The sequence below is a fragment of the Enoplosus armatus genome, chromosome 22 (assembly GCF_043641665.1).
Source record: "Enoplosus armatus isolate fEnoArm2 chromosome 22, fEnoArm2.hap1, whole genome shotgun sequence".
NCBI lineage: Eukaryota > Metazoa > Chordata > Actinopteri > Centrarchiformes > Enoplosidae > Enoplosus > Enoplosus armatus.
Genome location: NC_092201.1, coordinates 15,446,201 through 15,728,909, shown reverse-complemented (window position 1 = coordinate 15,728,909; position 282,709 = coordinate 15,446,201). Strand labels below are relative to the sequence as shown.

General features: G+C 45.7%; 16 protein-coding genes and 5 non-coding genes across 25 annotated transcripts in view; 11 read left to right on the top strand and 10 right to left on the bottom strand.

Annotated features, from left to right (window-relative positions):
* The window catches only part of net1 (neuroepithelial cell transforming 1), a 25,125-nt gene extending 24,616 nt beyond the window's left edge, over nucleotides 1-509 (top strand). For both annotated transcript variants that reach the window (XM_070928671.1, XM_070928672.1), the window contains one exon: nucleotides 1-509. This exon is cut by the window's left edge and continues 1,365 nt beyond it. The gene's annotated coding sequence lies outside the window, so the exon portion shown is untranslated.
* A 45,476-nt stretch (nucleotides 510-45,985) lies between these two features.
* On the bottom strand, nucleotides 45,986-48,778 carry asb13a.2 (ankyrin repeat and SOCS box containing 13a, tandem duplicate 2). Its single transcript, XM_070928970.1, has 6 exons — nucleotides 48,635-48,778; nucleotides 47,795-47,982; nucleotides 47,424-47,580; nucleotides 47,166-47,300; nucleotides 46,702-46,893; nucleotides 45,986-46,200 (listed from the first exon to the last, which is right to left on the bottom strand). The coding sequence occupies exons 1-6, from the start codon at nucleotides 48,675-48,677 to the stop codon at nucleotides 46,073-46,075; spliced, it is 843 nt and encodes a 280-aa protein (XP_070785071.1). The 5' UTR covers nucleotides 48,678-48,778; the 3' UTR covers nucleotides 45,986-46,072.
* A 115-nt stretch (nucleotides 48,779-48,893) lies between these two features.
* asb13a.1 (ankyrin repeat and SOCS box containing 13a, tandem duplicate 1) lies at nucleotides 48,894-51,651 on the bottom strand. The gene is made up of 6 exons (XM_070929019.1): nucleotides 51,609-51,651; nucleotides 50,668-50,855; nucleotides 50,203-50,359; nucleotides 49,979-50,113; nucleotides 49,383-49,574; nucleotides 48,894-49,276 (listed from the first exon to the last, which is right to left on the bottom strand). The coding sequence occupies exons 1-6, from the start codon at nucleotides 51,649-51,651 to the stop codon at nucleotides 49,128-49,130; spliced, it is 864 nt and encodes a 287-aa protein (XP_070785120.1). The 3' UTR covers nucleotides 48,894-49,127.
* Nucleotides 51,652-52,189: 538 nt separating this feature from the next.
* gdi2 (GDP dissociation inhibitor 2) lies at nucleotides 52,190-62,146 on the bottom strand. 2 transcript variants are annotated; one of them, XM_070928754.1, is made up of 10 exons: nucleotides 62,013-62,146; nucleotides 57,436-57,543; nucleotides 56,957-57,056; nucleotides 56,466-56,600; nucleotides 56,021-56,219; nucleotides 55,755-55,886; nucleotides 54,785-54,884; nucleotides 54,274-54,445; nucleotides 53,722-53,921; nucleotides 52,190-53,367 (listed from the first exon to the last, which is right to left on the bottom strand). In XM_070928754.1, the coding sequence occupies exons 1-10, from the start codon at nucleotides 62,055-62,057 to the stop codon at nucleotides 53,215-53,217; spliced, it is 1,344 nt and encodes a 447-aa protein (XP_070784855.1). In that variant the 5' UTR covers nucleotides 62,058-62,146; the 3' UTR covers nucleotides 52,190-53,214. The 2 variants fall into 2 exon arrangements, with proteins under 2 accessions (XP_070784855.1, XP_070784856.1); XM_070928755.1 differs by lacking the exon at nucleotides 56,466-56,600.
* Nucleotides 62,147-62,809: 663 nt separating this feature from the next.
* Nucleotides 62,810-66,402, bottom strand: ankrd16 (ankyrin repeat domain 16). The gene is made up of 7 exons (XM_070928756.1): nucleotides 65,983-66,402; nucleotides 65,097-65,317; nucleotides 64,856-64,898; nucleotides 64,382-64,490; nucleotides 64,124-64,285; nucleotides 63,340-63,418; nucleotides 62,810-63,094 (listed from the first exon to the last, which is right to left on the bottom strand). Exons 1-7 carry the CDS (start codon nucleotides 66,318-66,320, stop codon nucleotides 62,931-62,933), a joined length of 1,116 nt encoding a protein of 371 aa, XP_070784857.1. The 5' UTR covers nucleotides 66,321-66,402; the 3' UTR covers nucleotides 62,810-62,930.
* trnay-gua (transfer RNA tyrosine (anticodon GUA)) lies at nucleotides 65,802-65,889 on the bottom strand. Its single transcript is given in 2 exon segments — nucleotides 65,802-65,837; nucleotides 65,853-65,889. It is a non-coding gene; the product is annotated as a tRNA-Tyr (tRNA).
* Nucleotides 66,403-70,257: 3,855 nt separating the features above from the next.
* Nucleotides 70,258-74,598, top strand: glt8d2 (glycosyltransferase 8 domain containing 2). 2 transcript variants are annotated; one of them, XM_070929140.1, is made up of 9 exons: nucleotides 70,258-70,276; nucleotides 71,478-71,570; nucleotides 71,904-72,084; nucleotides 72,206-72,323; nucleotides 72,437-72,521; nucleotides 73,000-73,112; nucleotides 73,345-73,511; nucleotides 73,618-73,730; nucleotides 74,036-74,598. In XM_070929140.1, exons 1-9 carry the CDS (start codon nucleotides 70,258-70,260, stop codon nucleotides 74,212-74,214), a joined length of 1,068 nt encoding a protein of 355 aa, XP_070785241.1. In that variant the 3' UTR covers nucleotides 74,215-74,598. The 2 variants fall into 2 exon arrangements, with proteins under 2 accessions (XP_070785241.1, XP_070785240.1); XM_070929139.1 differs by having other exon boundaries at nucleotides 71,883-72,084.
* A 377-nt stretch (nucleotides 74,599-74,975) lies between these two features.
* Nucleotides 74,976-75,058, top strand: trnal-cag (transfer RNA leucine (anticodon CAG)). Its single transcript has one exon. It is a non-coding gene; the product is annotated as a tRNA-Leu (tRNA).
* Nucleotides 75,059-75,609: 551 nt separating this feature from the next.
* Nucleotides 75,610-75,692, top strand: trnal-cag (transfer RNA leucine (anticodon CAG)). Its single transcript has one exon. It is a non-coding gene; the product is annotated as a tRNA-Leu (tRNA).
* A 7,951-nt stretch (nucleotides 75,693-83,643) lies between these two features.
* trnal-cag (transfer RNA leucine (anticodon CAG)) lies at nucleotides 83,644-83,726 on the top strand. The gene has a single exon. It is a non-coding gene; the product is annotated as a tRNA-Leu (tRNA).
* A 1,868-nt stretch (nucleotides 83,727-85,594) lies between these two features.
* trnal-cag (transfer RNA leucine (anticodon CAG)) lies at nucleotides 85,595-85,677 on the top strand. The gene has a single exon. It is a non-coding gene; the product is annotated as a tRNA-Leu (tRNA).
* A 12,869-nt stretch (nucleotides 85,678-98,546) lies between these two features.
* On the bottom strand, nucleotides 98,547-106,603 carry adm2a (adrenomedullin 2a). The gene is made up of 2 exons (XM_070929298.1): nucleotides 106,486-106,603; nucleotides 98,547-98,964 (listed from the first exon to the last, which is right to left on the bottom strand). The coding sequence occupies exons 1-2, from the start codon at nucleotides 106,575-106,577 to the stop codon at nucleotides 98,547-98,549; spliced, it is 510 nt and encodes a 169-aa protein (XP_070785399.1). The 5' UTR covers nucleotides 106,578-106,603.
* Nucleotides 106,604-116,072: 9,469 nt separating this feature from the next.
* On the top strand, nucleotides 116,073-161,636 carry sbf1 (SET binding factor 1). The gene is made up of 39 exons (XM_070928697.1): nucleotides 116,073-116,241; nucleotides 133,143-133,228; nucleotides 134,295-134,450; nucleotides 134,872-134,991; nucleotides 135,095-135,205; nucleotides 141,695-141,800; nucleotides 142,037-142,169; nucleotides 142,332-142,440; nucleotides 143,543-143,656; nucleotides 148,263-148,340; nucleotides 148,715-148,828; nucleotides 148,934-149,062; nucleotides 149,178-149,276; nucleotides 149,376-149,583; nucleotides 149,948-150,060; nucleotides 150,238-150,387; nucleotides 150,867-150,935; nucleotides 151,083-151,222; nucleotides 151,403-151,684; nucleotides 151,917-152,089; nucleotides 152,200-152,273; nucleotides 153,753-153,945; nucleotides 154,075-154,202; nucleotides 154,314-154,489; nucleotides 155,269-155,405; nucleotides 155,666-155,873; nucleotides 155,995-156,191; nucleotides 156,366-156,503; nucleotides 157,611-157,783; nucleotides 157,941-158,117; nucleotides 158,256-158,357; nucleotides 158,476-158,661; nucleotides 158,854-158,980; nucleotides 159,079-159,209; nucleotides 159,403-159,759; nucleotides 160,583-160,788; nucleotides 161,033-161,120; nucleotides 161,202-161,333; nucleotides 161,450-161,636. The coding sequence occupies exons 1-39, from the start codon at nucleotides 116,187-116,189 to the stop codon at nucleotides 161,546-161,548; spliced, it is 5,574 nt and encodes a 1,857-aa protein (XP_070784798.1). The 5' UTR covers nucleotides 116,073-116,186; the 3' UTR covers nucleotides 161,549-161,636.
* A 6,242-nt stretch (nucleotides 161,637-167,878) lies between these two features.
* Nucleotides 167,879-179,901, bottom strand: ppp6r2a (protein phosphatase 6, regulatory subunit 2a). Of its 2 annotated transcripts, none has more exons than XM_070929329.1 (24): nucleotides 179,622-179,901; nucleotides 176,660-176,829; nucleotides 175,747-176,001; nucleotides 175,129-175,315; nucleotides 174,784-174,921; nucleotides 174,627-174,692; nucleotides 174,370-174,482; nucleotides 173,827-173,940; nucleotides 173,538-173,664; nucleotides 173,150-173,302; nucleotides 172,432-172,656; nucleotides 172,280-172,344; nucleotides 171,971-172,086; nucleotides 171,691-171,776; nucleotides 171,026-171,106; nucleotides 170,812-170,909; nucleotides 170,627-170,684; nucleotides 170,362-170,489; nucleotides 170,148-170,272; nucleotides 169,902-170,046; nucleotides 169,420-169,508; nucleotides 169,086-169,281; nucleotides 168,623-168,730; nucleotides 167,879-168,473 (listed from the first exon to the last, which is right to left on the bottom strand). In XM_070929329.1, exons 3-24 carry the CDS (start codon nucleotides 175,971-175,973, stop codon nucleotides 168,425-168,427), a joined length of 2,694 nt encoding a protein of 897 aa, XP_070785430.1. In that variant the 5' UTR covers nucleotides 175,974-176,001; nucleotides 176,660-176,829; nucleotides 179,622-179,901; the 3' UTR covers nucleotides 167,879-168,424. The 2 variants fall into 2 exon arrangements, with proteins under 2 accessions (XP_070785430.1, XP_070785431.1); XM_070929330.1 differs by having other exon boundaries at nucleotides 169,086-169,278.
* Nucleotides 179,902-180,880: 979 nt separating this feature from the next.
* cbll1 (Cbl proto-oncogene-like 1, E3 ubiquitin protein ligase) lies at nucleotides 180,881-186,240 on the top strand. The gene is made up of 6 exons (XM_070929331.1): nucleotides 180,881-180,893; nucleotides 181,897-182,061; nucleotides 183,401-183,507; nucleotides 184,420-184,503; nucleotides 184,588-184,661; nucleotides 184,905-186,240. The coding sequence occupies exons 1-6, from the start codon at nucleotides 180,881-180,883 to the stop codon at nucleotides 185,920-185,922; spliced, it is 1,461 nt and encodes a 486-aa protein (XP_070785432.1). The 3' UTR covers nucleotides 185,923-186,240.
* A 7,604-nt stretch (nucleotides 186,241-193,844) lies between these two features.
* On the bottom strand, nucleotides 193,845-202,143 carry LOC139305025 (chloride anion exchanger-like). Its single transcript, XM_070928961.1, has 20 exons — nucleotides 202,013-202,143; nucleotides 201,275-201,414; nucleotides 200,528-200,638; nucleotides 200,282-200,442; nucleotides 199,957-200,121; nucleotides 199,705-199,857; nucleotides 199,319-199,401; nucleotides 198,909-199,056; nucleotides 198,689-198,802; nucleotides 198,440-198,517; nucleotides 198,262-198,357; nucleotides 198,006-198,112; nucleotides 197,258-197,327; nucleotides 196,538-196,630; nucleotides 196,152-196,247; nucleotides 194,985-195,212; nucleotides 194,827-194,881; nucleotides 194,318-194,463; nucleotides 194,151-194,210; nucleotides 193,845-193,871 (listed from the first exon to the last, which is right to left on the bottom strand). The coding sequence occupies exons 1-20, from the start codon at nucleotides 202,141-202,143 to the stop codon at nucleotides 193,845-193,847; spliced, it is 2,262 nt and encodes a 753-aa protein (XP_070785062.1).
* A 10,567-nt stretch (nucleotides 202,144-212,710) lies between these two features.
* slc26a5 (solute carrier family 26 member 5) lies at nucleotides 212,711-224,644 on the top strand. Its single transcript, XM_070928931.1, has 18 exons — nucleotides 212,711-212,825; nucleotides 214,200-214,492; nucleotides 215,000-215,139; nucleotides 215,602-215,712; nucleotides 217,567-217,748; nucleotides 218,010-218,174; nucleotides 218,296-218,531; nucleotides 218,782-218,929; nucleotides 219,521-219,634; nucleotides 219,731-219,808; nucleotides 220,027-220,122; nucleotides 220,830-220,936; nucleotides 221,097-221,166; nucleotides 221,265-221,357; nucleotides 222,636-222,734; nucleotides 223,187-223,393; nucleotides 223,522-223,576; nucleotides 223,801-224,644. The coding sequence occupies exons 2-18, from the start codon at nucleotides 214,335-214,337 to the stop codon at nucleotides 223,947-223,949; spliced, it is 2,208 nt and encodes a 735-aa protein (XP_070785032.1). The 5' UTR covers nucleotides 212,711-212,825; nucleotides 214,200-214,334; the 3' UTR covers nucleotides 223,950-224,644.
* psmc2 (proteasome 26S subunit, ATPase 2) lies at nucleotides 224,616-228,338 on the bottom strand. The gene is made up of 12 exons (XM_070928933.1): nucleotides 228,178-228,338; nucleotides 227,829-227,866; nucleotides 227,643-227,724; nucleotides 227,367-227,466; nucleotides 226,834-226,965; nucleotides 226,662-226,734; nucleotides 226,480-226,575; nucleotides 226,063-226,227; nucleotides 225,881-225,968; nucleotides 225,431-225,633; nucleotides 225,208-225,304; nucleotides 224,616-224,910 (listed from the first exon to the last, which is right to left on the bottom strand). The coding sequence occupies exons 1-12, from the start codon at nucleotides 228,245-228,247 to the stop codon at nucleotides 224,753-224,755; spliced, it is 1,302 nt and encodes a 433-aa protein (XP_070785034.1). The 5' UTR covers nucleotides 228,248-228,338; the 3' UTR covers nucleotides 224,616-224,752.
* A 304-nt stretch (nucleotides 228,339-228,642) lies between these two features.
* dnajc2 (DnaJ (Hsp40) homolog, subfamily C, member 2) lies at nucleotides 228,643-235,118 on the top strand. The gene is made up of 16 exons (XM_070928932.1): nucleotides 228,643-228,810; nucleotides 229,772-229,962; nucleotides 230,842-230,917; nucleotides 231,021-231,119; nucleotides 231,205-231,427; nucleotides 231,566-231,631; nucleotides 231,721-231,812; nucleotides 232,001-232,122; nucleotides 232,573-232,722; nucleotides 232,865-232,953; nucleotides 233,092-233,161; nucleotides 233,287-233,468; nucleotides 233,788-233,888; nucleotides 234,245-234,355; nucleotides 234,515-234,675; nucleotides 234,831-235,118. The coding sequence occupies exons 1-16, from the start codon at nucleotides 228,756-228,758 to the stop codon at nucleotides 234,897-234,899; spliced, it is 1,857 nt and encodes a 618-aa protein (XP_070785033.1). The 5' UTR covers nucleotides 228,643-228,755; the 3' UTR covers nucleotides 234,900-235,118.
* On the bottom strand, nucleotides 234,925-239,763 carry pmpcb (peptidase, mitochondrial processing subunit beta). Its single transcript, XM_070928934.1, has 13 exons — nucleotides 239,665-239,763; nucleotides 239,355-239,492; nucleotides 238,853-238,939; nucleotides 238,522-238,651; nucleotides 237,947-238,145; nucleotides 237,716-237,795; nucleotides 237,390-237,502; nucleotides 237,064-237,207; nucleotides 236,613-236,773; nucleotides 236,398-236,483; nucleotides 236,224-236,312; nucleotides 235,696-235,771; nucleotides 234,925-235,124 (listed from the first exon to the last, which is right to left on the bottom strand). The coding sequence occupies exons 1-13, from the start codon at nucleotides 239,746-239,748 to the stop codon at nucleotides 235,060-235,062; spliced, it is 1,452 nt and encodes a 483-aa protein (XP_070785035.1). The 5' UTR covers nucleotides 239,749-239,763; the 3' UTR covers nucleotides 234,925-235,059.
* A 582-nt stretch (nucleotides 239,764-240,345) lies between these two features.
* Nucleotides 240,346-242,265, top strand: phax (phosphorylated adaptor for RNA export). Its single transcript, XM_070929106.1, has 2 exons — nucleotides 240,346-240,464; nucleotides 240,649-242,265. The coding sequence occupies exon 2, from the start codon at nucleotides 240,656-240,658 to the stop codon at nucleotides 241,886-241,888; it is 1,233 nt and encodes a 410-aa protein (XP_070785207.1). The 5' UTR covers nucleotides 240,346-240,464; nucleotides 240,649-240,655; the 3' UTR covers nucleotides 241,889-242,265.
* Nucleotides 242,266-282,709: the final 40,444 nt, after the last annotated feature.

Below are 282,709 nucleotides of genomic sequence, written 5' to 3'. Positions count from 1 at the left end.
GAAAAGCTGACTTTTCAGAATGAAACATCACTTTTCAGTGTAGCGTCTTGCATGGAGCTTTGGTCGTGGACACTGCTTGCCACCAGTAGAGGCTGCAGGATGTATTTACCCGTCCTGACAGACGGGACGGTTGAGGTCGAGCGACCGGTTGAAAGTAAGAGAATGACGCTGAAGGCTTTGAAAGAGGAAATAGAGAAAAGATGAATGAGGCTGTGTTTTGGAAGTGAAAAGAGATTGTCAATGCAGGACTCCATTAACTTTCTGTATAAGTTGATGCGATATCTTGCTCAGAGATGGAGGATATGGTAAAAAAAAAAAATCAAGTGAATGTGAGTCGATGGACAAAAGTACGTAGGGGACGGGAGACAAAAAGGAAGGTTTTTGTATGTGTGCGCAAGATGTTCTTGCTGTTGAGGTGGCAACAAGGAAAGTGAAAAGGGCAACTCGCTTGCCACGAACTGTATGTAATTAAAGGAACAATAAAGATCTGTGTAAGATTTGCAACTGAACTCCTGGTTTCATGTATTTATTTTTTCTTCACTCCGACTTAAAGCATCAGCTCAGCTTTTTGTAGCCACTTAGTTTTGCTTGGCATACGGACTGGGGACGGAGGAAAACGGCCAGCCTGGTTCTGTCCACAAAATCTGTGAAGCTCACCGACTGACATGGTTTTAATCCATTGAAGATACGTAGTCATAAAGCAGCGGTGCCGTAACTATGGAACCCAATGGATGTCGCAGGATCCAATCACCGGATGCGGTGTGATGCGGTTCCCACCCCGCCTGAGAGGCCGGTGTTGCAGCATCCAGCAATCGATTTGGTGGAGGAAGAAAGATTATTGGCCACATGTGATAACGCAGCTACCTTTTAAAGAAGCTCCTGCTGTGAGGGCCATTATTGTGAAAGCATCATACGGAAGATCCTCTGTTTTCAGACGTGCCGTAGCTCCAAAAAACGACTTTCTTAAAAATCAGAGTTTGCTCATTAGATCGTGGTTTTCAAGTTCAAAGAGTAGGAACCATGTAAAAAGCTTTATTTCCGTTTGCCTTTGGCTCTACGCGAAGATAGAAAGTGGTTGTTAGATTCTGTTGATGTAGCGAGCAAATGACGTGGCTGAGGTTGATTTTAAGATGCCACGCGCTATTTAATTTCACCAGCTGCTGTTACATAACAAAGTGGCTGTTTTTGGATGTTTTTTGTTTTTTTTTGCGCTTTATGTAACAAACACATGCAGCTTTTAACCAGCATCGTAAGTTTCTCTTTAAGCTTCAACAGCAAACTAACCCAGCCGGGAACCACACCAGAAACTTCTCTCTCAGCAGCTCATCTGCGCCATTGAAAGAGCCGCGGGCCCGGGATCACCGAGGGACGCAGGACAGCTGAGCCTCCTGCCGGTGATCCGCCGCCGCCGCCGCATCCTTTGACACTCATCTCCCGCCACCAAAAAAAAAAAAAAAAACTCAAATACACCCTGACAGCTAGAAACTGCCATCAGCTTCAGTGTCTGAGCTGCAGCCAGCGGAAGAGACTCACCACGAGGGATCAGAAGAATCGGGGGAAGCAGCGAACTTCCCCGACTGTTCTGACTCAGTCTCCCAGTTTCTCTTTTACCATAACTACAATGCAGAAGTGACACTCAATTCGGGGGGGGGCAGAACCAATACATCCATATTGGTTTTAGGCTTTGTGGTTGGCATTCAGAATAACAGGAACTACGGACACGAGAGCGGAATCGATCGCCTCACTTCCCTAAAATCATGTGAATATCAATCTGGCTTCATCCAGCTAATCTGTGCAAGGAACATGAGGAAATCTTGGGAGAGGTATTTTCGGGTCTACTTTAGCTGGGACGAAGGCCAGTCTAAACTTCCCGAAAATTGCCGGCCTTGCCAGTAAAGGAGATTGTCGACAAAAAAGGTCGACGTGCGAGGACTGTCTTCTGACAAAAATCCGTGCAGTAAAACGGCCGGAGTAAAAAACACCCGCTGCAGCATATTTCATGGAGCACAACAGGAGACTGCGGCTTGTTGAAGGGGTGGGGGGCCACGTGGGCGATGAATTCATTTACTCGTGGCTCATGCATGGTAAAAAGGCCCCACACAGGGAGATAATACAACACGGGGATTGTCTCAAGGAGGAAAATTAACATGCGGCCACGCAAAAGGCTCAGAAGCTGTGTAGCTCCTCTGTGTCGTACAACGCGTCTGTATCGCGTAAAAAAAAGATCTTAAAACGCCACAACATCTCTTTCATCGCTGGTGGGTTTAGATGCTGGAAGCCACTGGAAACTCCCCCGGGCGTGACACTTTAAGATCAGTTTGCCCCAAAATCCACACTCCACAAGCAATAACACAACGAGCTCAAGACCAAAATACATGAACGGCAGAGCAGCACTCGGGGGCGACCTCAGAAGACCGGAGGTCAGCCGGGTTCACGGCGCCCCTCCATCAAAAACCAAGCACTTGACGTGTTTATGTCAAAATACACAGACCGGAGGGGGGGGGGGGTGGATTGTTCGGTCATCACTCACGCGCTGCCGAAAGGAGCTGTCAGCTCAGTGCGCTTCTCCCTCGGGCGAATATCACCTTGTCTCACGGATTTCCTTTCGCCTTAGGAGATGACACGTTCGGGTGGGAACGAACGAACGAACCCTTGAACAACAATTAACGGCTCACTAAGGTATTCATGTGTTCTGAAAGGATGATGGAAATGTTTCCCCAAACAGGTTTGTGACCAAGTCGCGTCTGTTACAACAACTCCCGTAATCCAAAGACTACTTTTAGAAGTAGTTGCTCTCGTAGTTGTCGGTAAATCATCAGTATATATATATTTTTTTTTTTTAAACGGAAGCCAACTACGAGTCCAAAAAGAGCACTGCAGTCGGGCAGTATTTTGTGGGCCAATTAAAAAAAAAAGTTAGCACCATTTGGCATCCCTACGTAACAACTCTCCCAACAGATGTTTTGCTCGTTCTAGTGAAAAACAAAGCATTCCTGGTTGCAAGTGTATGCAAAAAGTCAGCACCAACAGATACACACACACACACACACACACACACATTTACTCCATACAACAGAAAATGGACGAACAACCCTGAAAAAGCTGGATGTCAAACACTTCATTTGCTCAAATAAAACAAACCCCTCTCATCTCATGCTCTGATCTCAAGGTTTAACAGGATGTTGCAGACAACATGTGTTTTTTAGGCAGAATCCACAGAGCTTACTTCATTGCTGAAGTCACGTTTTAGTCTGATGAAGGAGCCCCACAGCTCAAACGCTTCAAATACAGCACCTTCAACGCCGTGCTTTATAACATTGAATTCATTTGCTCAAAGCGAGACAATGCGACACGTCCTTCCTCTTACAAACGGGAAGTTGAACTCGCAAGCAATGAACCAATAGAACACTCACGCTCGGCAGTTTTGCCGCTGCTCCGCCTGGTGCGGCCATTGGCTTGCCGTGGCTAATGTTAGCTTAGCACAATTTAGCTGGAAATGGCTGCGCGACAATGGCTCCTCTCCACTTTTTGCTACTGTGACACATTTTAGCATTCACCGTCAGTCCGTAAATGTAACTTGTAAATGTAAAATGGCTGTTCGGCCCAAAGTTACGCACTTAATTCAGCAACTTGAGTCAATTTCGCTTTTGAAATTGATCGGTTATCAATTATCCAACTGCGGGTGGCGAGTGTGATGTGTCAATATTCCCACCGGAGGCCAATAAACACAGAAAATGTGAAGCAAATGTTCACCAGCGTGTGTGTGTGTGTGTGTGTGTGTGTGTGTGTGTGTGATGTTCAGTGAAATGCCGCTCATCCTCCCAGATATTACTTTCTGCGCGAGAGGGAGATTCAGGCTCGCTTTCATTTCCTCTTGCGGGGGCCCGGGGCTTTGGAAATATGACACAGTGAACCGCTCACTCTGAGCTGGAGCTGGAGTTTTGCTTGGACGTTGGCGATGCCAGACCCCCCCATCCCCCCACGTCGCTCCTCACATGCTGACATCGCGCAGCGGACAGCAGAGGTGCACGCGACCTGCCAAGTATTCCGTATCACTTTGAGTGGGAGCGCACGCAGGTTATATTTGGGGAGGAGTGCCTCGGCTTTGATTTAGCTTTTCCCTCACTGGCGGGGGCTATCGGACAGGAATCTGCCCCACGTATCGCACATTCACCAGCAGATTAGGCCCGAGTCGAAAATAGCGGCTTGGCAGACCTCCTTCGCTTGCCTCACCAGACTGACTCACTCCGTCAGGTATGAATGCTCCCCGGGCGATGGCTTTGTTTGAAAATCTGTCACCGGATTGTTTACTTGTTCTCCTCGCCGTCCAAGCCCCCCCAAAAGAACGTTCAAAAAGAGATTAGCCGGGAGACAGAGCTCTCTGGCGCGGAGGAAACCCGAGCATCTCGGACTATCTCCGATTGTAGTGACAGCTTGATACTCTGTAGCCCCCCCCCCCCGCCCCCCCCGCCCAACCCTGCCTTTTCTCACTGCACCGCAACCCATAAATGGTCCTGCAATTTTCCATGTCTGCATCAGGAGCCGCAGTTCATTTTTCCACGGGAGGTGCTCCAGCAGCTCCCTGGCTCAGGACCCGGTACAGTATGATTCCCATAAATATTCTTTCACGGCTCCAGCGGGAATTAAAGCAGCAGCATTCCCAGGTAATGGTTTTGAAACTCTTACGTAGTTTAGAGCAAATGAGTAGAGCGTTATAGGTTCTGTGATTGCTCGCGTTTTGCCTCGCTTGCTTTTACCGTCTGTCACGGCGGTAACTTCGATTTTTAGACCGCGTTAAAACTTATCCCTTTTAAAAAAGGTTTCCGGCATAAAATAGAAGGATACTGGTTTTAGCTTTAATTGTACCTGTTATACTTCACAACCACTGAGCACATATTCACACGACACCCATTCTTTCCACGTTATGTAACTAATAATCGGATGGCCTGATTAAACCTGGTGTGAAAATGTAATTGCAGGTTGCACGTTGGCAAGAGCTGCCTCTCGATTCCCAGCGTCAAGGTTGTGTGTGTGTGTGTGTGTGTTCACGTTTAAAGCTCCGCGTGTGTCAGATGAGGCATGCGGGGCCTCATAAAAGAGGGATTTGGAAGGCGATTTGTCTTCCCTGTTTCGAGCGACAGTTACATCTCAGCACTAGAACACTGTTTTGGCGATAAACTCCGCGTATCTTCTGTGATTTCGCCGCTCCGTGCCGATGTCTCTCTTCACGTCCTCCCCTTCGTGCAGGGTCCAAACATAACATGCATTTGTAAGGTTTAAGTTTAAATTGTTGCGTCACTGAAATCCATCAAAGAGGGCAAAGGTCAGACTCATGTTTGCCTCGAACAAGGGATAACAGCAAGACTTATAACGCGGATAAATAAAAAGGGTAAAAATAAAAAAAACATCAAGCCTTTCTCGAGACCCCACGGATCCATGAGCGCTTTAACGCCCCCCCCACCCCCACCCCCACCCCAAGAGGCAGAGGCCCGCCAAAGAGACTGAGACCTATAGCCGAAACGCAGGCTGATTGTCATAATTGCGAGCCAAGTCCAGCGCCGATCCCTCCCCTCTGTGTTCGCCAAACTGGTGTTAGAAGCTCAGGGGGGAGAGGACAGAGTGCAGACTGCAGACTTCTTGAGCCACAGAGGTCCACGTCCCTGGAGGTTTCATGTCGTTCTTGTGACTTATCCTCTCCTTCCTCCGGACCGCGGGACGTTCAAGCAGGTCTGGAAGGTCTAAAAATGAATTTGGTCACTTCCAGGTACTGAAACGCCTTGAAGTCGAACTGAAATTAGAATTCCCCCTCAACAATAATCAAGCTGTTGTGCATAACTGACCTTTGATGAAACGGTTTCAATAGATATTTGTGGAAACGGCATATATTGTCGTCTCAGCAAAAATGAATTCAAATTTCAGTTTTCCTGAAAAAGCCGAGCAGAGCGCCGTTATTTGGCGCGGGACTGACTTTGTTTTCGCGGCAAATATATATATATATATATATATATATATATATATATATATATATATATAATATAGCGTAGAGTTCTCATCCATTACCAGCACAGATCGCTGTCAGGATCCACAGCTCCCACACACCCCGTTAGCAAATAAAAGGCCTGGAGGAAAAGAAAAACAAAAAAAACGACAACAACAACAACATGGAAAATGTGTTGGAGGCCCCCCCCCCCGTCCCCACCGCCCCACTCTCCCCTTGCAGCACATGGCAGTGCTCTTGTTAGACAAAGCAGCGGAGCAGCAGCAGTGAACCAGGGGAACATTGTTGCGCTGTAATCCCATGTGGTTCTGCTTACACTGTGCTTTGCCTCCCTGCGCAGACAGAGGCGAAGCGCCTGCGAGTGTAATGTTAAGGCCACGCATTCCAGGAAACTCCCACGGACGCCGCCACGTTTGTGCCGAATGGTCTGAACGTCGCATCAGACAATGAAACGCGTCAAAGCACCCGTCGCCACCGGCCTCGTCCTTCCTCCCATTCTACGCTAAATGAGGTGACTGAGTTAGGTGAACTCTATGATTCCATTTGCGGACGGCTGCTCCACTCTCCAACGTCAAAGCGAGCTATTAAACCTGGGGACAGAATGTCTCCGCGGACCCCACCAGGTACGCCAGGTACGTCTGAGCCGCTTGGGGTCCAGCTCCAAAGCTGTAGACGCGGAGTTTAGTTATCAGGGGCTTTAACTCAACTTTTGGATGTAAGAAGTGTTGGATTTAAATCCACACTGATGGATTTGTGGGTTCATTTTTGGAGTCCCTTCAAGCCATGTATTTCATCTCACACTCCCCCCCCCCCCCCACCGAGGAGCGTGGGAACCCTGTTTGTGAGCCCTGGCTACATGCCCGGGACGCAGACGTAAAACACCAGCTGTCATCCAGTCGCTGGCGATCGCAGTGACACAGGCTGCCGCTCCGCCTCAACACACCTTCCTCCCGCGTCAGAGAGCAGCTCCACCCCTTTAAAGTCGGTCGCCGTTGGCCCGTGGCGGTCGGCCGAGCCACCAGGAAACTTGAATTCCCTTCTCAGGGCGTGGACTGAAGCAAAGGGCAAACTGGTAGTAATTATGTTTCGTAACTGGAATTTGCTTAACACCGAAACGTATTTACAGCCGTGTTTTGACTCCGTTTGTCCTTTTCTTTTTCTTTTTACGAGAACGAGGAGAAGCTGCTTTGATCCACAGCGTGACAGCAGCCTCAACTGAATGGAAACAAAAAAGGAAGCATGAGAACCGGTAGTTAAACCATTCTTCTGAGTAAAACACTTAACGTCCAAAACCAGCACCCCCCCCCCCCCCCCCCCCCCCCCCCCCCGCCCCCGACCGGGAGTCCAGAATCAACCCGTGCTCATGAAATCCACCTGGAGCCAACGCACAGATGCAGACAGATTAGAAAGAATATCGGCCAAACATCAGGCCAAACATCAGGCCACCTCAGGGCGTGGATGTGGCTGCCTGGCTGCAGCAGCTGCACGGGTCACGGGGTCAAGGTCAAAGGTGGCGAGGTGGGGGGGGGGGGGGGGGGGGGTCTAGGTTTTACTGGAAATATGAGAAGGGAAGTTATGCTTAAAGGCGCAGGTGTTTTTCAATGTCGCGGTGAGCAGGAAGTCACCTTGCCTGGGGTATTGATTGAGGTTTTGAGGGGGCAAAAACAGTCACATATTTTAGTCAAAGCAAGCAGCTACTTGTCAAAGGGTATATTTTCCAATTGTATTTTCCTGTTTCGTACCATTTGAAAAGTCCTTTTTTTTTTTTTTGTGTGTGTGTGTGTGTGTGTGTGTGTGTGTGTGTGTGTGTGAGTGTGTGTGTGTGTGAGTGTGTGTGTGTGTGTGTGAGAGAGAGAGAGAGACTGTGGCTTTGGACATCAGTGTCGTGGAAGAAGCGAGGCAGAGACCGTCGGTCATGTGGGTCAGCGTTTCAGTGTGTGGCTGAGAACTTTCTGTCTCCCACTTAAACATGAAAAGCATGTGGAGTGTGTTCATGTTTTATTTGCTCTGGCAGATGCCTCTGCCCCCCCCCCATCTCCTGATTTACATCCAGGGCGGGCAAATCATGTGGTGCGAACATGTCTTAACACGCGAGTACAGTACAGTGTTGGGAAGCAGCCACCCTCGACGTCAGCTGACTCTGACATCCGTCTGACCTCACCTGAGTCGAGCCCCCTCCTTCAGTCTGTTGCGTGTCAGGCTCCTGAGAGCCACCTGGACCTCCTCCACCGCCTCAGGGAAGACGCCATTACTCACCCCCCCCCCGCCCCCGGTGCTGGATTACTCACGCCTTCACTCCCTCGCTCTGCCTCCACGCCAGAAAACGTCTTTGTGTGAGGCGGCCGCCAACGCAGTGGAAGCTGCCAACAAACACACCTCTCCCTCCCTGCGGTGATGCGCGGAGACAAAGCCGGAATTTTTGACCCCCCCAGGGACAGGGACGGCGCTGAAGGAAACGCGTGATGACAGCAATTCAGCGACAAAACAGTTATGTAACTTCTAAAACAATGAGGCAGGCTCATCAGAGAATGGTGCTGCCACATCAAAACACTCAAACACACAAGCAGAGATATCAGATTCCTAAAGGGCTTTCACACAAATATGATAATGATGCAGTAATAACGATAATATCTGTACTTGGGGTTGACTGCATTTAACCTACATTACATAACCTACAGCGCTGTTGTTTGCCTTCGAGAGTGATATTTGATTTCTTCTGTATATTTGATTAAAAAGACTAAGTCTGTGGGCGCCCCGGTAGCACACCTGGTACAGGCTGAGACCTTACCCCCCCCCCCCCCCCCCCTCTCTCTCTGTCTCTCTCTACGGTGACTATCAATAAAAATAAAACAAAGAAAACATAGAGCAAAACCTTTCCATGTAGTCGGAACACACCCGAACACACCTTTAGGGCCAGCTTAGATCACACGCCTGTTTATTGAAGCTGCCTAGCGGAGTTTCAGGAGCGGGGCCACGCCTCAATTGCGTCACTTCCGGCATCGGAGTTCAAATGTGATTGGCCCCTGAAGTTCCCTTCACTGGCTGAATTTCGAAAGACACGCAAAGCTGCTCAAACTGCTGTGACCTTGTGTATGTGTATACGTCTATATTATACTGGACTGTGAGAATAAATGGGAGACGGCGTAAGGATTGGGGGTTTGGTTTGCTGTTAGGTAGGTAAGGCAGGAAATTCATAGATGAATCTGCGAGCTCATGTTTTATCTGCGTCTGCCCCCCCTCTGTTTTCAGACAGATTTACACCCCTTAGAAATCAAAAATAAACTGAGAGCTTCCAGACTAATTTGCATTTGCGAATGAAGTGACCCTTTGTGGCCGTACTGATTTCGAACAATCCTAAATCCGCCCCTGGTGCTGCATGCATCTTCCAGCTTCTGTCCCCCGCCCCCCCCCCCCCAGAAGATGACATCACAGAGAAGTTCAAAGCATGTGAGGTGAACTCACCAACCCTGCGCTGACTGTGCCTCCGCACCTGGCTCATGTTGCGCCCATGCTTCAAATCTCTGGCTCTCTGGATGTCGGCCAGATGTGAGCCTTCTTTTTTTTGTGTGTCGCTGGATGCTTCTGGGACAGGTTTGAACAATGTCTCCTTTGTCTCCCGGCAGGCTCACCTATTCCTCTGCCTCTCTGAAGTGACAGAGTGGGTGACGAGGTAAGCACTGGGGGGGGGGGGAGACAAAAAGCCAGAGATTAGCACGAGAGGAAGTGAGGCTGTCCTGCGGTGCAACTGATGTGTCCGAAATGCGGAGCAGCAGACTTAAAAGACTTTTACCTGTTAGGTAGGTAAGGCAGGAAATTCATAGATGGACTCTGGTTTACTGCACGTCTTATCTGCACGGCCATGAAACACCTCCTCCCTTGGAGATACCACACCGGCATTCTCCGACTAAATATGTCAAGGCTCAGCTCCCAGAAACTGTTCTGCGTTAAGGATGTGCTCTGTGATCAGCTCAACGTCTCAAAACTGAAAGTATTGTTTTATTGGACTATTTTTTATCGATGCAGACTCAAGAGTTTTATTTTCTTTCTTTTTCAGTGCATTAATCAGCAAACAGATGTGTAATAATATCATTTAAAAAAAAAAAAAGAATAATCATTTGTATGTAACTGTGCAGTATATTTGATTTTGTTCAGGGTCAAAGTTACAAAGAAGCCCAGGCAGACTGTGATCCTAGCAACAGCATCCCTCTTGTCTTCACAAGGCACACATTACATCCCCCCCCAAATAAGTGGCTGAATCAGACACACAATCTCCGCATCTCAACGTCCGTCCCCTTTCGGTCCAAAGCGTCACAAGCAATTACCCAGAGCACATAATGCAGGTATTTAGTCCGGGGATCTGATGTAGCTGAGCCAACTTGGCGGAACAACGGAAACGCAGGAGCAGAAGAACACGCGAGCGGGCTTGCGCCAGTTCCTCATCAGCCTAATGACGGTGACCTCTCGTCCAACCAGAGAGAGCAGCAACGAGTGCACTAACGAAAGCGTCCAGCGGGGTAAACTATTTTCACAGGAGCCCGGAGGATTCTCGTAAAAAAAAAGAACGGGGCAAAGGAAAAAAAACGGCAATGAAAGGTTAAGATCGTCATTCCTCCGCTCGCCGATTGCTCAGACACACACTGTGTTTTCTTTTTCGTTAAGTTCGGTCGTTAGATGAAGTCATGGCCGATGGGTGCTATTACATTTAATCATTAAGAGGTAGTTCATTGTTCATTTCCTCTCTCTCTCTCCGTTTCCAGCAGCATGGGAAGAAAATTGGCAGTCTTGCAACCCCCTCCTCCCCTCGTCGAGGACAAATCTATGCTGGAGACTCTCACATACATGAGCAGTGAAATGCATTGGCGCATCACCGCAGTGTACTTTTCCCTTGAAACATTAGCCCAGTGCACTGCCTTCATCTGCAGGTGCTAGTTTGGGTATCAGATTGTTTTATTGTCGTGTCAAGTATTCTCTATCTTCCCCTGAAGTGTAGCTGTTGCTCTACTTCTCCCCCCCCGCCCCCCGCCCTCCATTCATGAGTCGTCCCTCCGCTCCCCTTTGTTCAACTGCAGGCAATCGAGCAATGATTGATCGGCGCAGCTGATCCGCGAGACACTGCAGCCACGTCGCAGCGGTGGGTGTCTCTGTAAACGGATTCTCTGTGGCGTGGATATGAATGCCGTGAGAAAAGCATCGGGGAAATCCCCACAGTTTTATCCGTGGCAGTGGGAACCACAGTGGGAGCAGGTCAGTTGAGCCCTGCGGCGGCTGCAGACGTACCTGTCAGGATAAGGAGGGGGAATGTAAGCCTATTGTTGACTTGATAAGGAGTGTTTGCTGATATGTTGGTGTTAAGGGCGGGGGGGGGGGGGGGGGGGGGGGTTGGGGTAGGATATTGTGTCACTCCTAGACAAGTTGTGACAATATTTGACTAGGTTACATAAGATGAGATACAGTTTTTTGGAACAAACAAACTGTAACGTGTTACTTGTGAGCTTTAGAGGTGCAGGTAAGTGGATTTTGTTACCTGGAGACAGCGCCAGGCTAGCCGTTCCCACTCTCTATGCTAAGCGAAGTTAACTGGCTGTATTGCATATTCATATTCACCGTATAAACCCCACAACGAAAAGACTTCAACAAAAGAAAGAATGGCCGCTGAAAAAAACGAGAAGCACGACGAAATGTGCTCCAGTTTTTCGTCCACGAATAAAAACCAGATGGACAGCGATTGTATGGTCCAGACTGGTAAAACACCTTCATGAGTTCATTCAGCTGCTCAGAGCCTGTTGCACTAATGAGCAGCATCGTAGCTAACGTTACTAAAACTAACAGGAATCAAATACGAAGGCTGAGACTACACCCAGAGAGGGGGCGAGAGAGAAAAGCCGTATGGATTTGCAGCAGCTTCGACTTCCAGACCCTTTGACTGAGCCCGGTGACGAACATGGAGCGACTATTTGAGCGACTATCAGTTACTTCCTGCACTCGGGTTGCACCAGCTCACGTGGCAATCGCCGGGAGGTGAGAGACCCGGGTCACCAGAAAAGTGTGTCCGAAACGCGAATCAAGCTCGGCAAACCCGGATGGAGAGCTACACTGTGCAGCACTGTAATAAGACGGTCGGTGCAGCAGGTCAGCTGACCTTTGTTTTCATGTGGCAATAGTGTGAATGCTGCACTGGGAGCAGGCGACACAGAGGCGACACACCCGCACGGTGAGTGATGTGTCAACAGAGTCATGGCGGTCTAACATTTGAACTGGGCTGATTTCTGGGAAAGTCAGCCGCTGACGCTGTGGGAACCTTTTCTCAGAAAACGCGGGACGCCGTCAGCCGCTCGCGCATAAACATCACAAACCGCTTTGACCCCTCGCCGTCCGGCCGACGGAAAGTTCTCACCTGTGACACAAAGGTGTGCGGCGCATCAACAGCCACGGAGAAGCTGAAAAAAGGGTCGTGTCTTTTGCAGGTATTTGGCCATAAAACCAAAGCAGTGGACCAATTGAAATTTTGCGAGACGACTGATGACTAATCAATGATGAAAAGTGAAGGGGTCGCCAAAGCCATTGCGATTCCTCGTCTGGGGGGACGTGCATGTGTGTGCCACATTTCATGCCGGTCCGTCCAATAGTTATGCGGGATGATATTTCTCTTCAAACCTTCAAATCTGAACCTCATAGTTATTGAGATATTTCGCTCCAGACCGACTGACATTTTGTGTTGGTAATCTATGAGTCTATCAGTATCCTTCGGTTGTCATATAAACAGATAAAAAGTAATCAGCAAGATGTTAAATCCTAATGCACGGATTACGAAATGGAGAATAACTGTGATAAAACTTTCAAAGTAAAAGCCTTGCCGTTACTGGTGATGAGAATGAACTTTGCACTTCATGCAATAATATACTATAATTTATACTGAAAATCTTTTTACGTCGCCTTTAAAAAAACGTAGGGTTAAAATGTCCACCCAGGTGAACATCTGGGGGCGACACGGGTGGAGCCCGGGTGGAGCAGACGGGATAAGAATGCGGCAGCCACCGCAAGCGTGTGTCACAGCCAGCGCCTCTTTGAAGCCGTCGGCGTCTTAGCCTACCGAGACGCTGGGTTGCAGAGAGATGCATCACCTCCACATGCATCACGCGGAGGCCAGCCTAACTGCCTCCGCCCAACCACACCGCAGGCCTTGATATGTAGGAGAATGTGGCAGATTATGATTTCTGAACGTCATAGATTCTAACTTTAACCGAGGTAAATTGGACTGAGCCATTCCTCAGCCCCCCCCCCACCCCACCCCTAACCACAAGCCTCTGGTTACTGCAGGAGGAGGGGGGGGGGGGAGGGGGATCAGACAGTGACAGCAACTGTTCTTGGAGTGATTTTATTTTGATTAGACGCTCAATGGCTACAAATGTCTGTGGTCTGGGATAAAATGAGCTGATTAGACGTCTACGAGTTGGAGAACATCCTCTGGGGTCTCTAACAAATATTAACAACAACCGAGTGCATCTGGACTTTGGTGAATAGTTTGGACATTTAGCTGTTTGAAGATGTAATAATACATTAACCGTCGGGCTCTGCATCGCCGGAAAGATTTGGGCTTTCAAAGAATTGGGGACGTGGCGCTCATTCACTTCCTCAACCGGAGCGGCAGCCTCCCGGTTCTAAGTTCTCAAAGCGGTGTCTACCTCCACTGGCCCCCGTCACACCAGGAAATAGTCACAGAGTGACACGTGTCAGGAAACCAGTTCATGGAGATAAATGTCAGTCAGTCAGTGAGCTCATGTCTCAACACAACAATGCGTCCATTGTCTGGCTTGTCTTGCCACGAGCTCGGATATTTATTACTGATAACGGGCTTGTTGTTGAAACTGCGGTGAGACGTCGGAGGCAAAACTGCAGACCTAAACCAAATGAAAAGCAACGAGGACCCAGCGGGAAGACATGATCAGTCAAAACGTGGAAGCCACCCTTGTGACCAGACGTGACCACGCGCTGTGGCGTGTCTCCGTCAGTTCATCTGATCCAACTTGGGGGGGGGGGGCTTTTTCTGACAAATTGTCCTTTGCAGTCTTTTTAGGGCTCTTAAACCGTTTTCTTACTCAAACACGAAGGGCCACGTCGCGAAGGTGTCAAAAAAACACAGCAACATTTTGGACCGAAATCCCTCCATTTCAGTGGAAACGCCAAACTGATGAATAATTGCAAACGACCTTAAATCGAAACTGAGGAAAGTCGCGAGAGAGAGGAGTCGGCTGTCTCTTGAACAAACCGTGCATCGAGAGATGAAACACCAAGGAGTTCATTTTCTGTCAATAGACTTGTCTTTTGCAGCGTTGGACAAAACTCTCTCTTCGTTAAACCCGCCTCTCGCTGAAGTTGCTGAGGCTCTCCTGTCCAGCCGAGACACGGAGCCTCCCGCAACAGCTGCTGGATGCATTACTCTCCACCTCCCTCCCTCCCTCCCTCCCTTAGACAAAACAAGGCAGCGCAGGAAGCCTTGATTAAAGCGCTTCCTGTCTGACTGGCCCCCCCCGGAGGATCAAAGGGCTCTGACTCCGAGGTCGCGCCTCACCGCTGAAGCTGGACAGGCGGCTTGCAGAGGAGCTCAGCGAGAGTGCAGGAGTGTGTACACGCACACTTTACTGAGCACCGGGACCGGAGCCAAAAAACACGGTTAGCCTAGCTTAGCACAAAGACTGGAAACACAGGGGGAAACGGCTATTCTGGCACTGTCCCGACGTAAAAAGTCAATAGTGTAATGTGCTAGGAATCAAACCTGTGCAGCGACCATTACATCCCCGGCTTATTAACACTTTCCAGCCTGTGTGTGTGTGTGCAGACGTTTTATGGCGTGGTTTAGTGCAGCAGTATAACTAATGCAGACGTGCTTTTTTTTTTTTTAATTGTCCCAAGAGTTTTAATTCAAAACCCATGTGTCTCCGTGCTGCCTGTAAACTGCTCCTTATGTAACTGTTGTGTATAACAGCAGAGTGTATCTCCTCTGACAGGTTTAATTCAACTTTGTGGGGGAGTGCGGTGGGTGGGAAGAGGCCCCCCCCACCGAGGGCAGTACACAGCACGCTATATGTGGCAGCTTTATTACACATGAGCACTAATTTAAACTAAAATAAAATAAAAAAAACTGCGCTGGAACTTGACTTTCACACAATGTTCCCTGTAGATTACATAATAATGACCTGACACACAGTGAACCTCGAGGTCTGGGGGGGGGCCCTGCAGCATTTGCCTGCTTTCCTTGGTTGATTCGCCTCGCATGGCAGCGTGACCGTGAATGGGTGAATAAGAAGCAAAGTGTAAAAAGCACTTTGTGTGGTAAAGGCGTATTTTGCCGTTAACAACAAAAATGTGGTGGAATATAAAAGTATAATACTTGCCTTTGCTAAGTATAAAGTTGCATAAAATGGAAATTCTCAAATCGAAATTGCACTTAAGCACAGTACTTGTGTAAATGTTTTTTTTTTTCCTTAGAAAATGACTAAAACATCTTGAATGTCGTGAACGAATTAACAGAGAAATGTTGATTTCCATTATATAAAGGCTCCTGAAACACTTAACACATAACATCTGTCTGCTTGGTTCACCTTTAATTGCATTCGTGAATGTTTACATCGGGTTTAATCCTTCCTTACCCGCGTTCATGAGTCGCGCCACAGTCGGCTTTTGCAAAAAACAGAGAGGCTTTAACTGCGGCGAGCGAAAGCTTCAACGCGGGCCGAGTCAAATGTTGGTTTCACTCGAGGTCAACGAAGAGCACCAAAAAAAAAAAAGGACCTGTGCCGATGCATGTCCAAATTGTCGCGCTGGTGTTACTTAGTGGTTCCGCTGGCCGAGCGGCGGCTGTGGTTTGGCCACTAACTCTGGCGGAGAGGAGAGTGCATGCCGTTCTTTGCCCACATTGACATCAGCGCGCCGGGTTGCCAGGTGGAGCGGCTGCTTGGCTCCTTCTGTCATCCTGCAAACTGGAAACACACATGCATCTGTCGGCCGTCAGTGACGTTCTAATTTTCACCGAGGCTGCTTTATAAATCATTTTGTCCTCGTTTTAGGTATGTTTTGGGGTTTTTTTTGGGGCCATTTTGTACTAAAATTTGGTTACATAATCTGTCGTCTGCCTTTTGTTTTGGTTGACTTTCCATCATCTGAAAGATATTCTGTTATTCATTTGCACATATTGGTATTCTCCACCATCTTTATGCTTGTTTCTTCTGTTAAAGGCCCCTTCATATTCCAGGGAAATACATTTTTTTTTCTTCACAAGAGGTTTTTATTCTTGCCAGGGACCTTTAGCCCACGCCGGGTCAGAAGGACTCCTCTGACATCCAGACTGATGAAACAGCTTTAGGGTTAGCCTCCCTTTAAAGCGGAGCTGACCCTCCGTTTTGCGGTGAAATTGGACGAATTGCCGGAGAAAATGAAATTTCATCGCAGGGTTTACGGCCTGCCTTGGTAGCGAAGCCTCCCTTATATTCAATATCAGCTCAGAGCGCTGCCCAAAAACCAATATTCCTCCGGCTCCGGCCGCGGCGTCACGTTACCAGATTCCTCATCAAAGCGGGAGTAAAAAGTCAAGGATGAATATGCGCCCCTTCATCCCGCTGATAACATCGGTTCTATTGTGGTCTCTGCTGCGGGGCATTTCGGGCTCACTTCTTGTGTGCACTGCAGAAATCTCCTTCTCATCAAGCCGCCCCTTTCCAGTTAAGTCTTGCAGTTTTCTTTAAAGCTGCAAGTCAAGTCGATTTTATTAAAAAAAAAGACAAAAAAAAGAAAAAGAAAAGAAAGGAACAGCCAAGTAACGTTTTTGTAACTTAGCCACTTAGCGCTGACTTTTTTGTTCTCTCCAAATATTATGACATTTTTCATGGAATATTCGGATGTTTTCGACTTCATTGAGGAAGTCCCCCAACTGTGGTCACAAAATGACTTCAAATCTATTTGCAGCTATTTCCCTTCCTTTTTTCTTTTTTTTTTTTTTTTTACTCTTTCGTTATCAGCACACGAAGAGTATCATTGACACTCATTCCCTCCACACAGTGCTAAACTGATTTTAGCATCGCCCCGTTTAAAAAGCAGGGTTACATCACACTGAAAACTCCTCTTGTTCTTTCAACAGAGCTCCCCGCTTGCATCAGGATGGTGTTTCAGATCAATGCACACACACACACACACACACACACACACACACACACACACACACACACACACAGGCACACACACGGGAACGATCTACATGAGTTCATTGTTTATAAATGGACGAGTTGTCACCGGGCACACTGTGTTTCCCCTCCCTTGTTTCTGTCTCTTATCCAGCGTCCCATCGTTCCGCTGTCTGCCGCTTTACAAATAACCCGCCGCCGTTTTTTTTGTCCCCGCAGACGTCCCCGCTGCTGTTGTCTCTGCAGGTGCCCATCAGGCCCCCACTGACCTCTGGCCGCAGATACAGCACAATAGGTACAGTCTTCGAGGGGATGAGGGTGAAACGAAGTAACTGTCCTTGTCACCCGCGATCATCTGTCGAGACTAAAAAAACAGCCCGCGCGGACAGCCGCTATAACGCGGGCCCACGTGTAAAGCTGGTCTGTTGTTGCCGCCATCGACACCACTGACTCGCTGATAAACTCCTGTATGTTGACCTGAATGAAAGTGGGATAACGCCACGTAATGTCGCTCTCATAACAGTGAATTTTACACATGAAGTTTGGTTTGCTCATCATCAACATAATATATCTATATGGTCGTGTATGTAATATAATAACCTGCAGTGGCTCGGGGGGAGGGGGCTTTGTCAATTCTGAAGAAAAAAGAATAATAATAACCCAGGTGATGTCATAGTGATGTCATCAAGCTTATCTCAGCCTTGGCTTGGAGACTAACAGCATTTTACAACCTGGGGGCTTATTGACTCTGAAAGTCAGTCAACAAAAGGTGCTATCGAGTTGCATCATGGGACATATTACTTTTTTAGTTATGTCTTTTGTTATTCAGTGTCAAAACGGTATTTTTCATTAATTGGACTATTAAAACACTTCAGTAATACAACTGATTCGTTTATTTTTCAGTTTTCAAATTGTTTGTCACATTGAGTGATTTGTGTGGGAAGATACCATCTACGAACCAGGCGCAGGAGCAGTCTGAGCACCTAAGGGAACTGGGGGGGAGGGGGGGGGGGGGGGGGGCGAAGCACTTGAAGCCGGTCTGCGTTAACGGGATGCGGCCTACTCTGCAGACCCAGGCCTCCGTGTTCACTCGTGCCTGGTTTTAAACGGCCATTCGAGCCGCTCAGTTTGTTCACCTGCATGCCGATGTTTTTTCACAGTAACCCGATACAGGCAGCATTCCGATCACCACTGTCGTCAATGTAAAGGAACCGATCTAACCTAAACTAACCTCCGACAAGCTAAACACAACCAGACTGCTGTGACAAAGCTTGAATACTCATCAGTCTTTTCAGCTGCTACGGAGCACGCTGCAAGTGTTCCGGCAGAGCTCGGAAAACTGGACCCCTCGCTTAACTGTGACGGCAGGGTGTATTAGACCAATAAGAAAACCTTGGTCTTGTGTCTCTTGGCGTTTCAAGTTGTTCATTTTTGAAGAGTAAATAGAATCCCCGTGAGGTTGCCAGGTATGCTTCCCAAAACGATTGTGACAATAAGTTACCACTGTGAGTAACTTATTGTCACCTGCAGACCAGAGGGCGTATGCAGATGTGTCTCCTCGTTCACACGTACCATGAACACAACACACACCTGGGAGCCCCTGAACGCATGCTGAATTTGGGGGGGGGAGACAAACATTTGCTCTGATGGAAAATCAGCGACGTGCAAACAGCCCAACCTTGATGACCTCATCCTGACACCGACAAAGTCCGCGTGGGAAGGCTGTTTGTTACGCGATCCGAACAGAGTGAAGTCACGGTGTCACATGTACAGGAGGGACAGAGGCGGGGGTGTGGGGGGGGGGGGGGGGCTTAACTGAGTAAACACTGACACCAGCAAGCCCAGTGCGTATGAGTATAACTGTGCGACATGACATTCTGCATACGCGGCTGTGTTGTGGACAAATGTGTCACCGGGTGTTGACGGGTGTCTTGTGTCCTCTTGCACTGCGACCTTTTTGCTCAATCCTAATCAGCCAACCAATCCACACTGAGCACTCGATGGCGGGGGCGGTCATTGTCAATACACTGATGATCAGTTTAAAATTGTTTAAAACCACCACATCGTGTCACAGCCCGAGAGTGTCAATATCAACCTCATGTCCTGTGTAGGAAGTATGAATATGTGCCCCCCCCCCCCCCCCCCCCCGCCTCGTGCTCCAACACATATTCATATTAAAGATTAGAAGCAGGGGGAGACGGCTTTAAAAATACGACTACCAACATCTCTAAAGTCTCTCTCTTTGGACAGAGGCAGGCTAGCTGTTTCCCCCTGCTTCCAGTCTTTATGCTAAGCTAAAGCTTATCACCTCCCGGGTCCAGCTCCATACTGACCACACACCGACATGAGGGTTGTATCGATCCTCTTATCTAACTCTCTGCAAGGAAAGGAATAAGCGCATTTCCCAAAATGTCAAACTTATTATGTCGTGGGGGGGGGGTTATATATTTTTCTTCTATGTACTCATTTGCTACCAGTAGAAAATGGCGCCTCTGTGTTCGGAGCTAGAGTTACAGCGTGTAACCGAAACCCGCTGCTGCGACATGTATGAAGTCATGTTTGTTTGTGTTGTGTGGACATGTCGTCGCCCCCTTTAGCTTAACCTGAATAGAAATGATTAAAACCGGGGAGCTTATCAGTTATGGCTGTGAGTTGATGTGTGTCCTTGCCATTTTCTCATGGGAAAAATGATAGCGAATGACGCACACACACACACACGCACACACACACACAAAACAACACACGCACACACACACTTCTAATCCCAACTCTCTGCAGTCCCACAGTGGCACAGATGATGTCATTCACCTGTGGTGCCTTAGGGTGACAAAGGCTCTTTTGTGCCTGTGCAAACACACACACTCACTTTTCTTCCTGTGCGAGGCTCACGTGAGCAGGGCAGATTTGAATTGAAAGCACATGTGGCTTCTCTCTGCAGGGGCCACCGGCGCATTCATCACCCGCCTTCCGTCTCATTCGTCAAGCCCCGGAGAACAGCGAGAGCCGCTTGTGTTGCCACAAAGTCACCCCTCGCTTTGCAAGTCGGGTTAACTTGACGAATCAGGCCGGGTCAGGAGGAGGGCCGGCAGGTTTCCTTTCAAGTATCTGAAGAATTTTGCAAGCGAGACATCTGTCTGCCTCGAAGCCTGCCGAGCCCACTGTAAGAGACTGCTGGACAGTTAGGGAGCGTGTAAAAAGTGCAGAGAGCTGAGGAAATTCCTAAATGTACGTGTAATACGCTCCTTCCACCTCTTGAGTTAATGGTTAATGATTAGCGATGACGAGAACGTTAATGATTCCTTAAAGTCCTTACAGCTGCACTTCAATCTTATTATATTAACAATGGACCAAATGGCTACGTGCAATCTAAAAGGTGTCCCTCACCAGTGACTTCTTTCAGCACGTTGTTTGGTTGCGACTTTATTGTTTAGATAAACCAACTGTATGCTAATTGCTCAGCACCAAACAGGCCGAATTAGCAACCAGCCAGTGAACGCAGTGGTGGGGACTGAAACAGAGTCGGCCTTCCATTGATCAAGTGGCCGACAAACACGGCTGCCAGTGTCGCTCCGTGACCGCAGGGCGTGTAGATAAGCAACTCTTTGCTAACGTGGCAATATGCCGACGCCATGTTGTTCAGCTTGTTTTGCTGGCTCCAAGTGGCAAAAGAATTCCTTCTTTCATTAACGCTACTACGCTTGCAAAGCCGGTTCAGTGATTATCAGCCGGTTTGCGTTAATGAGATGAACTGGCGATATACAATAACCACTAAAACACAATATAAACTGATATCATAAGGGCCTTAAGGTGGGTCCTGCTTTACCGCCTGAACTTGAAGAAGGTCCCTGTATCCAAATGTAGTTTTTTACTGTGTCGTGACACGAACTGTCGTGAATGGGACCTTCACACAGATTTATAGACACGTGGTGGAGGCGATTGCATCTGTTGTTGATATTGCGAGCAGGAAAAGAGAGGGAAGTGATCGTCCCGGTAGCTGCTCCTGAACGCCACACAAGGTGTTTTTAAAACAAAGAAGACAGATGTGACTCAGATAAGCCTGCTACTGCGTCCAGTGGGAATGTGTGCCTGCACGTACAGCATGCTAACATGTTTACTGAACCCTGAACGTCCAACGCTGACGTCTCAGCTGTGTGCAGCAGCCAGCTTTTAGTTAGTTTCAGTTTGTGTCTCAGGCTGGGGATGAGTGTATTAATGAGAATGTATTATATATATATATATATATATATATATATATATATATACACCATGTTCATATATTTATGTTATAACCTCTCTTATTCTTGATTTACTTCATTTGCACTTTTGGATTGTCTCGCTCAGTCTTAGTACTTACTGTCCTCACACTGAAGTTATACTTTTCCCGAAAGTGCCCATAAACCTGTCCTCTGTCCTAGCTTGCACCGCACCAGGGGTGACTGTGTCTGTTGTTGATATTGCGGGGGCGGGAAAACAGAGGAAGTGATCGCCCCGGTAGCTGCTCCCGAGCTGAGCCATCGATCTGTGACGTCATTTTATAGCACAACAGGTGCAAAGATATGACTGAGATTGGCCTGTCATTACGTGCACCCACTGGGCGAAATGTGACGCAAACCGGCCCAAAATAGACCTTTGCCCGTGGAACTGACATTGTGAAAGAGAACGTCTGGAAATGAGTGCGACTTCTTTAGTTTTGCATCTGTCAACAATGTGATGTCAGGGCCCTCCTGGTGTCCCACTGCTGGTTTGTGGGTGTTGTGTTGTGTTGGAGCAGCGTCACCCTACCTAGCACCTCCTCGTGCACAAGAAAAGTGAGGAGCGTCTCATTTTCAGCTCAATTTTAAGTAGCCGTCCACATTTGAACATGGTTTGCATTTAACTCACTCTTCCTGGTGGTTAATAAAACACGACAGCGGTTGAGCCCTGCGGCATGTCCGGTTCTAAGCGCTCGGTGTGAAGTAGCTCTGAAACGCAGGAAGTCGCACGTTTCGTATTTTTCGGACGACGCATCCACTGAAAATCCACGCACACGGTTTTGATTGACAGGTGATGGCAGCACCTGGGCTGTTGATGTAACAGTCCCACCACAGATAATGTCAGTGTTTGTGTAACCAGGTCCTAAACCATTGTAACAGCTCGCACCAGACGAGCCTTTTTCCTTGCTAGTTGTTGCACCCCAAATACAACGGAATGACTCATGTTAATATTTTCCAAAACACTGCACTGCGTCACAACAAATATTGCTACGGTTGCTATGCAGCGATAGCCCAGATACCGATCCTCTGGAGACCACGTTTCACCTCATTCTGTCAAACTGACTGCAGGTTCGCCCTGCTGTGTTCTTTGGTCTGAACCGCAGCGTGAGCGCGCTGGCGTCGCTGGGTGTTTGTGTTTGTGTTCACCGAGGTTCACGCTGTCATCTAGACTCACACTGACTCAGAGGCACAGCAGCTTTGGTCACGGCAGTTGTTTTTTGGGTTTGACAGATGGGGAACACCTGCAGTGACATCACTCACTGGGGAGGGGGGGGGGGGGGGGGTGCGGCCATGTAGGGGAGCAGTTTTCTGCACTGAGTCACTGCTGAAGATCTGTTAATACATTAAAAGAGAAGTGAGACGCGTGTGAAGTCGTGTAACACCGATCACCGATGGCCGCCTCGCGTATTCCCCCCCCCCCGTCCGTCCGTTTCGAGCGTCGGTTGTGCACATCCTCAGAAGTGCAACACGCACATTAACGGCGGGGGGGGGGCAGCATGGGCCCTGACGCTGACGTTACTGCTTTAGCAGGGAGGTTGTGCGAACAGTAGCGGGCCACTGCTGTGATGAGAGCCAGTGTGAGTGTTTCAGTTTGTCTTCAGGCACCGGGCTCACAGCAGGCTGCTGTTGGTAGGGGCCAGGCGCTTTTGGAATTGAAAAGTGCATTCTGAAGCCCCCCCTCCTCCAGGATCTCCGCAGACAGGGCAGAAAAAAATAGACAGGTGGGGCTGAATCAAGGGGAAAGAAGCAGGAGTTAACAGTACGATTCATCCTCCGGGGACCGTGAATGTTGCTTAGATATGTCCGTCTTCTGCATGGGTCAAAAAATCCACAGAATCACAATTTTCAAGCGCTTGATCGGCGCACGTGTGAGCCCCGCGTGTCCCTCGTCTAGACCAATAAAACGAAAGCACTCCGCAAATTGCTCGCAGCGCTTTTGTTCAAGGCCAAGAGTTCAGTGAACCATGATTCAGACTTGAGTCGAAAAGAGCCACCCTAATGGCTCTGACACGGGATCCCTGCTTTTATCTGCTCCGGCCTCATTCTTTCCATCTCAAAGTGGGTCAAACGACAACACGCGGGGCCGATGGACGGAGGCAAAGGGGAGAGGAGGGGGGTGGGGGGTTGGCGAGTGCTCGTGGAGGGTCTGGTGGCGGGGCTGACGGAGATCGAGACAAGAGGAGGAAAACCGAGGGGCCGGCTGAGTTTTATAGCGTGGAAACCCGATCTCCCCTCTCTGCAGCTCATCCCGGAGTGGGCCTCTCTCGTCAGCCACGCAGCCGACGCAGCCACCCAAGCAGCAGCCATGCAGCTTTTTTAAAACCCCGCCGTTCAGCTTGATCCAGATGACACTCCTGTAAACAAAGCTGGGGGGTGGGATGAGTTCTTTCAAATCCTTTCAAAGCCTGTAATACGAGGAGCTCACGTGAAAACACTGTCAAACACACGATCAGAATCACGGAACCAGAATGCAGCGGCTCGCCTGCTCCTCAGCCCACTTCTTCCCACGCTGCACTGCGCTGCGCTGCGCTGCACCGCCCTGGCTGACCAGTGGCTGCTGGAAGACACCGGCGGCATGCTGCTGTACTCCATTCCGGACTCAGCGGCTCTCCGGTCCTCCCAAAGCAGTGTCAAGATGGTTTGCTGTTGATGAACAGCGTAAAAACCAACAAGTTCACCGAACTTCACTGAGCTGGACTTCACTTTTTCTGCAAATGAGTCCACTGATGCAACAAAAATGAACTGCGCAGTTCTGAAATGTGGCTGTCGTAAATGCTGCCCTGACCGGGCCCGAATGTAAACCTACATTTCAAAAAATCACCCAAAGGGTATTTGCATCTCTTTTTTAAATTTTTTTATCTTAATTGTTAAGTACTGTGGTTCAAAATGTGTGTGTGTGTGTGTGTCTGTGTCTGTGTATGTGTGTGTGTGTGTGTGTGTGTGTGTGTGCGTGTGTGTCTGTGTATGTGTGTATGTGTGTCTGTGTCTGTGTATGTGTGTGTGTGTGTGTGTGTGTGTGCGGCTGGGGTCCTGCCTGTGCCGGGATCGCTGACACAAGAGAAGAGTGCCAAATGTGAAAGTTTAGCTCAGCGCCGAGCTTTAGGAAACGCTCTCTCAGCGTTTTTTTCTCCGCTAAGCCACTCTAAAAAGCTCCCTGGCTCCTGCACCTACAGAGCTGTTGTATAACCTTTACACTGCACACTCTCTCCCTGTGGGGAGTGGGGGGAGTGGGGGGGGGGGGGGGGTTGAAACAAGGAAAAGCCTATTTTTGAAAGTCATCCACCATGGGACTTCAATTAGCACTTCATCTAAAGGCTGGTCGTGTGCTCCCCCCCCCCCCCCCCCACTCCTTTCCTGTGTTTCCTGAGGAAGAGCTGAAGTGAGTTGACCGTGCACGGCGGTGGTCTGGGCCCCTTCCTCCCGACCCAGTTCGCTCCAGCAGGACGGTTTTCTTCTGCTGCCCACATTTCGCTGACTGACGCGCTGAGCCTTTGTCTGTCTTCACTGCCAAAAAGTCCCACATGTTTAAGCTCCACTGTTGCGTCTCGGATGATGACTGCGCCCACTTCACACGCTGTACGGCCTGGCATTCGGTAGATTTTTGTCTGCAGCGCAGAAATCAAACCCCTAACCTTGAGATCTTTGAGTTTCATGCTTTACAAATACTCCCTTCCCTCCTTTTTTAGCACAACGTCTTACAGTAAAAGGCTAATTTTGGCAGTAGCCAGTGGCTAAGTGGGGTGGGGGTCACAGTGGCCGACAGAAACTTAACGAGGCTGAGCGCTTTCTGTTTTTAATTCGCAACATAAAGGGCAAGGTGTCACCGAACGTCACAAATAGCACAGGCCTTATTAGTCTCCAGCCGAGGACATGTGCATTAGACAGCATGAAAGCCTGTAAAGTTTCCTTGCGGTGCAGCTCTGAAGTAATAATGAAGAAGTACTTAGAGGATGAAGAACTTGCGTGAACACAAGCAAGAGCTCATTTCCCATCTCTTTCTTGAGAACTGAGAGATTCAGATGTGACTAAGTCGCCGTGCGAGCGCCGGGTCCTTGGTGGGCGAGTGTGCGTTGGTATCAGTCTATCCGGAAGCTCGAACCCCTTGCGGAGCGGCGTGTTGCTGTCGCCGCTGAGCTTTTCCAGACCCTGTGTTGTTTCGCCTTCTCCGTCTCTCTCTCTCTCCTGTCATGTGTTTGGCACATGTAATCTGGCCCAGCTCAGCACCATAATGTGTGTTTTTTGGGATTCTCTCTCTCTCACGTGCCCGGTCTATTTTTTTCCCTCTTGGCAGGCAGGAAGTGTGTGTGTGTGTGTGTGTGTGTGTGTGTCCTTGCTGTAAGTAGATCAGTTGCCTCCTCTGCAGGTCATGGTGACCCCTGCCCCCTACACTCTGACCTGCCAACTGCACACATGGACTCTCTCACCCCTCTGTGTCCATACACACACAGCCGTTGCCTTTGTTCACTCATCAGGGATCACAACCTCTCATTTTGTGTGTGTGTGTGTGTGTGTGTGTGTGTGTGTGTGTGTGTGTGTGGGGGTTGCAACTATTCTAGGCACTGCTGCCGCTCCATTTAGCCTGCAGGGGTGCATTACAGGTTGTTGTCCCATTTGTAACACCCTCCCACCCCCACCCCCACCCCCACCCCCCTCTGCCGGCACACTTCACATCACCCCGCCATGGCTCTCGTGATTCAAAGGGGATAATGGAGGGCAATTACCTCTGATTCAGCCTTAACACGAAAGAGTAACACCTGCCAAACAAGACCCAGGGATAATAGCAGCATACAGCAGAAGCGAGGCTCCGTGTGCTTTTATTGTCACTGGTAGTGCTCCCGCGTTAATATCATAACTACCCGTCAGGAGGCTCGATCAGGGAGCGCGGGGTCTGCTGTCGAGGGGAAAAAGCCAAAGCTCGTGACTATTGGTTTCTGGGTCATTCCGTGTTTGTCCAAAGGTTGTTTGGATGTTTCGGGGCCGTCTCTTACAGGTATCAGGAGGACAACTTGAACTCTCAAACACACCCAAACCCTTTGCAAACGTCACGTTATAGCATCCATTAGCTTGGAGAGCTAGTTCCGTCGCGAGCTTCAAGTCTCGAGTTTGAACCGAAATGTGCATTCACTCCGGGCTCGCGGACTTATTCGGGTCGCAATCGTAATTGACAAAAAAAAAGAAGGCATTTACATTTGTTGTCATGACAGCAGCACAGGTAGTTTTTCTGCCCTCCGTCGCACAAATTCGAACGCTTCAAAAGGGGCACGCGGCCCGCGGCTGATAGCTAACACAGTGCGGGTTTGTCGAAAAAAAAAAAAAAGGCGTATGCTCTTGAAAAATGGAAGAATATGCAGCTGCAGGATGATTGGAGTTCATATTCCCTTTCATTTCCGTTCACTTCAAGGTGACAACAATGTGTTGATGCACTTGAAATCGCTGCTTTGCCTCCAGATCCATCTTTCCAGCCGCACACAAACCAAGTGAGTTCATTCAGAGGAGGTTTTTCTTTTTTTTTTGTTGTGCATCTGTTTGTGCCAGTATGTGTAATGACCTGGCAGGCAGAAAGTACAGCTTTATCTGATAAGCTGCGTTACTCCACCCCATCTCCCGATCTCCCCCTCTCTCTTTGCCTCACCCTCCCGATTCCCCATTGGAGGCTTTTAAGCCGAGCGGGGAGCTCGACTCCTCACACAAAATCCTCCCTTTGTGAGCAGCTGAAGCAGGTGAGCCAGAGGCACCGTTTGTCTGTCGTTGCGCAGATTGTGACCTGCCAAAATACCTGGGCAAACAATGGCCTCCTTCACGGGGGGAGCCTGGAGAGGAGGGTTTAGAATCAGAGCAGAGGGGCTGGCTCCAGCACATGAAGCTGATCTTCAGACCAAACTGTAATGTTCTAAACTAGCCGTTTAATAACCTGTTTTATTTGTTAGATTTGGATGCATTCTGTCTACTATTCCAAATATTCATTGGTTCATTTGCTTCAGTACTAATCTCTGAAAACAGCGGGGGTATAACACAACACGTCGTATAAAGAGTCTGCGAAATGCTTTTCGTCCCACACAGAAATGAATGGAAACCAACGGCTGCCTGTAAAATTATTAGCATGAAACTCCGGCCAAAAGCTCCAAAACAAGCGAGTCAGTGGACGTTGAGTGGAGATTGTTTTGTCACGTGCTGTTTCCAAGGATCGAGGAGGGCCTGTCAATACTCCAGTAGACTTTAGAATGAGGCACTGTGGGGCCCATGGGTGGGCCTAGGTAAGAGGTAAGAAGGGTGACTGCGTGCGTTGCATTTCGCCAAAAGCACGAATGAACGTACAAGAAATGAAATGAAGAAGAACTGATGACAGAACACAGAGTCTTCTTTCTCAACCAAGAAAAACTCAAACAAATACACAATTCGTCGGGTCTTTGGGTGTTTGCTGCGTGGGCCCTTGCGTCAGTGGAGATTTTTGAGGCGAGCACATCGGCTCCTCCAAACCGCAGTTACCCAGAAAGCCCCTCGGCACACATAAAGACAGTGCACGTGTGCCATTAAGGAAAAGCGTACTAGCCTTGAGCTGCTTTTTTGGTTTGGACTTTTATCCCCTGCAACACGCCACTGCCCTACCTCTCTCTCTCTCTCTCTCTCTCTCTCTCTCTGTTGTCAACTAAATCAAAAACGGCGTAACGTCAGAAACAATACACGTGAAACTGATGTCAGTTTGATTGAAATAAAAGACGTTGTTTTGCGAAGGGCTGGCACATCTGAAGAACCCCAGTCCGCAGGCAACAGCAGTCAGTAAGGTTGCGTTTAGTCGTCAGGATCTGAAACGCACGTGGCATCCGCAGAGTGAATGTCTAGGAATCCTCCCAAACCCCAAAGTCGGCCGGCTTTAACAATCACTCGACTCTGCGTTGATCCTCGTCCTCCCTCAGGTCCTCAGTTAGCGCAGCCTGGCGCTGTGACAGAGAGACAAGAGCTCACGCAGCACTGAACAATGGCTGGCGTCCGACGCGCAGTCTGGCAGGCTGTGGAGCTGTAATCACAGGATGGAGTGATCCCGACAGGCTTTTTTTTGTGTGTGTGTGTGTGTGTATGTGTGTGTATGGTGGTTTTCAAGCTACTGTATCTGCTTTAACTCCGTCCCAAAAGGTTCCTCTAAGTGCTGTCGGAGGTCGGCGTGGCTCGCCGATCCAACGCCAGCCGCCCTGTCTCTGTCTCCGCAACAGCAGACTGACCGTTCGGTTAGAGTGGCCCCTGGCGGTCGGGGGTGGAGGGCAGACAGCCAGCGCTCAAAAACGCCACCACCGGGACTGCTGGATTTGTTTTTTTTCACCGGCTGCCACTTGTTTCTCATTGCTTATTCACAGCTCGCATATTTACGCCAACTCTCGTTCGTCTTCTCAACAAAAACCTCTCCCGATCCGTAATGCGCGCATCAGGTTTCGGCAGGTTGTCTTGACCTAAGGATTAACAGGTCTGTTACAGAGCGGTCCAATGTGTGTCCAAATGATTGGTTTATTGGGTCTCGCAGAGATCTCGCAGCGCGGCAACATCCCGACAGGTAAGTGTGGCAAGAAACACTCACCGCGCTGCTTGTATGAGGTAACTTTGGCCCAGTTTACCTTTGATTTATCACATGGTCGACCATTTCAGGGCAACCCGGGGCTGCTAAGTCTTTGACTTCACCTAATGAACGAGATCCTTTGAGTTTCTGTTGAACCGTGTCCACGCTGCTGATCTAAGCTGCTCCCCCCCCCCCCCCAAACCCTCCCTGCACAAACACAGTTTGCACTAATAAGCCCGACGCAGCCCAGTTTAATTGGGCCTTCATTTCCTCAGCAGGGGGAACCGTGGACACACACACACACACACACACACACACACTCAACACTGGTTCGGGGGGGGGGGGGGTTATTCATTTGACCTGGTTTCTAATGCATGCAGCAGACAGGTTTAAAGGCCCTGGCGCTTCCACATGGTGAAATGACTTACAGCAGCCATGAAAAGATTCTGTTTCTTGCTCCGCTGAGAGCAGCGAATAGGCCCACAGATCTGGCATATCCAACACACACACACACACACACACACACACACACACACACACACACGCAGTCCTTTCCTCTTGTACAGTGGTTGCGTGCCACACCGCAACCACCACTGGGAACTTTCTCCTCTTTTCACCAACCGTGTCTTTTTCCAGCCCCAGCTTCCAGTTCGATTCAGCGGTACATAGCCCCCCCCCCCCCCCCCCCCCCCATCCCATAATGCCCTCGTCAGCCCCACAGATGTCCCTCAAGTGTCACGTGGCCCCGAGTGCGCACTCCAAAATAAAATCTCAAGGATGGGCTCTTTATTTTCTGCCGGTGGCCCGAAACGAAAACACTGTCAAACAGCTGCAAGACAGAGTGAATATTATGGACGTGTTCGCGGTGTGTTGATAAATCCAGCCAAATTGGATGAGGGATTGTACACAGTGAGTTGTTGCCACTGTAGCCTCTTGTTAAGCTTTGCTGCAGCCTGGAAACACAATGTGGATTGGCAATTTTATATCAACGCTATTTGAATTAAGGACGGATGGATTTGTGCAAATTGGGAGTGTCTCATAGGCGGAAATATCCTCACTACTCTTTTGACTTTTGAAACCTGCATTAATTGCTTTTTTTTGGCCAATGACACATGACATATTCACACATCCGGCAGACACAGAGCAGCGTTCTTTTGGAGTCGTGTTTCTGTCCGTTAACGGTCCACCAAGTTCAAAATCACGAGTTCACAAAGATAAAAACTCCTTTTGGCCTAAACTGTCCTTTAATGAGGCACTTTTTCTACATTCGCCCTGAAAACTTTTACAATCACAACAATTAAACCATCCTGACAGACCACATTCCAAATTCTGCTTTTGTCCTGTCTGGGTGTTCATGGTCATGTTCGTGCCTTTTGTGCAGCAGTGTTGTTCTAACACTGACGTTAACCTCCAGTCAGAGGTAACGCGGAGGTGTGGACGGGGGCCCCGGTGCTGCAGTGAAAAGCCTCCTTTGTCTCGTAGCCTGAGACTTGGTCCAGCGTCGGGTTTCTAATGGCTTCTCCTGGAAGTCGGAGATGTGTGGCTGACGTAACAAGTGAAATTAAATGTCTCGCCGAAGCAGATGTTGGACGGAGGCTGGCTGAGAGGAAAAGTGCGTGTGCCTGGAAGCGAAAGTTCAAAACAGGAAAGGGGAGGGAAAATAGGTGTGAGACGTGTGTTTGTCTGCCTTGCGGTTCGCGTATTTTCTGAGCTCACGGGGAATCATGTGGATGTTCTTCTCCACCAGCTGCAGGGCTGAGGATGCTGATGCCAGGCGGTCAGTCTGCAAAACTGTTGCGATTTTACAGCCGGCAAGACTAAATCTGCGGTCAGATGTTGCATTATGATGATGTCAGATAACGACACTGACGGTTCGTTTCAAAGCAGCCAACCTATGAGGTCAAACGGCGATGCTGGTAAATCATCTGAGAGAGACGGAGGCCAGACCCACCCATGAATCATTGGACATCATTCTCCAGAAAAGTGCTCCCTGTAACTAATGAGATCTGGAAAGCAGGCTTCTGTGTGTGTGTGTGTGTGTGTGTGTGTGTGTGTGTGTGTGTGTGTGTTGTGTCAGGCATTAGGTGCTAAACCCTGGATCAAAGGCTCTGGACAGCAGCGGATCGGCCTGCGTTTCGTCGCCGTTTCCGCCCAGACGCCGAAGTATGTAAAGCTGCAGGTGAGGCCTGTCAGACCCGGGGGAGTCTTCCAAAAACAACGGCATGCTGGGAAATCCACGAGGCGGCGGGGCAGCTGTTTTCCATCCTCAACGTATGGACACAGCGGAGCGGGGAGAGACTGAGACTGTGGAAACGCCAGATCAGAGAGAGGGAGAGGCGTGAGGCCCGGCAGGCATTTGATGGAAAGTGACGGGGCGGGAGGAGTCAATGTCGTATACATACACCGCCACAAGGGGCGATGAGGAAATCGTGTCCTTTATTGAGCTTCATCTCGTTCGCCATGACAGAGATGATTCATAATCACAGCAATGTATGTAAGTATGTAGTCTAAGAGTCCCAGTTGATGACTTGTGTACTGTAGAAGACATGGACACAACAGCACTACAGGGTAGCCCTAGCATTATAGGACAATATGATAAGAGGAATGTAAGGTTAGTTATTTTTGCTCTGACATAATGTGTTCGGATGAGTAGCTTACTATAGGACGGCAGTACCTGGCGAGCAACACAGGTAAGATTTGCGCTTCATTATTTGCATTGTCTAACCGTATGTTTCAGGGTTTGCGGACGAGGGCCCGAGCGAGCGCGTCCGACTAATTCAGAGCGACGTTCGGATGCTGAGTCTGGTCGGGGTCTCAGTCGTGAAGACACCCCGAAACCCACGGCGGATGTGCCGCTCCCGAACGTGACCCCTCACCCCACAAGCTCATGTAGTTAACTAATGATCTGCTCCTTGGCCTTCCAAGTAACACTATGTTAGCGTGGCTGCTATAGGTGAGCTAGACAAGCGCACTATTAACCCTATTGAAGAGGCCAAAAACAAGTCATCACCGTCACTCTTTGTATACCAGGTATTACTCCTACTCCAGCCCTATAGCATAACCGCGACAGCATGTGGGGTAATCCACCGCCCCCCTCCCTGGACAGGGCTAATTATTCCTAGTTGTGGTGAAAGTTATATAATCGTATTGTTTCCTTGCAGGCATTGTTATCCCATGTGGGGTTGGAAAGGACTGCTTGGAGTTTTACTGACCTAACCTCGAGAACTCTACCTTACTGATGTTAAAGAGTTGATTAACATGTCAATTAAGGTGTATACACATCTGAAAACAATCGACTTACTTTGATTACACGTCCTGTTTACATAGGGATTTCTCATTCAGAGTCTTAACTTGGTTAATGTCAAAATAAAGCAGCCCGTGACACGTAAACACAGTCGGTTGACTTACTGCACTGCGAAGCTGGAAATCTGTAAAGAGCGCTACACGCACACACTGTCACAAAGTGACACGCGCGGCACTCCCAGCCAAGCTCGAGTGTCTGCAGAGGGATTATACAACCACAGTAACAAAAGATGGATGTGGCTGGCAGAAGAAAAAACAAAACAAAACAAAACAAAAAAAGTCTGTCATTCCAGGGGCGGTGCAATCCAATCTCTTCTCCTTTAATAACCATTATGGGCACGAAACATAGAACAGGACCTCTCACTGCAAGCATGACACGTCTGATCTGTGCCGGGTTTGTTATATAAGGTCAACCGCATGTAGGCAGCAGGTTTAAACGTGTCACCTCCATGCTTAATGACTTAATTAAAGGGAAACCCCAACCGTGGATCCTCTTAAAATGTTATATAACGTCATTCTGTTGTATTCCGTGTGTTCCAATGGTTTCCCTCGGCCTTATTCAATGAGTGCTCTCCTTCGTATCTCCCTAAATGTCTGTACATCACGTCCCATTGTCTACATTAGAAGACTGCTCAACAACAAAGACGACCCACAAATGCCAAAAGCTGTTGAAGTGTTTCCAGGTAGATCTCCCCTCTTAACATCCACTTGACATCCTCAGTCTATTTAGGTTTGCGGCGGATGTCAGCTGTGCTAAGTTTTGGGCTTTCTGACAAGCTGTCAAACTCCCTCCACTGGCCTGCTTTTTCAAGAATCTGACCTTTGACCTTTTTTGCTGCAGGGCCTAAGAGCCTGGGGACAGCGCACCTGCCTGCCACCCCTGACACACACCTCCGTTTGGAGGACACACAGACTAAAATATCTGTCAACAGTTGCTTAGCGTGCAAATGAATTTCCTTGAAACTCATCTGCTTGAAGGACCTTGAAGAATTTTAATTGCCTTGTAAAATATTCGTAGAGGGTTTTTCCGACAGAAAGCTGACACTTGCTAATAAAATTTGCCACAAAAAAAAACAAAAGCTGCCAGCTGGCAAAGCTCCGCCCATGCTTCTCTTTCTATATTCAGCACTCTTTCTGCTGCATCGTCAACGCAGCAACACACACTGCGACACACTGACCAGTTGCGTTCATGCGGAAACATCACCTTAACTCGTCACCCAGCACCACCAGCAGATCCAGAACGTGTCCAGCATTTGTGACAAAGTGAACGACACTCCCATCAGCCTCAGCGGTATTTTGTCTTCCGTGGTATATCGTTATATTTTGTGTGTTTGCGGACGTGCACGTTCACCACGATTACACCCCGCATGATTATGCGTGACAAATAAACTCCAACTGGTGCGCTAAATGTTAGCATGCTAACGCTGTCGTGTTGTGAGCGTGTTAGCATGACGGCATTAGCATTTCAGCGCACCGCTATGCAGGAGTATGGCCTGCTACAGAGTATAAGCAAAGTTTCCGTCCGATGCAAGTTTTAAATGAATGTCCGGGAAATGATTAGGAGTTTGAGTTGCTCGTCGGCATAAACAGGTGGTGGCGCTGGTTCTCCAGTCGGGTGCCATTAAACATAACGTTATACTATTAATCTGAGGGACGTTACGTGTCCTCACCGAGCTTGACTCATGACGAGGAGCTTCGAAGCTGCTCTGGAGGCAGCATCACGGCGTTTTTTTCTAACGCCACATGGCTTTGTGTTTTGGGCAATGCAAGGAACATGCAAAGAACAATTCTTATAAAAAAAAGTTTGAGAGGGAGACAGAAAAAAAAATACTGAGATATTATTGTTCTTAGCTGTATTGAATCAGGAATAAGCCATGATCTTAATACACATATGCTTACACACTCCAACACACGCACTAACACACACACACACACACACACACTCCGGTCGGCTGGATGTCTCACTCTTTCAAACAGCAACACCCGAGTTGTTCACACTCTCTCGTCATTTGCCAAGTCAGACACACACACACACACACACACACACACACACACTCCAGCTCTTATTACATGTGTCTGCTCTCCCAGCGCTCGGCCCTTCGGTGCAGACATTTAGCAACTCGCCTGCGATGGAAAACTGCAGTCCGTTCCCATCATTATTTCATATTTTGGCTGCGCCCATGCCAATGTCTTTCACCGCCGCGACGATTGCCTTAGCAGACGGCCAGCGCCATGCAGCACGGCCACAATGCAAGGAATTCAGACATTACCCAATATCCTGAGAGGGTCCCGGGGGGGGGGGGGTATATGTTGCTCATTTACAGACATGTAAATACAGGTCTGCGGTTTAATGCAGAGAGTATGCATGCATACCAGTGACACAAAGGATGAAATGTGAAAAAGCGACCTTTACTGTGCAAACTTCATCAACTTAGTTACAAAAACTTCGGAAACTGTTCCAGTGTTTGTATGTCACAACATAGCGTACTAGGCAGTGATATAATAGTAAGTTTCGTATGGGGTTCCCTTTATATATATATATATATATATATATATATCTATGATGAAGACTGACAGTCAGTCAGGTTGAACAGCCAAGTTCTGCTGTATTAGGAAGGAGAAGTCACAGTAAAAAGAAATGTTTGGAAGCCATATTGAATGAGGTTTGGTCCACTTCCATGAAAACGTTCGAAAACGCATGTATCCATACAGGCTTCTGCAGGACCACTGCAACTGAATGTTCTCGAGTTCGTGCTAATGCATGTAAGCAGGCACAAAATGTATGTATGCAGTGTGTGTGTGTGTGTGTGTAGGAATGTAAGACAAAGAGCAGATACCCCCCACCAGCTCTCCTGATGTCTCAACCAGCTGGCTGACCCTCTCACTCCCTCCACCTCACACTGCTAACCTGGTGCCCTTTTACTGGTGCCCCTTCACCCCCCCCCCACACACACACACCCCCCCCCCAGGGGAGCCGTAACTGGACGGTGTGGATGGTTTCCAGAAATCACACTCATCCTCTTCCCTGCCCTCTTATCCTTCACTGATCTTCTATTTTTCACAGCCAGGCTGGCTGGAAAAAGTGTGAGTAAGCACTTCCTGTGGAAAACAGTATTTTCAGCAAAGCAACAGGGCTTCTGCAGCCGTGCTACTGTTAACAGACAGATGAGAAACAGTAGGGCGGCGCAGATAAGTGTGTCAACTGTGAGATGACAGATCTGCATTTAACTTTCCTCAGAGTGTTAATAGAGACGGGGCAGTGGGCAGGTCAGGGTCAAAGGTCAATGCTGTGAGGATGCTGCACAAGGTCTGCACTAAAAAAAAAAAAAAAAAGAGATTTGTGGAGCCATTAGCTCTGAGTGAGGCATTAGTTAAGTTAAAGGTAACATTTTAAATGATGATTATTTGTTATCATTAGAAATAATCACTTTAACTTTTGTACAAATGAATCAAGCAAGACATAGCGTCTTAATTAAGAGAGCTTTCTTTCAATTTAAATAACTTTTCCCCCCAATTTTATTACACAAGGTCAAGGGGATGCATATACACATGCACGCACAAATGGAAGGAACAGAATAACTATGCCACCAGCTGAAAACAGCAACAAACGAGTTGTCTTGAAAGCTATTAGTGATATTAAACACCACTTTATCTGAGGATAGGTACGACCTACATACTGTGCTCCCTTAAAAAAAAAAAAAAAAATACAGCAGCATTCTGGTTCAGCCCCTTACTCATCTTATTAATGTTTCCATCAAAACTGGGCAACTCCCAGATGGATGGGGAAAAATGTCTACTTTAAAAGCCGGGGGTCGCTGAAGAGATTAGCAACTACAGGCCAATCATTCTTTTTCCAGTCTGAAGTGCCGGAGGAAGAACAACCGTCTCAGAACAACTGCTACACGACTTGGAGACAGCGTAGCCATTCCACACAGTCAGCTACGTGTTTGCCGTTAGAAAACATTGAACACACACTTGCAGTTGGCGCAGTGTCCCTGGATTTAATCAGCTTGGCTTCGTGCTTCCTGTTTGACGCTAAATCCTAAGAAATCTGTCTGCTTCTCCATTCAACAATTTTTGGTTTTGTTTTCATTGCAGCCTCCTTTCAAAAGATGAGGTGAATGTTTACTAGAATGGCCAACCATTGGCTATATTCCTAAATAAAGTCAATGAAAGACAAGCGCTTCAGTGATTCCTACAGGCCTGATCATAAACATAACATGCATAACATAAAAGACATTTTTGTTCATCAAATGGCCAGAAAATGCAAACATATCTGTCAAGGTAACACGGACTCGTCCAGTACGCGGACCGATCAGGCCTACTGCCTCCCCGCAGGCCCATTCTGAGCCAGGAAAACCCGTGTGACTGAGGACGAGCCGCGAGAGTTTCTCTCGACCTCAGCGCCTCCAGGAACGTTCATCACCCAGTTTCACCGCGTTCCGCCTTATCACCCGACAGATAAACACAGGGGAGAGTAAAAAATAAGCATTCAGACTCAAGACCTGCCAAACCAAAATAAAGAGGCCGAGGCACGTGAGGGTTGAAAGCGGTGCAGAACTGCCACAGGTGTAAACTGTTCGCCCCAGCACCTCACCGGCGCCAGGCTGATGTGTTCAGGCTAATCTCAACTTCCAATAAACTATTATTACAGTTTAAAGAGCAGGGGTGATTTAATGCTGCAGGGAAAAAATGCTTTGTTGAATTAACCGTGAATCTTTGTTTTAGTGATGCGGCCACGTGATGTACTCAAACACACACACACACACACACACACACACACACAGCCCTACAGTAAATGAAGTTCTGTAAATGCAGACACACTGCGCGCATTCAATCTGTCACTGCAGCACTGTAGCCTTTCTCTCTGACAAGTCTATTATCTACAGCAATGTTCTCAACGCATGTTCATTCACATTCCCGACCTTGACTCACCTTCCACTGCACGCATATTCTGGTTACAATATATACAATACAATATATACTATATATACTGACATTACCACCTCTTTGGCTGGGCTTAATCACTTCCACGCCTAGAGTCTATGGTAAGATTCATCCTCTGGGGATCATGAATGTCTGTACAAAATGCCATGGCTAAAAATTCAACAGCAAGATTTCTTTCTAAATCAGAGTCAAGCACTATTAAGGTACCTAAACCAAAAAAATAAAAAATAAAATTCCAGGTAGTCAAAGCCTTTATGATCACATCTAAATCGTCACTATAAATGCAATTGCAAAAAATAAAATGTACAGAATTCTTTTATACCTACAGCAATCTATATTTATTTTACCTGCTGTTCATATTAAATAGATTGTATGTGTTGTGTTCTACTTTGTATACAGCGCAGAGGGAAACATTCCAATGGAATGTAGGTGAACTTATGTAAGTTAATGAAGATGTTGTGCCTCTGCCAAGGCATTTACAACCTGAACACTCCTCCTCCTCCTCGGCTTTCCCACCACTAACATACATACTACTACACCACCCTGGTATGGAGAGCAGTGTGGCCACATACTAGGTCTCTGTTACAGGCCAAACGTGTCATCAAAGGGGTGATAAAGGTCTAATTAATAGCTGTCAGAGAGAGAAACACAGAACAACCTGCAGCACATTCTGTACTTTACAGTGTTTTTCAGGCTGAGGAATGACCTTCCATCATCCAGCACAGACAGATAGTACAGCACTGCCTTCAAGTACTGTTGGAGGTTAAGAGTTACGTACACATTCACGAGTGTGCCAAACATTCATGTCAGTACTACTTTTATGCAGTGATGTGTGTTACTTTGGGAAAATAAATTGAAATTGCAATTTGATTTGATTCATATACATACATATGCCTGGCCACTATTAAGATAGTTAAGTTAGCAAGCTAGCCGAAAGGTCTAAACAGTCAGCTAGTGGTGGATAAAAAGCTCAAATACTTTATGGATAAGGATAATGGATAAATAATATTTCAATAAATTGAAAAAATTAGCTAAAAGTAATAGATAAATGTTTGAAATAGTTAGCTAATAGATAAATGTTTGAAATAGTTAGCTATAAATGGTTGAAATAGTTAGCTAATAGATAAATGGGTGAAATGGTTAGCTAATAGATAAATGGTTGAAATGGTTAGCTAATAGATAAATGGTTGAAATGGTTAGCTAAAAGTAATAGATAAATGGTGGAAATAGTTAGCTAAATGTAATGGGAAAGGTCTGAAATAGTTAGCTAAAAGCACTGGATGTGAAACAGCTAAACATAATGGTTTCACAGTTGAAATACTTGAAATAGTTAACATTAGCTAAAAGTAAAGGATACACAATGAAAAAGTGAACTTAGCTAAATGGATGAATGGTTGAAATTAACTCAAAGTAAAAGACACAGTCTATGGCTGAAATAGAACTTCATAGATAACTTAATATCCACTATTTTATAATGAATAGTGTTAAATAGCATCCAGTTCAGTTTATCAGAAGGGGTCCTTAAGTTCACCTGACACGGCTATGGAGTAACGTCAGACAACAATGGTTGGGAGCCGCTGCGTTAATGTATGTTGATTTGTGCTTATGGCCTCAAATTACAGAAGTATGAGCTAATCAGGCGCTTCTAAAAAAGGTAGTCATAGTGCGGGCTCTAATCTTAACTTTAGTTCTATCTCTTCTTGAATCCACCCTTAACTGTCAGATTGAAAGGCCATACAAGAAACAGCAACACATCAGCTATGTTGTTTTGACGGTCAGCAATTAGTCTTTTTTCATTCCACAGGTTGTATAACTGTTTCCCAGGTCGGTTATACAACCGGCCTGCCTCGCCCCGAGCTGCCACATGAATATTTGGTTTTGACAAACTACAAAAGGGAGCAGCACAGTAGAACATTAGGTGCTAGCAGGCATGCAGTCTGTTCAGATGCTTGGCCTGATTTCTCAGGGTGACAGGAGCGGACTGAACGCTGAAGGGGCGTATATTTTCACCTTCAGGTCTTCAGTCTTCACCAACTTAAGTCTTAAGTCAGTCTTAAGAATTTAATTTCAATTTCTAAAAAATCTGTCCAGCCCCACGAGCGAGCTTGTGGCCGGAAGGTTGTCGGTTTGATCCCCAGACAAGCAGCGTAAATCTGGGTTGGAAGAGTTTTAAAAAAAAAAAAAAAGTTGTTTTTCTCTGGCTATGGCTCATCTGAAGGGGCTTTTTATGACATACCTGTAACTGAGGCCCAGTCTAGCAGCCACCACCATGGCTGGAAGATGAGCACACTAACAAAGTGTCATCGGATGCTGTACCGAAATAGGATTCCGTTTGTGTGTCCTGGCGGATGTGTTATGGCTCCTTTAAGGACACACTGAAGTTAATCTCTGTGTGCAAATTTAATGCTTTTTAAGACCTTTTTAAGACCTCAACAAAGAAAATGCAAGACCCGTTCCAAAAACCAAAAAATATATTACGTTTAAATTTGTGATTTTGTCCTGCGATTTCTGTAAAAAGAAGCATTGCACAACTGATGCATGTTCAGCGTGAATCTCACACAATCTGTGGACCAGGACCAGGCCATCCACCTGTACGTTCAGTTTAGCGGCTTCTATGGGAGGTTGTCTATCTGAATTGCCACAGTCATTCACTTTCCCCACAAAATATAACAGTAAGAAAAAATGAGAGACGCTCTTCCACAGAACGCCAGAGACGCCCAGTCCTTGTGGCCGTCCGGGCCGGGTCTTGAACTTTCCTGGAAAACAAGAGCGAGCCGTGCAGCGGGCTACTGCCGAGCAGGGCATGCGTCACAGCAGCTGAAACACGGCAAGACGGAGAGGGAAAGCGTCTGGGAAGGAAACTCTGCTGACTTCATACGCACCGGAGCGGCTGTATTTGAGAACTCCAGAATGGGGGACTCCCTTCAGAAAATACAACCAGATGGCTCGGTCATCTAGCTGCTTTTGAAGTGTGCCTGTGTGTGTGTGTGTGTGCGTGTGTGTAACCCCGGGGCGTTGCCATCCACACATGAATATTATTTTCTCAGACCAAAGCAGTCTGCTTTACTGTAAGTGTGGGAGCAGACTTGAGGGTGGAGGGCAGAATCAGACTGGCTGCGATCCTCTGGACTCCTGCTGAAAACAATTAACTGCAGCAAGAAACCACTCAAAGACGCCTTTAATTTACCAGTCTAATCACGAAATGATTATAATTAAAGTCTTAATCATCGGAATCTGTTTACAACAACATCTTTGCAGTGTTTTCTTCCAAGTTATAATTCCTAAAGATGCGTGTTTCCTGTCGTTCCTTTTCCAAAAGCACTTGTTTTGTCGGTGGTGCCGTGATGTTTTTTTCTGTGGAATTTATGGTGGAGATCTCGGCGTCTGCCCACAGACCCAGACTTCGCCGTGTGTTCCTGACAAGGCTGCAAGACATCAGAAAGCGTCTCTTAAGTCTTTACAGACTTACTGAGCTCTTTAAAAATACTTTTGAGTCAATCCTGTACAGTTTACCCCAGAGAATAACCAACAGTTCATGGCATTATAATGCTAAAAAATACACAAATGTTGATGATCTTTGACACCAAGTAAGGATTTTTGTTCACCCTTTCCGTGAATTCTTCATTTAAAAAGGCCAGAGGCTGCAGATAATCTCTTCTCCAGTTCACTGAGCGAGCTGTATCTCTCTCTCTGTCTTTGCTTCCACAAGGTTTCGGGTTCTGGCAGGGCGTTTGACAGAAGTACAGCAGCTGCTGTGTCCGATACTTCCGTTCACGGGGATTAGTCCCTCTTCAAAGTGTTCCTCCACTTTGCGCAGGGCTTTTGCGCAGCAAAGCGGTGGAATAATCGAATCCTGCAGGTCACAGCAGAGGCCGGCGGTTTCAGAGCGGCATGCACAAAATCAAACGCTACCCCGGGGGGGAAAAAAAAGAAAAGGGTTGAAAGTGCAAAATAAGAAACCCACCCAAACTCTTCCCAGACCTGAACCACTTTTAATCGACATGAACTCATCATTTCACAGCAACACATGCTAGAGAATGGGTTCCTACGTAAACCAGTTGTAGGATCAGTGCTGTAGTGCACAGTCTCAAATCTGCAGCTCATTTCAGGGTGGTGATTTTCCGGCTGCAGTGTCTGATGGGGGGGGGGGGGGGGGGGGGGCGGGCAGCAGCGTAGCATTGGACCATCACAACATCCAGCTCTCTGTTTATCTCTGATTCTCAAACAAAAGCCTCCCAGTTCCTGCCTGCCTAGCGCCTCAAATCCACTATCGACCCCCCCACCCAAACTGCTCTCCTCTTTTACTGCCAAGATGTGATCCCCCTCTTCTGTTTACTGTGTAATGACAAAGATCTATTTCCGCATGAGACTGCAGAGAGCCGTGTCTCCTGACAAATGCGAGTGAATCAACGGGGGCCGAATTCATTCGCCCTCAGCCTGGAGCCCACAGTTGCAGGAGCTTGTTTTCTCTTTGCCCCCCCCCCCCGGGCCTGAACACATGCTGACTGGGAAACACATTTCATTGCTGGCAGCTCACTAATACTGCAAGCATTTGGTTGACAAATGATTTCTTTATCCATGGCACGCCCTAGTGGTGAACAAGTGCAACTGAGCTCATCGTTGGACATGCTGTGCTGCAGTTTAACAATTTCAGATGCAAGCAAATAACTAATAAGTTTGAGTTACCAGTACACAACAAATGAGGAGCTCCGGGGGTACATCTGCTGCTTAATGTCTCTCACACACTTTACATATGCTTTAATACTTGTGGCAATATACTTGCTTTGGGTTCCTACTAGTTTACTGTCTGACTTTAAAGCCCCTCAAAACATGGGTTCCAATCTCAATTGCATTAAATATTAATGCCGAAATACTAAGCAAAAATCCAAGTTCAGGTTTTGACAAAACATCTTTAGCCATCAGTCATTTAGAGTTTAACTCTCAACAACTCGGCCTGGTGACATAAACAAACAACAACGTTTGATTCCAGTGGACACCTTTTTCCAACGGAGGTCCACCCTCTTCAAACCAGTGGGGAGAGCTTTTATCCACTCGTGAAAATCCCAAAAAGCGAAACAGGCTGACGAACCACTTATGTTAGAACATTAGCAATTCGCCTGTCCTTTCAATAACTCACAGTTGTTTGAAATAGATATCAGCTGACACGTGGCACGGTCAAACAAGCATTCCTTTGAGATTTACTCCTACTGCACAAGGCTTGGAAAGCACTATTAGATATGGACACAATTTGTATTAGGGCAACAGTGTTAGTGTGACGTGCTACAGGAGACCAAGAGGAGATATTCAACTGACCCACACGCTCGTATTTCGTACGTAAAACATGCATATTTTTATACACATTTCTCCGTAGTTTAGCCTGGCATCTTGCCATCTGTAAGATCAACGGAGTTACGGCTTGGGGAAATGTAGCTCCAAGAAAAGCTGTAATATTATGCAGCACAGCGCCACCGGAGCGGCGTTGTCAGGATGAAGCATCAGTCATGCGTTGGCAGAGCCGACAGAACCGGACGCCACCGCGAGGACACAACAGTCCACCTTACACGTGCTCAGGTGGCAGGTGAAGGGAAATGTGCGAATGTCCTTTGTATGAAAGCCAGATTCATGCAAAAACATGAGGACAACAAACACGTCGAGAGCACAATTTATTCAATAAATCAACATGTTCATAGCAACTCTTCTGTGCAGTTTAATAAGATAAATATTCGTGACACATTTTTGTGGGAGGACTTATCTGGGTTTTTTTTTGTTTTGTTTTTTTACACCTCAAACAGATAAATCAGTGTTTTTCTGAACATCGGAGCAGATTAAACCTGACTTCATTCACCTTAATAAGACAACACTTGAACCGAGAGAACTGCCAGTGCCGTTTGGAAACACGCCAGCCTTCCGTTTGCTCAACCTGAAGTTCAACATTCCTATTTCGGAGCAAGGACCATTTCTCATCTTAGATAACTGGACATTCCCCGCATTCCCTGCCCTCCTCTCCTCTGCTTTTTCCAGTGCCCTCGGCGGACTCTGAGTGCTTTTGAGACCAAGCATGTTTTGTAGTGGTTATTTTAAGCCATAAATAGAAACCCCATCTGTATCAGGGTCATATTTGAACAAGTCTTAAAAGGGAGCGCTCCACGGGAAGGGCAGTGCAGCAGAAGTAAAATATTTAAATGAATACATTAACATGGGCTTAGTAGTACTTCACAGTACAAAGCTTACTGTTCAACAGCAGCACATATCACATGTAGGAGGTTCCTACCAGTGCATGAACGTACCAACCTGGACGACTCAACTCAACTGTATACCATGCAATGATAATTAGATCCTGACCGGGCTGATATGTAGACTTTATGGCCAATATTATCACTACGTACAGTATGTACAGTACTGTCTCTCTCTCCAGCTTTCACTATCATAATAAAGCAGAAACGTCAAAAAACATAACCTTAAGAAAATAAAAAGAAATATCAAAATCAATACCAGCTTTGGTTGGGGTCTAACGATTATGTAACTTTCACAAAACCTAAAATACTGAACTAGAATTATCCTCAAACGAGCTTTAAGACTCTGTAAGTTGATCCACACTGCGTGCTGCAATAAACGTGAGAAGAACTAGGAAAAACGAATGGTTGTAAATCCAGAAACATATGGTATGCTTTGAAAAATGTAATTCACTTTTTTTAATGACGTAAAAAGCAGAAGTCATGTAGTCATCAGACTCGGATAAGGGCCGCATCACACAAAGCTAGACAGACAGTGGTGTGCTTTGGTTTCTCATGCAACATTCCGGCCTAATGCAGCTTTAATACGAGCAAAGGCTCAGTACCCTGAACTGACTTAAACAAAGTCCACTGTTAAAGACAGAACGCGTGTTCCTGCACAAGGATGTCCTGTCTCCACGGAGACGGCAACAGCAGCAGCTATTAAGTTCAGACGGCCTAAGAATTTCAACCAAACTATTTGTTTTATGTCTCGGCCTGAGGGGGAACGGAGAGTTCACACGGGGACCAAAACATCAGCGTTCTGGTGTCAAGGAGCAAATGATGTTCAGTATCATAAAGCGGGTGTTTGGCCTGATTCAACCTGCATGGAGAAATAAAAGTTATGAAACCTCCAAAAGGAGGTCACGTCAACTTCGAAGAGAGAGCCAATAAAGCAGACTGAAACACCTCATGAAATTTCACTGACAGCTTCCTGCAGCCTCCTTCTAAAAATACTGAGACCTCTCGGAGCTCTAGAGCTCCTCTCTGTAAGCACATTTAGTGGAGCAGCACACACACACGCAGGGCTATAAATAGGCAGCCAGGGTCACCGCTTCCTTGGAACTTCAGTGTCTGCATCAAACAAAGGCGGTCGCCAGGCGCGCGGCGCGAATCACGGGGATCTGGGATGAGGTGAAGCGGCATCTGGGGAGTGTCACTCCTGAGTGCTGCTGTGACAGCAGCGCTGCTTGGTATTCCTCTGGATGTTACTTTTTAAAAAAATAAATAAATAAACCTTTAGTTGTGTTGATTGAGCATGCACGCAATTTCACATTTGAACTGTTACTCAGAATTTACAGTACACCTGCCAGCTTAGCGATTTCCCGGCAAATCCAGGATGCAATCCAGCAGGAAAAAAAAACAAAAAAACAATCTCCCTACACTACTGATGTTGCCAAAATCTATGCCATTTGTCTTCTTCCCCTACCTGAGCTCTGACACTTGTTAATAAACACCCAGCTAAAATGGTCTCCAACATTAGAAGCCCACTCTTCTCTTGCAGAGAAAGTTACGTTTCTATTTATTTAAATGGAAAAACATTAAATGCTATTTAAGACTTTATAGGTTAAGATTACAGCAATTAACCCTGACAAAATAATGATCTTCACACAGCATGCTCATATTTCCTTTCAGCATTTTAAGAGTCCAAATCCAACCAGTGTGTTTACATTGATACTATAAAACGATACATGTCAATAAAAAGATTAAGGATGGCTCATAAGGTTAGGTATCCTGACTTTGCTGATGGCCAATAATCACAGCATGGACAGGCCCGGTGTGCTGTTGTTTGTGTATAAAACACCACTTTGCCTTTGGCTCAGTTAGTGATCTTTCTTGTGCATGCACATAAATCAAAAACCCAAAATGCCGAGACCAGCCTACACCGATATTTCTGATGGTCACTGTGTCGGATCAGGCGTTCAAAAACCATAAATTTTTGCCGTGGCTTGGCCAAGAAACACGGCAGACTGCAGTCCGACCCCACCGTCTTACGCGACTTGATCAAGGACCGACTTCACCAACAACATCATCCGTCCTTCGCGTTTCCACGAGTGCTCTGCGCTCCTATGGGCTGATTGTCAGAACATTGTGAGGCACCCTCATGATGCCGTGTCAGTCGTCCTCCACGATGACACACTACAAGGAATGAAACGAGCGACGTTCCCCGACGCCCCAAGTCTGTCTGGTCAGGCCATTCCAGTTCTGGTGATGAAAATTGCTTACTCTCCTAAGTGCATTACAGTGCTTCTGTAACCTAGTTAAAATCCAATTGTTAGCGTGAGTGGAAACACAATGAATGACTTTCATTTCGGGCAAATGCAGCACCTGAACAACTCCCAGCGGTGGAGCTGGGATACTCCTCTCTGCCTCAACCCCACTTTGTAACTTTTTACTTGCAAGTCTTGAGGTGGAAAGTGCACTTCTGGAAAGAAGCATGTGAGAACATTGTGCTTGTCACTAAACTGTGTGTCTTCTATTATCATATCTAATGAAGCGGCACCTTCTCTGTGTTTTCTCAAGACTTGTGCAGCGGCTCCGTGAGTCTCCAGTGTTCCAACTCCAACTCCAGGCGACACTCACTGATAGCAGAGGTAGCTGATGATGAGTTTCGGTATGTTCAGTTGACCTATGACCTTCAGAGCTCTGGTGCCCAGCTTCTTCCTCACTGCCAACCTGCTGAGCTGTTGCAGACTCATAGGAGTGGCTACAGACAGGAAAGGAAAAAGTCAGATAGAAGTGTCCACAATAGATTGTGCAACAATCAGTCATGGGTCTGGGAAATGGATTGCAATATCAAGTAGCTAAAATTTGAGATGGTTTGAGTATTATTAAACAGTTTTCTACCCTTATTTCTTTGCGTTTAAAAAGTCTAACAACTGCCGTGCATTCCTCGTTTCACACTGTGCTCCACTTTCTATATAAAGCTCTGTTACTAGAATTAAGAGCTGTGAATCATCACCTTCTCATATGCATCCGGTTACAGCGGCTAACCTATATGTGACCAACTGTATATATGAGCATGGTAAACAACAGGTGTCATCTGTGTGCGACTTCCTGGAAGTGAAACGCGATCCTTGCTCGCCATCTGCTGGCACTATGTTGATACTACGCTGTTGCACAGGAGTAAAAGGCAACTACGCAAATTGGGAGATCCAAATAGGGGTGTTTGTTTCCCATGCAGCCCTGACTTTTGGGAATAACTTACTCTCATAAAACTGTAGGCAGGCTGCAGAGGGAGAGCCTGGCGTGGTGTAGTCGACGGGTTTCCTGTCGTGCTGATCCCTGGCGTAGATGTTGGCCCCGAACTCCACCAGCATCTCTATCATCTCGACTCGCATGTTTTGAGCAGCGTGGTGCAGCGGAGTCTCGTGTAGCCTTGCAGCATTCACTTTAGCACCTAAAAAGGTAAAAGGACATTAATCTGTTTTTTCTCATTGTAAACAAATCAGACATGTAAACAAATAGGAGGATATAGTTACAGGCCAGCTGACCTGTCCAGTTACACCAGCATTGGAATCAAAACTGCCAAACTCACCATTCATCTTACTAGTTTTAAAATACGCCCTCCAAAATCGGAGAGCAGTAAACATACAAACAAGAGCCAAATTTAAAGCTATGCGACATCCGCTTTGGTACATTTCCCCCATCCTGCTTTGCACTGACGCTCACCTGCATTGAGCAGCACTTTAACACAGTCTGTGTGTTTGTTAGCACAAGCCACATGCAGCGGGGTCCCGTAGTAAAGGTCGTACGCCTCCAAAGAAGCACCCATGGTAATCAGGAGCTTCACGCAGTCTGAATTTCCTGAAAAATTACAATAGAATATTGTGTCATACACGTTTATTCATAAAGATTACAATCAGGTTTAAACAGGTGGGTAACTCGATGTCACGGAGACTAAAAAGGCATGTAGAGGCGAGCACTCACCTCCCATGCAGGCCTCGTGGAGGGGCGAGGCCGTGCGGGAGGTGAGGGTAGGGTTGGCCTTGGCTCCGTGGTCCAGCAATAGCCTCACACACTCCAAACTGCCGGCCGAGCAGGCATCACACAGCGGGGTGCTCCCGTCTACGTTCCTCGCATCCACCTGAGACGCATCGCGGGACATAGGGTTATACATACAGAAGTACTTCAACTTCTTCCGCCATAATCCTTCTGTGCTCACTGCAATATAATCAGAGCATCATGTTTCTGACCTTAATGGCTGAACATTTCTAATAACATATGGAAAAGCCAGCTGTTTGGGTACAAAAGTCACCCATGATATGACAGGCGGGCACCCATCCGCCTCCCTGGCTCACCTGGGCTCCAGCGTCCAGCAGCAGCCGGACACACTGGGCCTGTCCGCGGAGGCAGGCCTCGTGCAGCGGCGTGATGGAGTCCACCGCCACGACATTGACCGAGGCTCCGCTTTGGATGAGGTGCTGCAGCTGGGAGGCCTGGCCGAGGGACGCAGCCTTGTGCACCTGCGTTCTCTCTGACCAGCAGCCTGCAGTGGGAAAAGGTCGCAACAGAACACATTGCAGGTGTATGTAGATGGGCGACAATTCAGTATCATCACCTACTGTCGTTCTCGGTGAATAAACAAACGTCTTAATGGTGTTGTCTGTTTTCTTCTTACTGTAAATGTGCTGTAACGGTCTTGTTGAATGTTAACTACGTTGTGAGACAAATTGCTATACAAATGATACGTATATAGTACTAAGCACAGTATATTATTGTCTATCACATATTAGCAAAGTAATACTTAGCTGACAGCAAGAAGCACAAACTAATAACATTTTCAAGTAAATTTCTAATAACAACGACACAAACATACTACATGTCGAGTGTCATTCTTATGCTGTCAGCACCGCTCACATTACTCGAGTTTTTTTCTGTATGTCGAAAGATATTTAGACACAGTAACACGAACGTAAAAGGCGAAAGAGAAGCTAATAGCAGTACTGGAACGTTACAATACATATAATACAGCTGTTGGTAACAGCTAGCTACAGTAAGACACGCCGGGGGGGAGGCTGCCGTTTGCTACTAGCATGTTAGCTAGCCCGCAGAAAAGGTCCTACCGTAGCCGTCAAACTGGGTCAAGATCCGAAAAGCGACAGCCTCACCGGCCGTGTTGTCTTTTATTTCATACTCACCGATGTCTCCAAAGAAATACGGCCGAGCGCTTTCAATGTCCATCCTTTGCCTTTTGTCTCCGCGCAGAACCGACAACGTCGACGCGGGGAGAGAGAGAGACACACGAGATGTTTGTAAACAGTCCTTGTTTACGTGCGGCAGGAGTCACGTGACGTACCTGGAAGTCGAAGGCACGCTGGGGCTTGTAGTGTTTACACCAAACAGGCTATTTCCTGATCTGTGAGGAACCAACCAACTGTTTATTTTACGGCAGGATAAATAGTGCTACATAATATACAACATTACATTAAAATACAACGACATGGACATCATTTAAGCAGCAATGACGGCGTCAATCCTGAGTCACATGGCATATCTTAAAGAAATATGGTGGATAACCTAACATATTTCAAATTATAAGCAGATATGATGTCCATGATGCTTCTTTGAGATGAGACTACATTTAAAATCAAACACCAGTCCCTCATACGGGTTTAGAAATCCACTCATGTGTCACTTTAGTGGTGTGGGGTGATCACAGTGCTGGAGGTAGCGGTGGATGCGGTGGGATATGTCCAGCTGACCTATGACCTCTGAGGCTCTGGTGCCAAGCGTCCTCCTCACAGTGATTCTACAAAGCTGCTGCAGGCTCGGAGGATGACCTGTCGAGAAGAGGAGGTTTCCATGTGCCAGGCTGTCATGATTCAAAAGAGCAAAAGTGAGGAAAGACGGAAAGACTGCCATATCCGAAGCAGCGTGGGAACTTACTTTCATAGAACATGAGGCAGGTGTGAGCGGGGGACGCAGGTGTTGTGTAGTCTACAGGCTTTCTACCCAGGTTGTCGCTGGCGTACACGTTAGCTCCGAACTGCACCAGCAGCTCGATCATGTCCACCATGTCGACTCGCGCTGCATGGTGCATGGCTGTCTCGTGGAACTTAATCGAATTCACATTGGCACCTGCAGGAAGTTGAGATGAGCTTAGGCCTCTTTGTTTGGGTTCATTACGGCTCGAACGATCTGAATTGTTTTGGTTTGTCTTGTAAGTATGATTCAGATTTTTTTTTTGTTGCCCTGGCTAAATGTTAAATCACTGATTTCAGGGTGAAGAAGGTCTCATTGAGTGCATCCTTGAGCTCTGGCAAATGTGTCTAGTACATTAAATTATTATATTACATTAAAATATAACACTTTCAAACCCAATTTGTAAAGTATTTTAAATCCAGTATTAGTAGGTAGTGTAGTATTAGTAGGTGAACTTAGTAATATCGTAATACAGAGATCTTTCAATGTTTTTTTTCTTTCAGTTTTAAGGATGGATTTATTCTTTAACACACTTTCTGACCTGCAGTCTTCTTGCTGACCTGCATTAAGCAGCTCCTTGACACAGTCCACGTGTCCTTTAGCACATGCGATGTGAAGGGGTGGACCAAAGTGGACATCATACGCCTCCAGCTGGGCACCGCTGGCTATCATCAGCCTCACAACTTCAACATTACCTGAGAGGAAAGTGAAGTTTTACTTACAGGGAGGAGTCTGACGGGGTACGACTGGTTTGACCCTGTCTTAGGGTTTATCGAAGGTTTACCTTGTATGCAGGCCTCATGAAGTGGCGAGGCGGTGAGAGCTGTGAGGGATGGGTTAACTTTGGCTCTGTACTCCAAAAGCAGCTTGGCACACTCCAAGCTGCCAGAAGCACAGGCGTTACACAGAGGAGTGCTGCCATGGATGGTCCGTACGTCCACCTGGAAGAACCAGAGAAACAATTCCAATTTTATGTTTTTTTCATACAACTTCACATTATTGTCAACATTTCAAAATAATGGTTATTTTCCTTTATTTAGACTGCAGGTGTTAGGGTTCCAATCCATGGTAACTTTTGAGGCTGTAGGCTGCTTCACAGACCAGTGAAGTACAGTATTCTGTATTAGATTGCATCATTTTATTCTTTATGTTAAGTTTTATTTCTTCATATCTTCAGGAGTCAGGTTTGGTCCTCCACAGACTGAGGAGGGATGTGTGTGTGTGTGTGTGTGTGTGTGTGTAATCCCACCTGGGCTCCAGCCTCCAGCAGCAGCCGGGCACAGTTTGGATGCGCCTGTATGCAGGCTTCGTGGAGCGGAGTGATGTTGTCCACCGTCACCGTGTTGACCGACGCTCCACTCTCTATCAGCTGCCTCAGCTGCAGGGCCCTGCCATGGGACGCTGCCTCGTGCAGGGCGGTCCGGTCTGCCCAGGAACCTCATACACACAGTAACACATAAACAAACCTTTACAAATATTTGGGTACACAGAAAGCTTTGTTAAGGTTTTTTGTTGTTGGTATGAATACTTGCAAGTCTCACAACCTAACTCTGTTAACACAGCTGCTATTGTATTTACCTCTTTATATTGGTATAAAGAGGTAAATACAAGTATTGGTACTACATATATCGACATGTAGTTATAAACAAGACTTACTGTCTCTACACTGTAGACAAGACCTGCATGTTCATAGGAAATCTTACCTTTCCTCTTTTAAACTTACCATTTTGTCTTAGCTTTGACTTGTTATAACTAACTATAGTTTGTGAAAAAATAGGCAATAAATAATAATAATAACAATAGGAACGGTTTTTATTAGTCATAGTAGCTGTGCTAGCTACTATTAGCTAACGCTTCTCAGCGACAGGAACTACTTAATGTTGTCTAAAGTGGTGTGTTGTGTCTTGGCCGAGTTTCTTCACCTCAACAATATTAACTTTTAATAATGCGACAACTGTTTTGAAATAATTAGTGTCGTGTAGCCCGCGTTAACTAGCTCATTAGCATGTATGACACAGTCGTGGTAGGTTGACGTCGTTATGGTAGGTCCGTTTTATACGTGACACAGTATATGACGGTGTCACGCGCAGGGCACGAGTACACACGATTGGACGTCAACAACCCTCGACTGTCACTCTTGACATACTTATGGCAGCTAAAATGGACGTGGACATTGTTGACGGTGCTCACCGATGTCGCAGAGAAACGAGCGGCGAGCGGCCGTCACCTCCATGTTTCCCCTCGGTCAGACACTCGGTGGCGAGCTAACGACTCTAAACATAAACGCTCAAAGTGTCGAGTGGAGAGGCGGCGGAGGATCGCGGGAGTTGTGGTTTTACAGGTGAAAGGTCTCCTCCGCTGTATTTCTGAGGCCTCCAGTTTAGGTAATGACGGGAAATACGCGACACATTAAGGCATCTGTATTTCACAATGCAACTGAGGTAGTTAGCCAGACCCTTCAATATTGTATCCATTTCCTGTTTCCAACAAGACAGTCAATCACTTTGCAACATATTCTTTTACTTTGAAGGAGCTTGCCTTCATTGCATTAAGGCAGGAATCTGAAGTCACACGATTGTCAATAAGTGACCAGTTCTTTTGATGGAGTCACTCTAAAGTTCAGGGAGGATTCATCTTTGTCCTCGCCACCGGTAAAAAGCTGCTGAGGGAAGCAGAAATCTAGAGTGTATTGCCCTTGCGTCATCGCTCACCACACACACACACACACACACAAACGCAGTCTGGAATGGAAAGAAAAGAACAAACACAGCTTGGTTTTTGACAGTTGGTTTTACTTTGCAGTACAGAAATCATTTGAGTCCAAGATGGTTTTTTTTTTTGTTGTTTTCTTTTTTTTAAAAGTTGTTCAAAACAGAAGATATCACAGGGCTCTCATCAATTCAATACTGCCGCAGTACACATTTGGTCCTTCTTAAGCAATTACAGTCAACCACGCTTCCCATCAATCTGCTGTGAATGCTCGGGTCGTCCCATCACTTTGCATAATACAGGAACTAATATATCTCCTCTGATGCGTTATAGTAAGTCAAGCTGTTGAAAACAGGTTCAGGTAGTTTATGCTGGACTACGGTCGCCCCCCCCCCCTCCCCCCTGTGGCTTGGCTTACAGTATGTGTCTGGCAGTACTGGAGATTGGATAAGAAAGGGATTTTAAAAAAAAAAGAAAGACACAAATATATCAGGCCCACACACCATTTAACCACTTTAATTTCACAAAATCGGACGATGTAAGCTGACGGCTGAGGTGCCACCTCACGTGGCTGTCTGCTGTTGCTGGGCCCGAAGGTGCTTTAGTCGCCACACCCTGCAAGGAACACTCAGCTACTCGCATGATTTAAGTCAGCCCTACAAAGCCAAGCCACTTATCTCTCACCCAGACATGGTACACAGAAAAATTTGACCCCCGCCGCCCTCCCAACCCCTCTGTAAGATACTATTGATTATGAATTATCATTTGATTTGGCATCTTCGGACTATGCGTCACCTTAACACGACGAAGCTGAAGAACGTTGGGTATTACTGTATATTAGACATAACCAGTGTTTAGTGCAACATCAGAAAAGTAAAGCATAGCTCCCTCCCTGAACCCTATCCAACAATACTATATCAAATCTCTCTATATATCATGAACTTCCTCAATAGGCAAACCATATACTCGGATAAATCAGCCAGCCCATTGGTGTGTACATTTTTGTGTAGGTTTTCTATTTTTCGTAAGATTTCAGTTGTCGGCAGCGTCGTCTTTGATAATCAGGAGTGTTGCGGACACTTTGCCTCTACTCTGCGGCGTCACCGAAGATGTCCTGCTTCTTGCGCTCCATCTCGGCAAAGTCAAAGTCCGAGCCCGTCATCCTCCGGTAGATGTCTTTGATGTCGTCACAGGTGGTCTCGAAGTGAGTCGTGGCGTCATATGTACGGGAGATGAAAATCTAGAGCGGAGAGGGGGGGGGGGGAGGGAAACAAGGTCAAGCGGCGATCCGAGAGGCCGCCTTTCAGCGCACACAGAGACGGATAAACAGTCCAGGTCAGATATCGTCGTTTCGATTCTTAAATGATGCCTGAAGTCAACAGAAGATGCAAAGATAAACTAAAACATAAAGGTTTTACATTTCAAAAAGACGGAAGGAAACCATGAGTATATTTTATGCATGATGAGGATGGCGAATGGGATGAAGAAACGTCCAAAACCTGAATATAATTATTTCTATCATTGTTTCTCCGACCGATTCGGTGGGATAAAACGTGCAGGCCCTTTATATTTCGTCTTCTCCCACTGATCATACCTGGCTCTCGGTGCCCATGTCAGTGGGTGCATACTGGTCACTAATGCTGACAAACTTCTGCTCGATGGGCTCCAGTAGGTCCAGGGCCGGCTTGATCTCTTTCTCAGGGTCGTTTGTCTCCACTGTGGTGCTGACGATGGCGATATATTTACCCTGTGCTGCCACGTTGTGAGCAGAGGAGATCATACAAACGTAGATGTCTGGGGACAGAAAAACAAGAAGTTAATGCCTGGTGGTTTTGCCTGTTAAAAGTATTATTTAATGTCATCTGTCTGGTCAGTTGTTGTTAGACATTAGGAATGGTACATGTCATTTGGTTGAGCTTGCTGACAGAATAACACCATAAATGAATAATACACAAAGAACACTTTTTCATTATTACTTATAATTAGCCATCAGTCCCTTTTTTATTTTGAGAAATACAAAAAGGTGCTTTCCCAAGAACTGCTTTCCCTTTGACACAGCAATCAGCCATCTTTTTTTTCTTCAAGAAAAGGAGAAATGAAATACTATAAAGTCTAAGTGATCCGCTCATTTCCTGTGTGTGCTCACCATGCTTCCTGTTGACCTGATTCTGGGGGATGATGATCTGGCAAGAGTTGATGTTGTTGGTGTTGCCGACGGGGTGACTCAAGACGCAGATGACTCTGATCACCTGGCCCACTTTGGAGGCGCGGTCCATAATGTAGCTGGGGTCGCAGATCAGCTGCTTGCACCTGGCGATCTGTGGTGGGCAAACACAGCCCCAAAAAGGTCAGCGGTCAAGGGATAGGTGTAATTCCTGGAGAAGTGAAGGACAATACTGGGCCGACTGTGCGGACAATTTTTTGAGGGGTTACGAAATGTAACGAGTCAATGCAAAAACGGCCTTGTTTTGACCGACACTGAGTGACATCAAGATCACGCTGCTGTGTCACATTTGTTCTGATGTTTGACATGACGGATCACTCTCTTTGAGTTCCAATTCTGCCAATTAGTGAAACTGTTTGTTGTAATTGTTGCACGGTAAATACGGAGCACTTGCAGTAGCAATCCGGTAGGAATGAGAAGTGTTGTTGCTCACCTCTCCCTCAGACTTGACTCCCACCACCTTCCCATTCTCCACCACGATCTCGTCTATGGGCTTGTTCAACATGTACGTCCCTCCATAGATGGCACTCAGCCTGGAATGTAAAAGCCATGCGAGAGGTTACTTTCTATTATCAAAAGATATGAGCTGGCTGAAATGAAACTATGCAATATTAATAGTTTGACTAGCATGGACAGCACAGGTGTAACTAATAACAATAATGCTGTTCCATTTAAAATCCCCAGTACGCCATATCAGTGAGCCAGTGTGCACCTGAAATAGGACATTTTGACATGTGACAGCAGGCAGTTATGTCTGAATTCCATTTAGCTGTCTCAGTTTCAGGGCTCTGGAATTGTGCATGCTGGCTCACTGCCACTGGCACACTTAAATGGAACAGAGCCACCGTTAATTGTTAGTAGTAACACGTGCTTTTCTACTATGACAAGTCTAAAACTCTGCTGACAAAAGAGCCTATTGGGACACCTAAATGTCTATCCAATCCCCCCCCACAAGCTGATGTTGCAAATTACCATTAATTTGCGGTAAAAACATTAAACACTATGTATTTAGTGCTGCAATTTAAACGTCCACAGGTCCCCCAATACAAAAATCATGTTGATGGGACATTCTGAGCCTCAGTAATAAAAACTATTTTAATAGCGTGAAAGTTAAAATAATATGCCGAAGTAGCCATTAGCAGTTCCCGTTTGCAATGTACCCATGGGTGTACAGACAACTATCACTGGAGTACTCCAATACCAAAGAAAACTTAAAAACGTGATAATTCTCAGGCAAGTTCTGGAGGTATAAGGAACATCTTTCTTTCCATCATTTCTTTAGTTCCTCTGCACCCAGAGTTTTTGGAACGTTTTGGTACTACCGTAATTTTACTACTCCAAGCAGTTAAAGGTTCGTGTGCAAGCAAATATTACACATATGTGTATTACAGGAAGTCCCCTACCTGGCAAACCCTTGTGGCAGTTCTCCCAGGCCGTACAGTGGGTAGAGGTATGGGCTCTTGCCGTATCTGGCCAGAGACTCGCTGTAAAGCTTTATCCTGTTTATGGTTTCAATGCAAGATTGATCCAGGTAACTGAGTGGAGAGAGATGGAGACCATTTAAAACTCAACAAACTGTACAGTTTAACAAGGCTGGGAGACATGGTATCGCGTGCAAATTAAAAGGTATCATAAAAACACTCATCAAACAACTGGAAAGACCACTGACTCGTCTGTGCGGTAGAGGGCGAGGGAGTGGCCGGTGAAGTCCATGACGTCTCGGCCCAGTTTATAATGATCGAAAATGGTCTTCATGGTCGCCGTTTTGGGGTCGATGCCCTGAAAGGTTTTGGGGTCGTTCTCGTCAAAGTTGGCGATGAAGCTCAGGAAGTTTTTGAAGCGCCGTTTCTCAAACAAACCCATCAGACCTTTAGGAGACCGAGAGTTTAGACTTTTGAGTGTCGACCCATGTCGAAAGCAACAGAGTGAGAGTGACAAGCGAGCTTTACAACACCAATGTTTGCAGACAACCAGCAGCTGAGTGTGTTAAGGGTTAGAGCTAAACAATACAACTAATTAAAAGACAAGGACTTTGGACTTCCCCCCCCCCCCCCCCCCCGAGTGGATCTATATAAAAAGACACAAATGCATTCGAATTCACTCCAATAACTTACTAGATGCCAGGGCCTCATTCTCAGTAGAGGGGACTTTATGGATTTTGCCGGCCTTGTACACAAAGCTGCCCTCAATCACTTTGAAATCCAGGTAGCGAGTCACCTGTGTGATCAGCAGCATGCGGACCAGCTGACCTGAGAGACGGAGATGCAAACATTACTTTCACAAAAACACAAAATGAGGTTATTACTTCATTCGTGAAAACATTTATTAAATATCAACATCCCTGTCATTTTATCCCCCGCCTTTTAAACCCATTTTTAGCTGCAGTTAAGCGTTACTTGTGGTTCCTGCTGCTACTTGGAAGATATTTCAAATATTAAACTTTGTTTGAAGCATGACACTCCTTTTCTGGGGAGGGAAAATGTTCTACATACAGCACTACTACACTACTGACAAGCTACAGCTCACAGCTCTGCTAGGAAACAAAGATAATAAATAAAAAAAGTCACAGACTAAAGCAGCAGGTGTTATACAAGGTGAGTGATACCGTTGGCCATGAGGAATTTAGGGATGAGGTCCACGTTCCAATCCCGGCCTTTTCCCATCGACTCAGGGGGTTTGCCAGGGAGGTTGAAGCGCTTGTAGAGCTGTAGGGAGACACAGAACCTGACGTGACTCACAAGCTACAGCCAGCAATTTACACTTACACCAGAAGAGCGTTTCAGAAAACAAGGTAACCATTAAAAAGGGGAATTCCACTTCCTCTACTCCACGAATTGAACGCCTGTATTTTTTTCTTCATCCATTGTAGCACGCTAGCTAGCCCGTGACACGGTGGGTCTATGAACCAAAACTTCAACTTATATGATTTGTGAAGTGGACATCACTTAATTTCCTTATTAAACCTTAAACCTGTTCCCACATATCATTTGTCTGCAGTTGTTGCTTCCTTATGTCGAAATTTCAAACCAATTTGGCCTCCCAAGTGTCACGAAGTCGAGCCGGCGGGGTCAGAGATCAACTCACATCTTCGAGAGGCGTGATGGAGGCACTCTCCGCTCCGTAGTAGGAGTTGCGGTCCATGTGCAGAACCTTCTTCCCCTTCACGGACATGATGCCTGATAAAATGCATTCCTGTTGGGAGAGAACGAGACAGAAGAGAAGTGCGATCAACGGGATGCGGGGAACATTCACAGATATGGCCTTCTTTCCATCATGATTTCCAATAAACAGATGGCGTCGACGTGCAATCATTTTTGATTGTATTATAAATGAGGCAGAAGCTCTCAACAGTCCGTTGTTTTTGTTCCCCTGCTTCAATACATTAAATCCATCTGTCACACCGCCCACTTTAATCTCGCAGGAGGAATCACTCTGTGTTGCCGCCGTTTTCATATAAACGGATGAATGTGGTCCCTCGCTGGCCTTTCTGTGGCTTTTCAGCCTCTAAAACAGTAGGATTGTTAAGTATTGTTAAGATTTGATCTGTACTACTACTCTTATCGATACGGTACTTTAACGGCACTCTTATCGGTTCTTTTTGTTATGAACACACTCATATTTATAGCTAAACGGGTGAGGGTTAGGATTAGTCCTTTCAGTCTCTTTCAGGCTTGGTAATGATGAGGGGGAAATGCGCAGGTTTGCCAAAGTCTGGAATTCCTACAGACCAAAAGGCCTTAATACGATTAAAGCAGTGGGTCTGTAGATACAAGAATACACGGTGTGCATCATGTGACTGTGTGGCCTTCACTCTAAAACAAGTTTTAACAACTGAATGACTGCCTGCACTCAGGCGGTATGTGGTACAACTTGTTTCTCACATGACAAAATCAACAACGCATCGTAAATTTCACTGGGTTATGTCACATACACAACCCTTTGTGTACAGACTGTGGCCTGTAATGACCCGAGGAGTGACAGGGATCATACAATTTGGTTCTTTCAATCGGGATAAATTAGTACGACTCTCCAGAGGCCAAGAGACGGTCCACGCCTATTACATTACGGTAAATGAAGGTTCTCTCTTTACACAAGCTCACAGCTGTTCCATCAATGGTGGGCGGCTACAGTAAACAGTCTCAATCCACGTCATTTCCACATACTGAGTAACTGTGGAGAAAGATCATTTGGATGCAGCGCAAAATTGATCTGTCATGCGCTTGTATTTCCTGCTTTTTCTTATCCATACATACTTTTTCATTTGTATAAATACTCAATATTATTACTGATGTTTTTTCTTCAGACATACCAACTTTACATCCTGCAACATCCAAGCTAGCTTCTGCATAGGTGCACTCCTAAAATAACACACGCCGCGGTGAAATCCGATCACGACCATCTGTAAATGCCTGGGTTTCATCTACTGTATGATCTTGCAATGCCCTTTACTTGAGGGACATGCAGTCAGGGCTGCAGATAAATCTCTGGGGAAGACAGAGCAGGTCTGATGTGACACCGTCACTCCTTTCGGGTGACATGTGACTGAGGCCGACCTGCTGCCGCTTATATAAATACAGGCTTTGACACAGAGCCGGGGGCAGCCTAGTCATCACTCCCTCTGCCAGATAGTAGTGGCCATGCTGACAGAGAGGAAAACACACTGATCCGGTTCAAGTTCAATTTTTAACGCGCAAGACCCATAAAAATCAGACAGAGGGTGAGACGCAGCAAAGTCCGACGAGCTGGATGGATACTATCACATGATAGGACGTCACAATCACAGCATTGACGCTACTAGCTTTGATTTTACTACAGTGACATTTCCAATACACTTTCCAGTGTTTCAGGTCAAGCGTCATCTGTTTGTTGGTTAAAACAAGACATTTAGAGACTTGGGCTCTGGAAAACTGTGACTCTGACCTTTTATAAATGAACCAATTAGTTGATTAATCAAAGAAATGTATTGTTATATATACCGTACTATACAGTATAAAACTAAACTGTTTACTGTACTGCACTTATCTCTTACACAGCTGATTAAAGCTACGTGCAAAACATGTGATGAGCCTGTACAATTAGATAGGAATGTGTTGACTGAAACTTCTACATGTGCGTCTTTATTCATTATACTGCGAGTGAGGGTAATTTTGTATTGTGTCCATTTCCTTTCCTTTCACACCATTTCCTCCTTTTGAGGGGCACAAAGATGGCAGCAAATGTACAATTCTCCCTGAAGAATGTGCAAGTCATGTGATACTGTGAAAAGAATTAATAGTTTTAGGCAGCAACAGACAATTAATTTGATAATTGGATAATCTGCCAATTATTTTCTAATTTATTGGCTGACTGATTGTTGTAGTGCTGCTACATTTTTACCGAAGTAATTCAAATTCAAATTTGAAGTAAAATTTGGAATGCAGAAGTTTACTTTTGATGGAATATCATTCCACAGCACCATTGTTGGTTCTCTCTTGGGTAAGTTAAAGATTTGTCCATCACCAATATTTTCTCCACTGCAACTTGTCGTTTTGCATCGGTCATTGCTGATGGAGTGACGGGTGTAAAACCATCGCTGCAGTCAACCCACGACGTCCTCAGCCACTGAAATGCCGCCCTATCCGCTTCTCTCGTCTTCAGGCAACAACCTGCTTACTTGGGATCACCAAGTGTATCATATTGTGAACCAGACTGCATTTAGGCACAGTTTGATATCTTGGGCCAAGCCACTCCCCTCATGTGTCATTAGTAGTGGACAGATGGGGAACCCCCCCCCCCCTCCCCCGCCACGTAACCCATCAAAAATAGAATACTAACAAAGGCCTGACTAATAATCTTCATTCTAGATGTACAGGATGAATGATTGGGACATTTTAAAAATGAGATGCCGTTGGTGGCAGATAATATTCCATTCAAGAATACAGAACTAGTGCACTGTATTTATAGTATAAGTTACTTTAGGTTAAAAGATAAGGAACAAAATCAGTGGGCATTCTCTGGAGGCATGATGTAAGGTGAGTGAAAGAACACACATGGTAAGTTGAAACAGCAGTATATTGACTACAGGCCTGGTTAGAAACCTGTGACACCTGCAGAGTTACTGGCCACAGCAGGGCTAATGTTAGTGGGTAAGACAGAAGGGGAAGCTGTCAGATATACAAACTTATACGTCACTGGTTTGCATAACAGAACTAAAAACCATGTGAAACTATGCCGTGCCTCGCTCTGCAGGGCCTGAGCTTTCAGAGTACTTGTGGTGTACTTTCGGTTCCTCGGTCTTGGTGGAACCACACCCAAATGTGAGCTAAAAAGCAACAGCCTGCCCACCAAAATGTAACCAACCCCCTTTTCTGCTTTGCTCTGCACACTTTGCAACTCAGCGTTCGCTGCAGTAAATAAATGTGGGGAAAAGAAATGCTTCAACAATCGGCATTAAAACGGTGTGCTGGGGGTTCTCCAGATCGGGAACAGTCCATGAAATCGAGCGCCTGAATGAAATTTAGCGCCTTGGAGATGACAGGGAGCTGCCCATTAGCCTGCAACACGGGACGGCACAGTGTCTCCCATGTAATACCTCAGCCATGTCAAATCGACAGCGAGTCAGGAGGCCCGTCAGGAAGTATCATTTTGTCTACACATGCACGGCTGTGACACGGTTAACGCTGACGGAGTTAATTTCACGGTAAACAAATCCCAAAACATACGCGAATGGCTCATAAGCTGCCACATCAGCCGTGTGGGCTTTAAAGTGTGCAAGGTAAAACGACGCAAGAAGTTCATCTTCAAGTTACAGCCTAACAGCCTATTGCTTCCGACTGATCGCTACATAGTCCAAAGTAATCCAGCGATTTTAGATAAGCAGTCAGTCCGCTCTCCCCCTCCCCCCAAAAAAAACATCTTCTCCTTTTAATCATTAAAAGTGCAAAAGACTTCGTTAAGCGACAACTGGCTTTATTAGGCTTGTAGACGTTACAGTCTCACTCCCCATCCTGTTGAATCCGCCGCACGGACAGGCGCAGAACGGAAACTTACGGTAGCTTGAGTTAGTTAGCTACTAACCGTTATTGCTGCTTTCATCAACCGAGCGGCTACTTTTGCTAATATTACGAACAAGACTGAGACGGAGTTAACAACCGAGTTAACGGTGCGCCGAGCGCGAAAGATTAATCGGTGGAGCTGACACGTCGTTAGCAGGCTAATTAGTTCACTTCATTTAGGTCGGCTAATGTTAGCCGACTTATCATCCGCGTATAATCTTATCTTGACTGAGAAAAGCTGCCCGAACTGGCGCCCAACTTCCAAACAACCGGCTAAGAAACTGTACTTACTACATTAAGAGTCGACAGAATACTCACAAACCACAGCAGACTGAGAGTTTGAACGTATCTTGTTACAGCTACCTATATATTTCGTTAATCTTTCCAGGCACTGGTGGTAGTTTCAGATAGCATACTGCTAACACTTAGCGTTAGCTACTCTGCTTACAGTTTCCATTAACTAACAGATAGTCGGTCACTCTCGGTTAGCGGCTAAGCTAGCTACTTAGCGCTAGCCCTGCTGATTAGGCCTAGTTAGCTCAAAGCCAAACTGCTAAGTGCTAACGTCGGTAACAGGTTGCAAATCACTTCCACGCTGCCGGACCGCATAGTTTGACTCTTTCTCACCGTAAGCCCGGTGCCCAGGACGATAACGTCGTATTCTTCATTCATTTTTTCCAAATCTTGACTCTTCTGCTCCGGAATATCGGGAAAGAAGAAAATGGAGATCTGCGGGGCTGGAAATGAGAAGGGGCTGCGGTTCAGCGTCAGGCGCCTCGGGGGGCGTGGCTTCTCCGCTGTCAATCACTTGGAAGAAGAGGGACAAAGTGTCGCGTTTGAACAACGTCTTTTATGAAGCAGAGATGCAAGAGGGAGAGACATATCATAATAACTATGAAATATATATATATATGTATATATATATGTATATATAAGTGTGTGTGTGTGTATATATATGTATGTATGTATATATGTGTACATATGTGTGTGTATATATATGTATGTATATACATACATGTTTAATTTTCTGTGCCTTTCTAAAGATTCAGGTTATGTATTCAGTAAATAACATAAACACTTTTTATTACTCCCACTCTGCATGTTGAATAAATGGCCTCTCATTCAATGAAGTTTTACATATTTTTTTCTCACTTCGCAGTGTTGCCAGAGTGGGCTGGATTCTTGGTCGACACACCTGTTTAGTAAACCCAGTGACACTCATGAAGTAAGCCTCTGCATTACTCACTCAGGTCCCAAGTCAGTCGGTGTCAGCCAACAAACTAATAAGAACTGCGGCGCAGGCATTTGAAAAGGTGGACGACTGATTTTCAGGAGCCTGAAACGCGTTCGAGGCACAGACAAAACCTAAAATGCCCATTTCATACATTTACATGCATACACTCACAAGAATACACTCCACGACACCACACGTTAAGATTTATTGTAATCTACACAATGTAAATTGATCACGCGAGAATGTTTCAGGTTTCTTTTCGTAACTTACACGGGTTTACACAGAACCGATTGCAAAGCTGTGGTGTTCCTCTATGGCGTGTGCGGCGAGGCACGTTCGAGCGCTCGCACCACGTCCGGTTTCTTGGCGAGCTGCCGTGCTGTTGTGCGAGACGCGTCCTCCGAGTCTGTGAGCCCGAGCTGCAGGAGTGTCTGGGCCACATCTGCATGCTGCCCAATGCAGGCCATATGAAGAGCTGGGAAGAGCAGACGCAATAACAGGGCGGTAAGGGACCATACGGGTGTTTTAGACCATTGACAAAGCAGACCTTAAGCTCTCAGACCTTCTAGGCAGCCACTGGTTTCATTTCCTAACTTAAGAAACAGTACCTGCGCACATTTTTTCTTAGCTTTAATATACATGAATACTCATATAATAGAGACACACTTAAGATTTGACTTTAAGTTTGTCAAAAACAAAAGTATTTTATACGCTGCTTACCTGTTCTTCCCATTTTGTCCCGAACGTGAAGATCTGCCCCCAGTTCCAGCAGTGTTTTTATGGTGGATGTGTGTCCCTCCTGGAAAACACGCATTGGAATGAGGAAGGAGAGTTTAATAGCACACTGTGATTTAACAGGTGTGTTGGTAGGTTTGCGAATATTTCCATATTGCCATTTTTACTGCCGGCGCTCCTGCCTACTCTGTATAAACAACACCTATGCAATGTCTGTCCATCTTGGAAGAGGACTCGCTCCTTTGTCGCTCTTCCTTTCTTGTTTTTTAGTGGAGATTTTCCCCCTCTCTGAGTTAAGGGTATATGGATAGAGAGTGTTTCATGTTGTACTGTGGCTTGACGAGCATTGTTTGCCTAATGATCCTTCCATGACAGAGATAGTCAAGCGTAAAAGTACTTTGTGAATGACTGATGCACTACTCAAATGTAGCTTCAGTTTTAGAATTAGATAGATAGATTGTGCTTCCAAATCACGGGAGAGAAATTTGTAAATCGATGACTGCCTAATTAAAGTTCACTGCTGGTGATCACACGCGCACAGCGGGATGTAAATCAACTTACAGACATGCTGTGAGGCTGGTTGGCCTTCATCTGTGGGATCACATTACTCAGCCATAGTCATGAGCCTGGCTCCAGACCTGTGAATCGGAATCTGGATTTGCCCGCGTCTCTCACACAACTTCTAACCATTCAACTACTTCATTGAATCTAAGAGAATAACTAACCCACGAGGACTTGTGGTTGAACTGAAAAGGTGGAATGCTCTCACCTTTGCAGCATAATGCAGGGCGGTGAGCTGGACGTCAGTCGCCCTCTGGTTCACGTCCACGTTGAGGTCCCGCACCAGGAACCACAGCGCTTCGTCCTGGCCGGTGATAGCAACCTGGTGCACCGACTGAGCCCCGAGTGTGTCCGCTGCTGTTGGAGACGCCTACAGTATGCACGAGTTTAGCACGCGGCAGCACACAATAAACATCTCATTGCCTGCAAAAGCCGAGGCATCACCGCCTTGAAACGCCCTGTGTACCTGGTGCTTCTCTAACAGCAGCCTGGCCACAGAGATGTGTCCATTCCTGACGGCATCCATGAAAGGGGTGACTCCACAGCTGTCGGTGCAGTCTGAGGTGTAGCCACATCTGGAGGAAGGCCGGTGAATGTTAGACAAGTTATCTGTGAGCTGAAAAGTATGGAGCTGTATTTCCAATGGGAATCGACAAACAGGATTGTAATATGATTTTTAAAAATCTTGTCAAGCATAAGGTATACTTGATGTATATTGTCTCTTTTTTTTTTTTTTTTAAAGTCACATGTCACGACAATTATGTTCATACTTGTGGGTCTTCCCAGGCACATTTATCCTTTTAGGGCATTTTTGAGCCTGCATTTCTGAGGGAAAGGTCACAAATGACTTCCAGAGCTGCCTGAAACATTTCACAGAGTTGACTTTCCATATGATTTGTTTTGAGGGAAGCATTCCCCCCCGAACAGAATGTCAACCTACCTCTCCAGCAAGATCCTAACGCTCTCCTCACAGCCGTGCATCGCTGAATGGCGGAACAGAGGGAGAATTAGTTAGAATCTGACAATGAGCGCAAGAGGTCCCTCACACTAAACAGGAAATGACAGATATTCCTTTTGTCTTTCAGTGATCAGATAACTGTTTTAAACCGGCCCAAAGTCAGGTGCAGACATCCTGTCACATACGGTATTTCTGATTCTGACTGATCTGAGGACTGCTTTACCTGCGGTGTGCAGTGGTGTCCTGCGCGTCTTGCTCTCCGTCCTCCAGACGTCCGGCGAGACGAGCAGCAGGTGCCGTACGACCAGAGGGTCGCCCTCCCTGCACGCGATGTGGAAGGAGTTCCAGCCGTCCTTGTTTCTCAGAGCGGGGTCGGCGCCGTGGCCCAACAGCTCCTGGATCACGCCGAGGTTTCTCCGTGTGCAGGCCATCATCAGGGGAGTCCTGAGGGAGAGGAGGCAACACTGACCCCTACTCTGACCAAGTGAAATCTATGTAAATCGGCAGTCACATCACCAGCTTGCAAGCTAATACACAGAGGTATTTTCCCCCCGTATAACAAATACATAAAATAGATCAGAAAATAGAATTATTAAACATTTCATCTGGGAAAAAAATCTGTACAAACAGAAGACATTACAATCAAATGTGTAAATAGTTCATAGTAAATGATCAAATCTTAAATTAAACTTTAAACTAACTAATAAAAGAACCGAATCAAACTAGACATCATACAATAAACTGTATATTGTAAATGTGACATTCACATGGTGTATTGCATTATGAAATCTTTGCCTTTACACAAATGATGAAAGAATGAAATAGTAATAATAATAATAATAACAATAATAATAATAATATTATGTGATTCAGCCGTGTTTGTGTCCATCACGCATAATGATTAACTCTCGGTAATTCAAAATGTCTCTCCTTCGAGCCGGATTCGAACCAGCGACCTAAGGATTTCAGCGTTCAGCCACTACAGTCCTCCGCTCTACCAACTGAGCTATCGAAGGGAGCTGCTCCACCACTGATGTCAGTTTCATTTTAATACCAACAGATGGCGTAGCATGTAGACTCTTCCAATTACTTAAAGCGGTCATGCTCACCAGTCAGCCCTCTTCAGACTGTCCACCTTGGCGCCTTCCCGGAGCAGGTAGCCAACACACGCCTGGTGGCCCATGGACGCAGCTTCGTGCAGCGGCCTCTTGTAGTCGTTATTGTAGATATCGACGTCCATGCCTACCCGCTTTATTAGGTACTCCACAACGTCCAGGTGTCCCTGTCTGGCAGCGTAGTGCAGCAGGGTGTCTCCTGACCGACCGAAGTGCTTGCTGCTGACACTCTGGACCGCAGCCGAGCCGCCTGATGTTATCCGTTTCTCCAGAGAGCTTAGCTGGCCCTCCTGGGCGAGCTTCACCAGCACTTTGGAGGTGTCTTCGTCCATGCTGTGTGGAAAGGCAGCCGCATGTACACGAAGCGACTTACCGGTCAAAATAAGAAGAAAGAGTGGAGCTCAGCTGCTTGGAGACATGCTGGAGGGAAGTGTTTACCAGGGTTTTCGCAGAGGAGCAAAAATTAAGTGGCCAACCATAACCTTACACTGTTACCATCTTTCCATACGTGAAGGCATATTGTCATTATAAAATAATAGAAATAGAAATAAATAGGACATTATTGGGATACTCAGGTGCGAATTTTACATATAGCAATCTCAAAACACACACATCTTTGGTATTTTCATGTCTTTCCATCGTGAAGGAAATCGCCCAATAAGCTTAATAAATGTTAATAGATCATTGTTTGTTCCATTTTTAGATCACAATATGTCTGAATTACAAATTATTTTTTTATTTTATTTTTATTTTTTTTACCACTTGAGGACACCTAAACGTGATTAGATTGCTGTAACCTCTGTTAAAACAAAGTGCTTCACATTTCATGGGGGTACCAAGATAAAAAAAATAAATTTAAATCGTAACAATGTACTGATTTGGTGATTGTTTGGAATATTTCAAACTTGATTAACGAGCAGCTCGTCATGTGTAAGGTCACTAATGCCTCATATCCACCAGCCCAACTCGTGTGAGGGCGTCCCGACAAATGTGACGACCCAGGGATCAACTTTGGTCGTCCATTCCAGCAGAGCGACGGCCCCGGGCATTATGGGAAACGTAGTTTTTTTTTAAGACGATTGTTTTATCTCACTTATTATGACGCATAACATGTAGTAATCCTTCCTGTATTAGCATAATAAATACCACGGGTTAAATCGAGTGGTGTCAGTGTAATTTTATAGGACTTTATTTTCTAGTTTTTGTTTTCTTTAATTATTGCCTTTATAGCAGAATTTTTCTTTTTCTTTTTTTTTCAGCACCCTGCTATGATTCCCTGAAATGGGGTGAGCTAATCTGGTTTCTGGCTTAAGGACAGCGAGGAATCAGAGCGCTGGTGAACAAGATGAGTCACATCTGGAGGGGAGAGGGAGAAGAAGAAGAAGAGGAAGAAGAAGAAGGAGAAGAAGGAGAAGGGGGAAAAAAAAGAAAAAAAAAAAAAAGGTGGGAGAGGAGAAAAGTGGGATTGTTGGTGAGGGTGAGCCTCAGTCCTCAGAGGTTTTACACAACATGGACCACGATCACCAGGAATGAGACTGGCCGTAGTCACACCACGCTCCTTCTCTGGTGAGTACATTTCTGACTCTTTAAAATGTGCTTTAAAATGTGCTGCACATTCAGTGACAACTGACTTGACTGATCATTTACACATCAAACCAACAGGGATAACCCCCCCCCCCCCCACCCTCCCTCACTTTACCTCTGTCTTCCAAAGTGCACATTTACTGACAGTTTTGCTGGTATATGGTATATTGTGAAAAATGTATCTTGTATTTTGTGCTACATATGCAACACTGTTGTGTTATTAAACAGGGGAACTTTCTGTCCTGCTCCACTGAAAAAAATGTCTATGTGTAAGAAAAAAAAAAAGAAAGAAAGAAAATGTTTTTTTAACTTTTAACCTGTAAAACTGGTGGAAAATCTGCAAACGCATGATGCATGACACAGTTATATATTGTTTGAATACTTTTATGGAATTAAGGTTCATTAAGGTTTTTTGTTTTGTTTTGTTTTGTTTTTGGGGGGGGTTTGATACTGTAGCCCACGAGGGAAGTGATTTGCCTCCTTTTAGCTTGTTTAAAACATTTCTTACCTAGAACCCCCACCCCCACCCCCCAAAAAAAACAAAAACAAAAAAAACAACTGAACTCCATTTCAAATCAGGGACATTTTTCAGACCTTTTCCCTCTGAGCGAATTTCAGTCCAGAAAAAAAAGTTATCCAGGTTCGAATTTTTTTGCAGTGGGATGACATATGTGGTTTGGTTTGGACCCCCAACCCCCACCCACCACCACACTTACACACACACACACACACACACACACACACACACACACACACACACACACACACACTCAGTTACGCGCAAACTTTTAGGAACTTCTATTGATGAGGAAAAAAAACTAGTTTTCTAGCTGGTAATTAGCTGCTATATAATGAATAATTATCCATGCAGCCCCATTACTCAGTGATGTCTTGAAGGAGCCTTTCAAGAAAAAGAATGGAAGACAGAGAGAGAACCTTCTATACTGATATTTAGTCATAATAATAATAATTATAATGATAATAATTGTAATTATAATAACACATTCATTTATAAAGCACTTATACATTAACATGACACAAATGTTACAAAATACTTATATATATATATATTTTAAACATTAGTGTCATTTATATGACAAATCCTCAAAAAGAAATAAAACAAGTTGCATATATATATATATATGTATATATATATATACATATATATATGTATATGGTGGTTCCATTCTGCAAAAACATAGACAATGTGACTATGAATGCATTGGGATTGGAGAACATATCACATGTAAACTCAATACACTGTAATTCCGACAGTCTTGAGCGGATTACCGATTGCTCGAGTGCAGGCCGGAGGCAGTGTGTTTGGCAGTCCTGCCTTCTGGAAGGAGTGTATCTGAAGCTAATGGGCTCCAGATGTTCAGGGCTGCACCGGACAGCGACAAACAAACCAGTAACAAACGACACAAACGGCGCGTTGCGTTTCATTTCAGCGGCCTGCCCACGTTCAGTTGGGAGTCTTGGCAGTTTCTGAGGACAGACAGGCTGCTGCTGGTGTGGTGCTTCAGCTGACGAGCAACTCAAAGGGTGCCGTTTCCTGCTGAGGTTTCATCACTTCACACTGAACGCACGAATGAGGTCAATGAAGCCCACTGATACTTGCTTAACTCTAAGAGGAGGCAATGGAGATGGGGTGGGGGCACCAGAGAAGGACTTTGAAGCCGTGAGACATTCGAGATATGCGTTTTGCCATTGTGTAAGCCATTCCGTTGCAGTTATATAAAAGTTTAAAGGGCCGGGAGGCAAATAGAGCCCTTGTTAAAGCCCTGGCACCAGGAAGGAAGGAAGCGGTGGAAGGTTTTGGACAAAATTCAGCCGCACATGTGTCGTCCAGCGTCTCCGAGCTTCGGGCCTGAAGTGAGTTCTCTGCTGAGCAGGTCACGCTGGCAGTTTGTCACAGTCACGTCAGTATAATGCAAAATCTACGTATTCCCGTGTGTCCGTTTTTGCGTGCAAACCCGTACTGATTTCAAGTTTCGAACGTGGCCGTGGCTCTTGGAGCAGTCCAACCAATGAGTCTCAACCCAATCCATTCCACCACAATGTAAAAGACGTTCATTAAACAGAGAGCACATTTTGGCTCTGGAGGAACTTCCTTTGCCAATGAAAGTAAAGTACGGCGAAAGAAAGCAAGTGAAGTGTACACATGGAAGGGTTCAAATGTAAATATAGTGTATATGTACAAGTGTGAGAGCTGAAATAGATGTGTGGAGGCGAACATAATAAGTGTGTGAGGGTGACAATAGATGTAAATGTGAATCTGAGATTACATGGCCCCATACCAGACAAATCAATCAGCTGAATGAAACAGCCCTGCTTAGACTCTCTGTGTGGAGGCCGCTCAGCTTTGAGTCTTTTCCTCCGGGGCCGCTCACACAGCGACGAGATGCGAGGCTTGCCGGGGCCGGGAAAAAACCTGGCCGACCCGGTTGGACAAACCTGGCCCTTTAGCCACGTTCACCCGCAGTTTGTTTCGCCTTTCCTCTACGTTTGGCCCGAATCAACATCAAAGACTCTCAGCTGCGTTGACGGGCTTCTGTGTTAGCGCTTCACCGAAGGAACGGCCAAACCCTCAGCTTCTCTTGAGTGACTTAATAAGCCCTCTGTTTTTCTCTCTCTGGTGGTGTGTGTGTTGTTTGCAGATGTCGCTGGAAGCAAACATGAAATATGGCTCTCCTGAGGAAAAGTAAGTGAAAATAAACTGTAATACAAATGTAACATGCCTGATTTACGGTCGGAGGAAGTGCGTGTTCTGTTCGTGCTGATGGGCAGTGACACTAGCACGGCTGTGTCGGTGTGTGTAGTTAGTACTGGCTTCCATGCACGTGCACAAAATGTGTGTGTGCTGGGGGAGGGTGTGATGAGGTAACCAGACGACCGGGCTGAAAGGGGTTAAATTTCACGATTCCATCCAGTGTTTTTTTTAGCAGCGGTTGCAGTGCTGAATGCGAAACACTTAAAAAGGAGTTTTGCACTACACGAAAGCTGTAACCGCTGCTTTAATTTGACCTTCGAGGTTTTTTGCTCCTTGAGAAAATTGTACACGGGCTGATGAAACTGGACCCAAATGCGAACTAAAAACTTAAACTGGATCCTCGGCAGGCTCAGAATGAGTATATATATATACACCGTGGCGAATCAGTCATGGCACCTGAATGAGCAGCCCAAAAACCCCCCCCCAAAAAATGTTAAAAGTGGCCTGTGAGTGGTTGCAGGTGGGTATTTGATCCTCCGCTTCTCTTTGGTCTGCCTCACAGGCAGACTTCTGCCTGCTATGAGAACTAAACTAAACTACTCCTTCAAATGGCGATTGCGGTATTTTTGAAACCTGGGCCCTATAAATGACTAATATGCACGGGAAGTTAAGGAACTGGTCCTGTAGATCGCCTCAGCCGGCTGCAGCACAGTCCTTTGGGGCAACTGCGCCCCGTCAAAGTATGTCCACTGAAAGTTCTAACAGGCTCACATTGTTCAGTCATTTAGACCCCAATAGGGCCCAGGTTTAAAAAAATGAAAAGTTATTTGTTCAGGAAAACAGTCACTGCTTCTAAAACCTGAGCATTTGCCGCTTTTCTCAGTTTGATATGATTGGAAATTGAAGGTCTTTGGGTTTGTAGGACTGCTGGTCGGCTTTGTGGCCATTTTTCGTTTATAGTTGACGTTTTCTACATGAAACAATTGGGAGAGAAAAAATGAGGAGAGATTAAAAGTAATTATTTCATATGGAGCTGTTGATGTTTTGTGGGGTTTACTCTTTGGAAACCTGGAAAACAAACAGCAAGGCTACGTGCATAAACCTCCACGCTGCACACTGATGGGACTATGCGCTTTCACGTGCACGTGCACACACACTGGCAGCCTGACTCCTGCCTCTCCCTGTGCTCCAGTTAACCAGGTCCTCCTGGCGCTGCTGGTGCTGATGGTGTGTCTCCTCCTGCACAGTACACTGCTCAGAGCCTCCACTCGGCCCAAAGTCTCAGGTACATCCACACCAATTAATATTCCAGCAACTATCGAGCTAACACATTGAGTCTTGGACGAGTCTGGCAATGTTTTAGATTTGGCTTATAGTTTATTTGCTGCCCCAGATACTCGGTAGACCACCAAATGAGGATTAATCGCAGCTGAAAATGCACTGCAAATGTGCTATTCTTTGAGTAACGTCAGCATTTTTTTTTTTTTAAAGATGAAGCTATATATTTGTGTTTTTTTAAAGATTTACATCTTCAGTAAGGACCACAGATGCACTAACCCCCCCCCCCCCCCCCCCCCTCCTTCTCGATTCCTCTCAGATCACCGGAAGAGCCTCGGAGGCGCAGCAAGAGTCCCCGCAGCGAGAGCGTCGGGGGCGGATGATGTCATCCCCGTCATCATCTGCGCGTCGGAGGAGCACGTGGGCGCGACCATGGCAGCCATCAACAGCGTCCACAGCAACACGCGCGCCAGTGTGTTCTTCTACATCGTCACTCTCCGCGACGCCGTGAAACTGACGAGGTTGGTTGGTTTCAAAGCTCGCAGGCGTCATACTGGGGCCACCTGACGTTTCAGCATTATCGCCTCTCATGATGACTTCCATGTTTATTTGCCTAATCGGACTTGCTTTGCCCCTTCCCAGGCAGTACATCGAGAAGACCAAGCTGAAAGGCATCCGGTATAAGATACTGGAGTTTAACCCCATGGTTCTACGAGGAAAGGTGAAGCCAGATTCCTCTCGGCCTGACCTCTTGCATCCGGTGAGTCCTGGGTCTGCGGCGGCACGGACCTCGCGCACATCCTCGGACGCGGCGCTGCCCCGCTGCCTCAGTGTAGAGTCACCGTTTCACGTAACTGTGCTTTTCTTTCGCAGCTCAACTTTGTGCGCTTTTACTTACCTCTGCTTGACATCGACCACAAGAGGGTGATCTACTTAGACGATGATGTCATTGTGCAGGGTACGTACGTGATGTACTATGTATCCTAGAGATTAAGTGGTGTTAAGGTTTATGTAGGTAAAGACATGAATAATAAGCACAATATACATAATATAGTGAAGTATATAATGTTGAATATATGTGCAGTATATGTAATATTCACACACTAAAGTAGTGTGAAGTATAAATGACATAAATCAAAGAGAATACTATGGTATTGCATATAAAATAATAACAGTACATAACAATACTGCAATATATAATGGTACTATACTGGTATATAAGGCATTTCTGAATGTTTTAGTATTTTCGAATGAACGGCAAATAGACGGCACTTACTTTTCAAGTACGGGTGGGCAAGAGAAGCTGGGGATCAAACTATTAACCCTAAAGATAATAGACGACCCCCTCCACCCCCCCCCCGTACACAACAGCCAACCAAAAATGTCAAACAACAGATGCAGATGTGTCAAGTTATGTGCCTTTCATGGGTTCGCAGGTGACATCACGGATCTGTTTAATATCAAACTGAAGCCAGGTCACGCCGCTGCTTTCGCCACCGACTGTGACTTGCCCTCCACGCACGAGATGGTGCGCAGCATCGGCATGCAGGTGCATTTTTAGGCCTTTTTGTGCCATTCTTTATAGCGTCTTTCAACCTGGCGTGCATTCATGTAAGATTTGTAATGAATGCCGTGTGTTGTAAACTCATAATTACAGGATGCTCACTTTCAGGGGAGCTGATACTGGATGTAATATTCCTGGAGAGCCATTTCCTCACTTCCTAAAGACTCCGGTTTGGTAATTGAAATACGGTGTCCTCTCCTCTGAGCTCTCCCCCTAGACAACCTACATGGGCTTCCTGGACTTTAGGAAACAAGAAGTGAAAGACCTGGGCATCCACCCGAGAGACTGCTCTTTCAACCCTGGGGTGTTTGTGGCAGATGTCAGCGAGTGGAAGAAACAGAAGATCACCAAACAGCTGGAGAAATGGATGGAGGAGAATTTCAGGTAAAGCTCTGGTGAAATGTGAGCACTGACTGGCTGCAATTCTCAGTACCTCGTTTCGGGTTTCACCTGCCTGACCAGAAGCCCTCTTCCTCCTCCTCTCCACCAGGCAGAACATATACAGCAGTGCCATTGCAGGAGGCGTGGCGACTCCACCCATGCTGATAGTGTTTCATGACAAATACACAACACTGGACCCACTGTGGCACGTCAGGCACCTGGGTAAGACCACCACCCCCTGTTCACATACAGAGTCAGTTCAGTGTCAGTTCCTAAATGGCACAGCGGTATCTGAGAATTTGGTGCTAATAATACATTATAAACAAGATTAATGAAAATAAAATGGTAATTGACATATTAACAATGGAGAAATTACTTAAGATTACTTTTACAGTGCTAATTGCAAGTAATGGCTAATAATGGCCAAGTGATGTTGAAGCGGAATCATTAACTCCGTGACATGTAGACATAAAGAAATCAAACGTATTGGACCCTCAGTTTCAAAAAGCTGTCCCGTGTGTGCCCAGGCTGGAGCCCGGATGCCCGCTATTCAGAGAGCTTCCTACAGGAGGCGCGCCTGCTGCACTGGAACGGCCCATTCAAGCCGTGGAGTTACCCCGCCGTTCATTCGGATGTGTGGGAGAGGTGGTTTATCCCAGACCCCTCCGGAAGGTTCTCCTTGGTGCGACCTGAGAGCGACAGCTGAGGGTCTGGGCGGACTTGAGCGCCGGTGGAAGGTGTCGCGGGAAACGTACGATGAATTACATACTGAGGAACGTTCTTGGAAGCGAAAACGTTGTTGGTCGAACGTTGTATGCAAAACATTGCCGGCAGAGTGGCTGCTCTATATATGCTAAATACACAAAGATGTGACCAATCTGTTGTCTACGACAGACATTAGAACGTTACTTGTAGGAACGTGTTCAACGTGAATGCAAGAAACTCATGACGGAGACAAGATTTTTGTGCCTTTGTAAATTGTGTTAAGCATGATGCTAACCTGAAATGACTTCTCGGAAGTCCAATTTTCATGTTTTCGCATCTTTACTGCTACTTTCTGGCTGTATGGCAAATATGGCTTAAGTGAACAGAATACCTAACCAAGAATATATTAGTAATTGGTTACTATAATGATCGTTAAAACTGAATGATAACTGTAAAAAAAAAAAACTAATAAAATGTATAAGTAATAAGTCATATTCCTGTAGTCCTTCCTCTAGTGCCACCATGATGTTTGTAGTTTTGAATGTGGGAGACGTGGGTTCGAATCCGACCTCTTGCTATGACGCTGGATGAATTGATTGAAAGTCTTTTTCACATGTTATTTGCTGTGTATCACCCTGGTATTAATGTATGCCTTCTATGTCATATTCCGTGTATCATGATCATCTTGAGACAGTCATGATATCTGTCATGTACTATATGATGTTACACAAAAACATCTCCACTACAGATGGGGTTACTACAGTCAGGATGGCCGAGCGGTCTAAGGCGCTGCGTTCAGGTCGCAGTCTCCTCTGGAGGCGTGGGTTCGAATCCCACTTCTGACAGTTTTTAACTGTAAACCACAGCTGTTTCCTGTATTATGATAATGGTGAAGTGTAGTCAGCTGTTAAGGGACGAGCGCATGAGGAAATACAGCATTCCTAGTACAACGTCAGCCTAACGCTGTCTCCCCTTTTCATTCCGTACTTGTGAACGGCCATAAATCACAACAGTCTTTAGCCTTCATAAAGCAAGCATGCCAGAATGTGTTAGTACACAGTAGGCCTATTTGATGCTGGGTGAATTGATTGTAGGAAGCTCTTTCACATGTTATCTTCAGTGTCACTGGTATTGTTTGTTTATTGTATGCCTTCTATATCATATTCTCTGCAGTAACATACATACATGGTGATACTGTTGCGCAACAGCCTTGGAGGGGCTTTGTAGGGGCTCCGTGGTGTAACATGATATAGTACATGAGAGTACACTCTGAATCCAGCGATCTGAGTTCAAATCTTGGTCAAAAGTTGAGCCACGCTATCTCACTGCACAGTGTACTTTCATGTACTCTATCATGTTACACAGAAAAAACTCCACTGCATACAGTGGTACTTCAGTCAGGATGGCCGAGCGGTCTAAGGCGCTGCGTTCAGGTCGCAGTCTCCTCTGGAGGCGTGGGTTCGAATCCCACTTCTGACAGTTTTTCGCTGGAAACCACAGCTGTTTCTTGTATTATGATACTGGAGAAGTGTAGTCAGCTTCTTCTTGCTGAGTTCAGGGACGAGCGTATGAGGAAATACAGCATTAGCAGCCTAATGCTGTCTCCCCTTTTCATTCCGTACTTGTGAACGACCATAAATCACAACAGTCTTAGCCTTCATAAAGCAAGCATGCCAGAATGTGTTAGAATCAGAATCACGGGGGGGGGGATTATACAGTACCGGTGCTCCCATTCAAGAATAGAAAGTAGCGTGAATTTAGAAATAAATGAAATAGAACAGACATTTACAATATTTAAATGAAAACTAAAAGTAAAAAATATATACAAAAAACATATATATGTATGTATTGCTCTGTTGCGTATGTGCACTCGTGACATTCAGAGGGAGGAGTTGAACGGTCTGATGGCCACAGGCAGGAATGACTTCCTGTGTCGCTCTGTTGTGCATTTGGGTGGAATGAGTCTCCCACTGAAGCTGCTCTTGTGTCTGGGCAGTACACTATGGAGAGGATGTGCGACATTGTCCAAGATGCCCTGCAGCTTGGACAGCATCCTCCTCTCTTGACACCACCGTCAGAGAGTCCAGCTCCACCCCGACAACGTCACTGGCCTTGCGGATCAGTTTGTTGAGTCTGCTGGAGTCCGTCACCCTCAGCCTGCTGCCCCCAGCATGCAACAGCATAGGGGATAGCGCTGGCCACTCATGACTCATAGAACATCCTCAGCATGGTGAGCAGATGTAGAAGGACCTCAGCCGCCTCAGAAAACAGAGATGGCTCTGGCCCCTCCTGTAGAGGGCGTTAGTGTTCTTCGCCCAGTCCAGTTTATTGTCAATGTGGACTCCCAGGTACTTCTAAAGTACACAGTAGGCCTATTTGTGTCTGGATGAATTGATTGTAGGAACTCTTTTTCACATGTTATCTTCTGTGTCACTGGTATTGTTTGTTTATTTATCTATCTCATTGCACAGTGTACTAAATCATGACATTTTTCATGTACTATATCATGTTACACAGAAAAAACTCCACTACATACCTTGGTACTTCAGTCAGGATGGCCGAGCGGTAATTGTTCAGCCCTACCAGGAACCATGGTGGATGTGCCAGCAGACAGGGTGGATCTGCTAGGGGCTGTGGTGGATGTGGTGATAGCCAGGGTGGAGACGCTGGAGGACATACTGGATGTGCTGTGGGGCAGGGAACCGAGACCAGATGTAATGGCAGAGGGACCAGGAGTCGGAGAGGCTGGAGCCTGAGGAACATCCAGGTCCAACACTGTGGGGTCGTCTGTGATGTCAGAGAAGCCCTCATCTTCCTCCACGCCATCCTCCACGTCATGCTCTTCAATTAACTGAGCCGTCTCCTCCGAATCAGGGTGCATATCCTGCAGTGCCTGACCAGTCTGCCGGAACAGATACTGTACCCCAATGAGCTCTCCTGAAACAATAGAGGTTAAATGGATCATTTACAAAAGTTAACAAAGTGAATAAAAGATTTTAAAACCGAGTTGAATTACCAATGTGTTCACAAATGCTTACCAGTGTGACACGAGGGTGGACAGAACTCAGGTGCCACCTTCCTGCCGAACAGCTTCTCATAATTTTTGTTGACACTGTGAAGCAGGTCACCTGAGTAGCTGCGTAAAGCAGATGGGCCAGTAGACAGGGCAGCATTACCACGGTCCTGGTTCCACCTATGTAGTCCTTCCAGCAGGTATACCTGAAAATTCAGGCTGTTGGCGCTGGTCCCTAGAAATACATATTTAAATATTCAATTATGAAATCTTCGTGGACTATACAACACATGAACCAACATGTCTGACAGACACAAACCTGGTATGAAGCGGTTTAAGTGTAAGTGGAAAGACTCCAGTGATGTAGAGCCTCTGGCACATCGGTACGTGGATAACCGCACACCTCCCTTTGTGAGCTCCCCCGTTTTGGTGTAGAGAGCAACACCTGATGGATCCTGGATGCACTTGACGTGCTTTCTCTGGACATGCCAGATGTGCTCCATCCTCTCCCTGTCAAACAGGGGAACACCAAGGGAGTCGTTGCCACTGGTCCCCTTGAGCCCCCGCAGCAGCTCCTCCAGCAGCTGAGTGGTGGTCTCCTCTCCACGGGTCCTCCTGCGGCAATGGAGAGCCAGCTCCTCCCTGGATAGATGTTTACTGATGTCACCATCAGTAGGGGAAGACAGGCCCTGGGACTGAAGCTGCTGTCTTTTTGCTTCACGCAACAGAGCTAAATCAGCTGCATCCCACTCAAATATGCACGCTGACAGGCGTGACATAAAGATTGGGTACAGCTGATGAGCATCTGTTGTGCATCCCACGGCAAGTCGGCGCATGAAGTGCCAGATATCCAGCCTTATAGTAAGGTCTGGCCACCCGCTGAATCTGGCCTTGAGCTTGGTCTCCCCTGTGTCAGTGCAGCAGCCACAGTCCACGTATAAGGCAACAGGGGGATCCACACCAGCCTGCTGGTACCTCTTCACCAAGTCTGTTGCCATCATGTCCAGGCCAGCTCCCTCCTGAGCAGTCAGCACACTGATGAGTATCTGACCATACTCATTTCCCACAGAGGTGAGCCAGAGTGCTGTCCCCTTGGCTGTTCCGGCAAGCTTCTTGGTGATCTGAAGCACACAAAATGTATAGGCCTCTGTGAACATGACTCAGAATTACTGAAATACAGGCAGGAGTTAATAATATCAGTAACCTATTTCAAAGAAAAAAGATTGTCTAACCTTTTTGGTGGAATCCATTTTAAGAATGGTGCCGTAAGTCGATGTTATCCTCGCTTTGATGTCCTCCAGCCTTGTTAAAATATCCTGGCTGTAAACGGAGAGGAGCCACTTACAGCTCGGCACCACAGCAGGGTCTGGAGGCTCAGGGAATGCCATGGGCAACAGTCCTGGACGCTGGAGGAAGTCCATGCACTCTGTGGTGTACCTTGCCACGCGATGCAGCCACTCCTCTGTCTGGTTCTCCCTCAGTTGCTTTAAAACCCGCGTTGGGCTGTTACCCAGGCCTCTCTCCCGCAGAAGCCGGATCACCCGGATGTCACACGCGTACCTTGGACATAAACAGATTTATCAATAAGAATGTTTTGCATAATATCTATTTGACAAGGCAACAGAGAAAAGAGACGTTACTCACTTTTGTGTGAGGATGACCCGAAATTCTGATCTGTGAGCCAAGTCCAGTTGTGTGAGGACAGTCTGGCTCCAAGAGACGTGAGTAGACCTACATTTGGTGCAGGTTAGTGTCTCTGCCACCATATTATAGATCCTGTCCACGTCCAGGACCCGCCGTGCCCTCTTATGCAGCCCTGCTCCTGTGAGCTGGTGCTGCCCACAGGCAGAGTTGGGACAGACCACCTTCACCTTCCACAGTCTGTAGGGCATCCAGACAAGAAGTGGGTGGGCAAAAAAACGGTCTGGAGCCGGAGCCTGGTGGTACACATGGCTCGGCTGTGGTGGAAAGTACCAGAGCTTCAGGTTGTGTTGAAGCTCTAGCCTTCCTTTAGGTCCCAACTTCAGCACAGTCTTGATAATCCACTTGTGGTCCTCAGGTGGCAAGCCCTCAGACCACAAACGGGGCAGCTGAGATGGTGAGGCTTCAGCTGTCTCTGTCCTGGAGTCAGCCATCTGCGCAATAACAAAACAATGCATAAACATACTTATTACTGCTGAAAGACACTGCTGATGCTCTACACAGTATGAAATTAAAAGTTAAATGACTTACTGACACAGTGGCACACACTGGGACAGGCACTGAAGCTTGAGCAACAGTCTGAGGGTCTGGAGCCTGTTAAAGCATGGCAAAGAATATACTAAAATTCATAGCATTCACAACACAATCAAAGTGTAAGTTATTATTTCATACAGCTGCTCTACATGAAACACTGTTATTTAGCTTTCAAGTTTCATTTCTCATTTGAAAGCTTTTTAATACTAATAAAAAATGTGTGTAGAAATACAAATACTGTATTCAAAAAGTGAGTTACATCATTACTCACTGGGACAGCAATGCTGGCTGGAGAACTGGTGGGGTCAGTGACTTGGGTCTGTAAAGAATTCAGTCTAAGTAACTTGTAATAATAACACAATTTAAACAGCTGCTATTTGATCTCTATTTACCTGGGTTACTCTTCTAGCTTTGCTGAGATTTGGCTTCGCAGCAGCACCATGAGACCCCCCAAATCTTGACTTGGTAAACTGAAAGGCAACAAAGCAAAGGGCCGTGTCAAGAAAGGACTATATTGTCAAACTATCATTCAGTGAATAAAGTGTCAAATATTCAGTAACAAATCCAAATACCATTGATAAATTCAATGTTGGTTGCTGTTTATGACCCTGCACTCCCAGCACTTGTCCCACTGCTGCAGTCTGTTGCCCCACGGTGGCTTGGGCCGAACCCGGACGCACTGCTGCACTCTGTTGCCCGACAGTGGCTTGGGCCGGACCCGGACGCACTGCTGCACTCTGTTGCCCGACAGTGGCTTGGGCCGGACCCGGACGCACTGCTGCACTCTGTTGCCCGACAGTGGCTTGGGCCGGACCCGGACCCACTGCTGCAGTCTGTTGCCCCACGGTGGCAATCCTTGCTCCAGTTGGCTGTGGCATGGCAGAGTAGATACATCACTAATTAATTAACACACACACACACACACACACACACACACACACACACACACACTACTTGAGTCTTTAATTGAACAGGGTTACCTTCTGAGTATGGAATCCACACGTGCACGTCCTTGCTTGCCCAAACAAGGACGTCTGTCCATGGCACTGCATGGGACATTTGTCGATCTAAAGGTAATAGTTGTACATTTGATTGAATTGAACACATATTAAATCATTGACTTGCATTTGTGTAGTTACAGAGATCTGATGACAATGATTTGCTTATTACACGTTAACTCATAGGATCCTTTTATTGTATTTGATACAACCCTAACCCTATAGTGAGTAAAATGCATTGTGAGCGTAAATAACAATGAATACAATGTACTGTGCCATGAATATACTCATACCCTTTGACACAGCTCATACCACTTCTTTTGCCTGGGAGCCGGTCTGTTTCCCTCGCCGGCAGGCCAGGCCCCAGAGTTGGCAAACTTTCTCAAGCGTGCCATCCACTCTGAGTCTGCCATCGCTTTGTGTGATTTAGATTTCGAAGACATTGCCTTTGGTGACATAAATGCATAAACATTTTTTGAATGCCTGAAAACAACATAAGTGTTGGAACATGAAAGCAAGACCACCGCCTTGTAATATTGTTTGAAACACAGCTCATGTATTAACCTGATTTCCTTTAATAAACATGTATTCTTACAGTGTGTCGTGGGAAATATCATGAATTAGAAAGTTAGCTGTATACCTTCTCCTGCAATTACTTTGGTAATGTTTGGTAATATTAACTATGGTAAATAGCTCAGCAGTTTGACTAATCTGGCGCTTCATATAACGGATATGATATTGACGTTTTTATTATATTAGGCCTACAATCCTGTCACCTGTTCTCAGAAGGGTTAGAAGAGCCTGACTGCACATACACTAGTGATTGTGTGAGGAATATGTTTAACACTAAATGATAACCATGAAAGTATTATATGCATGAAAATTGTGTCATTTAACCGAAGTTAAAGTTAGGTACGTTAGCTGTTACAGTGTAGCTAACTACCTTGAACTTGTGTAAAACGTTGACATTATCACCATGAACGTGGCCTGGTCTATACAAATGAAAACTGTCATTGTGTGAAAACGATTGTTTATTGCACGAGCAACTCTGGCCTTAAAAAGGCTCGGAAGTCAAAAAGAACGTTAGCAAGCTAACGTACATTTACGCCTTTTTCACCGCTTTCTGCAGAATCCCGCCAATACATTCGTCTATACATCTGAATTTAAAGGATTTGGTAAAAAATATTGTTGTTGTTGAACGTGTTGCTCCCCAAATGCTGTACTAATAGCCTAACGTTACCGAAAAGCCACCGTAATAGATGACATTAGCTAAAGGCCGGCCGGCAACAACTAACGTTAGCGAAATTCCCGACAGATAACGGAGGTTTTGTAATGTTGATGACAACACGATATAACTGGTGAAATGACTTCTATACTTTAAGTCATATACAACACTGTAATAGATGTGTAAATACTCACCATGCCGCTTGAATTGGCTTTGATTTGCGTGACCGATCTCGCCCGGCTTGCGCTCTGTATTCAACTTTATTGAACGCCCCTTTCATGACACTGCGTCAACATTTCTGCGCCGTGATTAGTCAAATGTTGAAAGCCCGGGAGACACTTCTTCAACATTTCTGCGCCCTGATTAGTCAAATGTTGAAAGCCAGGGAGAATGCGCTAACAAGATTGGTCGCCGAATGTTGAAGCCACGAATCTTATAGGCCGTAATTTGTGAATGTGCGTTCAGGTCGCTGTCTCTTCTGGAGGCGTGGGTTCGAATCCCACTTCTGACAGTTTGTTGCTGGAAACCACAGCTGTTTCCTGTATTATGATACTGGAGAAGTGTAGTCATTGAAGTGAAGTAGTGATTGAAGGAGGTAGCAAAACATCAGCTGTCTACCTGCAGTTACAGCTGGAGAAAGACCGGTTGGAGTAGCACAACAAATAAGAGTTAATGGGGAAAACCTGTTTTGGTGTATGAAGATAAAATCGCTTAACATTAGATATCAAGACTGAGGAGTATTTTTATTAAAAAATGATCCAGTATATTCAATAATAAAACACTCTGGAAGGGGCCATTCTGCATGAGTACGTTGACATTTGACACTTGAAGTACATTGATACTTTCAATTGGGTATCTTAAATGCAGGACCATTACCTGCAACGCAGTATTGTGACATTGAGGTATGGTGCTTTTACTTAAGCAAAGGCTCCAAAAGGTTTCTGCCGGTCCGACATTTATGGACAGTGTCTCTCAAGCTGTCCGTTGCGGCTTGACGGCTGATCTTTGGTCCCTTTTCAAGACAATGCAATAATACTGGCCCAGTCCAACTTCATGCCTACTTGCTTCAACATGACTTTTGCTGATATTGTAATATTGCCTCTTTTTTTTTTTTTTTATTGCACACTTTCGCTTCTGCTCTTTGGCACGGCAGCAGCCAGCAGCACTCTTCTCGGAAGATCACTCTCAGCGCTCCACCTGTCTGGATGGGTTCGCTAGGGCTGGGCGATGTGTGTTAAAAGTTTCCAACCAGCCACTGCCAATATATTTGTGCAGGTGTGTGTGTGTGTGTGTGTGTGTGTGTGCGCTGCTGGGTGCCTTTAGGTTCAGCTGGCTCTCTTAGCTTTTTTTTTTTTTTTTTTTTTTTTAATAGTCTAATAAATGAATAAAATAAACTCACAAAATGTCAAGAAAGTAAGAAATACACACACATTACACCTATTTGATCCGCAGCTTGGACAGCATCCTCCTCTCTGACACCACCGTCAGAGAGTCCAGCTCCACCCCAACAACGTCACTGGCCTTGCGGATCAGTTTGTTGAGTCTGCTGGAGTCCGCCACCCTCAGCCTGCTGCCCCCAGCATGCAACAGCATAGAGGATAGCGCTGGCCACTCATGACTCATAGAACATCCTCAGCATGGTCCGGCAGATGTAGAAGGACCTCAGCCGCCTCAGAAAACAGAGACGGCTCTGGCCCTTCCTGTAGAGGGCGTTAGTGTTCTTCGCCCAGTCCAGTTTATTATCAATGTGGACTCCCAGGTACTTGTAAAGTACACAGTACGCCTATTTCTGTCTGGATGAATTGATTGTAGGAACTCTTTTTCACATGTTATCTTCTGTGTCACTGGTATTGTTTGTTTATTTATCTATCTCATTGCACAGTTTACTAAATCATGACATTTTTCATGTACTATATCATGTTACACAGAAAAAACTCCACTACATATCTTGGTACTTCAGTCAGGATGGCCGAGCGGTCTAAGGCGCTGCGTTCAGGTCGCAGTCTCCTCTGGAGGCGTGGGTTCGAATCCCACTTCTGACAGTTTGTTGCTGGAAACCACAGCTGTTTCCTGTATTATGATACTGGAGAAGTGTAGTCATTGAAGTGAAGTAGTGATTGAAGGAGGTAGCAAAACATCAGCTGTCTACCTGCAGCTACAGGTGGAGAAAGACCGGTTGGAGTAGCACAACAAATAAGAGTTAATGGGAAAACCTATTTTGGTGTATGAAGATAAAATCGCTTAACATTAGATATCAAGAGTATTTTTATTAAAAAATGATCCAGTATATTCAATAATAAAACACTCTGGAAGGGGCCATTCTGCATGAGTACGTTGACATTTGACACTTGAAGTACATTGATACTTTCAATTGGGTATCTTAAATGCAGGACCATTACCTGCAACGCAGTATTGTGACATTGAGGTATGGTGCTTTTACTTATGCAAGGGCTCCAACACGGCCACCAGAGGGCATGACAGTCCTGGAAGACTACCTCTGATGAGGACGTGATGAGCCTCTTGCCACAGAAGTGCATCAGCTGCAGCTTCTGTTCTGTTATAGATGTATTTCCAGGCAGCAGTTGGTTTCCATTCAGGTTTTATCATCTAATAACTGTCACTGCATCTCGTGTCTCACTGTGTGTGTGTGTGTGTGTGTGTGTGTGTGTGTGTGTGTGTGTTTGCTTGAGAGTTTCCTCTCTCAGAACCGCCACTCTGGATGCGACTGGACACGACCGTTGAATCAAATACTGAAATAAAACCCCTTTGCAGTAAGCGAAACTGAAAGTAAGTCTCTTTCTCCCTCGCCAAACAGCTTGCGGCCTTCGGGCCTCTGAGTGCAAGCGAGTGAGAGATAATAGTCACCTTATTTCAACAACAATACACAATGAAAAGGGGAGAGGGAAGACTCACACAGGGAGGACAACGTCCCAAAAGGTTTCTGCCGGTCCGACATTTATGGACAGTGTCTCTCAAGCTGTCCGTTGCGGCTTGACGGCTGATCTTTGGTCCCTTTTCAAGACAATGCAATAATACTGGCCCAGTCCAACTTCATGCCTACTTGCTTCGACATGACTTTTGCTGATATTGTAATATTGCCTCTTTTTTTTTTTTTTTTATTGCACACTTTCGCTTCTGCTCTTTGGCACGGCAGCAGCCAGCAGCACTCTTCTCGGAAGATCACTCTCAGCGCTCCACCTGTCTGGATGGGTTCGCTAGGGCTGGGCGACGTGTGTTGAAACTTTCCCACCGTGTGCTGCTGGGTGCCTTTAGGTTCAGCTGGCTCTCTTTGCTTTTTTTCATTTTTTTATTTTTTTTAATAGTCTAATAAATGAATAAAATAAACTCACAAAATGTCAAGAAAGTAAGAAATACACACACATTACACCTATTTGATCCGCAGCTTGGACAGCATCCTCCTCTCTGACACCACCGTCAGAGAGTCCAGCTCCACCCCAACAACGTCACTGGCCTTGCGGATCAGTTTGTTGAGTCTGCTGGAGTCCGCCACCCTCAGCCTGCTGCCCCCAGCATGCAACAGCATAGAGGATAGCGCTGGCCACTCATGACTCATAGAACATCCTCAGCATAGTGCGGCAGATGTAGAAGGACCTCAGCCGCCTCAGAAAACAGAGATGGCTCTGGCCCTTCCTGTAGAGGGCGTTAGTGTTCTTCGCCCAGTCCAGTTTATTGTCAATGTGGACTCCCAGGTACTTGTAAAGTACACAGTACGCCTATTTGAGTCTGGATGAATGGATTGTAGGAACTCTTTTTCACATGTTATCTTCTGTGTCACTGGTATTGTTTGTTTATTTATCTATCTCATTGCACAGTGTACTAAATCATGACATTTTTCATGTACTCTATCATGTTACAAAGAAAAAACTCCACTACATATCTTGGTACTTCAGTCAGGATGGCCGAGCGGTCTAAGGCGCTGCGTTCAGGTCGCAGTCTCCTCTGGAGGCGTGGGTTCGAATCCCACTTCTGACAGTTTGTTGCTGGAAACCACAGCTGTTTCCTGTATTATGATACTGGAGAAGTGTAGTCATTGAAGTGAAGTAGTGATTGAAGGAGGTAGCAAAACATCAGCTGTCTACCTGCAGTTACAGCTGGAGAAAGACCGGTTGGAGTAGCACAACAAATAAGAGTTAATGGGGAAAACCTGTTTTGGTGTATGAAGATAAAATCGCTTAACATTAGATATCAAGACTGAAAAGTATTTTTATTAAAAAATGATCCAGTACATTCAATAATAAAACACTCTGGAAGGGGCCATTCTGCATGAGTACGTTGACATTTGACACTTGAAGTACATTGATACTTTCACTTGGGTATCTTAAATGCAGGACCATTACCTGCAACGCAGTATTGTGACATTGAGGTATGGTGCTTTTACTTATGCAAGGGCTCCAACACGGCCACCAGAGGGCATGACAGTCCTGGAAGACTACCTCTGATGAGGACGTGATGAGCCTCTTGCCACAGAAGTGCATCAGCTGCAGCTTCTGTTCTGTTATAGATGTATTTCCAGGCAGCAGTTGGTTTCCATTCAGGTTTTATCATCTAATAACTGTCACTGCATCTCGTGTCTCACTGTGTGTGTGTGTGTGTGTGTGTGTGTGTGTGTGTGTGTGTGTTTGCTTGAGAGTTTCCTCTCTCAGAACCGCCACTCTGGATGCGACTGGACACGACCGTTGAATCAAATACTGAAATAAAACCCCTTTGCAGTAAGCGAAACTGAAAGTAAGTCTCTTTCTCCCTCGCCAAACAGCTTGCGGCCTTCGGGCCTCTGAGTGCAAGCGAGTGAGAGATAATAGTCACCTTATTTCAACAACAATACACAATGAAAAGGGGAGAGGGAAGACTCACACAGGGACGACAACGTCCCAAAAGGTTTCTGCCGGTCCGACATTTATGGACAGTGTCTCTCAAGCTGTCCGTTGCGGCTTGACGGCTGATCTTTGGTCCCTTTTCAAGACAATGCAATAATACTGGCCCAGTCCAACTTCATGCCTACTTGCTTCAACATGACTTTTGCTGATATTGTAATATTGCCTCTTTTTTTAAAATTTTTTTTTATTGCACACTTTCGCTTCTGCTCTTTGGCACGGCAGCAGCCAGCAGCACTCTTCTCGGAAGATCACTCTCAGCGCTCCACCTGTCTGGATGGGTTCGCTAGGGCTGGGCGACGTGTGTTGAAACTTTCCCACCGTGTGCTGCTGGGTGCCTTTAGGTTCAGCTGGCTCTCTTTGCTTTTTTTCATTTTTTTATTTTTTTTAATAGTCTAATAAATGAATAAAATAAACTCACAAAATGTCAAGAAAGTAAGAAATACACAAAAGAAGCATGATAGACCCCTGGAGATGATATTATGTGGTTGGGTACCGCTAGTTTGAATATCAGTTGAGGGGGAAACCATGTCCGCCCTGCTACTTTCTGTCAGTGTTCTTTCTTTTACGCTGTTATTGCTTATTAGTTGCCTGGCGTGGGTGTTCTCTCTTCTTATTACTGTTTCAGGAATGATGTTGTGATGTTCAAAATTCTGCGTCACAGTCCAACTGGTTCAAACATCCGTCTAGCAATCTAGGTTGAAGGTCACAGGTACTTAGCACTGTGTGTGTGTGTGTGTGTGTGTGTGTGTGCAGAGAGAGAGAGATAGGGAGTTTAAAGGATCACTCCCCTTGACCCCCTCTTGGAATCCGATGAAGGGGTTCTCTTTTTTGAACGTTGAACGTCATCGGGACGTCAGGGCTCGAGTTGAAGTTGCGTGTTGGGTGCTTACACACCACTTTGGCAGAATGCCAGGAGTTGAATGTTTCGCAGCGTCCCGAAGGACACTGGTCAAAAGATCACATGTTAAAAAGGTAATGCGCTCTGCATGGTTAGTGCCGTTCCCGAAGACGTTTGGGCAAGGCGCTTTCGTTGGAAATGCATACACGAATGTTTTGAAATAACTATATCGTGGCACTACACATACACAGGTACTGTACATACAGGTAACATACAGGTATGACTATGGGGGGGGGTGTTGTAAGTGCAACACAAATGTCTCAAAACCAAGATGGCCAACGGAAGGCCAGAAACGCTGAGCAGCTCCAGGAACACCTTGCCAATCCTTCTATAGTAGGAGACCCTTGCAGGTAAATAAAATTTGGTAACATCAAGTAACAACTAAGGAGTAATATACAACTGTTAAAATTTCCATTTTATTCATTGGTGGTCTTAAGTACATATTTCTTCAGTTGAAAACTCAAAACGCATGCTGTCCACCCGAGTGGACAATATCAATTTGCGTATATGAGTTTTAATTTGTATCATTTTTGTCCAAAAACATATAAAACACAAACATTTGTAACCCATTAAACTTTGAGTTTCAATGCCATCCTTTCTCACATATGGGGGGCCTACAGACATCAAATGAGGCCCAGTGAAGAGTCTTTATGTATGGCAAGAAATGTTTTCCCCCCACATCGTAATACAGCCTGTAATACAGAAAATGATGGATCCGGGGGGCGCCCCGGTGGCTCACCAGGTGGAGCACGTACCACATAGGCTGAGGCCTCCTCCCCACCCCCCTCTCTGCCGCTTGCACAATGGGGTTTCCTGTTCTTGTTCGGGACAACGCTGCAACTGTGACCTCATTCCAGTTTTTGGTTTTCGGAGCCCGTCGTTCCGCTGCAGTTTAAAAGTAAGCCTCGCTGTCGAACCGAGTTCTCTTGAAAGCGAACTGTCAGGCTGTAAGCTTCTCGCACATTCACTCTGGTGGTCTTGCGACACCTTCACTGACACATTCAATACGCTGGTGCTGTCGGGAAATTCCAATCGCTGCAGTGTAGCGAGTGTAAATAAAAATGGGCCGAGCACAGAGCCGTGTGGTACCCCCTTAGTTATACCTGTGTGTTATCTGTATGTACAGTACCTGTGTATATGTAGTGCCACTATATAGTTATTTCAAACATTCATGTATGCATTTCCAGCGAAGCACCTTGCCCAAACGTCTACCAGACTTGCACTAACCATGTAGAGCGCATTACCAGATTATGATCCTAGTTTTTAGCTGGAGTTCAGATTGTAGTTATTTATGACTTTACTTCTTATTTAGCTCTTTAAGTGTCCTTACTGTGTGTTGTTGTTTGTTTTTGGGATCCTATCTATGGCATTAGCTATAACAGTGGTGGCTGATCTGAGACCAGATGTTTGGGTGAGCTGGCTATACCAGCACATTGACTCCATCATGTGACCACACCCCCTGCTGCACCTTTACCGCCACTAACGCCTAACAGTGACACGATGTTGCATTGAATACACCCTGGGTGGAGAGTTTGCTGTATGCAAAAGAGCAAAACAAAAAAACAATAAAAATAAATAAATAAAGAGAGTAAATTTCACTGAATTGATGTATTTCACACGTCGCCATAGAGACACAGCAGAGGACCCAGTCATCCAGGTCTGATGCTAAAAATGTGTGTGTGAGAGAGAGAGAGAGAGAGAGAGAGGCTGTGGTCTGAGAGGAGACTATGTGTGAGACTGCACGTATGCTGTTCACAGCTGGCAGGAGGGGGCAGAGGCTCCGTCTGTGTGTGTGTGTGTGTGTGTGTGTGTGTGTGGAGTCTGGTTTATCTTTGTGTTACGCAGACTGCAGAATGTGTGACATCACTGCCCGCCCCGCCCCGACAGGTTTTCCACAGAGCTCGTTGTGTGGTAGTGGTAGTTTTGCCAAAATGTCCTTTTTTTTTTTTTTGAAAGGTTAAGACTGATGAGGCAGCAGCGGCAGCAGCAGCAGCAGCAAGTTGAGATTTTAAAAGTAAATGTGGTGGAGTATACAGTCGGAAGTGACTTCCTACAGTTGTTGCTAATAACACTAACCATAAAACGGAGGGGCCTCTAAATGGAATTCAGCCATCATTCGTTTTGTTATCTGTGCTCGTTGCAAAACACATCAAATCATATCTTTTGGCTGTCTGAGCGAAACACTGTGACGTTCTCTGACAGCAAACGTCGAGAGAATATATATCAAAATCAGAACACTTACGTTTAAACACTTATTATTACTTTACTTTTATTTTTTTCATGTTTTAGGGTGTGGGAGGCCTCTCTCGCCGGGCCTCCACCGCCTAACCTTTCACCTTTCCACTGAGCCCCCGGACCTCTCGCTGAAGCGCGCCGTTTTCCCGCCACAAGGCGCGCCTCTCCGCCGTCAGCGACTGATGCGCGGCGCCCAGGGCCCTTCCGTCTCGGAGCCTGTCGCAGAGCCGCCGGACCGCGTGCTGCAAGTTGCGGTTCTCCCGCCCCAAGGCTTTGTTTTCCCTTTTCACGACGTCGTTCCGGTCTTCCAGAGTCTTTTCCGCGACGAGCTTTTTCTCCACCACCAGGATTTCCTTCTTCAGGCCGCTGTTTCGGAGAGTCAGGGCCTTATTCTCGGCTTTCATTGACTTGTAAATTGCCTTAAAGGCCGTCCCCTTCCTCAAGTCCTCGCTGAGCTCCTGGATTTCTTGATTGAGCTCATCATTGCGTCGTTTCATGGCTACTATCCCCTCTCCCAGCGTGCAGCACTTGTCTTCAAAGTCCTCTTTATTTAGAAGCTTTGAGTAGAGCCCACTGCGTTTTTTCACGAGCTCTTTATTTTTTGCCAAGGCCAGTTTTTCTTCTGATTTCAGGGCTTTATATTTGTCGCTCATTGCTTTTCTGCTCAGGAGCTGGCCGGTAATGGCCTCGACTTGTTTCTGGATATTGCAATTGAGCCTGCTCATCTGCTCCACGCTGTTCATCCTCTCCCTGCACTCGACGTCCCAAATCTTTTGCTTGTCGTAGTCCTTGCAGAGCCTCTGGAGTTGTTGCCTTTGCCGGCCCGTGGCCTCTTCTGACGCTTTCATTCCCTCATTCATATCCTGCAGGGCCTTTTCATGCCGGAGCTCTTCGCGGGTCTCCTGAACATGTCGCCTCAGGTCGCCATTTTGCTGGCCGGCCGCGTCTTTCTCCGCTCTCAGCGCGTCGTAGGCGTCGTCCAGAGCTTTTACGTCGCGGCGCTTTTCCCTGAGCCGCCGGATTTCCTCTCGCATGCTGTCATTTTGGAGCCTCGCGGCCTCCGTCGCCTCCTTCATGGCCTGACAGACGTCCATCAGGGCGGGTTCGCGGTGCGGCCTTTTGCGGAGCTCCTCAAGTTCCTGCCGCAGCGCCTCATTGTTTTGGGTGACGGCTGCATGCTCCGCTTTGATATCGTTATAGCGGTTATTCAAGGCGACGTGAGATGCGCGTAATGTGTCCTTTAGCTCCTGGATTTCTTGTTCCATATTGTCATTGGCTTGCTCAATGGCCTCTTTTGCCACTTTCATAGCATCGCAGGTTGCATCCAATCGAATGCGATTTTGGGCCTCTTCGTAGAGCACCGTTAGGTCTTTCCTCTGCCGCTCTTTCTGGAGTTGCAGGGCGTCGAGCTGTCGGTCCACGTCCGCGCGCTCATTCTCCAAGGACCCCGCAGAGGGGATTGTCTGCTCGTTGCAGCTCATTTCTCCGCTTTCTTTGCTTTCGCTTTCTTGATGTCTCACCGCGAGCGTATTGCGGACGCACAAAGCTCTGTTGGAAGTGTTGCAGGGAAAAAATAACCACCACAGCGCAGTAACGCCAACACTGAGAGTACGCAGTATATTTGAGATCGAGTTTAAGTGAAAGTGCGTCCGGAACTCTGTGTGGTTGGTCAGGATCAGTGACTGCCAGTTGCCGATGTCACAAAGGGCAGGGAGTGGCATCGCGCGGAATGGTGCTCACGGAATGTTCCACAGCCAAATATGCACTTTTCAATGCGTTTTTTTAATTGAATGAAATGGTGAAACACTGAAGGGGAGAAAACAGAGAGACTCTCCAGGAGCTGGCCTCCCCCATGACATGTTATGCAATGAAGCTGTTTTGGCATCCTAGAACACTGGGATCCCCCTGAGTCCTGAAAACCCGTGAACCTGCCCAGTGTCTAAACTTACACCGCACTATTACAGTCGGTTATGCCCCCCCCCCCTGTATACATTCAAAGCAAATGAAAAATGACAACCAGAATCCTTCACGCAGCCACTTTTCTTCCCTGTAGGTGTGTGGAGGCTTTGCATGGATCAGCGTAATTGCGCTGTGGCTTGCTAAGGAACGCTAACCTCTTTCTCTTCTCAAATCCCAGCCCTGGCTAACACCTTCTTGCTCAAGCCAGTGACTCACTGCTTTATTCCTGTTCCAGCACAAAAAAAACCCCCACCTGACACCAGATAACTACAGAGTGTGATTCCCGAAAGCAGAATCAGAATTTATCTTGGCCAAAGGTCAAAAAAAGCCTCCTGTATTTCAGCAGAGAAACGGTGTCGCGTAGACAAAGTGCTGTCACACACTTTCAGTCAGAGCTTCGGTTCGACTCTGCTCGGACGTTCGCAGAAACAGTTTTTTACAACTGCTCTTTTCACCTTCTGGCAGGTTTTTGAATTTGGGCCGCCTTGAATTCTGGGAAACGTAGGAAAGCAATAGCCGAAGCGGAAGTACGCAAGGCGGGCTGAGAGAGAAGTAGCTGGGCGGAGGTAGATCCTGCTGTAGATGTGCCCGGTGGGTTCGAGGTAGTCTCCACACATTCGGAGAAACCAATCACAATCGTCCTTGCAGCGACTGTGCCCTTGCAAAATAGTGTACAATAGGATACCACCATTGAGGGAGAGGCCGCACTGCCCGCTCACAGTAGGTTTTGGACCATGTGGATCACAGACTAGAAGCCGAGAAGGAGCGGAGCGAGCCAAGGGCCTTGGAACCAATCTCTAGCTCTTCATTATCTGCTGCTTCGTTATCTCAGCGTCACAGCCGTAACTGTCGTCGTTCTGTGTATCTCCACCGGGCAAGTGTGCTGATGTTCTTTCATACAGACAAGTGCATCAAACCGTCGCCCCCCACCCCCCCCCCCCACCCCCGCATGGGATCATTCGGTCATAATCAAAGCAGCTCGCTCCTAGCTGCAGCCTACATTCAGCCTCTTATCCGGGCTGGCCCGCTGATAAAGTCACACGGTGTGCTGCGAGCACCGCTGAATTCACCGCGCCAATGTCACGGGACTTCACTTTTTTCGTTTGGGGCCGGGGGGGGGGGGGGGGGGTCACAGCAAAATCATTTCGCTAAGAATGTGCTACACTTAGCCAGGCTGGGTGTAGGCGGAAGAGCTACTATATACGGTACAATATATATAGAATAATACAGTAAAATGTTGCTTACACGTCAACGCGTGTGTATGATAATCCGTGTTTCTGCTTTGAGTGCTTGTACTTTTAATACGTTTTAGTAGTGCGTTTTTTTCCTGATTATCCTTTTACTTGAATACTTTTAAGCACTTTTACTTGTATTGGATGTATTTTCATTTTATGCTACTTCACGCTTCAACTGCACTCCGCTTCAGAGGATAAATATCACTTTTACTTGAGATACTTCCAGTGTTTGGAACACGAGATGATGGTGCTATGTGGCGTGTTCCCCTACTTTCTGATAAAAAAACAAATAAAAAAACATAATCATCTGCTGTTTCCCCTCTCAAAATGAATATCAGCTGCATTCCGGCACTGTCAAGTGTACATCCATGTGCGTTTGACAACACACTGTGCCCGGACGCGGTGTATCAGCGTGCTAGTTACGTAAAGGCCGGGCCTGAGCCGCGTCGTGCGTTGGAATGCAAATGTTATGACAGCGGGAAGGGGGGGGGTCAGCGTGGATCCAGAGGCCTCTGCGGACAGGTGCGTGAGGTGAGGACGGTGCGTCTGCCTTCTGTCTGTTTACCACGCAAAAGCACGATTCAAGAGGGGATAAATAGGTGTGCCATGACCCAGTGAAAAGAACATCATCGTCTGGCACCGTGACGACGCCACAGAGACCGATCACCCGCCGTCTTTAGAAGCTTTTCATGTGTTTCTTTTCGCTTGTTATTTTTGACTGTGCGGCCCACAGATCCCCCTCTCGTCGATCCTCATTTCAAAGTTAGCGGCTGTCTGCGGAACATGGGCATCTTGCTGCCGAAGATCCACATAGACTGAAAATTGGACTTTCAATATCCTAAAACTGGAAAAAAAATAAAGTCATCCAAGTGTACCCTCCTTTTAGCTCTGTTTTGGTCTCCGACACCCCCTGAGAGAAGGGTCTGGCCCTTTGGCTCGGCGGAACGCTCCGCAAGCTTCACCAGCTGGTTGCCATTAATTGTTTCATTGATTAACCATCATTGCTTTGAGCAAAAGTGCCAAACATTTGACGGTTCTAGGTTCTCAAACATGAAAATCCGCTGCTTTTCTTTGTCTTTACATTGTATGAATTGAAGGATAAAGACCTCCGGACTTGCAGGATTGCATTCGAACTGAACGTTGTGGAACATTTCACTGCTCTCAGGTTTTGTGCAGATCTTGCCGTGTATAAAATGTATACATAATGGATATGTAGTTTTTTTTTTTTCCATGAGGCAACTTGAACCAGATCTGGGCTCCTGCGAGTTTCCACCTGCAATAAGTCATCTAACGCTTTCATTGGTATGTGACATGGTTCCTGACATACATCAGACGCAGGCGGGACGACATGACATAATTCGCGCTGGTGGACTTTTTGCTGCATGTTATTTACACGGCGATAAAGCGTTAAGAGCAGAGTGATAACAGAAGTGTAAACACAGAGAAGGAATGTGCATTTCTAATTTGTATGCGGGTATGTTTCAAAAACCCTGAGGGGGGGCCTTGTAAATCACCATCTTGAGGGTGCAAGAGGCAGCACTGCCCTTCAGATAAATCTCCCATGACCCCCTGGGGTGCGCTTCGATGACGTTGGGGGACTCACAAGACACAGATTTAGGGGGGGGGGGGGGGGGGGGGGGTCAAAATTGCTGCAATAGCACCTGAGATAGCCAGAGTTTTGGTTTATAATATGGGTCAAGCTCCAAAAATACAGGATCCTACAATTCCCATCATGCAACTCAGTGGCTACTACAAGGTTCATCACTACCTTTGCCTTCGTTGACGTCAGATCGGCGCTATGCTAGCAGGTACCCACACACACACACACACACACACACACACTCCACCAAAATAGTGCAGGACTTGATTTGGAATCCCAGGCAAGATCCCCAAGTTTCCAAGACGCTGCATGTCGGGCTGAATTTCAAGGAAACTGATAACGCAGGATATATACTGTACATGGGCGGTATACCAAAGGCAAAACCTGAATAAATAAGTGGATATCATTTAGGAATAGTGAATGCAAACATTTCCATACAGGGCACAAGGCCCCCCTGAATGGTCGGAGTATAACAGTGATGTTTAGTCCCGAGGAGACTGGGAGCGCTGAGGTCCCAACGTGTGATCTCTGGCATCTCTGCCTTCCGATGAAATGCGTTTGAAACTCAGTTTGCTATTGGTTTAGGCTGTAAACCCACCCACCACCACCACCACCACCACCCTGTCCTCCGTCGCTCATTAACTCCAGTCATGTGAACTTGAACCGCTAACGTGGCTGCTGTCATATCATGCCCTGATTGTGTTTCGCAACGTTTCATTCACATTGTCCCATGCCAGCCCCCACCCACACCCCCACCCCATTACATTTGTTAGTCCTGTCATGCAATGACTTGTAATGATTGACTTCTTTGGGGATTATTGGGTCAGAACAGGTTGGCCAAGGGCACAGTAAGATCAGAAATGACATTAGAACATATTTAGCATTTTTAGGAATGCACACACACACACACACACACACACACACACTCTTAAATCATACTCCACACTCCATCACACTACAGTACAGGTCTTTATTTTACAGAGTGAAGGACATTGTCAAACAGTAACATTTTAACTACAGTTAAAGACTTTCCTTTCCTACCATCAGGTCACGTTAAAGGAGCAGTGAAAAAAGGGGGAGATAAATAGTCTTTGGTGACATACAGATATCAACATACAAAGATTTAACTTAAACACATAACTTTCTTTAAATACTTCGGCTAAATATATCTCAAATGCAGCATTTACAAGCAGAGCCCCCCCCCCACCGTCTTTCTCCCCACAAGAGACTGTCGACAAGCGCGTTTGCATTAAAGTGCTTTTCCTTTAAAGCCGTGAAAGCTCTAGAACGTTTCTACGGGGGAGGTATTAGCGGTCGTGCACAGTTTGCTCACACAGCGCGACGTGACGCAACGAACTGATGTCTCACACACACACACACACACACACACACACACACACACACACACACAGAAAGAAAAAACAGACTGGGAGCAAACACAATGCTCCAGATAAATGTCCTGATAGGCTACGTACAGCAGCTCAAGCACATACGCGCACACGTGCACCATGCGTGTGTGTCTGTGTGTGTGTGTGTGTGTGTGTGTGCGAGAAATAGTACTTTTTAAGAAGCAGAGAGATCCACCATTGTTTTAGAGCGTTTGAAAAGCCTTTTAATGATCGGTCACGAGACATTGATTAGCTCCATTACAGCAGAGAGAATGGCATGTTTTCACCTTCAGCAAGCCTTTGAACAGATTAGATTTAAGACTAAGGTACCACGGCTTATTACCCTGTGACCTCCAGCAACCCCCCCCCCCCGCTTACAGACAGAAGAGAGAAAGAGAGCCGGGACGTGGGTGAGAGTCTAAATATGAAAGGAAAGTGTTAGGCTAAAGACACGAAACTGAATCAGGAGACACAGATTAAAGCTATAAAAGAACACATTACGATATGATGTAGATCACATGCTGTAAAGTCACTTGGTTTGTCAAGTATTGCCAGGTAATTTGGTGAGTTGGAACTGACGATGACGCTCGGAGGGATGCCAAGCTTTACGCAGAGCAACAAAGGCCTACTCTCGGTCCCGACATCCGCCCACCGTTTCAGAGACCAGGAGAGAGAGAGAGAGAGAGAGAGAGAGAAAAGGAAACGTCGTGGGCATTTTATTTTGGAATGGCGCGACGCGACGTGTTTGGAATCGGGGCACTCCCACGCCTGACATTTTGGTTGCTGTGGTCTCTCATTAGAAACCCGCAATGTAACAGCAGAGCTTTTGGACGTCGTCGTCGTCGTCGTCGTCGTCTTCGTCTCAGGGCTGATTTTAAACCCAGTCAAAATACTACTGTGTGAACATGGAGCCGCTCGTGGCTGCCAGCAGAATCCTGTGTACGCTGCAGGCGACCTTTACCCATTCATTCTTTTTCAACGTTGCTGTTACTTCGTCACACCCTCGCGGCGAATGTGTTTTATTGAAAGATTGGACTCATTATGACCTCCAATTGGGCAAAACATGGTGTTTCTAAATCACAGACAATCGCCCCCCCCCAAAAAACACCTCTTTTGCTTAGAGTCCGCTGTCTGTTCCAGGTTTCTGCCCTCAAGTGCTCGTGGCGTAACGTCTGATGATTGTGATTTGGCGCTACAAAAATACAATTGGATTGGCTGTGAGAGGAAAAACACTGATTGGGTTTTCCAAAACGCCCTCAAAGTACACTTTGCTCGATTGGTCCCTTGCCCAGTGTAAACAGATTGGCACAGAATTTAAAGGTTAAAGGTTTGGTTTAACCAAAAAAAGCGAAGAAAAAAACCCCCCATATTTTCTCATTTTGTCACTTTTGGTTTTGGTTTTGAGATACAGCCACGTTTCTTTCCGGAATAAGAATCTATGTTACTCCGGAAAATCTCCCAAATATGCTGCAAGAAGAAGGGAAAAATTGTTGGGGCATGTTGTGCACATGTGCGGAAGCCACATGCCTTCATATTTAGTGTTGAGTGTGCCCCCCCCCCTCCCCTGCTGTGGCGGTACATATGACTGAAGTGATTAGGTCAGGTTTATTATACTGCTGTCAACCCAAAGTCCTGACTCGCGAGGGGAACTTATGAATCACGTGAAAGGGCTAATATTTCAGACTTGGCCTCCGCTGGGGAAAATGTGGCCCTTGGCTCCGTCACACCACTGCGCCAAGGTTCACTTCGCCACCTACTGTGTACAAGCCACTGTAATGCAACATTGATACTGATCCTTCGGGGAGCCGGTTTCTGTGCGGATTCCTTCCAGGGCGCTGACCCTCTTCTTTTCCATTTTTCAGCGTGGAGTTTATGTGGTTAAGTCCGGACTCGAAGTGCTCTTAAACTCGGGTGTAACCTAAGTGCTGTGGCTGGTTTCAAATGTAAACTGTGGTCCTGAAACACAGAGTCCTGCTGAGTGACGAATTCCCAGTTTCACTGAAAGTTCATGGAATACTCCGGGGGATGTTCGTATTGAAATTGTAGGCCTATATGAAGTTGTGAAACGACCTGGGAGTTCCAGAGCCGACAAAAAGGGGGGGGGGGGGGGGGGGGGGGGGCACAAAAAAGAGAGGTAAAAGGGTTCATTGGGCCATTTACGAGGTCTTTGGGAAGACATTGGTTTTGACAGGGCTCCGGCTCTGAGTGCAGGTTGAAATCCACATTAGGGGCTTAAGTGTTTGATCAATGAGCCGCGGGATAACCACCGCTGGGGAGGTCAGTTGGCAGACAGGTCCAGGCCACCGGATGGTGTCGAGGACAAGCCGTCATTCTTACATTAACAGGATTAAGACGTCAAACTGAGGCGCTCTTGGCTTCTTCTGAGCATTCGGGGGGTGGGGGTGGAAGGGGGCGCAAAAAAAGACTTGGACGTCCTTCAAAAGGCAAAAACGATGGTGGGAGAAGTCAAACTGGGGGTTTCAAAGACGATTCAGTCAACATTTATGAGTAGTATGATTGTCTTTTTGAGATAGATAGAAAAGTTATGGACTACATCAAACTCTAATGCAAAGACTACCAGTAACACATTAAGAGATAAATAAATGGCGATATAGATAGACTTGCTGTGGGTGTTTGGGGGTGTCAACTAACTCATCCATAACTATGGGGGCTCCTGGGGTTGATGGGGGACGAGTCTTCTCTGCCGCTCTGACCAATGAGCTGATAGAGCCGGTGGCTGAGATTCTGGACTTGGCAGGTTCCCAGGACGCAGCCCACTCTCATCAGCTGGGCATGCTGCGGGTAGTGGTGGCCACCTCGCGATCCCGAGTGGGCATGGCGTCGAGCTCTCAGCACCCTCCGCTCGATCTGTGAAGCCTCAGTGGGTCGTGCCCACCCCATGGCCGGCGAGGCCCCTCGCACTCCTGAAGCTGGTCGGCGTCTCAGGACACCGGGCAGCCATTTTGGGGATTGGCTGGGGGCTGAAGAGGGGGCGGCGATGTCAGTCTGGCTTCCTGATGCTGAGGCCGTATCCTCTCTCCGGTGGATGAGCTTGTTGAGAAGGTCCGACCTGAGGAGGAAAGAGGAATCAGGTGAAAATGGTGTCCCGGGGGTGTGTGAGTATGAACCGTCAAAAATGCACATTTCAATGTAAATGACATGTAACATGTTGCGGGGGAAAAAAATGGAGGAGAATTCCTAAACTCATGTCAAGCTCATGTTTGATGTGGTAAGAGTCTGCAGCCATGCTCGGCAGCTACTTTTGCAGGAATTTGGTCATAAATCGAAGTCTTTCGACAAATTAAAAAAAGTTTGACTTTGTGATGGCGCGAGAAGAAAAGTTCAGGGATCACCAAAGTTATTCCAATTCATCCTTAGAGGGACACATACGTGTATAGAACAGTTGTTGAGACAAAAAAACAAAAAAATGTCAACCTCATGGTGGCGCTAGAGGAAAAGTCAGGGCGTCACCAAAGTCGCAGTCAAGTAGCAGTTGTTGAGATAGTTAAGTCTGGACCAGAGTGGTGGACCGACCGACCAACACTGCCGCCCCCAACTAACCTGAATGTGCATCATTAAAGTCTCACTCGAGAAATGGAACCAACCCGTGCTCAGAGCTAGATGAGTTGGACTCAAATCAGTTTGTTTCTGGGTTTTACAAAGCTCTGTTCTGCCTCCTTTCAGTACTTAAAGTGCATCTGTCGACAAAGGGCCGGTTCATCCAAATCACAAAATGACATATTGTAGTATCTAGCAGTGCGCATAGTTCTGGTTTTACGAGCCCAGATATCAGCTTTTGAAACGTCTAGCACCATCCGAATACAATGGAGCTGAATGGAATTTGAATTGCGCTGCTCAAAGCATTGCAGAGCAACTAGGACATTGTTTCCCGAAAGATAAGATGCTTATGAACTGTTGAAATGTCACTTTTCAGTGCTTGGGCACCACAGACAAAATTCCATTTACCTCTACTGTGTTGGGGTCGAGACAGAAGGACGTCTCAAAGGATCTTAAAGCCTAAACCAAATAAAACCACCCCTTAACTTAATTAACTGAAATCTGTTTTTTTGCAGTTTGGGTGAACGGACCCTTTACACGTGGCTTTCCGAGACTGCGCATCAGACTTAATGAGCTGTTAAGATGGACGGGCTCTGTCTGCAGTGCGGTGGGCCGGCGTGGTACAGGCCGTTCAGCAAACACAGCGCCGACTCGCCCGCCATCTGTTCACTGTTTGACGACGGCGGTCGCTTTCGCACAACTTGACCCTGCAGCTCCGAGCTGAGCTGTCGCCCCGTCACCGCCGCGGAGGGTCGAGGAGAAGCAAACAGGACAGTGCTGTCGCACCTGGCAGCCCGTGAATAACGAGGACGGAAATGTTAAATGTTGCCAGGAGCTTCTTCTTTTGCGATGAGGTCTAAATACAGCGTCATGACAAACAGATCTACCGTTTGCTTTTGCTGAGTCAAAGGGGGGGGGGAAGAAAAAAAAATCTTCCACTGCATCTGGTTTGGTACTATTTTCCCATGTTCTGAGACGCCATGTTTGATCTAATTATAAAAAGGGTGTTCCGCTTGTGAAATGCTGACTGGAGTTATTTCCCTATGAACGCTCGGTCCTTACTCATGGTGAGAGGTGGAGATGTGAGACATCACAGCAGACAGGCTTCTCCCACAGCCTGCGCCGTGGTGGGGTTTGGGATTCCTCCGTGTTGAGGAGAAGCTTTCGGTTCACTCTGCCAGTTCAGCTGCTGGCTCACTGCTGGCCCGGCCTGGTAGCCTGCAGACGGCCGGCTGTCCAACAGTGGCAGCGGCTGTGTAAATAGTTGTGCGAAACGCCAGGCCACAGACGGAGGGAGGCGAGCACTATTTCCAGGACGGGCTCGGTGTGCCGTGGTGCCACATCACCAAGTTACACCCACCTGGTCTGCAGAGTGAAAGCTGCATTTGACTGCACGGGAAAAGCTGTTCACATGGGTCACAAGGCAGCAGCGGTGGCCCAGCACCAAATTGCTCTATGTCTGTTACATTTGTATGTAACACTCTCATAAGAAAAACAACAAACTGGCTATATATACTGTATTTCTGTATTAGTTTGTATATCTATTGTACCTGCATAGTGTTTTCACTGTTTTAAGGGTAGATTTAAAAATCGGTGACACGTTGTGATTCCTATTCTGACTTTATTCTTCTATCATTTGGGCCCCAGAGGGTCTGGAGCCCTGAGGGTCTGGAGCCCAGAGGCGCCACCCCGCTTTTTCCCAGGTTGGTAATCTAGCTTTGTTTGTACCGTGTTGGAGATTAGCTGCAAACCCTGCAGAGAACGGACTGTTACATAAGAAAAGCTGTCCGTTTGCTGGCCGTGACGCCTTTGACCTCTCACTCACCCCCGCCAGAGTACCTGAGTAAACGTGGTGCACTTAGGTAATTGTCTCATTTGAGCGTGAGACTAATAAAAGTGCGGACAGGAACGCGGCCTGCGTTTCGCTCGGCTCACCATCGCTCCCAGTGAAACCAATTGGACCAGCAACGGCATCTGAAGTGGCTAGCACGGCCCCCCCCAAGGACCCCATGACTGTGCTACAACAACTACTTAGAATACTTCCTGGTTAAGAGTAAGGATTATAATGTTTGCTCTCTATATATATACATAAGGTTAAATGTGTCAGGTGTTTGGACTCCAGAGGTCAAGATTTCCGATGCATCGGTTTTCTCGCTCGTCTCGCTCCATATCTTTCAGTTGAATTCAAAGACTCATCGCATAGGTGCTAGCAGTTCCCTCGGGCAAATATAAATGACATATCTCACATTGATGGCCGTGGGAAGCATGTTTAATGGAGGGCAAAGCCAAGAGCCAAGTCCAGAGTCGGCCTGCCCGGAAGCAGATCTCACATCTGATCTCACAAGACTAATTTGGCCATTAGGAGCCTAAACCCGCAACTCGAGGGTAACGGAGATCTCCATGATTGGCAGACGATCAAAGACGCCCAAGCTGCTTTGTCTTTCATTTTTCTGCCCGCTGTGCCGAGCTTAAGGGCTTTAAACTAAAATTCCTTTTGACTGGAGATGATCTCGGAGGATTTTACAGTTCGATAAAAAGGCCAAGCCCCAGTCCTTTGTGCTTGCCTTGTTTGGTTTTTCTTCTGTCAACTTCACCTCACACCATTGCTGCCTTTAAGGCGAGGAATGGAAGCCGGAGTCCACCCCACGCTGATGGCAAGCTTTCAGCTGCCGTGCCCTTCCTGCAGGAGGGAAAGCCCTCCCTAAAACCGACCGCAATCCCTGACCCTGCAGAGGTTACGTCCTCCCTCACCCTAAGGGCCGGGTTATGCTATCATTTACTCGTCGTAAACGTCAAAGAAAAGCAGCAAATACACTTCACATTTAAGAAGCCGGAACCAGAAAAACGTTTTACATTTTTGCTCCAAAAAGTGACGTAAAATAATTTAGCGGTTATCGCGACAGTTTCGCGTTGCAGCTCTATTGAAAAGCCGAGCGCCATGTTTTCAGACGGGGAGTTCTTCGACCATCTGCCGAGAACTTCTGATGGAGTACGCTGATGCCTTACCCACAACTCCAGCCTTTACCCAGAGAGGCCGGAGTTTACCGAGGGCAGCCTTAATCAGCAGTAAATATGGCACATTCGTTTGTAATCTCCCACTCGGTAACAGTGCGGGGGAGGGGGGGGGGGGGGACACTGGGCCTGCTTGTTCGGGAGCAGTTCTGCTTTCATAACCGACCTCCTCGGTCGGGAGGCGATTTTCCTTTATGCAAGCGAAACTGGACCTTGAGCTCACTTAGTGCACAGCCGGTAAATTACACACACGCACAAGTTAAAAGCCAACCGTCTGCTCTGAGGCCACATCATTGCAACGCGAGCAGACAAAACATTCACGATCACAACATCCCAGCAGGTCTTCTCCCCCCTCCCTTCCCTTTAATATATATATATATATATATATATATATATATATATACACACAGTATACATGCGTGTTCATGCCTCCGTGGCTTTCTGTGCGGAGTAGAAACCTGCTCTTTAAGGATGTGAGAGGGTGGAATTTAGGTCTTAACCATTAATCCACAGTGGAATTCTCTGCCTGCCTGTTCGCAGCTCCTCCTCAACTTCAGCCCGCCGTTGGTCAGATTGACCCCCATGGAGCCGTGCGACTGTTTAGACCGTACATACATATATATATATATATATATATAGATATATATCTCTGTGCGGTCCAAGCCAACATTCCTGTTTGCAACATGCAACGAATTAAAGGAGACACACACACACACACACACACACACACACACACACAAGAGGAGGCTTCTCTTGGGGAGATTTACAGCAGGGGCCTGGCTTCAAACATTCTGCGAGCGCACACGCGATAAGGGCGAGAGTGATGTTCTTGTTGTTCCTTGACAGGGTGTAAACATGCCGGGATTTAGATATCAAATCAAGAGGAAGGACCCAAAGTCAACTGCATGTGCCGAGCGGTTCAACAAACATGAACAAGTCAGCCCCCCCCCCCCGTGTGAGATGAATTCAGTCTGTTTCTCGGGTAAATATTATTCTAAGAGTGCCTACGTTGGAACGTCTGAACCCCACGCTGTTCAAACCTATGCTTACAAGAGTGGGTTAATGATTTAACAACAAAAACACGGCCTTTATTTGGCCTTGGAAAAGTTCGCAGCGTCCACAACATATACACGCGCAGGCTGGCGTGGTCATGTCACCGTACCCTGGTCCCGGAGGAGCAGCAGAGGCAGGACGGACGGTTTTGATGTAATAAAAGGCTTGACCGCGAATCAGCTTTACATGTCCTCCGTCTGGAAGTGCTTCCCACTTCTGGAATCTGTATTGCTAAGCCGCTTCGCTGCTAAAGCCATATTTAACTTGTTGTTTGGCTGCGGAGCCCCGGCTATTTTCCCTTACAACAACAAAAAAAAAGAAAAGAAAAAAAACCCCCCACAAGATGTTATGTAAAACGACAATGAAGGGCATGCATTGCGTGTGATCCCAGGGACGTGCAATTTCTCCTTGTTTGGAATGCGCCCGTCAGGCACTGTTACACAGCGCCTTAGTGGGATTTTTGCCGTGTCCTTATCAGGACAGAGAGGGACATCGTGGACACTAAGGACAGAACAGGGAAGGAACGACGGGCATCTGAGCTCGGACACGCTCAGCGTTCAGATAAAAACAAAATGCACAGTAGCCGTGTCCGTCGTTATCATGCCGTCAGCATGTGGTGGTAACAGGACAGCGTGTGCTCGATGGGGGAGAAGAGGGAGAATTTACTGTCCTAATAAAAGCCCGACAGGACATTTATGAGAGATGTGGAGGCACGTGGGGCAGGGGATCGACAGCGTTGTCAGAGTGAAATATATTTGTATAGACTGTGATCTACAGCAAAGGGCTTCATAAAAGTGACACTACCCAACCGCAGGCCCCCCCCCCCCCCCCCCCCCCGGTGAGTGTATTTACAATGCTGTAAATCACTGAATCAGCTTCAGGCACGTGATTTGAAGTAGTGGGATTTATTAAGATAGAGGTTCAACCCCCAGCAGATGTCCAGATGTGTTGCTGGACTGCGCCTGCTGGCTGGTCAGGGTTCAGTTTAAGTTATGCCCGCCTGGTGAGGCCGGGTACATGCTGTACAGTGACAAGGGGTAGCAGCAAACAGGGACACGCCATGCCAAGCGTGAAAGATGTACAACCGCTGACGATGACCCGTGCCGGTAATGGCCCCCCCGACAGGGAACGATGGGGGTTTTACAGTGCCGGGCAGGTGCAGTGAAGGAGGCCGGGGGCAAACACAGAGCGGATGCGGGGGTTTTCAGCAGCAGGTGTCCACCGTTCACACACACACACACACACGCACACGCAAGAGATGGCCACCTGCAGGAAAGTTCCACTCTTCTTACACCACGTTATGTTATCAGTATTAGATGCTAAGTGCTTTTCTTCCAACCCCCTTCACTCTTCACCTGCCTTACTGCAGGATCCGACACAACACCGAATGTGGATCATTTGGATTGTAAAGAACGGTCAGAGGGGCCTTCGGGGGGGGGGGGGGGGGGGGGGGGGCCCATGCCTGCCTTTGTCCAGGGCCTCCACATCCCATCACTGAGTCTCCCTCCCTCCCTCCCTCCCTCCTGTCATTAACCCAGCAGCTGTGGATCCAAAATCCACCAGAAGGGGGCATCCACACACCAACTCATCCACATTCCTCACTGCTCCCACAACAATGCAACTCCACACACGTATTGCATCGCTGGCAGGCCTCCCTCGCGCACGCATCAAAGCATGCACGCTCGGACTGCTGCAAGTCATCAAACTGGTTGTCGTGCCGTTGCCTAGTGTTTCACGCAGGGCATTGCAATTAAAAGGTCTGCCACTTAAGGGGTGGAAAAGTACAGGTGCCACGAGATCCTTTACAATAGCCCGTGCTGGTATTTCCGGGGCCGGGCTACTCATAAAGGCAAACTGGTTTTTCCCTACGGGATCACAGGGAGATTCGATCAAACAAAACCTCTATGAAACAGTTACTCATGTGACGGCTGTTGGGATCGAGATGAACCCTTGAATTGTGCTGTGAACAGCAACGAACTGCAGCGGTGACCTCCGGCGATGCAGTCAAATGTGGGTCGCCTGCAGCAAAATGCAGAACGCAGGACAGGTTTCACACGCTTGACACACACACTTTACACTTCAGCCTCCCATCTCACCCCACGGCCTCGTGATCGGCCACTTCAAACCCCCGCAGCCTTTTACTTCACAATTTACTTATGGGGAAAACTACAAAGCGCAACGGGGTCACTAGGTAAACGTGCCACAATGTTATATTAGAGAAATGCAATGGATTTCAGTTTAAATAGCTGTACTGGTTTGTTTGAATGTGAGAGGGCAATGCCTAACACTGCCAGGCAGGGCTTATCTCAAGGAGAGAGGCAAGTGTTTCACTGTATCACGGGGGAGCCTTTGGCCTTGCAGTCTCCATTATCTGCCCGACACAACACAGCACTTTCACTTTTGCACACAGTAAGTTAACCCACCCCCCCCTCCTAACACAGGCTCAGCGGCTCAGCCTTCCGGCGGCTGGGGAGCACACCTCAAGCCCCTCAAGCTGAGGCCGCTTCAGGTGTGCCGCGTTCGCGTCCAGTCGTGGCGTCTGACTGCGCGTTGTTGAACAAGTCCGCTGGGAAAATGCGACAGTTCGCCTGAAATGACTCCGCCAGAGGCCGTGGAGAGGGATGTGTTAGCTTAAAACAAGAAACGCCGACGTATTCACACGTTAAAAGAAGAAGAAAAGAAAAGAAAAACCCGCGTTCGACACGTTATTTAATATCTTATAACGCCTACGTGTGTTCATGAATATGACATTAGGCTTTAGCTCCCAGCCAAGCAGGTCAAAAGTTGCCATTAAGCGCCTGTAAGTAGGTCTTGCGGAATCATATTTAAATGAACTGTAATGCGGCTCCAGGTGCGTCTATCTTGTAAGGCTGTGTTTTTAAAAGTGCGATTCGGCCAATCAGAAGCGAGGAGCGGGTCTCCGTGCCTAATAAAGCGGGGGCCTGGTGGCCCAAGTAAGCGGTCCTACCTGTTGGGACGCTCCTCAGCCGGCAGAGCCAGCAGCTGCTGGAGGGAAACCAGGCTGATGCAATACACAGTAAGCGGGAGAAGGGACCGCATCTCCGGGCCAACTTTAACTCTGCGCCCTCTCTGGGAAGGAGGGGGCGACCACACTGGACCGGGCGAAGTTTTAAATCCCAAGGGTGGATTGGGGGGGGGGGGGGCGGGGGGGAATAAATAAACACTCAAACACTCACAAAAAAATAATAATAATAAGGAAAAAAAGAGAGAGAAAAAAAAAAAAAGGGCTCCCAGGAGCTTGATGTTTGGGTTCAGATATCCAAGCTCGGCAGAGTGGGGTGGGGGGGTTGTGGATGAATCCTTTGGAGAAAGCAGAGGCAAAACATGATCAGTGAACCTGCTGCTCACGGTCAAACGTAAAAAGCTGTGAGAGTGATTTAACTCCCATTTCATTCATTTAGAGCCTTCACTTGATGACAAGCTTTTCACAGCAAAACACGTTAAAAAAAAAAAAAAAAAAAAAAAAACCCCTCTGCTTCTAAACCTCCACTACAATAACAACCCATCACACTTCTGCACCCAAATGAAGATCTGACATTCTCCTAAAAAAAAAAAAAAAAAAAATATCCAAATATGCACAGACTCCTGTTAACTGCTACACTGGATGACTAAACCTGCTCATAACACAAGGGAAGTTAAAAGTCTTACCTTCTTGGTGTTTACAGCTCAGAATCTGGGTTTTGTTTGTTTTGTTTTGGGGGTTTTGTTTTTTTTGTTTTTATCCTCCCATGAATCCCAAACAGTGTTGGTCAAGATCAAGTTCTCCACAGTGTGAAGCTGAGCGCCTGGTGACATTGTGGGTTTAAATAGGGAGTGGGCGGAGTTCACTGACTCAAGTGCCGGTGGGCAATTTCGGAGGCAAAGGTGCTGTAATATCATGATCTCTCCCGTGCTCGGGAATGTCCCGCACTGATGTGGCTGAGAATAAAAACTACAGAAAAAAAAAAGAAAAAAAAAAAAAGCTGCTTATATAGACCATAAAGCGTGCCAGGTTTACTATAAAAAAAAAGCACAGACTTTAAACTTTAAAAGTCTGTAAGTGTGATCAAAATACTGCAGTGGCATCATAGGTGCAAATAAGAGAATCCCTGTGAGATCACTATTCAGCAGCACGGTCCCATTGGGAATATCACGCATTGTGGTGACACAGTGTGTTTTGTAAAATGCATGGAAGGTGGCTGTGAACTCACTATTGAGCACCACAGAAACACTTATCAGTCCCCACAAGGATATTGCTGATCATAGCTCAGGATGCTAAGGATTACTACTTGTCAGTATAAATGTGTATACTCAGAGGTGGGTGGAGGGGGGGGGGGTGGAAATAGCCCACATTTTCATGAATTTCTTGAGCAGTCTGTCTTCCTGACCAAACCCCCCTCCCTCTTATCTCTTATCGTCGCCGTCAGCCAAGTGCGCAAGGGCAGATAGAAAGAAGCACAGGAATCCTCACAGAATCCCCAGAAGAACCTTTTTTTTTTATACGCCCCCCCCCGTCACACCTACAGCCCCACCACCGAGCGTCGCTGGCACCCTGAGCCGGACGTTTCCTTTCACACGCAGCTTACTGGTGTCCTCTCCAGTTACTTAAGAGGCCCCTGGTGGGAAGCGGACTGCCGTGTGTGTATACATGGCTCAATTGTGTAAATTGTGCAGCAGTTGTCTTAAAAGTTGTGACTCCATCACCTTTCAGTTGTGTTTTGAAACCTGTTACAACAGATGCAGGGGCAGATATGTCACATGTCTAAACACGCGTCTTACAACTCTGTTTAATGACTCAGCTGAATCCCAATGCCGCCTGTTTCACCTCACTAGTGAGCATGTGCGTCCGAGGCCCCTCCTTCCTTTCTAACGCAATTGGCTGACGCAGCGACACACTACGAACGCATACACCTGAACCTGCCTCAAAAGCGGTTACGCAACATTCATTTTCCAAGAAAGCACGTCGAGCGGGGTTGTCAGCAGTTGAGTGGACGCCTTTCCTGGTACTGGAAAGACTCTGCGCATCCATGTGCTGGGGGAAACAACAACAGAGGCTCCATGAGGAATGTACGGATGCAATGTTTGTTGCTCGCCTTCTGACTTCAGACGCAAAAGTCATCTCAGACTCCAGTTTTTCATCCAAATAAACACCAGGCCTTGACACAGAAAGCTGGATTTCTTTCTTTTTTTTTTTTGTAAAATACAAGCAATTCCTTTTGGTTCTCTTTTGTGCGAGCTGAGCAGGGACACGTGTCACTTCCCGGTGCCCGTCTTTGTTGTTTGGATTTGGAAACACAGTGACCTCAGGGTGTCCGTTTGTACAATGTGAACCACGATCCATTTTTTTTTTTTTCTCTCTTTTTGTTTTCAGCCGTGATTAGGAAATCATCATTATCATCATATCATCAGGATGGTGAGAGGAGTCTTTGAGGATTCTGGAAATATCTTCAGAACAACGGTTTATATTTTGTGTATTTAATTTTTTCCGCTAAAATTGGATGCTTAGCTCTCTGACTCAAATGTAAGAATAATAATACATTAGAGGAACAGCCGGGGGGGGGGCTAAATATGACAAAGAATCTGACACACGTGGCCTGACATTCTTTAGAACTGCGCAGAAGAAAACACTTTAGCACTGCAAATCTTAATTGCATCGCGTACATTTTGACACATTTCCAGCAGCTGGAGAAGGAGTTTGAAATCAGTAAACGGGCCGTGACCTAAACTGTCAGCCTAAATACCAGCATTTGCGTCGGTCCTGCTAACATTCGGCAAGAAGAAATCAGCCAAAGCAAAGGCGCAAAGCCCGGTTTCGTTACGTTTTGAGCCAATACGGTCGAGCAAAGGAAGTGATATAACTACACGAAAGCATTAAACATCACAAATCCATGAGATTTAACAGTGAGACAATGCCAGGAGTGCCATGAACTCCTCACAGCTCTGTGTATTGTACTGCACACTTCTTGCCAACCGAGGGTTTTAGCCTAAATGTGCTATGTGGCCTTGCGTGTAATGTGAAGCCCCCCCCCACCCCCGTGAGTGATATTCGCTCAGGCAGGTTTGTCGGTGATGGGTGCCAACTTCTCGCGCCTCTCGCTATCATCTCACAGCTCGGCTCAGGCCTTTCTGTGATGGCCTTGCGTGGTTTCCCTCGTGGTTACAACACACCATCAGAGTTAGTGCGATTCGTCAGTGAAACAAACATCGTGGGGCTCACAGCAGTGTCGTCAGGGGTGAGTTCTGACCTTTTGACTTTCTCCCGAGACTTAGGGTTGATTCATTCACGCTGAATATCGCGTATTGACCTTCAGCCACAGCCCACAGTGGTACCTATTGGATTTTGGCTGCGATGACACAATCATTCAGGAGACATTTCCCAACACAGGCGGCCGACGGTCACTCATTCACCGCTCAGGCTCGGGCTGCGGAAACAGCTCACTCACTTCTCCACTGGTCCTGACCCGTTTATGTAAGAGTTCCCTGGCATGTGACAGCAGCCAGTGAATCGCCCCTCCGCCGGGCTTTGATCTCCCAGTGGACGAGCTGGTTTTTTACTTGGCGGCAATTAGCGAACATGAACGGGCGCTGTGTAGGGCCCAGGCCGGGCCGGGCCGACGCAGCGCAGGAGCACTGTGGCTTTGAAACTCGACTGATCAAAGAGCAGGAGGGAACCCCTGCTTGATTGCGCAGCCCTCCCTGTCTTTGAATGGGTGAGACTGGGACACCAGCCTGCTCCAAAAGGTTGCGTAAACGGTGCAAATAAGCAGCGTCGTCTCGTCAGGCGCGACAAAGGCAAACACTGACCACGGCGAAGCCAGCTGCCACGTGTACGCGTCAGCCAGAGAGCGTCTAGTCTTTAGTCGTTAGTCTTTTCAGTGACGAGCTGTATGCACAACACAACCCGGCAATCCTTGGAGCCAACGAAGCCGCTGAAAAAAATCAAATCGCGAGGATTCATCTGCAGCAAACGCTGAAGCCCTTGGTAGCCTCAATCCGCTACCTGCTAGCCACACTCCCACGCCACAAAAGGCCCATAAACAGCAGCTTGATGAGTTGAGGTGGCGTCTGATACAAAACAAATGAATCCTCAGCGGCTGAGCTGAAGGGGCTCATATAGAAACACACAACACCTGCGGGTTTGAGGAGGACTTTAAGCTCCTTCGGGACAACATCTGGTTGTCTCCCGTTTTTTTTGGGGGGGGGGACTACCAGCTCATGTATCTAAACAACAGCTTATCTGCTTAAGTGCATGTTCTTCCTGCCTCGCAGCACCTGATCTGAATGTTTTCCCAGGTGTCATGGCCGGTGATGCTAGAGTGTTCCATCCCCTGCCTCTTAACAGACCCCTTTTTTTGTCTGCCCTGTACTGTAAAACACATTTTGCATCAATATTTCTAACATTTTAGCAAGATTTGTTTTGTCTGTTTCATCATGAGCAAAATAGACCACACCTCAGGATCACACACCTCTACCCCCCCCCCCCCCCCCCCCCCCCCCCCCCCCCCGACTCCTTGCACAAATAAGTGCCGCAGTCTTTGTTGGGATTTGTCTTATGGCTATTTTAGAGTGAAATAATCCAACCTTCTCCCACTGACTCAGGTTTATTCCATCCAAGAGCCACAGTGTGGTAGTCTAATGATTGCTGCCCCCTAGTGAACCTCTCGTTACATCAGCAGAATGCAGCGTGCAGCAGCCCCTGCTGAGAGTGACTCTGTTGTGTGCGCTTCCCATGAGGAGCAGCCTGAGTTAACCTCCCAAATACAAAACCAAATGTCATTCACCAGCAGAACAAAAAAGCAAACACGCCAGGGCGTTGTCTTTGATTTTAAAATGACTGGTGCACAAGTCCATTTGGAGACATTTTCCCACTGCCGCGCTGTTAGCATCCTCTTGGGGGCTTCAGCAAACTTTATTTGCATTGCTTGTTTGAGACGGTGTACAAGCGAGTTTGTTTGAACGGCTTGTTGTCTCTGTCCGAGCCCTCTCAGTCAAGTTTGTTTGGCATGGCTGCTCACCAGTGCAGTGGTGTGTATGTGTATGTGTGTGTGTGTGTGTTTGTGTGTGTGTGTGTGTGTGTGTGTGGGAGGAGGAGGCCTCGGAGGAGGGAGCTAACGGGGCAGTGCTGGACACTGCCAGTTTTGTGGACAAACGAGGGGTTGGATTTCAGTGTGGGAAAGATGGTGGCGAAGGACACAAGTGGCTGATAACAGCAGGAGCTCCCAGAAATCACAGCGCCTGATGAAGAAAACCGAGCTTCCACGTTTGTGGCAATAGTTACTTTCCTTTTCACCATGACAATGCCCCCATGCACAAAAGCCAGGGCCATAAAGAAATGGTTTTTGGCCCGGTTGTGGTGCAGAGGCCCGACCTCAACCCCATCCAACACCTTTGAGGTGAACTAGATGAACTGCCCGTGAGTCAGGCCTTATCACTATCACTTCTCGCTAATGCTCCTGTGGCTGAATGGGAGCTAATCCCCTGCAGTCTGGTTCCAAAATCTGGTGTTACAGCGGCACCTTAATGCCCGTGGTTTGGGAATAAAAATGGAAAAACATAGTGGGATTGACTACAGCGCCACAGATCCATCATACAGAGATGAATGGCTTCCTTGATATTGCGGTTAGAACATCCCACTGATGTCTCCAGGCTAAAAGGTCCCAAACCTGCCTGCTTTGTTCGCTCTGTTGTACATCTGAACACATTCATGCAAATCTGGGTTGAGAGCGTTTTTCTTTTAGCGTTGAATCACGCCGCACTTTGATTGTTAGTCCACTTTCATTCCAAATGTGACAACCACGCTGAGGCAGATTGGCAGTCAAAGTGAGACCACGTGACGCACGAGAGACAATCTTCGTCGGACAAATGAGAAGCTGAATTCACTGGCAATAGCGTGCACCTTTTCAGTGCGCTCAGAGGTCTGGCTGTCACGGCCTTACTTGGCGTGGTGTGACCATTATCTTATGTAGGCTAATGTTACCAAACTTAAGCCAGAAGAATTAGAATTATGGATGTTTTGCTTTCATTTTGAACTGAAACTGACTGTTGCTTCCTCGGTTACGAACATTTGAAAAGGATTTGAAGCCAGGTCTTTAAAGTCAATTCTAAATGGAATCCGTTTGATACTGCTCACGAGGAGGTTATTTAACAGAAAGCCACTTGGGAGATGCATTATGGGAAGTTTAGGATCCAGAGCGTCACCCATACAAGGGATGAGCATGTGCCTCTGCTGGGGGACCGCTTTAAATGTTGTTTACTTGGATAAATTATATATATATATATATATAATGCTTTTTTTTTTTCCTATAAAACTTGCAATACAATACAATACTTTGTACTTTTATGGCATAGGAGACTGACACTGTCATAGTTTTCTATCTGTGGTCATCTTCCTTGGGTGTTATGGGTAAAAACACATTAGTTACAAATCAGGATTTACAGCGGTTTACTGTATACACAGTCTTTTGCCACATTGCCTTTGCGTGGGCAGAAATAGAGGAGCTCCGGTTACAGCAGGGAGATACATGAGACAGGGCAGTCTGTGTGTTTGCACGCAGTTTGTCATCCACCACAAAATATAGTGCGTATACCTGCATGAGTGGAACTCAGCGGAGTGACAGCATCAAATGAAAGCGCCGCTGTGACTCTTTGGGGAGTGAAACTAATGGGTGCAATGCCTGCTCAATGAGGCGTCTTCATGCGCCACGCTTCACTGAAGGGAAGTCCACTGAATAGCCCCATGAAGAGCAGCGATGTGCTCGAGGCCTTCAAAACCACTTCCTGTCTGTTGGTTAGTCGACAGGAAGTCACATGGTCGCTGCATCCTGCCGAGAGTGGCTTTGTGCTCTGATTGGGCTGCTTGTGTTAACTAGACAGAATCAGTGACGGGACAGCTTTCTTCTTCTTCTTCTTCTTCTTCTTCTTCTTCTTCTTCTTCTTCTTCTTCTTCTTTCTTCTTCTTTAATAAAAGGTGACAAACAAGAAAAAAAAAAAAACATGAGATGAAAAATCTACCAAGTGAGCGTAGCTCTGCACTTGCATGGTTGTCTCACACGTCTTCCTGCCTATGCTGCTTTCGGTGCATGTTGGAAAATCTGCATTACAACACGAGTGCATGTGAATGATCCCACAAAATCACAAGTGTGGGTAAAAAGTCTGGATTAGTGAGAGCTCAGAGTTTCTAGATGGCGTATTTTGTGCGCTGTGACACTAGAAAAAAAAAAAACCCCACCGACACAAAACAAGTGATTAGTTTTAGGTCGACATCAAGATTTCCACGTCCAACATGTTGATACACACCGTTTCCCCCTGTTTCCAGTCGCGATGCTAAGCTAAGCTAACCAGCTGCTAGCTGTAATTTGTGAATCACTATTTCAATAAAACAACTTCATTACTGTGTGTATCCTTGTCCCGAGGGGAGTCTGGGAGAGACTGAGCTGCTCTTGTCTTTGTCTTTATCTCTCTTTCTCACCCGCTGTCTGCCTCTCTGGCGACGTGTCAAGTGTGGTTCAAGGTTAAGATACAGTCAAACGTCAACTGCGAGAATCTAAACCACAGTGGCGACCTCAGCGCGAATCCCCGAAAAACAGCATTCACAGACGGGCTTTGAGGTGCATGTTATCGCCCGCTAACAACGGCTTCGGCTTGTCAGAAGCCGTGTTTATCAAAGAGCGGGGGGTGTCCTCCGCTCGCTCAGGCCCGAGTCTCAGATAACGTGCGTGAGAGAGGAGGGAGACAAGTTGTTACTGAAAGCGTTGGGAAAAACAGAGCTCTTAAGAGAAAAATGTGACGTCTCATGCGCAGGATTGTTTTCAACCAGAGACTGATAAGCACTTTGGGTCAAAGGGCAGAGTGCAGGAAGTGTTGGAATTCTCTCGATGCCGTTACAGTGCTGACAGCCAAGGACAGGCCACGCGGATGCGGGCCACCAGGCCTTCCTCACATCCCACTGACACGTTATCTGCTTATCCAAAGTGACACTGCAGCATCATGCCATGCTTTTCTCTAGCCCTTTTTCCTGATAATCTACTATATTTTCCTCACTGAGGTTGCTCTGCTTGCTCACTAAAGGCTGCAACCAGAATGAGGATTGTCAGCGGGGAAAATATCTGTGATAAAAGAGATGAATGTTCGGGAGTTTGGGAAATCGTTTGGCTACAGAAACTTGGATTAATGCTGCCCAAGCTGTTTGGTGAAATCTATCTCATTGACATTTTATGTTTCTTGAAGCTGTAAAAGGATGGTCCATTAACTAAAGTGGTCTGGCTCTGCGGCTGTGTGTTTGGACGTCTATAAAACTTCCACTTAATGGCTGAATTTTAATTCCGAACTATGCTTTTTAAATGGCTACATGTTTCCGACACATCACCCCTCCCAGTCTACTAATTCCCCTCAGCAAAACTTAAGCGGAGCTACACGGCCCACATTAGAGCTGGATCTTTCACGCCACAAACAGAATATATTACAGTTGAACTTTCACAGACTTAAACCCAACCACATGCGCTCAAACAAATCAATTAGACAGAGGACTGCGGAATTTGTCCCCTATCACTCACATTGAAATTGCTGCAGGAGGGGATTTCTTCACAGCACAGTACAGAGAGCTGGAATGATTCGCAGTGGCCGCTAACTCTCTCAACCTACATATGTGTACGTGAGTGCTGTTTTAAGATAGACTTGAAAACAAAATTTGAACTCACCCTTTAGCCTTAGCTAGTATACTTTCATTATGTAGAAACACAAACAACACATTGAACAAAATGATCAATGCAGTCTGCACGCAAAAAAAAAAACCACCCACCCTGCAAAATCAGGACCATGCTCGAGGACAAACAAACATACACCACTTGACCTACCTACTAAACAACCACCACAAACTGTGGGTTCAGGACCCCCCCCCCCTCTCTCTCTCTCTAAAACACAGCGGGCAAAGAGATCATTCATCCCATCCAGCTGAAGGTCAGACTCGCAATAGCCCCTGTGGTGGACATTCCTGCCATGCTGCTCCTCCCTGTATGTACCACAGAAAGAAAGGGTTCAAACTGCATGAGGTGCAGGTTTCCTTGGTTGAGCAAGGGCTAATTGTCTAACCCACATTCCCAATTAAAAGGGCCCTCTTTTGGATTAACAGAATTCTGGCATTAATTATCCATCTTTACTTTATCAAATAAGTGGTAAAAAAATAATAATTTAAAAATCACCAGATTTAACCCAAGGAACAATCAAATGCCTGACGTTTGAAAAGCAATTTTCTTCATGGGATAATAAATTATTTGTTGTTATCAATTCACTAATTCTGCGCAGCCCTGAAGTAATATTTCCAGTGGATTGTTTTGTGGGTCCTCCTCAGTTCAGGGCTCCTAGAATCGTCACCACCTTTTACCCCTCTTGCGACTGTACTGCGGGGTTTAGACTTTTGGCCCCTGAGCTGGTTTGGCTCCTCACATGGGACATTCCTGCCGAGCAGCCCCTCCCTGGAAGTCCCTCAGTGCGCAGACTCGCGACTCTCCGCTGTCAGGGCAAGGCAGACTGACAGTATGGCGGCGGGGTGCAGCTGGAAGGATGCTACTGTCGCCAGTGATGTGTCTGTCGCCGGTAGGACGTAAATGGACTATTGACGGCGAAAAGAGAAGAGGATTTAGCGAGAAAGGCTTGTCGCCGTGAGCTCCAAAGATGGCCAGGCTCGCCGACTACTTTTTAGTGGTCGGTTACGACCTCGACAAGCGAGGTGGGTGCTTGAGTTAGCCTGCTAGCTTTAACGGCGTATTATTAGCTGTGGGTAAACTGGAGGCGGGGAGGGAGGCGGGGACGGGCCGGGCCGCCACTCACAACTGGCCGTGGCGAGGCACTGTCAGCTGGCAGTTAGCCGTCAACTCTGGGCCGGGGACGCGCAGGCCTCACGGGATTAGTGTACTTAAATGCTAGCATGTCAGCTGGTGTCCCGCATTTCTGACGGGGGCGCTAGCTGAATGCACAACTCCATTGCAATACCTAACTTCCAGACGTGTTTTTAGCTTTAGCAAAACAAATGGTCGTACTCTGTTGACAGCAAACTTGGGCTAACTTTATTTGCTAAGAGCTAACGTTAGCCGGGCTAGCTCTGAGGGGGGCTGGCTGCTTGGTCGGCTGTGACCTAAGACGGATTTATTCACTCGTTTCACAGTTTCAGCTGCATCCTCCCAAGTTGCCTCTCATTAACATATGCTACAAGTGCAACGGTCGCCATTTAAAAAGCGGCATTTGTGAAGCAGGACTGTCTGCTGGACAGCGGGTTGTCAGTGATGTGGCTGCAGGGTCCTGAGCAGCAACTTGGGACAGCCAGACCACGAAAGTCCTGCTGATTTCCGCTTGGACTTGATGCTGAGCGTGATTTTTTAAACTGGAAATCGATGCTTCTCCTCGGCGGAGTTGCTGATTGTTTTCTTTGTCTGTGTTTTGTGTGGATTAACCCAGATGGCTTTGCCCCTCCCTGAGCCCCCTCGGACCGGAGCTCTGTTCCCTTGTGTTGTTGGGACGGGGTTTGGACCGTTATCTGAGCCCCCCCCCCCCCCCCCCTCCCTTCAGCCTGAGCCTTGGCCTAGATATGTGCAGTATAATGGCCCGTTTAATCATGAAATATTCAACCCGCCCATCCGATGGAAGCATGCAGCTTGTAACGTGGTAGAGTCTTTTATTTAGAGTGGATTTTTGCCTATGATTTATTCAGAAGAGGCAAATTGTGACATGACAAGCCCTCTGCAGCTAGAAGCAGGCAGAGAACTGGCTTTCATCCTGGTGACGCTGGAGCAACCTACATCACTTATTTGATTGCACTCATTGCATCTTGTATTTTTTTTTTCCAGGGAGTGTGGGGGGGGAGTGGGTGAATACAGGATGTTATAACGTGGACACTGCAAACGCTGCAGAAACTCTCCTTCCTGCCTGAGTGCGATGCAGAGCCGAGCAAGCCTGTAAAAAAAAAAAAAAAAGCATCTGGGAACCAGACAATAAAGCCACAATGGCTTTTAATGGATCAAGGCTCCCATGCCTTGTAAAACCAAACACTTAAGGGTGATGATGATTGTTGGCGTTGCCCCACTACTGCTGCCTTACTGTTTACAGTAACTTTACTCCATGCTAAAGTTTCTAGGTGGAGCCATGTTGTTGTGTTAGACATCTCCAGTAGCTGCAATGAGATTACTCCCATCATTATCATCATCATCGTCAGCATCATCAGCATCATTCGACGGCATCCATCATTAACCTCCTAAGTACACCCTCTGCAGTCAGATCAATGCTTCTGCGCAGTCTTTGCTTTTGATGCTCGTCTAGTTTGTCTGGTGACAGCAAGTTACCATTTTTAGCGCTTTTAATATTGTACATGTGGACATGTTACTCTTGAAAGCCCACCATTCAATAATCAATGTCTGCAACAGTGTCAGTAGTAGATTTCAGAGAGGGGGGTCGACGTTATGGAGTCTGACGATCCAAATTCTTGCGCATGTGTACATAATTTTAGGTTGTATTTTAATTTTTCCTGCCGTGGTGCTGCTGGCACTAAGTGACTGTAAAGGGAAACACTTGGCTACAAATCAAGAATGAATGGTCCTCGATCATAAGAATACCAGGAATTCTGAAGCGCAGGAGAGTTTCCTCTTGTGTCTAAATATTTCATGCATCCGGTCTACGTGTGTGTGTGTGTTTGCTGGTTGTCACTCAGTCAGTGGAATGTTTTGTAAGCGTGGGCACTGACAGGTTTTCAGGGCTGACATCATCGCAGCTCATCTGCTGCTCAGAGCGCTGTCACCAACAGAAACCCTGTGGGTGTTTACAAACCGAACATCCTGCAGGCGGAACTGTTTCTTACAGACTTTTCAACGATTTTAGATGGAGTTCTTGTTCCTGGTTCACTTTTAAATACACAGAGACAGTTTGGCAGTCTTAACAGATGCTAACCCCAGGGCAGAGCCTCAAAGCTTCCATTCACCCTCTCAGTTTGTCTGTGAGGTGTCAGGTTGCTTACATTGTGTTCAGCCTAGATGCTTAGATACTATCAGTGGATCTTACTTAGAGCCAAGATGGCTGCTTGTCGGTGGGGAAGAATCCATAGTTGACGGGGTGTGGTCCTCCTTGCAAGGGTCTCTTGAGAAACTCCACAGCATGTCACTGTGTTTTGACAGCGGTTCCTCCACTGCGCTGGGGACCCAGCAGCTAAATGGATACGCAGTCTGAGGCCCAAACAGGAAACTGGGGAGAGGGCCCGAGGGAGACTGGTGTTTAGAGCGAGAATCCAGATTTTCTCCCCGTGCGTGTCTGAAAACCAAGAAAGGGGCGTGTGTTTGTGTGCGTTCAACTGTGTGAGGCGGTCTCATTCAAGACAGTAAAGAGACACACATGCACTCACACACAAACACAAACACAAACGCTAACATACAGGCTCTATTGTTGTTCCATCTGTGTGGCTCTGGCGGTGCAGTTTGAGGGTGTTGGTCATTTCTACGGCGGCAGGATGGTTGTTTTCAGGCTGGAGTGACAGCCAGAGCCCAGCTTCTTCTACACACACACCCCTACGGCTTGCAGTCAAGCCAGGACCATTCATAACATTAGAGGGCCGGCGAGGGCACAAAGAGGTGCACACAGGGCGGACTGAGCAGGCTGTTGTGTTTGCAAATCTCAGGTTGTCTCTGTCGCTGTCATACAGTGTTGTAAGAATTAAGGGTGCTATGACACCGTACTAAACCAAACCAAAGCCGTCAAGCAGTGTGCCGCAACTCTTGCCTGGATTGTGGTGTCAGCTGTGTAAGCCAAATAGTTTCACATTTCACTTCTGACACCAGTTTTATGGCCAGCTTTGTCACTTTGACTCAGATTTGAGTTAACGTAGTGACGCCAGACTGATTGGCGGTGATGCGTGTATTCAGCTGTAGTGGCTTGGAATCAGAAATCAAAAACTGGCTTTTATTTTATGTTCAGATTCGTACTCATTTTTACATATTCTTTCATTAGGTAGGTCCCAATTGAAATCATGTTTTTGTTCCAATTCTAGCTAGGCATGGCTGCTTGTGTTTAGACAACATTTAACTTGAAAACCTGTAGAAAAACATGTTATGCAAAGTCACGTATAGGAAATGTCAAATGACAACCAGCCCTACCTATGACAGAGCCAGAGTTCAGGCTGTATCTGTTCCTGTTCAGCAACTAGATATGTTAATAAATCACTTTCAATGCAGGATGTGTTGGGGTTGGGCAATAGGACCATATGCACCATGAAGATTTTGCTATACCATTTATATTGCGGTAGCTCCTCCTCCTCTGGTATGAAGCCATTGTTGGCAATGTTGGAAATAAGTGAGCAGGACTGCTCTATGGCAATATTAAATGTTGGATCAGTGTGATCAAGTAACTTTTTTTGTATTTTGATTTGTAAGGTGTTTGTAAGGATGTTTGATGTCACAAACAGTAGAGAGATGACAGGAAATGAGGGAAACAGTTATATGCCCAACAACAAATCACGTTGCAGTTTGTGGTTGGCGCCTCAAACCCCTGGACCACCAAGATGTCTTACGGCAGGATACATTTGGCACTATTGAACATTCATGAAATACTTGATTCACACTGTCGCTGTAGTATTGAAGTAGGGATTTCCGTTAGCGTGACAAAGCTGTGATTTCATGGGGTGCTCACAGGTGCATTCAGTGTGACTGCAAGCGAAGGTCTACATGAGGCTACATGAAGCTCGGAGGGGAAATAGAAACCTCGCAGACTGCAAGCAAGATGAAGCGAGTGAGTTAAGAGAGGAGTGTGTGTGACGCTGCCAGCAGTGCCTGCCTGTGGGCAGCCACTTCCTCCATCGCTCCGGAGCAGGGCTGCAGCCTTTCAGGCCCTCCAGAAATAGCCCTCACAATCTGCCTTTCATAGGGGGACAGAGTGACGCTGGGTCGTGGCCCTGGCTGCGGTGCACTGATGCTTGTGTGTCTGTGTGTTGGCGTGAGCTGCCCTCCCCTCAGCCATTCAGATGGCTGCCTGGATGTTTGTGGCTGTCTCTGTGTGTTTGCTGCGTTACCACAGCAACGTTTACCCCCCCCCCCCCCCCCCTCTCTGTGGGCTGCGGGTTATGGTGAGCGCTTTTCGCATATTGACCAGTTCGTGACTAGCCACGATGCTAATATTTTTGGGGTGAAGGCAGCAGTGGCAATATTTTTTGCTGATATGCAGTAGCTTTAAATGTGAGCAGCAAGTGTTCTCCATAATTTAGTTGTTATTTCAGCTTTTTAAGCCAGCGTTTAGGCCACCGCAGGACAACAAAACTCTCCACTGGCACCAAGTTGAGAAAGTAATTTAAGTGTTAGCAGCTCATAAATGCAGGTAGACACCAGGTCTATTATGGCAGTAGAACTAAAAGATAAGTCCATAAATCATGATTGTGCAATTAAAAGAACAGGAAACATATTTGCAGCCTTTAGACAGCTGTCATGGTGCTGTGGCTGCGGAGAAACCTCCATCATATTACTGTTGTGATGTTGCCCTAGTCCTACTGTGTGTGTGTGTGTGTGTGTGTGTGTGTGTGTATTACAGCAGTCTGTCTGCTGTGCTGAATACTTGTTATTCATGAGGAAGACGGAGGCCCCAGGGCCCCAACGCTGCACCCATACCCCATACTCTCATTCCTAGTACACGGTTACAGAAGAGAGTGTGTGTGTGTGTGTGTGTGTGTGTGTTTGTGTGTGTGTGCTGGGGATAGGGATGCAGATACATACACATGCTTCTTTACACACACACAGGGCCTGTAGACCACTTCTGTTGGCAGACACTTATTCTTCCGTCATATACTGTACACTAAAATTGTAATCCAAGGCTTTGTGGGGTGTCTTTTCGTGTGTGCCTGTTGCTAAGAAAATGTGATCTGCACCCCGGGGGGGTGCAACAAAGGGCTTGGTCTTTTGCCCTAGATTTAGATTGAGAGGTAAACAGTTCAAGTATTCAGTGTGAGCATTTAAAGATTCAGGTATTAGGCATTTTTAGGCCTGAAAATACTTTTTATGTTGAAGTTTGGTAAAGGACACGACACTGCAAATATTCAAATGAGTACGAGGATTTGTTGTTTTAAGTGTGTGTGTGACAGGGGGTGTTAGGGATGCCCTCCTCCTTGGTGCTTTGATGGTTTCCCTGGAATTCAGAGAATTTCTCTGTCCCCTCTCGGGGACAAAGGCTGAGTCAGTGTTGCTCACAGTCAGCCTGTCGGTGCTCAAGGGAGCAATCGCTCAAAACCCCGAGGGGTGATTCCAGCGTGTCCGGAGCAGTTTTGATTTGAAGATAGGGGGTTGTTCGTATTAGAAGAGTTAGTTGTGTGAAGCTGGTTGGCTGCTGCGGTAACCACATCACTGCAACACCGGGGTTGTTTGATGCTATAGGCTGTGTACGCACGGGATATATGACGTTTAAATGCTAAAAACACAAATAATGAATAAACATATTAGGTCGTTTTTTTGTTTTTTTTTTAACTCTGTCTTTATCCAAACATATGAAGCGAGCCAAGTGACATGCTGTTACGTCTGGATCAGAACCCGGAAGTGCACTTCGGGTCTCAATCTCTCTTAGCTTTGGCAGTCATTTTCAGGTCATTCTCTCAACAGTAGATAGATAAATGCATCAGGAGCTCTGGGTGAATGACTGGTGTTGGAAGATTAAGTCTCATCTTTGTTAAGACGGCCTCCAGGTCCAATCTGCCTTTTAGAAAATAAGGCAAAAGGAAAATCTCCCTCCCAGTCACCTTCTGTGCTTGCTGTAATCTTATGTGAAGCCTGCGATTGGTTTGAATATGCTGATTAAAAGACAGCTATTGGTCCAGACCCGGTTTGATGTCTTCATCACTGTAAAGTATCAATGGCGCGTCTTCGCTGCTCTCCCCCTCAGAAAGAGGTCTGTGTCGTGTAAAGAATATTCAGATTATTGTGTAGATTTGTTGCCCACTCCTGGTTGTCAACTGCTAACTTTTCTGCACAGCTTTCAACACGTCTGAACTGAATGAAGCTGTAATTAATGTGACGGCTGCAGCAGCAAAAGGTTAAATATGCAGAGAGAGAGAGAGATTAAATGCACGTCTCATGCACACGATGGTCATTAATGAAGGCTTCAATGGTAAAATAAGTTTTAAAATCCGTCGCTGAGGCTGTAACAGAAATTTGCATACTGGACGCCTATGTTTTCATGACAAAAATGCGTCAGTTAAAGAGATAGAGTCTGTAAAAGGGGACGAGTGTCATTACTACGAAACTGCAGTATATCACTGGATTAGTCTTAAAGGGAACATAAGACCCAAGTGTTGTCTCTTGAGGTTAAGTGACACATATTGTGCTTTTAAGGGTTAAAAACATTCGACTCCTTCAGTGTTGAGGAGAAATGAGGGGAAATATTAGAGCGTTTATTTTGGGGGACTCAAATAGGTCAGAGAAAGTCAGTCAGCTCCAGGTTCACACCCAAAACCTAGCTGTTTGTCACCATTGTTTTACAGTCACCTGGTCTGGTTCCTGTTTGGTTTGCGTCCCAAGTAACGAGATGTCATTTCCGGGCCATGTGCGCGGGCGATTGATGCTGCAGTAGGAGAAAGAGTTTTGGGGTTAATTTGCAACTGAATGCAATCTGGCGGTAGAATATAGTGGAAGCGATAACGGGAGGAAAGAAGAGTGTGTGTGTGTGTGTGTGTTTGAAATGATTAGAGGGACGTAATGTATTGCTGTGTAAAGACAAAGGTCTGGGTCCCAGAAGATAAGTTGTGATTGAGTGCATTAGCCCACAGCAATCATGTTTCCTGTTGCAGTATTCTGGGGTAGCACATGTCGGTCTTGTTTGCGTATTGTTTTTGAAGAGCTGCTTGCACAAGACCATATTTCCTGTCACTGTCTGTGGTGCATTACCAGGTTTCACTAAGAAAGCCATATCGTCTGGTTAACTGTTACTGTCCCCCTTTGCTCTTGCCTTTTAGGTAGCACTCACAAATGCTGGGCGTGTGTGTTACAACAACTACTCAGTGTCCAGGACATCTTTAAGTCGTGCACAGTGAATTATTTCATTTCCCACCATATTTTTCTCGGGGTCCCTCACCATGCCGGCATCCTCCTTATCCTCTTATAGCTCCTTTAGAGCCACAAGACTGAGCTTTATCTGTGTCATTGTGTCAGAATGCAGGCCATGTGCCTTCCTCATCATGTGTTGAGTCCTAGATACTGCCCCTGACTCTCTCGTTCTGTTACTCTTAAGATGTGTCTCTAGGCAACACTAAAAAAAGCTTGATTTGAATAACTCTGAGAGATATGACACCTTCATTGCTGTCCACCCAAAATGCACCTGGCGGAAGTGGTTGCTTCTTGGCAAATTAAACGTATGCTCATTGTACTAGTGGACCCCAGTGATTCATAAAATATCTCATCGCTATATTCTATAATGTAAATGTAAATATACAGAGATGAGTTTACCTCCCGGTTAAATCCTGCTCAGGATGTTAAAGCTCATAATGCAAACGGTGCAAGACTGCAAGGATGAACTTTGAGATGATATTATTTTAATATTTTGCCGGGTTTGCTCTCGCTACGCTCTCTGATAGCTGATCAAATCAATGCAAAACAATGGCGCTCGGTGTTACCAGCATTAGCAAGTGGCACGGTATAACTAATCTGCACGTCTTTCGCAAAATAGCCAGTTCTAGGGGCTTGGTGACATAGGGAGTACTCGTGAGGCTAGTTGGTGAACGACTGTAGCTGGCAAGCTCAGTGCTAACACGCTAGGCATCTTTGCGGCTATACATGGCCCTAAGAGCGAATGCACGTATTGGGGTGATTCCATTTAAATGAATTGATTTTGCCACAAAATGTGCTCAAGCTCTCTGTTAGCAAGTGTTGTTGCAGACACTGGCTCAGGGATTGTGTGGTTCCTATTTGTTATTTAATATTAATATTATTGCCTGAGCTTATATTGTGCTGATGTGCTTTTTAGCATTAAACAAGCTGAGGTCTGTTTGTGTTCAGTAGAAGTTGAAACCTGGATGGAGTTAGTCAGAAACACTGCCCAGGACCGGAAAGTAGATGGCCTGCATCCCGCGAGCATTGGCAGGTTTCCCCCCACTCTGCTGAGTCTGAAGCAGAGCACACTTGCAGACAAGCCACCTGCAGCTGCGTAGGGGAAATGAGAAGGCATAAAGCGCATCTTATGACTGTGACATCTGAGCTAGATCTGAAACAGCCTACTACCTGAAACGGAAATAAGTTTAGTCACTCTAGCTGCTGAATCCCTTTCTGAGGCAGTTTCCTCTCCTCTCCTTTCATTTTTTTTTTGGGGGGGGGGGTTTGGGTGGTGGAGATGGGGGGCATTAGTTTTGCAGGAAGGATGTGAGCTTTTGCACAAAGAAAATGTCCCACATTGTCTCCACGGCGACGGCGGTGGCCAGATGGAGCAGGTTTTTTTTTCACCCTCTGTTTGGTTCCTAAATGGCAGCTTCACTGAGACAGTCGTCTTCTTTTTTTTTTAACACGGACCGGCTCATTTATTTCTGCAGGATTGTCGTGTTTGCCGTCAAATTCAGACAGCTCTGAATGTCAAGTGTTACTTATTGATGTGCTGATCCGCTCTGTGGAGTTTAGGGACATAAAACCATATTGTGTTGCCTCTGACCCAATGAGGGGCCTCAGTCTGTGGCTGCAGTGCTGCTTTTAATCAGAGGCTGACTCACACTCCCTCATATTACTCAACAAGACTGTCTTTCATGTGTGTGTGTGTCAGAAAGTGCACGTACGTACACGTCAGACAGTGCCCGTGCATTTGCTTATGTAGGAATGTGTGTGAAACAGCCAACTGGGTGGACAGCAGAGAGAGGGTGCACTGTCAGAGGGTGTGGTGAGGAGCCATAGAGAATAAAATGATGTCATAGTTTTCACCCAAAGATTTAACCTCTGTGAATGTTTCTGGAGACGTTATCTTAACACAGTGCAGGTACCGGTTTCCTCGTGAAAAGGCATGCATGCAGCGATGGCCGCCCTCATCTCATGTACACCCGCTTGACCTGCAATGTAGTTTTGTTGCTGCAAGCTGATGGACATGGACAAGAGTTGTGTTATTATATGTGAGCGTAATAATTGCAGTATAGTGCAGCACATTTTTGTTGCAGCATTGTGAGAAAAGTGAAATGCCAGCAACACAATGGAGTGAACTCGCTTTAGACCCAGTTGTGCACCTCATTTTGTACACAGTTGCAAACCTGCACGCACATAAACGCGTGGAAACGCACGCAAGGCTCAGAGCTCTTGTGTCCCGGCTGCTGCAGTCGCCGTGGAAACCACCCAATGTCGTGTCACTGTGGTTTGGAAGCCTGCAAACGAGAAGCTGTGGTCTGGTGCGGCCCCAAAGAGCATGAGACACACTGAGCTACACACTCATTTCAACTCTTGACTGCCATCATCCAGTGATCACATGACACACGTCGGTCTCCTTCCACCCTGTGTCACACAGCATCACAGCCAGTCGTCATCTGTGTGAGGAGTCATCGCCGGCTCCGACACACACACACACACACACACACACACACACAAGCACTATGTGTGACCCTCCCCTGCTTCCGTCTTTAATCCTCTCCAGGCCTGCCTCTCTCTCTCTCTCTCTTTCCCATTTTTTTTCGTCACCTTTGTTTGACCAGGTTATCTCAGCACGTGTGTTGTTTCTAAGAAGCAGCCTGCTTCCACTTCAGACGGTGGCCCTCTCAATTGCAAGAAATCTGCGAGAGCTGGATTACAAAACCTGAACCAGAACACAAGAGGGGAATGTATGGTTAACAACGGGGTGGTGACAGAATGGCCGTTTAGTCAAAATATCAGGCTGTGTTTAGCATGAATTACAAAGTGAGCAGAAAACTCCCTTTTCTTTGACCCTAACAAATGGACTTTTGATGCTTTTCACTTTTTGAAATAGCGAGGCTGAACTATTGTGTGTGACACAAAATGACTTTGGTTGGCAGACCAGGAAGCATGGAAGCCCGGTTTGGCTGTCACTGGCTGCTTATAGAGAGTTCAGCAGTGGCCCGCAAAAAAGCCTGTTTACAGTCTGCACATTCACGGAGTCCCTTTTTTTGTTGCTCAGCACTGAAGGAACTGAATGCACCGATTGTGATTTGCTGATTGTGTTGCTTGCACTGCGAACACACAGCTGCTGTTAGACTCCTTCCAATTCACGAGGCGGGCAAAGTAGCATAAACACAGGGCAATACAGTGCGGTAGCCTTACAGCAATTACCACTGTGCTATTTGAGTGTTTCATTCTTGTCAAGTCTGTCAGAGGCGTTAAATCAGGTCGGTGGTGATATTTGAGGCTGCAGTTTGTTGTGTTTGTAGTGCTTTCAGTCAGTCTTAGCTGTTTTTAGATATTTGTCATGCTTTTTCTTGTTATAGATTTGGAGATATGTACCCTTGTTGGAAATGAGAGGATGAGATTATGAGTGTGGTATACATGGTGTTTGTTAGAGGTGTAACGATACACAGTACACGAGTACACGTGCCGCTACACCCCTAGTATTTGCATGAGCTTATATAATGAGGGAACGGACCGATGCATGTCAATCTGCACAGTTATTTGTTTGGCTGTCCAGGAGAAACCAAATGCAGATGCACTGATGGAAACCGACACGTAGCGCTCATGGTCAAATCCTGCGTCTGAGATTGGAGGATATATGCTGAAGGAGGAAAGCCTCTAAATCAAGACGATCTGGTGCAAAAACATGGAGTGTGGTGTATCAGATGCAGCGGCATAGTTGTAGCGGTAGTGTTCGAGCCTGCTGTGATTACACAACAGGTCTAAGCCGATAGCTGGATCCCAGCAAGGCCACTCCACTTGTTTCACATTCCTCTCTCACCGCAGACTGATAGTGAGCTTTTGGAAACCGTTGTCTTCCCTCAGCAGCAGCTCTGATACGCAGTAAAGCCTGCAGGCTGCTCACTACTACATGAACTACACTTTAAACTCACCTGCTGCTTGAACACCAGTGTGGACGAGTGCCAAATCCGTGCATTTACCCTGGGCTGTGTTATTGTGGTGAAAAGGAAATTGATTACCTTTAATTGTGATTAGTCTTGACGGTAAGAGGGACACGCACACATTCTTCAAGATAATCGGGGCTACGTTCAACAGCAGCAGGTGTTAAATGACTGTCATAGTACAGTGAGAGAAGTAAGTGCTTAATTAGAGGTGAGACGCCAGGTCTGTGGGATACAACGTGAGAAAAAATGTCAAATGCCAACCTGCAGGAGACATTGAAAGTAGAAAGTAAAATCCCAATCATACAGTATGTTATACGTTACTGTGCATCGCTGCTGTGTGTGTGGCGGCTCCTCTGCGCGCAGCCCGCTGGAGCCTTGCCAAGTCTCGAGCCATTCAACTGGACCTGACCGGAAAGCAGTGGGCGTGACGTGGAGGAGACCCATATCGTAGGGAGATTTTAGTCTCGATGTCGGCCGCTGTCACTGTGGCCCGGGGCGTGGCAACGTTCAGGCCTGGCTCATTGTCAAATTTGATGTGCCTTTGCTTTAGAACACCTGGCCTCTTTGAAGCGATTACTGACTGATTGATTGCAGGAAGATAAAAACATGCCAGGCCATCATTCATGAGGGGGAGGACAGTGAAGAAGTGCAGAGCCACGTAATCATCAAGTACCCCCCCACTTCCCCTTATTGTTTACTGGTTGGCCCAGCACATATCTGGCAGGCAGTCCGCATCAAACCTATCAGACTGTCAGACACAGACCACTATGTGATACAGTATCATTTTCTGCTACAGATATCGCAGCCATTTCCCATCACCATCATCGACTTCAAACAGCTGACCTGTGCCCTTGATTTCAGAGCACACAGTGTTGAGAAATGTGCAATTCCTCAGGTGCAGGTGTGCATATTGCACAGCACCTCAGTGGTGTTGCAGAATCGTCCACAAACAATTAGTAGTATTTGTTTTAAGTAAACCTTTTCATCACAGTGTTCCCATTTTCCATTTCATTGTCATCACTCATCCATTAGTTGTGGATCAACTGGGTGTGTTTCATATATTCGCACACTGTACCAGGTACAGAACTGTCACTTTATTTGCAAAATCGAAATTTAATTCCACATTCCAGATAGTCCGCTAGGTTTTATCATGAATAATTCGATTTCATAGGACATCGGATTGCTGCCGTGTTTTTGCACCGCCTGCGCGCAGAAAGAAGTGACTGACCTGTTGGAAGTCGAGCTGAACTTTTACTTTGCATGAACAGACACAGAGAAACTGTCAAAGTGTAGGGTGCGTATGAAATGACACGCAGCATGCTCTCTACCCAGCTGCAGCACTTTGATCACCCTCCCCGTTCTAAAACATGCGACAGAGCGTTCGGTTATTATTGCAGAAGTGTTTATGCAGCGGACATCAGGGTTTGGTGTAGACCCTGCTGCGTGTGGTAGCACACCGCTCTGCCAGCAAACAGCGGATCAATCCAGCGACACGCAGTAGTGTTCCTGCAGGAGCTGGAAGAAATTAGATTTAATAACTGGTAGCTTGAGCCAAGAAATCGGAAACGGCCAAAGTCACATTCCAGCTACAGTAATGAATCCCATAAAGCATGACAGGCCTGAACGGTTGAGCTCTTGTGCTCGTGTTTTTTTTTTTTTTTTTTCCCCCAGTTTGTATTTGTTTGCGTATGTACTAGAAATCAAAATCAATTACATGATTTTTATTTATTTTTTATAGGAACATAGTTAAACCAGAAACAGACAAAGTTGTATGAGAAAAGCAGCTTCTAAGCCTTACCTGTACACATGCGATTGAAATACAAGGCGCACCAAGCTGCTGTCGCGTTCAGCCACTGAACAGATCTGTGTGGGTGAGAGAGCATTGACCCGCATGCGCGAGGGAGCGGCGCCAGTTAAGCGTTGTCAATTTTGTCTCGCCGGTAGGCCAGTTGTTAAGTGACTAAACTACTGAAGTGCAGGAGCTATTCCTCTGGCGTTCGTGGCAGTTACCAGGCAGCTTCAGGTGCATTACCACCTCCTAAGTGTACACTTGAAGTTTGAACGGGGCCCTCGTTAACAGATGGGGGGGTGGGGGGTATGTTACACAAATCCCTGTTTATCTGTGGAAGCAATGTGTGACAAATGACCAAGTCCAAACATTAGTTTGCAAACTAGAAAACACTGTATGTTCGTACGGTGATTTGTGCGTGGTGATTAGAGAAGACTTGAATTAGAAGCTCTGAGATGACCTCTGTGCTTGCAGTAACCTGCTTAGTTTCACTTCACCTTCATCAGTTCAATCTGTTAGATTGGCACTGTGAACTTTTGCCTTAGCTTTTGTCACAAGTAACAGCACAGGAATAACTTCTTTATTTTTAGATATTCAATTCGATTTTGCTACTTGTGAAACCCTGACTCGTGTGGCGGCGGCGGCGCGTAATCTGCCGCCGAACCCACTCATCTTAAACTTGTGGCCCGACAGGTACGAGACGTCGCGCAAGCCAGTATGTCTACTGAAATCAGCTATTGCAAGATGAGCTTCTGCAGCTAACACCTAAAGCAGAAATACTTCTCACTTCCATCACTGTTTTGAAGTTTGCGTCACACCGGATCTGGCATTAGTTTGACGCCAGAAGTCGTTCCAGTCCTGTTGCAAGCGGATGATAAGGAGGTATTACTGCAGCTTCCTGCCAGGTCTGTTCCAACTGCGGCGGTAGCTTTCACTTTTTGTTGCCTGTTGGATTAGCACCCCCCCGTAAATGAGAGGTTAAGCGCTTGTAATTTTTTATTTCAGTTTTTAAGAGTTAGTTCAAAGCTGGCAGTGCACTCTGACATTGCATTGGGAATATTCTCAGACTGTTAGTTTGATTTTAGATGCTGCCGCTTCTGTCAGCAAACGCACTAGATCCAGACGCTGACTGAGCGGTGATAGGAGCAGCAAATTTACACATCATTTTGGGTTGAAAATGGAATGCATTTTGAAGTGTTTGTTTTTGAACAGCCACATGCCTCTGTCGTGCTTATTGTGTTCAAACCAACAGGCCGAGAGCCGCCTATGACCTGCATTATTATTGGAAAACAGCCTGTAAAATCATGACATCGGTGACTGTCTCCATTCAAGTTTATTATCACTTCATGAATGTTATGTATGTGTGTGTATTGTGGGTATTGAGTCAGTATCTTGAATACCTATAAGTGCGTTTTAAAAAGGAGCCAGCTTGAACCATTCTTAGGTGTAGTCATTGTATTGATAATTTCCAACCCAAGAGAAGTTGTTGCTTCTTTACAAAAGAAAAAAAAAAAAAAAGTTTTACTTTTGCTGTTTGTTGGTAGTACTGACCCTGGCTATAACCACTGTTTGTAGCTCTAACTTGGAGAACCTGAAAACCATTTTGTCACTTTGTCTTTTTCTGTAATTTATGTTTGTGTAACTAAAAATATTTTGAAAGTTGTGTGGCAGTCGAAAGGTACAGTGGTTGCAATCAGTCACTATCTCGCTCTGCGCTCTCTCATTTCTCGGTGTAATTGCTGGTTTTGGGAAGTCAATTGGAAGCCTTTAAATCTTGTTTACATTCCGCAGATTCCTTTTGTATACAGGCCCATATTCTTGACATCATTGGATTAGGGTGAAAATGTGCCTCTTGTGATAAACCAGCACGGTGAAGAAGAGTGCCGGGTCCAGTTTGTGCGTCGAGGAGTGTTTTCAGGAGAAAGAAGTGCAGTGTGTGTCCAGTGTTTGTGGTCGTGAGGCCTGCGTGTCACTCCCAGCACACTCATTTTCTGGCTCATTCGTACACTCCTCCCTCAGTCACAAGATGCCCTGCTTTAACTGGCTGAATAATCCCCTCCTGCCTGACTATTGGCTGGCCGATGGTGTATCCGCACCAGCCTCGATTTGCACCGTCTCACTGTGTGTGTGTGTGTGTGTGTGTGTGTGTGGGTGTGTGTTTTCTCATTGTCTGTGTGTTCCTGACACACCTACAGCTCGTCGTCCACTGACAGCATATTGTTAGGGAACATAAGGACGTACTAGGTGACACATGCTTTCAAAAAATCAGCACCGTGAAAGAGGGTGTTGGAAGGTGACATCACGTCCCAGCATGCATCACCAGATGATTCATCACAGTGTACTAAGGGGGCTGGTCAAGTCACATGTTCTTTAGTGTCATATACAAAATCTAGCACTCCTTTTTTTTTACCAGCAGACTGATTTATTTTGACCTCTATGAAGCACTTTGCAGCTCTGTCGTGTGGTCTAAATATAGTTTCTTCTTTTTACTTGAGTAAAATTAGACACGTCGTCTCACAGACACAGAGTTTCAACCATCATGAACCCATACGAGGAGATTGTGCAAGTTTACGTGCCGCTTACCATTTTTGACCTGTGATGCCCAATTAACTGACACCTACCCGTGTGGAATGACAAACTTTTGACCACTGATGTTTCAACTCTGCTTGTCTTCATATTGCTTCAGGGCAGTTTGTGGCGTGTTATTTTGTTCGTGCCAGAACACTTTAGAGCAGGTCGAGGCTTGGGAATGAAGGCCCGTCACCTTGAAACAAAAAAGAAATTAACCCCTAGTCTTGATCCCAGAGCACCACTCTCACATACTTCCACACATCCCTAGTTTTGGGAGCTGGCCTACTTTGCCTACTTTCTGTTTGTGTATTGTCTCTGTGTGTCTGTGCTTCTGTTTTAGTTCCCTTGCTAAAAGCCCACAGGGTCTCTTGTTTCCTCTGAGGCAGCATTCAGCACCAAACTATCCAGGCTTGGTCTAAATGCTGGTGGAAACCTCTCCTTTATTTACCATGGGATGATATTTGTTTCTTTTGCACTTTTATGCTAGATTTACATCCTTTGTATTGGGTGGATAAGTGTATTCTCTGTGCGGATGAATGCTGCCATTAAGCAGCCTGCAGGGCTTCAGATGGAACTAAGCTGAAAGACTGGGGCTGTGGTGGTTACATAAGTCGGCCTTTTGTCGTGTCATTGTGCCACTGTGATGAGCCAAGCCCCAGCCAACAGTGGAAATGGCCTCATTAACCAGCAGCGAATACACATTTAACACATCTCACTGCTGTTTAACAGGCAGATATGGACAATATACACACAAGAAAACTGCTCTAACTAATAGACGCTTCTCATACTTCTTTGTTTGCTTCCAACATTGTGTACAACTGCTTTAATGTCCACATCAGCAGTACAGACACCGTCCTATAAATGAAGCCGAGGCACCACATTGGTATTCATACAAATTCATAGTTGTAACTGTACTCAAAGCAAGTAGCTTAGCATAGCATGAAGACCAGAAGCAGGGGCCTAAAGTAAAAATCTAGCCCCATTTGGCGCTCGGTGGGTGTTCATATCAGACCCTGGCTGTGTGTGTGGCAATGGGCGATGGCATCGTCCGCGGGCCCAGTCCTAATGGTGGCATGGTGTGACATTTTCTTTTAATACATAGTTTATTTATACGCCATCATACAAATGATAAAACACAGAAAAGACGGGTTTAAACGTGTGCTGATGTGTTGAAATAAACTAAAAGGGGCTTATTTAAAGAAACAAACAGATGACAAACAATGTAAATAACACGGACTGACCTCTGTATGTTGTCCCTCTTCATGTCCCCCTGCAGTGGAGGGTGAAGGTCAAGGTCGCATTCTCCAGCGGTTTCCTGAGAAAGACTGGGAGGACAGCCCGTTCCCACAAGGCATAGAGCTGGTAAGTGAACACTCACAGACACGTTCCAGCGTAGCTCAGAGGCTAGAACAAGGCAATTAACCCCGTCAGGGTTTGGGGTTCAATTCCCCGGGCAGCTCTATGGCTAGAGCAAGACAGTAACTGCCAGAATTACAGGCTTTACAGTGGAGATTCGTCACATTCTGAACTGGATGAGAGGTATTTTTGTGGCGAGTGCCGACTGTTAGAGTGTCAGTTATGGACAAGTGAGTCTGTCGGAAGGTTTTAGCAATAGGAGGAGTCGGCATACATATTTCTTTTAAGGCTCTAGGAGTAGCAAAACAACCATATGTTGCTTATTCTTTCCAACAGTATTGTTGGGTGCACTTACTTACTTATTAACAAGCTTTTAACAACTGGAGTAAAAAACAAACACTAGTGGAGGAGCTACGTTGTTTAGCTGGTCAGTGGAAAATAAGAGCCCCGGAAAAAAAGGGTATCTGCTCGGTTAATCAGACGTGAAATGGACGACTAAAAATTGCCTTACAAATGGCTTTGGTTTGGATTGACTTAAGATAAAAGAATTCAGCAAATTGGTATGTGTAACATGTTTACACTTTCCAGTTGTAGGCCAACTCCAGATCAAGTCACCAAGTCAGTGAGGCAGCTTAATGAGTAATGGCCATAACATAACAAATGTCCTATCTTAATGGCTGCTAATATTGACTTTCTATTGTTTGCTCACCCCAGCACTGGATTGCTCCATTAACATTTCATGTTGTGCAAGTCAATATTTGAAAACGACATACCGTAACTTCTTTAAGATGAAACGATACGCTTTCGTGTCCATCCACATTCAAAGCTCGGTGGCGTGGTTATATTAAAGCAGACGTTAGTGGTAGCCCAGCCCAGGATGAATCACCCTGAGGTGCTATAAGAACATGTGACCTGTTGCTGTCTGATATGTCACCCAGGTTTGGTATGTACACTAATCTTTTTTTTTGTTTGTTTTTTTCCTCATCTGATTTCAACCCGTGTCCTGGTTTCCCCTCTGGCCCCAACTCCGCCATCACCTTTTCACCTCTCTCCTCTTCCTCCTCCTTTCCAGTTTTGTCAGCCCAGTGGCTGGCAGCTGGTTCCTGAGCGGCAGCCCGGCTCCTTCTTTGTAGCGGTTTTGACTGACATCAACTCAGAGCGTCACTACTGTGCCTGCTTCACCTTCTGGGAGGGCTTGGACAACACACAGGTGAGACAGACGTCAGCTGTTGCAATGCTTTGGGTGTCTGTGTCCTGTCCCGTTGTTGGTAGCAGCAACAAGGACATGCTCCCTCACTGGTTTCCCCATCCAGGCCGCAAGACCAGTGCTGGGCTGTGCTGGCTAATTTGGCACAGTGAACGTCACACATATTCGTTGAAGGAGACTCTTGTGCACTACATCCATGTAATAATACGTTCAGTTGGCATTGTTTGGAACACATGGCCAGGAAGCACTTCCACTCGTGACTGAACCCGGGTCTCCATTGTGCAGAGTGTGTTTGCTGCTGCGTCACTGGCGCCGTCCCCATGTTGTGTGTTTTCCACATTAAATCCTGTGTGTAAAGCTAGGTTTAGTCTAGTATAGCACAGGTTTACAGTCACATGTTTATGTCGTCTGTTCCTCTCTGTGTGTCTCTCAGCTGCAGAAGGCTGAGGCCAGCGAGGCGGATGAGGTGGATGAGGAGCCGGCCGTCGTCCAATCTGCTCAGGTCTTTGCCCCCAAGAGCCTGGTATTGGTGTCCCGACTGGACTACACCGAGGTGTTCAGGGTACGGTTCATCTCAACTTTAATAGACTGTAAACCGTAAATATTGTGTTATTACAGTGAACGGCGACCCTTGACCTCTGTGTCCTTCCCTCTTGATTGTACAGAACTGTCTGGGTCTGATCTACACCGTCCATGTAGATGGCCTGTCTGTCCCCTTGGAAACGGTGATCGGAAATCTCCTCACTTGTGTCATCCCCATCGCCGGAGGCTCCCAGGTAACTGCTGACCATTCATCTCTTCCTCACACAGACGCATGCACAAGCTGCGCTGCCGCACGAAGGCAGAAGTCATGATTTGATGTCATATATAGGCCAAAGCTGTTGTGAACAGCTGACCAAGGGTGAAGATGAACTGTGACACCAGTCTTCAGTCTCATTTCGTATGCTGTTACAACTCTTTGGCTTTGCCGGGTGGTAGACAGTCCCGGTGTAACCCCATGCTTTGCTCAGCAGTGCAGCTTATTCAGGCAGCAAGCAGCGGAGAGAAGTAGAGCTTGGCGCAGCCTGCTAATATAGCACCCTGTTCAGCGTGGACACCGACTGCTAACATCGCAAAAAAAGATCTAAACTAAAATATTAGCTGATGTCTGAGAGGTTTGGACCCTGTATCCCCACATTTCTTTGTGCATACACAATTGAATGATTTATGGATTACTATCTGCAGAGAGTCATGAGGCTTAAAACGACAGCGATCTTTCATCATAGAGCTGGTTTTACAGCAGATCTCTGTCCCTGAGAGGCAGTGTCATTTCAGTTCATTTTCATTGTCAAGGGCTCACTCTGGCCGACCAGCGCCACTCAACATATATAGACCGAATCATCAGATTTTGCAGGCGATGTTGGCCATGGACAAAAACAACAATCCCTCCATTTATAACCTGATAAACAAAACAAACATGTTTGGCTCCCCCCCCCCCCACATGTCATGTCTGACAAACCAACTCAATACTTGCAGCCCAGCTTCTGTTTTTGTCTTGATATCGTTAGTGTACTTGCTGGATATGCGAAATAAGTCAGCCAATGAGCAGCACTGTTTTTCCTTCATGCTGGCGTTACAGCACAGTATACATAACTAACATGAACATATACAATATTGTCACTTGAGAGCACATTTGAATTAGAATTTTTCTTGTTGTTTGTCTTTTTTTTTATTTTTTTTTTACCATTTGTCTCTCCCCTTTACTCATTTGTTTGTCATATTTTGTAAGAACCATGTTTTTTTTTAATCTCACCTCCTTATTACTCTTATTCATGCCCATGGTGCACATACAGTAGGAAGTTGAACCCTCCCACTGTGGTTTCCAGATGCTGTAACCCATGTGTGTCATTTGTGTGCACTCTACTGTACACTGGTTCCTCTGTGTTGCAGATAAATGAGTCCCCAGTTTGTAGTTTAGACAAGGTTCCTCAGGCCCTGGCCTGTGACTGGCTGCTGGCCTGTCTCCAGGTAACTTTCCCGTTCTGCAACCTTCACCAATCAGTAACCAGCTCAATGTTATTGATTCTGTTAGTCAAACAGACCGGAGTTGATGTTGTTTTTTTTTGTTTTTTTTCCTCTTTTCTTTAAGGAATGTGTTCTTTCTTGCAGCCATTTCAAATCATGCGTGATGGCGCTGCAGCTGTTTTTGACCTGCTTTTTCTTTTTGTGCCTTTTGTGATCAAACACCTGGATCATGTTAATCATTTCATTAATTTCTGTTTGGATCTGTCATGTTTGTCATTGACTTGATTTGTTGCAGCTGGTAATGAGCATTTTAGAACACCGATTATTTTCAAGTTGTTTCCTCACTCTGTAAAACACACACACACACACACACACACACACACACATTCAAACCCGTTGCTGTGCAGGTCGTCGTTCAGTTGCTGGGTGACCATATGGGACAGCAGATGGCTTCCTACCAGCCAGCGCGGCCTCTGAATGAGAGAATCAGATCTAATCAGTATTAACACACATACAGTCCCAAACAACAGAGGCTAATGTGCCGCTCTCCTCACACACTAGCGGACATCTGAAAACACAAACAACTCATCGGTGCACATGCCAAACATGAAACTTTAACTTTCCTTTATCATTCTCCGTCAGAAATGATGGATTCTGACTTCTATATTATCAGCGGTTTCATAATAGAGCTGTATAATACCTAAATGTCCCAGGTTGTCTCACTCAAACACACACACACCCATGTATATATATACACCTTGAGGGACTTATTAGTTTGTACTTTCTTCCAGCCAAGCACAAACAGTTCTTTACCTCCGACTCAAGGGGGGAGGACGGGTCACGGGTCACGAGAGAGAAACACACAAACGCACACATTCCTATAACTGTTAAATCGCACAGGACTTTTTTTTTCTTTTTAATCGACCTCACTAAATGTCTGTCATTACCACAAGTCTGTCTGTTCACGTCAAACTCTGCCCAAACACACACACACACACACACACACACACACACACACACACACACACACACACACACACACACACTATATAGATAGAATAGAATCCTGAAATGAAAATGACCCAACAAGCATTTGTTAAGAGATTTAAATTCAGCGTCTCATTACAAGATGTAGCGTTCCAGTAAAAATCTATGTTCAGACAGATTCGGAAACAGTTTTTAAATTTCCATCACGCGACATTCTGATCCCCCCCCCCACCCGAACAGCCATTGAATCATATCTTAGCAGCTGTAACTAGGGAAGGCAGGTCTGTCAAGCTGTGTACTTAGGGCTATAGTAAGAGCAACACTCCGTATATAGAGCCCTTCAAAACATAAGACTAAAAGTGCAAGGAATGGATTTAACAGTGTGTGTGTGTGTGTGTGTGTCTGTGTGTGTGTGTGTCTGTGTGTGTGTCTGTGTGTGTGTGTGTGTGTGTGTGTGTGTGTGTGTGTGTGTGTGTGTGTGTGTGTGTGTGTGTGTGTGTGTGTGTGTGCGTGTGGCTATCTAGCTTACTACCTACAGTAGTAACTCAGCAGCTCCCGAGGCCCAGTAGCTTTTTATTCTACTTTTATTGTCGGGTCCCAATGTTAACCTTTCAGCCACACACACTGGTTAGTCCTCATCCGCCATACAGCCTCTCTTGAAACTTTAAAAGTTATCATGGTAAATCGCATTTACACTGGTTTGAGAACGGAAAGCTTGGCAGGCGTGGCAGCAGCAGCGGAGGGCTTAATGTTGGACGACTGCAGACGTCCGAACTTTTGAGCTACTTTTACACGCAGGCTGAGGGTCTGGAAAAGGGGTCTGAGGCCCTGCAGTGTAACCCTGGGCTGCGTCGTTTGAGTTTGAGTGCAACGTCCACTTTTATCTAAAAAAGAAAGTACAGTTCCAGTGCACTGCAACGCTGCCGAGCAGCTTGTGAAATAGATCACTACATGGTTTTTTTTTTACCAGGACAGGTTGACCAGCAGGATGTTACAACACTCCAGCAGTTATATATCAGAGTAGTTTACACAACCCCCATGTGAACTGAACTTCAGGCTGTTGGTCTCATGTGAGAAATGGTGAATTACAAAAGCAGAGCAGCAGGACGGCCTTGTGGTTAGGAGCGTTTTTTTTGTTTTGTTTTTGTGCATCCTTTCTCGTCAAGTCCCCTCGAACAGTGAATCCCCACGGTTGGAGATTATATTTAGTATGTGGGCGGGAAAAAAAAAAGAAGTCAAGAGCTCATTAATGATTGAACTCTTACAGGAATCTGTCTAAAATGAATTCCAGTCCCTGTCTGCCACGCCGCCAAGTGCTGCGACTGACTTGATTTTAGGCGTCCGTTCTCATGCGGCCCGTGAACCCCCCCCGTCATGGCAGCGCGTCAGGGTAGCGGTGATTCCGGTCATGCGGAGCTGGAAAAGCCGAACCGCGCTCAGATTGCTTTCACTTCAATAAACACACCTCAGCTTTAGAAATTCCCTTGTCACACGGGTTTCGGTGTCATTTCCATGTCCCTCCAAAACCATGTAAGGATGTCGGAGCTGATGTGGCTAATTGAATAGCTCCTGATAGATCCCCATTTTAACTTCTCGTCTCTCGCAAGACAAAAGCAAGCGTGCTCAGTCAGGCTCCACCTCTGTGCCTTCATATAGAGTGTGTGTGTGTGTGTGTGAGAGAGACCTACAATGACCTAGTAAAAGCAACGTAATCCGCATACTTCTCTCCCCCTCTATTACTATTCTTACCTTTATGTAGGACAAATCAACCTGCCAGTATTTGCACCGTTGTCGCTCTGTCTTTGTTCGCTTCGAGATAGAAGTAAAATGACACGACGTTGCTGTTACTGTGCTGCAGAATGCTAAGTGACGGCTTTACTTTTGTTTTGCACTTGTGCCTCTCATGTCCAATGTTGCACTCACCCTGTATTTTTACACACTCGTCATCCCGCACTTCATGTTTTACGATGTTATTGTTTGTGCAGCTTCCTTGTTTTGCCGTGCTGGTTACATTACACGGCCCATATTGTTGTCGAGTTTTTGGGCATCCTGCGCCCTCACTCCTGTTGTTTCTAACCTGTGTCTTATCCTGCGGGGTGTGTGTGTGTGTGTGTGTGTGTGTGTGTGTGTGTGTGTGTCTCTCTCTCTGCTGGGTGCTTGCGAAGCCGGGCCAGGAGGAGAGAGAGGAGAGTTTGGTACGCCAGCCTGACTTCATTCTTCCCTCGCCACCAATCAGCTCTGAGCTTCCTCAGCTTCCTTTTCTCCGCCCCATTCCCCCTCCGCCAATCCACTCACACCTCCTGTGGCAGGAGAACGCAATCGAACGGCTTTGACACAGACTCAATATGTGACCAACAACTGATCATTCATTCCATATGAAGTACACGTCTGACACAAGTCTCTCAGCTTCTCTCACGTACCAAAGATTTTGACTTTAGGAGCGATGGTTGGTTAGTTTCCGTCACGTTTCCTGTCCTGCACTGTGGTCCTGTTGAGGATCTGAAATGGAAACTGCTAAGAAGTAGTAGGAGGTTTCAGATTTCTGTGCTAATGTAATGAAGAGTAGCAAGAAAAAGTCATTTAGAGTTGTTTCTCTGTTAGAAAAAGTACAAAGTTTCAAGCCCAAACTGGCTCTACTTTATGTCCCCTTTTTAAGCATTTGTAAGCAGCAGATAAACATTTAATAAATGGTTTTTTAGCATGCTATAATGTAATGGTATTCAGCTATTTTGGCATTTTAAGTGTTTATTAATGCACAGTATTCGTCAGCAATTACAAGTTTTCCTATATTCTATGTGATTACAGCTGTGTTTTAAAGCATTAACAAACACTTAACAACTACATTATAGTGTGATAAACCTTTGGTCACATGGTTCGTATACTGCTTATGACTGTTAAAGAAGGGGACTCGATGTGAGGATGGGGGGCCGAGTACGTTCATGCGTGCCTCGTCGCATCAAATCTGGAGGCCCAGAGCGTTGAACACACCCGATGGTCAGATGTTGGATCACAGTATTGAATGGCTAACAGCTCGTCTATGGTTTGCTGACGCTATTTCCGCTGCTGTAGAGAGCATGAACTAACGCTGCACTCCCCCCCCCCCCCCCATCCAGCCCAGTAGACGCGCCAGCCACACTGACTGGGCGCATTTTGAACCACTGTCAGATGAAGCTCTTTTATTTATTTTCCAGACTCGCAGATCCAATCAAACTGGTTTGCGTGACCCCCGAAAGCCCTCTGGAGAGATTAAAATACACCTTGTGGATGCCTATTGTTGCTCAAACTAGTGCTTTCATGTGATTTTGGCTTCTCCGTGCACACGGTTTAAGCCGTGATCGCGTAGCCCACATCCACACTGGCAGAGGAAAATGTTACGGGTGGCTTAACTGGTAAAGCATGACCAGAAATGTCCTTTTAGCTCAAAATAACGAATCCCAAATGTTTCACGTGTGTCAGCAATCCTGTCCCCAAGGTATACCGTGTTCAACAGCACTCATCGTGCGCTGCAGCACTCAGTTGTACTGTATTACAGTGCCTCTCATTGTATTGATTTATATTTTTGCAGTCTAAATCGTCCCCTATTTCCGACCCCTGATGCGCTTGTTATCCAAACCACACACAGATCAATATTTATGGGCTTTGCCTTCTGTGTGGAGCCCAGTCGATTTCCAGATTTTACAAAGTCAATTTGGTTATCTGCAAAGGAGGACGTAGTTTATTAGACACGGAGCAAAATCAGAGATCCTGAATCTCATCCCTTTTTAATAAGCGGCGTCTGTGCTGCTGTAACCTCTTTAAGACAGACATGCTTCACGGGTCTAAATGAATCATCCATACAGATTCGCCCTGGCCAATTTCCTCTCCCTTTTGTGCTCACATTAGACCGCAGTGGAAAAATCGCCTGTGCATGACACCTGCCATGTCGCTGGGGTTTCTCCCCCCCCCCCCCCCCATATAGGCCCATTGACGTGGTGGTGCCGGTGTTGCTTTTGCTGTAAGGTCGTTGGCATGGAGCCGTTCATGTCCTGATCAGTTGGAATGGCTTGTGTTTTTTATTTGTGATGTACCTGCTAAGCTTCTGGGATTCTCCATCTCTCTGCTCCGCTGACCCACGCTGCTCTCTGGACACGCACAACCGTGATTAAACCGCGCCGTCAAACCCTTTTTTTTTTTTTTTTGTCTGAGAGACGGCATTTGATCTTTGGTTTTCTCACCTCCCTTTTCAATCCCTCTTTTCTCCCCTTCTCTCTCTCTCTCTCTCTCTTAATCTATAGAGAACTATAACGTTAGGTGCCGGCGACCGGCAAGTGATCCAGACTCCCATCGATGACTCGCTTCCTGTCAGTGGCAGCAGCGTGGCCCAGCTCTTCAGACAGCTCGGTACGGGCAATTATAATAATGGGAGTAATTCTACACCCGTCCCATTTCCCAGTTAAAGCTCTATAACTGTGTAAAATGTGTTATATTGCCCAGTCCTGTAGTTCGGTTCTTGTCCCAACCCTGGAAATTATTTATTTTATTAGTTTAAGTGGATAAGTAACTTGCACTTCAACATATGATTATGAATGTGGCCTCCGTCCTGGACTCCCTGTGACTCCTTGTCTCTTCTCCCCCAGGTATCATCAACGTGTTGTATCTGTTCTGTGCCGCCCTGACGGAACATAAGATCCTGTTCCTGTCCAGCAGCTACCAGAGACTAACAGACGCCTGCCGGGGACTGCTGGCCATCATGTTCCCCCTCAAATACAGGTGTGACTCCACTCCTCGGGTCTCTAGATTTTTCTCTGGGTGTTCTGTAATGTTTCGGGACACATTTGATCTAATATCTGACATGTGGAGCGGAGTGAAGCAGGATCGGCGTAGTCGACGGCGGATTTGCTAAACCTCTTCCTGTGTGTGTGTCCCTTTCAGCTTCACCTACGTTCCCATCCTGCCGGGGAAACTGCTGGAGGTCCTGAGCACTCCCACCCCCTTCATCATCGGCGTCAATTCGTTCTTTCGCTCTGAGACACAAGAATTGGTGGGTCCTCCTCACTACAATACAACTCCATGCAATGTTTTTCCTTATTCAAGTCCAGGTAGCTCATTGAAGTTAAATCGCAGAGATTCGGGATGGGACTTTTTGTACAGGACCAAGGACTGCATTGTGTCACTTACATTAAAATCAAGTTGGGAGGGGATTTTTTTTTTTCACAGCCAGTATGGACAAGAAGAACAATTACAGCAACCATTAACTCTTGAAACACACATGTGGGCATGTAAATCTTTTTTGCTTGTTAGCAGACTTCCCCTGCTTTGACACTACTTTTTAAGCCAGCCTGGATCTTAGACGTTTCCTGGTGAAGGCCCCGCCTTGTCCCTCTTTTGCCACCATCATTGTTTTTATGGGAGCTTGTTGGCAGTGCATTCTGAAAGAGAAAATAAAGCAAACACGAAACAGGAACACAACCAGGGATGCAGTCTGAAGCGGCCCCACACAGCCAGCTGGAGGACCCTCAGCTCACCTGACACGGATCTGAGTTGTGATTACAGTGGAGTACATGTAAACTCTCACTGACCCATTAAGCAATGGTTCATGTGTCTTTTAATAACCTCTGCCATCTGGCTATTCGCTACCTGCCTACCTCTGTAGATTCTAATACAATATGCTTTACAGACCTTGCCAAGATCAGTTATACCAACACACATGACAATAATTACTGTCTAGATCTCATGATCAAAGCAGATCGTTCGCTGCTGTCTTATTAAAGCCCGATGAGAGTGTAACGACCGCTCCTGTTGGAGATGTCTGACCGTATGCTGCTGCATGCCCCTCGCTGTGCCGCCCTGATGGAGCCATTGTCTCACATCACAATGAGACACTGTGTTGGGTTTTTTTGTACATTAGTCACCAGGGTCGGGGGTCAGAGGTCATCATTTGGGCAGCCTGTGCTGCTGTCTGCAGTGAAATGTGAATGTGCGTTTTGTTGTTTGATAGCCAGCGTCCTGTAATGAGCAGCTGCTGACAAAGACAACGCCGTCTGTCCTTCGGCCGCCGTAATCAGCTTGTGTGTCCCGCTGCTGTCCTTTTTAAGCGGTCACTCCCAGGAGCAGAGATGAAAAGTGTGTGTGTGTGTTTTCAGTTGGATGTGATCATCGCCGACCTGGACGGTGGCACGGTGACCATCCCCGAGTGTGTCCACATCTCCCTGCTGCCTGAACCCATCCTCCAGCAGACCCAGACGGTGCTCTCCATGGTAAGACCTGCAGCCTAAACTCTGAACACACCACTACTGGGTACCGCAGGAAATCTCATTAACTTCCAGTGGGTGGTTTCTAACCCCCCCCCCCCCCTCCAGTGGCGCTTTATGGGTTGACAGGAAGCTCTTCAAAGATCTTTTTCCTCCTATTTCTTTGCACCACTTTCCAGGTTGAATTTTGGTCTTGGTATGGTTCACTTTTACAGTTTTTGGCTTGTTTTTTCCAAGTTTTAAGTGTTGGATTTGATTTTTGTTTTGGTTTTAGCTCTGACTGGTAAAAACATGTACGAAGATGTTTGCAGCAAACACAACAGAAAACGAGCCAAATATCCTCCGTCCCTCCAAATGAAATTGGGTAGCTGTAGCTCATTCATCTTTCACATGCAGCATGTATATTGCATGATGCCCTCCATTGTGTTCATTCATTAAGAATGGCATGTTTTTGCCTTCCCTTTAGTTTATTTCTAGAAATGTTTCAGTACATTTTTAAATCAGGAGATGCAGATATTCACATTCACTGCTTTTTACTGTACTTTCAAGCTTTTTCACGCATTTTCCGTTTCAGTGAAGTCATTTGTGTTTTATCTTGGTGGTTTAGTATCATTTTAGTTGAAGCTTGGTGCTGTGATGCTGCCAACTCGGCTGTAGTTAGAACCAGTATCACCCTCACACACAGGGCAAAGAATTTCCTGTCAAGTGCTAGCCCTGCACTGCGCTATTGTGTTCATATCAAGCACTTCAAATAACGCAAGCTCATATCATGCACTTTACTGCATCCTGCAGCTTCAGCCCCTTCCAGTATTCCAGTGCCAGCCCATTCGGAGAAATGCTTTTTATCTGTTCAAGTGTGCAAACAAATGATTTCTCCAGCTTCCTCATTCTGCAGAATGCACGCATTTCTTTCCTGCTTCCCTTTGTCGCCGCCGTTTACTGTGTGTACGTCTCATGACAACATGTGTCATGATCGTGCAGAACAGTGGGATTTGTTGTGTTACTCGTTTTATTGAACGTGACAGGTATGCGGCTCACAGTGGAACTGTTGCAGGAAATTGCCCTCAGTTCATGGTCAATTTACTGGATGAACTGTTTTATGTCTCAGACTGCAGTCACGTGTAAAACATGATAAGGAATGATGGTTAACACACCTATGTTGTTCCGGCATTGACTGGAATATGGTCACGTTTGATATAATGTCTCAGATATGTCCCTGACAGATGCTTTTACAGTATTATACAGCGCTCATAAAGACGTAGCAGCTCTGGGCAGCTGTACTTCAGCTAAATGCTCACGTCTGCATGCTAACGTCCAATAGCTGTTGAGACCAAAGTGACGGACTGACCAACTGACATTGCCACGGCTGCGAAACTACTCCCAAGTGAAAACAAATCTACACAAATGAATGTAGAATACACAGAGAATACTGACTGCAAGATGAACATTGACTTTCCAGCAAGACGACAGCCCCAAACATAAAGCCAGAGCAGAAGCAACGTCCTGGAAATGTGCTGTTCGCTTGCTGTCTCCACGCAACGTGACGGCACTTTGGAGCCGTTTTGCAAAGGAATATCGCAGTGCAGGGTCTAAGCGCATCAAGGCTGTACTGCTGCCTCTTATAAATGTTGACTTTAGGGGGGTAAATACTTTTTCAGTCAGTTATTTGAGCTTTTATATTTAGAGAATTATTTAGAAGTGTTTATATTCTTACATAGAAACTAATTTTTGTAAAAGAGTAATGCAGGACTTGTAATAGAGTCTTTTTTAAATTGTTGCATTGTTACTTTTACTACGAGGTCCCACATTGTAGAAAGTGAGATGTCCATGTCTTGTTTGATTATAAAGCAGCTCTAGGCGCTGTATAAATACTGTGAAGGTATCAAGTCTGTCTCAAACGGCTTGTTTCGGACAGCGGGTGAACTGAGGGGCTGTATAAAGGGCCAGCAGAAGATCCATCAGGACTTGTGAATCATGCAAAGCTACTCTAGTGGAGTCCCAGAATAAAAATACAGAGCTGCAAACGAGCATAACATGGGTCCTTTTTAAAGTGAAAGGTCTGAATACTCCATACTTCCATCACTGTTGCTCCCCATCAGGCTCGTGAAAAGATGCTCAAAATAAGATCAGAATAAGGAAATTTCTTCTGGTTATCTCGATTGCGCTGGGTCCGTTGTGGGAAAATCCTCCTGACGCGTGTCGGCCCCTCCAGGGTAGTCTGGCTTGTTTGCTGTTGTTGTGATTGCAGTCACGTGTAAAACAGGATGATTCACTTTTATTTGGTTATTGTCTCTACAAAATGACTGACGCATTTTTTTTGTTTGTTTTTTTCCTTCTGCCGAGAGACCAGGGGTCAGTTTTCCCTCTGCTGGTTGCACAGGGTTGGTGATGTCACTGAGGCAGAGGGTAGGTTGTGTTTATTTTAGAGAGGCGGGAGCTGGCATGCTCTTCATTTTGGGAGTCAAACGCGCTCTTCCCACGGGCTCCCGTTGTATTTGAGATAGTTGCAATTCAAGAAATGCATCGTCCTGTTTTTGTTACTTAAACGGAACGGAAGCTGAAGACACAGTCTCTCTCGCTGCAGACGTCTAGCACAAAAGCTATAATAAGCTCTACAGTTGCAGTTGGATGATATGCTGCATGGAAGAACTGCACATTTTATTTGACGTCACCGTTAACTGTCTCAAAATGTACAGTTAAAAATACCAACTGCTGCTCAGAACGTGGAAAAATGGTACACTGTCATAATGCCTGGACAAATAATTAGAGGTTTTTATTTTGACTTATCTGACAAGACATTACACATTCTCATATTTATGCTAACGCAAAAATAATAGTGACATTAAATCGCCACTTGAAAAGGCTGCAGTCGTCCTCAGCATGTTCTCAGCTTTGTCTCCGCTATCCACACTGAGCCGATGGAACTGCCAGCAGCAGTATGGACGCGACCTCGTCCACCGTCTCACCTTCAGTTGTGCTGGATCAATAGATCTGAGAATCCTCCACTCAGCCCAGAGACCCCTGTTTGATTGAATTCTGTCCCATGGAGAGGAAACCTGTGTCCAATAACATTCCTAAATTTTTGCTTCTAACCATAATAGGATACCCTGAAGGAGCGCTAAACCCAGTTTATGACTACTGTCCCATTCAGAGATAAATGTGTACAATCCCGACAGCAGCTTTGTTCCCAGCAACAGCTGTGTGTCAAAGTGTCCTCAAGCAAGACGCTGAACCTCGACACACTGACTGGGGCATCTGCTAAATGCCTGAGATGACAAGGCCCAAAATACATAAAATGATAAGTGGTTTTGTTGTGAAATCTAGGGCTCGTCCCCGCATGTTTTTGTGTTTGGGGCTGTTTCTGTGGCTTATAACCTAGAGACACTTGTGTGTCGTGGTCCTTGCTCTGCGTCGATGGAATGAGAGCCGGAAACAAAAGAGTCTACGAGAAGTGTCACTGGGTTGTGGGCCTGCGTCCTCAGCACAGATTTATAAACTGGAGGATTGTAGCTCGGACTGAGCAGGTTTTGACCTGCTTAGTTTTCGGGTTGGATTTGCCCGGGGCGCAGGACCTCATGACCCAAAGAGACCCAAAGGTATCAGCAAGTCCGATCAGCTCACACAGGCGGGACCTGACCTCCATCAGTGAGACGAGACACGAGGAGAGAACGGATCGTATGACTTTTGTTTAGCGGGTCTTTAGGTCGTTGAATTGTCTGGAAACGTTCCGCGGGGAAAGGTAGAAGCTGCTGCGGGTGAAGGTTGTGGGAACGATGATGCTGTAGATTGTTGGCCAGCAACCGTGAACCAGGGCTCAGCTGCTGCGCTCCGCTTACTGTTAGCTGAACGACTTTTCATGTAGTAGCCCGAGGCCGAAGGCCGTTTCCGATGTCGTATTTGTTGCCGCTGCTGCTGCTGTGTCTCCACACTATAAGACATGGGGTCGAAATGATTTCGTTTTCCTTAAAGCTAGACAAAAAGAAATCTGTTGATGAGAATAACCTTTTCACTTTTCTACAAGCTCTTTGGACCTAAACATGACAGTATCTTAAAAAAGCAGACACATTTCATCAAGTTATCATTGTTAGTACTGTAGCCACTATGGCGATTATCGATTCGTCATTTTATCTATGAAATGCTGGTTATAGTGTCTTGTTTTGTCCAAAAAAAAAAAACCAATTCAGGACCTGAACATATTCCGTTTGCAATCAGGTGCGACAAAGAAAAGCATCAAATCCTCACATTAGAGGAGCTAGAACCAGCAAATGTTTGCTTAAAAACAGATGACAAAAGCGATTATTAAGATGGTAGGAAGAAATAGTTGCCAATACATTTTCAGTCAGTCCACTGATTGAGTCATCTTTGCCACCTCTGGCCTAAAGAGATAAATAAAAGACCGACCAAGACATTACAGTCAGTGCAGTGCATAAACAATACAGCAGCGCCAAGTCTGCTCCAAAACCCTCGGCCGTGCCCGACACGTTTCTGCCGGCTCGCTAGTCGCTAGAAATCACTAGAATTTCTCTCAGGTCTTGGACTCGGCGGACCCAGAACTCCACTAAGGCAGCAGTCGGAGTGTGATTGATGGTGGCTTCATGCGTGTGTGTCGTAGGTTTTGGATCCGGAGCTTGAAGTCGCTGACCATGCCTTCCCCCCGCTCTCCACGCAACCCTCCGCGCCAAAGATCCAGGTGAGAAAGACACTCCTCCAATGAAAAAGGTCTTTCATTAGCTTTAGCCCTCTTTGTACAGCTCTTTCCCTGAATGTAGCCAGTAAAGTCAGCACAGTGTCACATTCTGGGCAACACTTTCCAGCGGACAGCAGAATGAATCACTGCAATCCAAGATGTCACCAGAATAACACCCAAATTGCTCATACCCTCAACCAAAAATGTTGTCTCAAGTGGGTACATGAAGTCTAAAGCCTGTACACTCTCGCTGATCTGATAGTTCTGTCTAACAAGCAAAGTAGCTTTTATATTTTATTCTTGTAGGCAGTTTTGGTGTGTGTGTGTGTGTGTGTGTGTGTGTTTTGGCTTTAACTGGACAGTTGTGTGCGTTTCAGGATAAAGAGATCCGTGGCGTCTTCCTGTGGCTGTTCGCTCGGCTCTTCCAGGGCTATCGCTGGTGCCTGCACATCATCCGCATTCATCCGGAGCCAGTGATCCGCTTCCATAAGGTATGTAAACGGTGCCTGCGTGCGACATAACAACTCGCACCGGTCATCTGCGCGTTCTACAGTTTCCCGAACGGCATCAGATCAGTGTAACGTGTGTTTCCACAGGCGGCCTTCCTGGGTCAGAGGGCGCTGACGGAGGACGACTTCCTCATGAAGGTGCTGGACGGCATGGCGTTCGCAGGCTTCGTGTCGGAGAGAGGGCCTCCTTACAGAGCCACTGACCTGTTTGATGACGTGAGTCTGTCAGCACATGGTAGAAAGACAGGAGAACAGTCCATAATATCTTAATAATGAAAGTTATGTGGCCCAGATATGAAAGGAAGCTCACGTCTTTGCCCTGTTTCCACAGCTGGTAGCCAATCAGGTGGAGCGGATACGACAAGAGGAGACCTGTCCACACAAAGTCATGAACCACGTCAAGGAGCTGGCTGAGCAGCTCTTCAAAAATGTATGTTCTCTAATGAAACTGCCCCAAGGAGTACCTTGTACCTCTGGTTTATTCTGCTGTTGCTTATTAGTTTCTTCTCTTACCACCCCCCCCCCCCAGGAGAATCCGTACCCCGCTGTGGCGATGCACAAAGTCCAGCGGCCGTCAGAAAACAGCCAAAGCGGCGCGCAGAATCAGACGCCCTTCCCTTTGCTGGACGACGTCGCGGTGCAGCTCTTCATCGACCACGCCGCCGCCAAGCTCAAGACTGCGCCTCCTGTGGTCAAGGCGGAGCTCAAGGGCATGGTGCCGTCGGGGCCCCCGCTGGGTGAGCTGGGGGAGAGGACCGAAACCGGGTTGATGTGTAAATTGGTCACTGGGTCAATTCCAGATCCAAAAGTGTTTGGATTCATTTAAAATAAGAAGACTGAGAAAAGTAGAAAAAGTGTAGCGGTGATGTTTTGAAAGACCCAAAAGTGGCAAAACAAACCAACACTGATAGAAATGTGTTTTAAGGCAGCAGTGCTGGGTTTGATAGTTAGCAGTAACATTAAGTTCAACACCTCCACTTGACCTTCCCGTGTGAACTTTCCACTCAGACAGTCTGTCTCACAGCGTGTGTCTAATGGGGCTGAGCTCCGTCCTGCAGTGATGAATGAGTGTCTGATCACTTCCCCCCCGTGTCCCCACAGGAGACATTGTGGACAGGAACGGCAACGTGATGGCCAACAGCGCCCGCAGGCTGGAGGTGGTCAGGAACTGCATCACGTACATCTTTGAGAATAAGATGCTGGAGGCCAAGAAGGTAAGAGCGACGCATCTGTGCATGACCATGACTGACACACTGCATGCGTACTTAGCAGAAACAAAACACTCACGTTTGCTTGTGAACTTTAAAGTGCCTTGTAAGAACTTTGCTTGTTAGACTTTTGGGAAGCGATCGCGTTTGTGATTCGGCTGTTTTTCAATCTCCTCTGTCCAGCTAATGCCAGCTGTGCTGCGGGCTCTGAAGGGTCGGGCGGCCCGGGTTTGTTTGACCCAGGAGCTCAATCAGCACGTCCTACAGAACCGAGCTGTGCTGGACGACCAACAGTTTGACTACGTCGTCCGAATGATGAACTGCACCTTACAGGTGAGCCTGCAAAGATGAGAACATCACTGGAACCAGTGGTATAGCAAAAAACCTGAATGAGATGCCATGGAAAAGTTGAGGCATGGCAGTAAAACTGTTTTCAGGTTGAGGATATGACTGTATAACAAAGGACAACATTTTCATAAAGCAGCAATGCTCTCTGTTTTATCACAAAGACAATACTAACTTGCTGTTATGTTTAGCAGGTATAATGTTAACCATGTTCCCCCATCTTAGCTTAGCGCCTTAGCATCGCTAACATTTGCTAATTAGCACTAAACATCCCTGACTGTAAAAAATTTCAGTTTAATGATGCCAAAGGAGAAGTAGTTTAGAAGATATAACACATAAAGATATACAGTATAACGAGGTGCACAGATACAGTGAACAGTCCAATAATTCACACTCGGATAATAACAGTTCTGTTTTTATGGTTGGCGAGATGTCGCATCATTCATTGCTGATCTGTTTCTGTTCAGGACTGCTCGCATATAGATGAACACGGTATTGCAGCTGCCCTCCTTCCGCTGGTCACAGCCTTCTGCAGAGTAAGTTCATCACCAAAGTCACTCCACATCGCCCGAATTCAGCCAGTGTTCCCTCGTGGGTTTTTTTACGATTCTCAGAGTGAGGGGGGGGGTTTTGAGGTGAGGCGGGATGTCTCATAAAAGTCTCTCCCTGTGTTTGTCTGACAGAAACTGGGCGCAGGCATCACTCAGTTCGCCTACAGCTGCGTGCAGGAGCACATGGTGTGGACCACCATGCAGTTCTGGGAGGCCATGTTCTACAGCGACGTCCAGAACCACATCAGAGCTCTGTACCTGGAGACAGAGGAGGGCGAGCAGCAGAACAACTCTGTGAGCACCTCCGTTGCACTTTATATGTTCAGCAGTTAAAAAGTTTTTGGTGAATTCTTTGGAAGGAAATCCAGCCAGTAGACTAATGAGTCAGTCTCCCAACCTGCTGAGCAGAGTGTCATTCTTGCCTTGAGATGATTAATCGTGAATGGACCTCCTCTGGTTTGCTCTCAGGAGCAGCAGGACGCGTCGGGCGGTGGGAGGGAAGTCGGCGCCCTGGAGCTGGCGTCGGAGCAGAACCGGCTGTGGCCGACGCTCAGCAAGGAGATGCAGGCGGAGCGCGTGCAGAAAGAGGAGAGCACGGTGTTCAGCCAGGCCATCCATTACGCCAACAGGATGAGCTACCTGCTGCTGCCGCTGGACACCAGCAAGAACCGCCTGCTGAGGAGCACCGGGCTGGGAGACGTGGAGAGCGTCAGCAACAGCTACGTCACAAACAGGTACGAACGGTATTCAGGTAGTCTCCGAGTTCAGGGCAGGGCCATATAGTCAAAATCACTAATGAGAATCAATCACAATGTGGCAAATGTGGGCAACCAAGGACATGGGATCATATCTCCTGCCGTCATTTACAATCTGCTGTCAGTAATCCGTTCATAGGTGAATATAGTTTCATCCCATGTTCGTTTTTCATTGGAGATGTGTTCAACGCGTGTTTTTCGTGTCTTGCAGTATTGCAGGCAGCATGGCGGAGAGCTACGACACCGAGAGCGGCTTCGAAGACGCCGAGAGCTCGGACGTGGCCAACTCCGTGGTGCGCTTCATTAACCGCTTCGTTGACAAAGTGTGTAACGAGAGCGGCGTGACCAACGAGCACCTGAAGGCGCTCCACACCATGATACCGGGTACGGAGGCGGATCTCTCTTCGCACCGCCGAGGGCACCGCACCAAACTTCATGGCAAAATCTGTCCCTTCTTGTCCTCCGTCTTTACCCTTCTTTGCGTGTCTTTGCAGATATTGTTCAGATGCACATTGAGACGCTTGACGCAGTCCACAGGGAGAGTAAGAGGCTGCCTCCGATCCAAAAGGTAACCAATTCCTATTTTTACGTCCCACTGGACAAAGGCCATGCAGAACCCCCGCCAGCCCCGCCCACTCCCCTCTCCACCAATCCCTACAGCTCAGGCTCACAGTGTCACAGCAGGTACGTCTGTCCGCCAGAGACGGAACTGTGTGACTCACAGCACGCCTGAGCAGTGCATGCTGGGTGATTGCTCTCCCTCGTCGTGCCGTCTGGCCCCCGAGGCCCGGCGGAGCTGCGGCAGCCAGGCTGAGCTCCGCCGAGGCCGAGTGCCTTCAGTCTGAAGGGTGCCGTGAGTCCTGCGTGCAGTGTGTCGGGAGAGGCGCGGTGGCTGCGCCGAGCTTGACGTGACATGTTTTGTCGTTTCACTTCGTGGGTGGGGGACATGTAACTGCTCAGCTGCTCCCCGGTAGTGTTTTCCCACATGAGCAGGTTTCTCTCCCCATCGTCTCCCTGCCTTCATCATGTCCTGAGCAGGCAGGCCCAGTTCAGCTAGGGGATATGAGATAGTGGGCCGGACAAAAACACAAAAACATTTGTGTGCTATTTACAGCTATTCTCAGCAGTTAAAATGCCTACAGAGGAAAACTGCCCTTTTTTTCTCCCCGCTGGAACTCCACCTGGATTTGGACATTTGTGGCGTTAGTGTTTTGTGCTACAGATTACAAAACATGAAAGGTTACTAAAGTTTAAGTTCATTTCCTATCAGAGGTGGAGTTCCTTAGGAAGCTCTCCAGGCCTCACTGGTGAGACAGGAAGTGATGCAAGGGGCCGGAGGACAAAGCCAGCCTCATATTTCATACTGTTGGCAGCCCACAGAGGCCTCTTAGTCGAAAAAAATGGGAGTCCTGTAATCAAGTTTTGGATCCTCGGGGACTCAAGACAGCCCTTGTATTTTTTATTTTTTTATTTTTGTATTTTAAGAAATATGAAATGAACATCCCATTACATAAACACATCCAAATGAATATTATTATATATTTCTTTGTGTGTATTTGTCTTTTCTGTTTGGAACTACGTCTCTGCCAAGATCCCACCGATCCACATCAAGCGACGTGTGTGTGTGTGTGTGTGTTATGCAACCAATCATTTCATGTCTAAACAGTGCAGGCCATCCAGCCAGTAACCTCCGCATGGTTGTGAAAGCATGAGTGGAGTGGTCGCTTTCATACATGAATAATGGTGGCCAGTACTGTCCGCAACACTGGCAGCATTGCTTTAGTGTATACCAGTTGGCTGCTTCACAGAAATACATCTGATGCTCATTCTCTTTGTTTTTAGACTTTGCTCATGTCTCGTACATGTAGGAATAACCTGACTCTGTAGAGTGAAGGCAGTTCGTGTCAGCACCACCATCCAACTGTTTTTTGTTGGTTTTTTTTGCATGAAATTGGAAGAACGAAAAGAAAGAAAACTGAATGGAAATCTAGAAATTGTGCCATGTCATTAATCCTCCTCTCTTCCTCCCCTCTCTGTTTCTGTGCAGCCCAAGCTGCTGAGGCCGACGCTGTTGCCCGGCGAGGAGCTGGTGATGGACGGCATGCGGGTCCACCTCATCCCTGACGGCCGCGAGGAGGCCACGGGGCTGATGGGAGGTCCGCCTCTGCTCCCTGCCGAGGGCGCCATCTTCCTCACCACCTACCGGCTCATCTTCAAGGGCACGCCCACCGACCCGCTGGGTGAGAGACGATGCACACTTACTTTGAAAGGCCTAAGCTTCTCTACCAGACAGTTCTGTTGACTGGGTTTGGGTCCGGCCTGTGGGCCCTCTAATCCCTGCTCTTTGTCTGTGCGTCTTCCTCCTGCAGTGGGGGAGCAGGTGGTGACTCGCTCGTTCCCCGTCGCCTCTCTGACCAAGGAGAAGAGGATCTCAGTCACTTTACCCATGGACCAGTTTGTCCAGGAGGGGCTACAGCTACGGTCCTGCACCTTCCAGGTGCTCTTACATTCTCAACCCCTATCAATAATATCCGGCCCCTCTTCCTCTTTTCCTTCGCTTGCTGTTCTTTTTCTCTGATTTCCCTGTTTCTCCGCCTTGTTTTTGCAGCTGATGAAGATTGCGTTCGACGAGGAGGTGGCATCGGACCTGGCCGAGGTTTTCAGGAAGCACATGCACAAGCTGCGCTATCCTCAGCACGTCCAGGGCACCTTCGCCTTCACCGTGGGCCAGTGTGGCAAGATGGTGGTGGAGCACAAGACCAAGGACAAGAACCAGTCGCTCAAGTGAGGACACCATTCATGCAGAATGAGTGAATGAGTCGGCGCGCATCAGGAGTTGCATGTTATGTGATTCTCCTCCTGAAGACCTGCTCTCAGGTCTGCAGAGAGCGAGTGGCTGCATCTTGTCCCAGTTCCCTCTGAGCTTTGGCTCGGTATCATCCGCACACAGCAAGTTTTCAGTATGATAATCTATTTCCAGTGTGAATTAGGAATCCAGTAATCTTTTCGTTTTTTGATACATTTATTGGTAAATGCCCTGCTCACACCTTTAAGCTTCCCGTCTGTGTCCTTTTTTAATTTGTCTCCTCTGTATTCAAAGTCTCAGCAACCAACTCTCAGTCCCTTTCCGACCCCCCCCCCCTCCTGACCACACACACAGTTCTCCCCTCTCTTTCTTTTCTGGAGAGTGAAAGGAGCATGAGAGAAGCCTTTGAATAATTCATCAGTGGAAAATGTGGCAGCCGTTTTTTTTTTTTTTTTTTTTAATCGGCCCTGTTGTTTCCAGAAGCCTCCGTTCAGACGCATTCATTCGGACTCTGGCCGTGTGGCATGCTAAATCACCAACACACACCAGTGAATTCATGACAAACGATTTTGCACTGGGACGAACACTCAAGTCAAATCAGCCCATTGTCAGCTGCAGTTGGACATTTGCGTGCTAAGAGGCCCGACAGGAAGTGGATGCCGAGTGACTTTGACCGGAATATGCTGTGGAATCAGCGACGGGTGCGTTTTTTTGAAAATGTTCAACTTGCCCTTTTTTTTTCTTTCGCCTTCATCAGGACGCTTTCCAAAAACCTGGTGAAGAGTGCCAAGAGGACCATCGGCCGGCAGTACGTGACCAGGAAGAAATACTCTCCCCCCACCTGGGAGAACAGGAGCAGCTTCCAGTCAGAGCTGGATGAGGATGAAATCTCAGGTGGTCGCAGTTTTATGCTCTTTTCAACAGTGCTTACTCTTCAACTGCTTACAGTACACACACTTGAACTATCATCAGGGCCTCCAGCTAAATGAAATCTTAACTAGTTTTACATTAAACACCAGAAATTGCTCAGTTGTCTGTGTCTCCGTTAAGGTTCCCAGCTCGCCTGCAAAAAACCCTTAGAAAGACACCTAAAACCACAGCCATACTGGTTCTGGAAATAAAACTCCTTGTTTTTGAAATGTGTGCCTCCACAGTTTCAGAGGAAGTGGACCAGAGCTCCCTCACCCTGTCCTCCACCATCCGCTCATCTGACCGACAGACCATGAGCAACGTTGTGGAGCGCGCCTGTTGCCGCGACTACCAGCGCCTGGGCCTGGGCACGCTCAGTAACAGCCTGACACGTTCGAAGAACGAGCCTTTCCGGATTTCCACCGTCAACCGCATGTACACCGTCTGCAGGAGGTGAGACCACTGGAAGACAACACATAGAGACATGTGGGAGACGTATATGGGCCGTATCTCTTCAGTGCTTAATACAATGTGTGTGTGTGTGTGTGTGTGTGTGTGTGTGTGTGTGCCACAGCTACCCCGGCCTGCTGATTGTGCCTCAGAGCATCCCGGACACGACCATCCAGAGAATCTGCCGCTGCTACCGGCAGAATCGCTTCCCCGTGGTTTGCTGGAGGAACTCGCGAACGAAGGCCGTCCTGCTGCGCTCTGCAGGCCTCCACGCGAAGGGGGTGGTGGGCTTCTTCAAGTCCCCCAACGCCCCTGCTGCAGGTAATAAACACAAATCTATTTTTAGGCCTCTAGTTGATAATTGTAAATGTTGCTGATTATTTTGCTGGAATGTCCTGATCATTTCCTCACCAGTCTTTAAATGTTAGCTACTCAAAACACTCATTAGTTACCTGAAACATAAAGATGTGTTCACGCGGGTTCTCCTCTGTGCAGTGCCCTCCCAGGCGGACTCCACCAGTCTGGAGCAGGAGAAATACCTGCAGGCCATCATCAGCTCCATGCCTTCTTACAGCGAGAGCAGCGGCAGGAACACGCTCAGCGGCTTCACCTCCACGCATATGAGCACCTCCGGTGGGTGGACTAACACGCTGCCATAACATGGGCTGTGTGTGTGGGGGGGGGTCACAGAGCTGATGCTTTCGTCTTTCCGCAGACTCCTCGGATAAGCTGAGGCAGCCCAAGATCGGGGCGCTGATGAAGCAGGTGATGGGCACCAAGGAGGACGTCCCTGGAACCTTCAGCAGAGGAGGTGAGGCGGTGTCTGCGTGTCCCCACGCTGCTCCTGTAGCTCCCTTTCTTCAGTTGAGTCGGTGGCAGTCCTGGTTTCAAAACAAAATGTGTGAATTGTGTTTCAAGTCTGACATCTGTTGACTGAAACTGGGACTGGACCAGGATGATGATGAATGAGTTAATGCATCCCTTGTAGCTCATGTTTAGGTGATGTTTAGGTGTGTGTGTGAGTGTGTGTGTGTGTGTGTGTGTGTGTGTGTGTGTGTGTGAGTGTGAGAGCGAAATCATCCTCCACTGTGTGGTGGTGTTGTTTAATGCGCCATCTCTGTCGTTTGACCTCAGCTCTGGGTCAAAGGGCGAAAGTCATCTCCCTCTCTCAACCCAAAGTGTCTGGCAAGGCCAGGAACCCTACTAGAGGTACAGTAGGCCACCCCCCACCCCCACCCCCCCTTCCACTCCTGTCTAACCAATCAGATCTCTTTAACAGTAGTGTCCGTGTGTTTGCCGTGGTTCCTGATAGTGTGCTGTCTCTGCGGACTAATGGTCTGTTGTTATTGCTTGTGTTTCTCGGAGAGCTGCTGTGTGTGTGCATGCTGCAGCTGCAGCTCGGCTGTCTGACGTCCTGTTTGTCGTTTCCTGTTTGATTCTTCTCTCCGTTGAATGTCGGCAGCAGTCAGTCAACTCTGCTCCACCGTGACGTAGCTGTCATTGAGCTAGACGTAGCAATCCTTTCTGCCTTATTTACCAGCATGACTATCAGAAGCTGTGGACATCACACACATCAGTGTGTTTTTTAAAGGAGCATTCCAGTTTATTGCAACTTAGTTTGTAACCGACCGGAATGGTCCTTTAATGGCTTGGAGAGGGCGTCCATGTGAGGTTTGATGGTTCAGTTTTCATGTCACGATTCCTTAAAAGACTTCTACTTTGTCTGTGTGTGTGTCGCAGGTAAATGGGGCAGCATTCGGGGCAGCGGCCGTCTAAGTGCCTACAACCCAGACGTGGGGACGCGTCTGGCAGGGAAAGAGTCTCCACAGCCCAACGGGGGGCCGAGCGAGGCGCTGTTCCTCCGCCAGCAGAAGGCCTATCTCTACATCATCGGAGACAAGGCCCAGCTCAAGGTGACCAGTGACACACTAATTAACGCGACGTTTAGGGCGTTGCGCGCGACAAAGGGCTGGGAAAAGGGGGAAAAAGAAGGAAGGAAAAGTAGAGCGTGCTTTGATAGAACGTGGTTCTGCTTGGGAGTATAAACCTGGACGGTGTTGTTGTGTTCAGGGAGGGAAGCAAGACTCCTTCCAGCAGTGGGAGGTGGTTCCCATCGAGGTGTGCGACGTGCGGCAGGTGAAGAACAGCTTCAAGAAGCTGATGAAGGCGTGCATGCCGAGCTCCTCGACCTCCGACCCCAGCATGAGCTTCCTGCGCTGCCTCGAGGAGTCCGAGTGGATGGCTCTGGTTAGTAGTCTCCGCCGATGAGAGCATGTCCTGTCCCAGCTCATTTTTATGACCTTTGGTGTTGTTTGTACTGACCCGGTGTGTGTGTGTGTGTGTGTGTGTGTGTGTGTGTGTGTGTGTGTGTGTGTGTCCGTCCAGCTACACAGGGTGCTGCAGGTGTCTGTCCTGGTGGTGGAGCTTCTGGATACGGGCTCGTCGGTCATGGTCAGCCTGGAGGACGGCTGGGACGTCACCACCCAGGTTTGACTGACACCCAGAAACTTTCAACGCGGTTGCTGACAAATGTTCTCCGAGCTCCGAGTGTGACGCGCCACATGTCTGTGTGTGTGTGTGTGTGTGTGTGTGTGTGGGCGCGCAGGTGGTGTCCCTGGTGCAGCTGCTGTCTGATCCGTACTACCGGACCTTTGACGGCTTCCGGCTGCTAGTGGAGAAGGAATGGCTGTCGTTTGGCCACAGGTTCAGCCACCGCGGAGCACAGACGCTGGGCAGCCAGAGCAGCGGCTTCACCCCCGTCTTCCTGCAGTTCCTGGACTGCGTACACCAGGTGGGTCTGCAGTGTGGCGTGGGGAGGTTTGCTCTCGTTTTAATGTGGGATGTAGCGATGCCGGGAGGTCAGAGGTCAGCTGGAGGACGGTGTTGAAAGGCTACTACCCGGCTCAAGAAGTTGAACCGAAGCACTCCAGCTGCCTCCTCCAGGCGAATCCTGACCTGTGTTTCTCTGTCCCTCCACACTCAGATCCACCTCCAGTTCCCCATGGAGTTTGAGTTCAGTCAGTACTACCTGAAGTTCTTGGCCTACCACTACGTGTCCAACCGCTTCCGCACCTTCCTGCTCGACTCCGACTACGAACGCATAGAGCTGGGTGAGAACATTTCACCCTCAGATGCTGTCGTTTTTAGTGTGAGCTGCTCCATCAGATACAGCGTCTCGTGTTCCTGACAAGCCCTCTTGTGTGTGCAGGAGTGCTGTATGAGGAGAAAGGTGAGAGGAAAAGTCCGCAGGTGTGCAAATCCGTTTGGGACTACATCGACAGACTCAACAAGAAAACCCCCATCTTCTACAACTACATGTTCTCTCCTGAAGACGAGGAGGTGAGTCCACTGTTTGTCCTTCAGGACAGCAACCTAAGACGCACGTTAGTCTGCTGGTGAGCAGCTACAGTAAATGAAAGGATAGACAAACTTAACCTAAATATTTAATGCATGTGAGTTTATTCAATGGATACATTGAAACAAAGGAGGCTCATCGGTGGGTAAATGTCAAGCGAGTAATTGTGCTTTCCAGGTGCTGCGACCGTACGCCTTCATCTCCAACCTGAAGGTGTGGGACTTCTACACGGAGGAGACTCTGTCAGAGGGGCCCTCCTACGACTGGGAGCTGAGGGGCCGGCAGGAGCGCGTGGCAGAGGAGACGGCGGAGAAACCCGACAGCGGCGGCCCCAAGTCGCAGCGATGCGTCGTGTGGCCGTGCTACGACAGCCTGAGCAAGGCGGTGCCCGACGCCATCACCAAGCTGCTGCAGGACCTGCAGAGTCTGGAGGCCGAGCTCGGCCAGACGTCGGAGAAGTGGAAGGACACGTGGGACAAAATCAAGGCCGCGCAGAGAACGGAGGCCAAGCTGGAAAGCAAGGTGAGACCAGCAGTTTCATTTACCCCACTAAACGGCACAGAAATGCAGTTAACATGCTGCTGGGGTGTGGGGTGATTTCTCAGCTTTGACTACATTGTCAGCCTGTAGGAAACACTGTTCTCTGTGGAAGCAGTTTCACACGACTGGGGGCTTTGGGCAGTAGTCAACTAGTCACGATCAAATTATAATGAATTCATTTGTAAAATGTATATACTTCCACATACTATATGTCTCTTAAGCTTTGTATTTACAAAGTTCTTACAGGTACTGAAAACTGACTCTTAAGCAGTCTTAATTGTATCGAAAACACACATCTACACACTGCCAGACCAAAACAGCGACGCATTAATGGAATCAAATCATGTCACGTATGTTGGAAATACTAAGGAAATAAAGACAAGCGCATCCCATCTTTTAAAATGCAACACAGAAGTTTGTATTCCAGAGACAAATCTTTTCCATTTGAACGGTAGAAGCCACTGAAGATAGACATGTGTTGAAGGAAGGACAAATGGTGGGAGATGTTTTACCGCTGACATCTTGTGGTGAAAACGCAGAATGCAGCTAAGGATGTTCAGGGCCGCACTGTGGCGTTCGCACGTTTCAGATACACACCAAGCACATTCACGACACCACTGAGCTTTTTTTTTTTTTTTTTAAAAGCATACTTAAGTTTTTAGGGTCAAGTCCCGGCCAAGCTATTGTTTTGTTGTCAATATGGACTGTGAAGCAGCTTGCAGACACTTTGAGATGAGTAACATGAGTCACAGTGCTGGCATTGCTGCATGTGGAGGTGATTACATTAAGGGAGAGGTCGTCTCTCTTTCCTCCTCAGCCGTCGTTCTCCAGCTCCTTGCTGATGTCGTCCAACCTGAGCCACCAGCGGCGCTCTCAGGGCGTCTACCTGCAGGAGAGCGGCGTGGGGTCCTCCATCAACCTGGCCCTGGACTGCGAGGCCAGCGCCACCTCCACGCCCGTCGCCGGGCGGCCCAGCACCAGCACGCTCTACAGCCAGTTCCAGAGCACCGAGAGCGAGAACAGGTCTGTGCCCACGCTGCTGACTTTTTTTAAATTATTTTTTTATTTACCGAGGCACTGAGGGGAGAGCTGGTCTGTGTGAGGATTTGTAATGTTTTGAAACAACCCGCCCCGCTCAAGTGTCCCTGAGAAAGACACCGCATGGCTCCATGTTCTGCTGATCTATGTAGGGTAGGACCACCTGTGTCAGGTAAATCCTTAAAATGTTCAACGTCTCTTCATTTTTGTTTTGACCCTCTTCCATCAGGAGTTTTGAAGGCATCCTGTTTAAGAAAGGGGCGTTGTTGAAACCATGGAAGCCACGGTGGTTTGTGCTGGACAAGACCAAACACCAGGTGAGGCGGGGATGAAAATGAAGCCTTTAGTTTGGTTTAGTTTTTAATCGCCTGTCTCTAACAACGCTTTCCTGCCCCCAGCTGAGATACTACGAGAGCAGGCAGGACAAGGAGTGCAAAGGGGTGATCGAGCTGGCCGACGTGGAGTCCGTCACCCCGGGGACGCCTGCCATGGGAGCCCCGAAAAACATCGAGGAGAAGGCCTTCTTTGATGTAAGCTTCACCTTCGCTTCACGTTGTTTAAGTCACTCTCCGGGGGGGCGTCACGTAGGCAGAATGGGAGGAGGCTCACGTCATTCACATTCATTCATTTCCCTTTCGCCTTGCAGCTCAAGACGACCAAACGAGTGTACAACTTCTGCGCCCAGGACAGCCTGAACGCGCAGCTGTGGATGGACAGTGTTCAGAGCTGCCTGTCGGACGCCTAGGGAGGAGGCGGGACTCTTTTAGGGAGCGAACGCAACCCGGGAACGAATGAGCAGTGCCGCAGCACCTGACGGACATCTCTGCTGACCAATCCCAAGCGGAACAGGGATGGCGGGGTGGGGTGGGGGTGGGAGGGGGCTTTCACCACTTAAGCTCTGTTCTGTTCGCTAGTGTTGAACTAATAACCTTTTGCGTCACGACGTTTCAGTGTTTTTGTTATAAAAAAAATAAGAAAAATGACAAAAAACAAACAAACAAATGTCCCTGAAGAACCACTTGCTGTCATCTCACCAAGTAGCTGCAGCCTCTCAACCCCCCCCCCCCCACACACACACCCCCCACCCCACACACACACAGTCTGACCACTATGTGCGCTGGATGTCTGTATGCACATTAAAGCACGTCGCCGTTGCATTCCTGTGAGGCGTCCTGCAGCTTGGACCAGCATGAAGATCTTTCCAGACCCTTCACCTGTAAACCTCCCACCACTAAACCCCACCCCCACTCCCACTCGCCCTTTTTAAGACGCTCCGGGGAGGAATGACGGAGGACGGAGGAGCTGCAGTCGCCCTGTAGGCCCAGCTACGTGCAGGACTCCTTGTTCAGACTGCTCCCGGAGAAGGATCTTAAAGGACGCGTGGACGAGGAACACACACACACACACACACACGCACACACGCTGACAGCACACACTCCTCCTTCCCGCCTTCAGAGGCCTCTGCTCCCTTAGCCTCTCACTGCCTGATGTAGCCCATTCGCAGTATATATAGAGGAAGCTGAGCGTCCTCAACGGTTCATGAAGGATTTCCATATCTTTTTTTTTAATTTTTTTTAAAAAATCTTTTCCAAAAATCTGCACCAGAAAGAGTTCAACGCTCCTCGCCTGACCTCAGCGGGCGATGGCGAGATATATATATATATATATATATCTATACATACATACATATATATACTGTGAAAGCCATGAATCAGTCGCGGAGATCAAACCAGGAGAGCCAGCCGGAGATCGGGAGTGTGTCGGTGAACGTCCACCGAGAGTGTTTACAAAGTAGACGAAACGTTTGCTCACTAAGCTAAACTCTGCTCTTTCACTCGTGTGTGTTTTTTTTTTAAGAAATCCGTACAACCACTGTCAACATTCAGATTAGTTTGGGTTATTTTTTTTTTTGGTTTTTTTTAAGGGACGCTGAAGGAAAAAGGAGGGATTAATTTTGTAGTGACGTCTTAAAACAATCGATAGAAGGAGACCTGGATAAGGTAGGAGGCTAAAGAGGAGGGATGCTAACGAGAAACAGAGTGACATTATGGGGTTGCTTCGGGGAGACTACGGTTTACTCAGAGATGGACGACGGCTCGCCACAGTGCCAAGTGTCGGGAACCGGGTGTTTGTTAAAAAAGGAAAATTCGGGTGTATTTCTACCTAGGTTCTTAGTGTCCGAATAACCACGGGCCATGCTGAACGTGCACCGCGAGCTAGTTTGGTAAACCAGGGCAACGAGAGCTGGCTTGCCAAGCTAGCTGTGCTAGCGCGCTACCTAATAATAAAATGCAGAAATACCAAACAGTGATTATCGTTTTATACAGCAAGATTCTATTTAAAAAAAAAGAAAACCCAGAGGTAAATAGATACTACGGTAAACACTGTGATTGACTTGTCCTATAACAGGCTATAACAGAAACGTCTCTAGCATGTACACACGCTACACCGACAGCGAACCGCAGACAAGCGTGTGAAATGCGCGAGTGCAACTTTAGCATGACCCGTTAGCCACACTTTTGACAAAGCTCCCTGAATTTTTCGTTAATAATGCCGGGACACGTTATGTGAGTATAAACACACACACACGTACTCGGCGCCTCGGGTGTGAGTGTGACGCAGTTCAGGCTTGTACCCGGCCCCTGTTTCCGGTCCCTGAAGCTTGTCACGCAGACGAGTCCGCTGTCCATCTGTTCCGAGACTTCTAGAGAAACAGTAGGTTTAGCTGGAAGGTTTCAAACATCATTGTTTTTAATGTCGATGGTTTGTCAGACTGCCCCCCCCCCCCCCCCCTCCACACACACACACACACACACACACACAAACCACTCTGACCCACACTCGTTAACACAAACCCTGCTATGTAAAATACGGTTCTACTGCTGTCTTTGTTGAACATAAAATTTGAAATTGTAGATTTTTTTGTTTTTGTTTTTGTTTGTGTTTCTAATAACTCCTTTGTATATACTACTCCAGATTTGTATGTAACGTTTATGGTAGTAATTTATTTAACTGGTCTCCTCAGTAAGAAAGTTCCTCAAGCACCACTTTATTTTTAAATTAGGAATTCTATGTGCCATTTTGTTTATTTCTGTATTAATGTGACTAATGCGTTGTTGTTTTTTGAAAAATGTAAACCCTCAATGTCTTTTTTTTTTTTGGTAAAAAAACAACTCAATACCAACCGTTAATGCAAGAGTGGATATGGTGTGTTAGTGGAAGCCTCTGGGCTGATTTGTTTTTTTTAAAGGCTGGTTGGATTTGACCGTGTTGCTCGCCCACAGTGGTGGGATGTTGTTTGGACGTAGGTTACAGTCACAGTACATTTCACACACATGAAGTCTTCCTGGTGCTGGGTTGTGATGACTGGCCTGCTGCTAGATCAATGGACTCCCCCCCCCCCCCCCCCCTTTTTTTTTGTTGTTGTTGTTGTTGTGTTCATTAAATAGTTGGTGACGAGATGGGACTTTAGTGTCCATAACTAACTGAAGGATATTGGCAAGTTTACTTAAAATGCACGGTGTTGTCAAAAAATAGCTCAAGATATTAATCTAAGATGCCAAACGTACTAATATTATTTAATATGGTAATATTAATACATGTTTAATACGGTTTTTTTTTTTTGGGGGGGGGGGGGGGGGTATGGTGTGTTCACGAACCTTAAAAAGTAACCTAAAACCGGGCTGATCTCTGTTGTCGCGGTGTCCTGGCTCACCCCGGAGTTCACGTCGCGTCGCGACGGCAGCAAGGTGAGAAGCACGGCCGCGATTAACGAGCATCTTCTCAATTTGATTTGTTCGGTCTTATAAATGTCAGAAAATGGACGTCCGGACGTCCTTTTTTTAAATGCGTTGTTTTATCGGACCAACAGTCCGAAAGTCCAAGGTGTTGAATTTACTATCATTTAAGACCAGGGAAAGCAGCAGATGTTCCCATTTGAGAGGCTGGAACTGGAGAATCGATTAACAATAGGTCAGCAGGGGGGGGTCAGTTGGTGTTGAGCTGCCTGATGTGTCGCGTTAGTAAGCGTGATAGTAACGGTGAAAACGACGTCCACAGCGGCACCATCCGTGAGGCTTCCTGTGCCTGTTTCAACTGCCATCATGCCAACAGGCCACCGCTGTGTCTGCTGGAGGCCTGCTGGCCACGAAAAGCACACGGCCAACATCACCCTCACACACGGCCGTGAAGTCTCAGGCGACCTTGCGCGTCTCAAAATAACCCTCCCGCCCCCCCGAGGAACCGGTGGACCAAAGCGACAGCAGGAACCCGCCTGCGGGAAGACTCTTGTGTTCCGACTGCCGTCTAAACACTCAGTCGGACCCAGCTCATCGTTTCCGTGGCAACGCCCCGCAACAGCCAACAGCGACATTAACCACAACAACATGACATAATCCATTTATTTATTTTTGTTCTTTTCTTTTTCTTTCTTTTTTAAAAAAACAAACAACAAAAAAAAAATTAGAAACGACTTTCTGAGCCGGGTTATGTTATTGTCAATCATGTCAATATAGTTTTTAGAATCCAAATAAAAACTGTGGGTTTGAATGTTCATCTGCGTGTGTATATATATATGTATGTATATATATATATATATTGACGAGTTTCGCCGGGTTTCACCTCAGATACATGTTTATTTTCCTCCACATGTCCATGAAAGATTAGATGTAGACTAGACTAGATGTATCGGCTGGTTTAGAGTGGGAAACGGAGCATTTAGAAATGTTCTTCACGCCGTTGTAGAGAGGATAGTGTCACTTTGTAGGTTAATTTAAAGCTACAGTAGGCGATATTATTGAATTATAGTTTTGGTTGAAATAACTCATTTGTTATGTTGTTAAAAAAGGTCTGCTTCAAACAACGAGCTTCAAAAACAGATCCAGTCCAACACTGCGAACACTTGAACGTCCCAGTGTTGCTGTGAGGAGCTGCATTTATCTCCCCGGTGGTGCGTTCAAGGGCGCTCCAGAGAAAGTGAGCTCCAAGTCTCTGCAAGTCGATGTTCATATTGCTCTGAAATATAGTGACACCAGTGGCTGACGGTTTGGTGAATAATAATAATAATAAAAAAGTTAAAATAAATTAATACATTTTTAGAAAACGGTTAACAGTAATATACAGGGTTCGTACAGCTTTTTAAGAGTTAAATTCAAGCACTTTCAAGGTACCGACGCCAAAGGAAGAAAATACATGAATTCCAGACTCTTGAGGCCTTTATCATCACGTCTAAATTGTACTTGTATCAATGCAACTGCAAACAATAAAGTTTACAGAACTCCTTTATACCCACAGCAATCAAGGTGCACCGCCACTTTGTTTATTTTACCCGCTGTTCATATTATGATTGTGGATTTGTATTTAATGCTTGCTGATCGGATCGTTTCATTTCAAATATTGAAATATTTTGGAGTGATCTTGTGTTGATGAAACACCAAATCATGTTGAGAAAAAAATAATTGAATTAAAATCAAGCATTCTTCAAGGTGTATATATTCAAATTCAGGCATATTCCTAACCTTGAAAACAAACGGTTCAAATGAAACAGTTTCTGAACTTTGTACAAACCCTGAATGTAAAAACACAATTTGCAGTTTAAGAACTTGACATGAGAAACCTGACTGAGAAAAACCCCCCGAATATGTTATCCATAAACAGCACCTCGGTGACTTTGATTACACTGGCGTCAGTTCCAGGTAGTGGCTGCCTACCAGCTCCTGGGCTGCTGACCCTGACCCTGACCTCCCTGTAGACTTCCTCTCAGGATTATGTGGGCTCCTGCGGACTGCGTTTGCCTGACAGCTCCCTCCTGACGGATTCGCTGCACCTGTCGGGCGGGATGAATAACACCTTTACCGTCCTTAAATGGAGTCCAGTGACCTCACGTGGCTTCAACTTGAGCAGAGGGAGGGGGGGGGGGGGCGGCGTCTTCTTATTAACATGAGCAGGCAGCCGGATCTTTGCAGAGGTGGAAACAACCAGACGGGCAAAGCAAAGCTTTTGGTATTAATGTGGTCAACCAGACACTTTTAATTTCAAATGTTTGTTTGTATTTCTTTTTTTAACAATGATCGTAGAACCTGATCGCTGTCAAATGATTTAAGTAAGTACACCAAAAGAGGCCTGGAGCTCTGCAGAACCCAGGCCTGCCCTCTTTCCAATCCTGCTGCTCAGAGAGAAATCAAATTAAACTTAAAAAAAAAAAAAACCAAAAAAAAAAAAAAAACTAAAAACAAAACATACAGCGTTACTCTTACCAGATGACACTCTCGCCCCTCCCTGTGAGTAAGTGCTTGGTGGAGAGAGAGAGAGAGAGAGAGAGAAAAAAAAAAAAAGGAAGAGACAACAATAGTAATCTCAAGATTGCTTGTAAAATTACTTTTTAAAATGTAGATAATATTTGTATATAGGTAGATAATGTTTGGTTGATTTAAGGGGAATAGCAATAAGAACTTAAAGGTCAATACAATCAGAAGGTCTTAGCTCACTAGCTAGGTCAACAGAGAACCGGTTATACATGCACTAAAAAGAAAAAAGGAAAAAACATTTAAAAATCCGACAGATCAACTTGAGATTATATCCAAATTTGTTTGCCCAAAACTACACCAAATGAGTCGCTAGATTGATTCTTTTTTAAAAAAAAAAAAGAAAAAAAAAAAAAGGAAAAGAAACGTTGAATTTAATTTTTTAAATAAAAATGGCTAATTGACATTATTGCACATGAGCAAAAGACAGTAATACTATTAGAGCTCTGTTCATCAACCTCCTCCTCCTCGACGGACCCTCCAGAAGCACTCCAGAACATTCAGAAACCTGGCGATGTTCCGACAACAAGAGGTGCTTCATCAACAGCAACCAAAGAGAAAAAAAAAAAAGGGAGGGGGGGGGGGGACCAAAAAAAACAAACAAACAAAAAAACGGAAACAATGGGTTAAAAACCTTGAAGTGGGTGAGAGGACAGGTAAGACGGCCAGCAGAGATGAAGGTAGAACACTTACATTGTGCTATAATGTACAGTAAATGGCTGCATAAGTGCTTTTTCTTAAGCTTGAAGAGAAAAAAAAAGAAAAAGAAAGAAAAAAAAAAAAAAGGTATTTATTGTTGAGGCATCATTAAAAGGTAGCCTGTGCTAATCCATTTAGGGGTGACAATGTAAAAAATAATCCCTAACAATGGGATTCCAACAGCTTTGAACAAGTAGGAGAGAAACCTTTCAGGACATAAAAAAATAATGATGATGATGTTACCCCTCTGATTCGGTCGCTGCTACATTAAAACCGCACGTTAATTGTGTGCAACATCGGAAAAGAAAAAGGCTTTGAAGATGATTCCTCTACACTCCGTTCTGTCTGTTGGATTCGTTGTTTTTGTGTTATTTTTCCTCTCTTTTTGTTTTTTTTGTTGTTGTTTTTTTTTGTTTGTTTTTTTTACATGTTCCGCCGCCTCATTATTGGTGTTGATTGGCAGTGTCCAGGTCCAATAACATGGCAGAGTGATTCAGTAAAAACACTGGAGTTGCAGTGAGGTTATTTGGGGGTGGGGGGTGGGTGGGGGGTGGTCACTCTGGAGGAGGCTGACGGTCCACGGCACCGGGCGCTGATGGACTTTCGCGGTCCGCTCTCGCTCAGACCGGCCCGTTGACCGACACTTCCTGGGGCGGTGGCGTTTCCTCTCTGTTAAGATGACAGGTCACACACACACACACACACACACACACACACACAGAGAAAGAGAGGATGAGCATTCTTTATTTGATTTGAAAGAGACACGTGTTTTAGCTCCGACTAGTTTTTCGGAGAGTGGCGTCCTGACTGGCGCTTACTTCCTGTCGGTCTGTGCGGTTACAGGCGAATCCTCAGCGGGCTGCTGCTCCAACGCTTTAGGAGCATCTGACAGAGAGAGTTTCTCCAGAGACACCGGACTCTCCTCGCTGCAGGACACACACACACACACACAAACAAACAAACAGGGGAGCACGTGGTTACTGATTAGTACACTTGTTTTCCTTGTATTGCAGCTGACCTTTGACCCCACTGCGAAGGCAAAAGAAATCAACATTTTGCATTTGGGGCTCAATGAACAGAAGTGGATGTTCCTGCAGAGTACCAGAGAGGCTCCCAGGATATACTTCACTTAGAGAGGCAAGACTGAATGAATCCCATCATTTCCAATCCCAGTCTATAATTACCTCAATGTGGTAATTATATTTCAAATATAGATGTTTATACACACACACACCAGCTCAGCATCCGACAGCGAGGAGGGCTCAGCTAAAAGATGCAAACCTTTTGAGGTCAGCGGTCTTGTTGCCGGGGGCGGCAACTGTTCCCGAGGCGGCGGCGGCGGCAGCGGCAGCGGAGGCGGCGTTTTTGTCATCCTCCTCGCTGTCGGATCCCCCGGAGGAGCTGCTGTCTGAGGCCACGAGAGGAGCCTTCCTCCCCTCTCCCACCGGCCAAGCGCCAGAGGAGGCGCTAACGTCTGCTGACAGGCGAGAAGGGCAGAAAAAGAGTGTGTAAAGAGTCATGTCAGTGTCTCCAAGCTGGAAATGGTGCTCAGGAGGGGGTTATCAGGTGGTATTCGGGGGAAGTCGGCCGAGCAGGCCGCACGGGGAGCACTCACCACTCTTCTCGTGGTTTTGTTTGGCTTGTTTATCTGCGTCACTGCTGCCTGAGTCCACAGGAGAGCTGCACCTGGGATCAGTCTCTGTACTGCAGGAGGAAGAGGACAAAACTGGGTTAACCCGTCGTAAAGAAATGACATTTGCTGCTACAGCATGAACTGAGGCAAGTTTGTAATGTCGGCCGTTTGGCGACTGTATCTCTGAAGCGGTACATAAAGTGTGACCAATCACAGACGGTCAGCGCAGAAAACGTTGCCTCTACAGTTCCTGAACCTTTGGAAAGTACTACACCCAGGAGTGGGGACGTTCGCTTTTGCCACCTGGAACTAAAGGTAGTCCCCGTTTCCTCAAGTGGACGTTCCTGCAGAGGAAAGGCCCTAACAGCGATGCACCTGTCGCATCAATTCAACCTGTCAGACCTCGAAAATGCGAAATTCAAGACCATCCTCGGAGGGCTTGCTCGTTTGGGTTTGCTGCTCACCCGGAGAAAGGCTGGAACTCAGTGAAGTTGGCCCAGCCAGTTCCCTGCGCCTCTGGTCCACCCCCAGCTGAGCTGTCCCACCCTGCTGGGGTTTGGGATGCTGCAGTCCCTCTAGAGTCCCTGAAATTAGCTGACCATGCTGGAGCTGGAGAAAGAAAAAAAAAAAAAAGACCCTTTCAAACTGAGACAGGAGTCCATTTTGATGGGCTGTTGGTGGGTTTGCGGGACTTTCCGATGTGAACCTACCTGTATCTGACGTGTTTTGCTCAGAGTCCTCGTCCTCATCAGATTCAGATCCGCGGTCCCGCTCCCTGCCTCCGTTCTCCATGCTGCCCCGGGAGCTTCCCTCTGAGGTTTGGGAGACCCCAAACCTGGAAGGGAGAGGGATGAACGGGTTAACACACAGAAGACAGAAACGTCCGGCGTACTTAAAAACCGCAGCCAGCGTCATCAGGTTTACCTTGTTCTGGATTTAGCTTGTGTTGCATAGTTCATCTCCTTCTCCTCCCAAATGTCTTCCTCTTCTTCAGCATCATCAAACTGGCGTATCCTCTCTTTACAGCAGGCTTCAAAAGCAGCCACATTGGCCTGTGTGCAGACACATGAATGACGTCATACTTCTTACATATGCAGCAAGTTTAAGTCCCTTTATTTCCTTATGTTAATAAAATCGCTGTAAGATTAACGTCACACACACACACACACACACACACACAAACACTTACACTATTATCATCAGCATCTAGATTGAAGTTTATTTCGGCAATTCTGTCAAATGTGGCACTGAGGAAAGAGGACGAGAACAATGTTAAAGTATTAGCCAAGACATGTATAAATAGTGTAACCAAGAAATGCCGAAAAATGTCTCTGAGCTCCGGTGTAGAGGACGCGCGCGACTTTTCCCGCTCACTTGATGTTTTCATCGTGCTCGCTGAACTCCTCGTCGTTGAACCCAAACTGATCCACAAAGTTGGCGGTCATCTGTTGGATCTGATAGTCGGAGAAGGCCTGGGAGGGTCAGAGGGCACTTTTCAAAACGGCGACCATCATTACGGACAGAGGGGGGAGGTGGGAGGGGGTTACACAAGAGACGGATGGCTATGCCTTTATCATTACAGGCCTACCTGCTGGAGAGACAGGTCGTTGGGGAAGGGGCTCTCCATGTCGTCGTCCTCGCTGGACGAGTGCATGTTGTGGGTGCTCACCTGCAGGACACAGTGCTGAGGTTTCAACTGGTGTCCGACAGTACATCACGGGTGCCCAGTGGCCTTACAAGACACGTCTGCGCACCACGTGGCCATTTGAGCGGCAGATAAATAAGCTCAGAAAACGGTTAATTTTTAGCAATTGTGCCGTAACATAAAAGTCACATAGAAATAACAATAAACACTGATTCTCTTTTAAACGTACGACACCCAGAGCAGATTTCCTACACTGAGCCTCTGTCATACTACATAGGCTTTACCTTAACAGGCATACAGGCTTAGTCTCTTTGAATACCATATGACTTCCTCCTCCTGTGAAAACACAGATAACGGTGCTCTCTCTGACCGCACTGAGGGCATGCAGCCGTGCTTTGAGTCTAAGCATGATCAGGGCCGCTCATCGCTCATTAAATACGGCCACTTTTGTTGCTTATACTTCTTGATTTATTAAATGACGAAAGTGAGCAGACAAGTCAGTCGTTTTCAAAGAAGCTGGTCACGGCTGTTCTGTCCTGTCCTGGTCTACCGGCTGCTCTGAACACAGAAGGCTACTCATGCAGAAGTGCTGCCGAACGACGTCTCACCAGCTCTACCGTGTTCCTCCTGTTAGTCTCTCTCAGGGTCTCGTCCACGAAGCTCTCCCAGCGACCTCTGCAGTCTTCTGGAAGCTCTGCCAAAAAAAAAAAAAAAAAAAAAAAAAAGCAGGGATATGAATTATCTTTAATAAACAAGGTGGGCGGATGATGCCGAAGCTCCGAAGCTTCAAACGGAGAGAGAGCCCCAAAGCATCATCCGCCCATCCCTACTTTTCAGTTAAAATGGTGACGCGTCTGACGTCAGGCCTACTTTGCAATGCGTGATTACCTTTGATGAGGTCAGCGATCTGGGCCTGCACTGGTCCTTTCTCCAGGTTCTGCACCACCATGTTGGCAATCCTGGTCAGGTGACCCATGTTGCCTCTCCTGGTGCCGCCCTCGGCCCTGAGATTCACAGGGATGCACTCACGGTGACTTCACTTTATCAGACCCAATCTATCCACACTACTTGCCGAGGTCTAGGCAGGGACCCCAGTGCTCCAATAAATATCTAGCAGGACACGCAGCAGCAGAGGTAAGATGTGGTGGAAGAAAACTTTCAATTTTGATACAAATGTGCATGTAAAGAGGTTCTTACTGTATCTTATCGTTCTCCTCCCATGCGTCCAGGATCCTCTGTACCAGGTGACACTTCTGGAAGAGCTGAGGGTTCAGCAGAAAGACAGAATTGACGATGAGTTGAAATAACTGAGACCAAGTGCCTTGCACACAAAGATTTGGGCCACCTACATGTGCCACGAGGGCATTGTGGATAGAGGTCTGTGGGTCACTGGTTCTGCCTGTCTCCACTGCCTCCCCCTGCGCCTCAGGGTTGGATGCTGCAGGCTTCCCGTCGTGGTTCTGGAGGCCCGGGCTTGGCCGCTCCTCTGAGGAAGGATGGTTCAGGATAGCCGCCACGCACAGCTCCACTTGGAAGTGCAAAAAGTTATTCCAGGAGTATTTGAAGAACAGGTCCTATTCAGAGAGAGAGAGAGAGAAATGTGAAGCAAAGTTAGTGACATGCATGACAGAACACCTGTAAGCAGCAGCGACTTGCGTGGACACCTCCCTTAACAGCATGCAGTTGTCCGTTTTAAGCATTTCAGCAATGGTTATTTAAAAAAGTCAGAAATTACTATTTATTACTCCAATGTTGTTTTACCAGGTCAACAGTGGAGGGTTTGTAACCCCTGACTGCTGAACTACACACAAAACTTAGTGGTCTTATATGAACCTGCTCCAAATAGGCCACACCTACTGCCCTTCGGTCAGGTGGTGTGATAAGGAAACAGAACTTCCACCCCATGACCAACCATCTGCGAATCTGACGCAACTTTTTCCACAAACAGAATCGGGCAAAAGCTTCATTTCAGTGTACGCATGTATGAAAGCTCAAACCCATCGCACAGCGCACCGCCGTGTGTATTTACAAAAAAGGAGCTATAGTGTTTTCAGTGTCTTTGCCTACCAGTAGTAGGTCCATGGTGGCAAGATTGCAGAGCTCCTGGCAGACACTGGGGGCACTGGTCTGCAGCAGGGCGGCCACCAGCCGGGCCACGTGAAGGCGGGCGTTCCCCAGTGGCTGCTCTAGAACGCCAACGGTCGTCAATATTGCACTTTTCTGTAGAGGGAGGGAACGAGAAACGTACGTAAACTAGATTTTTTTTTTTTTTAGATAAGGCTAAAATGTGCTGGCTAAAGGCGCTACCTGTCACCTTGCAAAAGAATCGTATAAACGATAATTATAATCAAACTCATTTTCACAAAATCAATCAAATACTAAATCATATAATATACAATTTCTAAGCTCCGGTTTTTAGAATGTATTTTGCTTCATGACTGCGCCGCCGCTTTACCTTGGGGGGATCCAGAAGAAGCTGCTGGAAGTCCTTTAAATGGGGCTCAATGGCATTTAAAATACTGCTGTTGACAGTGTAAGACCTTTCATAACCCTGAGAATACAGATCCATCAGCCCTTCCAACCTGGGACATACAAGCAGACAAAACATTAGGTCCTTGCACTTGGAAGCGCTAACTCAGTTACTGCGTCATTATTGCTCAAAAGACCCAGAGGGAACCAAAACGAACTAAGCTACCCACATTTACAATTACAAAAAAACTTGACGGGGAACGCGTTTGACTCACCCAGACCTCCTGGTCTCCAGTAAGGTAAGTAGCACTTGAGTTCCGTTAACGATGGAGGCCTCACTCCTCTCCCCCTCAAACATGTTCTTGAGGAGCCCCGCTACACTCTCCTGCCTGAAAGACAAAGGTTTTTTTTTTTTGCAAAGCAGTTGTCCAATTTGTTTGCTATTATTGATACGGAGGTGCGGGAATTCATGGGTGAGATGTTGTACACCGAGGAAGCAACATGAAGGGCACAAACGTGGAGCGCTGGTGTCAAACCGGCTCTGCCAGCAAATGTTTGTATACACAACAACCTGTTTCCAACCATTTTTTTTTTTTTTTTTTTAAAAAGGAGATTGGGTAATTTGCAAATCTGGTTCCAACAAGTATTATATGACATCATTTAAATAACAGCAGATGGGACTAACGTTTGACTGGCTTGGCCACCAAACAGAGCCAATCCAGCCAATCCAGCCCCCCCCCCCCAATACACACTCACTCGAAACACCAGAGATGTACTTTTCCTCCTAGAACTTTAATCAAAAGGCAGTGCAAACTTACGACTCTAGTACAGCCAATAGTGGGTCGGCCTCCATATTCTCCTGCATCTGATTGGCCTGGTCTCGACTAAGGCGGATGATGTCACAAAGCGTTTGGGATGCATTTGATTGTCTCTGAAACGTAAATCGTTCAAACAATTAGAAGATCTAAACTAACAGGCGACACCTTCAGGTTATCTGGATGCATGTAGAGAAAATTACAGCTTCTTCATGGCAAAATGAAGTTGCAGGTCAACTCCCGGCAGGCCCGACACTCACCTCCTCGTCTTTGCCAGTATGGATGAGCTCTGTGAGTCTTTGTACCAACTTCTCCTCGTTCAGCCACTTGCAGGGGGGAACAAAAACGGTGTTAAAATACTTCAAAGGCTTGTGTTTGCTCATGGGAAGCACAAAAAGACATATTTAGAGAGCTTACGTGAAGGACCTCCTGCCTCAAGGGGGCAGGCTCCACGCAACTGATGAGGCGAAGCAGCAGGTCCATCATGGCAGAGGCGTCAATATGTTTCAGCACCAGACCAATGAAGCCTTCCTTTTTCTTTAGGAAGGTAATTACCTGGAAAACAGAACAAAGCGCTCAATACTTTTGGCTCCACATAGCAGACCAAAGTTGTTTTCCCGAAACACCACACTTCTGTTTTGTACTGTAGTTGTTTTTTTGTTTTGTTTTTTGCTATCCGGTGCAGCAGTGCTTTTGATTGCTTATTTACATGCTCTAAACGAGAAACCGTTGCTCAAGCCACGATGCCCCCCCCCCGTATACCTGTTCGGTTTTCCTGGCAATGAGATTGCCGATGGTTTTGCTGAAGAAGCTGGCCAGTAGCGGGTTGAGGGGTGGGTCCTGCTCCAGGAAGTGATAGAGCATCTCAAGGAGAGACTCGTCCCCGCCCAGCTTGTCGTTTATAATGGACACATCCGAGGTCAGGAGCTCACAAGCAATGTTGGGAAACCTTATTAAAAGAAATAACGTGAGAACGAGAAGGTGCAATGAATGATTTTAATGAGGAATTTCAACAATGTTTTTTCTGATTATCTGAGCCTTGATAAGAGAATATACGAATACAAAGCACACTATGACAATTACTTATTTTAATGCATGTTAATTCAAATTAATTATACTAGGTGTGACAATATTGCAGAGACAAACAACAGTATGTTTGGTGTGAAATTATTATTATGTTAATTATACGACAGTGAAATGATTAATTAACGATGAAAGTTCAGTTCTTGGGACAGATAACCAAAACAAATATTGTGGTTGTATTCATTTGTTCAATGTATAAAGAAGAATTAAGAACTAAGACCAAGAGCTGAGTTAAGCAAATACTGCCCCGATGCCCTGTCATCATCTGTTGTGTCAGCCACCGACGTGAGGACTCACTTAAAGCGGCTCCTCTCCTCCAGGTCGGCGGGCGGCTCTGTGGTGATGAGGCTGACCAGCTCCTGCATGCAGTGGTCCTGGGAGAGGAAGAGGAGCAGCCGACGGTTCTGGGCCTTGCACTCCTGAAGGACGTCGTCCTCCTCCATCAGCTCTCTCAGCGTCACGTCCTCCCTGTCCAGCAGCTGGTCGATGTGGGAGGTGGTGTGCAGGTCGAACTTCCAAAACATGGTGGCCGCTGGGACGGGGGACACAGCCCTGGGCCGCACGACAGCAGCGTGACGAGGGGACGCAGGGAGGCCCAGCAGTGGCCAGAAGAATAAAGGAAAGGGGTAAGTGGACGCGTAGGTGGGGAAGGAAGCAGGGGAGAGAAACTGATGTAAACAAAAGATGTAACAAGACATCGCTATCACTTGCAGTGTGTCATACAGGGACTGCAACATACTTGCATTAACTTCATAAGAAATTGTCTTGTAAACAGCCCTTTCAAATTACACTAATTATGATCTAATTATGTTATTACGGAGTATTCCCATTCATGCTGCAGTATTGAGGTTTTCATAGGATTTTGCAATAGAAACATCTACAGCTAATTTGCATGTTGATGCCCGCAAAGGTTAACAGCATGATCGAAATGACAGAAAGATTGAGTCTTGAGGTTAAATGGGGGGTTATGTTGTGATGTAATGTGGACGCGACGTCTTCAGCCGCTTATCAAGCTGTGCTCTATAGAATTTAAATGCAAATTTGGAATTGAATAGATCTCTAGGCAACTCATGTACCCGGGTTCAATCAAAACACTAGATTATTTACAAAAAGGACAACAGCTGGATTACTGTGGTCCAGGTAAATGTAGGTACAGACTGCACGATCACAAAAAGACAGAAATGACACACAGTAAAGTGCTTACACATACCAGTGGATGAAATGTGGATATCTTTAATCAGACCTCCCCCACGGGCAGGCAGGCATTTGTGTTTGTGCAGACGACAGAGAGTGTGGCGAGGCCTGGCATTTATCAGCATGGGTCTCCTCTTAAAACGCGGGCCACTTTAGGGGGTGAGACACCGAGAGGCTCACCATAACCTGCACAACACAAAAAAACAGCAAAGATTCTCAATCAGCTGTGCATCTTGAAAAAAGGACGACTCTGTTAACATTCAGACATAACTTCAGATATGCACAAATACTGGATGTGAATGTACACATGAAGGGTTAGAAGGCATGTTTTGCTTTGGCATTCTGCGCCATTGTGAAGCTGTGTTGTCCTCATCACGTGTCAGCTCAAAGTTGGTATTGTTGGCGTGGGTTTCTTTACTAATGTCAATTATTGAAGAAAAATAAACAAAATATATCATTTGAAACGCATCGCACCGGACCCACTGGAGGGTCAGGGGAAACTTCACATGCAAATTGGTGGGTCTATCATTACAAAATGATGTTGTGAATGTGAACACATTAGGCATTAGGCTACGGTCTGTAGGCACATATCACATATGACTGTCACGCCGGATGTTGCCATAAAGTTGACCTCGAATACATATTAGGCTCTGGTATATCCATGTTTAGGCCTGGAAATGCCATCACGCAGGTTACTTGTTGTTTAAAACTGCACTGAAAGCATACACAGCCACTGTGTGCATGCCCCATCACTCGATACTTAATTGCTGAACGAGATTTGGTCAACATCTGCTTCTCGTGTCACATCAGCGCCACAACAGAGGCTTTTAAATGCCAACTATCAGACAGTGGTAAATGGAGAATGCATCTTAAATGATGGTGAACAAGTATTTGATGCTTTGGTGACTACGCAAGTATGTTTAGTTTGTTTTTCCTCGTGGTTACTGTGGCAGCTAGTCTAGCCAACCTACCACACCAGCAGTGACAAAAAAAAACCAATTACATCTGCTGGCTTTGTCAAAGCTAATGTGTCTCTGTGAGCAGCATGCTATCAACTGTTGATCATGGAAGTAAAACTGAAGGAGGAAATCAAAGTGCTTCCTCCTTTTTCCTTTCCTTTTTTTCCTGAGGAGGACCCTTCCCTGCACATGCAGCAGCAGCAGCAGCAGCAGCGTCCATCTGGCATACATTTACAGAGTACACAAGTGCAATAATAACCCGCTGAACGCTCCCTGTGGACACTGAGCAGGAAAGCAAATGCTTGACTTTACATCCAAAATAGAACCCACCAGAGGCGACCTCAACAAAAACAGTCCACTGGCACATATAACAACGATGAAAAGAGGAACAATGGCACACATAAAGGGCATACATGTGGATGTTGTGAGCCAACAATAGTCTGTAATTAGGCAAGTGGACAAAAAAACAGTGAAATCAAGCAAATGCAACAGGACATTCTACCTGCACTTTTACATGAACTCTCCTTTACTTGCTGAATGTACATAAATACGCAACTAGTGGCGCCTGGGTTTTTAATCATGTTGTACCCCATACCTAATGCATCATGCACGACCAAATGATCATCCAATCTGCAGTAGTGCACTTCAGAGGACAAACAAAAAAAAACACCACCGTTTTACTCAGCCTGTTGCTGCTTACTTGCACTTAGATGCACTGGAGTTGTAAAAGTATGTATCTAATGTGTGACACACAGATGACAGTCCCAAAATATTGACTTCTTTATGAGAATAAAAGACCAGGGATTGTGGGTTTTTTTCTTGCTCTTTAACTTAATACTCCTTCCTTCACAAATATAAAGAGGTTCCTGGTGCTTCTTCAGTTCACACCACTGCTTACCTTTGGGTTTGTTGGCTGTGGAACTAAAAGAACTGCTTCAGACTTTGATTCACTTGAGATGTGAGAGCATATGATAGCATATGATAGCTAATGACACACGTCGATGTATTTGTACCTCAACCAGTGACAAAAACAAGTATGTATCTGCATCCCTCGTTTATAATATTTTGTTACGTCAGGGTTCCCCATTTTTTAAGACTGTCTGACAATGAGAGACACACTGGCGTGTAGCTAAAGAAATGTAAACCGAGCTGCCATAGCCTTGGCATGAAGTACACATCAACTGACTTGCGGTAGGAGCTCAGATTTCTGTTTACTTCAACTCCAGTGGATGCACCACCAAATAATACAAGATAAAGAAAACAACGTAAATTTACTCAACCGTAATTACAGTCCTCGGTTAATTACATTCCGCCGTTTAAACACGAGTTGCCTTTCTTGTTTATCAATCGGTAACTAACGTACAAATGAACGTAGACGGTGTGTAACGTTACTTGATTTCAGTACGTTAGCTCTGCCAGGCTTCGCTGGTGGTGGCCTCAGCAAACTCCGAATGGCTGCACTGAAGCTGGGTTACGTGGTTAACTGACGATAAGTTAGCTCGTTAGTTACTAGACAATAACGAAGATGTAAAAAAAAAAAAAAGAAAAAGAAAAAGAAAAAAAAGTGCAGTATTATCAGGGGCATATTAGTGCGGAAATAAATGACGTTAATCTCGATGTCTCCCAGCCAACTGTTATCGCTAAACGTAAGTTAGCGACTATGTTATGTTAACTCCTGTTAAGTAATCTAACAGCTAGCTAACTAACGCTAAACCGATCCCGTTGGCAAAGTTAGCCGATTAGCCAACATTGGTTTCTTAATCAACGTTAATTGGCGATTTGTTATTCATTAAGTTATCAAGTTAGCAAACAGTTTAGCTAACGTTAACGCTAGTTCCTCCTTTCCCTTGATTAGCGCGTAAGCAAATTAGCTACTAACGGTTAACGTGTACTGAGCTGAGTTAGCCAACTTAAATAGCTCTCCAACTTAGGTTCAACTTTGTCGATGCAGCAGCAGAGTTAACGTTAACTGTTAGCTAGTTGCCCAAACTCATGACGATCGTTCCGTCCGAAACTTACCTTTGATTGAAATTCCGCTGCTATTCCTTCTGTCTGTATCAGATTGTTGGTGTTGGTGGAGTTTTTCGTCAAGCAACCAGTCACTAGCTATCCAGCTAACTACCAGCTAGCTGTGTTAGCTACAATACATTAGCCCGTGAGCGAATAGTGATTTGTTTTGAAGGGTCAGTCTGCGACAGCACAGGCTACTGTTAGCTAGCTCAACTTAGCTAACGTTAGTCAAATGTGGCTTTGAAGTCTATCAAATGATCACTTCCCCAACATTAAAGGCTACTTGACATTAATAGCAATACCTGTTATTTAAGATATAGTGTATGATTCGTACTCACGTATAAAGTAATTCAAACGCGGGGCTAAGTTTAGCATGCAAAGCAGGAAAAACTCAGTCATATTTTTCGAATCAAAATGGCGTCATGGTTACGAGAACGCGCAGTAGACCTACATGGGGACGTGCATTGACTTCAGACGGAGCACTGAGCTTAGCAAAGCATTTTGGAGTACTGAATGATGCGACAGTGTTATTTTTATATATCCAATTAAACTTATAGTCTAACAACTATAAGAATCTTAGCATACAATACACATTTCTTACCTATAATGGACCTATCTATGCGCGATACTAAGGAGTGACCTTCATACTTTATTGTATTTTTTACCATACAACACTAATAAATTTGCTGATATGTTTTTAACATCATTCTAAGATGTGTTTTGAGGACATAAAACAATCAGTTTTAACCCATTATTGTGATTTCAGCCAATCCTCAACTCCAACAAGGCCAAAGTGCATTTCTAAATGCATTTAGTCATAGTGCTCTCCCTCCTAAATTGTTTCCCATACCGAGTCTGACCAAAATGTAATATTGCTTCTCTGTTTTCTAATGTACAGAAATTCGTGCCACATCTATTTATTCAAAAGAAACAAAATCTTATACGAAACAAATGATTATTTTTTATTTTCATTAATTACCAGCAGAAATTAACGTTAACATATTACGCCTAGCTGATTAAGCGCCAGTATATTTGACATTTATATCAGCAGACAGACACTGAGTTTGTAGTTTCAGATGTTGCCTCTCATTCGTTATGTCCTGACATTTTCGCTTTTTTCCATTTTCTCCACTTATCTTCATCTTGCAACTTTTTCGCCTTTCTCCCGACTTATTTTCCTTCTCTTCTCTCTTCTTCCCTTTCCTCTCCCTTCGCACCTTCTCCTCGCCCGCTCTGTCCCACAATGCACTGCGTTCACTCGTTGGATCATGGACCAAAGCGGTAAGCAAAATGCCCAGCAGGGCCGACGTTAGCAAACTTCTTTTATGTGATATATTTTTCACCCCACAGTCATAGTTGTTGTTGTACCAGCTCCTCAGATAACGACATACCATCCTCCCAGTTCACGGGTTTGCTGCGGCATTCCGTTATCTTCCAGTGCAGCGTTAACTAGCCTGGTCCAGGCTAACGTTAAGCTAGCTAAAAACAGGCTAGCGATGGAGTAACGCTAGAACACTTGTGTTCACCAAAAGTTAACGTTGAGTTGTAATGTAATCCTTACGACCACAGTGCAATGTTGCAACAGAGTTTACACACTCACAATATGAAAGGGAACGTATTACATTTTCCATATGTCAACAGGCGTAACCGCTAGCTGCGATTGAGTTGGGGCGCGAATGCTTCCTGACCAACGTTAGCTTGATGCTAACTAAGATGTTGGAAGAGCTGACATAACTAATCGCATTTCTTCAGGCGTATATTTGCTGGGTCCCTTTTTAAGCTATTTATCTTAAAGTCCTAAAGCCAGACCGCTAAGGCCATGATAGATGATTATTTTATATCATAAATCACGCTGGTTACCCAAAGTTACTAGGCGTCATCACACATTAACTTTGAATGTATCATCGTTGTTGTACCTCAACCGCGGGGGCTGTGGCGGTGAGGATTTTCTCCAAAACATGTCCCTTTAGAAACATTCCCAATAAACAAGGGATTGTTAATCTGCAATGTAATTTTAAGCCTTGTGGACAGGCAGGGGCCACTATCACACGCCCCTTCACAATGCATTTGCACATCCTGACATCCAGCATTTTTCCAGAAACCAATTCTAAAAGTCTTTCACCCTTCCCTCTACTCATTTCAGTTATGTACTATCATTTATCATATTATATATCATGTCATTTATCATTTTGTGGGGTATTAATTGGAAATCATTTAGAGGTTCCTGCACTATAAGACTCTCAAAAGTAAGTAAGGTTTTCTGCACTACCATTTTCCCCATCAGACAATGATCTTCAAGGAAGCGATGGTTCTGGGAGCTTGGGTGGCCCAGATGTTCGCAGACGAATCCCCATCAAACTCATATCCAAGCAGCCCATAAGGAGCAAACCTCAGCCCCGCACCCAGAGACCCAGCAGCAGGCCACCCAAAAGTGAGGCTGGAGAAGACGGTAGGCACATGTTGCGGTAGACCATGCCTCTTAGCACTTTTAAGGATATTACCTTAAAAACAGCATTCTTGGTGGCACTGAGACAGTGTGCATATTCAAGGTTTATGATTTAAGTTAAGAATTGAGATTGATATCAGGTGAATTGGGCTCACGAAACAACAGAAACTGTTTGTTGAAGCTGATAATGTCTGATTTTGCTGAGACTGTCAGAGGCACTGATTAATCCTGGATGTTACATCAGAGGCAGTAGCTTAGGTCGTGCTGTTAGTGTCAGTATTGTCAAAAGTATCACCTTCTTTCCTCTTTGCCAAAGCAGTTTTTCTGTTCTGCCATATGCCATGACGTTTAAGACTTAACTTTTGCAAAATGACAGAATTTTGTTTCCGTCTGATGTCCGAGCAGTTTATGCAATAAGGAAAGTTTTTGTAGTCCTTGTTGTACGTAGGATCCTCTTAACTGGGGGTCTCAAGGACCAGGATTGGGATAATGTGTAAATTGTAAAACTAATTATAAATTGTGAGTAAAGCTTCAGTAATAACTGATAGTAGCTTTTTTTTTAGAATTGAAAAGTATGTGGCAACATCATGCAGTTTACCTTTGCACCATCAGATGGTGCCAATTAATTACCCATGGTGACCATAATCGACCATAGACTGCAACCCTCATGATCTGCAGGGGATCTACCAGGGTTGGATATCCAAGAACACATGCATTTCAATTCTGCTTATCAGTTCCTAACTTTTGCATATTTCAGTGGCCTATTACTGCATGTCATCCCCTCTCTACCTCCCACCTTTCCTGTCTTTCACCTGTACCTATCCATTAAAAAGATCATCTTAAAAAAAAATATATATATATATATATAAAAAATAAAGTTGCAGTTATCTGCCAGGACCTGCTACGCGGACCAAATGTCACGTCATTTGTTACGCTGTACGTCAACAAAGCACATGAGACGAGACGCTACTGTTTACATCCTGGCTCTAGCCTATTTTTGATATTTTCCTCTGTCACAGTGACCGCTTACCGATTATAGCCTAAATGTGCCAAGAATAAAGGTAGGCTCATTTTTGTTCTCTCCAAAAAGCATTGGAATCGAAACCTAGATTCGATAAGAACTGTATTCGACAAGCAGAATTGAAATAGATAGAATTGAAAGGATACCCAATCCTAGATCTTACACAATTCAATACTCTCTTCAGTTGTTGTGCAGTAAAAACGGGCACTGTGTGTTCTACTTCAGGGACAATTGACTGCTATATCACCACATATCTGGGTTTTAGGCCTGTCTCTGTTGTTCCGCATTGCATTGTATTAATTATTCTCTTTTGTGTTACAGATAATTTTGGCTTCAAGCAAGAAGAGAGGCGTGATTGTGGAGCTAAAGCTGGTGATGTGTTTGCAAATCAGAGGAGATTCCCCCAGCCACTGTTTTGGGACTATAAGGTACATCACCTGTGGGGAGTGAAATGACTCAACAGCCCATACAGTGGTTTCAGACAGATATTAATGACAGTTTCTTACTAATGTCTGGCACACAGTGCATGATGTCTCCCCTCCAGACAATTGGAAAAGTTGATTTCAGACTGGTTTAAACACTTCTCTTCCCATTTTGTTCCGTGTGGCAATTCTCAGATTCAATGTCAAACAATGAGCAAACAAAAAAAGTAGACATATTCTCAGTGCTAATGATATCCTATTGACTGTATTTGTTTTTAATGGTATTTACCTGTGATTTTAATTTTTTAAGTTAAGTATTCATTGTAATGGCTAGAATAAAACATATTACACAAATTAGAAAAAGGACCAGTAGAGGGTGGGTGGGTGGGTGCGTGTGTGTATATGCACAAAGAGATGAGATGATTTGGCAGACACAGGGCCTGTTTACACCTGGCATTAGAATGCGTGTCCACATGCGTCTGAAGTGATCAGCTTGTGATCGGATCTCACTTCCCTGCTCTATATGCACATAAACACATACATCATTTCTGTTAAGCAAAGACCAAATGCCTTGTTGTTTTTAACTGGCGGGGGGCGGCACTGCACTTCCTGTGCCAAGTCTGACGGAACGGAAATGTGTAAAGAACTTTTGGTGGCTCAAACACCTCTTCCCAAAATGTTCTCAATTGAGGGCATGTCCAAAATATGTGGGCATGGTTATAACTGTGTACCACAGTTTCTCCAACATTTGCAGTGTCTGAAAAAAATCCCGTAATTACCATTCCCTTTGAATTCCCTCTGTGTGTTTGATTTGGTTACAAAGTGTGCTTCAGTGCATATTTCTTCTCTTATGTCCTGTGGTATTTCTGTAATCATTTCAGTTTAGTTACCTGTGATCTTTTTTTTCCCCCCCAACAGTTACATTTGATTGGAGAAAGGGATGAAGTACCAATTCACTTTTGTGACAAATGTGGTCTTCCTATCCAGCTATATGGACGGATGGTATGTATTTAGTTGAGCTGGCCTTTCTTTGCAGGCAGTCGCAGAGAAATGTTCACATGGAACTCTTGCCCTCTAACTCCTTAGATCCCCTGCAAACATGTTTTCTGCTACGACTGTGCTTTGCTTCACGAGAAGAAAGGAGAAAAGATGTGCCCTGGGTGAGTTCTTCTGGAGACCTTTTTAAATGTGTAGTCTTTTTTTTTTTTGTTGTGGCAAATATTTTTAACATCCTTGTTTATAAGAGCCAGATACTGAATGGGGAATCACAGGTGGTTTTTAAATACTTTCTGAACCTGGCGTGGCAGTATTTTGCTTAAAGGGATATTTAGCATCTAGTAATGCAGCTCTGATGTGTTTTATTACTGCTTTGTGTCGCTGAACTTTTGTCCCTGTACGTTCAGCCTCACCTTGTACAACTGCACAGACCCAGTGCAGCGCATCGAGCAGTGCCAGCGGGGCTCCCTCTACATGTGCAGTGTTGTGCCGGGATGCAAGCGCACCTACCTCTCCCAGCGTGACCTGCAGGCCCATGTCAACCACCGCCACATGAGGGCGGCCAAGTCTTCCGCTGGCCGACAGGAGCCCGTGCACCTGCCCCCTGCATCCGAGGTCCCTGACCGGTTCCGCGTGCCTCCTCCTCACTTACCCAAGAACCACGTTCACCTCCCCAACCCGCTCCAGCACAGCAGTCATGACCCCTACAGTCAGCCACCCCCACCTTCAGCTCACGAAGCCCCGCCCCCGACCTCGGCTCTCGGCCCTGAGACATTCCGCATTGCCACGGTAACAACCCGTAAACACAGCAATCTCATCACCGTGCCCATCCAAGATGACTCCTCTTCCTCTCGGGAGCCCCACTCTGGTGGGCCAGGCCCCTCACAGCCGCCCCACCACCACCCCGGGGACTATCCTGGCCAGCCATCTGTAGTTTCCCACTCTCACCACATGATGGCACCACCGCAGCAGCACTTCGGCCCCCCACCTCCCCCGCCTCCTCCTATCAGCCACCCCATGCAGCACCCTCCCCAGGCCTCAGGGACACCACACATGGTGTACAACCAGGCCCCTCCTCCCCCCATGTCCACAGCCCCGCCACCAATCACTCCACCACCGGGGCACATCATGGGCCAGATGCCCCCCTATATGAACCACCCGCCCCCAGGACCTCCACCACAACACAGCGGCCCCCCTGTCAATGCCCCCCCACCTCATCATTACAACCCAAACTCCATGCAGCAGTTCCCTGAAGACCAGGGCACCCTCAGTCCCCCGTTCAGCCAGCCAGGAGGGCTCAGTCCTGGGATGTGGCCTGCTCCGAGAGGGCCCCCACCCCCACGAATGCAGGGTCCTCCTCCCCAGGGCCAGATGCCTGGACCGCACCACCCAGACCAGGGCCGTTACCGGCCTTATTATCAGTAAACTGCCAACCAAACGAATGGGCAACAGTCAGTGTCATTCTGTTTCATACCACTTGTCTGAATAATGTGATAGTAAACCTCAGGGTTACAGGATGTAGGACTTTCATTTTGATAAACCTGCCCCCAAGCAAATCTGTATGTGCTGCACATTTGAGTTACGTGTACTGAACATACAGTAGACTTGGAGAAGAGCAGGAATGTCCCCCTTTTTTTTTTTTTTTATAGCATATGGTAAATATTTCTGTATACATGTCGGCTGATTACACGCATATGTTCTGTACATTCAAAGACACTATGTCTCAATAAATTTTTAACAGCAGATTTGCATCTCATCCTTGATACGACGACTGATCATCAGCTGTTTCGTTTGCTTTGGAGGTTATTTAAGAACAACAATTGGCATTTTTAACATCTTAAGTTTTCTAAGAAGACATTTGGCAATGACCAAATGTGTGTTACCTTTTGGCTGTGTCTTCTATCAAAGCTTATGTCCCCTGGTTGAAGTACTAGTTCTTCTCATGTGTCTTCGTGTCCCAATGAATGTTAGAACTTCACACACACAACATGGTTCATACAAAACAAACAAAAAAAATTCAATTTTCATTCTGTCCGGTGTAGTAAACACTACAGGCCATTATGTTTACTTTTTATCAGGGATTAGCTGATACTTTGGCAGCTGTTTGTCTTCCTCAGGTCCCTTTTTAATCACAAAACGTTAATTATTCTCTGTCAAACCTCACTCTGTATCTCGCTGTTGGAAGTACAGAGACACGTCACTTTAGACCCATCTTGGTCTATAAATGTAGCTTGTGTTCAGGTACCGTTTAAATAAAAAAAAATTAAAAAAAGCCGTGCAGATAGTCGAGTGAGGGCTGGTTTTCACCTTCTATATGCCACCCATTTGTGAGGGTATTGGAGATGCGCTTGATTGACATATTAGATAAACACCCTCTGTTATACCAGAATGCTTTAAGTATGATCATTTATCTTGGAAATATATTGCATTTGTCAAAAGAAACAGGACACTACAGTAGAGTGTTAAGACCTGTGACAACAAAGACAGGGTCATTAATGACAATTGCACGATGACCTTCAATAGACAGTTACCAAAACTGTTAAAAAAATAAAACTTAGAGAAGTCTGTCTTCTCCCTTACAAAATATACAACATATGGTCTTATGATAGTATGTTGATTACAGTAGATTGTATGATGCAGTACATTTAACAGCAGTTCTGTGAGGTTCTGTGGTTGAATGGTCTTCAGCTCATAATCTACATACCCCAAGGTTTTATTTCAGACATGGCAGCAGTTTGTATCTGACCTCTGGTGACCTCTGCATTGCATTTCTCCAGTTTTTACCCCGTCATTCCGCATTATAATCGTGTGTATCTTTGCCGAAAGGTTGTTCTAATAAAGATGCTTATTTTTCCGCCAGCTGCCTCAGCCATGGCCCCGTAACAAAATTCCTGACCCTCCCAAGTGTTTACTTCAATTATTAATGACAAACCCATTTTCTAATATTAAAGTAAGGTTAGGGTTATTTTAAGATATGAAATTCTATTGTCAAAGTTCAACGACATTAGCCATATAAACTACATTAGATAACTAGCTAATGTTAGCGTTTCTGTTGGCTAAAAGTACACAACAATCTCAGATCTTTTACTTGAGTAAAAGTAGTAATACCACAGTGTCAAAACACTCTTACAAGCATTCAAAATCTTACTGAAGTATAAGTATTAGCATCAAAATATACTTCAAGTGCCAAAAGTTTCTGCAAAAGTGCAGAAGGGCCCATTTCTGAATAATATAGGCTACGTTATATTGGATTATTGATCCATTAATGTATTCATCACTTTAATGTTGCAGCAGGTAGGGGTGGAGCTCATATTAATTACTTTCTATACTACTGGTTAGCTTAATCTATAATTATAATTATATTGTACCCAATTATACAGATCAGAATCAGAATCAGAATCAGAAACTGTTTATTGCCAAGTAACATACATTACAAGGAATTTGCTGTGGTCTGAAGGTGCTATTGATTCGATAACAAATAAGTAAAATATAAAAAGTAAAATAGAATAAAAATAAAAAATAAAAACAAGATAAATAACAAACAGTGCAGATAACAAGCAAAGATTTATATTTATATTTTGTACTAATAATCTGAATCTGCGAAGCAACTAGTCATTAAAGCTATCTAACAGACGTGGTGGAGTAAAAGTACAACATTTGCCTCCAAAATGTAGTGGAGTATAAAGTAGCATCAAATATTCAAGTGTAGTAGGCCTACAAGATTGTACTCAAGTACAGTACTTGAGTAAATGTACTTATTATTTTCCACCACTGACTACCTGGTCATGGTCCTCCTGGTTGCTGTGGGCGACAGGAGCAGCGCTTCGTGATGACAACAGGAAGTCCTCTGTAGACCAGACCGTCTGGACTTTTTCTTAGACAGTCCAACACACACACACACACACACACACACACACTCACTTGTTTATTTTTGAATTTTGTTTACATTTGATTGTGGGCGGAGCCTAAAGCAGAACGCTTTGATGCCATGTGCTTTAACGGATCAAAGGAATGGAATGTGATGATGTCACTTACGTTTACTATAAGGGGGAGTTTTCAGATTTATAAACCATTCAAAAAATCCAGGTAGGTCTTTACAGGTGAATTGCCCGCGGTGGATTCAGGTAAGTTACTCTTTTATATATATATACATATATAAATATTTAGATTAGGTACATTTGGATTAGTTAATTTGTATTAGTAGTTTTGAATTAGTAAATTTGTATTAGTACATTTGGATTAGGTTGAAATGGAGTCAAGACATAATACCAAAACGAAGAGTCAAATCCAGGCAGAGTTGGACGCCACCAAAGAGGAACTAAGGAAAGTAAAAAAAAGATTACTGGTTTCAAAACATGAATGCAAAGATCTGACAGAGAAGGTGTCAGCATTAGAGAACACTGTCACTGAACAAAATGTAGTGACAGACATTTTAAAGAAGGGAACTGGGGAAATCTTCATGCTCGATGAATTCCTTAAATTGAGGGAACAGTGCGATATTTTAGAGAAATTGCAGAGGAGGACACAGTACAACCTCAATGAAACAAAAGAGGCACTAGAGGAGTCCTTCAAAGACAAAACAAGACTGAACGAGACTGTGAGAAATCTAAATGACGAACTGAAGCACAATAGGAACACGCTGAGGGCCTCCGCCCTCCAACTGAAGAACCGTTACCGGCGCTCACAGAAGGATCTGTTGGCGAGGGCGTCCGCATTAAATAAAACGGTCAAAGAGAAAAACGAAGAAATAGTCAAGAGGAAGCATGAGATCCTGTCTTTAAGGAGCAAAAATAGAGACACCTTCCAGTTAAATAGTGAATTAAATCATCTGATGGAACACTACAAATCTTTAGAGGACGACAAAAGAACGACAGAGGGCCATCTCGTGAAAGCACAAGAAGCGCGAGACAGGGCCGAAAGAAAAAACAGCGACCTGAATGACGTTGTCGCAAAAGTAAATGACAAGCTGAAGGTCAGTGAGAGAGCTCTCAAGAGGCTGAGGGCTGACAACGACAAACTGATGATCTCTCAGCTGTGTTTCAAGGAGGATCTAAAAACATGCATCCCAATTCTAAATGACCACCAGAAATTGAAGAGTAAAATCATCAGTCTCAGAAAATACTACATACAGGATGATCTGGCTGATAAACTGGCTTGCGTGCCTGGCCGCACCAAGATACTGGAACCGTCTGTCTGGGAGCAGCACCTGGAAAAGCTTGAGCAAGAGCGTCAGGAAGCGCGCAAAGGTAAGCCCAAGCATGAAGTGAAAGAGAGCAAGTTTAAACTTGAGTTTGAGCTTGAGCTTGAGCGTAAGCGCGAGTGTGACCGCAGCAGTCAGCTTGAGCGCCAACGTCAGCAGAAGTTTGACCGTGACTTTCAGAGCAAACTTGAGCGGGAGCGCCGGCGAGAGTGGCAACTGGACCGACTGATCAGGAAATACAGCAAGGGAGCAGAAGACGCAGAGGAAGAAACGTCGCCATGCCCAGATGTGTCGGAGCAACCAGACCTCCCAGATGAAAACGTGTCACCCGTGGATCCCCGTGTGGAGGAGAAGATATCGACGTCCCAGCAGCCTCAGACCTCAGCCATCAGGGTTGACACTGACCTTAAACAAGGCCTTCAGACAACATGTCCACGTTTGCAACAGACTTTCATGAAAAATAAACGTGCGCTCAAGATTTTGAAGAGAGACACATTGGAAGGCAACGTCCTTGTGCCCCATCCACCAGAGAGGTCTGAGGAAATATCACAGCGCCTACACTTTCCAAAAATCCCTAGTAAGTCAAGCTCAAGGTGGTCTGCAGTCACTTCGAAGCCTTTTCGTTTGCCATCAATCTTGGATACAGGGGAGCGCGCACCTAGGCAAATTAGAGTCAACCCACCGCCACAGCAATTATACTTGCCACCCATCGTCAGACCCAGTTCAGGCCACAAGAATGCTAAGACGAGCTGAACTATAAACCACCATTTCCCATCACTGGCACAGACAGCACCTTCTCCATGTATGTAATAAACCAGGCTCAAATATGGAAGGGTGTCTAGTGGGCAACAAAAAATAGAAGAAATGACATTTAAAAAAACAAAACAAAAAATAATTACAAAAAAATAAATGAATCAATCAATCAATGAAATAAAAAAAGAAATAACAACATGTGCTTTGAGTATTTGATTAATTTAACAGTGTCAATAACAGGAATGTGTTTTCAGGAATTATTCACTTTTGGCTAACGTTTTTGCATCTAAGAAATAAGAAAGAGTACTAGAATATTATACTCAAGTGAAGACAAAGGTACTTTTGTGAGGGGGCAATGTTTTTCATAAAATAAAATGCATTGATTTGAAGGTACCATATCGACACCCTCTTAAAATAATGACCCATGTCATTTTTTCAGGTTTTTCCAGAAAACACAAAAAACTGAACCAAATATTTTTTGGTTATGACAATAGATGACTATTGGCACACTAATAACAATCTCTGTCAGTTATGTAACATAAGAGGAATAAATGACTTAGGCAACATGCCTTTGTGACTTAAGCAATTTTAAACCTTCAACTCTGATTACTAATATTATGTTCAAGTGAGATTTTCATTAAATAAAACCACAAAAGTATTTTTTTTTAGTCATACACATCATTTCTAGCTGTTAGATTACAATACGGTATTCAAATCTTTCTTAATTAGATCATGTAATGTGGAAAAAAAACTGTAGATGAAATAATGTTTGAAAAGACAGAAAAGAGTTTTAACACTTTGTAACAGCCACAAATTCTGGAGCCTTTCCACTCTTTGCTAAATGCTAGCTTAGCTTAGCTATTTTGCTGACTAAAAAGACTAAATAACTATGCAATATTTACAGCCTAGCCTATATTATAGTAAACCTCGTCACTTACCAATAGGGGACGAGCCCTGAATCATGGAAATCACTTCAGCGGCTAGGTAGATTTTTGTTCTTCTTGAAGCAGCCGCCATCTTGAGTCACACTCTTGACATAGGCCATTATACTACAGGGGTAGACTCGCATGATCTGTTCAACTGAGGATGTAGGTGATTTAGGCAAAAAAAAAAAATATATATATATTTTTTGTCAAAAAAATGACTCAGGCCTTTATTTTAGGAAGGTGACGATATATAACAATATGCAACAATTCACGTGTATTAGTCGCTTTCTATTGCCAATGTGCGAACGGAGTGTAACGTCACATAACAAAACGAGACCCTCCCAGACTTTCACGGTTGCCTCCAGCAGCCCGTGGACTGATTTCTCTGTAAAGGATTCGGGGCGGTTTTCCAAAGTAGGTGTCGTTATGCGTGCCCCCCCGAGCGCTTAGCCTCCCTTCAGCTCCAGGTTCAGCTCAGTCCGCTACCGTCAACAAACAAGAGCCCGAGTCTGCTTACCTTGCTTGCTAACGCGGACGAATTGCTAGCTAGCTAACGTAGCGAAACACTGTCTTGAGTGAATGATGTCAGGCAACTCATCCAGACTCCCAGGGCTAATCTGTAGTGGTAGTGGTGTTGGTTGCTTCGTAACGTTAGCAAACGGTTAAAGCTAGCTTGTGTCACGGAGCCATTGGTCCAAAGAAATATAGGAACATTACAGATAGTAACGTTATTCTAAATATGATTTTAAATCACAGTAAGTCCAGTCTGGTGCAAGTTTACAATAATGCAGTGCAATTCGGCACACTTCTTAAGACACGAAAACTACAATCGCGCCACTCTATATCTGTCACTGGTGAAAGTGATGATTAGCAAGTGTCTCAGTTCTCAATTTACTGCTCACTATAGAGTAAACTACTGAGAGTCTATCACGAGGGCATGGGTTTGATTTCAGAAGTGAGAAAAATACAATTATATATATATAATTGTCATATTAGGATGAAATTGGTTATTCTTCTTTCCATAAGGGTAGCAACAAAAAAAAGAAATGCTGCCGACCTGTGTATTAGAAAATGTATTCATCATCAAGGAGGGAAACCCGTAGAAATAAGAAATGTATTATTAAAGCACTGACCCTAATTAAAATCACGTTTTTCTTTGATAGATATCTGATACTAATGTGCAAAGAACATGGTACTGTACTGCCTTAGCTTTGACTGATGTTCAATAAAAGTTGTTTTTTTTTTTTTAACTAATTCATCAACTAACTGCATGAAATGTATTAAAAATACTGACAAAATATTTATTTTGAATCCGAAAAACATGGCATCCTCAGGCTAAAATGATTTTAGTCCACGGAGTCACAGCGGGGAGATCGTCTCGGCCTCAAGATGCTTTTAGGAAACGGGGCTTGCTTGCCTGACACCGTAGTTTCACCCGAGAAAAATTCCAATCACAGCCATCTTGGGCGGCGCTAATCGATCCACAAGCAAATCTTTCTTCACAGTGGGGTACGGCGACCTTCACGTTAGATCAACTGGAGCAAAGTAGGAGGCAGGCAGTCGCAGACAATAGCAGCAGACCATCATCATATGTCTGTTGAGATTGTGGTTTAGGGCTGCATGTTCCCGCGTTCACAAACAAAGCAAACCAACAAAGCAGGCAGAGCTGCAACGATTACTCGATTATTTGGTCAAAAGAAAATGACTCGCCAACTATTTGGATGATCGATAAGTTGCTTCGCTCATTTTTCAAGCAAAAATGTAAAACGTTTGGGGAGGATTTTGCTGCCTTTGTCGTTTATTTTGGTAGATGACTTTGGGCTGTCGGTTGGACAGAATTTGAATTTGAATGCGTCACTTTGGGCTGTGGGAAATTGCGATGGGCATTTTTCACAATTGTTGTGACATTTTATAGGCTTCGCGATTAATCGCGACAATGTCCAGCGAGTGTGACAGCTTTTTTAACAGCATGGGGTAGCGCCCAAACCAAAGCTGAAGGACACTTGGCTTGTGGATACTTCGCTTAAGCACTACATGAAAGAAAAACCCATCTAAACGTTGAACGTCGTTATTTATTGTAGAGTGATAAAATATGTATTTCAATATTTCAGCCACTGCACATTCAGTCCCTTTCACATTGCTTTGGTCCCAAGCATTACTTTGAGAACAGTGTGCCAAGAAGTTCTTTTAGCATGAAAATATAACTATACAACATGTCAAATATATTGCGCCTAGGATTTCTACAAATTCACTATATACAGTATAAAAAAACAACAACGTCATGAAATTTGTTTTCTTACATTACAGTAAATACTGTATATGTAAACTTATATTGTCAGATGTATAAAGTAAAAAAAAAAAAAAAATATCAGTGTACAACATGATCTGTGAAACATTTACTCTTTTTGTGTTTGGTCTTTTTTGGGGCGTTTGTTTCCCCAAGAAATCATCATCTTCTCATCCAGAAGTTAGAACCTGGTCTCTGGATCTGGAGCCTGTGGGGGAGGAAGGAGTTGTGTCTCAAGTTTCTACAAAGTTAATGATGGAACTTTTTTTCTGGGATGGTGCAGCTGCTTCCATCTTCAGCTTAAAGGCATCACATTTAAAGAATGACTATTTCAGGTCATAAAAGGCCATCGTTGTCCAGTGGGGTTTGTTGGTTAATCAAAGGGCTTTGACCCAGAAGAAACACACCAACAAATGGCATGAAACCAGAAGTGTAGGACATGGCTAAAGCAAAGGGGATGAAAACCAAAGCAGGTGCGGATACGTACGTTTCTGTCTCTGCTCCTCACGCTGCCTCCAGGGTGGTGAACTGTGACTGTTGTTATAATCTGCGGAACAACACCAAGAGTTCGGTATTCTGTGCATATTCACAGCGCCAATGTACCGCATGCTATGTTTCTGCTGTAACAAAAATGGCACGCCGTGTCGTCTTTACCCTCTCGTAGTCAGATTTCGTTTCCATGGACTCCGGGTGTTTCTCCAGGATGTGCAGCATGGCGTCGTGCAGTGTCAGGAAGAACACCGACGGACGAACCTCGTCGTCAAAGAAGCAGCAGCCGTGCAGTTTCTCCAGGATGTAGGCTGCGGGCGAGGAGAGGAAGTGTCGGAGACAAGTCGTTTATGACATGAGGGGTTGTGTGTCAGCATGTGGCTTTTCAGTTAGTTAATACTGTTGGCTGAACAGCATTTTGACACCAGAAATGGACACAAAATGGAACAAAGACACACAGGGTGGGCATATAAAACATGTATTTGTGGGCAGTGTAAATAATAAATCAGCAAATGTCCACTGTGAACACTCCAATTATTATTATTCATATTACTGTCATTGTTAAGGCTGTTATTGCTGTTGTTAGTCATATTTCCATTATTATTTTAGTTGCTATGGCTGTTACTGGTGCTGCTATACATGTCTGTCTATCTGTCTGTCTGGTTTATACTTACGATCACAATCCACAATGTAGACCTCGACTTCAACGCGGATCAGCTCTTTCAGTGCCTGCAACAACAAAGAAGAAATAAATGAAATTGAGAAGACGATTAAAGAAAAACAGCCTGAGTAAAACAACTGCTCCTGTTGCTGCTGGGAATGAACAACTCACCGTTTTGAGTCCCTTCAGAGCAGAGATGTCCAGGAAAGAGACAGCAGCGAAGTCCAGGATCAGGCTGTGGACGTCCACTCTGGGAACAGCGATGTTGGCGGGAAGCTCGGCGTTCCAGTCGATCCGGGCCGGAAGGTCCTTGAAGTCCGTCGGCAGGTCCAGCTCCTCCATGTTGCGCTCATCCCCTGACTCCTTGATGGGTCCGCATGAGGTATTCAGGAAGCCTTTCTGTAAAGGTAAAAATACAGACACACAGAAATAAACATGACAGTGAAGTGAATGGAAACACACATCTGTAATCTGCATTTTCCGTCACAAAGTTTGGGGAAATTCGGTTAAAGTTTGCGTTACATGTGGTTGGAAACCTGACTTATGACTGATGGGACTCTGGTGTGCGATCATGTCCTCGTAGCAACACTACAGCACTGCTGGTGGGTGTGTCTACGTCTGTCTTCGTCTGTCTGCAACCTCCCCCTTAGCCAAGTCTGGGAGCAACAAGGTTTGCAGTGCAGGCGGCATTGCAGCACTCAATATTTTCCTCATAATTAATTGTATAAAGGTACTTATAAGTCATCTTTGGTACATAATCATACTTTGAAAGTAAAAATATCAAGGGTGCAACAACTGACCTACATTTTACCGCCTCAACGTTTACACTCCAAAGGACGCGGTTATAGTCTGCCCGTCGTAAATGTTGTGGACATGTTGTAAACCAAAGCACAACAAAACCCTCGTCTGCTCAACACATCGCAGACCTGGTCCCATTGTGTTCACTCAATCAGTTGAGATCATTTGAGATAAGTGGAGGGGAACCTTTGCACCGTCTGCTGAGCAAATGATATCACAAGCCAGATTTCTTTTTTTTCTTTTTTTTTTAAACTAAAGCTTCAGCATCAACGTATCAATTTTCAGAATAGATTTGTTTTCACTAAAATGGTATCCAAGTCATCGCGATGTTTTTATTGTTTCATTGTGTAGACATGTGCGGTACCTCCACACTGCTGATAACTGCTGAGTTATCGAACCAAAACAGGGACGGACAACAACGACGGCGTGAAAATAAGAGTGAGAGAGACTTTTATGGCATTTGCGAAAGTGCTACCAGAGTGAGAGTGCGTTGCTGTGAGAGCGTGCTATCACCTGAACGAGGTCAGAGGCGTTACTTACTGATGTCCACTGCAGGTCTCCCTTCTCCAGAAGTTTCCGGATGGTCCTCAGGGCCTTATTTCTCTTTCTCAACACCCTCAACGGGTTAAATCCAATCTGAGGAGACATTAGCGTGAAGTCTGTCACAAGTTTTGGAGACGGAAGAATCAGGTGAAAGTTATATTCTCCAATCTGTCTGTTTACAACATTACCAAAGTCGATTTGGTTGGTTTTGTTTTTTTGTTTTTTTTTATGGCATTTTCCACTGAATGAGGTGCTGTGTTGCAAACTAAATGAGCTGAGTTGAGGATTTTGGATACAGATCACAATTATTCTATCAGGATGTGACCTCGGCAACAAAAAAAAATTCAAAATGCAACGCGGTCTGTTGCCGCTGTTGTACTTACAGCTTCCAGCAGCTTGCTCCTGAAGAACTCAATGTTGGCAAAGAAGATTGGTGACGGTATCCTGAAGATCTTCACGCCCTCCGGCTCGTATATCTGGAGAGAGTCATTACCTTTATACCCAAAATTATAGCCAAAGTCATGGCAAAGGCGCCGCTAGTCTCTTGAAAGTAAGATGCCAACATAAAAAACGGGAGCAAGGAAGCAAGGGTGATTCTTATCACCTCTCTGGTTCCCATGACGTCTAGGATTGGGATTGGTTGGAACCACTGGTCAATACCACAATAAATGCTTTAAAGGAGCATCTAGATGAACAGACTGAAACCACTCTCATCTGTCCATTAAATGTATAGCTGGAGCCAGCAGCTGGTTAGCTTAGCTTTGCACAAAGACTGGAAACAGGGGATATAAGTGATCTGACTGTAAAAAAAAAAAAAAAAAAAAAAGCTCACTAATTAACATGTCTCATTTTTTTTTTATCTGTACAAAAAAGTGTAAAAATGACAATTTGCAGTTTTTTAGGTGGTTATGTGCCAGACAATTACGCATTAAACAAACAATAATGTGCTAATTATTAAGCCTTAGAGGTGCTGGCAAGTGGATTTTGTTACCTTGAGTGGGGCTGGCTGTTTCTTTATGCTAAGCTAAGCTAACTGGCCGTGGCCTTAACAGACAGGTATGAGAGTGGCGTGGAAGACACCTGATAGAATACAACCAACTTACATTAATGTAATCCTTTCTGTCTTTGTAGATATTCGTTCCTTTGATGTTGGCCAGCAAACTGCAGCGAGGGCTGGAAAAAAACGAGAAAGTAAAGAAACAAAAACTTTCAAAAAACGTTCCAACTCTGGTTTTGAGTAGTAATAAGAGTGTTCACCATCGTAGTTTAGCAGGTTAGCATGCTAACATTTGCTGATTAGCACTTGACGCAAAGTATTGTGGAGGCTTATGGGAGTGTCATTCGTTTTGTATTGGACAAATGACAATTTTGACCTGATGATGACGCCAGGTGAAAAGTTAAGGGATGAAGACAGTTGTTACAATTCATCCTGACGGGGACATGAATGTGCGTACCACATTTAATTGCAATCCATCCAGTAGTAACCAAGACATTTCAAAACCCCATATGTGAACCTCATGGTGGCGCTAGAGTAAAAGTCAAGGAAATCGCCAAAAATATATATATATATATCATATATCTACGAACCATGAATGTCTGTACGAAGTTTAATTGCAATCCAATAGCTGATGAGCTTTTTCGAGCTGGACCAAAGTGGTGGACCAACATTTCAATCCCCAGGGCTTCACCACTAGCATGGCTAAATATTAGGGCACTCAGGACGGTTCAGTTCAGTGAAAGAAAAACTGCATGCTGCCCAGACTTTCAGAAAGTTATAAGCTAAGAAAAAAGAAAATCGTTTTTGTGTTTATGTGTAAAGAAAAAGTAAAGAGTCGGTGGCCAGATACTTACAACTGAGCCCTGAGGACGACGCTGATCAGCTCCACACCGAGGCCTACAGCCAATCCGAGATCCAGGCCCAGTAAGATGGCTGCAGTACAGGTACCGATCCACACGACCTGGATATAGATGACGGTAAGAAGCAGAAAAGTCAATATGACATCTTAGCACAAAATGACCATATCAAATCTTAAAATGAAGGTAGTTTTGGCTTTCTTTAGGACTCTCTATAGCTTTCTATATCCTCAGAGTGTGTGAGAGAACCTACACAGTCTGGTTTGTCCCTCTTCCACAGGTACGGGACGTCTCTAAACTGCATCAGCATGCCCTTCAGGTTGACGATGACCACAGCGCCAAGCACAGACTGTTAAAATAATGGGTCAAAGGTCAGATTTCAGCCAGCCCAGACTCCAAAGACTTCACTTGTATGTTGGTCCGAGGTTTACCTTCGGGAGCGGATCCAGTAGGAATCCAATGGCCAACGTGACAATCATCACTATGACAGCTGACAGTAAACCAGCTATCTGAAAAGGACAGAGGAGGTATGTTAATCCACGTTGGTCCCAGTTTATTGTGCTTCAAAATACTCAGATTTGACTCAAACCTGTCTAGGGTTCGGGGGTTTAGGATTAGGGTTAGGATTCCTCCTTTTCCTTCCTTAGACTTAAGGTTAGGATTAAGGCAAATAAGTTCACCTGAGTCTTGCCGCCTGTGCTCTCCTGCACTGCACTCCTGGAAAGCGCCGTGCTTGCAGCGAAAGACTTGAAGGAAGCTCCAAAGATGTTGCTGACTCCAAAGGCTATCAGCTCCTGCAGCCAGGTCAGAGAGAAAGCGTGTCTTGTTATCTAAATCCTGCATTAAACCTCTTGCTTTTTTACTTGAACGTTTCAATCAAATCGTGGCTTTGTGACATACCTGGTTTCCATCTATGGTGTAATCGTGTTTTACAGAATAGACTTTTGCCACGGAGAAAGCAACAGCGAAACCCACAATGGCCATGGGAAATGCTTCCACTGCCGTCTCCTGGAAGATGTGCAGGTTGGGGGCCATTGGAGGCTCGTACCTGAGAGCAGATATCAGTCTGTTATGTTGAGAAATGTCCGTTTCGTTTCACATTGTACTGCTTCAGATAGCATTGTTCATTATTATTTAAGCACTGACAGGGAGTTAAACTGGGGGGGGGGGGGGGGGGGGGGGGTGTCACCTGGGATAGGTTTGAGACTAGTCCTATTGTCTAGTGGGTGCTTGGCCTTGAAGTTTAACTGCATCGCTATCACATAACTTACACAATTCCTCGGTTTTAGCTATTGTGCAAAGTGTCTTACCCCTTTGGAATATGGCCAACAATATCAATGCCATATCTTGTCTTGAAGTCAAATGCGTATGAAACTCCACATGCAATGACAGTCTGGAGAAGAAATGACACAAATCGCTAAATGACATGAGTTGTTAGGCCTGACTCGCAGGATTAGTTTCAAAATGAGAGACGTTTATTAGCTCCTGGTTTACAGACCGTGAGCTGTGAGCCTTGGATTGACATGAATGCTTTCTTTTAAGTCCCGTAAATGATTTCACGAATCGGATTAATGATTGTTGTGGGCAGCATTATCCAGCACGGTCATAAAAAGTCACAACCAAAATAATCACTATTGTTGTTTATAGAACCGACACGCCTTCACGTCTCAGGCTATGGAAAGATCGCGTCGCTCACCATGATAACCTCTATGGGGATGGGCACCGGCAGCTTGGATTTAAATCTGTCGTTCAGCTCCTTCACGATGAACACCACCACCATGATCACCAAGGAGATCACCACGTCGCACACATTGGTGGAGGTTATCTTGTTGAAGATGATCTCCAGGGTCTGAAAAAGACAAGGAAAGTGATAGGCGTAATAGACGAATGACCCGCGCTCCTCGGCTGTGATAAACAGTGAGAAAGCTTTCCGCTGTTCCGCGCTTACGTATATGATAGAGAGCGGTCCGCTGATGCCTGGGACTTGCAGCCCCAGCACAAACTTGAGCTGGGACACCAGGATGTGGATGGCAGCTGCAGTGGTGAAGCCTGACACCAGAGTGTCGGACAGGTACATGACAACGAAGCCCACCTGCAGGACACCCATTGCCAGCTGGGCGAGACAGAGATGTCAGGATGATGATGATGATGATGCGGTAGTACATAAAACCCACTATAACTCTGCGACAACACTATTATTGTGTTGACAAGATAAGAGGTATTTGCCCCCGCCAGCGTTGATGTAGCTGTTGAAGGGAGCGAGTGTGTTTCACCTGCATGATACCGGCGAGGAAGGTCACAGAAGAGGCCACCAACACTCTCTGTTCGTCTCTGGTCAGGCCTTCGAACCCTGTGATGTTGGCGGGCGGACCCTCGTCTGGGACCAACCTGGTGACCACCGAGCCGATCATCAGGCACAAGACTGGGAACGGACCTGCAAAGGGAGGCAGCAGATTAGCTGTTAGGGAGCAGTTAGGGGAAAGGGATAGAAACTCTGCACACACATATACTGGCCTTACCCACTGAGATGTGTCTGGAGGTGCCCAGGAAAAAGTAAATGATGACAGGGAAGAAGGCGGAGAAGAGTCCGTACCAGGGTGGCAGTGAGGCCAGCAGACAGTAGGCCAGACCTGCAACACAAAGACATGCACATATTACACTGATTTATAGTATGATGCTCTCGTTCATATATATATATATATATATATATATACATTCTTAATTTTGTGGAGAAGTAAAAACACCCCTTTTTCTGTAAGATGTTTAGATGAACTGAGATTTAAATTGTTATCATTGTTTTAATGTTTTGGACATGTATTGTCTGATGCAGTGTTGTTGTTGTAACATTACTTTTTAAGTGTAAGTGTATACATTGTTGACTGTATGTATTTTATTTGAATATGGACCGCAGGAAGAGTAGTAGGGCAACGTTGGGAACCCTTCAGGGAAATACAGGATTTTTTTTTTTCTCCTGCCGATGTCAGCATCGCTGCGATTGAAGATGCATTCTTCTCCGCCCTTTGGTTAGGTCATGCAGTGGGAATGAGGCTGCTGATTGCTACAAAAGTTCCGCCTTCATTTCACAGCGTGTCATGCATACCTTGACCTCGGTGTCATCGACAGCAGATCATTGTTCCAGCGTTCACCAGTTATCGTTTATCACCCGGCCGAAAGCCACAACTCACGTTGCGCCAGTTTGCCTCAAAGGCGACATTACCTCTTCACCTTACCTCCAGGTACCGTGACGCGAGGCGCTTGCAATTTACCTTGCAGGACGGCTACCAGTCCGGTGCTGACACCGGACACGATGTCACTGAGCAGCCACTCTTTGATTCTGTAGATTTTCATCCAGCCGATGACCGGCAGGAGAGAGAGAGCGGCGTTCTTGGCTCGCTTGGCATCACATCTGCAGAAACAAAACACGAGGTCCATGTTAAATGGATAAGGATAAAGTGAGGGATGGAACGCTCACTGCCTCTGAAGCTCTAGGTGTGTTCACCAGATAAAACGACCCAAGATCTTGCACTGTATTTAGGCTCAGTCCTTGCATCAGTCCGGCTGTTTGTCAGTCAAAGACACCATCAGAAAACAAAGGCTGAATGCTGGTGAGTGTGAAGGCAGGAAAGCACCACATAGTGATAGGGAGGCACCTTTTAAACCTTCTGCTACTACAACAAATGCATTCACTTTGAATTAGACATTGTCAGGCGTACTTAAACATGCTGGATATTAATGGACAACTTCTCTCAAGAATCTCATAAGTTATTCTTGCCCAACAGAAAGTCTCATGGACAGGTGCGTTGGATCAAAAACTCAAAAAGTCCCACGCAATCGCTTGATTTACCGGATGAATGTCTGAGGACCAAAGTGAGTGCTGGACTTTTTTTTGGTTCTTTGACTTTCTGCAAACAGAAATGACCCGCCGGGGTTTAACTTTCCTCTACCGAACCTGACCAAAACCACACAGGCAACAAAAAAAAACAAAAGCATTGCGAGTTCCTTACGTGAAGTACTGTTTGACGTGGTCCAGCATGGTCTTGCGGTGCCTGTAGACCTTCTCGTGCTCCTCTGCGAAGGACTCCTCCGAGTACAGCGGCCTGGCCACCACGTACTGCTTCGCTCCCGGACGCATCATCTCGCCTCTGCTGCCTGGGGGACCGCTGCTTCCTCTCTATGTGGCTCTGAGATCCATTAATCACATTAGGGTTAGGAAGAGGATCCTGCCTTGCCTTTGAACATCACTTATCAAAGCACATTAACAGCAAACAACAAAGGTCCAGACCCCCCCCACCCCCACCCCCCCCCAAATACAGGCAGAGCACACGAGCCAGGTCAGGACACTGTCCTGGGTGGGGAGGCAGATTGGTCAGGCTCTATTTTAGCTCCAGAAACAGATTAACACCGGAGAGGATTGTTTTAAATTTTAGCACCCAAGTGTCTTTCTTTTTCAGCACCTTTTAGAATTCCGGCTGCTTGTGAGGATCCACACTCAAAAACCTTAAAAAAAAAAAGTAACATTTTCTGTTTCCAGTAACTTTCATATCCTCATGTAATGCACCGCAGCCCGTCCCACATACCTGACAGTGTCCTAATCTGTCTCAAATCCAAACTCTCCGCTCTCTCGTCCTCTTCCTCCAGCTCCCGGAGATCAACTGCGACCTCAGAGGGCTTAGCCATCAATAAATGCCACCTCCGCCGCTTATCATGACTTTAATTATTAACAGCAATTATGATGAAGTCCCAGCTTCGCACAACTGCTGGACGCCTGCCTTATCCTTGACCATTGTTCTTTCTGATATCTGTAACCCGCAACTTTCAGTAGAGGCTTTCCGCCCCCGAAGAGCATTTGGAAGATTTTGTATCGATGGGCAGGATAGGGAGGATGTGGACAGGACGGACAGGACAGGACAGGACAGGTCATTGTTAACAAGTGGAAATCAAGTAGCTTTTCAGGACGGGAAACGCTGCTAAAGGTCGGCTGCGACGCTCTCCGCCGGGCACTTCAAGGGTAAAAATAGTCCGCTTGCTGCAAGAACCAAGATTGTTTGAGGAAAAAACTGTTGAATGCAAGGGTGGTATTCCCGAATTCACTTATCAAACGTGTGATAAGACACGCTGATAGTCCTGATTCCTGGCATGAAAGTTAAACACATCGCCGGCTCAAATGTATCGGCCATCATCCCAAAACGTAACTGACCTTTTATATTCTTCCTCCACAAAGTGGACAGAGCCGAACAGAACGGGAAGGGAAGGGAAGTCTTCCTTCAAATTTAAAGCAACACCAGCCAAACTGATAAGAAAGAACAGAAACTGTAGGAGAGTGAGGAGTGTGTGTGTGTGTGTGTGTGTGTGTGTGTGGGGGGGGGGGGGTCTGTTACTCACTGGTTTCAGTGCACTCTTATCGAAGTGTCTACTCAGAATTAAGTGGAGATAATTCCTGCCTCCGCTGTTTGTCCAGGATCAAGCACAGTTCAGGCCAGTTTCATGGGAAATGTGTGTGTGTGTGTGTGTGTGTGTGTGTGTGTGTGAACCCAGACGCATACATACATCTCTTTGTGAAAATCCAATCTCCAGTTTGGGGGATTTTAACGGACACGTTCCAGATGTTTTCCCCTGGCAGTGATTTTCCACCAGCACTGTGGATGTATGCTTTTGTTTTGTGTGTGTGTGTGTGTGTGTGTGTGTGTGTGTGTGTGTGGGTGGGGGGGGGGGGGGGGGGGGGGGTTTCTCATTGGAACAGTAACTCCTGTGTACAGCTCATACAAATCACTATGATAAACCAGTGTGATCTGACTGCGGTCAGGCGGTCAGGTGGTTTCGGGCCAGCCTTTGTTCTGTCACACCGCGCTCGGTGATAAACGAGCGCAATGATTGATAACTGATGAATGCTGGAACAATGATCTGCTGCCGATTACACCAAGGTCAAGCACTTTTCCGCTTGGTATGCATTTATTTCCTTTAATAAAAAAATAAAAAAAAAGACATGAGGGAAAGAACAGTGGGTTCATGGGCTGTTTGGGCACGTGCATACGTCGCAGTCACTCTGGACAAAAAAACGTCCACAAGCAAGCAATATACGCATACATACATATGACATACTGACAGAATACACTTATTCTCCACCCTGTCTTTATATACAAGTTGCAATTAGCCATTTACTACACCGCTGTAGGTGTAGGTGTCGTGAGCAGCTACTGTCGGTCTCTCTGCGCCTCTGCTGGAGACTATTCTTGTCCCACTCGGCCTGATACAACAGTCAAATTTATGCATTTGTGGATCATCAGACATGACCGCCCCCCCCCCCCCCCCCCCCCCCCCCCCCCCCCATGTGCATTTGTGCCCTACCCATTGCTTATCAGGCCCGGAGAGAATGTACTCTTACCACAAGTGACTGCCAAAAAGCAAAAAAAAAAAAAAAAAGACAAAGCCGATTCCAAGGGAACAAGAACAAATTGGAACTTCAGCGCACAGAGTGTCCTGGACTGTCCTGCTGGTGTGAACGGGATGAGGTGAGACAGATGAGACGTCAGGGGAAAGTGGGTAGTCTGCTTGACTTTGCAACACTGCAAGGTCTAATCTGATAGTCACAGAAAAACATACACTATCTGTTTGTCTATTGCTACCGTGTCATCCATTCCATTTTCCTGCCACCGGACATTAGCCAGGAGTAGGTTGGGTAGTGGGTGAGTGGTCAAGATACTGTGGGCAGTGATCGTCCCAAGGTCCGCCGCAGTCAATCCCGTCCCTGCGCTTCCTTTTCCGATGCCAATGAGTTTTACTTCTGTCATGGGTAATATGTGCTTCTGCAACGGAGGTGAAAAAATATATCAAATTTAAAAAAAAATATATATGGGACGCTAATCCCCCATATTACAAACGGGGTCGTGGGGTTTGAAAGACATGGGCTTTTACCAGGCAGTGGGCTGGAAATGTAATATATTTGAGTTGCATTGTGGGAAATGTAGGATCCAGGGTTTCTGGAGCTTGACCCATACCGTGGACTAAAAGTCGTGATGTCTTAGCATCTCCAGCAACAATTTCAACCATTCTTTTTTTTTTTTTTTTTTTTTTTGACGTGTCTCTTGCAAGTCCCCCAACCGCATGACAACAATACCAGGGCTCGGAAACTGAAGCAGCTAAATGGGATTCAGCCATCGTTCATTTGATTATTTACGCCTGTGCTTTCCCTGCTGTGACATGTCAGCATGTCTGCTGTGGAAAGGGCCTATGTAGCCACTTTGTGTCTTTTCTGATAGTGCTCTACAGCGGATGGCATTTAAGATAAAGACCCTGTGGAAACACCTCCGAGGATACTGTAAAACATTATCACATGACATACGAGGATTAACACTTATCGCTCCATTGTATGCCGTTATCTCTCCTGACAGGAGGGTGGGAAGTTCACTCGCACATACAGGATAGTTTTGATTAGACAGATGGTCCAGAAAGATACTATATATATATATATATATATATATATGTATATATATATATACCCTGCAGAAACGCAGAAGTTCATAATCCACGATATGAAAGACAGATTTGACTAAGAAATAAATTCGGGAAATCCATCAAAATAAATGTGCCTTCAGGTAACTGTTTGTGTGCACTAAACACTCTCAGCAACTGATGCTCGACACATGTAAGGTGTTTCTTTATGGCACAGACTTTAAACCCATCATGGGCAATAAATAGCGTCAACCAGCAGACAACAGAACAATTTCTTTTTTCTTTTTTCTTTTTTTTTTTTATCTCAGATCTGAAATCTGCTGTGTACAAAGATAGCAGATACAATCAAAGATGAATGTCAACGAACTGACAATGAAGATCATCAGCGAATGCAAAATCGAGCTCATGACTCATAGCTGTTTTCAACCAAAGCGCTGCGACTGAGCCAATTTACAGTGACGGCGCAGAGAAAGTGTAAATATCGAACAGCTGAAATGTCACTTACTAATGCAGGCAAGTCATTCAAACTCATGATCAGGCCTCCAAGCGTCTCGAAAAGTTGTTCCTATTTCTCCTCTTCTGGTCTTTATATCTTTGGCCACTCACGAAATGAGCTTTGAGACATTTAAAGTGGCTTTTCTTGGGGTTGACGTGTGGGAGAGAAACCTGAGTGTGCAAGCATGTTTGCTTTTGTGACTAATGTTGCCGACCGTGCAGCGTTCTCATACAGTGGCCGTAGCGATCACGTTTGAGGACAGAGTAAACATTGTCCTACCATTAGTGAAACAATGTTGATGCCCGGACCCTCAGAGCTTTCCGCTCAGCAATGAAGGCCAACGGGCGGTGCAAAGTTTACGTGGGCCGAGAAAAATCGATAATAACAGAACAAACATGACAGTCGAGTGTGGTCTCAAGCACGAGTTTAAAGTTATGTTAGTTTCCATCCTAAAATTGGTGGATCGTATGGAAGCCCGGAGAGGCAAGTGGAAAAAAAAAAAATAATAATGTGGTGATCCATTTTCTAAATCTGATCGAAATAGTTTTCTCTCCTGTGTTTATGGCTTAAGAACAGGTGAAGAAAAAAGGTTTTCCAGGACAATTTTTCTTAAGTTAGTTATAAATTTCATTTAAAAAGTTCTTTTCACCCTCGAGAGAGATGATCCTGGAAAAACTTTTTTTGTCACCTGTTTCACCGATGAATTTCAGAAACCTCACAACTTTCACACACACACACAAAAAAAGATTCACCTGCTCTTAAGTCGTAAACACAGGAAAGAAAACAATTTAGATCGCGCTTCGATAAAAAATAGATCACCAGAATATTTTTTTTTCTCATCTGCCTCACAGGGCTTCCGTATATGACAGGGAAATGTATATATATAAACGATCCAGAAGGCGTGGAGAATCTTTGTACAGTTATAAAACAGTTAATGAGCAAGGGTGCGTTTTGGTTGCTTATGAATCCAGCTTTTTTTATTTGTGTGAGGAATAATGTCTAGTTTCTTCATAAAACTCCAAAGGCTTTCGTATCGGATGAACAGTCCACAACAGCGGCGTGTCTCTGTCTCTCTCCTCTCAGGGTCAGTGGTGTTTTCCCGACGTCCGGTGGCCCAGCGGAGGGAGGAAACAAAGTGTTTATGCCCCCGGATCGGCCACGGTGAGCAACGGTGTTCCGTGTTTAGGCTTTTGTTCGCCTCTGAGCCCTCGACTCGCACTCGGGCGAGTGTTGGTGGACATTTGCTGTAGGAAATAAACACTGTGCTTGTGCCAGGAGATGTGAGTTGACTTAACAGAGATGGATTTGGTCTTAAAAATAACTGCGATTGTTGTTTTATTGCTGCAGAGGAGGCCAACCGGACTGATGAAAGCCGCTGCTGGTTTTATGGAACAAAACCCCCCCAAAAAAAGGCAGAAATATGGTCTGAAATAGAACTCGGGACAACAGAGTCATCCTCCACATGTGTACTGTCTTCAGTGTGTTTCTTTATTTTTACTACAACGCTTGTAACCTGCTGATTATTAGCACCGCGGGGCTCCAGGGAAGTCGGTGTTCGTCCACGTCTCACTCACCTGGCCCGACGTGGCACATTAAAGTGACGCAAGCTGTTAATGTTCTAATATTCCGAGATGGAAAATAACCTCAAGGTTGACCATGTGTGTGTGTGTGTGTGTGTGTGTGTGCTATTTTCAGACGTGAAAAAAAAACCCAATGCTCTCATCCACTTTATTTTACAATGAGCTCTGAAACATGTGATTCATGCCGAGACAGTCACATTTTATAGACTTGGGGGCTGGTATCCTCTGGCAGTAGTCAACGGTACGGAGCCATAAAATCAGTATCAACTCAGCCGCTGGTTACAGATAATGAAACGACACCATGGGAGTGACGTCAAAGACATCTTGGCTGGTCCTCACTTTGAGCCGGACCCTTCAAAGGGCTGTTGGAGGGTCAATACTTGGTTTTAAGGTTCAGAGTAGAGTAAGGCCTGGAGTTAGGCAATTTAGTTGTGATGGTTAAGGGTTAGGGGAGCTTAGGCGAAAAAGCAGGCAGTTACACAGATAACTGTGGGCTTTTAAAGGCGTTACGACAAATACTCGGACATGGACTCCCCAGACACTCCCAGCATTACTGTGGTGGAGAGACTTCAGGAAGGTGGGGCCATGCTGCTAGTCTGCGCCCTCCGTGGATCCCTCAGGTCACAAGGCTCCTACAGAGGAAGCAGCCCTGATTGGACGGAAGCTCCATAAACACGCACAAACGCAACACGCCCACGCACACGCACACTGTTGTCACACATTCAAATGATTTGAAACGTTTTAGTGTTTTTATGTCAGAGCTGTATACTCAGTAGATTCCCTCACCTGTAACAGCAGCCTAAACCCCCGACACAGTAAGAATTCTACATGATCTGAAGTCTTTTACTGAATGAGATGAAGTTATCAAACCTTCCATCACCTCTACTTTACACACTGTAGTATAAAATATTGACCGTCCAACATAGAAAATAGTTCATATTCATGGATTTGGTCACTGCTGTTATTATTCTCGGTCAATCATCAGGCTCTGAGTTGTGGAACTACAGCTCCTATACTTCCTATGACGTAAACAGGAAATATTATGTTGCCATGGAGTCAGTTAGTTAGCTGTGTGTGTGTGTGTGTGTGTGTGTTTTTTTTGTTTTTTTGCCTATATTTGTTTACAATTTGTCCAATTGGCGCCATTAAAAGTATGCTGAATTGGCTATTAGCCGTTCCTGTTTGCAACGCAGCCATGTATGTACAGGCAACTGTCACCGGCTGACTTCAATGCTGAAGAAAACTTAAAACGTGATGATTCCCGGGCAAGTTCTGGAGTCATAAAGAGCGTAGTTTTAAGTCTCATGTCTGCGTGTAGTAGCGACTCAGAGAAGGGGGGGGGGGGCGATGAACTGTGGCAGTTAGAGTGCAACGTTGAGTGTACGTCATGTATACATCGTGCTGATAATATGCACTTTATTTAATCAAAAATAACATTATTTTTTATAGTATTTTACTTCAGCAAAGAATATGAAGGCCTCTTCCCACACTGGTTAGAATTCACAGAAGTGATAGTGTACCTGCAGTCTTTAATGTTGTTTCAGGAAAAAGACATTTTATGGATTATCGAAAATACAATGGCTGTTTAGCAGGCGAACAAGCGTTTCGTGGCTTTAGCGCCGACGCCGTATACGTCTGCACGGAGGCTGTTTGATCCAATGCACTGGACTCGCTGACCACTGCTATTTCTGGAGGCGCATGTCTGCTGTATTACTTAGCAGCGATGACAATGCAATTAGGCCAATAAAAAAAAAAAAAAAAGAAAATAATAAAAAGAAAATCAGAGTGAGGACAAGGAACAGGAAATGCTCTCACCCGGACAATGCTGGCGCCGTCCTGAGGCTTTACGTCGACGGCGTAAGACAACAACAGCTGCAGAAACACGGTGCCTGGACACGGTGGAACAGAATTACTTCTATTTATCGCTTTATAGTTTTAAGTAGCACCTCTGTGACTGTAATTGTTTGACCTGCTATAGTCTCCAAGTCCATCACCAACTATTCATTTGAAGACACAGGGAAAACCCATCGTGATAACAACGCTCACCCATCCCAGGAGCAATAAACAACGTTTTTACTGCTACCACAGAGCAAAACAACACCGTAAAACATCGGAGTTGATCAACACCAGTGGCTCAGTGTTTACTTCACCACATGCACACAACTCGTTTACCTGTATGTTGTTTTCGTACGTTTCCTCGCCACTGTCACCAAGGTCTTGCTCATGGTGGGAACTTTTGGGTCTCTAGACATGAGATGTCATGAGGTGTCATGAGATGACTTTTGTTGTGATTTGGCGCTTATAGAACGAAACCTGAATTGAATTGAATTGAATAATCCTCTAAACTGCCCAGCGTCTACAGAAACATTAGTCATAGAAAGTTCTATCGATGTTGTTGCAGCTCCTACTGGTCACCAACAGGAGGTGCTACACACCACCGAATGAACACCTTGAAGCACATTTTCAGCGTGAATGTACTTTTTGAATAAAGTAGTTATAGCTTGCGTACTGGTATAAAGTGAGGCAGCGGTTGTTATAATGCATGTAGAATACACAGCAGCTTGGATGCAAGGCTGCTGCAGAACCCTCTTTGTGATCCGGAAGTAATATTTTTTAAACAAGTGAAAAATCATGCCAAAAACTTCCCCCCACCAATATATATTTTATTTTGGAGAGGACACCAAGCATCAACGGTATAAAAAGTGATTCCGTGGAACTCGGAAAAATATGTTTTTACAACATTCACACAAATTCTACGCGTACAAATTCTATCATAATATTAAACAAAACATACAAAAGAAGATGTAGTTTCAGTCGCAGAAATACATGTGTAAGAGAAACAGCATTAAAATCTGGATAAAATGATTTCCATCGTCTTATTTAGTTGAAAAATATTCTTTTTCTGAGAATAAAAGGATTTAACAGTTATTCCTGAGGTACTCCCTCCGCCATTTTGAATTTATCACGCATGTTTCAGATGTCAGCAGTTCCACAAATAATCATTTTATGGTTTCATTTAAATAATTGTTCCAGGCCCAAAGAGGTCAAATCATCCAATATTCCATGAATTTCCCTTCTTTCCTCTCCCATTAACCATATGAGGACCTCTCAGATTTATCTTGTGCCCCTTTGGGGGGGCCCAACCCCTAAGTTGAGTAAACTAGCTAACTGTATATAAAGTTGTTAAAACTAGCGTCACCTCGAGCAGCTACAACAGTAAAATGCTGCTCACACATGAATGCGTCAGTATATGTGATAACGCCATAAAACAATCAATAACCAATGGGAGCGTTCTTTTGCAGAATGATCATTTATTGAATTTGGGGCTATTTATTACTGCACTGATACTGCAAAGATACATTTGATTTTAATTCCTTATCCTTCTCAATCGTCTCTCTACTGCATATTCTTGCATGAAACACTTTGGATTTGCCTTATCAGAGCACCGCGAGACACAGAATCCATACAGTGACAACTATTATGGCCATGTTGGGTCTGCTGGGACGATAACCATGAAATATGTTGAAAATGTTCACGTTTTTTTGAAACGTTGTCTTCACTATGGTTTGGAAATAAAAGTGCTTTGTTTGAATGAGAATTTTATTGAGAGAACTTTTGAAATTGGAGGCCGTTTCACACCAAATCTGGTGTTGTTTTATGATAAACCCCCCCCCCCCCCCACACACACATATTGTTAAGTTAGTTCTTCATAGTTCTTTGCACTCTGACACTGAAATAAGTAAAGATCAGCCACAGTGTTCGATTTTGTGACGCATCACTTTCCCATATATATTTCTCACATATGGTTTGTATTACTACAACTAAAAACATGAGAAAAACATCTTCTTGTTGTTTTATGATTGAACTCGAAGCCTCTCCTGTGGCAAAGTTTGGCAACTCTTTGGCTGTCATTGCCCCCTAGTGGAAACAAACTGTTAATACAGAAAGACAGACGGCTTCGATGCTTCTCATACCTGTCTTGCCTGTATTTTAAGGTTTATTACCTCAAAGTAAATACAACACAAAATACCATGCAACATCAGAACAGCATGCTCCATAAATGTGTGTTTGGCGTGGTGACATTTAGGAATAATGAATTACAGATGGCCTTACTGAAGATTTTCAAACCTTCCAAGCAGATATGAAATATAAAACCATACACCAGTAAATACTAATAAAAGTAAATAATGAAGTAAAGCAGTGCGACATTTTCTGTCATCATCATCATCATCATCATCATCATCGTTATGATCATCATGCTGGGAATCGGTGATGCAGGTCCTTGTCTGTGAGGGTTAATTGTGCGTCGATCTGTTGATAATGCCTCGGCGCTCCTCCGGCAGGAGCGGTGTGCCGGTCCCTGCATCCCTCTCCCCTGTCGCAGGGCACAACTACTTTGAATAAACATTTATTAGTTTCTATCCATTCAAGTTTTTTTCCAAAACAACACTGTGAAGAAATTCTGTTCAATTTCTTTGTTCATCTTGGACCATTTGAGGAAACAAAACCGGAACAAGGGAGGAGGGGGGCCCCCGTGACCAGTACACGTCAGGGCGCGACATCGACGGTTCTGCTTTCATCACCCAGCTCCCTGCCCCCAAAGAAATCAGAGATCTATAAGAGAGAAAGAGCTCTCACTCCAGCATTAGTTTTGAGTACAAAAACTTGGGCTACAGCTTGTTAATAGTAAGATGACCTAAACTACCTGAACCAAGAATTTTCATTCTGTGAGCTGTGAGATGGTCGCCATCATGAAGTGAACTGAAATTGTGCCTTGAGTTTTTGAACAATAAATAAATAAAAACGTATGATATTGGGATACTTGCACAATGTGCCCGTCGCCACCACTCAGCACACCTTTTAACCTAATTTTAATATACACCTATACTACACTGCTTATATATGACTATTGACAGAAAGCTAACATCTGGCAAATTCATAGTTAAATAATAAATAGATTCAAAAAAAAAAAAAAAGATGTTGAATTAGAAATGTGGGAAAAGGGCATTGGAAAACTCACGGCGTTTAGGAGTACAAACTGGACTGAGTGCAAGAGGAGAGCGCATGCGTGAAGATCAACGCCCATCTTTGCAAACCGGAAGGTGAAAAGGATTTTTTTTTACAGAGTAAGTCATCCTTCTCACACAGACCATCTCTGGTGAATCATACGCGGTTGCTGCTGTCTGTCCTCCTCGAAGGGCGTTCGCCCTTGTTAAACTTCAACTGAAGAGGCCAGTTTATAAATTCATATTCTCCATCAGTATCCCCCACAGGAGCTGGAGGAGTACGGAGGTAAGAGCCTTGTCTTTACTACTATCTTTATGTTAGCTTAAATGCTTAACCGTGGGACGCCAGGAAAAAACCCTCAAAGCGAGGATAGTATAATTGGGCACTGTGTAATTAACCCGAACATTGCTGTTAAATCATTTTTTACCCCTCACATTTCAAATGTGTGAAGTAAGTGACTTAGTAATTGCAATTAATGAAGTAATTGACCATATCAATATCATGTTAGCTAGCTAATTGTTACCGTGAGGGAGATGGAACGGGAAGAAGCTCAAGGCTCTCAACTCTTTTTGCGTCGGAGAGTTGATTGAATAGGGAAAAATAAAGATGAGTCTTACCGAGTCGCAGTGTGAAACAACAACAAAAAAAATGAGCTCCTTCTTTTTATAATGAAGAATAAAACACCGCCATAACATGCTTGGTTAAGTGCGTCTGTGTCAGTTTGCGAATAGTGTTTGCTAACAGGTGACATCTGGAAATGCGTGCTCAGGCATGATTATCAGTCAGTTCAATTTTACGTCAGTTACTTTAGGACACACCGACAGTCCACTTTACAAAGATACAATTTTAACATGGAAGAGACGTACATATCACACACACACAACACATAGGATTGATTAGCTCCATATAAGCTTACTTAAAAAAACAAACATGGCGGTTAAAAAGTTTCTAGCATCACCCATTTATCCTGTGGGTAATTCAAGTGGATCCAGAAATGCGTATGCTGAATAAAAGCCTTTTCATTCATAAGGGGGACTGTAAATTCACTCAGAAGTCATACATATATAGTTATACTCCTATAGCACCACAGTGACTAATATCATTTCTTCTTTTTTCAAGTTATATCGCTACCACCTCCTTTGTTGGTATGGTGGTTGTCTGACTTTGAAGGCGACATCTTGCTCTGGAGTCCAACTGACAAACTGTACTCTTTTACATACAGCATGCAGTACAAAACGAATCAGACAGGTTGATATTTCTTCTTCTACCTTCTTGAAAAAATTGATTTGCATACGTGTCCTTGGTGCCATAGGTGTCGAAAACATTAAGGCATGTGGTTGTGGGACTTGTCAGGAACCCGCCGCGCCCTGACATACCTTTTTATGCCATATGATTTTGTATGACAAGCTTTGTCCCAACAATAGATCACGTATAATACAACCCATGTACTTGCATAAACTGGCCAAAGACCAAATATTTGCTCAAAACCTGATAAAACATTTACTCAGAGGTCTTGCAAATCCAACTGTAGCCTCTTATCAGCACAAAAATGCACAAACACACACACACCTGGTTGGTTATCATCACCCCCACTCTTGTTCGGCAAACCAGTTAGAGTTGGAGTGATATCCACCTTGTCTTCTCTTGCCCTCTGAGCAGAAAGAAGAAGTTGGAGCGGTTACAGGAATGAAGATATACCGGCCAGAAATGATGGAGAAGAAAGAGTGGGAGAGATAAACAACGCCAGACAGACATACACTCCGACTCGATACGACCAGCCCTCCTGCCTCCGTTATGGAGCAAGAAGAAGCTGCAGCGCGGGAGGACGTGGACTCACAGCTGATGTACAGGATTGAGCGTCCGGTCTACGATGAAGCCTTCATCCGGTCGCAGGTTCTCAACCGCAAAGACAACTCCACCACCCTCCGAAAGAGGCTGGCAAAGCAGTTCCGGTAAGTTTAGACTGAGGAATTTGCTATTATTATTAATAATAATAATAATAATAATAATAATAATAGTTCTATAATCACAGGTGGGCCAAATGATGTGGGTCAATCCAAGTCAAACACTTAGAATATAGAAAACTCTATAAGTGTATGCTGTTTTTAGCATGTAGGTGCCACTCTCTACCAGAGTGACGGACAATGAATGAGCGGCATATTACTGGTTTAGATTTGTCTTTAGTCATTAAATCGGTAAAAGGCAGCAAAAACAACATGAATATTGTCCTGTGCTGACACCATTAATCCATTTTATAGTTCACTCCTTAAGTTGAATTCTTTGGTAAGCGTAACCCCTCCCATCTCACTCATGGTGATTGTCTGTTTTTGGCAAATAGGAAAATACGTTCTGTAATTAAAAAGATGCCTTTTCTGTGATGGGGCATGAGGAGTCTGAGTTGGTTATTATTGTATTTTTAATTACAATTGAGAAGTTAATCCACTTCTCTCCTTTCATAGGTGTTCATCAAAGAAGGCCAAGGCGGCAGCTTTGAGCTTCCTGCCTATTCTAACATGGCTGCCATCCTATCCGGTCAAGCAGTACCTGTTTTCGGATGTGGTCTCAGGTCTCAGCACAGGAGTTGTGCAGCTCCCTCAAGGTCAGTGCCCTGCAGCCCCACCGACACTACTGTCTAAAGCCCCTTTCAGACAATTTCTTAATTCAAGACTTCACATGAGGGGATATCTTTTGGAAGAGTGGTGTTTATCTCTCCAGGAGCAGTAAAGCTGTTCTGGAGTATTGTGGTGAAAAAAACAACTCCTTACTAAGACACTTGTCAAACATTTGGACAGTTGAAAGCATCAAAAACATTACCTTCACAGCTTGATGAAGCCAGCAGTGTTATGTATTCCAAGGCTTTGTACAGTAGCTGCAAGCTTAAAATGGCCAGGCTAGTCATCTGGAATGACACAAGGGTTAAATAAGAGCCAGCTGCCAACTCCTGAGGGGCTGCTTTCAGCTTCACACTGTCTCTGTTTTTGTATCTCTGCAGCTCTGAGGTTGTGATGCAATGCCTTGGCTTCTGGGACAGTTTGTTTACATTTCTCCCTCTCCTCTACAGGTCTAGCCTATGCTATGCTGGCTGCTGTGCCTCCAGTTTATGGTCTGTACTCCTCATTCTACCCCGTCCTGCTCTACACCTTCTTCGGCACATCTAGACACATATCCATAGGTGAGAAATTGACTCATAACTTGTTGTAGAGGCTTTGCTTTTGGGTCCTAAATCTCCTCCTACAAGCTGTGGCCGATGCCACCTGCTGTGGTTGGGGCAAATTATGAGATTCAGTAGAAAAAAGGCTCCGTCCGTCAGATGTTTAATGGGATACAATGAGGATGATATTTTTAACCCAAAAGGTCAAAGGTTAACTTCACTGTGACTTCATAATGTCCTAGGAAAACACTTTTTCGGCCATTATTCATCACCATAACTCAGGAACTCAGGAAATATTGTCCAGAGGCCCCACAATACAAGGATATTGAGATTTTAAACATTTTGCCATATGCAGAGTATTGCGGTAACATACTGTATATTGTGATTTGTTACCTTTTTTCAACTGCAAATTATGTCCCCAAAGGAAAATTTGGTCTAATAGTCTCTTTTATTTAATAAGATACATTTTTCAGTGTGTTCATCTCACTTATCATTTTTCTCAAAAGGTGCACGCTGGCTAAATGCTAAAATGTGCAGTCTCTCCTTTGCTTTAATATGTGTGTTTGTGGCTGCAGCCGCTGTAGAGTTTATATTGTTTATACAACTCTGTGTTGTCTGCCGTGGTGATGTTTTATTCTACTGTTGATTCTATAAGAAGGCTTATTCATTTCTGTGGTTTGTCCGTAGGCTGAAGTTGTCTTTGAGATGGCATAACAGTGTCCTCAGCTGACGTAAGGAGCAACGTTGTGAGAGTTCAGTGACACCCACTGGCTACTTTCTTTCTTAGAAAGGGCTCAAATGTCAGCTTGTAAGACATGAGTCCGTCTGACAAATGGGCCCAATAACTCAAACCTTTAGAAACGAAAGAGCTGATCTGAAGAGAACAACAGGAAGCTGTTGCCTTCACTGTAAAATGGCCTCTGCCAAAGGTTTTGCTTCTTAGCAAGTTGCTGTGGAAATGATGATCCCTTAACGTCTGGGAAAGAGCGAGAGGGGAGTAACTGGGCTGCTGTTCAGGGGCTGGGCAAGATGGTGTTTTCACTCAAAGGCACACACACACACAAACAAACACACACACTTAATGCATGACCCCACACTTACACTGGACAGCACAATACTGTACAGCACCAAGCCTGGATGTAAGCAGGGCTGAGGTAAAATTCGTCCTGACAGACTGCGTGTCTGGGCATCTGATTAAGGTTAGACATTTGGCATAATGATCCAATGCTTGATCTACATTCATATAGATTGCTGTAAATGTCTGCATGTTTTTGTCAGTTTTTAACAGTAAATCAGTCATTGATTTATGAAAGCGATAAACATTACCAGGCTTGTCTTGTTCCTTTTTTGTGGCATAATATTTCTAGGAAAGGGATTGCGGTCGTGTCCTAATCCTGTGCTTGTTGGAATTTAGCATGTTCTAAATTAATGGTAGCTACGCTCTCAGTCACTGGCCTTTACACACAGCCAGGTTGCTTTCCACAGTCAATGCCAAGAACAGTGAGATGAGCTCAAACTGCCAACAGTCCCTGTCCCACACAAAGGGGGGGCCGCTCAATTAACTATCTAAAGATTCACATGTTGCGCACTGATCCAGAGCAGGAGATGTTTTGATGTGCTCTCTGGGGCTGAAGTTGACTTGAGCAGCAGGGTTGTGAAATTTGTGTGACCCCACTCTCCTCATCTCACCCATCTGACTACTTAAGCTCCAAGAAAGGGCACCAAGTCATCTCAAATGTCAGCTGTAACCTTTAAGTCCATCTGACACATGGGTACGATAAACCAAACCTACTTAACCTTTTGAAAAAGAAGACCTGATCAGAGGTGAACAACTGTTAAAGAAGCTGTGTGTGTGTCTGTGTGTGTGATCTGCAGGCACTTTTGCGGTAATAAGTCTGATGATAGGAGGTGTTGCAGTGAGGGAGGCCCCGGACTCCATGTTTTACGTCCTGCCTTCCAACGGATCCAACATGTCTGCCGTCCTGGACGTGGAGGCTCGTGATGCCAGGAGGGTGCAGGTGGCCGTTGTGCTCACCACCCTAGTGGGAATCATCCAGGTCAGCCACCACGCTCAGCCAGCAACCCAAGACCTCCTCCAGTGTCTGTTATTTGGTTAAAATGTCACAGTGATACAGCTTGCTTAGATCTTCTCACGCTCAAAAATCTCTGTTTACCCAAAGCGGCAGGATGTCTGAATCACTGTTGTATCCGCCCCTTGATTTAATGTTTTGATTTGAAACAAAACCATGTAGCTTGCTCTTATCCCCTTACCTCTTTCTTATGTCTTGCCCCCTTAATTCCTCTTTCCTTTCTTTCAGATTGTCCTAGGTCTTATGAGGTTTGGCTTTGTGGCGATCTACCTCACAGAGCCCCTGGTGCGAGGTTTCACTACGGCAGCAGCCGTGCACGTCGTTGTCTCTCAGCTGAAGTACCTGCTGGGGGTGAAAACACTGCGCTTCAGCGGGCCCCTCTCTGCTGTTTATGTGAGTTTGAATAGCTTCTGGAGGGTTTTTAGGTTTCTAGGTCTGGTTTTGTTTGTTTGGTAAATGCGACAAAATGCATCATTTGAAATGCATCATAACTGTCCTATTTCTCTGGCCCCAGAGCATCAAAGCGGTACTCGGCGACATCACCAGCACCAACGTGTCCACTCTCATCCTGGGCCTCGTGTGCCTCGTCTTCCTGTACGTGGTCAAAGACCTCAACGAGCGCTTTAAGAAGAAACTGCCCATTCCCATTCCCGGAGAGATTATCGTGGTCATTGTGTCCACCGGCGTCTCGTATGGCCTGTCCTTATCAGACGAGTACAAGGTGGACGTGGTTGGGAAGATACCAACAGGGTAGGTTGGTCAATTTCCGGAATGTCGTGGAATTTTAGAGAGGTGTGTTTCAGTCATGGACAACTGGGAGTTTACAACGAGGAGATCTGAATGAGCTGTAGAGCATGTGTTTCATATCTCAACTGTATTCATTTTGTGGTTTTAGGCTCTTCTCAAAACAAGCCGTAAAAGGAACCATCATAACGTCACAGCTGGAAAGTTGTGCACAGCTGGATGAATGTACTTCAAGTGTTATCTTATGTGTTCTCAGGCTTCTCCCTCCCGCCGCTCCAGAGTTCTCTCTGTTACCCAGTTTGGTCACCGACTCCTTTGCTGTAGCAATTGTAGGCTTCTCCATGGGCATCTCGCTCGCCAAGACCTTTGCCCTGAAGCACGGCTACAGCGTGGACGGCAACCAGGTGAGTCTGGACATCTGTGGAGCTGCTGGAGGGCTCCAGGTCCTGGCACAATGCGTTCCGTCATGGGCCAGGCATGCTAACCTGACAGTCAGTGCATTCACATGTACTTATGTAACCGGGTTACAGTCCATTAGAGAAACCTGGTTTCTTTATATGTGAGCATGTGCAGGCTTCAGACGGGGAAAATATTGCTCACACAAGAGAGTGGTGGGGTGAGAGGAGAGATCAGTACACGTAGCGATACATCCTATGTGTTTAGAAGCAACGAAAACGCTTTGTAAAATTGAGACACACCTGTGCTGTGAGGGAAAAGCTGTGCCCTGTCTACCCCCCACTGCGCCGTCACTGTGCTACAACACGCACGCCAACAGAGGAGTGAGAATGTAGAAGGGGAAATCTGATCACCGATCAGCTGCATGTGTACATGGATTTACAGTAACCAGGTTTCTTGAATGCACGTAAACATGCTGAGTTGTTTGGTCTGAGCCACAGTGGAAACAAAGGACCTTGTTGTTTATTCTCTTTTTACCCACAAACTCCAGGTTTTGGGGGTCATTTCCTTTTTTTCTGCCTTTGTTGTTCTGCTTTCAGGAGCTGATTGCCATCGGCCTGTGTAACTTCATAAGCTCTTTCTTCCAAACCTTCGCCATCACTTGCTCCATGTCGAGGAGCCTGGTGCAGGAGAGCACTGGCGGAAAGACACAGGTGATTATACTGTCTCACTTGACTAAATTGATGTCGTGAAACCACAATTAGAATGAGAGACGATGTTGACACAGTTCTCGCTGTTTGTGTGTTCAGATCGCAGGGCTGCTGGCGTCTCTCGTGGTGCTGCTGGTGGTTGTGGCCATTGGTTTCGTCTTCCAGCCGCTCCCTCAGGTGGGTGAAGCTCTGGAGCTGATGACGCAGGAGCTCCCAGCTTCCTGTCTGGCAGACACTTTTATTTCCTTCTCTGTCCGTTGAACAAACAGACAGGCCGATGGCTCCACTGATAAAGAAGCCTCAAAAACCAGTTCATGCCTCCTGTTTCACCTAATCGAGTCTTCTCTGTGTAGTTTGGTTCTCACGTGGTGTTATTCTTCTGTTCCATTTCCTAGACTGCCCTGGCTGCCATCATCATGGTGAACCTGTTGGGGATGTTCAAACAGTTCAGAGACATTCCTACTCTGTGGAGGACCAGCAAGCTCGAACTGGTCAGTCTGTCCGATCAAACTCAACCTACATAATGTCACTGTGCAGTAGAGGTCCTCAGGCAGCAACAAAGTACTGACTTGAATGTGTCTTCATAATGTTGGACTGTGCCTGTTAATTTGAGTAGAGGGCATTTTTTTAAGTGTTTTCCCTCCAGGAGTTAGCCAGTCCCTGTGAATTTTACAAGGTGCTTTTATACAGTTAAACAGTATTAACGTTTTCTTTTTTGGCTGATCTGGGCCTAGTTTCCTTACGGTCTGTGTGGGCTGCTGTTGGCAGAGCTGTTTGTGCTTGCATCTGTGTTTGTGTGTTTTTTAATGGACTGTTCCGCCTCGGGATTGGGGATAAACTTGTGAAGACCTCATACTGTACAGCACGAACCGGATAAACTGCTTTCATTTTCTGTTTCACAGAGTCCACCATAATGACTTAACCAATCTGCTGTCGCTGTGTTCTACTTGAATATTTTTTTTTAGTGTATGTGGAAACAGAGTTGGCTTGTGACACAAGACAAATGTTATTAGGAATTAGACAATACAGGACAATCGAATCTAAGTGTTCAGTTCAGCTTCATGGTTCTGCCTCGGAAAGGGAAACATGTAGAGTTAACCGTTTCGATTGTAGATTTCTAATCTTTCTTTACCATATTTAGATGATATAAGCTTTTCAAAAACGTAAAACGTTCTGCTTCGTCCCTTTTCTCCCTCAGGCCATCTGGCTGGTAGCCTTTGTAGCGTCCGTGCTGTTGGGCCTGGATTACGGCCTCCTGGTGGCCATCGCATTTGCCATACTGACAGTCATCTACCGAACACAGAGGTACTGACAACAGTCTAAACTTGTCTGTGGTCTGAATGTGTGTTTTACTTTTGTTACCATCACACCATTATAGTCACTATATTCAGACTTAAAGCTACATCATCATAGCACGATGGTGTGTTAAAACTTGGTGTTTCTGACCTCTCTCCTTGTCTTCCAGCCCTAAAAGTGCCATCCTGGGCCATGTTCCCGGCACGGGGCTCTACTGTGACGTGGATGAGTATGAAGAGGTGAGTCACGCTGAAGTCTGAACCCAGCCAAGAAGTTTCACACACAGAGTCGGATGGTCTGAACCCTGAACGCCTGTGATTTGTGTTTTTGTTCCCAGGCGGCTGAATATGAGGGGATTAAGATTTTCCACTCCAACTCTTCAATCTACTTTGCAAACAGTGACCTTTATGTGAACGCCCTCAAGGAGAAGGTAATCCTAGCCACTGCGCGCGCGTGTGTGTGTGTGTGTTTATAAATTACTGTACTGAAGGTAAAAGAAATCTAACCCATTTACAGCTACGGAGGAGAGGAATTTTAGAAACACTTTATCCATGGAACTGAACTGGTTTTAATCACTGACATGTAATTATATGAATGTGAGAACAATTTGGCTGTGAGCACACGGTTGTAATGTAATGACAGAAAGAGGAAGAAGTCAACATGCTTAACAAGTCCTTAACCCCAAACCTGCAAAAAGCTCTGTCTCATTCACAGTTAGCATTTTAGAGAGAACCCCCGTATGAATCCATTTTTTAGAGGTATAATGATTTTAGATTATTGAGAAACCTGTACGATCTGTTGGTGTAACTATTGCAATTTCCTTACAATACGGAGGTAAATATCTACATATGATTAAAATACACAATAAGATACCCTTAAAAATGTTTGACTGTCACACAGAAATGTATGATTTATACTTGCATCATAAGCACATCGGCTATTTATGCAGATTGAAACAATCAGTTCATTTTCATTTACAATAAGTTTAGAAACTAAAAGTGAAATAATAAATAATAATAAAATTGCCTGCCAATACCTTCTGCAATATTCGGCCACGTGATTAAATCTGCTTAATTGTACACACTTCTGACTTCTGAAAAGAATGCCACTTCCACTGTAGCGTACTTCAGCAACCTGTGCCGCTAAATCCAGCTTGTATTGCATTAGTAATAAGCAGTATGACAATGTGATGAACAAAATATGATATAATAGAGCCACTGGTGTCTGACAGGTTTTTACACCACCCATTTAACCAAACAGTTTGGATATTTAAAGACGGCATGATGGTCTTTGTTTTTAGGGACTGTGGTGGTGGATTTTCTTCTTTTTTTTTTTTTGCTTCTGGGTTTTCAAGGAGTCACTGAGGTCCAACGGCTGTTGGCCTGGACAGGAAGAAGTAGAAGTTGTTCATTGTCATGCAGCACATCAGAGTACATGAGTTAGATCAAAGCATGATTGCCTTACTCCTGTTCAGTTAGGGTGGATATCATTAGATTTACTTTGCGGCCATCAGTCAGTGAGGTTTTCAGCTAACCATTACGAGTAAATAAAGTTTAAAACGTTTTCTAAAGGTGCAACAAACAAACCAAAGACACACATCTACATTATGGACTACAGAAAGTGCAATGTCCTTTTTGGCAGCTCTATTCTAGTAGGGAAACTACTACTTCACTTGACATGTTTACTACTATCGATGATGTCTTTACAGACGGGCGTAAACCCTGAGCACTTGCAAGCTGCCCAGAAGGCCCAAAAGAAACGGAAAGCAAATGGCAGCCACAACTCCCCGCTAAAGATTTGTGCCAAGGTGAGTCCTCCACTTTCCTCTCTCCCTGGTTGCCTGTTGTGTACACAGTCAGCTTTGTTGACGGTGTAAACATGCAGCATCCTGCATATTAGCATTTGTGTGTCTGTCAGGAAGGGGCTCGTGTAAATGCTGGAGGGTTTGAAAGACTTGTTACCCAGGCTGATGTGCGGTAGCAGGGAGGGACTGACGCTTCAGGAGCGTTTAACAGACGATGCTTCTCAGGCCAAAATAATTCAGTTTCTCCCTCTTGTCTCTAAAAAATCGAGGAGGAACAACCTCCTCTGCCTCTAAGGACCAGCCCCCGCTGATATATGTGTATACTTAAAGACTCTGTGTGACTCTGGCTCCCTGCAGTGGTTGTATCAAAAACATACACAAAAATGACAACCTGAAGTACCTTGTAGCTTGTTGAATTCCCGTCATAACAAATCGGTTTCTTTGACTGGTTCCAGTATAAGGAGCAGGGGGTAACCCACGAGGTTTTGTCCTACAACCACGTGGCGGAGGAGCAGAGGAACGGCCAGTTGGGGGACAGACGCAGCGAGGCGGACTTAGAGGAGGCCGTCTTCCTGGAACCTCTGAGTGCTGTTCACTCCATCATCCTGGACTGGACGTCCGCCAGCTTCATTGATTCTGTGGGAGCCAAAGCCATCAAACAGGTTCTCCCTTTGTTTCCAATAGCAGGTTCACTACACTGAGTGTACGTGTTAGTGCTCTTAGTGTTGCAGAAGGAAGCCTGATGTTCAGGGTATTACCTCAGTGAGTAAGTCAGTATCTGTCTCTGCAGGTTATTAAGGAATACGCAGCTGTGGATGTTCAAGTGGTCATAGCTGGCTGCAACAGTAAGTAATCAGGAAGACTTTTCTCTAGTTGTTTAAAGCATAACTGATGTATGGAATGTGGAAATATAAAAACTGGCTATATTTACATATTTTTAAAATACAGACTAAGCTGGATCATTTTGTATGACAAAGAGGTGGAAAGGGCTCCACCTAAATACTTCAGTATGAGAGCACAGTTTGCATCTCGGTCTGACTGGTCTTCTATCTCCGTTTTGATCTACCAGGAAGCCTGTTGTCCGAGCTGGAGACCTTACAGTTTTTCACTGGGGTCATGACTCCTGAGATGGTGTTCCCGACCGTCCACGACGCTGTACTGCGCTGTCAACACTCAAACCCCCGCCGATCAGCTGTTCCAACCAGTGAGACGACCTGACGGCAGGTGACACCTGTAACGGAGGGCAAATCGCACTCGAACAGCGAGGTCCCGCGCCCGGCTGTGGGAGCGATGCACTTGTCTCCACTGATGTTCCAGCATCACAGTAGAGATGAACTGAACAGTCATTCACATTGAATAGGGGAGTGCTTGTTGCCCAGGTGGACGTTTCTCCCTCTCACTTAGCACTATCATGTGCCCGGAGCGGCGAGATACAAGAGGCTTTTATCCAATCAGAAATTCAGGATCGGGTTTTCAGCGGACATTCCTACAGCCTTATTCCTCTGCATCCTCTGTCGCGGGCACTTTTAAAGTATTTTTGTAGTTCTGTTGTAGTCGTCACTGATCTGCTGGGAGAGTATGCTGCTGTGTCTCCGGTCCAGCTGACCTTGTTACAATGATTTCTGGAAGAGTCCAGTTTGTGGTGGAAACTGATGCGAAACTGACGAGAAGCTGCTTCTCATTATCATGCTGGTGTCATGTTTGTGGTTACTGAGAAGTTGTGTCCTGATAAGATTATATTTTCAGCTGTGTTTCTGTGTAATTGAGTATTTAAACCAGCAAAAGAACAGAACTGTAGTTGTGCTGTTATTTATTAACACAGGGTGCCTATAAAACAAGTTACCATGTGGTTATTTTAGAAAAAACAAAGCATTGAGACTCAAATCTGGAATAAAGTTTATTTTTAAAGCGAACATGAATGACAACAAAAGGGACAATATTTTTTGACTCCGTTCTCTGTTTCTTTAGACAGTAAAAAGTCAAAGGTGGAACCTCTCACACACGCATACACACACACACACTTAGTTGTAGGTCATGTATCTGGGGGTGGCGCTGAACTTGGCGTAGGACTTGATGACCTTGTTAACGGCCTCCAGGAAGTCCTTCTCTGTGGCGATCTTCCTGCGAGCTCTGATGGCGAACATGCCCGCCTCTGTGCACACGCTGCGGATCTCAGCGCCTGGCGGGAAAACGGACAACGTCAAAATTCTGCTTTCAGGACGAACGGTTAACACTGTAGAAGTTAAGTCACTCGTGTGGCAATATCCTCTTTATATATAGCTGAGATAGACAACCCTCAGACTTCATGACCCTGACAACACAAAAAGCGACAGAGGAATCCAACTCCTCAATTGCTCGATCAGCATTACAATGGAATAATCCTTTCAGAACAGGAGGGGTAAACTCGTAAACTCGTGTCGCGTCTTGAGAAGACAAATGAAAGAACGAGGACTGAACGCTGCTGAGTCAGTCTTACCGGTGCTGTTGGGACAGAGGCGAGCCAGCAGCTCAAAGCGAATGTCTCTCTCCACACTCATGGAACGAGCATGGATCTTGAAGATGTGTGTGCGACCCTGAAACACAAAACAACCCGGGTTGAGGCTAGTTGGAAATGGCTACACAAAAAAAAAAAATATATATATATATATATATATAATTATGACTCATGTTGTATAGTCGACTCTAAACACTCAACTCACCTCCAGGTCAGGCAGGCTGAACTCGATCTTCCTGTCCAGACGTCCGGGTCTCATCAGGGCCGGGTCCAGGGTGTCCGGCCTGTTGGTGGCCATCAGCACTTTGATGTTGCCCCGAGGATCGAAGCCGTCCAGCTGGTTGATGAGCTCCAGCATAGTCCTCTGGACCTCATTGTCTCCACCGGCACCGTCATCAAAACGAGCGCCTGGCAGGTTCAAAAACAAAAAGGACTATTCAGTTTAGCTTCTTCACACTGCTTTTTAAAAAAAAAAAAAAAAAAAAAAAAAAAAAAAAAACAGTTGAAGGAGAAGGGATGTTTTAGATTATATTATTCATGCACTGTTCTACAAATATCTCTCTTGATATTGCCCTGATGTGAACATAATTTAAGACATTTTAAACACAGACATATTAAGAGAAAATATACTGCAAACTAAATTGTAACACCTTACCTCCAATTGCATCAATTTCATCAAAGAAGATCAGACAAGCCTTCTTAGTCCTGGCCATCTCAAACAGTTCCCGCACCATTCTGGCTCCCTACAAACAAAGACGGGGATCAGCGGATGAATGTTTACATTCATCGGGATTGGTTATCGAAACCGCTTCTCCAACTCTGCGCACACACACTCACCTCTCCCACATACTTCTGCACCAGCTCGGAGCCGATGACTCTGATGAAGCAGGCGTCCGTCCTGTTGGCCACAGCACGGGCGCACAGGGTCTTTCCTGTGCCGGGCGGCCCGAACAGCAGCACGCCTTTTGGGGGCTCAATACCCAGATTGACGAACCTCTCGGGCTGGTGAGCAAAAAAAAAGACAAGGTTATAAGTCAGGGTGGGGGCATGTGTAGTCTCTTTCGCATGGCGGAGAATAGCTGTTTTATTCATCCCGGTTAACTGTACTAAACTGGAAACTGAGGTAATAATTATTTACAGAACATGAATGTGATGGCCGGAGTGAATGGACAGTTCATCTGTGTCTGCGCAAATGTGACTACAAAAAAAAAAAAGCTCTTGGCTGTGCAACTTTCTTCATTTGTGAACACTCACATGGAGCAGGGGGGTCTCCACCACTTCCCTCAGCTTCTCAATCTGCTCCTTACATCCACCAACGTCACTGTAGGTCACATCAGGCTTCTCCTCCACCTACAACGTGACAACAACAACAAAAAATGTTGAAACCCTTCACAGATTTCTTTACAACAGTGCTCTCATAATCAGTGGATTCATACCTGCATCATGGTGACAGTCGGATCAATCTTAGGAGGCAGAGGAATGTGGATCTGATACTTGTTTCTGTCAACGCTGGAAGAGCAGAAAGGACACTACATTTAGGAAATTGTTTCACTAGTCATTTGACTTTCAAATTATATGTGAGGCATTTAAGTAACACTTCTGCCTCACCCGACTCTCATGCCCTCCTCGATGTCAGTTGGGGCCACCTGGTCGCTCAGGTCCACCACAAACTTGGCAAACTGTTTGACGTTGATAATGTATTTGGGGTCCTCGGAGTCTGCGTTGATGATCTTTGTGCATCTGTTCGAGTAACACACAGAAACAAACATTTGGGACTACAATACAGATATACTGTACAAACTCAACTATGGAAAGTGTCTTTTGCACTGGAAGGGAACAGAAAACAACACATTGTTTACAAGCTATCATTGCATTGAGTACTGAAGTTTTGTGAGGCGGAATACATTGTATACTATTATTTTGACAGTGAAGGTTTGCAGATGAACGCAGTAGGAAAGATGAGACAATTAACTCTGACACTAACTTATGCAACTATTTAGCAGCTTAAAACAAAAGAATATACATTTTATTTTACTTTTAGGAAGGTTGAGCACTGCTAAAATCAAAAACAGTCATAACGAAAAATTATTGGCACAATATTAATATTGACTCAAAATAACAAATCAGCCAGTTTGCTTTACCTGGCCACCTGCAGCGGCTGTTCACTCTGCAGAGTCTGTTTGTCAGCCGCCAGATCCCAGAGTGCTGGTGGAGCCAGGCCTGTATCCGACTCCTTAATGCCTGTCAAAGCCCAACACACACACACACACACACACACACACACACACACACACACACACACAAACAGGAGCTTCAAACACAACCCACCTCATAACATCTGAAGCCAGTGGTTCACTGACTGTCATCAAGGCCCTGTTGTAATTTCAGCATTGTACTTATGGTTTTATATCACCCACCTGTCAGCTCGTTGATCTTTTTGAGCAGCTGCTGGATGTCATCTTCCACTTGTTTGATCTGCCTGGAATAGGTACTTTGACCCTGACGATAAAGAGCAAACACCACATTCGAACACCTTAAACTCAATGCAAATATTATCAATTTCCCCCCTTTCACAGGTAGATCTCAGATGGGGCCACACTTACATATGTTTTCAGCAGGGCGATGTCCCCCTCATCCAAAGCTGTGAAGATGAAAACAACATGAATGAATTTGCACTCTTGGCAGTGTCAGTGGGCCGCTAGCATTGTTGTCGGAACAGAGCGACGCAGTTTATTTCATCACGGTTACACACTTCGTAGTAAATGCTTTCAATGCAAACATCTCAAATGTTACATTTACCAAAACTTGACAGTTATCAAAACCAGTCGTAAATAGTAGCCGTTTGTTTAACGAGCAGAGCTAACGTTAGCTGGGCAACTTAGCTAATCGACGTTCCCTTTCAGCAAAGAACATTAGCTGTTTTTAAGAATTTCATTGCATTTTTAGATATACCTCTGATAGGCGAGTCATCCTTTTCTTCTTCCTTAGTCTTCCTTTGGTCGTCTCCCAAATAGTCCGGCATATTTAATCAGGGAATAAAGTGTTTCTCACAAGAAAACCACCGAGCTGCTTCAGCAACTAGCTAAACTGTACCATTACACAGCAGCTTTAGGTTTCCGCCACTGTGAGCCAATCACCGGAAATACAGGTCGGAGTTTTATTAAGGATGTACCACCAATAAAAAAAATATGTTTTTATTTTTTTTGGCACATAAACTATGCCCTTAGAATTATAACTTTCCACCATAAATATTAGTTACACGCTGCATATTTTCAATTAACGCGAATTTTTCCAGCGAAGAGGCACTGCTTAATAAAATGCCTATTGCGGAACTGCGGAACCACTGTGAGGAAGCATAGCCATTACACGGAGTGGTCAGCGGCGTGACAGCAGAGCTCGTTTTCGGATTGGCACTTGGAAAGGGAGGCCCATGTGGTGTGTTAATGAGCGGGCCACAAACTTCAGCACTTTAGGAAGCTTTTACTTGATAATTTCGGCACCTGAATGTTCGTGTAGCCCATCTTTCTAAGATGTTGTTAGAAGCGCTGGACGGCGATGAAACGGCTTTCTTTACAGCCGCTGCCGGTAAGCACTGAAAGGGGCCAGGTGAGGGTAGCTAGCTAAGCTACCAACGTTATATGTGAAGGCTGACGCTTTAGCATGCAGCTAAAAAGCAGACAGCAAGGACTAAGCTAATATTGTCAGCTAATTTATGGCTTGGCCCTTATTCCTAATAATTTGTTTTATTCTCTCTGTTTATTCCAACCGGTTTTTTTTTTTTTTTTTACTGTGTTGCATAACGTAACCGAGCTGCTGCCCACTCATGGCTGCACTTGCGGCAGTGAGTTATCACAGCTCGCGACATTAAGTTAGCCGGACACTTGCTAGCTGAGAGCTCTTGATGTCTAACCCACTTTCACTTGTTTGACGTTTCACAGACTTTCATTTGTCCGTCAGACGTTTATTACCGGGCTGTTACATAATGTCTGGACACCTGTTGTGCCTTCAGATAGTCTGACCTGTCCCCATTTTTGATGGGGACAAAAACAGCTGTTGTTCTTCCTAATTAAAGCAAAGGGTTAATTGTTCACACCTCACCGTAGTAAGACTCCCATGTTACCCGAATGGGTGGCCTTTCATCCAGGTAGTGTTGGGGAAATTTGCCACCCCAAATACACATTACTGTGGCTCAGTGGCATGTTTCTTTTTAGATATAAGAGCAAGCCTCACTGAAATCTGGTGTGTGTAAGAGCAAAAAGAGTTTGCTTCAGTACGCTCTTTTAAATATATATATATATATATATTTTTTTTTTTCAGTTTATGTTCAGCAAGGTGCTTTTTAGGAACAGAGAATTGACAGTAGAGTAGTACAAACAGTTCTTTTCAAAAAACAAAAAACAAATTTAAGGGATCCTTATGTGCTTTATATAAAAGAATGTAAAACTGTCAAATATTGATATTATATTATCCAATTGGGCTCCATATTGTTGTCCAAACGTGACGAGAAACTGAAGGTTTTTCTCACCTCTCGTGTCCCCCCCCTCAGCCTCTGTGCAGGTCCAGGTGGAACCTGTGGGTCGATGGTTCGAGGCCTATGTGAAGAGGAGGAACAGGAGCGCATCCACTTCCTTCCAGGAGCTGGAGGAGGAAGAGGAGTCGGAGGAGGAGTCGGAGGATGAGGAGTTTCAGCTGGAGGAGTACCCGATGCTCCGGACACTTGACCCCAAAGACTGGAAGGTAGAAAACTGATGAGACGTCTCCGCTTCCTTTTTCTGCTTTTTAATGTTGAGGAAATGCCTTTATTGTGACGAGTTATTGTCTGTTGACAGCAGATTCAGCTTTTCCTCTGCTAAATCTTTCTCCTGTCAAGAGAAATGTCTGCTGTAAATGAAGATGCTCCAGACTGGCATCTTCACACTGCTTATTTTGTCTGACCAATAGTCCAAAACTCAAACATATTCACCATCTATTAAACAAATATCAAAATTGTTGATTAGATTTCTGTTGGACTGGTACTCATAATGTTTGTGTTGAATCAGATATAGAGTCACGACCCATTTAGAGTTATTATAACTGTAATGATTACAAACTGAGTGAAATTCTGACTTTCCCTTGGGATTTAGGAGTGTTTAAAAGGCTGTTTGTGTGGACGCCCTGATGTAGAGCGGAAATGATTGATTGATAAGTTGATCGATTCATTTTCTGTCAGTCATTAAAAAAAAAAAGTAAAAATGTTGTTTCCAGCTCCTCAAATGTGAGGATTTTCTGGTTTTCTCAGCCTTCATCCATCATAGTCTTTGGGTTTTGTGGGAAACTGTCATGGACATTTCTTCCTATTTTATATAAACCAAACGATTCGTAAAAGTAATTTGATAATAAAGATAATGTCTAGTTGCAGTCCTGCACACGTGTAGCACTGAGAGGCTGCTGCTGGCAATGTGTGATACACGCAGCTTCTACTTTCATCGTACTTTTTGTGACATTAGATCAGTATTTTAAATGTCTGAGCTGGACACTCACAGCAGGTGCAGTAACACCTCATATGAGGTAGACTTAATTTCTACTCAAAGTAAATGCGACATATCTGCTCGTCACATAACTGTTTGATCGTTGCAGAATCAAGATCACTATGCTGTCCTGGGGCTCGCACACCTGAGGTACAAAGCCACACAGAAACAGATCAAAGCTGCCCGTGAGTATGCTGCTTCTGCTGCTTCTTCCTCCTCTCATGGATCATTTCTCTAGTTGGTAGGAAGTAACTCATGTCAGTCACATTCTCTGCTGTTTCTCACCAGACAAAGCGATTGTGTTGAAGCACCACCCCGACAAAAGGAAAGCTGCAGGAGAGCAGATTGTAGAAGGAGACAACGACTACTTTACCTGCATAACTAAAGGCATGCAACACTGCTTGTGACTGTTATCAGCACTGGTATTATTTACCGGAGAACTCACTGTTTTCTGTCATGGTTTGCACCTCAGCTATAGAAATCCTGTCGGACCCCGTGAAGAGGAGAGCCTTCGACAGCGTAGATCCCACCTTTGACAACGCCGTGCCTTCAAAGAGCGAAGGCAAAGAGAACTTCTTTGAGGGGTTTGCTCCCGTTTTTGAGAGAAATGCCAGATGGTCTTCCAAAAAGCATGTGCCCAAACTTGGAACCATGGAGTCCTCTTTCGAAGAAGTGGATAATTTTTACTCTTTCTGGTAAGTGGAAGAGGTTTTTTTTCGTTTTTTTGTTACATCCTATTGGTTGGTGTCGGAACAGAAAGCATTTAGCTGTGTCAAAACCACCAATTTAGAGAAGAGAATTTTTTTTAACGTGCATGTCACTTTCCAATAAAGGTACAACTTTGATTCATGGAGGGAATTCTCGTACTTGGATGAAGAGGAAAAGGAAAAGGCTGAATGGTAAGCAGGCCGTTGTACTGAAATACAATTCAGGTCCTGTGTTACGACCTTAAGTATCCGTCTGACGTGTTTTTAACTTTTTCTTGCAGTCGAGATGAGAGGAGATGGATTGAAAAGCAGAATCGAGCTTCCAGAGCTCAGAGGAAGAAGGAGGAGATGAACAGAATACGAACACTAGTTGGTACAGTCTCAGAGCCAGCACACACACTGCAAGATGAATGAAACAGACTTTATACCCTAAAGCTACATTAGGCTCGTAAATATGTTGTAAGAAGCTCCTCTGTATGTGGAGGCAGTCCATAATATGGTCCGGGAATCCCAGGAATGCTGAAATGAGTGAGACTGAGGAGTTGTTTTGTCTCACTGCAGATACTGCCTACAGCTGCGACCCTAGAATAAAGAAATTCAAAGAGGAGGAAAAAGCCAGGAAGGAGTCTGAGAAGAAGGCTAAAGCTGACGCCAAGAAGAGGGAGCAGGAGGAGAAGGAGCGAGTGAGTCTCATTCACGCTAAACATAACACGTCCATTCACTCTGTCCTCGGTGGGTCAATCCGTAAGCATCATCATAATTCAAAGGCTCTTGCTGCGTTCATGTTATATGGAAGTTACTGCAACTGGCACCCATCAACAAGATGTACTGTCGTTTTCTTAATGTTAACAAATCCCATGAAAAGGGCAAAAAAAACAACAATGTGTTGGTCCGTCTCTTAATACTTGGAATTCCCTCCTGAGCCCCAAAGCTCATTGGATCCTACTGAAGATGTAAATCTTTAGAAGCTGCTCATAAATATATACTTATCATTAATAAAAGGCTCAGTAATTTCCTAAAACAGCTGGTTGTTACGTCGCTCACACTCGTGCCTTTGTTGGGGGCTATTTTCAGCGGCGGATTAATCCACACTTGGTGCCAGTTAACCAGTCAGTTTTCTGTGCGTTCGACAGGCCCGGCAGGCGGAGTTGGAGGCGGCCCGCTTGGTGAAGGAGAAGGAGGAAGAAGAAGCCAAGCAGGCAGCCCAGCAGGCCAAGAAAGAGAAGGAGATCCAGAAGAAGGCCATCAAGAAGGAGAGGCAGAAACTCAGGACCACCTGCAAGGTTCCCTCTCATAGAAGCGCCCTTTGATAGCCTCAAACCTCAAGTGTTACCCAAGAGTTGTAGAGACACTTGAGACTTGCATTAGTCACAGTGCTTTAGTTAATGATGCCTTTCTGTCTCCACACCTGTAATCACTCCGCAGAACTGGAATTACTTTGGTGACACTGAAGCAGACAGCGTGAAAATGATGGAGGAAGTGGAGAAGCTCTGTGATCGGCTGGAGCTGACAAGGTGCAGTCAAACGCATCTTAACTCTAAGATGGTCCTAGTCCTGTTGGTATTATATAAGCTAAGATCGTCCTAGCCTCGCGATGCCTTCGGGAAACCGAGCCCTAAGGAGATATGTAACTGTGTTTTTTTCGTTTCCAGTCTGCAGTCCCTGAATGAAATCCTGGCCTCGGGCTCAAAAGAGGACAGTAAGACAGCTGTGGAGAAGCAGGTAAAAGGGCCCATGTTTTTTGTGGCATTTCACATTTATTTGATAGCTGAAAGGACCACCAGAAGACATACCATCCTTAGTATGTAAGGTCCTCACAAGTGCACTGTTGGTATTCGTCCCCTCAGGTGCAGGAGGTGAACGCCCAGCTGCAGAGGGAGAGGGAGGCCGAGGTCCAGGCGAGGCAGGCGGCTCGCAGCGCTGACCAGGCCAGCGGAGGAGGAGGGGCCGGGGGGAAGGGCTGGAACGAGGACGACCTCCAGCTGCTCATCAAAGCGGTCAACCTGTTCCCCGCTGGAACCAACGCCAGGTAGACACTCGCACAGCAGCTTCAGTGCTCCGCCTGCGTCCACCCAGGATGTGTTCAGGCACAGTGTTGAGTGTAGGCAGCAGCCGCTGTAGTTATGCACGTTAAATGGAAGAAAATATGCTTCGTGTAGCCCGGTCTTGTGATTGTTGTCAATGTTAATTCAAGAAAAATCAGAAGTGCTCGGTCAGGTGCAATAGATCTCCCAGCTAATTCAAATACAGCTGCACATGCTGACATGTAAACAAAAGAATTGTAATGTGTTCGGAAGTTAGTAAGTAAAACTTAAGTTGTTTTTTTCTTTTCCCCCTTTATTCTCCAGATGGGAGGTTATTGCCAACTATATGAACCTACACTCCACCAGTGGCATGAAGAGGACGGCCAAAGACGTCATCAACAAAGCCAAGAATCTACAACGGCTAGGTAAAGTCAGATGGGAAGAAACTGAGATTTACACAACCTACTGCAAGCCATCTTCAGGGGCCTCGCACTTTAGCATGACTGCTTCTGTTCAGCTTAGTTGTGTTTAATGACAGCCAAATGAACATAGATGAAGTGGAGTTATTCTGAATACACTACTGCTTATTAATGCTAATAAAGAACTGTAGACGGGCTATTGAATGTCCATCTTGCGTGTATGGAATGCAGAACAAAGAGCAAGTTCTCCTCGACTGAGCTTGAAATATTAGTTCATTCTGAATATTGTTTGTATTGAATTAATTGAAGAGTTTTAAATTAGAATGATATGAATGTAGTTGAACTTTCTATCATCTCCACAGATCCACTACAGAAAGATGAGATCAACAGGAAAGCCTTTGAGAAGTTCAAGAAGGAACACACATTTGTAGCGCCCTCCATAGACAACGCCGTGCCCTCAGAGAGATTTGACGGTGAGTGTGTCCGTACAGCAGCGTAGTGTCTGTGTAACTGCATGAAAATGTTCCTATTGGCAGAAAAACAAAAAAAAACAAAAAAAAAAAAGCCCTGGGAGCTCCCCAGAACAGCTTGGTCTGAAAACGCCTGCTGACTCTCCGCGTCTTGTCCCTCAGCCTCTGGTAGTGATGGTAACGCTGCCGCCTGGACCACAGAGGAACAGAAACTTCTGGAACAAGCCCTGAAGACCTACCCAGTCAGCACACCCGAGCGGTGGGAGAAAATCGCAGCTGCTGTCCCAGGACGAAGCAAGAAAGACTGTATGAAGAGATACAAGGTAAGATTGGTGTGCTGGTCCGAGCTGAAACTTATCGCAGTCTAACAAAGGAGGCCGCAGGTCGCCGTGATGTTGCACTGAGGTGTTTCTCCTCCAAAATACTGCTGGTATTCTGACAGCTTTTTTTTTTCCCCCCCTCCCTGTTTCTCTGACAGGAACTGGTGGAGATGGTTAAAGCCAAGAAAGCTGCACAGGAACAAGTGGCAGCCAAGAGTAAAAAATGACAAGAATCACAAAGAATAGTATCTGTTATTTTAACATTATTGTGTTGGTCTTTATTTTATAATAAAAATTAAAGGAGGAAAAAGATACTACAGACGAGGCTGTGTTTTGTTTTTATGCTGTACAGTTGATGCATAATCTGTCCTTTAAGAGCGGGTCTGCTCAGGCTCTCATCCAGAACATTCCACTGCGGATCTGGTTGTAGTCTGGCAGCTGTTCAATCGGACCTGAGACAAAAAACAAAACAAGTTGGATTTAATGTCATTAAAAACTGTATCGCACTGCTTCTAAAAGGAAAACTACAGTTTATTTTGTAGCTCTTACCACTGTCGGTTATGATGAGCACTGTACTCATTTAAAGTAAGTGCTGGGAACACGGTGAAACTGCCCACCTACTGTAATTGCTGTAGCTTGTTTGATCCTGTTTCTTGCCACATTCCCAGATGTCAGCCATTACTTTGGGGTGAGTATAAAGTTATAACCAACAGCACTGTTGGCCAGAGCTACAAAAATCCATTTAGAGCAACTGCAAAAAGTAGGTACCATGCATATTTGAACCCTGTAATTTGACATGGAACTTGAACAAATCAATGGCTGCTTCTTGGCCTAAAAACTGGACTGAAGCAGAGCATCTTGTCCCTGAGACACCAGGTGAAATTGAAAAACAGAGAGCCACCGAAACTTTCAGAACTCCCATGAGCTCAGGGATAGTCGGCATGCCTGCTACACAGTGTACAAGTTATATTCATACATGTTACTCTAAATCCATTGTGAAAAAATGACCGAGAAACAACATACCAACTGCTGCGATGGCGGGAGCCTTGTTGTAGATATATTTGGTACACACGTCCTTAATGGTCTTCGCATCGATAGCCTGCAGAGAGGGGCACAGCAAACATTACAGAAGTTAAAAACGCCGCAATGGTTTCCCACCACAGTTCCCTCACTGCATTTATCACATACCTTTGTTCCGTTAGCCTTGAAAATCTATTCAAGTTCATCAACTGGAGCAAAAAAACGCACATTTATTGCATATTTCCTACTTCGGTGAAATATTTCTCATTGAAACAGGATGTGGGCATGAGGCATAAATCATTCTAAACTGTTGACCAATGAGATATCCGCTAAGGAGAGGAGGAGAAGTCGGATTACTTAAAAATCATCTGTCTGAGGAACGATGCTTGGACCAGATCAGGAGTTAGAAAATGAGGCTTTCACGATGCATCACTTGGAAAATGGGACGGAACGTGCCACAGTTGACTCCTTCAGTTCCGCCAAACTGTCCACTGAAAGACTTTCAAATGAGATCTGACTGCATCCACTCACATCAATTCTGGCCTCCAGCTCGTGCAGAGGGATCCTGCGGCTGTAGCACAGCATCTGTCTGCCGATGTCCTCGCAGATGGGGGTGGATCCTGGCGAGAGCCAAAAAAAAAAAAGGTCAGTAAAATGATGCCTCCCTGACCATCGCCCCACGCCTTTGACGCCACGCAGCCTTACCGTCCAGATGCAGGAGCATGTTGGTCTTGAGCAGGTTTTTGGCCCGTGCCACCTCGCTCTCCGTCACACTCGTGCAAAGAGACATCCTAACAGGAAGCGACAGGATTCATCAGACCTGGGAGTTATGATCTTTGGTGTTATATTTAGACGTGTAGGCGTGGAATAAACACCATTTCTACTGTGCATCTGTCCTGTGTGTGTGTGTGTGGACTCACCATTCCATCTGAGTGAAGTGCATCATGTCGTTGATGGTGCTGGGCTCACACACCATGTAGAGCCCCCACAGGCCGGTGTCTGTGTAGCAGGTGTTGAAGGACTGGAAGCTGTGGCACAGGTTCCCCTGACAGGCCATCTGAGCCAGCTTACTGGACAGATTCTAGGTTCACAAGGAGGACACAGTCCAACAGGGACGGTTACAAGACGGAAGCACGACCTTTGCACTTCATTACTACTACTACTACTACATTTCCAATACAAAAATTCTAATCCTCTGCACGGGTCAATAAATCAAACAAAGTAGCGCAGACCAGCTGGGTTGATTAACATGAGTGTGACATCATGGTTTAAGTCGTCTAGTGCAGCTTGCTGTTAGAAAACCAAAACCGAAGTCATTTGGGAGTCGGGTGACGTTTTTAAACTTGGCTTCGAGGTATCATCAGTACTCACCACACCTCCGCCAAACGAGCGGTCCCAGTTTCCAATGAGCGTGTTCGCCACCATGAGGGGGATGGTGTCGGGGTGTGACCACCCGACCGCCTCCACCGCGATGGCGATGTGAGCCAGCGGCATCTTGTCGTCGCGCACGCGGATCTGGAGCCACAGCAGGACACGTTCACTGGTATTTTTCCATCAGTCAGTAACTCAAGACTCTCCTATTCCAAGATTTTTTTTTTTTTTTTAAATAAACAGTTTTTTTTTTCTTTTTCGAAATAATAGTAATTATTTACATGACAAAATTAAAGCACAATAACAATGTGTGGTATTGCCCTTACCTCGCTTCCTGTGAAGTGGCATGGGGGAAGTGCTGGGGCTTCACCTTGATATCTGCCAGGAAGTTTCCCGAAATGATACTTGGCCAAATCAATGAGCTCATTGTGTGAAACTCCTGATCAACAAAGAAAAAAAAACAAAAAAACACACAGCACAGAATGTCAGAACAACCTCAAAGCCATATTGTACTTTGGTGTCAGAATCAACAGTTATGTCAGCTTACTTTAAGGTCTGTCTTCTTGTTGTGAGGGGTGGTTTATAAGCTAATATCAAACTAACATAGCAAACCTCTGTGAACCAAACAAGTGAAGAGGTAAACAGCTCTGACCTCCAGCAGCAGCCAGCACGATTCTGGGGCCTTTGTAGTGAGTGGTGATGTACTCCACCAGGTCTCCTCTGTTGATCGTCCTGCAAAACGAATAAACCAAACACAACTGACTTGCAGAAGGGACAGGCGTACAAGGCGACATTTCTAAAGCAAGGTTGATGCAGCAGAACCATGCGAGACCGGCGTTTGCGAGCCATACAAAAAGCATTTAACGTGCGTGTCTGGTCTCACTTGATGTTCTCGGTGGGGCCCAGGATGGTCCTGCCCAGAGCGGTGGACTGGTACGCGGTGGCGTGCAGGTAATCAAAGACCACTTCCTGCAGATTGGTCTCTACTTCCTGCATCTCCCTGAGGATCACCCCTCGCTCCCTCTCGATCTCGGCCTCGCCCAGCGTGCTGTTCTGGATGATGTCAGCCAGGATCTCCACAGCTTGACGAGAAAGACTTTTTATTCAAACAAATCAGTCTGTGATGTGCAGTGTGTTATTTTGTGTTGCGCTATTATTGACTTTTATTTGCCAACTTCATGAACCTCAGTCGTAAGTTTTCCTTAAAATGTAATCAATTTACGTTGACTTTAGATGACATATGTGAAGACACAAAGCCTGAAATGTCTTGTGGCTGCATTGCAATCTGGTTGATGGATTCTCCTTGTCAGGTGACCCCAGAATGACGCCCTGGCTCTATCATGTAATCTAAACATGCAATTCTCTGAAAAGCAATAACACGCATTCCTCTTTTGTTCATCACCAACTCAGTCATCCTTGTGGTCGTGACTGCATATGTCAGTGTGGCCCGTACTGTACCTCGTGGCAGATCTTTGGAGAACGCCTTGGCGTAATACACGGTTTGCTCTCGGGAGGTGTAGGCGTTCAGGTGAGCCCCCATGTTCTCGATCTCCAACTCCAGATCCAGCTGGGAGCGCTTCCTCGTGCCCTGTCACACACACACACACACACACACACACACACACATGATATTACACTATTTTGCCAACAAGCCTTTTTTGTTTTGTTTTTTTTAAACTACAACTGTCTTTACAATTGTTGCATATGCACAAATAAAAAAACATTCAAATATAAACCACTTAGTCCAGTTAGCAGGAGTAAAAACATCGCCGCACTGGTAACATCTTACCTTAAATGCCATATGTTCCAGGAAGTGTGCCGTGCCATTATTTCTCTCGTTCTCGTAGCGACTGCCGGCGTCTATCCAGAGGCCCACCTGGAGGAAGCAAGCAATGAAATATCCACAGATTAATAACACACACACACACACACACACACACACACACACACACTCTCTCTCTGCCGCTACTGTACCAGAACATCAGGCAAATACCTGAGGCGAGGATTGAACATCTTTATTAGACATTGGGATAAACGCCTTGAAGAAACCACCACCTGGAAATCAAATTATTTCCTACAACTTCTAAAAAAAAAAAAGGTGCTATGAATATTGTCCTGTATGTTGTGTGTGTATAAATAATTTGACGATAACCACAAAATGGCATTTTACTTTATTCTTGTACTTTTCTGAATTATGATTGTAAATACAAAAAGGCAGCTGGGCCAAATAAACAACAAGTCTGTGTGTGTGTGTGTGTGTGTTTTTTAGGGGGGCTTAACTTTGAACTTACAGTGCAGGTGGTGAGCCCAGCGTCCTCAGAGGCCACCCGGAGTCCGTTTTCTAAACTGGTCACCTTGGTTTCAGGGACGTTTAGAGCCACCTGGTGAGCAGCTTGAGTAGCCAAGAGTCTGCGCGGTCCAGCTGTGAGCTGCGGGCGGAGGACAGACAGGAATTAACCGCCAGTCACGATGATACTACAGATTCAACTGTGAGCAAACATTGAGCCTGACAGGCTGCGCCGAGAGGTTTTCCTCCGTTATACACGGACAACAAGGAAGAGTTATATCAATAAAAGATGACTGTAGAGAAATTCCTCTTACCCTGCTCAAAGAATTTGTCTTCAGTAAACGTCTTTGCAGGAGATATCTCCCCGCAGACGTGAGGTGCCGTACGGACGCCGCCATATTGTTTATCTGTCACACTGCTGCGCGTTTGCCTTTTTCGTTGACGCAATCAGTACGCAACATCCGCCGGATGTGGAGAGATAATGTCATTAAAAGAACAACAACCAGAAGACTTTTTGAAACGATTAAAAAAAAAAAGTAATGTACATAAAAGTATACCTACAAAAGGCACAACATAAACCCAAGTTATAATGGCAAAATCCTAAAATAATGGCGAATGAAAAAGATCTAAGAGGGTATATTCAGCGCACTTTGCTCAATCTTCTTTTATTACATTCTCACAACTGTGCATGTTCCTAAAAACGATGTTATACAAAATGTTGCCGTTAATTTTTCATGATGTCGAAATTATTAAATCAGAAAATCAAATGCGCAGTAAAATGTTCAGTATTTTTTTTTATATAATATGATTAAATTAACTTTTATTATATTAAATGCACTCTACTTTATTTTTTATTTTATTTTTTTTACTTTGTTTATGTTTGCTTAGTATTATATGAAGAAAATGCTTATTTCAACGCTTTTTCCTTCCATGGTCACGTTTATTTTGAAAGGGTGTGACAGGTGGAAGGCGGAAGTGTGGCTTTAGCCTAGCGCGAATTTTCTTCTCAAGTTTTGCTCTCAAGATAGTCAACCTCATCACAGCCCTCCACAGAGAGTGGCAGAGCCAAGCAAGGCTAAAATACAGTTTCATGCAGAGCCAGCAGCAGCGTCAGGTATTTGAAGGCATTTCTCTTTTAACACAGAGGTGTTTGGTTCTCTGCCGGGTTTAATATTAGCTTTAAGTTCTGTGGTATTGTTAGCTGCTAACGTTAGCTATTGTCGCTAAACAGTAGCCTTAACTTTAGCTAATGCATTAAAACAGCAGCCAACAGCCGTTATCTTTGGTGTGGCTTCCAGGCAAGAAATGGCGGATAGCGGAGATCTAATGGACGGCGATCTTGAAGATGGAGAGATCTCCGGGTCCGGGTCGGATACTGAGATGGGAACCGCAGCAGCAGCACAAGCTCGACCCCAGGTACCTCCAGCTTTCGGCGGGCAGTCCTTCCACAACAGAGCCGCCTCCCAGCCCTCCGCCGCCGCCTACCGCAGCGCTGGTAGGACGGCGGAGTCCAGCGACAGCGACCCGGACTCGTCGGACGAGGAGGCGGCTGTTTGGCGCCGGAAGCGTCAGAAAGTGGCCAGCGCTCCCCTGCCGCCTGCCTGCACCACCCGGGCTGGGCCGACCCGCATGCCCGCCCCCTCCGGCGGGCTGGGGGGCCGCAAGGTGAACAACATTTGGGGCACTGTGGTCCAGGAGCAGTGCCAGGATGCGGTAGCTGCAGAGCTGGGGATATTTGGCATGGAAGGTGAAGTTAGCATGTCCAGCAGAAATGTGGAGACTTATAACTTTGTCCTGGCCCGTAAGATCATGGAGAAGGAGAGGGAGATGGAGAAGCTGTCGAGGGATGGAGGAGAGGTGAGCATGCTGGACGCCCAGCTGGAGGAGTACATGAAGGACGGGGACTCAGAGGAGAGGGCAGGAGGTGATGCAAAGAGGAAGAGGCCAGCTAAAGACAGACTGGGCCCCAGGGCTGAGATGGACATCAAGGGCCGGTATGAGATCACAGAGGACGACCCAGAGGATAAGGTGGTGGATGAGATCGCGCACAGGCTGCAAGAGCCTAAAAAAGACCTGATAGAGCGCGTTGTCAAAGCCATTGGGAAGAAGAAAGCCATAGAACTGCTCGGAGAGACTGCCACACTGGAGGAGACCGGCGGCGTGTACACCATGGACGGCAGCAGGCGGCGGACGCCCGGCGGGGTCTATCTCAACCTGCTGAAGAACACGCCCAGCATCACCAAGGCCCAGATCAGGCAGATATTCTTTGAGGAACACCAGAAAGAGTGCAAGAGCAAGAAGGCCGCCCAGAAGAGGAGGCGGCACGTGGTGGCCAAGAAGATGAAGCAGGCCATCGGCACGCTGAACCTGCAGGAGCACGACGACGTCTCCAGGGAGACCTTCGCCAGTGACACCAATGAGGCCTTGGAGTCATTGGAGGAGGCTGCGGAAGAGGAAGAGGAGGCTCGGGAGGAAGCAGCCGTGGGCATTGAGGAGACAGCGGTGGTCTACAACTCTGCCGACCTGGAGGTCTTCTAAGGGCTGCCTGCCTGTCAGAACTCATTTTAGATTCAAATTAAAATGACAAACACTTAAAGCACTGTATAAATACTGTCTCTACTGAGTGCTGAATCACACCTGTGTGTCCTTTTTTTTTTTTTTTTTTTTACCTTAGCAATAAAAGGAGAGCTTATGTTAACAAAGATATTGGTTTTGTTTGGTACAGCATGGATCTGTAGATTTCAGCACAGTAAGACTTACCGCAAGTTAGTTTGATTTGTGATAAATGCTTGCCTTTAATATAAGTAACTCTCTTTGCTATACTTTTTGTTAGGAGATAATGAGGTCTTGATTTATTAAATCTGTGTGATGGAATCTGGAATATAAATAAAGGTGACTCGGGTAAAATTACTTAAAAAAACAGTGAATGGTTTGCGTGCTGGGCTTTTTCATTATTAAGAGGCTAATAGGCTAATTTTTAGCATTGCGATACAGATTCAGTCCCTGATATGTGTGTTTTCAGTGGGTCAGGATGGTTCGGCTGAGTGTCACAGAGAATCAGGCTTTTTTTTTTTTGTAAATAAAAGAGCCAGAAAAGCAGAAAACTTCTCAGTTACAGCAGTTAGCAATTGTAGTACAGGCGTTTGTCCACTAGATGTCAGGCACACACTATTTCCCTCAAGGACCAAATTGCCTTATGTTTATATAAAGTCAGATAAAGTGTTGCTGCTATACAAGGAAATAAAAGGATACAATACAAAAGGTAGTTGAATGATACATGTTTGAAAAAAAATTGTATACCAGAACATGGATGTAATGGAAGGTGCTATATATACGATATACAAACAACTTATACAAAAGTGTTTAATATTAATATTAAAAAAAAAACCCTGACCCAGGAATTGAACCAAGTAAGATAAATAATACACTTAAATAAGAAATACAGAAATGGGATGGGGTAATGGAATGACGTATCTATGGAAAGCACACGCACTTGTATTGCATATGAAATGAGAACACTATCCACTTTGACTGATCTTAAAATAGACAGCAGCACAATGCAGCACCAGTGGCAGCAGACACTGTACTGGTAAGGCAGGAGATACCAGACACGGTGTCTTTGGGACGCTGCGTAATCCACACTCCAAAGAAATAGTCCCTGTGTGTTTCGAGGATTATCGAGAGTAACTGGCACATGGATTTTGGAAGAGAGAGAGAAAAGTTGCATTTGAATTTATTTGATTTCAGTTTTCACTGCTGTGAGCCTGAAACAAAATGCCAATGAAACCAAAACTTAGGGCTAGTGAGACACTACCTGCGGTAAGTGAGGATATATATATATTTGTGTGTGTGTGTGTGTGTGTGTGTGATTTGGGTGAATCAACCCTTGGAACAGAAACTTCTTATTTCGAAGGCAAACTGGTGGCGATGAAGTTGGCCATGTATTCATGCACTTGACAGGAAGAGACTGTGTTCTCATCCCCACCCTCAGCTCAGACACGTCTGCATTGATTACATGTATCAATCCCAGTCCCACACTAATCAGCATACGCTAGTCCGACTTTTTGAAATGTATTCATTCTTGCATTTGCCAGGCACAACAAGCGGGTGGCAGCAAAGGTCTGATTACGGTGGTGGCAACAGTATGAACTTCACAGGACATAACCGGCGTTCTTAAATAAAGCAGGGACTCTAACATGGGGTGAACGTTTAGTCCTTGAAAAATGAATTCATGTTAATTCCGCCACAAAACGGAATTTTCACAATAGAAAACACACAAAAAAAAACCCACAAAAGCGTCTTCATTATTCAACACTTTATTTCCTAATAATATCCGGCAAGTTTCCTGGCACGAACAATGTACTTCAGTTCTAATTATGGGGGAAATTCCACTGTAAGATCTCCATTTAAGCCAAGGTAAATATTAATTCATCATTGATTTGTCAGTTTTGGCTTTATTCTTCATGTACGTGTTGAATTGCGTGCTTGCCTGCAGACAAATTGCCCATTTTTGCTCTGCACTGACCAAAAGACTGCAGCAGACTACGGCAGCTTAGCATTTAATTGGAATTCAATAATCGGAAGGTACCAACTAACCACTGTCTCCATCTCACGTATAATTAGTGGGAAACTATGTGGTTGTAATTATTAGGAATTTACAGACCAGTAAAATAAAGTGTTTATGAATAATAAAATTAAAGAAAAGATGTTATTTAAAGCGGCATCAATGGAGTTTTTGACCACAACATAAAGAGTGTGGTCAAGACCAACTCCTGTGGAACATTTTCTGGGACTGCTAAGTCTTCTCTTTTGGCTTTCTTCTGTCCGAGCTCGTTTTTTTTTGTTGGGTTGACCAAAGCGGAGTAAGCAGGCCCGTGAAAACCCAAAAGAATGAGCTGAAGCAGGCTAAAGAAAAGTCCGTAGAGCAGAGTCAGGCGATAACCCTCTGGCGCTTCGTCACTACGAGGCACGCCTTCCACGTCGGCGCGTGCTCCTGTGATCCTTGGACAACGCAGAAAATATCGAGGAGCGGCGGCTTTAAAGTCCCGTGTACATCAGCAACAGCAACAACGGGCGTACAGCTTACCATCCGTCCGTCCATTTTTACTTGAGCAGAGTAAACAAAGTAAAGCAGAGGCATCTAAATCAAAGCAGACGCGCACTGTCGCCCCACGCGGCTCCGGGGGAGCGTGAAAGCCTTTAATGGCGGGCGGCGGATTTGTCAGCTGAAGCGCCTTGGAAGTGATCATTATCTCTGCTCGTGGCTGCCACATGAAAGGCCCGGCGTTGTGGCAGAAACACGTTTGATAATCCCACCACTTATGGGCTGTTTTTCACATTTGCTGGCGGATGCGTCTTCTCTGATAAGCCGTCGGCGTGTACATCACGATTCCACGCGGCAATTAGACAAGCTTATTAAGGTCTGCGCAAGGTGCAGAGATCAGTTTCCTGCAATTTGAGTTTTACTGTCGCGTCATCTGCTCATTTTTTTATTGCATTTGTTGCTGTTTACACACGGGGGGGGGGAAGGGAGTCCACTGCTCACGCGGTGGTGAACAGACGTGCTCTGTTTGCTTTAAATGGTAAAGGCGATCAAAGCTAGGATTATCAAAGAAATGTGTGAGCTGCAGGAGGCGACTGATGTTCTGCCTTGTCTTATTCATGTGGAATTGTTGCACGCAGTCTCTGGTCTCAGGACCTCTGTATCTGTCACCTGGCAACGAACTTGTTGCCTGGATACAACACGCTGTTTCTTATTTCCATTGGATCAAACAGGACAAGGGTTGAAAGACTTGTATCTTTGGACAGGGGAGTGTGTGTGTGCGTGTGTGTGTGTGTGATAGGGGGGGGTGCTGCTGCTGCTGCATGATGTCAGCATTCATAAGGGTTGTCAACAAATATTGCGCACACACAAAATTATATTTTGTGTGTGTGTGTGTGTGTGTGTGTGCAGAAGATTAGCATTATTTTGACAGACGCCGCATCTCTTTGAGCATCTACTCTACTTTGAGATGCGTCCACGATCATTGAGCGGCTCACCGCCTGGTGTGTCACAAAATCAGGCAATCTGAGGAAGCTGTTCAAAGGCTTTCCCCTCCCTCTAATGATCACACGGGCGGAAGTAAAACGCAATCTAAGTTTATCGGTGCACCCCTGCTGACCCATCAGCTCTGATCTCGGAGACGCTGACAAAGAGGCAAAGAACGCCACCACCACCACCACCACCACCGCAATTAGGCGGCGGATGCGCGCTCGGGCGGCGAGAGGTCGCAGTTTTCAGTGTGTGTCCGTCTCTCGCAGCGAATGTTGTTCCCTGAGCTACTGCAAGTGGCCAGAAGAACGGGGCAGTAAAGGCGGGTTAGATAACATCATCGGAGGACTGCCGAGAACAGGCGGTGACTCATCACTTTCACCGGAACAAAGGTGACCCAGTTGGGAGGAGAGAAGAGGACAATGGATCACGTTCAGGTGAGGTGTGTTCAGCTCTGGGGATGATGTCACTTTAGTCCAAAGACTCTCCCATGTTCCCTGTCCCATTTCGCCCACAGCTCATCCACAACTCAACTCCTTACCAAAGCTTTCTCAAGTGCTTGTTGTTGGTGCTTCTTATCGTCAGTGGTTACGGAACCAAAGACCAAGAGGAGGAAGAATGCAATTTGTCCGATGTCTCTGCAGTGATCTGAATTATAATTCTGCCAAATCCTGCGCCCCGACTTGAAGACCTGACCCAAATGCCATTGGAGTGGGTTCCAATAGCCGGTTCCGTTGCGGATTTCCACTCGTAGGTTGGAGTTTGTGAACCTCATTTTGAGTTGGACGTTTTTTTCCCCCCATTACGATCCAACTTTGCGTTGATCATCGTCCATTAAAAGGAGTCTGCAATGTCTGCCACACCAGAAGACGAAGTTGGACGTGCGATAGACGGACAGATGAATGCTTTATCCCCGTTACGGAGGCCATTTTAGATGATCTCAGGCTCAACATGTCAGGCTCGGCTCCATGTTGTCCAACCCCTCACGTTTCATCAGTCTAAGCCTTACTTCGCATCGAGCTCGTGGTCATAATGTTTGAACCTTGAAGCTTTTCTTTGTCCTACAAATAAGCATTTTTCACTATTTTCTGACACTTAAGAGACAAAACGATGAATGAAAAAAAAAAAAAAAAAAAAGATCAGATCAATTCATAATGAATCGAATGAATTTGAACCTGAGATTTCAGTTGGTCCGTGTAGGTGCGAGACAAATGAAATGCTCCTTTTTTTCTCTTTTTCTGTTTAAAATATTCCTATTGCGAGTTGCAGTAATGCAGCGGCCCCAGTGATGTGACAATCTCGTCAAACGAAGCGTGAAATTGATCAGAGGCTGACAAGAAATCCACACGTTCAGTTCAAATGAAGTGCCATCCTTTCAAACCAAGCATGAAATAGATCACAGTGGCCAGAAATAAGAGGAGGAAGGATATGATAATGTCAAAAAACCGCTTCCGGCTTCCTTTCTGACAATAACAGCACTTATTACGTGGACTGAAATAATGACAGATCCTTCAAAAAAAAAAAAGAAAAGAAAAAAGTCATGTGTGTAGTCCATCTCTTTTCTTTGCTCGGACATTAGAGCGCAACTGATTGCGAGATAACTCAGTTGGTCCGTCTGACTTAATATCTGCATGTCAAGCATGTTTGGGGATGCCAATCTTAAAGCTGCAGTAATCAACGTTTGTACATCAACAAGCGTGTTGTTAAACGAACTGACCCCGCGGAGGATCATCGCCTGAGTCAGCGGTTCCCCTCAGTTCTACACAGCGATTTAGCATCTTTCAGCTCCCTGTTTTGGTGTTGCGACCCACAACTTTACTGTTTGGAGCCAAAAAGAGAGACGAATTCCAAATATAAAGCTGGCAAATGTGAGTTGTGCCGATCCTTGTGGTAAAGATCCCTCATATTTGGATAGAGCTTTGCGGAGCCCCCCCCGCCCCCCCCCATATATATGTTTGATATATATTTGGCATGTACGTTGCATCTGTAGTTGACCATGGAGTCGGGGGATGGGCTTTGGTCGACGTTGATTAAGCAGGAAAGATATACTACTAATTTGAATTATAATTACGCTTCCATACCCAGGTGAAGTGATGGGAATCAAGTTAAACTGTGAAAAGCATCTTTGTCTGAATGCAGCTCCAATGCCACTGGTTTCCTTTCATACAGACTGCACACTTGATGAACTATAACTGGCGTCTTTTGAAGCTTTCCCTTTGACATGTCTTGACGTGGGAGGCCTTTTTTTTTTTTTTTTTGGTCACGGTTACGCAGCCAACTATGCCAGCACTATTTTGGACTATTTGCTTGCAAAGCTTCAAGCGTGTATGACGTGACTCCGAACAAAAGCCCGCTCTCATTCATTCCGACACGCGGCGGGTTAACGCTTCTGCTGTGACGGGGGGCGACTTTGATTTGAGTTTCTTTTAAAAAGGAAATCTCTTAGAATATGACAAACCAAATGTGAGTGGGTGGTTTTTGGTGGGCGTCGCTCAGTGGGTAGAGCAAGGAATTAACACTGTCAAGGTTAGAGGTGCGATCTGAAGGTTAGAAAACAAGGGTCTCATCTGGATTTGATTATTATAATTATTATTTACCACAGGGAAAATGGAGGTTTAGATGAAGATCTGAACTGTTTTCATTAACCTTTACTTATTTCTCAAGCACATAATGCAGATAAAAGATACTGACTTCCTCTTCTTGTTAGCTTTATCATTATTATTGGATTCTTTTAAAAAGGTATACATTTTCAAAATTTTCATGAATTTTTCATGAAACCCCATGTGATGCTATCTATGGTCTGCATGTTTTCAGTAATTATCTATCTAAATATCATTTTCCCTTGTTAGTGGCGGGGTCCACCATATCTGCACAGGTTTCCGATTGCCCACCAAAGCGCGAGGGACTCAGCCTGGAAAACTTTTCGAATCAAATCACCCCTTAAACTGAATTACCACAGCTGATCATCGTGATAGATGTCTTGTCTGAATCGTGATCAAAATCAAAATCAATCTGAATCACTTGATGTTTTGACAGTTTAAAAAAAAGATATATATACATATATAAAAACAGTTCATCTAGAAAATATGTGCCCTTTTTTGTCTCTATCTTTTAATTTGACATGAAATTAAAGTACTGCCATGTTCTAACAGTATCCACATGTTGTGTTTAAGTGTGTTGAAATCACATCAACATATTGTTCTGAGCCCCCCCCCCCCCCCCTCCAGTCAACTGACATCTATCTTCACAGGTTGCTCTCTCTGCCAAATGTTTTGGCTTGGGCCAAGCGGCGGTGTCCTCGGACTGGATGGCAATCTCATTAATCTGCCAGCTGACTTCGCCACCCCTGTCGACGTTCCTCGCTGGCCCTCAGATAACGGGCTTCTATTATGTCGACCAGTGTGTAATCGCCCGCACTCACAGAACACTAGGATTGCTTTGGTCCCATCACGGCCCTGTAGTGCTCCGAGCACCGCACACGTCTCACATTTGTCTCCCATATGAGTGGAAATATAGGCCGCTGGTAATGCACACCCTCCCATGTAAGCCAGTTGCTTGCTGATAAGCCAGACCAGCCTCCAAGGCAGCTGGAAGGGGCGTCACAACCATCCCTGCGGGTTTCACATTTTAGGGACAGTCCGGTGGTCTCCATCACCGCTCCCTATTCACTCCAGTGGGGGAGAGCGTGCGAGTACGTCCCCATGTTCGACGCGATTAAGGGATCATTTTTCATATCAATTGCTCCTTAATCTGCGGGACTCCTCTGTTTAACATTAATTGGCTCATTAAATCACCGCCAGCGGGCTGACACCAGTGCGAGATTAATAAGCTCGGCGTCTGTGCCGTTGGAGAAAATCCCCCACAGCTTCCGGGTCGCCAGATGGATGAGGAACGCAAAAGGTAAGGACGCCTCCGAATGGACAAACAAACTTTTCAGCGTTCAGCTCATCCTCAATGAACCTGAAGGAGAAGCACTGAATCGCTGGTCTTGTGTCTAAAAATAGCCGGCAGAGCACGAAGCAAGGAAGCCAGATTAGCTGCTATATTAGTCGCTAGGCCTCCACTACAGTCGCACACAAGTGCCGCTGATTGCTTTTGTTTCCTCCCCCCCTGGAAAATTACCGAAAAAGCCCACAACGGCGAGTGGGAACGCTGTATTACTTTACGGGGGCCGCACAGCACGAGCTGGAGGTTGAGAGAGAGATCACTGCTCGACTCGTGTCCAAACGCCTGTCACGTTTCTAAACGACATTATTAAAGGACTGTTTTCATTTTGACGGTTGAAACCCCCGGTGACACTTCCCCCCCCGACAATTGCCACTCCACCGATTTTACAGATGAAGTTACGGCTGTCACGAGTGATCAATTACCTGTCGCGAGGAGTACTGCCCGGCCTGCGAGAACAGCTGTAGAGCTAAATGGTCATTCCCTGTTAAGGCTGGGGCTCTGTGTAGTAGCTGCTTTTGTACCACCAGGGACAAACAGCCCCGTAGCCTGACAGCCAACACCGCTTGGATGCATTGTGTTTGGTCAGACATTAAGTGTTGACCGTGCAGCTGGAGTAAAACCACGTCACATCATTACGCGGTTAAAGGAGGCGGCAGTCGGTCCTCATGGAGAGAACGTGACGGAGATGTGGCATTTACTGATGGGTCAGCAGGGGCATTTACAAACTTTTTAGCAATATTTCAAGGTTTTGTTTTTTAATCACACACCGGCCTCCTCGGGTAGGCGACGGACTCTCTTCCACAGTGATTTGGAACCAGCTAGCTGCGGGCTGCCGTGTTCTCAGAAGCAAACAGACGAAAGGTATACAAGGCACACCTGTCATCGCAAAACATCTGGAGACCCATCTGGAGATTCGTGTCGATGCTGCAGGCCTAAGCCAATGGCGTGGAGCTGCTGGCACGCGCCCCCCCCCCCCTTTAAACCTGCTTCAGTTATGTAGCTCCCTCAGTCTCGAGGAGCAGAGTGGAAAATCCAAAGTGACTGGAATTATGTAAAGTAACACACTACCGGCTTTTTATAGAAAGGGACCGCCTCCTGTCGGCATGGTAACTGGCCCGCCATAATTGCAACCCCCCCCACCCCCACCCCCCATTCCTGGTGGTGCGAACCGAGGCTTTCCTCCCTTCCCTGTGTGCGGTTCTGGATAATCGAGGTGGTGACAGAGAGGTGAGCGGATTGGACTCGCGCTACACAACAGGCTAATCAACACACACACACACACACACACACACACACACACACACACACTACACTTTCACCTCCTCATTGTTAATAGCAGCCTCACCTTTATCCTCACTCTGCTGTTTCCGTGTAGCCTCAGCACTTGGCACTTTAGCACTTGTTTTTGTCCCAAATGACTTTATTTTTGTTTTGTTTTTCACATGTGACACAGATATGTGATATTTTCCAACCAGCACGGAGGAAAAAAAGCAGCCAGAGTCCCTTTACCGCGTGCTGCTCCGTGTGGGGAAACCCTCGCGCTGAAGCATGTGACCCACGCGCGACTTTGAATTCATTTCTTTATTTCAACCCGAAGGTCGCAATACGTCGCTGTTGCCGGAACGACAGGTGAGTCTGTATGCACCTGAGACAGCCGTTGCTTTTGGCGAAGTGAGACACATGAACGGGAAGACAAAGACAAACAGTGATAAAAAAAAGTTGGTGTTTGGGGAGACGTATCGGCAGCGCAAACTGGAACGTGATGGAGGCGGGCTACTGTCGCTCGCCTTCAGAACACTCCTGACGGGCGAATTGTTTCCACATATGCTCTGCAGCAGGGAATAGTTCTGGATAAGGTGTGAACGCAGCCTTATTCTCCTTTACGTTGCAGGTGTCTGAGTGTAACTTGTATTTAAACAAAGGGTTGACGCACAGGCCTTCTTACACACAGGCCTATGATGAAACAGTGCGGCACTTTGAGAATCACTGTCAGTGCTCCATCGCTGACAGGTGTAGGCCCATGCCTGCAATGTCGACGCGCATACGAGGCGAAGCGCTGGCCACCAGAGTTTGATTTAGATGATCTGTCCTTTTTCATTTGTGCGTCCGTGACAGCAGATGTCACTTTCTTGGCGGTAACAAACAAATCTCTTTTTGGTGACAAGTTCCCCTCGCCTCTTCATCATTACCTTCCCTGAACATCCTCAGTCAAAGAGCTGACGCTTGTTGAGCGGCGCTCTGTGAGAGCTGGAGTCATCGGGAGGTTAGCAGAGACGGTGTCGTCACAGCCGATCATCCGGGAGACATCAAAGGCAGAAATGAGCCGTGTTGACAAGCTGCTCGCTCTCTTTCAGACTCCGATGCTGATTTGGGGGAGAGTGAAGAGCATTACGGCTTTGATTCTTATCAGCACCGCTGCCTATCTGGAGACTTCACTGATAGGAAGAAAAAACACACCCAAAACAAAGGTCAAAGGTCTTTTTTTTTTTTTTAAGTTTTTTTTATTGGTTTGGTAATCAGATAACGTGCTGAACAAAAAAAAACAAAACAACAACCTTACATTGCTTATGAGCAGGTAACAGCGCTTACAGGGATTTTCTCTGCTTTGTCGCACGGGGCCGTCTTGTTGCTAGGAAACATCCAAGTAGATTTTTGACCCTGCTCATCACTTTGTAGCTGTGAGCGTTTCGAATCTGTGTCTGTCCAAAATGTGTCTGCCTGCTTTTGTTAAGGCTGTCTCGAAGCACTTCCTGCTTCAGATGTGGTCCCGTTGAGGCCGGGTTACCAACCGCCCCGGGTCCGCCGAGGGTCTGTCGGTTTTTGATCAATGGCACAAAAAAAATTAAAATAAAATAAGCACCATTAAAGCAGAACGCCAAAAGGCCAACGTGTATTTCCGTGTGTCCCACACATTCCCTGGGATTTATGCAGAGCAGAGTAGAATATAAAATGTGCACACGTCACTCCACCCAGAACAAGCGATGTATCGTCATAGAAGGAAACAGTCTGACTAGATACTTCTGCTATCTTTACACGAATCCACCACAGCAACAATAACGCAACACTTCCACCTACAAACATCAGTGTGCATAAGGACGGCGACCTCGCTTCCCCTTCCCTCCTCCTCCTCCTCAGTCCTCTCTCCTCTCCAGATTGTTTACCTCCTATCAGCGCCTTGCAAAAAAAAAAAAAAAAAAAAAAAAAAAACTCTAGTGGTAATCTCAGTTTTTTTTCTTTCTGTTTTTTTTTTTTGTTTTCTTCCATTTCCTCTTTCGCCCGAAGGCTGCTGTCGCATGACTGATGAACGCCGACCTGGAGCAGGGCAATAAAGACGCATGAAGCGAGCGGCACAGCCCCTCCGCGATGTCGTGATGTCTTAATGCTGTTCCCTCGTGGCCTTCTCCATTCTGTTACTGTAATTCTGCATGATTATGGTAAACATCACATCGCAGCATGACACTGAGGCGTGATGTATGACTTCCCAGCCGGCAGCTCCAGCCAGCGCTCACATACAGACCTGATACTGGACCTGTAGTTGAATAACGAAGCAGCAAACAAGTGATATTTTGGAGCCATACTTAAATATCTGAAATCCAAATTAAAACTGAAAACAAACCAAGGCAAGGTGAGGCATTAAATGGAATGAAAGCTTCTTGTAACATAGGGACGAGGAAAACAGGGAACGCCTGCTGCTGAATGGGGGGGTGAAAGACAAATCAATCAATGTTTGCAAATGCCTGGATTAAATTGTATGAAGACTGCGTTACTTTTTCTTCTCTTTGTCGTCATCTTCCAAATACAGACTACAACTCACACTGCTGGAGTGTGCCTTCAATTGTTTTGTCTATACAATGTGAGAAAATCTTAATTCACCCAAATTTACTCAATGTACTAATCCTATTTGACAAGTCTTCACAATTGAGAAGAGAAAAAGAATGACGGAGGATGACATTTTCTTTATCGCAGCTTGTGTTAGGAGGCTGCTTCCTTTTCTTTCCGTCTCAATTCTGTGCCTCTCCTTGAGTGTCTCTTGTTTTTTCTTTAAATAAACCTTTATTAAAACTATCATTCATTTTAGTGACGATCTGTGTATCTATAAAGACTTCTTCTTCAGGAAAAATAAAATATACCAGAGCCGTACAGAGTCACTGTGTGAGGAATGAGTAACAGCAGTCCACGTGTTGATATCAACCCTGCAGATGTCCTGCTGCACCCCCTAAGCACGACGGTCGGCCCGGGCCTACGTCGCCACGCTCCAGCTGTAACGAGGCGGCGGCGAGCGGAGTAATGGCAGAGGCAGCCACCGGAAAAACAGAGCGGCTGCTAAATGTTGTGAAGCGAACTGTTACTGGGATAATAATGATCCATCGGGCTCGGCCGTCACATGGAAGCTCCAGGTAATGAAGTGGAGAGATTTAAAGAAGACCTTCAGATGACTTCCACAGCAGGAGACGCGCTGTAATGGAGCTAGATTGAGTAATAAAACAGAAGCTTGCGCGGCGGCGGGGATGGTGGCATTTGCGGTGTGTATTGCGTGCGCGTGTTTGATGAGTGTTCCTCAGAGAAATAGCAGCTACTACCCTGAAGTGCACTATCAACACTGCCATTACCTGGGGGTTCATAGTGTTTTTAACTGTCTTTAACCCCGCGCAGGGAACCGTGGGCGTCTTTCCACTGCATGTACGCATATACACAGGCAATAAAGACAAGTAGTGATGATGAAAACAATCATAAATATGACTTCAAAAATGGGGGGAGGACTATAAAGATGAAATGGGGCCAATGGATGTGTGCGTACGTCAGAGCACTTGGCTGGTGAGATGGTAGTTAGTTACTACAGGGTCAGGATTATATACTATATACAGTTAATATATTCATAGATAATGATAAATACAGTATTTCCAGCATTACTTCTACTTACTATGATTAAGTGTTTTAAAATCAAAATCACAAGAGTCAGGACTTCAGTTATACCAAAGTCAGCTCATTCTTGGACCCCCCCAAAGTGGCTCCCAAATGGACGCCACCAGGAGAAATCGAAACAGGGCCGACCTTAGAGCGCCTAGCGAAGAGCGGTGGAGGCTGAGCTGCTGGAGATGGGTCTCAAATACAAGCCTGGAGATACATTCGCACAAAAGAATCTGAATTTAATTCAATTCAAATCTCGATATAAATAACGGGAGGACATTTTCCGCAAATCATTCAGCCCTACCCTAAATCGAGAGGCGAGATTTCTAGCAAAAGTGTCGGTTAGGGAACAGGGTACAGTGGGGAGCTGAGGGTCAGTGTCAGACATAGCATCAAGGGGGGGGGGGGGGGGGGGCGTTAGAACCTGGATGGACGGTAATCAGGTTATATTACACACACGAGGAGACATTTCTTTGCTTGAATCCCAAACAAAGTCACCCTACAAGATTGGATAATAGCACAATTATCTTGCCAGAGGAAGCTATACACCACATACAGCGTTGTCTTTCACACACACACACACACACACAGATGGCTGTCTTTGACCTCTCTGTCCTTATGGAGAGGACACATTATAATGGGCCTTGTCCTTCCTAGTGACATTTCAAAGAGCCCTGCTTTTTCTCAGCTGCCCAACAAAGCTACCCTGTACTTTGCTTTTGTGTCCTGTTGTTGTTGTTGTTCAGATTTGAATTGTTCATAGTAACGAGACATCCAAAAATACGGACAGAAGGCAGTACAGAGATATTATACTTTGAATGTCAAACACAAGAAAACAGCTTAATTTGAAAGCAAAGGACGGCGAGCCTTTTCCCATTTCTGTGACTGGGAGATCCCTCATCCGATCATCGCTCGACTCCGCTCGGTCACGGACGAGACCTGTGATTCCATCTGCTTCCGCTGGTCGCTGACAGAGGTCAACAGAGGTCAGACACATGAGGCGGTTGGTAAATACATTTGTCACAAATCTGAATTTTAATCCTGAGAAAGTAACTGACAAAGGGCAGGTGGGTCATTCCGGAGGAAGAGGGTGGTGCACATCCTTCAGATGTGGAGAGGAAATCTCAGAGTTTAGTCGGCGTCTAAGATAGACTCAAGATTAGACCACGTAAAACGTTGCATTATGTATGACTAAGTCTATTCTTTCATTTTCTAAACTTAACAACTGAAGTATAATAATAATCAAACAGCTTCTTCTTTTTTTTCTGGAAAGATTCCAATTTCAATTGAAAAACAAATAACATTTCTTACATTTCTTAGAGCTGCACTAATAAATATGGACAGATGGACAGTGGATGGAAGAACTATGTGTAATATGACAGGTGTCCCTTGGTGACATTATCACCAACCCTTCAATTCCTCTTGCTCATTGTTTTGGACGACTCAAATTCATCAGGCGAACACACACACACAACTTCACATGAATGCTAATGTTGCAAATAAGTTTGCCATACGACCGAGCACCAACCTCCGGGTCTGAAAAGTGAAGCCAATGCGGAAGTGCCTTAAACCTGCATTCTTTCTACTGGCTGGCAGGGGGCGACCCTGGTTGCAAAAAGTCAGATTGCATAGAAGTCTATGAGAAAATGACCCTACTTCTCAATTGATTTATTACCTCAGTAAAAGTAAACACACAGCAAGGAAATTCAGAATACAGTGAAAATGCGGTGTTACTTATGACAGAATCCAGATCATCTCAAATTCTGGCATAAAATCTAAATCAAACCTTCGAGACATGTCTGAGTTAAGCCAGCAGAAAAGGTCACTGAGGCATTTGGAGTAACACAGAGACGACTATTTCAGCGTGGAGAGGAGGAATGAAACAATAAAAACAGCATTGATGACAGTATCACTGCTACAAAACCAGCCATTATCTCCATTAAATCCTCCCAGTGTAACCTGCTGTGTGTCCTGGTGGTAGCCATGCCAGCCGCTACCAGGAGAACCGCTAGCAGCGAATTAATTAGACCTGTCGACCATTTGCCTTCTGGGAGGCCCCAGGAGCCCTCCTGCCAGACCGATTTGGTCGGCCCCTGGAGGCACGGCTCATTGGGCGCATTCTTTCCTGCCTCTACCCGTCATCATTTACATTTTGATAGGTCTCCGCCTGTGATGACTGCTGATTTCTATCAAGGTCAAAGCTGCGACACCTGAAGGAAAACAGGAAGCAGAGGGGAATCAGCACTGATGGAGGAGGAGGAGGATGGGAGGGGACACGGGTAGAGACTGAAAGAACCATGACGAGAGCGATTGGACGGGTGAAATCGAGGGTGAACAGAGACAGGAGGGGATGTAACAGAGAGGGGTAAACTAGTGGGAGGGAGCCACTGAACGATGGGCCCACACTGCAGTTTGAGCATTGTTGTGCCAAAGAATGACATGTGATTGAGAAAGATATGCAGTATAATTGCTGTTTCTGATCGCTCAGACGATGGAGGCGCTGATGCTGTGTGCAGATGCTGCTTTCCACTTTGCTCCACAAGAGAAGTGCAGCAATTTGAAGAAGCAACGCCTACTCAAAACAATGCACGATGAATTTCTAATAATTCATATGGATGTTTTGAAGAAAATTTTTTTTAGATGATCATTTCGAGAGTATCGAGCTTCCTTATCGTGACGTATTTCCAAGTGCAACAGGATCAAATTGATTGATTGTAAAAGTAATCGACAGGCAAGCCAGGGTTTACACATGCAGACAAACCCACAGAGAATTAGCACCCTGTGGCTCAGGTAGAGGTTTTTTAGCCTCTTTTAGCTTGTTGTTTAGGTTTTAAACAGGTTTTCGTTTCCACAGTGGTGGGACGAGCTCCCCATTGACCCCATCAGGACTCTTATTGTCTCTAAACGTAGCACTTCAGCATATTTCTTGAGGCTGATGAACTTGAACATGGTTAATATTCACGTAATGTAAATCGCTTTGGATTAGAGAATAAATGTCATGTAATGGGATGATACTGTTGCTCTGCGTCTGCCGTATATGTAAGTAGGCGCCTGTTTGCTACCAAATTAACGGGACTTTGTGTCTGTCAGCTGGTTTTGAAGTTCTTCTGCCTCCCAGTGGCCATAAATCTACCTGCATTTGTGTCTGTGAGCAGAACTAAAGTAGAATATGATTGGAACAACATTAACAGTGTCATTTCATGATACAGGAAAATAAACACAGAGGGTGTGAAATGAGAGACAGATCCATTGGATGACATTGGATGACCTTGAGACAGATACGAGAGTCCAGGAGGAACTGTCACACATACAGACACACACCCACACAAACATATATATCGCACAACCATCTGACATCTCACCCTCCAGCATGCATGCTATGCTATGATGCACACGTACACTTGCTGGTGTGTGTCTTCTCTCTCTTGAGGATAACACTCGCTGGCTGTGATCAGCACCAAAGCATCTGATGTTCATATGCAACAACAGAGTGTGTTGTCCTGACACATGACTGTTTGTACTAGTTTCACATCATCTGCATAGATGATTACTTTCATTCGTCATTGCTGATCTGCTGTTAATGACGTTTTGTCTGTGTCTTTCATTACATTTTAAAGAAGTAAATGCTTTATTCACCATTCCCTTTTCACTGAGAACAAATGTGTTTTTTTCAGGGATGGGAAGAGACCTACACACTTGACTGTCCCGCTCATAGTACCACACACACACTTCTTTCGGTGCTCAATGGAGACACCAAACACCAATAACAACACTCGATTTATCACTCGCACTTGTTTGTTGATGAATAGCCAGTAAAAGTTCGACTTTTCAAAAAGAATAAAAGCTTTATTTTTCCTCCTTTGCTAGACACGAGACTAGACAGAATAGACCTGAGGACACGAGCGTAAGTGATGGTGATGCGTGGCGTCATCCTCTGTCGTGCTGCATCTCCAGACAGATGTCTCAAGGAGGAGCCGGGGGAAAAACCTGGAGCTGATGTCTCTGTTCGGAGCAACTCGCTTACACAAGCAACAGACCCACCTGACTCAAAATACTCAAATGAATCACAAAAGAGAAAGATATTTCATAAGATATCCACTTGAATAGAGTAACTCCGACTGCTAAAGCCTCATATTACCTTCAGCTGAACTTTAGAAGTTGATTTTGCACAAAACGAGGGCTGTGGGTTTTAGTCCTCTATTACATGGCATTTTAATTTGGTGGTAAGATTAAGATTTTCCAAGGCTGTCCTTTAAGTGTTTTTAAATGTGCTTCAAAATACGCACAGAAAGACTAATTCAACAGTTTATCTGCTCCCAAACTTTGGAACACATATTAAAAGTTTATAAAAATCACTGAGCGCCGTAAGACTCCCTGCTCATCTCTTTCCAGTTGAGTTTGTCGTCATTGTGTATTTTGTTCGCGCTCCTCTGAACTCGGAGAGCCTCTACATTAAGTCCAGATCCTCACAAATATCAAAAAGGCTTTGAAACGATTGGGGTGGCCTTGAGTATGTCTTGACGCAGTTAAAAAAAGAGAAACCTTCACTTTATCAGATATTCTGAGAAAAGCATTGATAACAAGTGAAGACTAGAACTCCCTGATTATATGGTCAAAGGACAAATTGAGGGTAATAGTCTGTCTAAATATCTGCTCTCATCAGTTCATCTGCCGGCAGCGGCCTGTATCTACACCAGCTCCTCAACCACTCGCCGCCAGGTTGTTGTTTCAACCTCAAGAGGTAGCTACGCTTCGGCCGTAGTAGTTGTGTTTATAGTGACTTTGGGTCTAAATCCTTGTGTTTGTGTCACGATTGCTAACGCCAACAAAAACAGCCTGTCCACCAACCACGCTTCCCTCATTCTCTCATTCCTACCACCATTGGACACCGCTACCCTACCTCCAGGCCCCATGCAAATTTCCCCGTTTCAATAAACTCTCTCCACCTCCACCTCCACTCTGGCCGTGTCCTGCGTTTGGGTCCCTCTTTGAGTTGAGTCCAGGTTGTCCACTAGAATCCTGACGACGGGAGTGAGCAGCTCCAACCTGTAGCTACAGGCCTTGAGAAATGAGCGGGAGTGAAGTTGTCAACAGGTTGTTGTTGTTGTTGAAGGTCAGCAGTGTCTGAAAGTTGTCTTTCGGCTTGCGTGCCAGAAAAACTGCCAAACAAGTGAGAATAATGTCTGGGCATTTTTCTGCCGAGTTCCATTACAGTGAGCTACGGCCCCCTCACTGGTTTTCAGTTCAGATGTTTGTGCAAATCACTCTACAGGGACACGAGAGTTCTAGTTTGATTTCATAGTTTTTACTAAAACGCCTTTCTCCATTGTGTCTGCGGGGGTCTTCACACTTTATTACCACATGGAAAACTGCTGAAACATAAACGGTAAAGTCAAATTGGGCTCAAACCTGTCTGAGGATTAGGATCCGTGGTCTCTGTGATCAGTGACCATGACATTTGCAGAGGAAGCTGGTGAGTAAAATGTCATAACAGATTAGCATAACAGCAGGACTCATAGACCCATGTGGGCTCCTAGTCAATTGTTTTATGCAAAAAAAAAAAAAAAAAAGAGTGCAAAATACTACATAGCTTTAAGTTCAATGAATTGATTGGCATTTATTTACCTAAACAACAAATGCCTGAGTTACTTGCACTCCAATCAAAGACTTTGTTTCCTCAAGCAGTTTGAGTTGCACTCACCCATCAGGTTTTACAGTTTACTCAGTTCACACTCACACTCACACTGACACACACACACACACACACACACACACACACACACACACACACACGTATTAGGTGAGAACGAGCTGCACATCTCTCAGGTTTTTTTTCCACGTTGGTTCGTGTGTGTTTTATTCTGCTGTAGCATCTCCGGCGCCGCTGTTTAATCATTTATCATTCCCTGTTGCACTTGATCGGAGACCCGCAATTATGTTCGTCGGTAGTGAATTTTAAAACCAAACCCACTTTCATCTGAATCCCTCTTACATAACCCTTTTCGCATCCTCTGCTGCTTTGTCCTGAGAGTGCGCCCTGTTGCCATGGTGATCTTGGAGGGGACGGATGCTGTTTGAAGGGCAAATGGGGGGCAAAGGCCTGAATGAAGAACACGGCTGACTGTATCCCCGTAGAGATCGACCCCGCAGCTCTCCTTCTGTCCTACCCATCCGCTCTCTCTCTCTCTTTCACTCACACACACACACACACACACACACACTGAGTCCAAAACTACACCTTCATGGGCCAAAAATAGAGACACCTACTTGGGGTGATGGAGAAACAAAGAGGAGCATCTGAGAGCAGGTTTTTTCGCCAAAGACAAATTGCCGCCCTCTGTGGGAAAAAGGAGGCCAGGCAAGATAAGGACGCGGTAAGCCCGGTCATCCCTAAGTGAAGACTGTGTTCATTAGAAATACGAAGGACCTGTCCAGGGCGTGCCCCGCCTCTCGCCCCAATGTCAGCTGGCATCGGCCCGAGCCCCCATGACCCTCTAAGGAGAAGCAGTTATAGATAACGGATGGACGGAAAGAAATATAAAGCCTCACACCGCATTCATGTGCGTGTAACTGCTATTTAATTACATGACGTTTTATCACTACAACTTGGAGATGGATCGCATCATTTTGCACGACATTCAACTGTAGCACACGTCACGTGTTTGAGTATTATTGCACCACTGGAGGGATTTAACTCCCATGTTTGCCAACTGTGTTGACACACTTCAGCCATCCATGACATCAAATTAGACACATCAGAGCCTAATGTAATTTATGTCTTAGCATGAAAGTTGTTTATGTCCTAGTTGCAATTACTTATAGGTCGTGTTTTTTTCCCCCCCAGTTGGCAGCTCGTGTTAATGGTAGCTCTGCCATGACTGGAATGCAGCGTTAGTGCAGAATAACCTCAACGCTGTAAATTGATCCTGATTGCCCGTTGCTGTCAGCCAATCAGGATCAATTTACAGAGCAGTAAAGTCCAGCACTGCGTATGGACAGTGTAGCCTGTAGCCAGCACCATAACATCACTTATTCTTGTTTCAGACCATGGCTGGACTAACCTGCTTGGAGTAGATGAAACATGGGCCCCTGTTGACACCCTTCTACCCCCCCCACTCTCTGTGCATTGTGACACCTTAGACCTGCAACAACTGGATTTTGGAAACAAGTGGAAACAAGCTGTAAACACGTCATTGACATATCACCTGTCAAGTTGATACGGTGAACATGTTAGCAAACAGTTACCCGTGTACACATCCAGTAGATGCAGAGCGTCATCAGCATTCATTTCGAGTGGTGTTTCTCCGTTTAGCTCTGATTTTGGTCTCTTCTGACCCCTGAGGGAAATGTCTGGCTCTTTAGCTGCTAAATGCTTGTGGTATAGATTAAACACACACATTTGCAATTAAAATAATTAAGTTATTGAGACTAGACTTGGACAACGGCTCTACAAGACAACGTCTCTAATTTAGATCATATTGGAGGACCCACTGTACCTTAAGGCCCTTACCATTTTAGATGATATTGTGCATCAGTGGTGCGTATTCCCAAACAAATTGGAAAGGAAACTTGGGCTTTTAGCACCTCTTGGGGTCTGGCATGTTTCTGGTGTTGCCTTAAGTTTGACCCCGGCGATTTGTTATTTTTTTGTCTTCCAGTAAATACTTGGTGATCCATGTTTCGTTCAGACTGCAGTTCCTCAGGTCCCTTCCTGTTAGACACTTTGATCTATCAGAATGGCTAAAATGTGACATTGGTGGATGTAGCTTCTCAGCCTCAGCTTTCCCATTGAACCAAGTTTAACTGGAAGAACGCTGGAACCAACATGCTGCTCCACTGAAGAACCATATTCTTCTGACATGTTACTGCAGAAGCGTAGCAGACAATGGAAACTGCTTCACTGTGGCTTAACTACTGCTTGCTAATATGATAGTCACTTAATTCAATTGCAAGCAGAGGCCTTCCACATCAAATCCTGTAAACTGATGAATACCAGGCATGATGAAAAGGGACTTACAGAACTTGAATAGCCATCAAAAACAATCTGCCAGGTTTTTCTGTTTCTCATACTGACCAGGTGTGGGGGCTCCTCTCAATAAGCCCACTGTTTACTTGGCAGTCATAAACACCAACTGCTAAGCAGCAACTGATCCCGGTCAGACAGTGTTTCCAGCAACTGCCGAAAACGAAACTTTGTTCTGTTCAATAGCAAAAAAAACAAAAATACTGTGATTTACTGTACATTTTGTTCATTTATGCCAACATTTGTCCAAATCACAACTTGAGCCAGGAAGAGAGGAAGTGAAACATTACAGACATTTACAGATAAACTCCTCCCTCACCAGTGTAAATACAAATATAAAAGTATAAATATATGTTACTGTTTCTAGTTAATGGTTTATTTGCTCCAGGTCTCCACTCAGAAGTATATGTCAGGCGTGGTCGACCATGTATGTAATAGAAGGCATTGATGAATTGGGTCCGGCTCAATGGAAGGAATGCAAGCATGAAGGATAGTCTGACCTCTGTTCACCGCTCTTCAAACAGAGGAATGCAAAAAAAAAAAAAAAAAAAAAAAAAAAAGCAGTACGCATATATCATATTTTGTGATATGAACGTATTCTGCCAAAAGATGGCCAGGAACCGCGAGCCGAGAAGACGTTTCGCTGGGGGGGGAAAAGGTTAACGCTCAGATGGTGACGGGGCGTGTGTGACACTGTAGACAAATTCACATTGTCTCACAGTATATATCGTCGCATCGCCCGGTCCTGAGCTCCGGCGTCCATTGTGTGAGATCAGGCTGCTGTTCAGCATTGTGTTCCTGAGCAATGTTATCAGACAATCAAGTAAACAATGCGCTAAGATTCATTAAAGAGGTAAAGAATAGTGCGAATTTTGTTCCGTCTTCCATTAAAACTAATTAAAAGCAACCTGGCATATTAAAAACAACAAAAAAAAAAAATGCAGTACCATTTGGACAGGAATCAAACCAGACATGATGTCTCCTTTTACACATTATCTACCTCAAACGACACTCCACAAGTTGAAGTTCACATTGTACCGAATGGAAATCAATGGCTGCTTGAAAGGTCAAAAAAAAAGAAAGAAAAAGAAATCATGAAAGCTATAGTATGCTGGTGAGTACATATTACATACGATGCACTAAATAAATCGACATGCATTTGCAGGTGGAACAAAGCGGCCGCGGTGAAATATGTTTCCGTGGATATAAAAAGACGGTCTTGTGTACTGTAAATGTGAAGGCTTGCCAGCAAACATTATGCCAGATGGCCTCCTCCTGAAGCATAGCTTACCCATATGTCAATCCACAGTAATGACTCCCATCAGGTTAGCAGAAGGGAGAAAGGTTTCGTGCTTCAACCGTTACAAATCTCCCTTAGGAAGAATACAGATCTCAGAGGCGAGATTGATATTTGGATACACATTAGGATGATTATGATGATTATTATCATTAGAATTCGGCCCCGGAACACTGGAATGATATTGAAATGAAACATTTCTCGAAGGACTGACCGAAAATAGAGAATCCAAATAGAGGAAAACAAGATTAATATTAACCCGCAGGTTGTCAGATGAGATGATGAATGATGATTCTTCTTCTTGAGTGACAAATTATGAGAAATGACGCTGTCCCTTAATCTGATGGATCAGCTCAGGTCAAATGTTTGAGTGTCTCATTTGTCATGCCTGGCGGCGGGCAAGGGCGGTCGTTCGCCCCGTGTCTTATCTCGATCTCTACCGGTCCTCCACCAAAACCTGCCAGCAGCCGTTTGGCTTCAAAATGTCTGATTTACACTGCGAGCGCGTGTTTGCACGGGAGGATGACTGGAAGGACTTCCATTCAGAAGCCCGGCGGAGATGAGATGAAAAGGCAGCATTTTCTAAGCCTGAAGTTCTCCTGAAAGCTCCAAGGGCGAATCTTTGTGCAGCGAGAGAAAATCTCGGCACCTTCAACGAAAGGTTAACAACTAAAATTCAATATGTCACGGTCTCCATGGAAGCAAGATAAAGACTTTCTTTTTATTACAAGGCATACAGTAGCTTCACTTTGACTACAGCATATTTTTCCAAGCGTCTTTTCATCCTGGCAGATTGTCAGTTTGAGTAGAAAAGAATTCAGAAACCTTGCATGGGTTGTTTTGTGGCAAGACTATTTGAATTCTGTTGGAATAAGTGAATAAAGAAGAATCAAAATATGTGATCTTTGATGTCCAGGCGTCAAAAGAAACTGGGCTGGCTGTCTTAAAGATGTTTCACTACTTATCCAGGCTTTTTGTTTTCCAGAAACTGTAGAATTGATCACTCGTTGAATCAGTTCTGCAAGAATGAATAGACTGAGGGATCATACCAACAAGGCAAACGCAGCTTCTGCTGCACGAAATCGTCACCTGTGCTTTAAGACGCAGATATGTGAACTTGACTCAAACGACCTGAGCTCCAGTCACAACACCGCTATCACGGGGTGGGGCGGGGCTAATGACCTGTACTGCAGCCTGCCACCAGGGGGGTGATCGAGATGTTTTGGCTTCACTTTTGGGGAGCCGACTTCATACGCAGTCTATGGGCTGAACACAAACGCAATGGGGATGTATTGGTTTTAAACAACCTCAAACATATCTTTGGCATTTCTGTACTGCAATTTCTTGTTACTGTATGGCAAAATATTTTTTCTCTGGATATGAATTGTCTTGTATGGAGAGAAGTGAGGCATTTCAAGAAGTCGGGTGCTGCTTTCTGCTGTAAATTTCCAGGTGCCCACCCCTCAGAATTTATACTCTTTAAGGATTTTCAAGGATGGCAGGGGTCTCGTTCTCATTCTGCAAAATGTGCCAAACCTGAAAAGAAATCTACTCCATTATACCTGCTTCTCCCTGTATCAACATCCCGCAAAGGTCACTATGTCAACATGATTTTCTGTTCTTTGTGGTTCTGGGTGTGTCTTTACTCGCACTATGGGAGTGTTGCCTCCCCACTCTGGAGTCACTCGTTGGCCTGGCACAGCTTCACTCTGTAAAACACAGCGGCCTACGAGCTGCGTGCGGAGCGGCTGTATTTACCCTCTCTGACAGCTTGATGGATGTAGCGCGGACCTGCTGCCGCTTTAAATACCTCAACTACGTCTGCTTGAGAATTCTGCCGGAAAGGATGGACATGCTCCCCAAGCAGTGTGCCGGAAGGTGGAGATGGTGTGTGGTACTACATTTAGGTTAGCTATACACACACACACACACTCCCTTTCTGTCTTGCTTTCCTTCTACATTGTTCTGTCTTTGAACTCAGCTGTCTATTTTATCTTATTTCAGACAGCTGCACCGTGCAAGGGTTTAGTATAAAAACCCAGAGTCAAACTCTGGGTTTACAATAGATGAAAGGGCCACATAAAAAAAAACGTTCTGAGAATGCATTTACATTCGATAATGCACAGAGTCATTTTTTGCTTCAGTCTCAGCCTGACAGAAATACATCTGAAAAGGTCTGTGGCCTTAGGAACATCTTTGCGCAGGAGGCGAAGGCAAAGCTGATTGAGTTGAATTTAGGATTCGTCCGCCTGTTTCACCCCGAAGGTAACGAGGAAAATCGTCGGCCTCACTGTGGCGGGCGAGCATGCTGAGCAGAAATGATCAGATCGAGTACCAAGTGTTTTGTCGAGAACATTCTCGATAAGGTGGAAGTGAGGTTGTGGGGGTCAGGGTCAGCCCCGATCCATACTGTCAGAGACGCTCGCTACCAGTAAACCCGGAGCTGCAGCTGAAGAGTCTCCTGACTGCCTAAACTGCCCACTTGTTTTAGGTGCCATTTCCCCCACCCCTCTCTTTCACGTGCTCTCATCGGGGAAGAAAGAATATTTACTCAGTTTACAGAGACTTGTAGTTGCATCAGAAATCTCTCCGCAACTACATCTGGCTGTGTGAGAGATAAGATTAAGGATTAAGATTAGGTTTAGGTTAGGGTTAATATGAGATACAGTATGTAGTGGGGAGGGTTAGGTTTAAGGTCCAAAAATCATCCATCCTTCCACTGTTGCACGATCGTCGATCCTAAGAATTGATCCTAACTGTTGCAGTGCGGCTCTCCTTTAGCTGGCCTCTACTCTACAGTTCTACTCCGAGCTCTGTTGTTGATGTCTGAGATCCTCGCCTCATCTCAGAGACGAATTCCGGCCTCTGCTATCCGCAATCTCAGTCTTTTCCCCCGTTGATCTTGCGCTCCACCCTACCGTCACTTGTGATCAAGACCCAGACATACACAATCTCCCTCACCTGGGACAGTGACTCACACCCCGCCTGGAGTGAGCGATGCGATGTTTTCTGACTCTCTTCCAGAAATGAGTGTGTATTATTGTGGTGAGAGCATTCTGTGTTATGTCCCTGAGTTTCATCCTTCTGTCTCCAATTTGGGTCTCTGCTGTGCTTTAATTTCAAAACGAACTGTTACGCTCTCCTCCTCTTGCAAAGTCGATAACCTCTACACTCAAGAGTTGCATTCCTACCACTATCATCCCGCTGGCACCCAAACGGACGCTTTAAGCACGATGCCAGAGATACTCACCACTCAGACGCTGGTAATCAAATGACGCTAATGAAACAAAAGAGGCCTGCAGCGCCTCAGGCCCAGCGCCGGACCGCTTTAAGTGATAACGCGGCCAATCACTTCATGGCACTTTGAGCAGGCGGAGGCCCAGCAGCCACGAGCAAGACAGGAAATGGTGCGACCAGTAGCCTTAGTAAAGAGTTTGCATTTATATATCTAATATTCATTTCCTGTTCACTATATTTTCAACAAAGCACAAAGGTTAAGACTTTGCCTGCACTGGTTATATTACTTTTTTTTTTTTTTTATCATGTTACAGGACATTTGTAAAGGTGAATTAACTAAATTTAAGTTTAAAGTTAAACCGGATGAAGCCATTGCTCATCCGTTTGACGGATGCCATCATGCGTTTCAGCTGAGTATCATCCAGAAACTACAGGTGCTCTAAGCGAAATACGCTGATCTATGTGTCCTATTTACCCCTCAGAGAACTGTGCATCTACATTGTTATTGGCCCCATTTGCTTGCTATTTCTTTAATGAAACCTAAAAGATAAATGTGATAAGAATCCATGCCGGAGTCTTAAATCTGCGGCAGCTAGGGCAGGGCGATTAATCACATTTTGTTTTCATTCGGGATTTTGTCCTCCAATAATGAAAACAAGATGATCGAGGTAAAAATGCCCTCATTTTGTCTTGTGTTATAAATCCAGCGCACCCATTTCCTTCACAGCGGTGTGCTTTCACCCCTCTCTAAAAAGCCCAAACTCACTCTTAGCCAGGCTGTGGCATGTTTGGTTCAGCTTGAGCCAAGATGACGGAAAGAGAGCCTTTGGTCAACAAGACAGGTAAAACCAATTCAGCAGTTTGGAAAGATTTGCTACACGGTGGTGTCGGCACCACAAGGCAATACCACCAATTTGTTTAATCATCTGAAATTCAATGACAAGGTGGTCTATGAAACAGAGAAAAGTCAAGGCAGAAATAGAATTTTAAACGGACTGACTGGAGGCCGATCAAGGTATCAAGTGTAAACGCAGTGTGGTTAAATCTAAATAAATTGGGCCCAAGGCTAGTTAAATATGTATCACCTTTCAAACCTTTGTCATCTTTTTAAAGATGCAATTCGATGGGGGGGGGGGGGGGACAAATTAAAGGAAAATCCTGTAGAAAAGAGGGGCGAAACATCATGTGCAGGTGCTTCTGTGCACCAGGGCTCACCAAATGGTTTGGTGAGTATGAAATGAAAATGACGTGTATAAAATAAAATGCTACGGCCTTCACAGCCACCAGATCTCAACCCAGTTCAACACCTATGGAAGGATTTTGGACCAACATGTAAGGCAATGCTCTCCACCACCATCACCATAACACCAAATAATATAATATGAACTTTTATCTCCAAGTCTATTTAGAGATGTCTGTGACTGTCCCTGATGCCTTTTGTCCTTTTGTTATGTCTGGCTGTTTGTTGTTCTTTCTATCTGCTGTGCTCGGGTCTTGATTTCAGTGAGATTACCTGATCAAATAAAGGTGATATATATATATATATATATACGAACCAAGGACACTGTAAGCTGTGTGTGTGTATGTGTCAGTCATCCTGACTGTTCTGTAGGTACAGAGCAGAGGGTGTTGTCTAAAACACCTCTAGCCCTTTACAGAAACCCATGTGTGTTAGGAAAGCTAACTGGCTGGACCCCAAAAAGCAGACACAAGAATACAGGCGGAGCAGGTTCAGAGTTCTGAAACAATGATTTGTTGTTAAATGGAGAAGCGAGAGAAAGTTCCGGGGGATTCATAGTGCAGGCTGGCTGACGATCTGGCCACGAGTGGAGAGCTGAGCCGGTCTTTTATACTGGAGTGGTGTAGCTGGCTCGATTGGATGATCTGACGCAGGTGTGTGGACAGGTGAACTGGAGTAACCTCCTTGTCTCCGCTCGGTGACAACTCTCCAAGACAGACAGACAGGGGGAGACAAACACACACACACACACACACACACAAGGGATAGAGAGAGAAGAAAAACAAACTGGGGATACTGACAATGTGGCAAATCCAGTAAAAGAGCTTTGAAGCTGAAAAACATCAACTGCAAAAAACGTTCACCGGATTACAATCAGCCGACAAACCGTGACACGTGTAAGACTGCCGGTGTCAGACCTGCGTTAGTGGTCTTGTGTAGCTGAGCACACGGAGTGAGGGACTGATGCTATGGGGGTTCATGGGTTCAGTTTCCACCAGAGACACTAATGTTGTAATGCTGCTGTAAGGTACTTTGGATAAAAGTGTCTGGTGTTACAGTCGAAATGGCATCACGTATGTGCTTCTTGAAGAGCAATATAAGTGGAAGTGACCAAAAACGGGTTCCCCCGAAGTGGACAAATCAGTCAACCATTCAAGAGTGTAAAGCTGGCCCCTAGTTATTTTCAGGCCGAGGAGGGATGGAACCTGTGCTGGCCAACCAATCAGAGCAATAGTTCATGGGCAACACCACCCAAAATGACCTGCCGCTCTGAGAGGGGGTAAAGGATGAATCCGAAAAAGATCAGGCTTATTGGGCTTGCGGGAAAAAATACAAAACAGCGAACACAGTTCAAGGTGATTGTTTAAAGATTAATCAGATTAATCAGAGCAGCACATCACAATGTCAGACAAAACATTTTTTTCTTTTTTTTTTTAGAAGTTGGGAACTGTAGAAACAAACTTCTCAGTCAGTCAGGTGCTGATATCTGGCCCGAAGTCAGTTTGGTAATCACCAGTTGGACACACGTTTTAGCCGGCGGACTCTGGATGAAGTTGAAGCTAGTTTGCGAGTTTCAGAGTCATTACTTTTGGGTGTGTCTTGTCATGAACTAAAATGTGGGACAAGTGGAAATTTTCATACCTTCGGGTCATTCGTACTCTGTGGGCACCGTACCAAATCCCATGGAAATCCCTCCTATAGTTTTCAAAGTAGTTAACTGTGGACCTGAGGACTACACTGACTGACAGATGGACAGAAAGCCCAACAAACCAAAAAAAGCAGAGGCCATGAGAGTTTGTCTTGAGGAAATCTGTGTTTCTTGTAGCGGCACGTTTCAATAGAGAGAAAAGATCTCAAGTCAGTAATCTTTCCTCCTGCCCTCCAGGTTCTTATATCAATGCAAAAACTTTGCTGTCTTCCTTAATTGAAACCAAACTTTCGGAGGGATATTAATTAGCTTTGGTTACGCACAAGAAAGTTTTCTCTAACTTGAGGCTAATTTGAGTGTTGGAGGGTAGCGACCCCGTCTGACTGTTCTTTGACGCAAAGCCAGAATATGGGGTCACGCTCAGCGAATGTCACCGGCTGATAACAGGACAGGTGATATTCCGTTTGTTAAGCAGGACCCTGGAGGTCCCCAGTGCTTAACTACATGTGGATTAATAAACTGATAAGCTTAATGAATCCTGACTATCGGAGCGGGTGAAACAGGGCTAATGAAAGTAATTACCTCGCCTGATCTGTCCGTTGGAGGGCAAGACAGTCCTAATTCGGATTATCAAACAGGGGAATAGAAATGAAATGTGTCATTTGTAAAATATTATCCGCGCGGACACGTGGATCGCTGCATGGCTAAGCGAGCGGTTTGTTGGACGAGCAATTTGACTTTGAAAACGGCAAGGGTCGGGTTCTTCCTGCTCCACAGCTGTTTCCATGACTCTAAGCAAAGGATACAGATAGCCGCTGACGCACACACATCACACATGTAGATAAAGCGTTAACCGTTTGGTTCGCCAATATCTATTTGACCTATTGGAGTGTCACTGGTGTCAAATCAATACCGAGCCTCTATAGGGGCTGTTAAATTGGGTGGCATGGTTGATTAACTCCAAGCGTCGCTCACAACAAAAGCCTAATCTATGGATGTGTGTGTGTGTGGCCAGTCCCGGCGCAATTCAACCCTGAATTCATTTTCTTTTAAGGAACCATGTCCTTCGCTGCCCTTCAGTCTGACTGTGATTGAAACACATGGATGTAGCTCAGCTGAGCGCTCACACAAGGACCCGGGGGATCGTGCGTTTACCTTCGCCGGTCGACTGATTTTGAGAGACGTGAGTTCGAGTTTGAATGAATTCGAAATGGCACGCAAATTCGTTCGAAAGAATCTGAACGCTCGCTTGGGTGGCAAGCTCGCAGGTGAGTCCGCAGATTTGTCGTCGGTGAGGCTGAATTCACACCAAGTCGGGCGTCGTGGCGATTAGCGCAGGGTTGTGAAGTGGTGGTGGTGGGGGTGGGGGAGGGGCTCTGGAGCTCCGACGTCGGGTTGCGTTTCTTTAAAAAGTTGATTCGTTTTTTCAAATGAATGGGATGACGCCTTGTACAAAGTTGACAATCTTTGTTAGTTACTTTGACATCTACAGTGTAGAACTCATAGGTTTCTATGCAGTCGGACTTCTTTTTGCAACCAGTGGAGTCGCCCCACGAGCTTACTTTAGTGATAGATCAATAGGGCATGCAACAAGTCAAGCTGAAAGTGAGTTTTTAGAATCTACTTCAAACGTTCCGTTGCACTTACAGACTGTACACCTTGAATCGGAATAGGTCGTTACAGTTCAAATATTAGCCTCCCCCCCCCATGTTCGAACGAACATTCGAATTCCAAATAAAAAGTGACAGGCCTGATGCGGGTGGGTGACAGCTTGACACCTTCTGACATGAGCGGTGACTGGTTGAACTAAATGGCTGGAAAGGCACTTTAGTCCCTGAACAGAAATCTGCAGTGTCTCTATACATTATGCAAAAGACAGATGCACAGCAGCGCATCTAGTCACGTGCTCTCAACTCCAAGACATACAGAACATTATGTCCATCTGTCTCACATCTGTCTCACATCTGTCAGACCTATTAAAGCTCTATCAGGCTGCCGCATTCACTCTTCTCTTCTTCTTTTTACATCGAACTTTTATAGGGCTCGTAGCGATAAACCCCTGGAGAATTACCGCATCTGAGTCTGCAGCTCCCCTTAACTCTATGTCTTTTAGGCCTTTTAGGTCATTGTTTTGGACTGACAGCTGCAACTTAACTGTTTTGGTCCAGTCTCACCGCTCTTCTCACTTCTTTTCCGGCGGCAGCAATTGGTGGAGAACAAAGACAGCTAGAAGATGAGCAAATACTGGACTTAAATTTGTCAGGTGGCCAGAAACATGACTCCAAATGAATGTTAATGTTGTTCTGTTTCTACTGATATAAGTATGTGTGTTTGTGTGCATAAAAAGCAAAAAGTTCAGATATTGTAACTCTTCACCATCCTCCGAGACAGGATTCCCAACAAGATGATATGTTCCTGCCTCACAGGAAAACATGTAAGAGGCCGAATTTTAATATTAGCAGGATTATTTTCAGATAACAGCACTGCTATGATGTAGCCGTCTCATTACAGTCCTAAATTAACATTCACAGCAGGAGGGTTTCAGAGGGCGATGGCTTCTTCTACTTGTTGGAGCTGTGAAGTAACATGTATTCCAAAGTTGAACAACGACAGTACAGCTCCAGATTTGATCTTAAAGAAAGTATTTTACTGATATACGGATGAACAACACGTATTTTGGCAGGTGGAATACACTAAAATACGATGTGATGGAAAATAAAGCAGTCGCTGGTTCATTTGTGTAAATGACGTAAAACATAACTGACAGGGATGAAGGCCAAAAGGATGCAAACATGTTTATAAAAAGACAGAGTAAGTGCGATCGAATCTTTCATTCTGAAAATCTAAAGCTAAATGCAGACGACACGCTCTAATTTCAGGCCAAAAAATTTGACAGAAATAAAGACAAATGTTGAGTCCAAGTACAAAACATTCTAGGACACGTCGTACATTAGAGAAAGCCAGATATGAACGCGACTGCAGTGCTCGTCATGCACGGGACCCGAGCGAGCTGTGGAGCGTCGTCAGCCATGCAAAGTGCCTCACTTGTGAAACAAAACCTGACGGAGCGTCCCTGTCGTGGATGGCGGTGAGTGTGTTGCTGGTGAGGGAAATGAACGGCTGGGCAGTGGAGGCTGATGAACAGGCAGACTGATTACTCTTTGGCGACAACACGCCTAAAAGCACTCGACTCTCGGCTGTGCCAACAGGGCGGGGAGGACTGAGGGGGAATTAAACTGCTGATGGATTCGTTTTGCGGCACAGCACAGGACAGAGGCACTGAGACGGAGATTAGAAGGGTTAAACTATATATATATATAATATACATACAATACATACAATATATATATATATATATATATATATATATATATATAGCTGTCAGGAATCATTAAGAAAACCACATTTTAGTTAGGTATAACGCATTCACATTAGAACCCGAGGACAACCTGCTGGTGTGCCTGATGGATGAATACAGTTTCTCCACAGCTGGAGGACAAACGGTAGTGTGGGCACGCTGGACACCACGACTCTATCAGACCTCTTATTCACAATGCAGCCTCGCCTATCGGAGCCTGGAAAGACAAAAAACTCAAGCTGTAACCTGGTCGCAAAATAGTTTTTTTTTTTTGCTAAAGCAACCCGTCAGCAATATGAACATTTTGAATACAAAATTGCTACCTGACATTAATCGCTCAGTGTTGTTAAACCAGCCATTAGCGTCACAAAAGGCACAGAGCTCTCTCTAATCTAAAAGTAGTGGGTGGATATCTCATTTTTCAATGAAACTGTTCATCCTCTCGTCCCTGCAAAGTCCAATTTTGTGTAATGTTATGACCTCATCACACTGTTAAGTGCACATGAAATTGCCCTACGATGAATTACACACTGTGTTGACATTGGAGACGGTTTTTTTTACCCTCCGAGGGCAAAACTTTGTAAAGTGATAATCTGAATGACGTACCTGCTCTCACCCGCACTTAAGCTCAGTCTGTATAGGTGCCCATTCTGAAATAGCACAAGCAGCAGTTACATAATGAAAATGTATTATGTTATCAAACATATTGAAATATATATTTAAAGAGGATATATTCATATTGCCTAACCGCAGTGTACAGATCTGTCATTGGTATCTGATCTGAGCTAATTCGAGATTACGTTTTAAAAAAACGGCGACATTGTTGTTCCAAATATCCTGATCATCACACACCAACTCCCGTAACACGGTTTAATTGAGAAGTACCTTCTGCCCAAGCACCTGCTAACTGTTTATCTCCATGTACGGGGGAAGAGGCAGGTCTGGAAACAGGTGTTGATTATCACGAGTAACTGGGTTGTGGTATTTGGAAACAGACGTAGCTGTCGGCGTTTTTTTAAATGTCAGGTTTGGGCGTTTTGAACACGACCGAATGCCATTTAGCTCCACTGTAAACGGGGTGAGTTAATAAGTCAGTAAGAATAAACCTCAGTAAGTCACACAGAAACCATCTGGATGGATAGACTGCTTTCCAGCTAACTGCACCTTTAAACCCACACTTCAAAAAGCACAATCTCCATCTATCTTCACCCTCTGCATTTCTACCTCCCAACATGATCTCCTTTTCCACTTGTTAGCTGGCTCAACACTAATTAGATGTATCTTGCAAGCTGTTGTTGAAGTTTGTGTTGCATGGCAACAACAGTGGTGTGAGGCTGCTCGCAGCCTTTGAGCTTCTGTTTTCTGGGTTTCTAATGATGCTCCCAGTTTTGCTTTTGCGCTCGAGCAGGAAATGCAGCCTCTGATCAGAGCGCAGGCTTATCGGTAAATCAGACTCTGCCTCTAAATGATGTCTGTGAATTCATTTTTCATCACCAGGAAACAGAAAGACCAACTCCCTCTCCCTCTAATAGGGACTAAAAGCAAGCAGTGAAAGCAGATAAATAGTCGCCGCGTATATCACATCAGATAAGAACCCAGCCGTGCGTCCCTCACTGTGCTCAGCACCCCACCGGCAACAATGGATGGCTAAAAGACTGCTAAATTGCCCAGTGATTGCTTCTTCGCCCCTCTGTCCTTTTCCATAAATGGGGTGTAAGTGCTCAGTGACACACAGCTCTACCTGACAGCTGTGGTCACTCTTTAGGCTCCAGTTGGCTTTTTCTCTCCACGTCCCGTCTTCCTGTTTGCTCAGACAGACGCCGGCAGGGAGAGTAAATGCCAGTTGGGCTGATAGTTAAAAGGTCCTCCTGTGTCATTGCATTTAGTGTTCCAATGCACCATGCCAGCGGGATTCATGCAAACCTTTTTTTAAAAAATGAATAACTTACACATCCATGATGTTTACCCATCAAGCACCTCAATGGTTTTTTGATACCCTAACCCATACATGTTGCTTGTGACTGCAGGTATTTTAAAATGACTTTTGGCACAATTTCGTCTTAATGATCCTGTTGAAAATGGATCTATGTGTTGTTTTCAGCCCATGCATTCCCAGGGGGTTAGTGACGCAAACGCTGTTGTCTAATAGATCGTCTTTTTTGATGCTACCAATGGGGGTAGTTTCACACATCGTGGCTTCAAAGAGCAACTAAACACCAATTGAAAATCTTGCTTTTACTGGCCTCCAGTGGTTTTAGGAATGGAACTAAGTTAACTATTATTTTCATTATTGATTTATCTGCAGATTACTTTCTCAATGAAGCGTTCGGTCGACGAAATATCAGAAAATAATACAAGAGTTGACATATTCAAATTGCTTGTTCCGTCATCACCAACAGTCCAAAACCCAAAGATATCCAGTTTAATGTCACAGAAATTCACAAAGATTCACATTAAAGCAGCTGGAATCAGTCAATGTTTGGCATTTTTGCTTAAGTGAATAACTTTTAACAATTAACTGATTATCAAAATCCCTGCCGATTAATTTGTGCTGTCAAGACACGTGGTCCAGTGTCGGAAATTGACTTTTGAGGCACTTGTCTTTTGGACAAAGTAAATTTACCTTTCACTTGTCCAGGCACAAAAGTCTCTTGTCCGGATAGAAATTACGAAATATAGATGCTATTGTGCAATATGTTACAGTAACATAGTTATGTGTTGTCCAAAACGCAGAGATATAAAATATTTTTGCTGACTTTTTGTCACGTTAGGTTAGTCCAAGTGCCACTGTGGGCTCGTGTTTTTAAACTACATTTCATATGAGTCACGATGTGATGTGACTACAGAGTGATATTTATTCGGGGATTTATTCCAGGAAATGTTCTCATACTTATGGTCATCGCCATGTTGTACCAAAGCGTACTCCAGGGTGTATCAGTACGCCGTGACATCACTGTTGGGTGTGTTTACAGGCTCGAAACTTTCAACCAGAGGGGGCTTTAAAAAACTCTGCTTTTCAGTCTGGTGATTAGTTACACTTTAAAGGTTGTCACCACAGCAAACAGAGGGATATTAAACAACACGTGCAACAACACAATAGATTGTTGGTATCTTTTCCGTGATGTTTTGCCAAACTGCAAATCTTGACAATCTCATAACTTACCACAAAAAAAGCCAATCTAGGGCCACAAAATTTCAGCTCCTCCGAATACATATTAATACTCGACTCGCTTCCTCTGTGTTGTTCCCCCATCTTCACACACACACACACACACACACACACACACACACACACAGCCTGACTCCAGGACCAGAAGGCTTTCTGTCAGGCAAAGTTGCCACTTTCAAAGCGATTATGTTTCATTACAGTGGAAATGGGAGAACAGGGTTTCCTGGCGCCTAAAGATCAATAACCGCCCCACCCCCCTTCCCAACATATACACACACACACACACCACACACACACAGCTGCTTTATGAACATGCCGAATCTCCTCTGGGCAAGGGGGGGGGCGGTGAGTATTGTTTATTCTTCGCTGGTTTCTGTGTGCTCGTCATCTCTTTTCATTTGCATTACTCACGTATTGATTGAATTTGTGACTCCGGCGTATCCGCTGTGTTGCCATCAGCAGTTGCAGGCATGAATGAGTTTGGTATGTGGATGGAAGCAGAGTTGCCCCGTTGGTCCAAAGGGCCACAGTGACTCAGGGTTTGTTCAGTCGTTGCCGGTATCTCGTTCTGTTTGCACTGATTGTAAGCTGTGTGTAACACCGACATCAACTGCCAACGTGGGAAACACGCGCGCATAATGAGATACAGTGATATGACGATTCCTAATCGTGGTGGTGGTGAAATTAAATTTCCATCTTCTACCTAAAAACCCCAGTGGCTTAAATGAAGAATTAGAAAATGTCCTGTTTACTTTATCCCATTGTCTTTTTATACCAGTGGGCCCCGTTCCCGGTGTTTCTGCTGAATATCAATACGTGTATGAGAATGTGTCAGTGTTGTGTTATTCTAGTGTGTTTGCGATGACTTGACCTGCAGGCTTTATGTGTGTTCAATCAAGCCCTAGATCATTGACTAGGCGCACCTGTAGCGCAACACGCATATATACGGTGACTCATCACGCATGCCTGTCCAACACGGACTGAAATGTTTGCACTTCAGCACCTTTGCACATTCTTTCACTGCATGTCTGCACGGCGCTGCGGCGTATCAAATAGTCTAGTCCCAATTCCTTTTTTGCGCTCTGTCCTCCCTCGCTGCACCGTAATGAGACACAAGACATCTGTTCCCGTACTTCCGACCTCCAACATGAGCTGTCAGATTTCCAATGGAACGAACTGTTAACACGTTATTTTTCTATGCGCGTGATCCATAGAAGCAATTCCCCGTACGGTTCCCATGGAAGGTGAAAAAAAGCAGTCGAGTGAGGCAATCAGGATAGAAAAAACAAGGCACGCGAACAGGCCTCCGGTTAGTTTATGGCTGTTTGGCGGCATTTAAATCACAGCCATCTGAGTTGTTCACTCTTCGGGGGGAAGCGGGGCAGGGGTGTGGGAGGCTTCTCTGCTGTAATTAGTGCTGTTCTTTAACCCAGCATAAGGCTCCAACCACTATCAGGTACAATAGAACGTATCTCTGAGACCGTTTCTGGCAATAATCGAGCAGATAATTAAGAACAGTAAAGAATGGATTCTGTGAATTGCGGCTCCCACGCCTTTAATTCTATATTAAACATCAACATCTGAAGTGTATTTCAGTCCAATTGTATTTCACAATTAAAGTGGAAGGTGTCAAGAAACACGACCCTGGCATCGGTCATGTTTACAATAGGTCTCTGAGGGGATGTTCAGAAACCTATTTCAGTTAGTGGAGACAGAAATTCTGCTAAAGCTGTGTGACACAGGTGGAGACACCCGTCAATCAAGCAAAAACACACCCCTCTAGAAATGTTCTTAATAACACACACAATTTTTATAATCAGAAGTTCGATGTGCACTAAGAAATCAGTTAGCTATTGAGACTGTGAGCGAAAAGAGTAATCAACGCCTACATTACCTACAAGCAGCCTACGCATTCTCCCTTTTGACCTCAATAAAGTCAGCTGTTTCTTTGAGTCGCCATCTAGCGGCCATCAGAGGAACCGCAGCAAGTCTCCAGTCATGCAGAGAAAATAATAAATAAAGTTTTTTTTTTTGAAATCTCTCTGAAAGGACACCAAACTTAAACGACACCCAGGATTAAATAAGTGACGTTGAGCCTGCCGGAGCCACGCAAAAACCAATTTCACCAAATTTCATCACACACTCACACACACACACACACTCAGTTGTCGACTTTTGACATGGGGAGAGGTGCCGATGGTGGGTTAGATTAGCATTCATGTGCGGTCCATTACAGGAGCCCCTGTGACAGCAGACACTGCGAGGGCAGAGGAAAGACGAACACGAAATGAGTTCATTTAATTCAAAACAAATCGCCTCAATTCTATTCGTTTACTATTTTGATGTGGGCAACCATCCATAGCTGTGTCGCGGCCACTCCCGCGCATGCAGACGGAGACTCTAGCAGCCGTTTAACTGATTTATAATGAAGGCCGTTCTAGTGATTTAGCCATCTCATTTTATTTTGAGTGTGGTGGATTTCCAAACGCTTTCTGTTGACTGCACATCAGCTGAGAGTCCGTGACTGCAAGCAGATAAGATGAGAATAGACGCTTATCAGACACGTTCAGTGTTCTCTCAGTAATTTGGCGCCTGAATGCACCGCAGCACAAATAAACAACAAGAACCACAGACTCTCGCGGCGTTTAATGTTTTAGGCCAAATCCATTAAGGGGATGTAGGACATTACTCAAGCTGCAGCACAACGGTGTTCAAACGCACCATTTATATATTAACACCAACTAGATGGGAAAATGTGGGAAACTCGTGATCATATTAACTACATGTGTTTATCAGGTGAGTGGTGTATTGTAAAGGATTCAAGGGTTGAATGTGCCCACATTGGGATGTATGACACAGAAATAGATCTTTTTCACTGTCCATATGTTGACATCATATCAGGGACGCTGAGGTGAGGTTAATTAATAATGGCCGCATCCCATTTAGTGTTGGCAGTTCTTATTGTTATTGTGGCGCGATAGCTCAATGGCGAGGATTTCTCACACAAAACCTGAATAGGACTTCCAGAAAACCAAGCCGGTCTCAGTTCAGTGAAAGAGAGAGAGACACTTGAATTCAGAAGGTGCTGGTCGCATTTTTCTGTTTAACGCGGAAAATAGGTGAAAGAATATTTCCTTTATTGACATTTTGTGAGCCCAGTCAAAACATTAAGTGTACATTTTTGTCTCAAATTTCCACATTCAAGCTTGAGACCACACCATAGCCATTCTGAACAATATCCAAACATCGGATACTGAAAAAGCTTCAGAGAGTTCACAGGTTCGCAGGCTGCCCGCGCAGGAGCTCCACCGTGGCGACGGGGGGAAAAAGCTAATCAACCTCTGCGAGATCACAAATCCACCGTGCTAAATTTAGTTCGCTGGTACGAGTGCGGCTCGCAACTCCTGATGCAACGGTGGGCCCGGGCTTACCTTAGCTCGACGGGGCTCATTAACACGCCGCTGGGCGCGCGCAGCCTATGATCCCTCTCTGTGTAATGACACGGAGGCAGCTGAGCTGGATAAGAGGCTTCGGCTGATCAATGGGAATGTCTGACGTGAAATATTTAATACCCCCCCCCCCTGCTTATCATCAGGGCTTTATGGCTCAACATGCAAGGTGTCTCGCTTCTTCAGCGCATCGCAGTGCATCAGCACCTGACGGATGCTGGAAATTGTCCAGTCTTTCCACCCAACAAGCCGTCAGCCTTTGACCTTTTGGCCAGCCGGCGACCTCACCTGCGCTCTTGTAGAGGCATTTAAAAGTGATTTTGGCAGCGGCACGGTATGCAGATACACTGAGAAGTGAGAGGAGCTCGGGAGGTTCACATTTGAATCGCAGAGTGAGGTAATCACCTGACAGCCGGCACACCCATCTTCATTAAACAGATGTTTCCCTGATCGTAATGATCTCATTTTGTCTCTGTCTATTTATTCCTCATCTGTGTTTACAGTCTCAGTGACACCTCGGTCCGCTCTTGCCAGCGCGAAAGCACACCTACAGGCGTAGAATGCAAAATGAAATAAAAATCACAGTTTGGTCTGAGCTTTTGAAGAATCTTCAAGCATACGAGACAGCGCCAATGGCTTGCAACGGCTCCTGTGTGTTTATGCAGGAGACAAAAAGTCTCAAAAACGTCCTGCTGCATTTCTTACACGAAGCAATACGGAGAGAAAATCACGCAATGCGCTTTAGTCGGGGGTCCACAGGGTTGTCGTCACAGCCAGGGACGCTGGCCCCAGAACACGGCCTCAAAAGCCAGTCGCACTTCATGGTACCAGCCTGCTGTCACATGTAATTGCCAGCTCTATCAGTGCTCCGTGGCTGATCTCTGACAACCCCCCCCCCCCCCCCCCCCCCCCGTGTGGGTCGATGAAAAGAAACTGTCCTTTTCCTTTAGCTACTGCATATCTCTAGATGCAGGACTCTGTATCTGCGCTGTGCCCATGCTGCTGTGAGAAACACTGATATTTGGAGCGTCAGGGATCTTTGAAATCTTACAAACTCTCAGAAGCCAGTAAACAAATATTACGAAACATCTTTTAATGTAGCTGAAGAGAACATTTGCATAGCAGTGCCTCCCTCTTCCCTCTTCCTGCAGCTAAATAAAGGATGAAAACTCAAAACTATGGAGGAGTACACATCCGTATCCCACATACTTACAGTAGTGAAGTGGTGGACAGGATGGCTGAAGGGCCGGTTTCCTGCGCAGCCGATGTGTGGACTCACTTCCTGCTGCAATTGGAGTGTCTTTACAGAACAATCCTCGCCTCATTTCTGCTGTTTTGTTTTTTTAAAAAAACATTTTTTGCTGTTGTCTCCCAGAGCTAACGCTGGTATTTGCAGCCCTTGTGTGTCCCGGCACTTAGCGCGAGCCACTACACGCTGCCCCTGCCGCTGTCAATAAGGGGCTCCATGTCAGCGTGTGAGTAAATTAGAGCGTTCCCGCGGCTTTTTGAGTACACACCTGGAACAAAGCCTGTAAACGGAGCCCCCACTCCACCAGCTGACTCACGCTGCCCTCGTCAACGACGCCAGCCTCATTACATGGCACTCACAGGGATTTTAAATGCCACGCGGCAGTATGACCGCTTCCAAAGCCGGCATCTTGCTTACATTTATGCAGCGTGTATATATATACGAAGGCTGATAAACCATCAGTGTAATGTCAGGTATGATTTTATCAAAACATCTTGAAGGGGCATCACTGTCAAGATATGTTAAAACTACTAACCAGGTTGCTTTAAGTCCTGTGGATATTCATTGAATGTTCCAATTCCATACCACATAATAATTGTATGCACTATATACTAATAGATATACTAATCTAAATATATACTATACTAAATATACTAGGTTAAATGTTACAGTCGCCCCTCCATTTCCATTGTGCATTGCATCGCAGGACAATAGTGTACAACAACAGCACCCAAAAGTATTTTTTAATATGCACGTACTGACTTTTTATTCATACTTTTAATTTTGCCGCTTTATAAGTGTGAACCATAGACTGTATATATAAGATGGACGACGTCACAGCTCCCCAAAAAGTGAAGCCAAAACGTCTGGCTGCAGTACAGACGGGTCATAAGCCCCGCCCCCTCCATGTTAGCGGATGGAGACGTGTCGGCCGTCTTTATATACAGTCTATGGTGTGAACGCAAGACATACTCAAGCCCTGCTTAGAAATAGCGTGAGGTGTAAAATGGGGGCAGTGTTCCAGAGTTCTTGATGACCTCCTGACCTTTCATCCAGCACCGACCATTGGGCCAAACGTTTTCATGAAATTCTCTGAGTACACGGTTGCTCTCCGGGGGATGAAAGCTTTTAATTTTACCGAGTTTTTCTCTCAGCATCACATTTTCAGTGTGTTCTTTGTTGCACCCTGACATACAGCAATGAATCTACAGTATGTCAGTGATGCAGTCTGCTTTTAAAACACTAACAATAACAAATCACAAATTAAAAATAGAGTGCATGTATGTATACATATACACACACCTGTTGGTCTGGGTGGAATCTGTGTTTCACAGAGCGAGAACCAAGACGTTTAGCCCCTGATGCAACATTCATGTCACGAATTTGGTATTTTGGATTTTCAGCAGCTGGTGCCGTACACCCCGCCCCCCTCCCCAGCAAGGGAGGTGGAGGAGGGGGAGGGAGAGGAAGGGGGCCCTGAAAAACACACTCCTAGCTCTGGCTGTTTACATCTCTTTGGCACGTCTGTGGCTGTTTCCATGGTGACGGGAGTAAAGATAGTTGGGATGTGTCAGAGATACAGTGTGCCGAGCGCTGCCGATCGCTGGACGTGACTCGAAGAACGAAACAGGGCACGCAGGAAGTGGGAGAGGAGGGCTCCGGCTCACCATTATCTCAGCCTGGACCTGCGGGAGAAATCAACGCCGGCCGCCAGACAAAGGCTGCTTCTGCTCTTCGGCACCGGCTGCTTCGTTTGACTTTTACTCCCCCTGGGAAATGACATTTGCAGCTGCAGCAGGCAT

Bases quoted from the DNA above. Each gene is read 5' to 3' on its own strand.
- asb13a.2 (XM_070928970.1), bottom strand. From the start codon at position 48,677: ATGGACATTGAAAGCGCTCGGCCGTATTTCTTTGGAGACATCG. The intron at 47,581-47,794 runs GTGAGCCAGGGA...GATGCGTCTCAG, and splicing joins TGCTGGACGCTGGAGCCCAG to GTGGATGCGAGGAACGTAGA. The intron at 46,201-46,701 runs GTAAGTTATTCC...TCCTGTCTGTAG, and splicing joins CTGCCTACAGTTTTATGAGA to CCACTCCTATGAGTCTGCAA.
- asb13a.1 (XM_070929019.1), bottom strand. From the start codon at position 51,651: ATGGAGGTGACGGCCGCTCGCCGCTCGTTTCTCTGCGACATCG. The intron at 50,360-50,667 runs GTGGGATTACAC...TGGTTCTTCCAG, and splicing joins TGCTGGAGGCTGGAGCCCAG to GTGGACGTACGGACCATCCA. The intron at 50,114-50,202 runs GTAAACCTTCGA...CTTTCCTCTCAG, and splicing joins TCATGAGGCCTGCATACAAG to GTAATGTTGAAGTTGTGAGG.
- gdi2 (XM_070928754.1), bottom strand. From the start codon at position 62,057: ATGAATGAAGAATACGACGTTATCGTCCTGGGCACCGGGCTTACG. The intron at 56,601-56,956 runs GTATCACTCACC...TCCGTCTCTCAG, and splicing joins TAAATTCCTCATGGCCAACG to GTCAGCTGGTCCGCATGCTG. The intron at 54,885-55,754 runs GTAGGGGACTTC...TTTACATTCCAG, and splicing joins CTGCCACAAGGGTTTGCCAG to GCTGAGTGCCATCTATGGAG.
- ankrd16 (XM_070928756.1), bottom strand. From the start codon at position 66,320: ATGGACGAAGACACCTCCAAAGTGCTGGTGAAGCTCGCCCAGGAGGGC. The intron at 65,318-65,982 runs GTGAGCATGACC...CCTCTCCCTCAG, and splicing joins AGTCTGAAGAGGGCTGACTG to GACTCCCCTGATGATGGCCT. The intron at 64,899-65,096 runs GTAAAGCAGTCC...TCCGCCATTCAG, and splicing joins GACACCACTGCACACCGCAG to CGATGCACGGCTGTGAGGAG.
- glt8d2 (XM_070929139.1), top strand. The intron at 71,571-71,882 runs GTACATCCACAC...GATTCCTCTCAG, and splicing joins CACTCGGCCCAAAGTCTCAG to ATCACCGGAAGAGCCTCGGA. The intron at 72,085-72,205 runs GTTGGTTGGTTT...GCCCCTTCCCAG, and splicing joins GACGCCGTGAAACTGACGAG to GCAGTACATCGAGAAGACCA.
- adm2a (XM_070929298.1), bottom strand. From the start codon at position 106,577: ATGCGGTCCCTTCTCCCGCTTACTGTGTATTGCATCAGCCTGGTTTCC. The intron at 98,965-106,485 runs GTAGGACCGCTT...TTTCCTCCTCAG, and splicing joins GCTGAGGAGCGTCCCAACAG to GTCGGACCTTCTCAACAAGC.
- sbf1 (XM_070928697.1), top strand. From the start codon at position 116,187: ATGGCCAGGCTCGCCGACTACTTTTTAGTGGTCGGTTACGACCTCGAC. The intron at 152,090-152,199 runs GTACGGAGGCGG...GTGTCTTTGCAG, and splicing joins GCTCCACACCATGATACCGG to ATATTGTTCAGATGCACATT. The intron at 158,981-159,078 runs GTGAGAACATTT...TTGTGTGTGCAG, and splicing joins CTACGAACGCATAGAGCTGG to GAGTGCTGTATGAGGAGAAA.
- ppp6r2a (XM_070929329.1), bottom strand. From the start codon at position 175,973: ATGTTTTGGAAGTTCGACCTGCACACCACCTCCCACATCGACCAGCTG. The intron at 171,777-171,970 runs GTAATCACGCAT...TTTTTTTGGCAG, and splicing joins GATCGCTGACCTCATCAAAG to AGCTTCCAGAAGACTGCAGA. The intron at 169,509-169,901 runs GTGAGCAGCAAA...TTCCTCCTGCAG, and splicing joins GAGTTCCAGCCTTTCTCCGG to TACAGAGACTGATCCCAGGT.
- cbll1 (XM_070929331.1), top strand. The intron at 183,508-184,419 runs GTACATCACCTG...CCCCCCCAACAG, and splicing joins CACTGTTTTGGGACTATAAG to TTACATTTGATTGGAGAAAG. The intron at 184,504-184,587 runs GTATGTATTTAG...CTAACTCCTTAG, and splicing joins TCCAGCTATATGGACGGATG to ATCCCCTGCAAACATGTTTT.
- LOC139305025 (XM_070928961.1), bottom strand. From the start codon at position 202,143: ATGATGCGTCCGGGAGCGAAGCAGTACGTGGTGGCCAGGCCGCTGTAC. The intron at 199,057-199,318 runs GTAAGACACTTT...ATCTGCTCTCAG, and splicing joins GTTGGCCATATTCCAAAGGG to GTACGAGCCTCCAATGGCCC. The intron at 198,358-198,439 runs GTAAACCTCGGA...TTATTTTAACAG, and splicing joins TACTGGATCCGCTCCCGAAG to TCTGTGCTTGGCGCTGTGGT.
- slc26a5 (XM_070928931.1), top strand. From the start codon at position 214,335: ATGGAGCAAGAAGAAGCTGCAGCGCGGGAGGACGTGGACTCACAGCTG. The intron at 215,713-217,566 runs GTGAGAAATTGA...TGTGATCTGCAG, and splicing joins ATCTAGACACATATCCATAG to GCACTTTTGCGGTAATAAGT. The intron at 218,930-219,520 runs GTGAGTCTGGAC...TTCTGCTTTCAG, and splicing joins ACAGCGTGGACGGCAACCAG to GAGCTGATTGCCATCGGCCT.
- psmc2 (XM_070928933.1), bottom strand. From the start codon at position 228,247: ATGCCGGACTATTTGGGAGACGACCAAAGGAAGACTAAGGAAGAAGAA. The intron at 227,467-227,642 runs GTGGGTGATATA...GGGCTTTGACAG, and splicing joins AAAGATCAACGAGCTGACAG to GCATTAAGGAGTCGGATACA. The intron at 225,969-226,062 runs GTGAGTGTGTGT...CTTTGTTTGTAG, and splicing joins TGCAGAAGTATGTGGGAGAG to GGAGCCAGAATGGTGCGGGA.
- dnajc2 (XM_070928932.1), top strand. From the start codon at position 228,756: ATGTTGTTAGAAGCGCTGGACGGCGATGAAACGGCTTTCTTTACAGCC. The intron at 231,632-231,720 runs GTAAGCAGGCCG...TTTTTCTTGCAG, and splicing joins GAAAAGGAAAAGGCTGAATG to TCGAGATGAGAGGAGATGGA. The intron at 234,356-234,514 runs GTGAGTGTGTCC...CTTGTCCCTCAG, and splicing joins GCCCTCAGAGAGATTTGACG to CCTCTGGTAGTGATGGTAAC.
- pmpcb (XM_070928934.1), bottom strand. From the start codon at position 239,748: ATGGCGGCGTCCGTACGGCACCTCACGTCTGCGGGGAGATATCTCCTG. The intron at 237,208-237,389 runs GTAAGGGCAATA...CTGTGGCTCCAG, and splicing joins GCCACTTCACAGGAAGCGAG to ATCCGCGTGCGCGACGACAA. The intron at 236,484-236,612 runs GTGAGTCCACAC...GCTTCCTGTTAG, and splicing joins CACTTCACTCAGATGGAATG to GATGTCTCTTTGCACGAGTG.
- phax (XM_070929106.1), top strand. From the start codon at position 240,656: ATGGCGGATAGCGGAGATCTAATGGACGGCGATCTTGAAGATGGAGAG.